The sequence below is a fragment of the Cololabis saira genome, chromosome 18 (genome assembly GCF_033807715.1).
Source record: "Cololabis saira isolate AMF1-May2022 chromosome 18, fColSai1.1, whole genome shotgun sequence".
Classification (NCBI taxonomy): Eukaryota; Metazoa; Chordata; class Actinopteri; order Beloniformes; family Belonidae; genus Cololabis; species Cololabis saira.
In genome coordinates this window covers 20,663,499-20,926,158 of record NC_084604.1, presented here as the reverse complement: position 1 = coordinate 20,926,158, position 262,660 = coordinate 20,663,499, and the positions used below count along the sequence as shown (strand labels likewise).

The window sequence follows — 262,660 nt, the reverse complement described above, 5'->3', positions numbered from 1 at the left end:
TCAGACTGAAGAAGGAGTCCTATAGGGCAATGTGGCCTGTGGGACTCCTGACACAGTAGATAGGTACCGGCAGGCCAAGCGAGCCGCGGCTCGGGCGGTCCTGGAGGCAAAAACCCGGGTCTGGGAGGAGTTCGGGGAGGCCATGGAGGAAGACTTTCGGTCGGCCTCGAGGAAATTCTCGTTCGGCGCCTCAGAAGGGGGAAGCAGTACTCTGCCGGCACCGTTTACGGTGTGGGTGGGGAGCTGCTGACCTCGACTGGGGACATCGTCGGACGGTGGAAGGAATACTTCTAGGATCTCCTCAACCCGACTGACATGCCTTCCACTGAGGAAGCAGAGAGTGGGGACTCTGGGGCGTGCTCATCCATCACCCAAGCCAAGGTCACTGAGGTAGTTCGTAAGCTCCTCAGTGGCAGGGCACCGGGGGTGGATGAGATTCGCCCTGAGTACCTCAAGTCTCTGGATGTCGTAGGGCTGTCTTGGTTGACACGCCTCTGCGACATCGCATGGAGGAAGGGGACAGTACCGTTGGAGTGGCAAACCGTGGTGGTCCCTCTGTTTAAAAAGGGGGACCGGAGAGTGTGTTCCAACTACAGGGGGATCACACTTCTCAGCCTCCCCGGGAAAGTCTACGCCAAGGTACTGGAGAGGAGAATACGGCCGATAGTTGAACCTCGGATTCAGGAGGAACAATGCGGTTTTCGTCCCGGTCGCGGAACACTGGACCAGCTCTATACCCTCCGCAGGGTGCTCGAGGGTTCATGGGAATTTGCCCAACCAGTCTACATGTGTTTTGTGGATCTGGAGAAGGCATTTGACCATGTCCCTCGTGCCATTCTGTGGGGGGTTAGTGAGTATGGAGTCCGGGGCCCTCTATTAAGGGCTGTCCGGTCTCTGTATGATCGGAGCAGGAGTTTGATTCACATTGCTGGCAGTAGGTCAGACTTGTTCCCAGTGCATGTTGGACTCCGGCAGGGCTGCCCTTTGTCACCGGCCTGTTCATAATTTTTATGGACAGGATTTCTAGGCGCAGCCAGGGGCCGGAGGGGATCCGGTTTGGGAACCACAGGAGTTCGTCTCTGCTTTTTGCGGATGACGTTGTCCTGTTGGCTTCATCGGACCGGGACCTTCAGCATGTGCTGGGGCGGTTTGCGGCCGAGTGCGACGCGGCAGGGATGAGAATCAGCACCTCCAAAACCGAGGCCATGGTTCTCCACCGGGAAAGGGTGGCATGCCTTCTCCGGGTGGGTGGAGAAGTCCTGCCTCAGGTGGAGGAGTTTAAGTATCTCGGGGTCTTGTTCACGAGTGAGGGAATGATGGAGCGTGAGATTGACAGACGGATCGGTGCAGCGTCCGCAGTTATGCGGCCGATGTACCGGACCGTCGTGGTGAAGAAGGAGCTGAGTCGAAAGGCGAAGCTCTCGATTTACCGGTCAATCTACGCCCCTACCCTCACCTATGGTCATGAACTTTGGGTAGTGACCGAAAGGACAAGATCGCGGATACAAGCGGCCGAGATGAGTTTCCTCCGCAGGGTGGCTGGACGCTCCCTTAGAGATAGGGTGAGGAGTTCGGTCACCCGGGAGGAGCTCGGAGTCGAGCCGCTACTCCTCCACATTGAGAGGAGTCAGCTGAGGTGGCTTGGGCATCTGTATCGGATGCCTCCTGGACGCCTCCCTAGGGAGGTGTTCCAGGCATGTCCCACCGGGAGGAGACCCCGGGGAAGACCCAGGACACGCTGGAGAGACTATGTCTCTCGGCTGGCCTGGGAACGCCTCGGACTCCCCTCGGAGGAGCTGGAGGAAGTGTCTGGGGTGAAGGAAGTCTGGGCATCCCTGCTGAGGCTGCTGCCCCCGCAACCCGGGAACGGATAAGCAGCGGACGATGGATGGATGGATGGATTAGTTGTTATGAGTGATGGCACAGGAAAATCAGAATACCCTAATTATTTTATCAAAGACAATCAGACAATCATGACCAAAATTAAAGAGACTGCAAATGATTTCAATAATTACTTTGTCAATGTTGGTTATGACCTGGCAAAGCAAATAGACGATCCTACCAATAAAGATGGAGTTGAGGAGGACATCATTAACAGAAATGAAAATACAATTTTTCTGAAAAAGATTGAAATAAGCAAACTTGTTTATGTTTGCAAATTCATGAATAAAACGTTTACTGACTGAACTGATATTGATATGGCACTAGTAAAGAATATTATAGAACTCCACTAACATTTATATGCAATCAATCACTCCAAACAGGTATATTTCCCAACTCAATGAAAATAGCAAAGGTCATCCCAATATACCATTATTTCCAATTACAGACCAATCTCTCTATTACCACCGTTTTCAAAAATATTGGAAAAATTCTTTGTAATAAGATTAAATCAATACATACTGCTATATATATATGTGTGTATACATATATATATATATATATATATATATATATATATATATATATATATATATATATATATATATATATATATATATATATATATATATATATATATGTATATATATATATATATATATATATATATATATATATATATATATATATATATATATGTATATATATATATAGAGAGAGAGAGAGAGAGAGAGAGAGAGGGGCATGTATATATAGAATAGACTTTATTGTCATTGTGCTCAGGTTACAACAAGATTGGTTGGGATGTTCCCACCAAAGTGCAAAGGAAGCAAAAATAAGAGGAATAAATAAATATGAAAAGCACAGTATAAAAACATAAAAGCAATACAAACAATGTCTGGTAAAGTGCAACAAACTGTGACCTAGACATCACTCCCACATCATTCAAAAAAATACACCTGTTCTGTTATGTTGTGTTATGTTTTGTTGTGTATTATTTAACAATCTAATGGCCCAGGAATAGTAGGTATTTTTGAGTCTGTATGTCCGCTGCTTCAGGACTGTGTACCTCCTGCCACAGGGCAGCAGGTCAAAAAGACTGTGCCCGGGGTGAGATGGGTCCTGCAAAATCCTTTTAGCCCTTTTCAGCCCCTGAGAGTCTGCAATGTCATTTAGGGAGGGCAGGGGGCGGCCGACGATCTTCTGGGCCGCTTTTATGACCCCCTGCAGAGCTGTCTTTACCTTCAAAGTGAGGCCGGCATACCACACTGTGATGCCAAAAGTCAGCACAAATATAGAGAGGCATGTAATTTTCATCACAGGAATATCTCAACTATGAGAGACAAAATAAAAATAAAAAGTCCAGAAAATCACATATCGCAATAAACATGCATGCATTCATTACTGGCGTGCATTTATTATCCTGATCTTATACTTGATAAACTTAAAAACTACACTAATCAAAATATTTAATAATAAACAAGGAAATTAGTTTGTATGAGTAATGTAAATAATGTGTGTACATACATATATATATATATATATATATATATATATATATATATATATATATATATATATATATATATATATATATATATATATATATATATATATATATATATATATATATATATATATATATATATATATATATATATATACAGTGGGGCAAAAAAGTATTTAGTCAGACACCAGTTGTGCAAGTTCTCCCACTTAAAAAGATAAGAGAGGGTCTGTAATTTTCTTCACAGGAATATCTCAACTACTGTATGAGAGACAAAATAAAAATAAAAAGTCCAGAAAATCACATTGTCTGATTTTTAAAGAATGTATTTGCCATTTATAGTGGAAAATAAGTATTTGGTCAATAACAAAAGTTCATCTCAATACTTTGTTATATACGCGTTGGCAATGGTCAAACGTCTTCACAAGGTTTTCGCATACTGTTGCTGGTATTCTGGCCCATTACGAAGCCACTCCTTTGTTGCCCGGGCGGTGTGTTTGGGATCAATACTGAAAGACCCAGCCACATTTCATCTTCAATTCCCTTGCAGATGGAAGGAGGTTTTCACTCCATCACAGGGGTCTAATGGAGCCTATGCCACCTTTCTTCGGGCAAAAGGTACATCCTGGACAGGTGTCCAGTCCATTGCAGGACCACATATAGTCAAACAACCAGACACCCTCACACACACTCCAGGATAAATTTGATTCATCAATTAACCTGACACACATATTTCTGGACTGTGGGAGGAAGCTGGAGTAGCCTACTTGGAGAAATACAACCCAAGTCTGAGAAGAACATGGGACACTTCACACAGGAAGTAAGTTTGATCATTCAAATGATAATGAGCATCCAATATTAGGACAATATATCATTCATGCCTCACAGAAGCTTGAAAGGCATCCTGTAGTGTATAAAGTAAGTCAAATTAGCCCCAACAGTTGCTTTTCATGTCAAACTGTTGTTTTTTTTCTTGAACTATTTGTGCCCTTGTTTTAATTCGTTTTATAAATCTAAATTCAAAATTCTCAATTTCATAGTCAAATGCACATATAATATAATATATATCTATCCATCCATCCATCCATCTATCCATCCATCCATCCATCCATCCATCCATCCATCCATCCATCCATCCATCCATCCATCCATCCATCCATCCATCCATTTCCTTTACCCATTTTATCCTGTGCAGGGTCACGGGATAATATAATATAATATAATATAATATAATATAATATAATACAATATAATATAATATAATATAATATAATATAATATAATATAATATAATATAATATAATATAATATAATATAATATAATATAATATAATATAATATAATAAAGCTAATATTTACAAAAACAGACAAACAATAAAAAAAACACTTCTGTTACTGGTGGTTGTTTTATTGCTCTCTTGCTCTGTTATTCGGGTATACTCGGAGTTAACCCAACGCAGAGCACACGTCATCACCGTGACGCCGTCGTGACGCCGTCGTGACGCCGTCGTGAACCCTTCGGACTTCTCCATCACTCCATTTCGTCGCGGTGCAGTACCCCCTGTGACCACTAATTTGCGATCTTTTCCTGAATGGTTTATCCGACTTTTTCCGGTCACAGTGAATCAAAGAGATAAGGACAACTATTGTGCAAAAAAACAAAACAAAAAAAATCACACATACACGAAGAAAAGAGCGCTGAAAGTTCACGACTGCTTCAAACCGGAAACCGGAAATGCGTTGCTACCAAGCGAACAAATCACAGCCCTCTCCGTCTGCGTGTGGTCTGCGTCGCCTCGACGCGTAGTTACAATTTTTGGGAGGTGCACGTCAGTGACGGCGTCAGTGACGGCGTCAGTGACGCCGTAGGCACGCCATAGGCACGGCGTTTTGACGCAGAACCATAACTCAAGCTTTACACCCTGAGGAAGGCTCTGGCCGAAACCCGTGGGCTGTAACCCACTTTTTAAAAATCTTCTACATGAAATAGCCACTTTCAAATAAAGGGTTTTTATATTTAAAGAAGAGTGCCTTGGATTTTTCTTCTTTTCTGGCACCCTATTGTATCTGTAGGAATTTTTATTCTTTATTAGGGCCCGAGCACTTACAGTGCGAAGGCCCCCGGTAATGTGCAACCAGGTGTGTTATACATCAAAATGTGCGTCTCCACATGCGACGATGCGCTTCCACTGCAGCACGCCTGAACGTGCACAAGGGTGCGAGGGCCCGTTCATCGCTGCTTGCAGCTTTAATTAGGGCCCGAGCACTTACAGTGCGAAGGCCCTATTGTATCTGTAGGAATTTTTCTTCTGACGAAAGGAGGGCCTTTTTGCCCCCCTAAACCTGCCCCAAAAGTCACAAAATTTTGCACGCAAGCCAGGCCTGGCGAACAATTTGATATTTAATGGTTTGCATTAATGGGCATGGCAAAATGGCTCAACAGCGCCCCCTAGAAAACTTTGTGCCTCAAGCCCCACAATACGGTTTGACGTGCATGCACGAAAATCGTTACACACCTGTATCATGTCGCAACTTAAAGAAAAGTCTCTTGGCGCCACGGCCGAAACTGAACAGGAAGTCGCCCATTTTAAATGAATCATGTAATTTTGCCGCAATTTATGCCATTCCTTCGGCAATTAATACGGCCCGAACCGTAACGTGCATCCAGGTGAGTTATACATCAAAATGTGCGTCTCCATCCTGCAACAAGGCGCATTACTTTTCTTAGTCAAAAGCCTTACCGTGGCGACGCTAGACCCCAAAAAGCACGCCCACCCTTCATCTGACAGAAAAAACTTTGTGCCACAAGCCCCACAATACGGTTTGACGTACATGCACGGAAATCGCTACACACCTGTATCATGTCGCAACTCAAAGAAAAGTCTCTTGGCGCCATGGCCGAAACCAAACAGGAAGTCGGCCATTTTGAACATTTTGAATTAATCGCGTAATTTTGGCGCAATTTATGCCATTCCTTCGGCAACTTTTAAATGGTTTGACATAAAGAGTCGTGGGTGGTGTCATCGGACTTAGTTTGAGTCCTTGACCTTAATTGGTGCAAATTTGCACGCGCTAGGGCCCGTTCATCGCTGCTTGCAGCTTTAATTATGGGCATGCCAAGTAATGGCATGACCATATTGCAATCGTCCAGAATGGCCCAAAGGGCAATGTTGCTAGCATTTTGCTAACAAGCTAAAGTCGCAAAAGTCCCACGTCACACCAGCGGGTGTACAGCATGACCCCGCACTGATGTGGAAAAAAAAAATCCCCAAAAACTAAAACACGTCCGAAAAAATGAGGAAAAACATGAAAATGAAGGCGATATATTGGTATACAGAAAAGTTTCCCTTTTCTTATTATTCTTATTATTCCGCACTTTTTTTCGTCCGTTAATACGGCCCGAACCGCAACGTGCACCCATGCATGGCATACATCGTTGGATGCGTGTCCATCGTGATTCGATGGGTATTACTTTTCTCAGTAATAGGGGTTACCGTGGCAACGCTAGTTGCCAAAAAGCAAAAAAAAAGGCGAAAATTCCCGCGCTTATTGCTCGGCCGAACTTTATCGTAGAGACATCGTTCAAACTTTGAAACACTCGGCCCGATAGTCTTTAAAGGACCATACAACTACATCATTCTAGTTATTACGGTTTTTGCGATATTTAACTTTCAACTTAAAAAAAAAATCTCTTTTATTTTGGACGTTTGTTGCTAGGCAACGGTTTATCGTACAGACATCATTACAACATTGACAAACCCGGGACGCTTTGTACTGCAACATATTTTAGTCTCGTCAAGCTAGCTATTACAGTTTTTGAGATATTCCACGTTGCTCATTTTGACGCTAACGGAATTTTGGACGCTTGTTGCGCGGCAACGCGATATCGTAGAGACTTTGATTCAACGTTAAAATACTCAGCTTGATGTGGACTACAACATACTGAGGTCTCATTACGCTGTCGTTTACAGCTTTTGAGATATTGAAGCCAAATTGTCCCATTCTATCCTATGGGGCTTGTTACTATGGCAAAAAAAACCAATGCATTTGTATGGGGGACCATGTGAATAAACAATCTGTTAATGCTGTCCGAACCGGAACGTGCACCCATGCATGGCATACATCGTTGGATGCGTCTCCATCGTGCCTCGATGAGCATTACTTTTTTCAGTCAAAAGTGTTACCGTGGCAACGCTAGACGCCAAAAAGCAAAAAAAAAGGCGAAAATTCAGACGCTTATTGCTCGGTCGAACTTTATCGTAGAGACATCGTTCAAACTTTCAAACACTCGGCCCGATTGGCACTAACGGACCCTACAAGCTCATTATGCCAATTATTAAAATTTTTGCGATATTGACCTTTAATTTTTCTTTTTTATTTCCATTTGACTTTGGACGCTTGTTGCTAGGCAACAGATTATCGTAGAGACATCGTACAAATGTCCCCTGACTCGGCACGCTGTGGACTTCAACATACTCAAATCTCATGAAGCTGGTATTTAAGGAAATTTTATGTCAAAATCCAGGCCAAATGGCCCCATTCATTCGGATGGGGTTTTGTACCATGGTGAAAAAAAAAACCTATCCGTTAACGTAGCCTGAACCAGAACGTGCACTCATGCATGGCATACATCGTTACATGCGTCTCCATCTTGCCTCGATGGGCATTACTATTCTCAGTCAAAAGCGTTACCATGGCAATGCTAGATGCCAAAAAGCGCGCCCCATTAATAACTATTGGGAGCACAGGAATGAATGAAATACAAGCGTAAAAACACCTCAAGCTGACATAGAACCACCCCGAACACAACCACTACAGCCCCAAACCAAAGCAGCGAGAGGGGGCGAATGGGCGGTAGGGCATGCCCATATCAAAATTTCCAGAAATTTTCTAGTTTGTATTATTATTGCATTGGTATTACTTATGTTTCTGATTATTTTACCTTTGGAGATACAGCAACAGCATAATTTAAACGTGTAACATAACACGTGTAAAGGCATGTCAGGCTCTCATTAGGATGTAAACAACACTGTCAGAGCTGCATTGAGTTTGTTGTAGGTTTGTGAATGATCAACAATCAATATTGGCTGAAATATAGGGCCCCAAAATCAAATTTTGTTTATTGCCCCATGGAGGCTTGGGCCGGCCCTCGTCTGACCCCAACATCCAAGTGAACGCTGATTCCCAGCGGAGCTCTGCTAGTCCTCGTTTCAACGGATGTTGTTTCATAAGTACCACTTGAAATGAGGATGTTTGCACAGATTTCATAAGAACCACCGTAAAGTAATATGAATTAGCATCATAAGTTAGCATAAGCAAAGTCAGCTAAGCTAAAATGGGTAACTGTGATTGACGTGCAGTATGTTGGGCATGCTCCAACAGGCTTCCCAAGCTTCTTTGTTCTGCCTATTTTGTGCAATATCAAGAAAAAGAGGCTTCAAAAGCACTCAAGTGAATAAAACCTCAGCTGAAGTATTGTGCTTTGGCTAGGGGTATTTGAAAGTAAAAGAAAATATTTTGTTTTGTTTAGTTACTCTGCATGATTATCTGCTTCTAATTCCTGTTTAATAAAGGGATGACAGGAAGGTGGTATGTGAGAAGAGGTTTGCTGAGATAGAGGCCCTTGAGTGGCTACTTGCTTTTGACAGCACCATCATTAATTCATTGGTTTCTATATACATTTTATTTCCGCTTTTCTGATAGCTGAAAGCTCTGTAAACATCCTCCTTGGTTGGTATTTGTGTGCGCAGGCCTATTGTATTCTGTATTTTGAAGTGTGTCAATCTGTATAGCCTACGGCCCTTGTGGCGTCTCTTGAGGCCAAAACAACACTTTACTAAAATACAACCACAAGAACCCTGCAGAACTCTGCTGCAGGTGTTGTTCAAGGTGATGAAGGTCTGGTCCAGGCCCGGTTCTACGAGGGTGCATAAGCATGCATTGCACCCTCAGTTTATGTGTTTGCATGCTCAGTTGAAAAGACGAAAAGAAAACTGACAAGTGCGCGCGCGTTAAGCCTGATTTATGGTGCGACGCATTACTTTTCTCAGTCAAAAGCGTTACTGTGGTGACGCTAGACGCCCCCCTTCATCTGATTGGTCCATATGTGATAGTTCCTACTTTCTTCCATAACTTTTGAATGGTTTCACATAGAGAGTCGTGGGTGGTGTCATCTGACTCGGTTTTGAGTCCTTGAACATAATTGGTGCAAATTAGCCCCGCCCCTTCATGTTATTGGTCGATATCTGATAGTTCCTACTTTCTGCCATAACTTTTGAACGGGTTGTTATAAAGACATGTGGGTGGTGTCATCGGACTTGGTATTGAGTACTTGACCTTCATTGGCCTGAATTAGCGCCCCTTCCTCTGATTGGTCGATATCTGATAGTTCCTACTTTCTGCCATAGCTTTTGAATGGTTTGATAGAGAGAGTCGTAGCTAGTGTCATCCGCTAAATGTCCAGGCCTGAAGAATCTACATGCAAGTCATACAAGCGCTTCCACTGCAGCACACCTGAACGTGCACAAGGGTGTGAGGGTCCGTTCATCGCTGCTTGCAGCTTTAATTTGTGTTGGAATGGCACTTTAAGTAAACCATTGATGTGTCAAATGCATAAATGACTCACAGTGAAGGAAAGGGTACAAGAAAAGCTTAATGCTTATTTTCATTCCTTATCTACATTTCACTCTGAAATATGTTTGAGTTGTTTAAATCCACCATACATATACATACAAATACATTCATTTCTTTAATAAAGATGATATCAGTGGCCTGCAGCGACATATAAGTGTTTGGGTTGAGCAAGGTGAGGAAAAGAATAACTGAGTCTGAAAATTAAAAATGAAACATGCTTTTCAACATTTTAATAAAGATTATGCAACATTTTATTTTTATATGACTTCGGGAAGAAATATTAAACTAATATAATGCCAAAGTTTAGGCATACCATTAAATGTGTACGCTTAAGAAAGATATCAAACCCTTATTAGCGTCTTACTTACGTTGTTTGTGTACTATGTGAGGAAAGGCCAGATGCGGCAAACCTCAAGGTTTAAAAACTTCAGAAGCCTTTCATGTATTTGTTACCTATATACAGTGTTGGGACTAACGCGTTATTTAGTAACGCGTTACAGTAACGCCGTTAGTTTTGCGGTAACTAATACTCTAACGCATTACTTTTTAAATTCCTTGGTTTTCCTTTTTCAAGGCATGCCTTGAAAAAGGCCTATGATCTGTAAAGCGACCTTGGGTTCCTTGAAAGGCGCTATATAAATGCAAGTTATTATTATTATTATTATTAAATTCAGTAATGCCGTTACCGTTACCAAACGGTGCGTTACTCCGTTATTTCTGGCTACAGTGAAGCTTTTTTCCCCGCACGCAGAGATCGGAGGAAATGTAGTGTGGATGTGTGTGTGCTTTTAAAAACATGACGGTCATGGAGAGACCGCGGTGAAGTTAGTTTTACGTTGGATATTCGTTGGATATTGGACAGAAATGCCCCCAGAGCGAATGTCTGTCGAATATCCAACATAAAACTAACTTCACCACGGTCATGGAGAGCCGAGAGACGGCGAGTTTCGCAACGTAGAGATATTGTCATTACAGTAATCCCTCGTTTTTCGCAGCGGTCACCTTCCAAAAAGAACCTGTGGTAAGTGAAATTCTTTTTACAATTAAAAAGGCTTCAAATTGCGGAGATCAGCACCGCCTCGCACGTATTCCACTGCTCTTCTGAGCCGCTGCATCCCGACTCTGTAGCGTCATTTTCTCCTAATATTCTAGAGCATTTAATCCATCATCATGGTTAATGTTGGTGTACAAAGACTCTACATCTAAAGTTACCAAAAAACAATCAGGAGGAATTCTCATTTCTAGAAGTGCCTTTAAAACATGAGTAGTGTACTGAATATATGAGGGCATTTGTTGGGCAAAAGACTTGATGTGAAAGTCCACAAATTTTCTTCTTTTTCTGGCATCGTTTTTCCCACCAAAGAGCACCTTCGTCACATGATTTAGACGGGGACGCTGTGGGCGCTGAAGTGCGTGTTAGTTCCCCCATGACTTCAGTGCCCACACCCTGGGTGGGGTTGGCGAAAGGATCTTTCTGTGTGGAGTTTGCATGTTCTCCCCGTGTTCCCTTGGGTAGCTAATGGGAGCTACCCTCACAAAAACATGCACACAGTCCTGGGCTATACCTGGGCCCCTCTGGCCAGCCGGGGCGCCAGATGGGGTGGGGAGGATCCGGCCAGAATAACGTGATCCTTCCATGCGCTACGTCCGGCCGGAGAATCCTCACCCTGTCTGGTGAAAAGATGCTGCTCACTCCTCAGGTTAAAGGAGGAGACCTGAGCTCAGTGCAGGGCCCTCCCGGGGTTGGTAGAGGATGGTAATGCCCAGGGGCCTCATCTATAAAGCTTGCTTAGGCAGAAAAAGCACCTGAAAGTTGCGGAAGCCGCCATCTACGCAAAGGCTGGGATCTAAAAAGAAAAAACTAACCGAAAAATCTGCTTATCTTTACGGCAACTCTGACCCTCCCGTAAGAATTTACTTAAGACACGGGGAACTGGTGAAATGAAGCCAGATTCATGTCATACTCTTAATAATGTCATCACATATCACAACATATATCAGACTTATAATAAAATAGTGCTGATAACGGAGCAGGCGGCGGGGGGGGGAAAAAGAAAGTGTTCTGATTAAAATAAGGAAAGTTGGACTATATAACAATTGTGTTCATAAGGATAAAGTTTTAAAAAAATAAAAATTTAAGAAATAGTCCCTGTGTGTCTGCCTGTCATGCACGGGTACGTGCTCGCATGTTCACTTTTAAACCGGAATTATGGTTCTGCGTCACACCAACGCAGAACGTAGGGTCCGGCGTATGGTGCGCGACGCCGCGTACTCTACGCCGTAGGCTCTGCGTTGGTGTAACGCGGAACCATAAATCAGCCTAGAGCAGCTCTGAGGGGAGACGGGAGGGAGGAGAGGGAGCGGGGGCTGCCGGGCCGCCGTCCCGAGTGTCTTGATGATTTGCTGAGCCTACCGTTAGTTTTTAAACTGTAAAAAGTGGGGCGGGGGGGACAAATACATCATTTTGAAAAGTGGCCCTGCCCCCAGTGGAAAATGCTGCCACTCACTCGCTTTATTTTATACTATTTATATACTTTTTCTACTTTTACTGTGACCACCAAATAATCTCGTTTCACTGTCCTCTCTCCACATCATCCACAACAACTCGATCTCAGATCTCAGTGAAATTCAGTGGCACGGTGGCTGTTTCATTCTGAAGCCAAACAGGCTGCCGGAAGCCACTGCGCATGCTCAGCAGGCTCATTCATATGCAAAAACATACCATTTTTGGCATGAAGTGGGCGTGTAGAGGGCGGGATACGAGGCGGATTCACCTACGCAACCTTCCAGCTGGACTGTGATTTATAAAGAGAACATTACGCGCAAGTGTGCGTGCACACAGTTTTATAGATCCAGATTTTTTTTTGCGCCCGCCATTTTCGGCTTTTGAGTGTACGTGCACTTTTAGTATGAATCCTACGCAGTCCATTTTAAATGAGGCCCCAGGACTGTTAGGTAGGAGCACTAGGTGATAAAATGGGGAAAAAACTGGGATAAAAATATTTAAAAAAATATATATATATATTTGATGACCTGGTCTACATTACAGGGGAAACTATCAGTTGGCTCGGCTCCTCAAGACCCACATGTGCTGACCGCCCTGACGCCTTTGAAAACAACCTGTGCAGGATTGTTAGAAACCCAGTTTTTTTGGTACGTAAAAAGTCTAGTTTCATACCTCTGTCTGTTTGACCAGCTTAGTAATTAGTAGAGATTACAGAGCAAATGATTTTTGGCGTGCTGACTTTCTGGCGCTGGCCACACACGGGCCACAGGAGCAAAGGTGACGGTATGTGAGGTGTAAACTCACAGAGAGGACGGAGAACAGATCGGGCGTGGTGGTCTTTTCAGAGGTGGGGAAAATCCAAAAGCTGTGCCAAGGAACATCCAAACTTTGAGACCACAGACTTCAACCTCAACATGGACCACTTAAAACTATTTAGTTGGTATCTTTATAGAGAGTATGTTTGTGCACAACTTTAGTGCACTTGCGCTTTATTCACATGAACAACATTTTACTCCTTTGACTGTTCTGTTGTTGTTAACTTTTAAAACTTTGGGTAATTTTAGTCTGAACTCAGCTGTTAAAATTATAGTTCTTTATAGGTGAAGCAACTCATCCAGTGTAGCAAGAATGCTTTTCCTACTTTTAAAAGACACGCAAATTGTTAGTGTATGAGCATTATGAGGGAGTGATAATAATCCTTTAATATACAGCAACATTACAGTATGTGGCCTCTATTGAATCAATGTGTGATAAAGTCTACTTTAGCTCTTAAAAACAGAGATTGATTCATGTATATTTATCACCTTTGTGATTATAATTAGTTGCTATATTGCACTGTCTTACATTCAGATGTGCTTTAAATACCCAGTTCTTCTACAAGAAATGGCTTTCAAAAAAGAAAAAGTGACGTTGTCTTTATCGGCAGAATCGGTCCCCAAAGACAACTACTGTACTTGGCCCTAGTTCTATTTAGCTGCATGCGTTTACTCATGCGTTTAAGTCTGCATGTTTGAAAAGAAGATCCTTCTTCCTTCAGTCATAAGAAACTAAGCAAGCATGCCACTCCTCAGGGATTAACAACTCATGTTCTGGCTGCACAGGAGGCTCCTGGTTCGAATCAGGCATGTTTGTGTGAGTCAGGCTCGAGCAGTGTGCATTTGGACAAATGTAAAAGCTTGTCAGGTTGGAATTCATTATGAATGACAACATCTTCTCCTTATATTTCTTTTAATACTCCACTGCAAATAGAAATTGCTTTCATTTAGACTCAAAAATTAATCCAGTCTAACTTCACCATCAGACTTCCTATTGCTGCATACTCCTACGCTCTGCCATTGTGTTGAAATTAGGTCCCTTTCCATGTGATAACAGACTTCTTCAATTTAAAAATAAATACTTGCTATGAATTTGTGTGACCTTATCTGCTTGCCAGAAAAGGCTTTCTCCATTTATAAAAACATGCAGGAGTTAAACAAATGCTCCATCCCCACAATCCCCATGAGCATAACGAGGAGAAAGATGAGAGAAGCACCTGAAGTGAGCAGACGGGGGACCTAGAGGGAGCAAGAGAGATAAGGGGGATGAGTTTTTCGTATGCCAGTGGGTCCAGTGATAGCAGGGGTCGTCTGTTTTGGCTGAGCTTGATAAGGCTGCGTTTGTCATCCTGTGGGGCTTATCAACTGTACCAGAAAGCTACAACAGTTAGTCCCAGAGCCAGAAAATGTTTATGACGCTGCCGTCAGTTTGGCCAATTGCACAGTTGCAAAATAAAGACATGTCTATTGAGCCTGATATAGATTTTGAATGAACCAAGAATTCTGGTAAGTTCTGCAAGACTCCGTTGGAAAAGAGCAGCTCATTCTGTGCGATCACATCATTCAAACCTGCTCAGGCTGACTTAAAATCAAATGTCATGTGACCACAGCTCCAACGAGCAGCTCTCTGCAGGCGTAGGAGCAGAGGATGTCAGTCATCAAGTGGAAGGGATACATGCCATCTAAGTCTTTTAATATAACAGTGTTAGAAAAAACGAATGGCAGAAAGAACGGAAACATAAAGAGACAGGAGGAAAAGAAGAGGAAGCAGTCAGCGGAAGCAAAAAAAAAGAAGACATTTCCATAGGCAGGAAGACTCAGAAATCAGTTACATCAGTGTGTCCAGACTAAAGAGAGCTCATTTAGTCTGGGCTGTTATCTAGGCACATCACAGTCCCTTTGGATAAGAAACAGGATGCCAAAAAAGAAAAAAAGAAAAGAAAACAAGAAAAAGAAAAGCTTCGGCATTTTAAACTAACCAAAGATCTCAGGGCTCAGTGGAGCAAATTATATTTGATTAACTTTGTTGAACTAACAAAAAAATCACAATTAAATACTTCATGTAGTTAAGGGAAAGTAGCCTTTAAAAAAAGGGTAGGAAAGCTAATTTGTAGTAGAACTAATTGAAGAGACTTCTTAATTGCTTGGAGAAGAGATGGGAAGTTGTTGGGGTTTTTTTTTGTTTTATGAAAAACCTGTAAAGAAGTGAATGAGATGTCACTTGTAATAAATGCATATAGAAACACATTGCTTCTCCTCCACTGTCTTGGTTTCCAGGGTGACCACTCTGCTCCAGCTGACACATAGCACCACCAACTCTCTGAGAAGATTAGAGATTTTGCATACTATCCTGTTTTTTAGCAAGTCCATGCTATCCTCCTACCAAATGTGAACTTATACAATTTCACCTGAACCAGGAACTTTATCAAACATAACTAACCTTTGTAGTTTAAAACAAAACAAACAGGCACCTGTACTGTTGAGGTCATGGTCTTTCAATCACATGAAGTTGGTCCGTCATCTATTTCAAATGGTTATGGGTCAAGAAAAATAGAAATTGTATAAATCATAAGTCCTTCTAGAAATAAGCCTAAAAGCACACAAATCTAGTCAAAATTGTCTAATTTTGAGCATAAATATCTTTGCTAGTGGGGTGAGAAAAATGTTGTTGTCTAGAGTTCTTCAAACCAGCAAAATAGTCTTAAATTACTCTTCTCATTTCCTGAATTAGACTTTTTTACTTTCCTAGAATAATCTTTTGCAGTTTATGACAAGTATTTTCTTGGCCTGGTTACCAATGATCCTCAAACTATGGTTCTTCTTTGGCACAGCTTCTGGAGCCAACCCCCCCCCCCCCCCCCCCCCCCCCCCCCCAACAAACAGACTTTAGAAACAAACTTGAACAAAAGCTACAACGAACAATAAGAAATGTTTTAATTAGAATGAATAACACCATTTACACAGTGAAGAGTGAAGCACCACTTCAGGATTAAGTGCACAGTGTAAAACAGGAGAAGATAAGGATATGGAGGTTAGAGTGGTGAACGGGCAGGTCTCATATAGCAAAGCGGAACTGTGCACTATTACAAATCTCCCCTTTATTTGCCTAAATCAACTAAATCAGCCTTTTTCTCCACCTTCACCATGTAATGTGCTTGAGGATTACATTTTTTTTTATGAATTGGGGATGATTAAATAAAAATTAGGTGAACTGACCTGTCGCCATTTTAGTTTCTAAACTCAAACCATGGCTACATTTTTAAAAATGTATTTTAAGCTTACATAAAGCACTGGGACAACTCAGGATTTTAAGGATTTATTAAATGTTGAAGTTCTGGTCTGGTTTTGAGGGTGGACTAAAACAGATGTTTTACCTTTTACCCGAGTGCCATATTTCTTAAAATGTTTTGTGTTAAGACTGTTAAGATGTTTTTGTTATTTTATATCCACCTGGTATAAACTTGCAAATGGCCACTAATATTATACAGTACAGACCAAAAGTTTGGACACACCTTCTCATTCAAACAAATGTTTGACACAAAGTGTGTCCAAACTTTTGGTCTGTACTGTATATCTATATTTAGTGCCCGAGCACTGACAGTGCGAAGGCCCTATTGTATCTGTAGGAATTTTTTTTTTTTCTTCCGACGAAATGAGGGCCTTTTTGCCCCCCTAAACGTGCCCCAAAAGTCACCAAATTTTGCACGCAGGCCAGGCCTGGCGAAAAATTACGTATTCTAATAGTGTAAAAAAGGGGCGTGACCGAATGGCTCAACAGCGCCCCCTAGAAAACTTTGTGCCTCAAGCCCCACAATACGGTTTGACATACATGCACGAAAATCGGTACACACCTGTATCATGTCACAACTTAAAGGAGCATGAGGCTCCTTTTAAGAAATGAGACTCTATAGCGCCACCCTTCAACACGATGGCCGTTGGGGGTACTGCAGCCAACAGCGAAGCCGGCACGGGAGAACGGGGAGAACGTGCATGCAGCGTCATGTGACGTCACATCCGCAGGACAGCGCGGGAAATTCGGCCTCCGAATTGCAGCACATTTTGCAGCACACAGCCTGTTCAAGGCAACGGAGAGATACGCTAGAGGGCTCATTCTTTTTGGTTTGGAACGCTTCATCTGACATTATTACTAGAAAACTTAAAACTTATACGATTTTTTTTATAAATCCTGCCTCAATCCTGCCTCATGCTCCTTTAAAGAAAAGTCTCTTGGCGCCATGCCCCTTAACCAAACAGGAAGTCGGCCATTTTGAATTAATCGTGTCATTTTGGCGCAATTTATTCCATTTTCACGTGTCATACTTTCACGAACTCCTCCTAGCACGATCGTCCGTTCGTCATAAAACTCGCTCAGGAGACACAAAAGACGTTAACGATGAAAAGTTATCAAAATCGTGAGTTTTTGTGAAATGGCGTGGCCGTGGCGCCGCGTCAAACTTCAACGTTAAACAGGAAGTGATACTAGTAGCTGATTGGTCGATATTTGATAGTCCCTATTCTCTGCCATAACTTTTGAATGGGTTGTGATAAAGACATGTGGGTGGTGTCATCAGACTCGGTTTTCAGTCCTTGACCATAATTGGTGCAAATTAGCCCCGCCCCTTCTTCTGATTGGTTGTCCCTATTTTCTGCTATAACTTTTGAATGGTTTGACATAGAGAGTCATGGGTGGTGTCATCGGACTCTGTATTGAGTCCTTGACCTTCTTTGGCCTAAATTAGCCCCGCCCCTTCTTTTGATTGGTCGATATTTCATAGTTCCTATTTTCGGCCATAACTTTTGAATGGTTTGACATAAAGAGTCGTGGGTGGTTTCATCTGACTTAGTTTTGAGTCCTTGACCTTAATTGGTGTAAATTGCACGCGCGAGGGCCCGTTCATCGCTGCTTGCAGCTTTAATTGAATTTGTAGTTGTATTTTTGGCAGTAGATACAAGTGACAAGTTGCAAAACAAGAAAAGTAGGTTAGCACTTAACACAATGAGACAGGGAGTCAAACTAAAGCAGACAGAGATGGAAAAACTGGCTGAATGGTGTAGGCAGAGAATCACACGGGAGGAGATGATTGAGGAACGCTGCCAAGGTACGCTGATGGCCTTAACACCTAACAGAGGGAAAACACACAAAATACACAGGGGAGGTAATCGGAAGATGTAAGAACAATCCGAACAGAGCAGGCAATCACAAGAACGGAAAACCGAACAAAGACTGGAGGAAAGACAAGCACACATAAGGAAAGTGATTTAAATTTCAAAAGCTGAAAACAGTCCACAAGGAATAATTCAATGTTTGAGTAAACCTTTAACAAAACACAGACACCTTCACCGGTAACAACCAGGGAGGGGGGCTAGTAACAACTGGTCCAATGCTTCAGGATTACTATTCACACATTTTCTGTCCTAATTTAATGATAATTACAACAGCTTTTATCAGTATTGATATCATTTTCCATAAAAGGCTTCCTCTGGAGTATCACCTGAAGGAAGTGAGCTCCCACTCCAGGAACAATTGGAAAGGCCTCTCAGCGCTAGGAGTGCTGCAGTCGTGCAGCTTCCTTCCTTTCATTGACAAATTTTAGATGCAGGACAACAAAACTTGCTAACAGGCCACTCGGCTCGCCTCATAAGCTTTCAACACACAAACATGGATTTATCTGATTCACCACCCGATGAAAACAGACCTCCTGTGTCGTATGTTGAAGGACTGAAAGATCACGTTCATCGATAGGCTTGATGGAAGCAGAAAAGTTGCATTGCAAACACTCAATTTTTAAACTGAATGTTGAAGCTGGGGTTACAGTCACACCATACAGTACTTCCCTATATTGTCTTGAAAAGTTTATAACCAACTGAACAGCTACATGCTATGAGGGCTTTTGCTCGTCCAACACTGCCTGAGCTCGTCCATGTGGCTGTGGTTGTTACAGTATGGGTGAAGGCTACGAGTTCAACCAGTGGCCAACGATGGAGCTCTCCCAGCACGTCACGCTAAATACGGCATGACTGGTTCACATCAACCATGAGCAGTCGGCTGTTGCTCCTTTTCTAACCGGCTGCCTGTTTAATAACTCATCTCGCTCAGCAGTTGTCAAACAAATGTACATGAAGCAAACATCTGGAGAGGGGTCCCGAATAAGCAGCGAAGAAAATGGTTGAAGGGTGTGTATCCCACACACAGCAGATGGGAAAACATTTATTCAGTCACAACCACTCCTGGGGAAAACAAGAAAACACTCAAGAACTCAATATTTCCATTTTTAAAATCTGATCCAGTCGGTTTAGTCTCAAAAAACTGTGTGTTTGATTTTGATATTAAACCTTGAATAAATGCATTTACAAATAAGTCCTCCCATTTCATTTTGAAATATATGTTTTTCTATAACTCTCTTAAATCTATAATCTTTGACTTTAACATGGGAGTAATTCGTGTTTTGTCATTGAAAAGCCTCCATTCAGTGAGTACATAAATGTCGGTATGTTTTTAAGAAAATGCATTGCTGCTGTTACTTTGATCAGTAAAAGTGAATTTTGTTGGTGTCCTCAGATGCAACCATAAAAATATAACTGTAAATATTTGATAAGTGCTTTATGAATATATTATGGTCCAGATATTTTTTTCGTAAGACAAGTTGACAAGTGATGCAGTTGTTGAAACTGAACCTCGTAAATGGTTCACAGAATGTATTTAAATAGCTTTTTTTTCTAATCTTGTTGAGGATTCAAAGTGGTTTACATTCATCTATCCGCAAGCACATTTTCACAGAGCGCTGTCTTAGTCAGATCTTTCTCTACCAAGTCTAGACAGCGATTTTTCCCTTTCATGAACACAATCACGAATGCATCAGAGGCAAAGTAAGGTCGCGGGAAACTTGATAGTTAAATTATGCCACAGCTTAACTGAAAACTGGTCATGTGATTGCTGTAACCAGCTTCTGCTGTAGTGGCCTGTTGCGTTATGGAGTGCAGTATACAGAGTAAACGAGTTAGTAAGGTATGTGACATGTAGAAGACTATCTGGGTATTGTTTAGCATATTGCAGACTGTGCATTTGCGTTATACTGCGTACTACATATTAGCAAAATCAATAGTCACTGGTAGTGTAGTATGTGATATGGAAACGTAAGTAGCCCCTTGCAATCCATTGTTTTTGTTCAATTAACAGACGAGAAAGAGCGCCTAGGGGTTTTCCTTTGTTTTTATCATACGTTTGTTACATATTTCAGACAGAACATTTTAAAATGTGATGCAGAAATAATTTTTGCGGCTCCAGACATATTTGTTTTTTGGTCCAATATGGCTCTTTCAACATTTTGGGTTGCCAACCCTTGCTCTAGACTATTGCAGAGGTTTCCACCATAAAAGCAGACATTTCTTCAAAATAAAGTTTAAATGAAGATGAACCATGTCCAAATAAGGAGGCCTTCCTGAACATAAACAGAAAATAGCAATGTTGACTTTGGATTTCCAAACACGTCCGGGACTGGTGTCTGAGGATCCAGCGTGTTGGCGACGTTAACCTGCTCCCTCTGGTAGCTGACGTATGCAAACAGTGAACGGTTCTGTTGTTGAAGTCTTGACTGATCACACTTTTTAAAACCCTGAATAAATTAATAAAGATTATTCCAAACTTTACAATAAAAACAGTAATTTTTAGGTGATCTATAATTTCCATTGCATGTATGTTACTTTTTACTGTAATAATTTTTCTAAAGCAATAAAAAAACTCACAAAAGTATCACAATGGCACAATAATTTACATCAGTCTCGTTTCTTTAAACAACTACATGCTGTCTGCGAAACCTTTCTTTCATGCAGAACTGAATAGCATTCTGTAACAATTTGTACAATGTTCCATGTTCACTGTTGAACACGTTAAAAAGATATTTGTGTGAAAAACCAAATGTGTGCGTGGTCCGAGAAAGAAACACAGAAAGTTGTTCATTCTTGTTTTGTTTCATTCTTTAAATGTGACTTTAAGAACAGCAGAGATACTTGACAGAGAAGGCACACACATTCGCTGATTGTTTGCTTTGACCTTTACACAGGACTTGAGGATGGTAAAAGAAATCTAGAAAATCACAGTATATATCAAAATTGGATATACTGAACCAGAATGTACTGTTGGACTTAATTTTGATGTAAGTGGATGTCATGAGTCTTGTGTGCAGGAGCAGCACATTCCCATTCATCATCATTAAGAAAGACTTCTTTGCTTCACGTAAACTCCCATGTCCGCTTTCATTTGGCATATTTCTTTAAATGTATATTTAGTATGATCTACTCTGGGAATCAATGTCTCGGAAAAAAGCATGAACCACATTCCTGTCCTCTGGTGTTGTCACATGGGGGAGGCCTGACATCCTGAGAAGCGTTGCATGAGAGCAGCACATTACTTTTTCCAAAGAGCTGCTCTCACTGCAGTTACCGTCACACTCTTGACCTGAATAATGAATAAACTGTCTCTCCTCTTTACATCCACCTGTCACCAGGTTATGTGACACAAATATTTGCCATGCCTGACATCTACACTGAAGACGGGGGGTTGTTGGGGGGCATTCCTCCTTTTCATCTTGATAAATCTGTTCACCATGAATCGTGGCGGACAGATTTGCTCAGGAATGGTGCGGTCATGCAAGGGTCAATTACTTGCAGGTTATATCAGCAGGCAGAAGATATATTCCTGGAAAAGCAATTGTGTATTATGTGATGTGAAAGAAAATATTTTAAAGAGGTTAAATCTTCTTGGTAAGAAGTCCAAGACTGGATTTAACTAGCTTACTGAAAATCAATTATATTCAGTTTATGTATAAAGTTTGACTTGAGGTCATAATAACTTCTAGCGGTTTCAATTTATAAAAAAAAAAACATAAAAACACAAAGTCAGACTCCAGCTCCTTGCCATCCTCCAGAACATCTCTCCAGACTATGCTGCTGCAGTTTTTTGGTTGAGTCGGGCCCCTCTTTCAGTCCCACTTCACCCTCCCGGCTATGTTTGGACTCATGGTTTTGTTATTCTTCTTTTTTAAAGAGCATTTGGGAGCCATTTTTTGAAGGCTCTGACCTATTGATGGTTATAAATAACTCTTTTGGTCAGCTGTTGTCAACAATTTGACCTCCTTTTCATCTGATTTTGAAGGGTTATATATTAGTTTATATTAGGATGTGAACATTATTGTGACAATTAACTTACTCATCTAACCAATGTAATAGATAAAGATTACAGCCATTAATACATTTTTATTAACTACATTTCCCTGCTGGTTCCATCTTTTTTGTGCAAGCCAGATTACATAATAAAATACTACACAATATGATGTGTAATCATCCTGGAGCAGCTCTAGCAGCAAAACACATGTTGATTAATGCCTTTATCTGAGTGTTATTGTTCAGAGTGCTTAAATCTCAGCTGCTATGAGTTTGCATTGAGGGAATACTTTAACTTCCAGAAATTCCTCATATGTTTTAGTTTATTCACTGAGGATTTAGGTGGCTCAGGGAGACTATATATGTTTTTGAAAGGGCATGCTGAGTTTTGAAAGGGAATGCAGTGATGAAGAAGAGGGAGATTTGTAGCATGTAGTTATATCCATGGATGTATAATCAGAGATCTCTGCTTAACACCCACTGCTTTACAGTCGTAAACAACAGGGAGCACCATCTTAGTAAACAAGCTGCTATGAAGTCTTGATTTATGGCTCTGTTATAACCAGCTCCAGCTCGTAGCACAGATTCCCAACACAGGCATGTAAAGAATGTTCAGTGTGCTTTACAGATGAATGTATGCTTCCATATTCCCTCTTCAGTTTCAATTGCTGGACAAGGTTGTGAGATACAATATGGTCAGGAGAAGGGGGGCGGGGTCTAAGAGGATCTCGATTCATGATCATTATTATTCATGATTCAACTCAAAATTTTAAAATTTAGAAGAAAACCAACTACCAAACTGCACACAAGAGGCGAGGCAGACCTCACGTCTCTCTGATTCATGTCATAAACCTGGTGAGCTAACCATTTAAATGGGATAAATTGTAACAAAAATCACGTAATGAGAAACATGCACTACACCCCACAAAATATGGCATGTAAAATGATTCAGTACAAACATCAGCCAGCAATGATTTAGTTGCACAATAATGAGACCACCAACACATTACTGCTACTTAGCAAAACTGTGGCTTATTCTGAGAAACACATCTTCGGCATGTAAGAAAACGCGCTGTAACAACTCAAAATAAGCGTTAACCTACTATCAGTGACGAACCATTCAGGGGTTTATATTATTTCCAGTATTCAGGCAAAGTGCACCAAAAGTCCCCATAAAGAAATTTCTTCCTCCAAACTATGTACATATCGTTTTATGAGCACCGTGGCAGTTATTCAGCTTTTCATATCTTTCTTACACGGCTTCCAGGTGGTTTGAAATAATTGGTGGTTATCACGACCAGGACAGCCTTCTGGTGACCTCAAGCTTGAATCGAGAGACATGCGCAAACACATGCATGCCATCTCTAGAAAATAGCAGATATTATCAGATCAAACTGTTCCTGCAAGACAGCAACGGTTTGTTACATGTGAAACGAAGTATTGTCTTCACCAATCTGGTTGGAGGTGTTCAAGAGTCACGAGAAAAGCTTTAAGATGGAAACTGTGAAGGGACATATGGACTCCCATGTATAGAATGGGGTCACTGTACATTTTCCTGATGTAATTAACATGCCTCTCCTAATTGCTAGCATGTGGGTAAATATTTTAACAGCTGAATAATCATGTCATTAACATATATCCTGCTTCATTTTGCTGGTGGAAGCGCTTTGATGTAATCAGGGAAGGGATGCTAGTTAAAGGAACTGTACGACGCAGCGGAAACATGTCTGTCATTTCTTTGTCTCTGTTTGTAAATGTTTTAATATTGGCAGATTTAACTCATATGATTCATTTATTCAGGGTACACAAATGTCCTCCTGGCTGTGAGCTCTGCTTTGCTGTTCGCGTGACAAGTCGTTTTTCTATATTTTTTAACCCCCCTCCCTTCATCTGCTTGTCTATCATGGCTCAAAAACCAACGTCCTTACGTACATCCTGCACTCCGCCGGCCCACTCCCCATGTACGTTAAGTCAGGATGTTTTCTCCATTTCAGCCCCTACCCCAAACCTCTCTTTCATTATTTCTTTTTCTAAGGGAAGTCCTGGGCTGGGGCCCAATCATTTTTAGTTTTTATTAAGATGTGGCGATAGCGCGGCAGGTTGATTGCCTCGTGGAGCCGCATGAGGAAAGGGTGCGGCGAAGGCCCTCAATTAGGCAGCATTTAAAGAAGCCCGTGTTAGATAAAGCAATTACAACATCACTGCAGGGAGGCTCTGCGTTTAAAAGGCAGGATGACATCAGGATGGGCCAGAAGGAAGCTACAGCGCTGGCTATTAAAGGCTTTCTTCCAACAATAATATCAACGCAATTCCTCTTAGGCAGGATGGTACACACGTAAGCATCATGTACCTTTAAAGCAACAGCTACCATGTATGTTTTAATAAAGCTTCACCAAATGATATTTAAACATCAGAGGAGAAATAAGACAAAGCAGATACACTATAGACGGAAGTCTTGCTCTTCCTCAGTAGTATCTGGAATATGGAAATTAACGTGTTACGTATCAGATATTTCATACTGGACTGAGATCAGAATTTGCTTGTGTTATCTTTGTAATTGAGGAAACTAGAAAGTAAAGCAAAGACTTATCTCTGTATGTGAGCAAACAGAAGAGGTCCCATGGCTCTCCAAAGCAACCAAACAGACCCCCCCACCCCACACTCCCACCACCTCCCTGCAGCTGGTCTGCTACACATTCCTCCTCAAGTAGGGACTATATGTTGTATCTGTACAACATCTGTTGTACACTGAGCATGGCTCGAAAAGTACACTGTTCAGTATAAAGGTTTGGGCTGATCCTCAAAAGACACAACAATGAAACATTTTCAACATTATGAGTGAGTTTAATTTGTCCCTTTTTATTACAAAGATTTTTTAAATTATAAAAATTCGATAGTAGCACCCTGCAAAAGCTTGGGAGCAGTCACAAAAATGAACTCTTAAGGTCCTAAATCTTAGTTGGCTTGCTATAGCTGTGGCTTTTTCGCAGCCATTGTTTGGAGAAGAGAGTCAGATTGATAGACGAACCTCAAATTTAGGAGTGGGGGTGTAGTATGAAATGCATTCTTGCAACCTGGGATGTCTGAGAAGGGGTCTGGTTTGGTGACCTCAGGGTCGCATCTCTGCTGTGATGTGGCCCAATTGGCTTCAGCAGGTCCGGATCTTCAGCTCTCACTGGATCGATTCGCAGCCAAGTATGAAGCAGTTTGGATGAGAATCGGCACATCTGTGACCATAGTTCTCTGATGGAAAAGGGTGGAAAGCCCGGGTCTGGGATAAGGTGCTGCCTCGAGTAGAGGAGTTGAAGTGTCTCCTGTTCATGAGTGTGGGAAGAACAGAGGGAAAGATCAACAGGTAGATGAGGGTAGCGTATGCAGTTATGCAGATTTTTTAATGGTATGTTGTGGTTAGGAGAGAGTTGAGCAAAAAGCAATGCTCTTTGTTCACTGGTCGATTTATGGTCTCACCTTCCCCCATGGTCATGAATTGTGGGTAGTGACTGAAAGAATGAGATACAGGCGCCTGAAAAGAGTTTCCTTAGTTGGGTGGGTGGACTCCTAGAGATAAGAGACGTTCAGTCGCAGGGTACAGTTGCTGCTCCTCCACAATGAGAGGAGCCAGTAGAGGTGGATTGGGCTTGTCCAACTGGGAGGAAGCCCTGAGGCAGACCCAGGACATGCTGAAGAGATTTTATCTCTCGACTGGCAAAAGGAAAAGCCTCGCTATCCCCCTGGACAAACTAGTAGAGGTGGCCAAGGAGAGGGAGGTCTGGGGGTCCCTGCTTAGGCTGTTGCCCTGCCGCTGAATAAGTGGAAGTTAATGGATGAGATAGATGGATATTTGAACCGACCAGGTTAATAATGAAGAGTGTGATGTAGAAACAACGAAAATTAAAGCTGCAAGCAGCGATGAATGGGCCCTCGCGCGTCACCAATAAAAGTCATGGACTCGAACTAAGTCCGATGACACCATGACTCTTTATGTCAAACCATTCAAAAGTTATGGCAGAAAATAGGAACTATCAAATATCGACCAATCAGAAGAAGGGGCGGGGTTAATTTGCACCAATTATGGTCAAGGACTCAAACCATGTCCGATGACACCACCCACGACTCTTTATGTCAAACCATTCAAAAGTTATGGCAGAAAATAGGATCTATCAAATATCTACCAATCAGAAGAAGGGGCGGGGCTAATTCATGCCAATGAAGGTCAAGTACTCAAAACCGAGTCCGATGACACCACCCACGACTCTATGTCAAACCATTCAAAAGTTATGGCAGAAAGTAGGAACTATCAAATATGGACCAATCAGATGAAGGGGGGGTGCGCTTTTTGGCATCTATCGTTGCCACGGTAACGCTTTTGACTGAAAAAAGTAATGCGCATCTTCGCAGGATTGAGACGCACATTTTGATGTAAAACACACCTGGGTGCACGTTACGGTTCGGGCCGCATTAATGGCCGAAGAAATGGCATAAATTGCGCCGAAATTACACGATTAATTCAAAATGGCCGACTTCCTGTTCGGTTTCTGCCATGTCGCCAAGAGATTTTTCTTTAAAGGCTGTGATTGGTTCGCTTGGCAGCAACGCATTTCCGGTTTCCGGTTTGAAGCAGTCGTGAACTTTCAGCGCTCTTTTCTTCGTGTATGTGTGATTTTTTTTGTTTTGGTTTTTTGCACAATAGTTTTCCTTATCTCTTTGATTCACTGTGACCGGAAAAAGTCGGATAAACCATTCAGGAAAAGATCGCGAATTAGCGAATTAGTCACGGGGGGTACTGCACCGCGGCGAAATGGAGTGACGGAAAAGTCCGAAGGGTTCACAACGGCATCACGGCGACGGCGTGTGTACGGCGTCGTTTTGACGCAGAACCATAATTCAGGCTTTAGTTGCGACATGATACAGGTGTGTACCGATTTTCGTGCATATACGTCAAACCGTATTGTGGGGCTTGAGGCACAAAGTTTTCTAGGGGGCGCTGTTGAGCCATTAGGCCACGCCCATTAATGCAAATCATTAAATATCACGTTTTTCGCCAGGCCTGGCTTGCGTGCAAAATTTGGTGACTTTTGGGGCACGTTTAGGGGGGCTAAAAGGCCCTCATTTCGTCGGAAAAATTAAAATAAAAACAAGAACAATTCCTTCAGATACAATAGGGCCTTCGCACTGTCAGTGCTCGGGCCCTAATAACAGTTTCAACTGTTAAGCACGGAAGAGGCTCAATTATGGTTTGAGGTTGCATCGAGTGTAACAGGAAACATTTCAATGTATTGGGGAAGAAGGGATTTGTTTTCAAACAAATTGCAGTTTATTCTGATAAAAAACAATGCTTTGTGCTACAAAAATAAGCAAATAAATTGAATGAAATGATTCAATGGCTAAAACAGAATAATTAGTCTAAACAGACCTAAAAATTTCACAACAGACTATCTTCAGAGCAGCCATATCATGGTTATGCCATGATCTTTCATAGCCCATCATTTTCTCGACTCGACGTAGACAGAAAAAACAACTACAGAAAACTCTTAGCTGCTTATAAAGTATCAACAAGCATCTTACCTTGCAAGAAGTTGAAACTTTTACTTGTTATTCTCAAGATGAAAAAAAAAGTAGTCCTGCTTTGAAGAGTAGTAGAGAAATACTTCTTCGTTAACTTTATGCTATTTGGAAAGGGTCTACACCATTTGGTCAATGGTCAGTGAGTTTTTAACTTTTGTAAGCTTAACAAAGTGTGTTACTGTGCGTTTCTCACCCATCAGGGGCTTTTATTCTCAACTATCCCTTTTTATTACATGCAGTTTACTGTATAAATGCACCCTATAGTATTCAGCTCTACAGTCACACTTTGATACACATATCGAGGGAGTTGTGGGGGTTTAGTGTCTTTACCACACTGACAGTTGGAGCAGCAAGTGGTGAATGAAACTGCCAACCTTCCAGATGTATGAAACTTACTATGCCCACTAGCCACAACTGCCTCAACATGTCTGCACTCACCTAATTGTTAACGGTAACACAAACTCAGTAAGGACCCATTGAAATTACCATACAACACAGTACTTTAAATCTTTAATAAATGCTGATTTGTTGCAACCTTAATCAAAGTAATTCAAACCATCTGGAATCAAACTGCATGCCTGACTTCCTCAAGTTGCTGACTTCAGAGCGTCAGTTATTATACATCTTCCACCCATCATGGAAAAGCGCATAACTAAAATTTCTTTGTATCACGTTTTGCACATGTGCCTCTGATCCCACGGTGTTTGCGCTGTACACACGCTCCTCTCTCTGCACACTGTAACACGATAGTCCCACACAGCACTAAATCCTCCACACACCTGTCAAGCATCCAAGAGCTATCAGCCTTCCTCAAACTGTTATCTATAAGATGTGCATGAAGCCTTAATGCATGTAACAGTTGCTGTAAGAGGGAGCTGTAATATGACGTAGATGACACAACTGAGGTGTTTTATTATTCAATCCACTTCAATTCATCCATCCATCAATTTTCTATACCCGCTTTATCCTTTGCAGGGTCACGGGGGTCTGCTGGAGCCTATCCCAGCTATTTTCAGGCGAGAGGCAGGTCCACCCTGGACAGGTCGCCAGTCCATCACAGGGACAGACTACACTTCACAACACTTCAATTCAATTCAATTTTATTTATATAGCATCTATACAATACACGTTGTCTTTAGGCGTGTTCCAGAGACCCAAAACACGACTCTGAGCAATTGTTACATAAACAATGGCAGGTAAAAACTCCCCTTGTGGGAGAAAAATCTTAAGCCAAACAGTGGCAAGGAAAACCTTGAGCAGGACCTGAATCATAAGGGAGGAGCGTCCTGCCAAAGGCCAGCCGGGTAGAGAAGGAAAAGGGAGTGAGACAGAGAGAATGAAGAACAGACACAATGTATGGTGTACTACAAGGATGACCATATAAACAGATCTAGACAGCAGATATTGAGGTGGTCAGAGGATGGGATTGCAGGTCAGGATGTCAGTAAGTATCCAACAGAGACAAAATACAGAAAACAAGCAGTGGGATGATCAGAGGGGGGGACTGCAGATCAGCATGCAGCTCCTGAAGCTCTGGCCTACAACCATGCACAGAAGAGAAAAAGAGGGGACAGACCAGCACAACAAACTACAAGAACAATGGTTATGAGATACTTATAGTTAATAACTTAGGGTTGATCTGAAGAAAGGAAAGTGAAGAAGAGGAGAGAAGAAGGGGTGATGGGCACCACTCAGTGGATCATGTTGGTGTCCCCCTGCAGCGTAGCTCTATAGCAGCATGTCTACAACAAAGCTATCTAAAAGACAAACTGCTCTAGTCTTGTCCTGCAGCTGCAACTATGACTACTGGCCCTAACACACTAGAGTTTACACTAACTAGAGGCTTTGCTAAACAAAATCGTTTTATGTTTGGTTTTAAAGGTGGAGGTGGTGTCAGCCTCTTTAACCCAGATTGGAAGTTGGTTCCATAGTAACGGTGCCTGATGGCAGAAGGCCCATTCTCCAAATCTACATTTGGATACTCTAGGAACTACGAGTAAACATGAGAACGGAGAACTGTATTAGGAAAATAAGGCACTATCAAGTCTTGCAAATATCACGGAGCTAGGCCGTTTTGGGCTTCATACACAAGTAATACAATTTTGAATTGAATTCTAAGTTTTACCGGGAGCCAATGGAGGCAGGCTAACACTGGAGAGACGTGGTCTCTCTTGTTGAGTCCTGTCAGCACTCTGGATGCTGCATTTTGGATCAGCTGGAGGATATTCTGAGAATAACTTGGACATCCTGCTAATAATACATTACAGTAATTTAGTGTAGAAGATACAAACGTGTGAATTAGTTTTTCTGCGTCACTCTGATGGAAAAATGCTGTCTTACAAACCTGATTAATATGCTGTTTAAATGACAAATCCTGATTAAAAAAAATAACACCAAAGTTTCCCACGGTAGCACTGGAAGCCTTCGCAATACCATCAAATCCCTTCCTAAGGTGTTTCGGGACCAACAATTATCCAGGCTATGGAATGGTTTTCATGTCAAAGCATATACAGGATGATACTATGAAGAGAAATAGTTGCCTTCACTTTCAAAGCATGAATGACCACAAACATGGTGAGAGCTTGTGATTGTTCTTGATTGCTAGCATCCAAAATGCTGATTACCAGCCTGCGTAGTGTTCCCTTCTAGCAGGCTTATCAGGATGAGCAACTGTTCCCCCCAGCCCCATCCACAGGAAACAAGGGGTGTGGTAGCCGCAAGAGGGTTTGCATGGTGAGAACGTTGCCTGTGGCTAAGAAGGAGGTATGTCTGTGCATCATCATCCTCAACCTCCCATTTTTCTTCTCAATAATGTTCAGAATTAAATGTTAAAACCAAGATATCCGTGCAAATATTTAACATGGCTGGGATGATTTCTTGCATGGTTGAAAGGTTTTGAATTGCCGCCAACATCCATACTGTTTTCAGTGATAAAAATCTAAGCTCATGTTAATTCAGTTTGAACACTAAAATTTACATAAAAAATGAGGACACTGTTAACCCTACAGCTACAAAATCTTGTAACATGTTTAGTTGAGCCTAAGATAGCAATACATGTTTAAGTCAAATATATGATTTATGAAGGTATCTGAGATAACTCTTATTTTTATGTGCTAGTATAAAGTCCTTCTTAAAGTTTAGTCTTTTGAGACACAATGAGATCAAACCTGAGGATTTTTTTTTTATGCAACTCAGTATGCTGCCTGCTGCTCCTGACACATCGCAGCTGTTTTAAAAACCTGTAGCAGCTCTGACATTGATAACAGAAAAAGGATGACCAGGAATGACAAAGCCTCTCATATGTAAAGGTGGGTAGAGGCTCACCAATCTGAGGCAAAGGGCATCAAAATTAATTGTGTAACCTTTCTGAAAAATGTTCCTGAATGTAAAATTGTGAGGACTCCAACCAGCTACAGTGTATAATACCATCAAAACATTCATAGAATCAGGAGGAGTCTCTGTGTGCATGGGACAAGGTCGAAGGTCATTATTTGATCCTTGTTGTGTTTGGACCCTCAGGTGGCACTGCATTTAAAACATTATATATATATATATATATATATATATATATATATATATATATATATATATATATATATATATATATATATATACAGTATATATATAATTAAAGTATGATTCTCTACTGTAAATTATTGCATTCATGTGGGATCAGAAACACTTCTGATCCCACAAAAACACAAAAAAAGAAGCCCTCTATAGACGGTCTGATGGTATGGGGTTGCATTAGTGTCTATTACACATCTGGAAAGGTGCATTCACTGATGAAAAGCACACAGAGCTAGATTAACAAATCATCCTATCCATACAAAAGGCCTTTTCATATTTTCAGCAAGGCATTGCCACATACTGCTTCCATCACAACAGCTTGGTTTCACAGGAGAGGAATCCGGATGCTGAACTGGCCTTGCTCCAGTCCATACCATACTGTTCACCAACAGGAAACATTTTGCAAAGGAAAGGCCCAAGACTGTTGTGCAGCCAGAATCTTCCATCAGACAAGAATAGGACAACATTCCTCTCATAAGCCACCAGAAACTGGTCTCCTCACTTCCCAGTTGGTTGCAATGTTATTATAAGAAGAGAGTATGCTACACAAACATCGCCATGTTCCAACATTTTGAAATGTGTTGCTGCAATCAAGTTAAAGAACTAGCTAATATTGTCCATGAAATGTCAAAATATCTTAGTGTCAACATCTGAAGTGTTCTTTATGTTCAATTGGCAATCTTTTGCAAATAATTGCTCTTGTTTTTTATTTACATTTTATACAGCATCCCAACTTCAGTGGAATTGGGGCTATATATACATTCATTTTCCAGGAGAGCCCTTAATAAACTTTCTCTATCAAAATTTTCTTTGAATCTGCCCATTTTACAGAAATACTATGATTTTTATTCCAAAGTTATGCATTTGTAACATCTAGCTGTTGTTGTTCTGCTCCCACAGGCAGAGAAGATTTACATGGCTGCTCTAAATGTAAAACTGAGGGAAAACAGAATGCGGGAACAGATGTTTTCCAGCCAAAGAATCAGCTTCATAAAAGGTTTTTAAGTGTTGCCACTGTTTCATTGTGAGTAGAGGCCAACATTCAGTTCAGAAACTCCCCGCGATTTATGCATTATGAGCAGACCTCATAACGCTGGCTGGATTACTGTAGATATTGAACATGTAAGTCTCTCTGGAGCTCATTTATATCTGTGTGGATTTGGAGTCACATAGCCTCCCCACCCCAACCAAAGACTGATTGCTTTAAAGTTTTGACTTGCAAGAAGAAAACATATCTGGATTTCGTCTGTCACACTAGCTGCTCTCTGTTTCCAATCAGCTCCATAGGTACCTCTATACAGCTGAATCTTCCACACTGAGGAATGCGGTGTTCATCTCCTGTGTGTCCAACAACAGTTGGATGCAAACCTTTGCACGAATGCTGAGGTCTGGATCACGCAGTGCAGAGGAGACTCCTCATGAAGCTGCAATTAACAGTGATAAGAAGATCATACTGTGCAATGTGGAGCATGTGGAGTTGACCTTTACATGAGAGTGAACTGAACATCCACACACACAGTTCCGTACAGAAATCTGATAAGTGCTCCCACAGTCCAAAAACATGCATACTAGGTTAATTGATGAATCTAAATTGGCCGTAGGTGTGAGTGTGCATGGTTGTCTGTCTGTATATGTGGCCCTGTGATAGACTGGAGACCTGTCCAGGTGAACTCCTGCCTCTCGCCTGTAATGAGCTGGGATAGACTCCAGCAGACCCCCGTGACCCTGCAAAGGATAAAGCGGGTATAGAAAATGGATGGATGGATATATATACATATATATATAAAGAAGGAGTAGTATAAGATGGAGTTTGTTTTTGGAGTGATTTTTTTCCCCCCATGTTTCAAGTGGAAGGTCTTAAGAAATTACTTTTTACTAAACAAAAGCTTTTTTTTCATTCAGATTTGATAAAAGTAAACGTTTTCCTTAATATGGGAAGACTGATCAAAAGTTAATGCGTACATATTACATGTCCAGTTCTTCTTACATGTGCATATGAGACGAAGACTATCCAGACCTCAGTTTGACCTTTACATGTGACATACTACGCCTTTTCCACGAATGTCGTGACAAGGAAATCTAAAGTGAACTAAAGTAGCAATCTATCATAGAAAGCTTTCATTCAATGATCCCTTTCATTCACAGAGTCGTCTCACCGTTACAGCGAGACATCTGTGACAGATGAATCAAGTAAATAGAGTATCAACTGTTCCAGGAGTCTTGGTTCAAAAGCAACACGGGACATAAGAAGGCTCTTTGCCGTTGTGTGTGTTGCATAACAGCGCATGGGGATCTGAGACAAAAGGAGCGCATTTCGGCCTGATGACTTGTTTACGTTCCAATCTGTGCTTTACGGTGGGGTTGTAAGTGAGGAAAGATAAATGGTCTAATGCTTTTCCTGGAATGTGAAGTTCGCAGGGAGGGCAAATTAAAGCAGATTTTGGCTGATAAAAGACTTACCGTTGCCTCTTTGATGTACATTCTAATGTTGAAAAGTTTGTCCGCATCTGCGAACCTGAAAAGGACCCACACATTTCTTTTCTGCAACAAAAGTAATGTTTGCTTGTCATCTCATTTCATGTGATACTCAAAGAGCAAATTACTGAATGGACAGGGAGCCCTGCAAGATGCAATAGGTCTTAATAGACATAGCGAGGCTGATGAAAATCACTACAACTACAACTGCTAATCTCTGTACCGGTCACTACAACTGCTACTTTGTGAGAAATGTGTGAGCAGAGAGACATAAACAAGCTCAAAGAAACAAAAATATAATCAGACTGTTCTCATGGCAGTCTCTTGGATAATGACACATTGAAAAATAATAGAAAAGCAAGCCATGATTATGTCTATTTTCTTTTCAATGAGCTCTGTATTTCTCCCAGCTTTTATTCAACAGTAATTTAGCGAGGATATTAATCTCACACAGCATATTAAACATTTGTATTCGTGCCGTCACTGTTCAAGGTAGCAATGTGTGCTTTTTCTCCAACAGAGAAGGACAAAGGATGTAGAATCACAGTAAATGAGCTGCCATGCGCCGCTGTGACATTTCTGTTCCCTCAAAGGTCAGCACTGTCAACAGCAATTTGCATGTAAATGTTGATCATAGTGTGAAAAAAGGTGCTTTAAATACAAGCTAGAGTCAGGGTTTAAAAATAATAATAATTCCAGGTTTTAAAAATAGTTGGCTTGCTTCTAATATCATGACTCTCACGTGGAGCAAGGGGACGACCTCTGGTTTTTCATTTTGAACCCACCGCAGAAGTACAAGAACGAGCAGTTCCTCAAAATGGCCACTAGAGGCAAGGTGTTTACATGAGATCATTCAGAAAGACGTTTAAAAACTATGAATTGATTCCAGCCAACATTCAGCTTCATTTGTGCTCAACCCGATATCTAAGAACACCTATCCTGATCTAGTTCTTTCTGCTATTCAATCCCTAAATCAAGGGAGGATGAAACAGGATCCCTTTCCTCCATCGATAACCAAAATAACCAGTGGAAGAGTCAGCAGCATTGACTGACTGACCCACTCCCACGGTGCATGTGGGTCGTCAGCTGCAGAACTCCCCAGTGGCTGACGTCCCATTTGAAACTCTCTCAACCACTGCTACATAATCGATGGTGATCACTGATGTCATGTCTTTAATTTATTAAACACTTGATTTTTGCTTATGCACATTTTAAAGTAAATTACTGCATCTGCATCCCTAAGCTGCAGAGAAACGGATTCCTCGGCAAGACCAGGCAGCAGCTCCATTATTTTGTTCTCTCTCTACTTTCTTTTAATCTCAAAATTTGTTGCATTCCTGGATGAGGGTTCTGTTAAATTGTGGGGATTATTTGTGTGGGATTTGTTGCACAGCTACCTTTTATTTATTTGAGTTACCCCACCGTGTGGTCACTGAACATGGTTTAAAGTATCACCACCCATCAGGTGGAGTAAGGGACCACGGGACTATTCAGATGGAGCACATTAGTTATCACCACCTTAGTTGGAGATGTTGCTGGAGTAGCTGAAGCGACACTTGGAGACCTGCAGTCTTCATTTTGGTTCTGTCAGTCCTCGTTTCAGATGTCGATTTGGTAGCTACACCTAACATAAGGATTGGTGGACGGAGTAGCAGTAGTAGTTGGAATGTAAAATAATGTAGCATAATTGTTTGACATGAGCTAAGTAAAGGTAAAATAGCAAGATTGAACTAACATCAGGTGGGCGTGTTCCAAGCTCCGCTCATTTACCCATATTTGGTTTAACTAGAGGTTGTGCAAAGTCAGCTCCTGCCAAGATAGCAACAACCAGCGCTCACAGAAAAGAGTTTAAAACTACTCTTGAGAAATGTGTGGTGACGTTTCAAAAGGGTTTTTCCAGCTTTCTTTGAACGGGGAGAGGGAACACTAAGGATAAATGATAAACAGATATCTTTCAAATGAACTGGTTCCTGGTTAATTTAAGGAAAAAAGTACATACAAATTTCATGAGGAGGTAGACTACAACTCTCATCTAAGTTTATGTAACTTGTGCAGCAAATGTGACCATGTGTTTACACCTGCAATGACTCACTTCAGTTTAGCCATGTAAACTCGTACTGTAAAAATTATACCCACTAATGTGCAATGATAGTTAACAAAACCCATTTCAGGTAAATAAAAAAAAACTAAAACAGAGAATAATCAAAACTTCTGGCTATGTGGTAATCTTATAGAGTTACAGTGTAATAAACATTTTCCAGTGTTTGGTTTAAAAAAAAAAAAAAAAATTAAAAGTGAACAAACTATAGTGTTTTATTTTTTGGTAACTTATATTGTTTTTATCATCACTGCCTCTATTTTTTTTTTACTTTTAACTCAAGTTTTAACTCATACTTCTTACTACTCCTGACACCACCTGCAAACTTAAAGCATTACAGTTTTTTTGTTTGTCTTTGTTTTTGTCTTTTTTTTAAAATAAATTAGTATTTATGTATGTCCCCAAATGTATTACCCATGTACATGTGTACAATGTTACACTCCGGAGATAAGCACACGATCAAGATGACTCAAGGTTTTAAGGCAGCTGTCTAATCAAACACTGACCCTCCATGAAGGAGACATGCTTGACCCTGTGGAAGAAAAAAAGAAACGTGCACAAAAGTAACACTCACAGAGCACATACCTGCTGTGAGAAGTGAGATTGACTTTGCTGTTATTGAACAGACTGAAGAATGTAAACAGTCTGCAAGATGTTTGTCTAAACTCTGAAAATGTCCAGCTGGACAGAGAAGATGCTCCTCACAGCTCAGGATGACAGATCACAGACCTTATCTGGGATTAACGACTACAACAAACGCAGAACCAGTGTCGTGAGCATATCGAGTACAAAAATAATTGGTAAATCAAATTACAGGAGTCACGCAGGCACGGTTGTTGTTACTTCTGTGAGTAACAGTCACTGCCATGAATGATTGATTACGCTACTTGGACCACAAGTCCTCCCTTGCTTTTCATATCTATGATTTCATCACCTTTCATGCCAAAAACAAGTGCAAGAGTAACTTGTCTCAGTTGTGTCACAGTTTTTGTTATCGGTCAACATATGAAAGTAATTTCCCAAAGGGTCCGGGAAAGCCAACACAAACAGAAATGTGTCACTGGCAGTGATTAGCTACTCCGTTCATTCGTGAAGCTCCTGGGCCTCATGAAAAACCTCTGGCCTGATGTAATTTGGTAAGAGGCTTTTAAATTGTCAGTAAACTGTGCCGTGGGAGCCATGTACTGGATCAGAACCTGCAGGCCAGTCAGAGCTGACTTGAGCTTGGATGGTTTCCAGAGGGAAACGGATCAGAGGCGTGTGCTGTTTGATACGACAAATCCATGCAAGCTGTCAGTAGTACCTTTGCAATACTGTAAATATATAAAAAAAAACTTCAGGAAAACTTGTATTTTATAAAATCACCAAATGTCCGTAACACCCTGCAGTTCTGATCAGATTTTCATTCATCTGTCATATAGTGGTGAAGGAGTATTAAGCTACAGTATATAACATGGCAATATTCAAGTCGAGTCCATGTGTCTTACACTGTCCATCTGTTTCAGAATCTTTTCATTGATATCAAGTCAATTTTTAAATTAAATTTAAAGGCTTTGTGCTAACTTCAGCCTTTATGAATACAGTAAGGACAGTGGCTCGGGAACCTCTAAAGACCATAATCTTTTCCTTGCAGCTTCAGGTTATTTGGCGGCCTGTTGACTGTTCCAACATCAGATTTAAATCCCGGTAGGTTCAGCAGAGCACTTAGCAAGTTTACTGTATGTAGTTACATTCCAGAGCAGCAAGCGGTAGATGATAAAAAAGTTGTACACGGTTAACACAGTCCACAAAGATATCTCAGTGTGTGTGTGCGTGCGAGTGCGCATGTGTGTGTGTGTGTGTGTGTGTGTGTGTGTGTGTGTGTGTGTGTGTGTGTGTGTGTGTGTGTGTGTGTGTGTGTGTGTGTGTGTGTGGGCAGGGTTTGTTAAATCAACGTTAAATGACTAGCAGAGCTGCAGTGAGGCTGAAATGCCTTGATTCAGTGGTGGAAACTTGAAATAACTCACATTATCTGCTTTTATAAGGATAATTTTAAAGTCTTAGAGCACTAATGCCAATTAATACGTATTTGAATTTGAAAGAACTGTTTTATACAATTAAATGTGTGGGTTGGTGACCTGTCCGAGGTGTACCCTTGCCTGTTTGCTCTTCTTTGAGCAAACAGGCAAGAGGGCAATAGGGGTTGGGTACGTCACATTTTGGGTACGTCACATTTTGGGTATGTCACATTTTGGTCGGAATAAAAAGGCATGGGCCTCACAGTTGAGGCCTCCAGCATGTATCTGAATACTATGATTATACCGCATTTTTTATATTGTATTACAAGCTGGTCTCAGTCAAATAAAACAGTTCTAAAACCAATTGAATCATTATACAAAGGTGCCCTAAAAATCCGTGATAAAAAACCACGTTTCTACCATCACTGTCATATATTCAACAAATATAAAATTTTAAACTTTGAGAATCTGATAAAGCACTCAAATGTCTGCTTACTTTTTAAAATTATCCATAATGGTGCAGCTCCCCCCTTGAAAAAATGTGCTACTCTCTGCTCTGAGAAGTCAACACGAACAACAAGATCCGTTACAAGGGGTGAGTGTCGTGGACCCCAACGCAAAACTGCATTTGGGAAGTCATCATTCTCATGTATTGCAATGACTCAATGGAATACTCTGCCAACAGACATTATTTGATGTAGAAGTCCCCACACATTCTCACATCTTGCCAAGCGTTGGTTACTGTCAAGACAAGCGTGTATACATTTATGAAGTGTGTTGTGTGTGTGTGTTGGGGGGGCAGCCTAGCTTTAAATCTTAGGTGCCAACATCTGATAGATCCCCAGTTCTGTTGAATCTGCTTCCATGTTTCTATTTATCTATTTTATCTATCGTTTCTTTGCTTTGTTCTGCTCTTTTACTTAGTTTTTTCTTTTTCTTCTACAGGTGGAAAATAGAAAGCTGCTACAACCTGGCACAATGTATAACCTCTTGTACAAGATTTATGTCTTATTGGGCACTGTCCCTGTTTTGAAATAAATAAATTACAATTACAAAATGATCATGAGCTGCCAAGGCTTGGCCAGGAAGCATCCCAAACAGTAACGTTATGCCTTCCTGGGGAGGTGTTACAAGCATGTTTAACTGCTGGAAAAAGGCCCAAAGGAAGACTCGAGACATGCTGGAGAGATATTTCAGCTAATGTGGGATCACTCGGTCAGATGAGGTAGCTAGAAAAGGCCTCTCTGAATACGCAGATGCCCTGCAACCCGAACCAGAAAAGGATTCTTCCTACAGTACATTAAAATATGTATGGAGTAAAATGATGTGCAGCTGAATCTAATCTAATTTAAAGAAAAATGTGAAGCACTCGTTATTGTCTGTAACAGAGTCCTGTATTCTTCATGCAGGGATCTTGTTTTCAAACATGTCCTTGCATTAAATCAGTGGATTTGTAAATGTCCCACTTGATCATGTTGATTAGTTGTACTCTAGGATCACTTGACCCACAACATTGAAATTACCTTGTTTTGTACAAATCATGTACATTGATGAAATATCTCAGATTATCTGAATAAGCCTTTTTACCACGGCAGACACATTTTGATTACTGTAGTTGTTAAATTTAGATTATTCCAGCTAAAGTGAGGTCTCGTCTCCCTTCCAAAGAATTGGAAAAATGTATACACACTTTTATTTCCTCTCATTAAGTTGTTGTTAAGCATCTCATGTTGCTCTAGTTTAGTCTACCCTGTGAACCCTGTCTACTCTAAAGTTGATTTGGGAGATTTTATTGCTGGATTGTAAAGGTTTGAGGAAGCGATAGAGTATTAGCTGCAGTTTAGTACTCTTCTCATGTTCATTGTTTTTTATTCTGATTTTACATTTCTTCTTCGTCTACATATATTTCATTGTTATATTATAGCTGTATTCAGTATAAGTTTTACTTGAATGTAAAGCACCACTGTTAACATAACCATCAATGCTACATACATTTATGCGACTTGACATTTTGTGGATCATGTTTCTATCATTTCAGCCATAGATGCTTTGAACATATGAGCTGTGACAGAATATTATTTTCAGTGCGTCATTGTTTTTATCTAAGCAAAGTAACAGAAACTGCAGGTGCAAAAGTCAAAACCTGCAAAATCCTTAAATATCAAGGTAACACTAAAAAAGAGGAACAATGTGCAGCCAAGCAAATAAAGACACAAATTCAAACCACATTGTAATAGTGGGGGAGATATTTATATATATAGTTGTAAACAATAATTACGCATTTCTTTTTGTAATGAATTTTCTATTTTATTTCAAGACACTGAAGGCTCTGTCAGGAGTTAAGTCAAAAATAACTTTGACAGTGAAAAATGAGTTGGAAAGGGCAGTCATTAAGTCCTTCTCTCATGTCCGCCCTCTCACCCGTTATGTTATGTTTGCCTTTTGCTTTGTCCCCTCTACAAGTGCACAGAGGAAACCCATCCCTTGTGAGCAAAGTACATGAGGGGGGGTGTTCACCACTGATGCCCCAGTCTTCTGAACTGTCATTGGTCACAATGAAACCTGCAGCAGTTTAAAACCAGACGCTACTTTCTTCCCTCCCTTCACACCGCACAACCTCTAAAAAAAAAACAGCAGATATAGAAGGACAGACGTTCAGCACTGCCGCTGAGAGATAACCAGAGTTGGTCTCAGGATGCCAGCATATGCCACCAGCATGAGACTGAAGTTCCCTTTGGTGGCCTTGACTTTGGAGATTATCACCATCGTCCTGTTTGCAGTGTTTGTGACCTATGATGATGGGATACACCATGGTGATCACCACAACGCCAACCATAATGCAACCAGTCCTATGGAGCTCTACCCCAGTAAGTCTACCTATTGCTGCATGCTGAGGGATGCTCACTCTTGGTCACCACACTACTTCATAAGAGTTAGTTGTATTAACAGATTTTTTTTAAACTTGAGCTACTATCTGCAATAGCTGTGCTGCTTTGCTGCCACGGGGTGACTGGTGTTCACATGCAGATAACAAAACTTTTGATCTTTTTTTCAAAAACAAAAGAGTTTGCATGAGCTGATAATGGCAAGCCTCTTTCACAGATATAAACCTGCCTTAAGGGCTTCATTTTCCCATTACTTGCCAATATAAATAGAAGAATTTGTTTAGGTCTGCTGAGTGCAATAAAGGGAGTCATGAGGTTGCTGTAAGTGAAACACATGCAGCTGTGGAGTCAAGAGGATCCTGCAGGGGAGAATGTTAACCATACGGGGGATCACATGTGATTTACATTACTGTGTCGAACTGGAGTAATAAAGGGCAGTCATATGATCGCTGGAACAGAAAAATGCAGCTTTTTGTAGCATGCAGAAGAATCATATTTAATGTGTTTCTTTGGTATATTCAGAAAGAATTGAGAAGTTTCACAGTCATCTGTCCTTTGCTTCTGAACTTTTTATCTACATTTGGAAAGTTTCAGCTATTGACTGCTGTTGTCGTGTACAGATGTCTGCTCATGGTTGGGTGGGTGGAGCGGGTGTGAGCCTCAAAGATTAGTTCAGTCTCAAAACTATGAATATCATTTACTTCAGATACAACATTTTAGCTGTAATTACATTCTCTGAAAAGCAAGCGTTCCACAGAATTTCCTGGGTTGATAACTTTTTTGTATTATCCATAAAAGCTAAGATTCTACTCAAAGTTGGAATCCTGTTTAAAGATGGGTTTTTCTACATAAAAGGGACGTGTTAATAAAATGAAATAACTCATGAAAGAATATATGAATGTGTAAAAGATTACTCTCCAGATGTAAAAATGTATGACATTTCCAACAGTTCCAATTCTAAAAAGTGCCCAGACAAGGCTAAGTAAACTGCAGCTGTGTGCAACGATACACTTACCAGGTGCCCTTCACAGTATCAATGCTCATTATATCAAAGCAAAACTAATAATTAGGATATTTTTTTATTGAGTAACAACTCTTAAATGTATGTTTTTGCAGAAAATGTGTTAATATGTACCAAACTATGTCTGACAGAAGAACATTTTGGTTGTCGGCTGTGATGCAACAAGTTTCTATTTTCATGCTTACAAGGTAACAATGTGCAAAATGATGACATCAAAGGTGAGGTGATTTCTTGCTATTTGAAATAGATCAATAGTGATTCATATTTTAGTGCTACATATCTCAGAAGCTCCTGTGGGGATTCTCCTCTGTCTTGGCTCGCCCAGTTCTTCAGAAGATAGTGCGTTACCCAACATCTGGGCGTGGTGCCAGTCACAGTGGCTGCTTTCCAACTGTATTTCATCGTCATCTGCCAAACTGCTTCTCACTATGTGACCCTACTACAATGAAAGCAGAATCAGGCTACAATTCAGAGAAAGGGTTGAAGAGCAACTTCAATCGAAAACAAGTTTTTACAGATAACTCACTACTGACTAACACACACTGTGCTTGGTGGACAAGTATAAAAGCAGATGTTGGATCATGTTGTTCAATCTAAATAGGGTATTTAAATCAGTTTAAGAAGTTACAATATAAATCGGCCAAAACATAAAAAAGGATTATTTTTGGCAATTACAGACATTTTAGTATAAATGCTGACTCCTTCTATATTCAAATTGTGCTGCCGCATTTTAAACAGGTTTTTTTGTGTGCGTGTGCGCGCGCGTGTGTGTGTGTGTGTGTGTGTGTGTGTGTGTGTGTGTGTGTGTGTGTGTGTGTGTGTGTGTGTGTGTGTGTGTGTGTGTATTATGGAAATAAGATCTGAAGTAAACAGCGTAAGGAAGCTTGGTGCTGCACGCAGCTCAAGTGCATTGGTGTCTGTTTTAGAGCATTTACATTTGTGTTAAAAAAGTAACTGTTAAAAAGTAAACAAAATTTCATGAAATAAAAATTTCGAAAAACAATAGATAACACATAATGGGATGCCAGTTTTTTTGTTTTGTTTTTTGTTTTAAAGGAATAGTCCAACTTTTTGGTGAATCTGCTTTCATTCTATGAGTTTGGTGGTTGGTTCCAGTCTAATGAGATCACGCGGCTGGGCGAGGATTAGTTAAGTTTAGATAAACATAACAGTGAAAACAGATAGATAACAAGAATGGGCCTCTCTAAGGGGCCATATACCTCTTTAATCATAACATTTGATGAAATTAAAAAAAGAAGCACAAACCCTTAAAGTAGAGACAATTCTCCTCATAAAGTCTTATTGCAACTAGTTTTATTTGTCATTGCTTTAACAAGTCTAGATAGAGATAGATAGATAGAGACTGTATTGTGGGTATTCACATTAGCATTTAAAAAAAAACATTTTTACATCTCTGTTCTCATTATTACTCTTGGACAGCCCTTAAAAATGAACATTTTACATATTTTATATCAGAGTCAAGATGTCATGCTGTCACACTTCAACCATTTTTGAAACCTCAAACTGCACTACTACTACTGCAGTATTACTACATGATGATTTTGTCAAAATTTACAGTTTGCAGTATGTTAGATACAAAATGACTAAACAATCTGCAGTATGCAGAAAAACACTGGCATGATGTGCAACATCTGGAAAAATATCCATGGTGCCACTTTACGCTTTTACATGAGCATACTTTCTATTACCGTCAGACCTGTATGCAGTACATATAAGATTGCACGTACAGTACACTCTATGCAGTTTCGATTTTTTCAATAACTTCCCTTCTGCAGAAGGAGGAACGGGGCCGGGTCAGATGTTGGGCAGGCTCAGAGGAGGGCATCAGTGGACATGAAGAGCCATGTAATTAGAATAAAAGCAAACCTGAGACCAGAAAAATGTAGGTGTTGAACTGTCTGGTTACAGCGATTGACATGGACAGAAATTAGACACTATAACTAGAAAAAAATAAATAATCAAACAACAACAAAAAAAAGTAAATATTTTTCAGCAAAACAGAGTCCATTTTAGGCATTTGTGTGAATTTATGTTCCAATATTGCCCTTTAATTTTTTTTCCAACTTATAGCATGAATTGAATATGAAAGTTTTGTAGATTATAACTCCAAAGAAAATAGTCCAACAAAGAACAATGAATTCTAAATCCTCTTTCTTGGTATACGTGGCTGCCACCATCATGCAGCAAACCTGTTTTTCTGTCTCTGGTCCTAAACTCAACTCTATACGTTACTTAAAGCTCTCTGAATAGCTCATAGGCACAAATCTTTACTCGTAAATAATGTAAAGCAGACTGTTTACCTTTGTTTCCAGTCTTTGAACCGTGCAAACCTCAACATAAAGAACACTAACAAACATATTTCTTAAATTGTAACATACTCCTCTGCAGCTGCAACCCAGCTAGACAATAGGTGCTATATAAATTATATACTCAAGAAGTAAGGAAATGAAGCCTATTGTTTCCCAGCCTGCATCCCTCCACCTTGATACATTTTTCACATGAGAAGCTCATCATATCAAGCTTAAAGGCTTTTTGGAAACAAGAGTTTCACTTCCTGTCACGATGACCGTTAGAGGGAGCACCCAATTCCTTGCAGATCCCCCACTAAAGCTTGCAATCCTTAACTCTGCAAAATCTGCAGTTTGCATGCTCTTAATATTCAGAAAAATTGAAAACGCCATGTATGAATAACAGAACATGGGAATATTACCCAGTATAACTGAACACCCTGATGTCTTTGTCAGTGCAGCAGCTGTCACCGAGAGATAAGGCTCCAACAAACGGTCCCTTTCCCTGAGAGTCTAAACTTGTTCAGATGCACTTAGTAGAAAACAAGCCACAAAGTTAATAGGAAGAGCAGGGGCTGTTGATTTGCAAAATGCCATTCATAGCGTGATTCAATTAAATGGGTCATAATAGACAGATCCTCTTGAGTGAAAGGACCTCAGTTAAGTCCAGTAACTTCTCAATAAGTCATTGGAACTTCAAAGTCAAAAGGATACCGCCATCAGCAGCACAGTAGTGGCTAAGAATTTGTATCTCCTTGAAAGCAACATTTCATTTGAAATCATTTCATTTAGTTTTGTGTCCTCGTTGAACAGCACTACAACTGATCTCCTTTCTCCTCACCCATCATATAGTGTTTCAGGATGTCCACGTCATGATCTTCATCGGCTTTGGTTTCCTGATGACATTCCTCAAGAAATACGGCTTCAGCAGCGTGGGCCTCAACCTGCTGCTGGCTGCCTTCGGCCTGCAGTGGGGCCTCCTCATGCAGGGCCTTTGGCACATGGATGATGGCAAGATCAAAATCAACATCTTCAAGTATGTCTTTTTCAGCATTATGTACATCAAAACTAATAAACTTAGATTTTCAGAGATAGGCTAAAGATTTCAGCATAAATGTCATAAGATGAGCCATCTTCATAGAGGCTCCAGCAAAGTGGAAACAACAGACAGGTGCAGTTTTTATCCATTTCCCTGGTTGACCTCTTCTCCTCCTCCCACAGAATGATCAACGCAGACTTCAGCACAGCTACCGTCCTGATCTCCTTTGGTGCTGTTCTGGGTAAAACCAGCCCTGTGCAGCTCCTCATCATGACCCTTCTTGAGATCACCTTCTTCGGCATCAATGAGCATCTGGTGGCAAATGTTCTGAAGGTGAGTTGAGAATGATAAACGCACATGTGAATAAAGTTCCTGCACCGAAAAGAGGCTTGCATTAAACACTGAGGACGACTGCACTGATATTCTCCTGTGTCAACTTGTCTGTAACAGGCCAACGATGTTGGAGCGTCGATGATCATCCATGCTTACGGCGCCTACTTTGGCTTGGCGGTGGCTCGAGTACTTTACCGACCTAGTTTGAGAAACGGACATGAGAATGACGGCTCTGTTTATCATTCTGATATGTTTGCTATGATTGGTAAGAGTCAAGCATTTTAACACACCAACAGACTGGTCGGTTTTGACTCCTTGTACTTTTGAACTCTCAGATAAGCTGCAGTTTCTTAAATAAGGGATGTCCTGGGTAGTCTCCTCTACATGCACGACTTCTGCCACCTAGTGGACACAAATAGACATTCAGCTCCTAACTGGTCGTTTGCCTCAAGTGTTTAAACTTCTTCTGCAGGAACTGTCTTCCTGTGGATGTTCTGGCCCAGTTTTAACTCAGCTATTGCCGATCCGGGCCAGTCTCAGCTCAACGCAGTGGTCAACACCTACCTCTCCCTGGCTACCTGCGTGCTTTCTGCATATGCCATCTCCAGCCTCGTGGAGCACAAAGGAAAACTGGACATGGTCAGGCACCTTTTACTTTAATATCCACAATCTCAAAGCAAATGACAAATTTTGAGAAATACTCTTTTTTTAAATCATCTTTATGTTACATAGGTGCACATTCAGAATGCCACTTTGGCTGGTGGCGTTGCTGTGGGAACGTGCGCTGACATGAGCATCGAGCCATTCGGGGCCATGTTGATTGGACTAATAGCTGGCATCATCTCTACCGTGGGATTCAAGTTCCTCTCGGTGAGTTGGAAAAAAAATCACAGAATTATAGAATTTTTATATTTTTGTCATCCTTTACACATAAGAAATAAACTTCTGGATGCTAAGTGTACATTTCAGCCTGGTTGATCATTGTCCCCTAAAAGAAAACCACAAATAATCTCTGTAGCAGGTCCATAAGTGGAATAAAAACAATTAAGAGGAAGTGAGATTTACAAAACTCCGTGACTACCAAAACTCACATTTTCAATTGTGATGAAGAAAATGTGTTAAATAGTGTGAATAACAGTAACTCAATGATACTGATTGTTGCTGAGGCCATTCTGAAGAATTTAAACACCAACTTTACCAAATCTAACACAACAGTGCTACATCCAATTTAGTACTTGGAAGCCTCTTTATTCAATTTCCACATATGGAAAGAAAATAATATGACACATTTGCCATCCATCCATCCATCCATCCATCCATCCATCCATCCATCCATCCATCCATCCATCCATCCATCCATCCATCCATCCATCCATCCATCCATCCATCCATCCATCCATCAGCGCTTCATCCCATTCAGGGTCACAGAGTTCTGTTGGAGCCTATCTTGTTTAATTCGAAAGATGGGGGCTATAGCCTGGAAGGGATGCCAGTCCATCACAGATGACTAATCATTTTAAGCAGAAATGACTACTTCAACTCTTCAAGTGTTGTAAATGTAAAGAGTGTGACTTGTTCCCTCCGCTGTAGCCCATCCTGGCATCCAGCCTGGGCATCCAGGACACCTGTGGAGTTCACAATCTGCATGGTATGCCTGGCATCCTCGGCGGGCTGGCTGGCATCGTGGCTGTGGCTCTGGGCAAGAAAGAAGGGTAAATTATACATATAATTACACATAAAGTATAAAGCTACAATAGTATTGTTTCCTTGGCGTAATTTGATGCTCTGTTTAAATTTCAGCTCCGCAATCATGCAAGCCGCCGCCTTGGCTTCATCCCTCGGGTTCGCGTTGATCGGAGGTGCTCTAACAGGTGGGTGGAGAGCAAACTAGAACCAAACTCATAATAGTGAAAATCAGACAGACTTGATCTCTAAATAGAAAATGCCTTCATATCATCTGAGTGTTCAAACAATGAATTTCCCTCCTCAAAGGTTTTATAATGAAGTTGCCATTCTGGGGACAGCCTCCAGACAAGAACTGCTTTGACGACTCTATTTACTGGGAGGTAAGAAATCCTATTTGTCATAAACACCAGTCTTTGGCTGTCAGGTATCACAAGTGAGGAGATTTTGCGGCTAAGGAATTAAGTTGGTTGTTTGAGGATCATATCAATTTAATAAGCTGATAAGATAATATAAGGACAAGTCATCTGATAAGAGAAGACTTGTTCAGATGACCAACAACTTGTTGTTAAGATAAGCGACATGGGATCAGTATAATCATGATTACCAGTTCATAATCTCTTTGTATGGTGCACGCTCATTTCATTTAGGTCTGTTCTATTATACTGCAGACAGATGATAAGTCCTTTCTGTTCTCCAGGTTCCTGAGGAGGAGGAAGAGCACGAGGAATGCTTGGCTGCTGCAGATCACTCAAAGAACAAAGCAGAAGCTTAAAGACATACGTGTCATCCACTTAGCTATGAATGAAGATGTGAGAAATTTTCTTTTGGCAACAACTTTAGTTGTTAATTCGTATCATTCTTGAACACACAAACACACACACAAACACACACACACACACACACACACACACACACACACACACACACACACACACACACACACACACACACACACACACACACACACACACACACACACACACACACACTATTTACAAACACTGTCAACCTTTTTAACCTGTTTTGTGCATAAAAATATCTCAAATCTTAGTGCAGCTTTAATTTACAATTAAGTAGGCCACTGAAAAGAATTACACATGCCACTCTAAAAAAAAAAGGTATGTTATCATAATAAGCATAGAGTTTGGTTTATCCAATTTACAAATATAATGAAAAAAGAATAAAACAGCGTTTTCTTTTTATACTTAAAATGTTGATTATTTATCTAAATACATTAATGAACCATTACACAAAACAAAGTGCTATACCTTTACTGCTGAAACACAGCTGTCTTTATAAGCTTTTCTTTATGTCATTCTATATAATAACAAAGTATACAAGTATGTATAAGATATTACTTTGGCGTGTATTTTTCTTCATACTTTTTCTTACTCCTGAGCTAACCACATCTGCTCAAACTTGGGTCAAAAAGAGGCGGTAAACTGGGGTTGGATCTGCTGTCTCGCTTTACCTCACTGAAGTCCAGTCCTTGTGCGAGGAGTCCAACGTGTGAAAAAGCAGCGTCGAGACTCAAACATGGGCAGAGATGGTTGCATAATGCTCCTGTAACTAATAAACTTGTATGTGACGTATCATTTGATACTCCCCAGAGTCTTTCTGAGGACATCTGTATAAATTAGTGAAAGACTGCCTGTCACTGGGCAAGATACGTTTTGTTGCGTTTTTCTACTTTTTAACAAATGTATTTTTACATGTACATACAGTTTTAGCTCTTAGACACATTGACATGGTCAGTTTCATCAAGGCTAAGAAAATGCTCCTGGTACTGAATACTTTTTCAAAGATGATTTGAATAAATCAACAGGGACTGTTTTATCACTCTATTATGTGCATCAGTCATCCTGTGTTGCATCCATTTTTTCTGTTTGATTCAGTTTCAGTATTTTTTTGTTTTCAGCAAGAAAAAAAAACTCAGTTGAATATTGCAAGGTAAGAACTCACATTCCCTCTTAGGTGCTAAATGCTCAGGTTGTCATGTTCTGAATCTCTGAAAAGCACCTAGAGACAATTTGTATTGTAATAGAGGCTATATAGATAAAATTGAATTTCATTGAATTGAATAAGAGGTTATTAATGTGTTTATTGTCAAATATAGGACAGAGAGCTAGATGAAACTGACTACAAATAGACTTAATCAAACGTATTCAGGTTTTTCCACATGATTTATGATGCTCAGAACACTGACAAGCATCAAGATTTTTGTATTTTTATACAGAGGACATGTGCTCCTGTTTGTATAATATACCAATACTGTCATAATAAATGTTTTTGTACAATACTGCTGTTTATGTGGTACTTTTTGACAGTGTTGCAACAACATCACCAACAATAATTATAGAAGAAATAACGCTATTTTTCACCTCATTTAATTGTAATCTGCTGCTGTTTTGTTACAAGTGATTGGTGAGTGTCAGAGCTATGTATATCAGTGGACAGTCTATTGACAGAGTTGAACATCTGTGGTTTGGGAAAAAAGTTCTCAATTTCTAAAAAAGATGTTATAACAGAATCACTCAGAAAACACTGTTAAACTGTTAAGATTTCAATCTAGAACTAAACTACTTTGGAGATACTACATGAAAGGGAGATAACGACATAGCTCTAATGCTGATATCATAGAAATGTTACACAACAGAAATACTATAGTCCCTTGTGTACAATGGATACTACCACTACTATTAATATTTGTAATTGTTTGTCCACACCTCAGACATGGCAAGCCAACACTCACACTTCAGATTTATTTCCTTTGATGTGACTCTGAACTAATTCTCTTTAGGGCTGTGTAATATATAGTTGATATATCAGATAAATAAATGTGCCACATAAATCACTTATGTGCACAGTTTCTGTTAACTTCTGCACACTTGCAGAGAAATGCATTTTCTGAAGAATTCACACAACTAAAACAAAAGCAGCTACTCATTTTCACAAAGACAGTGCTGAGATGTCATAGATTGGAGTGTTTAGGTTGTAATTTCATGAGTCCAAAGATATATTAGCGATAAGAGTCTAATTTTAAGAGCATAAATAGTCTAAATAAAGTCCAAATAAACATGGCTAGTGTTTAGATTTTTATATCCAACTGTGAAAAAACAAAGACTTTGTGATTTCGATGTTAACAAAACAGTGGTACTCAATCCAAAATAAAAATGAGTTTCAAATGTGTGTTGAATCTCCAAAACTAAATTTAAACTAAAATATCAATACCCATATTTACACCAAATTATTGATACCAATATTTACACCTTAACTTTCAATACCGATATCAACACCTCAATATCAATACCAATATTTAAACCTTAACCATCAATAGCAATATCAACACCTCAATATCAATACTAATATTTAAACCTTAACTATCAATAATAATATTTACACCTGGATATTAATACCAATATTTACACCTTAAATACCAATATTTATACCTTAACGATCAAAAATAATATTTACACCTAAAATATCAATACCAATATTTACCCCTGCATGAATTTCATGTCACAGTAGAAGCATGTTGGATTAAATCCACCTCTGCTGTATATCTGTTTTTAGTTGAATATACATTTTTGACTTACTTACTTACTTGATTTACTGTCCTGCAGGCCTTTTTTCACAGTGTTCATTATATATTCTATTTCCAACAGCCAGTTTGCAGAAGCATCAGGAGTCCTGACGTTCTCTTCTTTCCTGTCAAGTCTGTCAGACATGTTATTGATGGTTTTACATCTCAAGCTGGCTGCTGTGGCGTGTTTGTGATCACAGCAGCTGCAACTTCTGGAAGTTCTGGTATTGTCCTTTGGCCGTTCAGCAGAAAACCTTCCCCCATAAAAGTGGCACACATTCATTATAGTCTTTGGTGAGATCATGTAAGAGTAGTTAGTAAGAGGAAGGTGTTTGATAGTTAGGAAGTCGTGACCTAAAGCTTCAGTTGGCATGATCTACTACTACTACTGTCATTTAGCAGACGCTTTTATCCAAAACGACTTACATCTGAGAGAACACAAGCAAGAATGATTTGTTTTCCTGGGTTCACTGTTAACATCTGCTTCAGGTAGTTGAAAGTTCTTGTGTCTTCACTAAAAGAGGGTATAATTTTTCCTGGCTGCATGGCCAGCAGGTCAAGCAAAGAATAGATTTTTAGAAGAAAAGCCCTGTCGATGTTTAACCTTCTCTCCTCTTTCCAGTGAACATTGCTCTAGGATTTGAGCCACCACATACGCCGAGAAACTACTCCTTCCTACTCCTTCCTACTCCTTTTTTGGTACATGTAAATCAAGATAGCAAGTTTTAAAGGATGAAATTCTTTGTTTTGTTGTTTTGTTTTATTAAACTTCTCATGAAGTGTTGTTTCTTTTTTTTTTACATGTACAAAAATAAAATAAATCAAATCAAATCAAGCTTCCTGGACCAGATTAAAACAGCAATCTGTACTGAATGCTGCATCCAGAAAATCATTATCCGGTTTGCCGCTCAGTTGTACAACCATTCAATAATCTACTGGGGTAAAATAGAAGAAAAACTTAAGCTACAGGTTCTGTTAGGTTATTTTCACCTCTAAAACAGGGGCGTCAGACTTTATTTAATCAGCATTATGGTTAGTGTCGGGCTGGTTGTGCACCATCTGTGAGAGAATTTAAATATTTTTAAATCCTGTTGCATAATTGCCTCTACATTTAATCATTGATAGATATAAACCAATTATTCCTATAAAGATGTAGCAGACACTTGACAGGCAAATCTCCCTTAACGCCAATAAAAATACTACCATGAACATGTTTATGCTTCCCTTCTATCTTTAAATTTCTGTCCCTCTTCATAAGTTTTGGACACTGACTGATGGCTTTGGCCTTGTAAGTATGGCAACTGGGTCTTTGTAATGTCACTTTTTAAAACATTTGATTAAGCACTTTAATAATGACACTTTCATTGGAATAGCACTTTATTGACAGAGTTTTCACAGGGCATATTTGCACAAATATCTTTATTGAATGAAGATTGAACAGTTTTAACAATTGTGATGTGTGTTGTCTTTTGCCAGGGGCTGTAATGGATGATCTGCTTTACCTGTAGTGGAAAGGAAGTGAGATGACATTACTGTGTTAATTCAAGGGTGAATAATTGACAATAGTGGTGTTGGATTTGTGTATAGGATAATGTTAATGTGCTGCAGAGAAAGGTGTGTGTGAAAGTTGCTATGCATGTATTAAATGGCTTTGTTCTTAGCTGTCCTTTGTCTTCTCCAGGGTGTTCGGCCAAAAGAGTCCCGGGGGACAAACACCAATTTTCAAGGTTCCGGGAGAGACCAAGTGACAGGATAGGTAGATGGGGGATTTAGTATTTGGTGTATCTATATATGTGTGGTTTTAGGTTTTTTGTTTCTTTTCATGGCAATACAGTAGTTAAGATAAATCCTTATGTTCATGACAAGCTGATTATGTTGTCTGTGGTGATTAGCCATATGATAATATAGTTTGTAAATGAACCTGTGTGTGGAAGTGTCCAATCAGGTAGACCAGTGATGGGGTATAAAAGACGCCAGTTTCCATCTGTCCTAGTGGCTGGTCAGATCTCCCACCTGCTGTCATGTCTGTTGAGCTGTATTTGTTTTGTTATTTTTGAGGGAAGAAGTTGTCACCACCATCGCCTTTTGACTCTCCTTTCACTGCACAATCCAGCTGCTCAGGGTCATTCTAACAGTGGGATATGTCATTATAGACCATATCTCTGCAACAGTGCACCCCTGTATTGAGTCAACTCTATTGAGGTGTTCCCAGGCCAGCCGAGAGATATGATCTCTCCAGTTTATCCTGGGTCTTCCATGTGGGGGTGCATGCTCTTTCAGGACGGATGAAATTGGGTTGTTTGCTCTAAAATGTCCCTGTCAATACATATCCTGTTTGTACTACATAAAACCAGAGTTTAGACCTGGCTTTTTTCATTCGACTCCACCTGCTGAGGAGACTGAGGTCCTTCGGCGTGTGCAGGGAGCTCTTAGGGACTTTGTATGACTCTGTGGTCTGCCATCTTCTATGCAGTGGTCTGCTGGAGCTGCAGGAGCTCGGAGAGAGAGAGGAAGAGACTGAACCGACTGGTCAGGAGGGCTGGCTCGGTTCTTGGTTGTGCTCTGGACTCTGCCGAGGAGGTGGGTGAGAGGAGCATGCTGGTCAAGCTGAACTCCATCATGGACAACCCTCTCACCCCTACATGACACCGTGGGAGCATCAGCAGCTGCTTCAGCCAAAGACTGCTCCACCTGCAAGAACGAACGCTACCGCAGCTCCTTCATCCCCACAGCCATCAGACTCTACAACAGTGGTCTTCATTCCAGGTCCTCGAGATCCGCTGTGCTGCATATCTTAGATGTTTCCCTGCTCCAGTAAACCCTGATACAGATGACTGTGTCACCAACAGAACTGTGCAGACCTGGAGGAAAGATTGGTGATGACCACTAATTAGAATCAGGTGTGTTGATGCAGGGAAACATCAAAAACATGCAGGACAGCGGCTCTCGAGGACCAGGAATGAGGACCACTGCTGTACAACCAACTCTAGTCACTCAAGTACAATAACCTGTTTTTCTGAAAGTGCAATAACCTTCTCCCTCTAAATACTTCACTGGTATTTTTGCACATGTATATATTATTCGTTTTTCAGGTTTAGTATTTCTGTTTAGTATTTTTATTGTACATTGCTCATTTTTTATATTGCTCTTTTTTTAATTATTTAGCTATTTATTGGTTATTTTTCTTTTTTCTTTTTAGGATATACTTTTTTTATATACCTTTTTCATACTTCGTGTGTTTTTTGTAAAATTGTTGAGTGTGTGTATGTTTGCTGCTGGCAGAGGTGTCAAGTAACGAAGTACAAATACTTTGTTACCTTACTTAAGTAGAAATTTTGGTTATCTATATTTCACTGGAGTAATTATTTTTCAGACGACTTTTACTTTTACTCCTTACATTTTCACGCAATTATCTGTACTTTTTACTCCTTACATTTTAAAAACAGCCTCGTTACTCTATTTCATTTCGGCCTTTAAAAAAAGTGGTTGTGGTTGTTTCAGATGTTCTTGTCCAGTTTTGTTCTTACATCCGTTCCCTCAGATTCCTGCAACTAAACTTGGATGTACATTCCAATAAAGGTTAGGATAAATGATAACATGCCTCTGAAGTTTGACTTTTTGCACCATTATAATACTTTTAGGCAACTAGTCATCATATCTCCTGCTCTCTGAAACACATGTTAATGCTCAATAGTACACATATATAGTTCTTTAATATATTTACATTATACTAAGATACATTCATTTTCAATGGCTTTTGTCCTTAATGATTTTTTTCCCCCTTACATTACTTTTACTTTTATACTTTAAGTAGTTTTGAAACCAGTACTTTTATACTTTTACTTGAGTAAAAAACTTGAGTTGATACTTCAACTTCTACAGGAGTATTTTTAAACTCTAGTATCTATACTTCTATCTGAATACTTTTGACAACTCTGGCTGCTGCACAAGCAAATGTATCCTCTGGGGGATTAATAAAGTTTTATTCTATTCTAGAAGCTGTAGGTCTTCTCTTCGACCACGTGGGGGCGCTGTGACTGCTCTTGTTTTCAAAATAGCTGGCAGCTGAGCATCATGGGATACGAAATGTCTCCTAAGATTGCTAACTACTGCTAATTTACGGGAGATAAGGGCGAATAAACAGTTATTTTACCACTTTCTTTTCCAGTGACCGTGGCGTTAGACAGTATAAGGTTTAGTAACAGTAATCCGCCGATACTATGGTGAGTACAGCAGCTCTTTCTTCCAGTGACACCTGTAGTTTAATAGCATTAGCCTGGTAGCCTCGACGTCGGCGAGGAAAACACAACTTTCTGCAAACAACTAACTTCTTAACAAACCCATGCTTGTAGATACCTGTTTGAAATTGTTACTTGCACTAAGAGGGGGTCATTTTTGTGTCACATTTACTGGAGAAAGCACAGAAATACAGTAAAAACGTGTGTTGTTTGTAGTCGACCAGAGCGGAGTGCAGAGTGTCCAGCTCGTCGTCCAAACCAGAGGAGAGGAGGAGGTCGAGCAGCACCAGCAGCAGAGGTGAGACCTGAGACCTGCACGATGTAGAATCACAGTCACTAGGACACATGTAGGACCTGGGAAGTAAGTGTTATGGTTGGAAAACAAAAGAGACTGCAGCGGAGCTCCGGTCCAGCTGCTCTTCACTGGGAACATCACAGTAAACACAGAAACAGGCGCCACATCCCACAAAACACCACGTTACATCAGAGCTGTCAGAAGTATTCACATTCATTACTTAGGTAGAAGTATAGATACTAGAGTTTAAAAATACTCCTGTAGAAGTATCAACTCAAGTTTTTTTACTCAAGTAAAAGTATAAAAGTACTGGTTTCAAAACTACTTAAAGTATACAAGTAAAAGTAATGTAAGGGGGGGGGAAGCCATTAAGGACAAAAGCCATTGAAAATGAATGCATCTTAGTATAATGCAAATATATTAAAGAACCATATATGTGTACTATTGAGCATTAACATGTGTTTCAGAGAGCAGAATATGATGACTAGTTGCCTATAAGTATTGTAATGGTGCAAAAAGTCAAACTTCTGAGGCATGTTATCATTTATCCTAACCTTTATTGGAATGTACATCCAAGTTTAGTTGCAGGAATCTGAGGGAACGGATGTAAGAACAAAACTGGACAAGAACATCTGAAACAACCACAACCAAATTCACTCTATCCGGATGGAGCAATTTAACTGGATAGTTTTTTTTTTTAAAGGCCGAAATGAAATAGAGTAACGAGGCTGTTTTTAAAATGTAAGGAGTAAAAAGTACAGATTATTGCGTGAAAATGTAAGGAGTAAAAGTAAAAAGTCGTCTGAAAAATGATTATTCCAGTGAAGTATAGATGACCAAAATTTCTACTTAAGTAAGGTAACAAAGTATTTGTACTTCGTTACTTGACACCTCTGGGTTATGGGCAACAGAAACACACAGCAGTAAGCAAATTACACTTTTCACGTCCTGCTAACCATTTCTACCATAGACATATATGGCACTTTTGCACTAGGACTTACTGAGCCCGACTCGGCTCGTCACGCCTCTACCCGTTTGTTTTTCCACAGCCAGGGGAGAAGTCATGGGGGAGAAGTGGGGGGGTTGAGGTGAAGCTGCTGTGACGTACTCGATTGCGCAACCGCTTTGTTCATGTCGGCGCTGATGAGAAATCAGCTGGAGCCGCGAGCGGCTGAGAGTAAAACAGCCCGTCTACATCCCTTTTTTAATTCTCTCGTCAGCCACCAGGTTTATGAACATCTGCACCTCAGAGTTGGATCACCAAACAGACGTTTTGCGCTTTATAATAAAATCGCCGCGAGCCGCGAGTCGCTCTCGCGCTGACTCCCGCTTCCTGATTCAAACGTCTGCCGGCCCCGCCCCCCGACCAATCAGTGGCGCGGAGGGTGGCGACGTCAGAAATAGTCCCGGCTCAGCCCGCAAAGAACCTCGCCAGAATGGTTACAGAAATAGTATCGGCTTGGAGCGGCTCTACCCGTCTCAGCCCCTAGTGCAAACGTGCAAGACGGGGCCGCGCCGAGCCGGGCGGAGGCGGGACTAGTGCAAAAGCGCCAATATACAGTTGTGTGAAAAAGTGTCAACGCCCCAGATGTATATGCCCCCGACTATTGCGTCGCACTGCGTGACATCGGACACTCTCTGTCCATCTCCCTCCAGCAGCTGCCACTTTATTGAGGTTTTTGTAGTGAAATGAGGAGTTATCATAGAGATAGCTTCTCATTTCAACTAACTGGATCAGCCTCATCCATGACCGTTTCCTACAGCGCTTTCAGCCGGCTTTCAACGTGAGTGACAGGAAGAAAATAGAAGCAGGGCGTCCAACAAATGTTCAGCTCAAAACGGCACGCCGCTGCGGCCAGTTAGGACAGTCCAATAGAAAATAAAGCAATGGAATTTATGACACGGCGCCGGCCGGAGCTTCCGCGATTTTTTCGTAGCGGTGTATCGCGTCAGTCAGGCAGCCAATCAGCACAGTGCCTCATTATCATAGCCCCGCCCACTCAGAATCCTTTAGATAATGGGGTTAAGAGAATGAGATGATAAAGACATGGCTCAGAGGCTGAATTTCTAATTTATTTAGCAAAAACAATCAAAAGCTTGTTTTTAAGACATTCAAGGCCTGTTTAAAATAGGGATTAGATGCCATAATAGGTCCCCTTTAAATTTAGCCATTAAACAGGAGTTAATATTACTACCAGCACTGTTACCTTCATGAATAGCCACCTCTACTGTTTAAAGTAGCTGTCAAAAATTTTACACAATTTCCACTTTTTCTATTGCTAATGGAGTGGTTTTCTTTTCTTTCTTATTTTTTATATATTTTTTTTTACTTTTCTTAACATTACATTGTGCAAAATTAATACATTCTAATATATTTTACTCCTAATATACTTTTTACTTATTTTAATGACTTGGTCCAGAAAAACCCACGCTTTAAATGTGGAGATCATAAAAAAAAAAAAGATTTTATTGGAAAATGAGATGGCCTGAATTTCTTCAGCAGTGTTAATGCCAATTTCTTCTGAAAAATATTATCTGTCTGGATCTGGTATGTGTCCAGACTTAGAAGCACCTCTTTTATCATCCAAAAGAAGGACCAAAACCTATTGTAAGCTATTTTAAGGTACACAAAGGGGCACACAAGATGTTTCAAATTAAAGACAACAAACAGACTTTATATTGACTATTTGAAATTAAATAATTGTTTTGCCATACCTCACCTCCAGATTTTGTCCATGGAAATAGCCGTGTCTACATTTCTTGAAATATAAGATATTTAAATTCCTTATGCAGATATGCAAGACTTTTTGGGCTGATTGTTCTCCTATATGATAAAAGTAGCAATTTTTTTTTCCCCCTTTTTTTTTTTTCTAGGACGAGAAAAAGGAAAGCGGAAACGAAGCCGTAGTCGATCTTCCTCCTCATCCTCCTCCAGTTCATCATCCTCTTCCTCCTCTTCCTCTTCCTCCTCTTCCTCTTCCTCCTCATCTCCCTCTTCACATTCATCACACTCACGCAGCAGCAGTCAGAGTAGTTCCAGCAGTAGCGGTAAGTGTACGTTAAAACTCTGAAACATGTTAAATGCTTTATTCAAACTGCAAGCCCTTTTTTTAAAAAAAAAAATCTGTCCAGATCTATTTTTATGAAGTAAAATAAATATGTTAACTCGCATTTTAATTAATGTTTAAATTTCCCTCGTGTCTCGCATGCAACAAACACTTCGACTAACAGAAGACTGTGGGGGGAACCTTAGAGTTGATGAGTTTGCAAAAAAAACTGTAATTAACAACTGCTGGTAGTTCACAGGCAGACCTGTGGACGCAAAGTTTGAAAGACATTAATTTTGTGAGTCAAGCCTCCAAATCGGCCAAGTTGTTACTTATTCCTTTGTCGTTACCATAACAACCCATACAGATAATTTAGTGATGTCTGACTACACAAATGCAATCTGATCATTTGAAGCTAAAGGAAGAGATGGTCTTTCTTGAAGATTTGATTTGAGAAACAAATCAGATTTATCTGTAATCTCTACATCAGAAAGTATTTAACGTTGTTTGCAGTCTGATGAGTTTCTCTTTTTTTTTTCTTTTTTTTTTAAACTAACTGCTGATATAATGGGTGGTATTAGGCGCAGTTGTTTGTTTTTCTTGTTTCAGACTCGCGCAGTAAATCCAGAAAGCAGTCCAAGAAAAGTAAAAAGGAGAAACACAAAAAAGTAACAAAAACAGATCCAACTTTCTGCATTGCCACATTTCTTTTGTCTCTGGCAGAAAACTCAAGTTTTATTTTTTCTTGTGCTCTGAAGCAGAAAGGGAAGAAAGATAAAAAGCTTAAGCGTAAAAAAGAGAAGAAGGCAAAAGGGGGAGAGGAAAACTCTGGACCTGTACAGATCTCCAAGGTAGGACACACTCAGCCACTTCATGTTCACATTAGACCAGCAGATTTTCTACTGCTGTCATGTCTCGAGTTGCATGTATGTTACATCTTGTCAAATTTGTTTATACTTTTTCAAAACAGTTCTTTCACATATTGAATACTTTATTTGGTTGACAGATTTAAAGTTGCCTTCCAATAGCAGCATCATCATCATTCCTCATTTTACAGTCATGTCTCTTTATGTAAAATAATAGTGTTTGTCATTATCAAAGTAGGAAAACGTTTTCACTGGAAAATGGGGGCAATAATAATCTTTTACGATATTCCGTAAAGCTGATAACATGATCAGACCTGATAATATGGCACTTTCAGTTGTCTTTTACACATCTATACTGCCTTTGCCCCACTGATTATCATTTATCCCTGGTAGTTTGTCATTTCACCAGTGAGCATTGTTTTATTTTATGAATTTTGGCCAGTTTAAACTTGTATTTATTTATTTTTTCTTCTTTCAGTACTTGAAGGACAGGAAAAAGGGCAAGTACAGCATGATTTCAGGGAAGAAGATAAAGATGAAAGTAAAAAAGTCGAAAAAAGACAAGCAGGTAATTTGACCATTTCCCTGTTATGTGAATGTGTGTTTATATATGTCACTGACTCACTCGGGCATCGTTTTGTAACAGCGGGACAAGAATCGAGCAGAACTTCTTGAGTTCTTGAACTCAACCCTGTGATGCTACCGGTGTAGCTCGTCCTGACGGCTGGACACAGACACGTCAGCAGAACTCAGGAAACAAGTCCACCTCTCCGAGAGAAGACCAGATGGGCGGGTGGATGTGAGTGACTTGTATCGCCACAGGGAGGCAGCACCGAGCTGGATGGAATGAAGGAGGAGCGTTCTCTGCCTGGAGGGTGTCAGCATTTGTGATATCTGAAGTTTTGTCTCTGATTGGATGGAAACGGAAACTGGTTAGCTGCCGGCCGGTCCTGTCGGCTCTGCTTGTGGTTCCAAGTTGTCAGCCCTTTAAATTAATACCTCCACCAGTTTATTCAGGCCAGAATATAGATGAGGCAGTCATTGTCTAGTTTCATACATTGATGGTATTTATCCGTAACTGCTACCATCGTTGTACCGTATACGACCTTTCACTTTCCAATTGAAAGCCTCAAGACAGACGACACTGACCCGGTGAGGGTGCTTGACCAAATGTATCACCTTTTCTCCTGAAAGGAGAACAAAAGGAAAAGGAAGAACAGGAGATCTCCTCTGAATGTCTTAAAAGTTGAATAGCAAGATTTATTTTTTCTGTGTTACCTGAAAATGTCTTTACACATAGATAACCAACAAATATCGTCATGTCAAAAAAAAAAAAATTAATCACCGTTGACTGTGACGGAGCTCTAAAATCCCCATCCAATTATTTTGTGTTGTCGAACTCTTATTTCTTCAGTAAACAGATATTGAACATTGGTGCGTTTTTAAGGTGCAGCTTCAGAGGAACGCCTGAAGAAAGGAGGGTGTCCTTTTTAAAATTTGTTTTGCTCACTGACTCTTACTGGTTTTCACAAACATCGACTAAACCTTTAAGAGAGTTAGAAAAAGTTTTAGATTATTTCCAGAATGAGATGGCTGTCATTCAGGAGCTTAACTATCGGAAATACCTGGTTATTTATTTCAGGAAACTGACCATTAAGTTTCTGCAGTATCTTTTAGCTGTTTGAGTCACAGTGTTCCCTTTTGTGTACTTTTTTTTTATGTGTACATTTTGTTAAATAGGAGGATCAATTGTGTGTCATTTAATTATTACTGTAAGTAATTTGTTTTCCCAACATCCGAGGAGTAATGTTCTTTTAAATATAAAAATGCAATCGCTGTCAGCTCCCCTCACGTCAGACCAGTTGAAGGCTTCATGTCGGGGCAGAGCTGTTGTGTACTCATGAACTGTGCTGTGTGACAAAATGAAAAGAGACTGCAATTAAATTGCTGGAAAATGTTTTACTTTTAAATGTTTCATTCAAAAAAAAAATCATTCTTTTTCTGCCCTTCAATAATACATTAATGTAGTTCGGTCTGTGTACTTCAGGGAGATGACTCGCCCTTTAATGACACTGCAGTGAACTTCATATGGAAATCTCATTCTGGCCCTGCAACTATTTTCTTCTGCAATAATAAAAGCCTTTTAAATGACAAATAACCATATCAGGCTACAGTAAACAGACCTCGATGCTGGACACGATTCCAAGAAGTAACGTCAAAGTGGTTTCAAGTGCTGATGAATTCTTGAAAGTGCAGAAGATCCAACACCTGTCACTGCTCTTTCAGAAGTAAAGGTTTAGCAAGATTGATTGCTCTGGAGTGCCAAAGAGACATACTGTACTTCTGCAAAGTCCTGGAGACGTACGAGTCCCTCTGAAACATCAACCCCTCATCTCCTCCCTGCTCCTCTTCAGACAACCTTACTGCTGTTATCTCCTTTGTATCTGAAGTCGGGCATGCTCCACACCCTCTGTGATCTCTCCCCACTGTTCCTCCCTCTCTCCACGTCCTCCGATACGGTCTTGAGGTCACTCATCCCCGTCCCTTCTGCCATGGTGGCGGTGAGGCCCACCGAGCTTCCAAACGGGTTGATCTTGATTCGCGACCTAAAGTTCATGCTCATGGCGCGCCGGTTGTTCCACTGCCTGGCCAGCCGCTGCGCCTCCTGCTCCTCCTTCAAGGTGTCCAGGGCCTCCATGAGGACGGAGCGGAAAAGGGTGGACACCTCATGTACTTCAGGCTCATTGGCGTGCATGATATCCCTAAACCTGCGTAAAAGCAAAACATCAGATGACACAGGTGAAGGGCTTTAGTCATGATCACTTGGTCCCTCAGATGTTTATTTATGCAGTACACCCAGCAGACAGAAAATGTTAGACTTAGTCACATTTCATTTAAAGTTGTCTTTTTTTTAAAGTAAGTTAATTTGGGTTTGAACAGGTGGTCCTCTCTGTGTTAAAATAATTTGGCGGAGGTAATGCTGCAGCAAATCAATGCTCTTCTTGCCCCCTAGTAAAACCAGTTAGTCTCATTTCAAATGCAGAAAACAAAAATAAAATAAAAAAGATGCAAAAGTATGTGTTGATGCAACGTCTATCTGTTCCACAAAACATCCCCAGGCTCTAAGTCATCACCTCCATCCAAACACCATATTTCTGCCAGGCTCCCAATTACCGCTCCTGCTGCTAACCAGACATGGCTTTGCTCTAACAAGCCTTTAAACACACCCTTCCCAGGAAAGTGTCTCCAAATGAGTTCCAAATTTGCTGCAGCTGTTGAATTTATTATACTGCATCATTACAATATTATTTGATCATTTTCTTTGTTCATTATGCTCTTTTATAAAGACTGGAAAGCCTAGCTGTCAGTTTACGAATGCTGAAGAGGATCCAAAAGTACAATTAGTACAAGTGCCAACGCTACCGCTAAGAAAATGGAGGTGTTCTACATTAAAATCACGAGAGCGTGCTGATGTTGGTGTTTGTTTTGCCTCGCTTCCTGCTCAGTGACACTTGAATGAAACAGTGAAGACCTCAGCATCCTTCCAAGAACAAGAGTTAAAACAGATTAAAGATGCAGATTAAAGGATGGAGGAGTCAACCAGCTGATCAGCTTTTACTAAGAAATCTCTCCTGGTAAATGAAACGGTGGTTTATTTGTACATCCATAAGGCATTATTATTACATTTTAATCAGTTCCCCTTTGTCAAACACAAAAGATGTATACTTTTACATTTTACCATAGGAATAGCACTATATGCTTAAGTATTGTCAATTTTGGTATTTGACATCAGCAGCAGTATCATAAAAAAGCATTTAGTTTATAGGGACTTTGTGTGCTTTAAATCATAACACAAACTTAAACAAAAACCCTCGTTTTCTAGCTAAATGACATGGTCTGAGATGAGTTGACGCATCAAGTGGCAGAGGGGAAAATGGTTGCATTGAAGCAAATGGAGAAGTACATATAATGAACTGTGATCACTGCCTTCATTTGGGGTCTGTGTCCCCAAGAAGTCAGAACTGTCCAGATGATTGTTCTTTTACCAAAAGAGAAGTTTTTCTTTAAGATTTAACAGAAAAAGATAGATGAATATACGGTATAATCCACTAATTTCAGTCGTCGCTAAGGAAAACCATCACCATTTCATCATAATTTAATTTTTTATTTCAAATAAAAGCTGTATGCAACATAAATGTGATTTTGATTCTGTGATGGACTGATAGTTTGTCCATACAGAAGATGGATGGATGGAGTTATGTTTGGACTAAGACACCAGGTTCACATTCTGCTGAGATCAAAGCACTCTCCTTTCACATTGACATACGTTGACCACTAATTCTAAATGAGCCAATGGATCCCGGTCCACTGTTGCTGTTGCTGTATTATCTTTGTTCTGTTTGTTTCAGACTTGACGGGTTTAGAAAATGTTTGAATCCTTCAATAGTCTTGATGTTATTCAATGACAAAAGAAGGAGTGAGATCAAAATAATTTGTTGAATTTAAAATATTCTCAAAACAAAAAGCAGAGACAGATTATTTGTCAAGTGACTTGACAAGTGTTTGAAAAGTGAAAGGTGGTGAGATATTTAACCAGAAGAAGAATAATGCCTCTACAAACAAATGTTTTCACCTCTTGAATATTTTCTTTTTTTTATTTGGTCAAAATGTCACCGTTTCACCCCACATATTTTATTCAATTACCTAAATTAGAACAAGGAAGAAACTGAAAGACACATTTTCTCATTTGTGGAGCTGCAGTATAACAGTGGACAAAAACCAAGAGGATTTTAAGAATGAATCATACTAATTACTCTGGTTTTTATTTACTTCACTAACAGGCTCAGTAGGTCGACTACTGCGGTCAACGAGGGGTCGCTTGAAATCAGTTGACTGCCATTGTATTTTCTTTTTCTTTCTCCTTTCAGTGAATGACCATCGTGTTTTATATATTTACTTAGATGAGGTTTTACGTCGGATGCCTTCCTTGACAAGAGCCTCTGACAGCACTGACTTGTGAGCGATGCTTGTGACCCTTTGTGGTTGCAGAAATGGGAGCAGAAGTGTGAGGTTCAATGTCCCGCGCAGCAATGCGTGACCCTGCATCCTTACTTGAGCAGAACCAGTCCGCAGCAGGACGGCGGGACCTTGGAGCAAAGGTCCTCCAGCGCCAGCCTCTCCCCGGTGCTGATGCTGAAGGAGGAGCGCGGGGTGCTGGCCAGCCAGCTGTAGTCCACCCCGGTCTTCAGGCGTCGGTACTCGCTCTCCCTCTCCCTGTGGAGCCTCTCCGCCTCCTTGAGCTGCCAGCTGAACTCCAGCATCAGGGTGTCGGTGACCACGTCGGCCGGGTCCTTGCGGGGGCTGCGGGAGTAAGGCTCGTTCCAGCTGAACCAGGAGGCCATGACCTTGTCCTCCTTCACCTAGAAGAAGAAGAAATAGATTGTTGTACTTTTTGATGGTGTTTATAAGAAATGTTATTATTACAAAAATGCCAAGACTTTTGTATAGAAAATTAACCTTCAGTTCAGAAACACATAACTATTCAACAAGACATGCTGCAAGAGGTTGCTTTACCTTACCAAAATCTAACACATCTGCTGGAACAGTGATATACAGAGCAATTAAGGAGTGGAATTCACTTCCTGATTATGTAACGCAACAGAAAAATGTGCTAAGTTTTAAAATGAAACTAAAAGATTATTATTCAACACAAAATTTTAAGGATTAATATTTAATGGGGTACTCATATTGTTGGGTCATGGCATCTTTGCAATGTAATAAAAGTATTCCTGATGATTCAATGTAGGAGCTTGTGTTGTATGTTTTGTTGTTTATATGTTTTGTATGTGTGAATTTTTGTGTTTCTGTACATATTTGTGAACGAGTATTTTTTCTGTTTGGTTTGTATTGTGTGTACATTGTATTGTCACTCATGAGAATATGAAGACCCCAGGAAGAATATCTGCTGCTTTGCAAAAGCTAATGGGGATCTTAATAAAACAAACAAACAAACAAAACCCTAACGATGAAGAGACATAACATTATTGATAAAAAGACGAAATGCTCCAAGTTATTGATTTCAAAGTAGATTTCTGTTGGGTTTTAGGGTCATTTTGTTGTTATTTGGTGTAAACTAATAGCCTTCTCTGCTAAACTAGAAAAGTAAGAACAAAAATATAATTAAATTGGATAGCAGACGGCTATATTGAACATTAAACTAATTCTCTTGATTATTTTTAATCTTTTTGGAGATCTTGTGTCCCTGTACGATTTGCAATCATTTAAAAACTCCAAATCCTTTGAAGGAGGCCTACATGTCCACATCTGGACATCACCATACACCTCTTCCTGTCATCTGCCCACACAGCTGCTGTAACATGCTCTTCAATAGCTCTTTTACTGAGATGGTTTGTAAAAAAAAAAAAAAGGTGGCTGATTGATGTATTGTGATTCAAATTAAAAGGTTTGATCCAGCTTCATGATCGCCACCAGGGTATCTACATGTTAAGATTTGCAGCCTCTCTTTGGCTTTTTTTTTCAAAAGAAATTGAATGTTTTTTTTTTGTTTTTTTTTTAAAACAAATGATGACAATGATAATTGGCTCAAGCCCTGAATTGAAAATATTGAGGGTTTAAACCCAGACTTATTTTATTTTCTGTTATAGTCTGATTTTATCAAATTAAGAAAATAGAAAATATTTCAGACACTTAAATCATAAAACGAACTGTTTCAAAATCAGTCTCATACTTTGTATACAGTACATCTAAGCAGCAGCCCTCATATCTGATGTCATAAATGCCCCCGTGATAAAGTCTGCTTTTTCACTCTAAAGTAATGTCTGCTTTTATGTCTTTTAATCTTGCATTAATCTGTTTGCATGCATTAGTTTCTCTCCAAACCATGCTGTACATAATACCATGCAGTGGATGCTTGTGGTATAGATAAGCAACACATGCAAGGAAAAGGTTTCACAACAGAGGGAAACAGGTTAAAGGCACATCTGCTCCTATGCACCCATGAGTTTAACTATTTTGTGGCAAGAAACACTCATTTAAAACATTTGCCAGCAGCTGTCTTGTAGCTTGTCATATAAGAAAAGTCATGCAATTAAAAAAGAAAAAAGTACTATGGTTTTTACATCTATTTTTATTCCCTGTTCATCTTCACTCAGTTGCAATAAAAAACAATATTGTTTTAGTTTCAATCTGTGCATGTTTCACTCTTCAAGTCACTTCTTGAATGTGTGCAGTCTAGGACGGTATTGAAAGAGCACAAAATGAAATATTTGTCACAGAGCTGCATTGTGGTCTATTCAAAGCTGCCATTGGCATGAGAAACACCCGAGCAAAGGATTTTTATCCCACATTTTTCCGTTTCTGATTCAATAAGATGAAACTACTGGGCCAGACTAGATCACATTTGCAGATGTCCAGTTTCCAAACCCAGCGGAAATGGAAACCCAGCTCCTGGTGAAGAACAGACGTCCACTCCTCAAACCAGAGGGGACAGTGCTGTCGCTTCACGAGCACTACTTCAGACAACAGTTGTTTTCATTATCAACAAATTGGTTGAATTGGTAATTTTTCATTTTATTACCCACTTTGTGTCATGTTTTTGGTCTACCAAACATCATCCAAACATTAAATTTGATTCCAGGCAAAATTAACTCAAATTTTAATATTGCATAATTGCTCAGGCGTCATGTTCTGGGTCTCTGGAAAGAGCCCAGAGACAACTTGTGTTGTAATAGATGCTATATAAATAAAATTGAATTGAAGTGAACTGAATTGGGATGTAGTATGTGGCAAAACTAATTTCTCAGTAAGAAAATAACTTGTTGCAAGAAAATTATAAGATTTTATAGACTATTTTGCTAGTTTTAAGAATTCTAGTCAAAGCAATTTTCTTATCCCATGGATTGTGCTTAAAATAGGACAATTTTAAACTGATTTATGGAATAATATAACTATTTCTGTACAGGGTATGTTTGCAGTGTGAGATTGATTGAAATTCATTCAAAAATTGGTTTTCTGTCACCATAGTAATTACCTTAATTGACTTGGGTCAGCAGTTCTCTGTCATATTTCTGTCTGAACTGAAAACAGTTAGTATTTAATGAAAAGTTTCTGGGCAACATTTATTTTTTTCTGTGTTTTTTGTGACGGACATGTAGTTACTTGTAGTTAAATGTACTTAAAATACAACACTAGCCTCAATTTTAAACCAACCATTTAGTTTTTTCCTGTTTTGTCCTAAGCAAAATTGAGAACAGTGAAAGAAATGTAGTTCTTCTTACCTGTTCTTCTTATAGAGTTCTTATTTTCCTTCGTTTCCACAAAAGCAAAATCACAGCAGAACAAAAGGATAAAACTCAAACATCAAATCAATACTTGGAAAAGAAAATGGGATGAATGGAAAAGCAGAGGCAAAACAGAAATGGTCTCTCTTTGTCGTGTCTCCCGTCTCCTCACAGTTTGTCTCCACGTCTCTGTGAGTCTCTCCCCTCCTCCCCCTACGCCTCCTCTTCCTCCCAGGAGCTCCTCTGACCTGTCTTTACTTGTAGCATGAGGCTGAGGGCACCATCTCCAAAGGGAGCCAATGGATCCCGGCCCCTGATGAAGTGCTTATGTAGCTTTTTACGATTCGCTGTTGCCATAGTGACGCTCCTAAGCCTATTTGTCCACAATAAGCTCCATCAGCTGAAAGGGAGCTGGAGAGCGATGAAGAGGCAGATAGAGAGGGCAGAGTGGGTTGAGCGGTGAGATGGAGAGATGGAGAGAGAGAGAGAGATGAATCAAAGAATGATTTTCTTTTTTTTTCTGGAGTGGGTGTTTGTTGAGTAATGCTGGGTTTTGAGTGTGTGCAGTGTGGGCTCAGTGTGAATTTGATGACAGTTCGGTTTAGTTGAGAGTGGCACAACTGCTGCAATAGATCATCCTGTGTGAATTAACATCCCACCGATAATGAGCAGCACTGGTCCACAACTGTAAATGATTCACACAACGGTTGGGAATGGGATAAACGCAGGAGGAAACGTGTGTGTGTGTGTGTGTGTGTGTGTGTGTGTGTGTGTGTGTGTGTGTGTGTGTGTGTGTGTGTGTGTGTGTGTGTGTGTGTGTGTGTGTGTGTGTGAGGCACAGTCCAGACTGAATGTGCAGTGGTGTGGGTGGATATCAAGGTTTGTTGATTTATTCTGTGTTTATTCTGTGTGTAGGTGTGAGAATCTAACCTCAGACAGTTTCCTCCTGCTCTTATACACAACAGCCTTTACATCTTCATCACATCTCCAACAACCTTTTCCTCCTCCTCCTTCCCAGCATTACACTGCGAAAATAAATACTGCCTGAACTATGAACTCTGTTAAGTTTCTGCAGAGGTCTCCACGGCTGTGTAACAGTGTCGGTACACTTCCTTCAGAACAACAGCTCGTCTCAAGTGAAATAAAACTTGTGTAAAAAAATCATTTTTAAATCCTATTGATGCAAGACTCTAACACTGACTCCCATTAGTTCACAACAGCGCCAAATAAAACAAAAAATTGCTTTCCATCTTCGGAAATCCTGTATGATTACCAGCAAAATGTGTGCTTTATTTCACTTGTCATTTCCAAATTGATGTTCTGAATCTAAGAACAACTACTTGGAACAATTTGATTAAAACATGGACATAATTTACCAACATAATTGATCATCCATTTTGTTCATATATATGTATGTAATTCCCTGTCAGATGATGGCTTACCCAATTTCCCAAGCTTGTGTAGGCGCTGTTAGATAATTATTACTGCTAATGGGTGGCATGATGCTCAGCACTGTTGCTGTGTCTGGTTGTTTGTCTATGTGGCCTGTGACAGACTACAGACCTGTCCAGGTGTCCCCCTTCCCTTCACCTGTGTTCAGCTGGGATACGCTCCAGCAGACCCCGGGACCCTGTACAGGATTAAACAGGTATAGAATATGGATGGAATGCTACAAATTTTATATTATTTTGGAAATGTTTTCTGTCTCTTTTTTGCTTTTCACATCAGTACCAACTCTATCAGTGTTAGTGTACTTCATTGAATCAGTTTATCTTTGAACTAGGCCTGTGTAGAAAAAAATTGATTCTCCAATTCCAAGTCGATTCTCATATTAATTCCTAAAAATCGATTTGTATGTCTAAAGATCGTTTTTTTTATTATAACATTTTTACCCAGTGAACTTTAATCCCAGTAGTCGCGTCATTTCATTCCTGCATGTACGTGGTGTGAAACTATCAAACAATGAACATGGCATCAAGTTTAATACTAGTTTTGATATGTTGCATAACTACAGTCTTGACATTTGAATCGATCCCCAGACCTACTTTGAACACTGCAATGCTGACTTAGCTTATCAAATATACTGTCAAGTGAATCAATATGCATGACAAATAGTAAATAAAGTCACAAATATCAATATCACCTGAGGCTCCATGTTGGGAGCCTTGTTTCTCATCTGGAAATGGTCAGCGCTAAGGATGGGAGTGATAACAAGTAGTCGTCCAGCATTAACAAGCTTTGCAGCAGGACAGGTAGTTTATATGGCATGTGCTCATTTTTTGTTGCTTATCTCAATTCATAAGTGATTAACCGGCTCTACTCACCATGAAAATGTGAAATAATCTTCTTGTCACAAATCTGTGGCATCATTAAAAGAAACCCATCAGTCATTAGTGTGCCAGATAGATGTACTGTAACGTCACTGTGTTAAATCCAATCCATCATCTCTCATTAAACCTAGTAGCTATAATTCCTCATGTTTTGTTTGTAAGCAATTGAATAAGTGATGCATTCCTGTCTATGGACATCCCTGTGCTCTCATAAAGATATGTAAAACTCAGCGTTATCCTCTAAGCTGACAAAAACAGTTTCTGTGATGGGGAGACTACATGGTGTGCCAGGAGGTTGGACAAACGGTTAATCTATATTTTAACAAAGACTGCGTGCCAAGCAGAACGACTTCCTGCCCCCCTCTTACTCCTAATTTACTTTTATTTGCAAAAATAGCAAAGATGTCATCCTAAACGGACTGAAGCAGAAACTGCTGGCAATGTGAATCGAGCTTCAGGCCCAGTTGTGCAGCGGTGGCCTGTGGCCCAATGCCCCTAGACTCTCCAAACACCTCCCACAGAGACTTTCTTAAGCCTTTCCCAAGTCAACAAAACGCATGAAGACTAGGTGTGCATCCTGTCACGTACTCTGTTTGTCTGTGGCGGTAATGAGCTTGTCCAGTGTTTCAACCAGCATGAAAATGGGATTGCTGAATCTGCGATGTCAGTGCACTGCATAACCCTGGTATGGATTTATTTAAGGAGGCCGTTAAGTTTAATCCCCTGAAGTCATAAAGACACCATCTGGACCCATGGAGGTCCCCTGACCTCCACGGGATATTGTACAGGCACGTTAACCTACACAGCCCGTCAGGTGCAGAGCTCGGCCCCAGGGATGGGGCAAGAACCCTTCATTTCCTCAGCTTATGTTTCTATTATAGAAAATGATATCAATCAGCTTAAGAACTTTATTTTTCATCCTTAAAGTGTATTCCCAGTTGAGATGAGCAGAGGCGAAGCACTGCTCTCCTCCCCAAGGCACTTAACAGCTTGCCTGAATCTTTTTCAGTCAACTTAAAATCCTGCTCCACCTCCTCATCAAACTCTTCCCACACCTGAGTTTTTGCTTCATTATGTGTCCCCGACTTCTGGTACCTCTGAGCTGTCTCCACAATACGACCAAGATCTAAGGTGAAAGGATCCTGGTGGTTCCTTTCACCTTAGCTGCCATCATACCTCTGACAGCTCTGCACGAATCTCAGAAACACGGCCCGTTCAGGCTAAATGCACATCAGGACACATCAACATACTCTTTTTTTATGTAGCTTCCTCCTTTGAAGGCAGCACAAGCAATCTACGTCTTTAGACACAATACGCATAACTCGGTTACCACGCAGGAGCAGTTGGCAGGAGGAGGACTCTCCTCCCATCGAGAGTCATGGTGTCATGTTTTTAATCATTAGTGGAGGTAAACGCAGGCATGCAAAGGCAGTGTGTCTGCCACTGCTTGAAGGAGACAGATGGCCAGGTAAGCTCTTTCTGTAATCCAAACAGATGACAGTCTTAATCCTCTAAAGTGATTCCCTCCATCAGCCGTGTGTTGTGCAGCAGAGTGTGATTCCCGTGACCATGCGTCACCAATACTGATGTTACTTGGGGGGTTTTAGCAGATTTCCTGTTTGATGTGACGCATGTCAGACTCCTTCTCACATCCTTATGTGTTTGCCACGCAAACCCTGCAATTACACTGTTTTTATAGTAACCCACAGGGGATTTTCAGGTGAATCAACAGCATTTCATAAAAACCTGGTCTGTTTTGTCTGTCTTCTTCACTGAAGAACTTCTATTTTGCAATTCAGGCCTCCAGCACTTTCCAAAAACAAAAAAAAAAACTTTTGACAGTAACGCTGTACAATTGTAAATTGTTTTCATCCCATTTGACGACACAAATACTGATTAATAAAGACTTTGTCTTTTGTCTCATTTTTCCATTCTAGTACAGAGTCACCGTTGCATTTTTTTTCAGTTCAAATATCTCCACATATTCACAGTAGGCGTCAAGGACTGACGGCAGGCAGTCCAGGCCAGAACCGGTATACCCTATTCTTCCTCAGCCAGGCCTCTGTCATGTCTTGCTGAAAAATGTAAGCACGTCCCTGCAAAAGAGGTTGTCTCAAAGGAAAACTCACAGTTGTACTTTTGTGCATTAAATGGATAAGTGATAACCTTAAGAAGCATTGCTGTTATTTTATTGGTTAAAATTGGTTTTAAATTATGATAATGAATATTTAGTCTGAGTTTAATATGAAAAACCTGCCATCTGTGGCAGCGGGAACACTAAAAACATGACAAGAGAAATAGTTTGCGGCCATTTCTGCCAGCCACCTAGACCTCTGCTTGTTTCTGTGGTAGTTGTGTGTTTGCATCTCAGGCATACTCAGTGCTTGTAACCTGCGCTATCATGCTCATTGCGTACGTGTAGTCATCTGGTGAAAAACATACACATTGAAGCATGGTGATATGTAACATCACGTCATGAGCTCTGATACGTGCTATCACATGTCATCATGACATCACTTCAGATTGCATAAGACGTTTTTCCTCACAGTTGAGTTAAAACTTCATGTTATTGGCCCTGATTATTGTCAGCTGCATTAAACTGGAGAAAATCATAGTGAAATGCTTCTTCGTTAATATTTTGCAGGATGATATTTAAATAAATTACAGAGACTTTTGCTTAAATATGGATTAAAACAAATAAATCAAAACAGACCGTGTTTTGTATAGCGTTAGTATTTTGTCTGTTTTGCCTTATCTTTAGGAATACATCTTTAACACTCTCTGGTTTCAGCTGATAGATTTTATTTGTTTTTCTTCATCCTAAAAAGGCAAAACCAACCTTTGCACCCAAATAACATTTTGTTTGTTTGGACAGAATGTAATTTTGTTAAAACAGAGTAAGAGAAGATGTTTTCAGCTTATCGCCGTCTGTAGGGGACATCTTATCATGTTTTCGGTGGCGTCACATCTCAAACTTTCACATCTTTTCTCAGTGAACTAGAATTGTGTTTTTCAAGTTTTTTTTTTGCTGAGCAAATACATTTCTTATCTATACTGGCATGCATCTCCAATCTGTTTTTAGACACAGACACTCAGCTGATCCTGATAAAGCCTTGTTGTCTCCACGATGTGAGTCAGACATGTCATTTATAAACAATGAGCCAGCGTGACTCAGTCACAGGCATGTATTGATCACATCAACCTGAACAACACCACTAATGTGGTCTGATCGCAGCAATCCTACTCATCTTGTGAGGTCAGTATGAGTAGGACTGTTCTGTTTCACACTGATATTTATAATACCAGTCAGACATCAATTGCCTATCATTTTATAGAAATTATTTATTTTGTGGGCCTGTAATCTCCTTTTATTCACATTGAATTACACAATTTCCTTATTAGTGTCAGTTCTATTTTGTTTTTGGATGTTTTTTTATTGTTTTTGTGTTTGTTTAGTGAATGAAAACACAGCCTATGTTTTCTTAAACTGAGTTAAGCAAATGTTATCCGATTCGATAAATCATTCAGGGAAAGGAAAATGTCAAATCTAAAAGTATTGGAGCTAATTTCAGTGTTCTGTTGCAGTACTCAAATGTACCACTAGGGGGAAGAGGTTCACCATTTTAGCTGGTAAAAGGTTCCGGGAAGTGATAGAATAAGGCTCTTTATTTCCTAATATTTCCTAAACTCCTCAAACTCTTCACAGTTTGATAGTATAAAAACAATCCTGACATGGGGTGTGAACTGTGTTACACTGGGTTTGGGAGCAGAAAGGGGAGCAGAGGGGGCAAACTCCTTGTTATGAGACCTCATATCTCACATTCTTGAGATGAAATGTACAATAGGTTTGATCAAACAAACAACACCTGGCTTCACCTGCTGAACAAACTTTAATCCACATGCGTGAATGCATTTCTCACTGACCTATCGACAACAATGAGACGAGGCTTCAGAGGAATGAAAACAGCCGTGTCAGAGGACAAACATCTGCTCTAAATTACAACTACTGTGGACCTCACTCTTTATAAACCCTTTGCAGTTTGGTTTGCTGCACATTAAAAGACGATTAGGCTCTTCCAGACGAGGAACTCCAACTGAAAAGGAACGTTGTTTGATTGACAGGCTGGTTTTTGCTCTTTTCCACACGCGTCAGACTTTGTGCACTCCACACTGAGGGCACTGTGTCACAATCACATGATGAGCAGAGCACAATGCACTGACACTGACTACTCATGTCTCTTCATTTCCCTCTGCTGTGTGATTATTTTGAGCAATTTGCAGCTTTAATGTCCATTTAATCCACATCGACATGTTTTTAAATGCTGTATGTTTATAGCTGTTACAGCACTCACTGAAGTGCCTGAAAATAATCTTTTTATGTGATAATCTGTCCTCTGAACTCGTCATCTGGCACCGACCAGTTTGTTTACTCACCAAGGTTGGTTCATTTTGGTGTGAGGCCAAAATGAACCAATCTTCATTGGTCTTTTTGCACATCAAGAGCAAAACGGACATATGATTGTAGACTCTTAAGACATGACTTAAACAGCAAAATCTTTTCAAGATTAAATAAATAACGAAATAATTAGTTTCAATGAGGAAGAAATTTCAAAAAGCAAGTTTTTTGTCAATCCGTCAGTATGAAATGACACTGAGAGACAAACTTGTGACAATGTTGGCAAGAGATCAGTTCCCTTTTGAGCGCATATTGAGTCTGAGCATAAAGGAAAATGTTGGACAAAGAGGCTCTTTCCATCAGATGTGTGAGCTGATGAACCTGTTTCATTTGGAAACCTCATTCATACATCCGTACGCATTAAAAGTGAAGAGCTGTAACAGAATCGATTTGATTCTGATTCTTAAGATTCAGAATCAATTACCACGATTCGATTCAATCCGATCCGATATCAGCCTCTTAGCAAATAAGAATAAACTGATTAAAACAAAATTAAGCCGGATTCAGCAACAGTGTTTGATCTTGCGTGAATCCAATTAAAGTCTCACTGTTTCAATTGATTGCGGTTTGCAGGTGTTTTATCCTCCGGTCGATTATGTGCAGCTTCCCTTCTCTGGGGCAAGCCCAGGCAGGTCGTTTATATGTCATGTGTTGTTGATATATGAGACTATTTATCTCATTTTTGTTGGAGCCATATTGATTTTTTACCCCTAAATTATATCCTGATAAAAGTCCAACAAACGTGTTTCTTCTTCACGCCATTGTACAGATGTAGCTGTCACATCTTTTTTTTAAGTCCATCTAATAGTCCTCTCTGAGACTCAACAAACAACTCAATATTTCCTTTTTCCTTAAAGCTGATTACATAATGTCGGAGCCGTGCAGCAGCAGACGCTTTTTAACCTCAGGCTGGAATTGAAATTTGCCTGAAAGCAAAATCCCAAGCCTGGTGTGACTGGGGAAGGAAGTTCAGGGCAGATCACATGAGTGCAGAGAGGGGGAAAAAAAACTTTGCTGACAGCCCCTTTTTCATTGGCCTTTGTCCAACGTCCCATTTCACTAGAAAAGCCTGTGTGGACTGCAGACTGAGGTCGGTGAGTTACATCAAGAGCTTGGAGCTCTCAGGTCAGCACGGCCTGACCTTTTAGAAAAGCAGATATTAATGTAAGATGAATCATACAATCTAAGTATTTAGTGCCTTTTATTATATCAATACATCACCTATCAGTTGTTTAGATGTTGTAAATCCCAGAACAGTGTAGGTCCTCTTATTTAATCTGAAAGATCTCTTTGAGATAGAAGACCTCTTGTTCCAAAGAGTCATTATCAAAATGCCAGTAAGTCCAATATTTTGTGGATTTAAAAGAATATTTAGACCAGAATAAAATGCTGCCATTGTATTTTCCTCCCAACCACAAATATACAGTCATGTGAAAATACAACCTCTCGTTGTTCAAATGTCCCAATGAAGAATTCACTTTTGTTTTTCACATGACAGTAAAAATCAGATGCTATAAAATATTGTGCATATATGTTGTTTGCAAAAAGGACACAAGCAGTAATGTTTGCGAACTCTGAGCTATTAACTTTTGTTGAACCCAGTGAGAACTTGAAAACGTCCCCGTTCTGTTACACGCAGTTCCTCCGTTACCCTTTAGAGGAAGACAATAAAAATTAAAGCTGCAAACAGCGATGAACGGGCCCTCGCACTCACGGCCACCGTCCCCCATAAGCATCAGAAATGACACCACCCACGACTTCCTATGTCAAACCATTCAAAAGTTATAGCAGAAAATAGGGACAACCAATCAGAAGAAGGGGCGGGGCTAATTCAGGCCAATGAACGTCAAGGACTCATGAGTCCGAGTCTGATGACACCACCCACGACTCTCTATGTCAAACCATTCAAAGGTTATGGCAGATAAAAGTTTTCCAGAGGGCGCTGTTGAGCCGTTAGGCCACGCCCTTTAATGCAAACCACAAAATATCATAATTGTATCACCAGGCCTGGCTTGCATGCAAAATTTGGTGACTTTTGGTGAAACTATCAAATATGGACCAATCAGATGAAGGGTGGGCGCGCTTTTTGGCGTCTAGCGTCGCCATGGTAACACTTTTGAAAGAGAAAAGTAATGCGCGTAGTCACAGGATAGAGACGCATATTTTGTTGTATAACACACCTGGGTGCACGTTACGGTTCAGGCCGTATTAACTGTCGAAGGAATGGCATAAATTGCTCGAAAATTTCGCGATTAATTCAGAATGTTCAAAATGGCCGACTTCCTGTTCGGTTTCGGCCATGGAGCCAAGAGACTTTTCTTTAAGTTGCGACATGATACAGGTGTGTACCGATTTTCGTTCATGTACGTCAAACCGTATTTTGGGGCTTGAGGCACAAAGTTTTTTCTGTCTGAACCAATCAGATGAAGGGTGGGCACGCTTTTTGGCGTCTAGCGTCGCCACGGTAATGCTTTTGAAAGAGAAAAGTAATGCGTGTTGTCACAGGGCGGAGACGCACATTTTGATGTATAACACACCTCGGTGCACGTTACGGTTCGGGCCGTATTAACTGCAGAAGGAATGGCATAAATTGCGCCAAAATGACACGATTAATTCAAAACGGCCGACTTCCTGTTCGGTTTCGGCCATGGCACCAAGAGACTTTTCTTTAAGTTGTGCCATGATACAGGTGTGTACCTACTTTCGTGCATGCGTCCATACGTCAAACCGTATTGTGGGGCTTGAGGCACAAAGTTTTCTGGGGGGCGCTGCTGAGCCATTTTGCCACGCCCATTAATGCAAACTATTAAATATCAAATTTTTCGCCAGGCCTGGCTTGCGTGCAAAATTTGGTGACTTTTTGGGCACGTTTGGGGGGCAAAAAGGCCCTCCTTTCGTCAGAAAAATTATTTTTAAAAAAATACGAAGAATTCCTACAGATACAATAGGGCCTTCGCACTGTAAGTGCTCGGGCCCTAATAAGGAAGTGAGTCTGGTGTTTTTTTGTGTGTTGATGAAATCTGATGAAACCTTCGGTGAAACAGGAAACAGGGTGTGAGTTAATTACAGTTGATGTATCTGTCCATTCATCTTTTTGTATAATGTGGTGTTGTTTTTTTTTACCTTAAATTAATTTGATCTCATCTAATGAGCATTACAAGCACATAATACTTCACTATGAGATGCACCTTTAAACAAATTAAAACAATTTAATCAAACTACTATTTATTACCCTTGAAGAGCACTAAATCCCCAGTTTCTTCACATAAACAAGGTAGTGTCATACTTGTTACATAAAATAGTTTTCCCTACTCAATCGAGATCAACGTGTCAGCCAACAGTCCGATAGTCTCTTCGGCGAGGACGCCCCGGGGCCAGACTCTGCCTGTTACACCGCCATATTGCAAGACCATATGGTCAGAAAAGTATTGAAATGGGTTGTTTCCTCCATGAAAACTAGGGTCCACTTCCTGTGCCTCAGTTACTAATCTATTGACTCACTGATTTCGTCTCTAAAACTTTGTGTCTTCAAAGGTCCAGCAAACAATCTCAGACTCACAATAGATTTTTCTCACTGAGACAGGACCTTTTATCTTTTGCTAAATGCTTAATTTACCACAATATTAATCCACAAAATCAATTTCTTTAAATACATTTTGTGTTTTTCTCAGAAAGTATAGGTAACAGGTCTGTATTTAAAAGATGGACGTAGCCTCTCATGGCCTTGTGGATTGTAGTTTAAGATAAACACCAGTTGGTCATTATTTTGTCTCTTAAGCTGTTTTTATCTCTTAAGCTGTTTATGATTTAAACAGCTTCTCACAAATATGGTAATGGTAGTCAAAAATACCATTTAAATGTATAATTGTATGTAAAATAGCATCATAAAATTTCGCCGCTGTGTTGGGGGCCCTGGCTATGCAGATTATTTTCATGGGGCCCAAAATCCCTAGCGGCGTCCCTGACTTCACCCATTCCTCCCTTGTGGCTACGAAGGGTTGAGGCTCTTTGGGACCAAACTGTCCTCGAGGTCTACACAGAGTTATGACAACTGGGACGTTTCACAAAGAACAACGAGCCCTTTCACAGTTTTCTCTCTGGTTGCAGTAGGACTGCAAATAGGAGCCACGAAGCGATGTGACAGCCAGCTGCCTGTTGGCCGACCAGGGAAGTTGATGTTAAAATTCCTGCAGTGTTTTCTGTGATGGCCCCCGTAAACCATTCAGTTTCAGGCAGTTCCTCATTAACGCAAATACTAAAATCTTTGTAGACAGATGATTTATCAGTCTCTACATATTTTCTTTTTCTTTTTGGGGGGTTTTGTTTAAACAATATATTTATTGTTTTTAGCATAGAAAAGGTTCAAGGCAGAAATGAGGGCAAAAACGAAAGTGAAACCAAATAAATTCACTAATTAATATCACTCTTTCACTTTCTTGGATTTCCCTGAACTTGTTTAGTTTCTCTTTGGGCGCATACCGGTAAATTATTTATTCCAGAGCCAAGGATGATGTCATTTACCGTAACCACTGTGCAGGCGTGGGGCCATCCGTACCAATGCCGTCACTCACCAACAACAGGACGATAGATACCTGGAAAGTAAAAGAGGCCACCTTATTAGCCACACGTGCTGATAGTCTGCGTTTGTGCTTTTAAACAGACCTTTTTCCACAGGTTTCCTATGGTGGCGGCAAGTCTCGTCTTGTCTTTGTCGTCAAAGGTTTCCTCTTGTGCTGGGACGTGTTCCCGTGTGAGTAGGGAAGAAAAACAAGAAAACATATAAAAAGTATATGAACAGAGAAATATTGTACAATAGAAATGACAGCCATGAAAAGGTTTATAAAGCCTTGTGAGGTGTTTAATATAATTCAGAAGTCCGGGAATGATGGCACCCAAGTTACATGTAGTTTGGTTGCAAAGTCAGAAAAACCAGCATTTCCAAATCTCAGACTAGAGAAATTGCTCCTTTTAGCTGTCGTTGTTATACTTAGTCATAACAATGCTGGAGGATACGTGATATTTCAAAGCTACAAACAGCATAGCAGCACATGCCCTGATAAAATTCAAACAGTATCTCTGTTTTGTTAGGATGCGGTCCTGGGGAGGGCCGATGGGTTGGTTTGTGTGTTGTGTTTTTCCTCTCTGTTGAGGATCTCCAGGGCAGCGTCCAGAGCCATCACCTCCTGCCAATCAGCAATTCCACCAGTCTTCTTTTTTTCTTTTTTCTTTTTTCTTTATTTTACAAACAGACAAACAAAGCAGTACAAAAATAAAACAACAAAATCAATGTTTTTGCTCAGATTTCTTCTTATATGTGGGTGTGTATATGAGTATGATGGTTTCCTAGAATTATGGTTATTTTAGGAGAGAGGCAGCAGCAAAAAATAAATAAATAAAAATAAATAAATAGGATAAATGAATAAATAAATGAATAAATAAGTAAACATGATTAATAAATAATAATTAAAAAAAAAAGGTTAAAAGGGGAAGTCTGTATTAACGCAGGAAGAAATGAGAGAGTAAGGGATGAGGGAGGAGAGAAGAGAAGAGAACCCTTCCTCCACACGCTGCCAGTTCTTCAGCTTTACCTGCATGACTTCTAGTCTCTGTCACGTCTCATCGCAGCGCAGCATCCCCAGTTTGCCATCCTCTGTTTCTGTCCTCCACCCCTGGATTGTATTCGGCATGTGGACTTTATCTTCCAGTGCGTCTGCCTGGGCTTGTCATCCTTTTGATGATTGTTTTTGTTTCTTTTATTTTGCATTAAACACACTTACTGCATCTGCGTTCTGCCTTTTTGTCGGTGTGCTGCCGCATGACATAATGTGGATGGTAACAGAGAACTTTTTTTAATACTAAGGCCATTTCCACACGAAGAAGAAACACTTATGATTTCAAAAACGTTCTTCGTAAAGACGGAGAGGTGTCAGTAAATGTGTGCATCCACATGAATGCACTCAATAGGATATATGCCAGGCCGGATAGTGGCGCATGGATGATATGCTGGTTTCATAGCGTATAGGCCCGAGCTTGCTGGTTTATTGCAGGGCTTGTATTACAAAGATCATGAACAGTAGCTGTTGTTAATCTACACAACATTTGCAGCTTAATGATGACACCCATAAAACACAAATGTCATATCCCATAACATTACATAACACGGCATGAGATGCTCAAAGCTCCAATGAAAAAGCAGACTAGAGCATGATTTAAAAATGTGTGCAAGCCTCCAATTAATAGGAAAAAAATCACTCATTGGCATTGAAGAAATCAGTGTTGTGCATTTACTTCAGGGACAGCTGCATGAACAAAGCTATTTTTGTATATTTTTTCCACGTCCCAGGACTAGGAACCTCCATCCAGAGGGAAGAAGCTTAAAATGAGTCAAGATATATCCCACCTCTATTTTCCTATGACGGCTTGGCATGATGCTGAATGGGATAATGCAGGTGTAGCAATTACAAGCATCCATCTATTTTATATACTCAGTACCTGGATTTACAGTTGAAAGGTCACCTCAAATCTAAAATTGAGAGATTACCACCCTGACATTCCCCTTGCTTACCGATTAATGAACCAATTCAATTTGTGTCTAGTATTTTTGATAAATAGTTCCGTTTATTTACTGTTCAGGGCCTTGGTGTGCAGACAGTTTGTTGCTAAATGATGTGTTCAAAGCACAAGGACGGCCAGATGAACTCAGGAGAGACCGGGTGCATATTTGTTCAGCTCAGTGCTCTGACACTCAGGTGTTTTATGTTTATATTCAGCATTGTATGGGTCACGGGGTTTATCCCTGAGGCGTAACATGTAGAGAATCAATCTCTCCAATCTTACTAACATTAAAAGTGGTGATTTTATGTTAACACTGCAAGAGGTGATCCTCTCTATGTGCACCGCTTTTCTCTGCAGATATTCTACTGTAACCACTACAAAGATCTAACCAGCATGAAACTACCAGCAGGATGTGAACTGCAACGCCTGCAGGTTCAACCAGATGCACAATATAAACAAAACATGAGCACTTGCAACAACACTTCCTCAGTGCTACTAGTTGTTATAAAACTGCTGACAGCATTCATTTGAAAGTATATCAATATCATAATTTAATAGCCTGTGTGTCAATTTTATGTTATTGTTTTATGTAAAGTTGCAAAAAATCATAGTCTGTCAGAGCACTTTGTTCATGTAAAGCTGCTTTGGAGCTTTAAATCATGTTGAATTATATTGACATATATTAAAAATATGTCTTAAAATGACAAAAAAAAAACGTAAGAAGACTCAAATATCATGTGCTTCCCTGCAACAGTTCAGCTTTAAATGTAGCCTATTTTGACCTTCTCCAAAAGATGAAACAGTTCTGAGGTCTTGGTGAAACATCTCAATGTCATTTAGCTAAAATACCACCGATACACATTATAAAAAGCTCTCATTTCATCATTGAAGACTCTACCCACCGACTGATCCCTCCCCCTTACCTTAATTTTCTTTTCATTTTTTTCATTTATTTATTTGTTTTGATTATTGTTATTTATGCTGCATTTTATGCTTTTTTTATTATTTCCATTTAATGGGATATTAGTGATGGGCATTTGCATTTATCACTGCATTTGTTTTTGTATGCCGCATTTGCTCATCCATTACTCTTCTCCATTGTTCATTTGTTGCTCATCTGTTTATGTTTTATTTAACTCTACAGAGACTCTGTTCTTAGTTCTGTGTGTTTATAAAAAAAAAAAAAAAAAGGGACAATGTATAATGCATAATTCGTATTTTTGATTATTTGTGTCCATGTTGTCATTGTATGTTGTTTTTTTTCTAAAAAGATCAATAAAAAAATAATTAAAAAAAAAAAAAAGCTCTCATTTCAACTACATCTGTAATGCTCTGTTCATAACAGATTTTAGGGGGAGGACTCGGCCATTCACCTCTCCTCCATCCTCCATCCTCACAGGGTCTATCTTTTGAGATTCATTTGACAGTTTTTACCTACGCTGGTGTAGACTCTCAGTCATCCAGGTCAAAGGTTCGAAACAAGGCAACCCGACATTGTTTTTCTTTTATTGGAGACAAATCATGTTCTGTCTTGAAGGTTTTGTCATTTTAAATGTACTCCTGTGGAGTTTGGAGCTCATAAACTGTAGAAGTCATTTGCAAATCATTGACCCTCCCTCCACTTCCGCGGGTGGTTAGAGTCTTTTGTCAGCTGTTTACCTGGTTTCAGTCACATGAATTAAGGTGTGAACGGTTGCGAAACCACTTGGGTTTTTCTCTGTAAGATTTCCCCAGATACTCTCAATCTTTTTAGTGACACACTGATAAAGTTTTGCTCTTTAGTAGCTGAAATATTTGCCTTCACAGTCTCGTCTGGTGCTTTTACAGCAGAGCTCAAAAGTACCAGCAAGCTCAACAACATCAAAAGGCCCTAAAGATTGCAAAATGAACGATGACAGAAACTCTTCCTTGGTTAAGAAAAACACCTTCACAACATCAACAGAAGTCAAGGTTCATCTGAAGAAGGCAGGTGTATTATTTTCAAAATTTAGATACGGAGGAAAGTATGGAAAACAAGCATGAAAAGGAACGTCTCACATACCACATAATGCGTTGAGCATGGCGGCGGTGTCATGGCATGGACATGTATAGCTGCTAATGAAACAGGCTCACTGGTGTTCACCGATGATGTGGCCGCTGATAGACGTGGCAAGATGACGCTCACATTCAGCAAGATGGTACAAAACTGGTTGACGCGCCACAGTGCAGTTGGATATTGACCATAATCATACTTAGAAAGCAGCTCAACACTTGAAAGAAACTGAATATTCTTCAAGGGCAAATTAGACTCCGGAGCTCAACGTTTTTTAGTCCATGAGTCCCAAACTGCCAGGGAAAAAAAGGCCCACAAACAAGCTAATTCAAATCCATTGTGGTGGTGTATAAACATAAAATCATAAAAACTCTGTCACCGTCCAAAAACGTCAGGATCTGACTCTGTCTTACACGTGCGTGTCGATCAGGATATTTTAGACAACCGCAGCACTTATCTGCGTGCTACACATGAAGAATAAAGACTTGTGAGGTGGAGGAGGACTGTGCAACGAGGGAGACCGAACACTGCAACGGCAGAACTCCATCTGAGGTGCCATCAAAGCAAAATGCAGATGACTTGCTGATTTTGCCAAACTCTTAGATGATGTAATATTTTTTTAGACACACAGTGTTATATGTACACTTTTGAAGAAAAGGACAGAACATAATAAAGATGATATAACAGGTAAATGGAGCAAAATATACTTCTTTTGCTTTATTTAGTCTATTAATGGTCAGGAAACACATTTTTACTATTTTTTAGACTTAAAAAAGAGCATTTATCGGTTTTATTCAATTTAAAGATTTGTTGTTTTTTTACACATTTGTATTTTGAATTCTTACCAACATTGTACTTTGTTATATTGACAACCCCAAACATGCAAAAAAGTCAAAACAATAACTCTTCTTTCCTTAATGAGTTTTCACTGAAATACTTTTAATTGATCTTGGAATCTATTGGAACTGTATTGACTGTATGATAACAGTCATTTTTTTTTAAACTTAAACATACAGACTCAGGGTGATAATAATTAACTTGCGTCAGTTGTAAAGCTACAAGTTGAAGCAGGCCTCACAATGACAGCGGATGTAACATGCCTCCACTACACGCTCTCATCTTTACCAGGTTCTCCTCCCCGTAGCAGGTTGAACAATAACCGGAGGTGCACAGCGAGAGCGTTTGAGTCCCCAGCGGTCAGTTCATCATTGGGGAATTAATTATTGCTCTATGAACCCGTTCAACTCAGTTATCAAACTGAGAGTCTGATGACTGCAGTCTGAGAGTACAGTAGGGGCAGTCAGTGAAACATTAACTCAGTATCTTGTCCTCAATACCTCCTTTTACCGAAAACACATGACTGAATTCATCCCTTTTGTTGTGTAACTGGAATTCAAAAATGCAAAAATTGCGGCTTTTACTGATATCATGACTGGGGTAAAGTCAAGTCACTCAAGGAGGGTTTTAATTACCTCGCTGGAGCTTATCAGTGAAAACACAAGACATAAAATGTAAGCACATGGAACTGAAACCTGCTGGTGCCATAACAGTACCTTTATATCTCTTTATCCATATCTGCTTCATAGCAGCAGTAATAAAACAGCTCTTTCTCAACGTTATATGTGATAAAATGTAAGGCAAGGCAAGTTTATTTGTATGACACATTTCATGTACAAGGCAATTCAAAGTGCTTTACATAAAAACATTTTTTTTAATGCATTAGAAAGTACAGTCAAACCATTTTTCGATGCACTAAAACTGTCTCAGGACTTTAAGCCACTCTTTAAGAGACTTCTGTGCCAACTTTTTAGTGTATATTCATTTTTATTTTATTATGATTGAAATTTTCTTGTCTCCTAAATTACTTATTCTCAATGAAATATATTGCTGCTTGTTAAATTTGAGGCAGACAACTCTCATCTTATATATTTCTTATGTTTATTGTCTTGTGTTCTCAGTATTTTATATACATTATGTTCTTATTCTCCCCTGGGTCCATAAAGTTTATCACTCAGGGGCTTTAAAAAATCTTACACGCTGCAAAATAGTTTGGAGCCCCTTCCTTTCTGTAGATGAAGTGATGGCCAATTGTTTACTGAAGTAAATATATGGGTTATAAATCTAAAAATGAGAAAATATTTATTTTATAACAACTTGTTTTAACTTACTCACAGAAGGAAAAGTTGTATAACTTTGCTCTCAAGTGTTACGGCAAAAACTACAAACTGTGCAGCGTAGAACTAGATGACTAAATATAATCTTTTTAATGTGGGATCATAATGCTGCAGCAGATCGGGCCGCATAGGAGCAGAAAAATCTAACTAATCCATCAATCTAACAGAAATTTGTTTTAAAATGCTTTCAGTGCAGAGCACTAAGTAGCTTACTAACTAAACTTCACATGATGCAGTTAAAGTTAAGCCCTGAATGTAAACACTCAAACGGTCTGAACTTTGCTCACGTGCTCTGCAATGCTCCACAGTTCACGTTCCAGGCCTTGACCTGGAAATACAGAAATAAACCGATACACATTGATGCAGAGGAGAAAAAAGTACACAGAGCATGTGAAGTAGGAAAGGCTGTAAGTTTGTGTAGTTAACCATTCACCATTGTTGCATTTTGTTGAAAGCAGCTAAACCGAGATTTAGCGGTTGTTTTAGTCCCAGTTTATGACAGTGTTCCTCAAATCCGGTCTCCCTGCTCCAAAAAACACCAAACTAATTAATTTTTCACCATCAGTCTGTTAATGACCCAGTCATTTGAGTTAGGTGAGTTGGGAGGAGGGAAACGTCTAAAACACACACGACGGCGGCCCCTGAGGACTGTAACCGAGGAACTCTGGTCTATGGAGACGTACAAAGAGAGTTTTCCCTGTAAATTGAATCACTCTAAAATAGTGGGAAGGACAAAAAAGAAATACTAGTCTAAACACTGGAAACACACTACTAATGTTTATAGAGGTCACGCTGACCGAAGTTGTAGACTGCTGAGAGTCAGAGTTACACATGCGTAACAATTTAGTGATTATGTTACATCCGTGGAGTGGAATATTCCAAAGTGCAGTTTTCCTATATCGTCGCATTCAATTCAATTCAAAAAGTTAATAAAGCATTGAATAAAAAAGTATTAGGTATTAAGTATTTAAACATTTTGAATAAAAATTACTGCACATATACTGAAAAACTCCACAGCAAACTAATTTGTGTTGAACGTTTTCAGACACTACTTCCAAATACAACATAGTTGAGAATGAATTAGAGTTTTGTTTTTTTACTATGTAGTCAAGTTTTCATTATGGAAATTATAAGCTATACAAAATGGGCTCATGTGAAATGCATATTTATTGTTAATTGGTCAAGTGTTACATTTTTTCCTATTTTTTTCCTCTTGACGATCATCATCATAATCTTCCTCATCTCCACCACCAAAGAGCTGGTTAACATTCCTACTATACTAATCTCTCACTGGACCTCAGGGCCTACAAACCTCCCATGCGGGCAGATCAAAGTGGGGAGTGTGGGAGAGGACAATCAGCTGGTGAAATCCAAGGACATTCCCAGATGGTTCCCATTTTTTCCACTGCCAAGACCAGACGTTTGGGTCTCAGGATTGTTCTTATTTGAATGCAGAAAAGTCAAATGGATGGATGGATGGATGGATGGATGGATGGATGGATGGATGGATGGATGGATGGATGGATGGATGGATGGATGGATGGATGGATGGATGGATGGATGGATGGATGGATGGATGGATGGATAGATGGATGGATGGATGGATGGATGGAAGGGGGCGTGAATGTTGACAACATGGCACTTTATCCGGATGCTGTTTTACATTGACCTATAAACTTGAACCTTCTGTTGGTGCAGGAAGAAACATGAATTGGACATTTTGTGGAACAGCAGTTTAACGAGGTCAGACACAGACAGCCCACAGCCCTATAACAGATGAGCAGGACACGGAAAGGAAGACACAAAGGTAGTTTTTTTTAAAGCTTCCTTTTTGTTGGTTTCCATCTGTTTTACATCCACAAAAGTTAGACCTCCTTTGTGTGTCACTTTCTTGTTTTTTATTTTTTTTGTGACTGTCTTCAAAAAAAGAAGATAAAAAGGAGGGGTTTCAAGCTACTTCTCTAGAGCGTGCAATAGTATGACAAGGTGTTTGAGCATTTTTCCATGCTGAAGCGGCTTGCCATACACAGATGTGAACCCTCTTGTTGACAGGTCATTAATGCAGCCTCCAGAATGATGTGTTGTACCATACAGTTAAGCTTTTCTTAATCCTAAACAGTCCTTAGTTTCTAACATAAGACATCAATCCAAGTATTTGTGATGCCATAAACAAGAATGAATGAGTAAAAACAACAGTTTGAAAACAAACTGCTGTAAAATTATGGACTTTTTCTTTTTTCACTTTCTTTCTTGAACAACTACTTCCTTGATTTGATAAGTCCCTGTAAAAGTTAATGTGAATTGTAATGAGCTGTAGTTTGGGATACTGACAATAACTTTTCGGGATGTTGTAATGATGAAAAAGAAAATAAAAGACTAATTGAGCAAGAGCCCAAACTAGAATACAATCTGAGCAAAAACTTACAAAACTTCCCTCGTAGCCCTCTAAAGCAGATGTGTGGGTTTCTTCATAGTTAAATCCTTCGGTAAATTGTGAGTTTCCCTTGCGTTTAAGACAACCATCCACATTTTAACATCCAGGATGATGCCACCATGTTAGTGGGAAAATGAGCAGTTCCTGGAATGACAGGCGGGGGCTGACGCCAACAGTAAGTCAATCTCCATTGACCTCCATGTAAATTATCCAACTTTGCAATAGAAATAAACCCTTTTACAGCTTAGTTAAAACAAATTTAAAATTTTTTTTAAAAAGGCTTCTGGCCTATTGCTGCTGGTACCTCTGAGTATTTAAAAGAAAAAAAAAACATTTTTTTATTTTTTCATCCATGACAAATACATTTTTTGTACAAAATTGGGTAGAATTATTTAAAGCAACAAATTTAAGTATAATTAAGGACAAACTTTTGATTAGTGGCTGACACAGCCAATGACTTGCTGTTATTATTTTGCTACTTAGCACTGTATTGAAATAAACATGGAAGTATACTACCTGATATTTTAAAGAGAGTATGTTTTTTTGTGATATTCACCAGCAGCTCCACAGGCCCTCCAGCGTAGATCAGTCGAAGGAGATCATTCCGACTGAATTTTAAAGTTGCAATATGCAACTTCTGAGAGCTAACAAGATTTGAAAGTGGCGCCTCCTCTAAGCCCCGCCCCCTCCTCCTACTCCCATCAGCGCTCCGTCCAAAGCCACGCCCCCACAAACTTGGGAAGGCGCATTTGCAGGAGTCGAGTTTTCCAGGACATTTTGGACAGCACATTTTCAACAAAACTACCCCATGTCTCATTCACCTGTAAGCGAGGCCGGTTTTAGGGGGGGGCAGGGGTGGGCTGTGCCCACCCAATCGTGCATCCTGCCCACCGTTACTCCATCCCGGCGAGAGTGGAGAGCGGAGAGCGGGTGGCGGTGCGCTGCAGGCCACGGTGTCTACGCCGTAGGCTACGGCGCCTACGGCACACCGCTCTCCGCTCTCCACTCTCGCCGGGATGGAGACCCCTCCATCCCCACGGACCCCTATACTAGTGGTTTAAAATGAAGGCATCTGATTGGTTCTTTCCCTTCCTGCCAAGCCTCTGGTCTTCTGACCAATCCGAGCCATTCAGTGCGCAAATAACTGATTGGTTAGAGTTTTTACAGGATTACAGCTTTCAGAGAGGATTGATTTTTTTCCTTCCTTTTTCTGAACACATTATACACTGGCTACTCTCAGGATGGAAGGACCATTTCACCCAGTATAACAATAAATGTTTTTGAATACGATTGCAATTAATACCTTTAAATGATTATTAATTCGCATCATAGATCAGATTATACCACGGTCTGTGTGAATACTCGATTCTGATTGGCTGGCAGGTGTAGGTTATAAGTGATAACCTACAGTGATAACCTACACCTAGAAAACAAGTTCGGTCAAATTGCCTGATAACTTTAATATCATTGCACTGGATCAACTGCCAGGTGGTAACCACGGCAACGGAGATTCAGAGAAGAAGAGCCGGCTACCGCATTTCTTTTAATTTATTTGGTGAATTTAACAATTTTGATAACTGGGATGCAAAAGAGGAGAGAAAAGAAAATGAAAAGAAACCGGAGAAACGGCACAAGGAGGTGACATAGCCCCCGGAGCACAGCTGCCGGCCGTCTCTCTGATGCTGGGCCGGAAACTCGCCAGATCATGTCAGTACAAAAGAGACGAAAATGGAGCAACATTTTATCATCTCCCAATGCACCGGCAAGCAATGGCGAGGATTGCGAGCCACAAACTTTAAACGAACAAGCGGCTGCAGACGAGAGATTAAATAGTCTGCTCAGCCACTCAGCTGTGGCTTGTTATAAAACTAATGATTTCAACTGAAAACACATTAAAGCAGCACAACGTAACTTTCAGCTTTTCTGAGTTTGTCGGCATCTTTTGGACAAAAGCGGTAGTGCTTTACCAGAAAGAACACTACGTTTCCCAGGAGCACCAGCGCGTACTGCCGGAAAACTCCTGTCCCGTCACTGCATTTGTTTTGAGAGAAGACGGGACGCTTTTCTGTTTCACCAAGTGAACAGACGGAATGCAAAAAAAAGATGTTAAACTGCTGGTAAGGAACTGGAATTTACCGGGATACCTTAAACAAGGAAGCCAGGGAGCGGTATATGGGGAAAATAATGATTATTAACGGTTTGGATCCATATGAAATCTCTACTAAAGAATGGAGCTCCTCGTCGGAGCGCCACTCTTTACAAGGATTTACTGCCGCAGTTCTGCACAACCCACGTCTTAGGCTACCTTGTTTAGGAGTGTTTGGCAGCTGCTTTGGTAAATGTTTGACTCGCCATGTGTTTCAATAAATTAGTATAATAGTACAACATACAGTACATGTTTTGTATTACTCTTACTTCTCTTTTCTTTTTTTTTGACTGCTATATTATGCTGAAGAGGCTCCGAGGCGTGAGCAATATTTTTGTTTTCCTCGTGAGATAATTTTTTGCCTTTGCAGCTACAAATCAAATAGTTCATATTTTTTCCTTAACAAAGTTAATCGCACCGCAGAGAGCTGGCCAGCAACTGCGTTTAGCTGGAGTAGTGGGGAATAAAACCCGTTTGAATGATCCGACCCCGGTCTGTGAGTGTTTGTTTGTGGTTTAATAAACCCGTGTTTTGATCCGACGCCCGTCTGTGTGCGTGTTTGTTTGTTTACTTAGGAACGTTATGTTTGGTCGTTACAGCCGCGATCCAAGCGAGCCGACGCCTCTTTTTCTCTTTTAATTTGTTATCTCAGATACTTGGCCGGCCTCCGTGGTTCTGCCTCCGAGCAGGAAACCGGTGAAAAGTTAAACCATTAGCGATCTTTTCCCCACTTCTGTTATGTGGAGCTGCTGCAGCCACAACACAGCAACGGGTTACCAGCTTCTGCTGAGCTCTGCGCTCCAAGCCCCGCCCATTTTCGTCTCGACTACGAATCGGGAAGGAGGGGGAATTGACGTATGCCGTAAAGCAGTCAAAGCCGTAAAGATTTGTAGTTTTTTAGTGTGGCAGGGTTCCTACCATGCTCCTCAAAGTTACATAGTGCCAGTGAAGGTGATACAGACCCCTCAGACCATGACAGAGGTGTCATTAAACCTGTTGGAAGTTGATGTACCATCACAATGACTCTGGAAATATGATATTAAGGTGGAAAAGTTACATAGTGCTGCTTTAGAGCATGAATAACTGATTTAATATTTATGTTTTTTGGTCAGTGACCGTGGTATAAGCGGGATAATGCCCTTCGAGATGTACATTATCATAAATATCTGCTTCATGTCGGACGGTTCACGCCCCGCGTCGTCCATATATTTGTGATAATGTACACCTCGTTGGGCATTATCCCTTACATAACCTATGCCAGCCAAGCTATAATTGTTTCACATTTGCTTCTGTCTGCCAGTCAACAGCTTGTATCACGTGATGCCAGTAGCTCCGCCCTAGTCGTACCATACCATTTTCCTATGGACTTACAACTCAAAGGGGCCCAGAAATCATGCAGTTTGGTTTGGTTGTGTGGGACCCTTTTATTATGAAAACACAAAATAGCGTACCTGAATGTACTGGCCTGGACCAGAAACGGGGGCTTTTGACACATAAGGTTCTCTGTTCCAGGCGGCTTCCTAGACCTGTTTGTTCTCCCAGTTTGCAACATCGTGCACTGCAGGTTGAGGTGAAAATAGTTTCAAAAGTTCTCCTCAGAAAAGCTGTGGGTGACAGAGATGGTTTGTCCAGTTCTTCCAAGACAGTTCTTTTTTGTAATAGTTGTGTGTTATCAGTGGTAGCAATAAGTAGTGGTGGTTTAGTTGTGTGATTCTTCATGCCTAGTCTGCCCATTTTTTGTTGATGAATTTTCTAGAAATCTTGTTTTTCTCTGATTTATTTCTCCCATTGTGCTTGTAGCTTTTGTGTCTTTGTTTGTGCCTCTTTCAGTGACATTTTGCAAGCAAAGCTCAGTGACTCATTATGTCCCTGGTTTAGGTCATCCCATTCACCCAGGCATCCAGTCATGAAATTCAGGGTATAACAAAAGGCAGTAACACGAGAAAAGTAATAAACAGTAATAAATGGGGTGCTACTTTTGGTTCCACTGCATATTTGTGCTGTACGGCACAAACAGCCAGAGATCTCAGAAACTGAAAATATCCTTGCAAACAGGGCCGAGCAGAAGACAGGAAACAAGCTTTTTTCTCTCAATTGCAGTTATATCATTGTTGCCGCTTGCACACTAAAGAATACACCCAAAACCACACAAATTATCACCATTTATTCCAAACTGGCAGACTAAACTTCTGCTTTTTGGTCAATCTGATGGTGTTTCACTTCAGTATTTCAGTTCTGTTCAGTACTTCAACAAAAATGATTTGAAACCGCCCAGCCAACATTTCAGCGAAGCACAGAGTTTACCGTGAGTCTGTCGGGACATAACCAGTGACTCGGCTTCAAACCCAAACAAACACATTAGGCTTTAAATTTTGAATGCATCAGACTCCTGTACAACACTCCAGCTTCTGACTGACCTTTTAGTGACTTAAATCTGACACTGCAGGTTCTCCTCTAAAAACACAGTACAAACAAAAGAGAGAACTGTCAGGAATGGTTAGATGAGGACCCAAACGCAGGCCAACACAAGGTCAAAGTTCAGGGGGCCGTCCTCGAGACCGGGCAGACAGTTCGGGGGTCGGTCTCGGGACGTAGCAGGCAGGTCAGACAGAACCTGAGGAGCCGGCTTCAGGGGACGTAAGCTTGAGTTATGGTTCTGCGTCAAAACGACGCCGTGCCTACGGCGTGTGGTTTGCGCCGACGCAGACCACACGCCGTCACTGACGTGCACCTCCCGAAAATTGTAACTAAGTGTCGAGGCGACGCAGACCACACGCAGACGGAGAGGGCTGTGATTGGTTCGCTTGGAAGCAACGCATTTCCGGTTTCCGGTTTGAAGCAGCCATGAACTTTCAGCTCTCTTTTCTTCGTGTATGTGTGATTTTTTTTGTTTTGTTTTTTTGCACAATAGTTGTCCTTATCTCTTTGATTTACTGTGACCGGAAAAAGTCGGATAAACCATTCAGAAAAAGATCGCCAACTAGCGGCCGCGGGGGGAACTGCACCGCGACGAAATTGAGTGACGGAGAAGTCCGAAGGGTTCACGATGGCGTCACGGTGACGGCGTGTGCTCTGCGTTGGTTTGACGCAGAACCATAATTCAGGCTTAAGAACCCGAGGAGCCGGCTCGGGGGTACACCGGGTCCTCGGCACTGGCTGAGGAACTGGGATCAAAAAACTGGAAACACATGGGAACACGGAGGGAGGAAACATTACGGACCAGCAAGGAGCAGGGGAAAGACAAGACTAGATATACACAAGGGATAACGAGACACAGGTGCAGACAATCAGGGCAGATGGGAAACAGGAGGGTCAAGACAGAACTGAAACTCAAAACAAAACAGGGAAATGTCAAATCCTGACAAGAACACAGCATTTAGGAACCAACATTTCATAAAACACATTCTCTTACCTGATTTGTTGTGTTTTATGCAACATATCAGTGTACATCCTCTTCCAGAGTAGAATTTGGTTCTCAAAGTTTACTAAGTTGACTTTGTTATTAAAACACACTTTTAACATTATAATACAAATAAATCATTCGGTAACTATGACACAATATTCCACACATGCCCTAAAAAATACTGACAACACTTGAAATTGACAACAACTTGGCTGGTTGGTGGAAGAATATAAATAATTCTGGTGCTTAATGAAATCATGTGCTTTAAATTAGAAACAATCATGTTATTAGTTTGGCATCAAGTAATTAATAAAATGTAATAATAAGTTTTGAACACTCAGTAAAATAAACACTAGTTTTTTTGTTGTTGTTTTTTTCCTATGAAATCCAAGTTCAAAAACTGTCTCCTTTGACTACAACAGATGAAAAAAATGTTAAACGCTGCATTCATACAGTTGTCCATGACAACATTAGAAGTTCTTACCTGATGGCCACCTCTGTGCTGCTCTGACTTGTAGAATGTGAATGGAGGGCATCTGCATGGCAGTCTTGTCCAGTGTGTTTATGTGGACCCAGGGGTGGACTGGCCATCGGGCATACCGGGCATTTGCCCGGTGGGCCGATGGTGATTTTGGCCCGGGCCGGCCCAAAATCACCATCGGCCGGCCGATTTTTTATTTTTTTTGGCCCGGGCAGGCCCATTGGCCCATTTGATTTTGTTTTTTACCTGACAACAACTGGTACCACTGGCCGATTGGTTATGATGAGTTAGACTGGTTATGGGCTGAAGTCAGGGCCGCCGCAAGGGGTGTGCGAACCGTGCGACCGCACGGGGCCTCGCGCCCCAAGGGGCCTCGCGCCCCAAGGGGGCCTCGCGCCCCAAGGGGCCTCGCGCCCCAAGGGGGCCTCGCGCCCCAAGGGGCCTCGCGCTATGGGCCGTTTTTTTTTTTTTTTTTTTTTTTTTTCAATTTTTTTTTCGTTTTTTCCCTTATAAATATCAACAGTCACATTCCATTACAGACCTAAGTGTGTACTAGTCTGTGCATATCAATAAATATATGTGCAATGATGCGCGTGTCTGTTGTTCAATACAACTGATCAGACCAAGCGCAGACACAAGGTGCTCTGATCCAGACGGGTGGAGTTGGAACAAACTGTCACACAATGTCGAGAGAACGAGACAGGATCAGGAAATTTCCATCAGGGGATGAAAAAAGAAAAAAAACTAAAGAAAATGGAAGAGTTTAATGCCTCTCTGAAAGGCTCGTTTGATAAATTTGTTACAAAAATCACCGATCCAACCGGGTCTCAAGCAACCGTGGGGCCCCGCGTCGAGGCAAGCCAAATGATGATGAGGAAGGGGAAGTTATCCAGTATTTTGCTAATTGGAGAGTTAAAATTGCGCATATAGACACCCGATCCGACCCGAAAAACCCAAAAAATTTCGCGCGCGCTCGCTGCGCTCACGCGCGAGGGCCCCCCCCGGCCATTCCGCACAGGGCTTCACAAGTCTCCCAGGTAGCTCTGGCTGGAGTAGTCACAAGATTAGAGCGCGTGGCTTATTATTGATATTATTATTTATACTATTTGAAGAATGATGAGTTCATATTCAATATCTTATATATTCTATAAAACTAAATTAGCAACTCAAAATTTAAGTTGCTTTTTTGACAGGGACAGTGGTGTTTGGATTCCTGATTGTCACTAAATTTTAATAATGCTGTGATTAATAGTGGGTGGGTGAAATAATACATCAATCTTTTTGGAGAAATGTTTACCTACAGTGATGCCATCGCAGCAAAGACTTTCTGTATATATACATATATTGGAAGAACCCACTGTTTAGGCAATTCATGGTCATTAGTTAGTAAAAACAGAGGCAGCGCTGCATTCCCCCTGTTTAAAATGGTCAAATATGATGATATCAGCCTGAAAATCACAGGACTTATCTGTGGTGGTGAAAGAAGTCAGCAGTATGAATTTGAAAGATGTGTGAGCATCCCTTCATGATAAACAGAGGGGGAACGCATTCTGACAGAAGTATTTCACGCTGTCAGAATGCGTTCCCCCTGTTTAAAATGGGTTAATATATCATCGTAGATATCTGAAATGTTCTTTTTGACTAGAAATTGAATTACAGATATCTGCAACACATATCCAGTCTAGCTATTAAATGTTAAAACGGCTTGCCATACAAGTTTGCTGGTTTACTCAGAAACAGTACTAAGTACATCTATAACGGGACTGGGGGGGATGGTGTAGGTTTAGGTTTATTAGACAAGAACATACACACCAACAAGACAGTGTACAAGCGGTGTCACATGAACGTTTGTTTTCATTCATAGGCTTCATTTTCTTTCCATCAATACCTGGTGGGCCGGTCTAGGCTCAAAATGCCCGGGCCGATTTTTTGTCCCAGTCCAGCCCTGTGTGGACCCCAACACAATTAAAAATGGGCAACTGATACAAGTGGGGAAACCTGTGTGGGCAACACAGGTGGTCTCAATGGGCATGGAGTAAGAAAGCCACAAATTGTCCATACAGTTTAGTTTACTAATTGGGTCACATCCAAAAACCAGGCGGATCCCATTCAGAATCCATACGGGCAAAAAACAGGTAGGACCCCTGTGGGACCTGCCATGTGGCGCCTATATTGCAGCCCACTTTTAACATTATCATATGAGGTTTATATATAAATGTGAGCTGGCTCTGGGATGGGAGAAGATAATCTGCCGGTGGCCAGGCAAGACGTAGATCGGGCCTGTTTGGGCTCGATCAGATTGAGATCTGCGGAATTTGGGAGTTGGGTTTGAGGCTCCGGCTGCTTGTTGTGTTCCTGGTGCAGGTCTCGAGCAGATTTATTTATTTATTTTTCTGGAGCAGATTTCTGGCGCACAGTTCAAACAAATAACGTTGAGGGAGCAATGCTTGGATGGATCATAAATGGAAAAAAAACAACAACCTCCTCACAAATGTCAGCACTCAGTCACGAAGACAGACCTCTTAAATCCCAGCCACTTCTGTTTTTCTCTCTTTTACAGTAATGAAGGTCACAGTGCTCACACAAACACTGGGATCAGTGAGACCATCTAGCAGCAGAGTAACCTCTCACTCTCAGATCCAGTGTTAACCCCCCTCCCCCCGCCTGGATTCAGCTTCATATCTGGCCGCTCACCGAGTCTGAAAATGACACGGCCAAAGCCGGGGAAACAGATGGCCCAGTGGCACCACACAGGATTAGACGAACACGTTGATACAGGCGTCAATATAGTCAACTAGAAACAAGCGTGTTTCCCCAAACGTCACACTAGAGTTCTCGAAAGGCACCACACCGGTTGCAATATGTTTTGTTTCAAAATGTCTCTTCTATTTTTTTTTTATTGAAACACTCATTTGTGAAATATTGTTTTCATTTGTTAAGATGCTCAGACACTTCATGGATTTCTGCATGTTGTTGTGGCTTTTTTTTTGTTTTTTACATCTGTTATAATGCACAACCATGACAAAGGGGAAAGCAAATGAGAAGCGGGAATAGGGCAAAGTAAAACAGGACTAAAAAGAAGAGTAAGAAAGAGGAAACCGAAACAATTTCTTTTCTCATGGAGACTAGCATGTAAAATAAGGCGCTGATGACGACAAAGCAGGACTGCTGGGAATGAATCAGCTTCATCAAGACGTGTTGTGCTCTGCAACCCTTCTTCATATCAGCAGATATGCTACTGTGAAGGAGGGTCTCTGCACTCCAGATATGAAACTGCTGGCTACTGGTTTCTGTCCATGTTGTCCAGAGTCCATCTGTGTCACCCGCTCATGTGACATCATCAGCTCAGCTGTTGCCGGGTTACAAGCACAACAGGCATCCCTCTCTCTCTCTCTCTGCTGTACTTCCACCTTTTCAAAGAATTTTTGAACAATTTTTACTTTTTATTTTTCTGCAAATTTCTATCAGTTGCAAAACTATGGTGCAACAGTATAAGTCATCTTATGTTAATAAATGATCATTCAGTTAAGTTAAAAAAAACCTTCGCTTTTACAACAATTAGACTAAACAACCTCAAATCAGGTGACGGCACAAAAATGGCAAAACAAATTAAATCACAGTGATACTTTCAAAAGATATTTAATGCTTTTCTCATTAAATTCCTTTCATTTGAACCCTTTCTGTGTTTTATGGCATGGAGCTTTATCACAGCCCTTGGCAAAGGATATTTTCTGTGATGGTTGCGTTAAACTAAGAAAACTATGCAGAAACTTAAAAACATCATGCTTTTTTTGTGCAGGCATCCATGAATGAAAAGCCGCTTTCTGTGACACATCACTCTATAAGCTGAGGAAATAGAGGTTATAGGTAGTGGATGTCACTAACACAGAATGTGGGGAATTTTGAAGAAGACCAGTTAATTGTACAGTGGTAAAAATTTCCTCATTTATTTTTTTTAAGAGTGTGTGCAATAAATAAATCAGGAGTGGATGTATGTTATCAAATGGAATTGAGCTGACATGACAAAACATTAGATATATTGCTCCATACCGTGTTCAGTTAAAAGAAAGTCGAGGCACATCCTTTTTTTATTTTACTTCCATGCCATCCCGTTATTTGATTTCCACAGAAAAGTAGACTGAAGCATAAGGATAAATGAGGAAACTCACATTTGCATAAATGAGTGTTTACCTAAGGTTTTTAGCAGAGAGACGGCAGCGGAAGTGAGGAATGCTGGCCTGCACTTGTTGCCTCTGGACGCCCCCCCGGGCCTCTTACGTAAGACTCCTGCGGCTCCGCCAGCCTCACATTCACAGTCAGCAGCCTCTCCAGTCAAGGCAGATTTGTTCTATCACACCAAAGAGAGGAGGAGAGCAGTGACACGCTGCAATTACAGACTTATGTAATTGCAGCGCAACACTCCACAAGTCACTGAGTGGGTCAAATGCACTTGAAACATTTATCACCCTTAAGATTAGAGGTCTTGTATCTGGGCAGAAGACGTGAACCACATATTTCCTGTTAGCCTTTGCAGACGACCGACATGCAGGGAGGGTGTTTGACTCAAATTTTCACTTTTTTCTCTGCGAAATTTAAACTTATGACACATTAGAGATTTTTAAATCATTAGTTTGAGTTCTGACAGAAAATTGAGTTCTGCTTTGATGACTTAATCATGCCATGAGTCACAAATTCTTACTTTGCATGTGTATATATATATATATATATATATATATATATATATATATATATGTTATACAGCTCTTGATGATTGTGTCCGTTTCTCAACTTTGTAGCAGTTTTCATTTACATTTAGTTCAATAGAGGCTGTCACTTTACCAAATAATTTCTTCATGACAGTTTTTATGAAACCTTAACTGGTTAGCTATTGGCATTGGATTATTTATATTTTAACGTGTATTTGCAATGTCAAACATTCATGTTAATATGTGTGCTATGAGAACTCTTGAGAGTGAGTATTCAGGCTCTGATCCAGGATCACTGGGCCTGTACCGGGTTAGTTTGCCCAGTGACATACTCATCGTAGCAGTAATACCCCCCTAAACCAAACTAACCCAGTTCAGTCTTCATTTCACTGATGGAAGCTCTGTTCCCCTTTTTCTATCTTCAGTCTGTTCTCTCTATCCGCCCCTCCTCCCTCGATAGTGTGCTACATAGTGCAGTCCCCACTTTGTGGTGCCAAATAGTGAGAATTGCTATACCCTTTATAGTGGACTCAACATGTTAAAAGTAGTGCAGTCAGTGCTGATGGCAATCTGTTTTGGTGTTTTTTTCTGTGACAACAATGATGAAACAAGAGTTGTGACTGTGATAGTAAAGAGCAAGTAAAACAGACACATTTTAGTTACTCGACTGTATCAAACAGCCATTTTTTTTATTTCACAATGACACATGGGACAGTACTGTGGATATATATGCATGTATATATCAAAAACACATCAGCTGACATGTCATATCTAAAATTTAAAAAAAACATTTGTTTTCAATTTGCACAGAGTTCAAGTCACAAAAGACAGAATAAATGTGACCAAACATTACAAATGAAGCAGAAACGCATTTCCCAGCACATATTTCTATATTGCATACACATTTAATAGTGAGTGGAAATCTGAAACAGATGACATCCGTGCCCACGAGGGAAACTCGTACAATTTCAAGGCCACCATATGGACTTTAATTCTGCAAACAGCTTCTTCAGCTGTCCAGAGCAGACGACAGATGAGCTATATGATGACTCATTACCGACAGAGTCGTGAGTAATATTGGGGGATACCAGCTCGAGCTGGTAAGCAGCAACTAGCGCTCTTCACGGAGCTGTTATATTGAACACCAGGTCTCAGTTTGATCATGCGAACATGGTAGAACGTCCACAATATAGAAAAACTCCCTCAGCTTGGATTGTGACAAGGTGCCGAACACATTCATGAGGATTTAGAAAATAACTGTTATTAAAAATCAAACAGCCAGGATGAAAAAGCTTTCCAGCACATGTTCATACAGAGGAGATTGTATCACTGATGGCATACAGTCCTCATTTCTTCACACCCCTCTGGCTTGCAACGCATCGAATTTATGAATAAACATTTAATTAGGGGACTGTGCCATTGAAAGAAGTTCTTTTACACGGTTCCTACGATACTTAGTGCTATATCACAGCAGTTTGTTTAAAAGGCAACGCGACAGGTGTCGATACGGCTTTGTCTCCAACTAATGACTGCAATTAAAACTGAGTCAAGGCCAGACTAGAAAAAAAAAAAAACTAAATCATTTTATATATAAAAAACAGCACATTTGGAAAAAAAAAACAAAAAAAAAAACACCCTACAGCATAGATGGTCTGTCTGAAAAAAAAATCCAAGACAGAAAGATTGCAAAAATCTCTCTGTATCGTTCAAACTAAATATTACAAACAGCATCTACAGTGAGATCGATCATTTCTAATAACTTAAATACTTAAATTATTATGCAATATAATACTATTCCACTTGCAGTAAGAAGATAAGAAAATAGATTTGCTCACATCCCACTCACGCACTCAAAAATAAAAACCTAAAAAAAAAAACAAAAAAAACACAACAGTAAACTCTTTGCCAAGAGGTCCGAAGGCTGAACTACAAAAACTAGAGAAGTGTGTCCATTGAGAGAGGAGGGCACATTTAGGGTCCCTTCGGTCCTGCAGTGAGAAGCTTTGGCACAGAAAACACCATAGTATGAGATGGCACATCACAACACGGTGCTAATGAGGGACACTCATGCAGGCCTCGCTCCAGCCTTGGAGGATATGAGGTCCGTGACCCCAACATGCATCACAACCACACTGCCAGACAACAACAGAGGGACCCAGTGGCAGAGGAGAGTCGGGCTGGATACAAGTAACGGGAGGTATGAAATGGAAAGAAACTAAGGCTCAAATGCATGAAGAACGGGTCAAAAGAATAACAGTCCTGTGGAAATGACAGTGATGTGTTTGCCCAAAGTAGTAGTTTTCCTGCTTTTCCTCTGTTTTAATCTGTCCCCTCCATCTCACAGAGACGACTCCACCTCTCTGGAGATCGTTACCGCAGCTTCAGTCTGAGGGGACAAATGAACAGCCGGAAGCTTCTCTGGGGTCTCGCTGATCATCTCCAGTGCTGAGGCGACGGCAGGTTTGTATTCACCGCCGCCCTTCTTGTCGGAGCCTGCGCTCTGTTTGTCCGCAGTGCCGCAGCACAGCTTGGGAGCGCACTGAGTCCGACAGGAAAGCTCGCACTGGGAGTCTCGAGACTCCGAGTTGAACGTGACGAACTCGGGCTGGATGGTGGTGGCGTGGATGCCCTCGTCGTGGAAGAAGTCCTTGATGCGCTTGGCCACCTCCATGTAAGACGTGGGGTCGTGGCACTTGATGTGCGCTGTAGCGATGATTCTGCTCCCAGCCAGCTGCCAAATGTGCAGATCGTGGATGGCCAAAACGCCGTCCAGGCTCAGCAGGCGCTCGTTGAGGCGGTGCATGTTGATCTGTTTGGGAACGGTCTGCAGCAGGATGAGGGCCGACTCTTTTAACAGCGGATAGGTAGTGTAGAGCAGGATGCACACCATGATGATACACAGCGTGGGATCCAGGTAGAGAACCCAGCAGGGCCCGGCCCTCGTTACAGTCGTCGCATTTCCACCTCCCAGCAGATCAACTAGCGTCTCGTTGACATGTTGGTGGTCTGTGCTGTGGATGTTGGAACAAGGGTTCACACAATTCTCACCAGCTTTGCAGGGCTTCCACACAAAGGTAAATATGATGGCGTTGACCACCACAATGACAGAGCCCAGGGCGTCACCCAATACGTGCAGGAAAACGCCGCGCATGTTGAGCGACGCCTCCTGGCCATTGTCCGCGTCCTCGAAGTGGGTGTTGCCGTTCATCTGCACCTCTGAATCGTCTTTACAGCTGACCTCTGGAGATAAAAATGAGAAATACGAGTTTAGTTTACTTGAGCCCAAAAGATAAATGATCAAAACGGACTTTTGACACCTTGACACTGAACACAGCCTTTGAAAAGGAGATGGACACCGTTTCAAAAAAAGAAATGCAACTAAGGCAACTTATGAAGGATAAATAATTGGGTTCCAACTAAGCCTGTGTTGAAAAAAATCGATTTCCCAATTCTAAACCGATTCTCATATTAATTCCTAAAAATCGATTCATATGTCTAAAGATCGATTTTTTTTCTTTTTCTTTTATTTATTTATGTATTTTTTTTTTCATCATTACATTACAACTTTTGGTTATTTTTTTGTTTATCCCCAAAAAAGGAATGTTTTGTTGGACACGAGAATAACTGGTGCCATGTTTTTGCCTTAAAATATGTTTAAAGGTATGAAAACATTAAAGTGTTCAGTTATAATTGCATAAATTGTCTATATTTCATTACTTTATATACTGTCTTGGGGTTACATTTGCAAAAAATGATAAAAACCAAATGCTCAAAAATTAAAAACCAAAATAGACCGAAAATGGAAAAAATAAAACCGATTTAATCCGTCTCTGTTTGCTGCCCTGGATCTGTTTGGTAATTCTGACCCACATGATGTTTCTGAAAGCAGTTCTATCAGCATTCTGGGAGCTGATTGGTGCTTACAGCATCATTAGCTGCCAATACTACTCAATATAATACTAGTAGTAATATTTTGCATAACTACAGTCATATAATTCATGCAACAGCACAAAAAACTGTTTTAATAACACTAACTAGGGCTGTGCGATTAATCGATTTTAAATCTAAATCGGATTTATTAATCAAGACGATGTTAAAAAAAGGAAAATCGGAAAATCGATTTTCCTTTTTTGCAGCTGGCTGCATTACAGACAGAGCTCGTCTAGTCATCTTTGTTTGGTCAAGAAAATTGTACTAAACTCAAGGAGGATTTACAGTATCTTTCAATTGCACTTCATTCCCAATAGGGAAATTTGTTTGCTATTTTTCTTTAAAAATAAAGATAAAATATTTGAAACAATTTATTCCATTGTCTTTTGTAGTTTTACCAAAAAAATCAAAATCGTAATCGAAAATCGGGTTTTCAGAGAAAAAAAAAAATCGGGATTTTATTTTTGTCCAAAATCGCCCAGCCCTAACACTAACCCAAATCAATATCGGAATCGAATCTTGATAATCGATTCTGAATCTTAAGAATCGGAATCGAAACGATTCTTGACATTTGAAATCGATCCCCAGCCCTAGTTCCAACAAATAAACCTACAGGAAGCAGATAGCAGCCAGCTCATGTTCACTTACATCATTTCAAATTCATTACAAGGTTGGAACAAAAGTCTGCGTTGTTTATGAGGGTTCACACATTAAAGAGGCTCCATTCATAATAAAAGAGTTGCTACGAATAATTTTTATTCGGCCTTGCCATTTCACATATTCTTTTTTTTTTTTTTTTACTCCTCACAAATGGCGGCTTTTACTGTGGAAGAATTCTTGTGACGAAGTTACGAGCGGGGTTACACACAGGGGAGACACCATGCCAGACAGCCTTGGTGGATTACACGATCACAAACCCACAGCATGTGGCGTCGTGAACACAAGTTATTCACACTGGCCCATATTAATTAGGCATTTGAGCCAGTGCGGTAGCACATGCACTGAGCTGAGGGAGCAGCACCTGAGGAACGGTGGCTGGCCTCCATCCCCGGGTACGACCGGGTCATTCATCAACGGCTAATGGTGTGTCTGGGCCTGTCGACTCGACTCCAGTTACACTGATGTATAACCCAGTAACCATGACCACTGTATATAGGAGGCAGGATATAGTACCAATTTATTGAAGCTGGCAGGGCTTAACAGTGGAGGAGAAAGAGAACGGGAAGGGGGGGGGGGCTTCTGTGTATGACTTTAACCCTTCAGTGAACTTTCTGGACTTGGCTGCTGTTTTATCCCCAACACACACGGACCAGAAGAGTATATCGTAACCAAGCACCACAACCTGGTTGCCACCACCATTTAAAAGAGTCACATGACCTTATTTCAAACATTTAAAACTGCAACATGTGCAGCTTGATGAGAAGTTAGATACACTAAACAAAATCTACTCTGATTTGGATACGTTTTCTGACCTGGCCCCAAACAATGTGAAAGTTTGTGATATACTAGAGTTTCTGAGTATTAGTAAAATACAAATGCACAAATAAGTGGTCTCGAGCACAGAGATGAGCTTTTATTCTTTACTTTTTGTTTGTCAGAGAAGAAGCAATGAAGTGCCTTCAGATTCATGGACCTCGGTTACTGTGAGAACTAGAAAGACGGGAGGACTCATTTTGTTCAGTTTGGTATCAAATTGATAACATCTCTCTTGTGAAAAGACCATAACAGTCAGAGATGGGTATTTGAAAGCGGCCACACAGGGATCGTTTCACAAAGCAGGAAACCTTAGGCCTAGCTTGTATGCCCGATGCTGGTCACGTTTCCATGGATACAATGACCAAACAAGTACGATACCCAAGACATGTATGGTAAAGACCACAGCTGTCAAGGAAACAATGGGATTTACTATTGAGCAATCTGGACTGCTTACAATGGAGAGGAACAGACGCAGTCAGATAAACCCCGTTGAGACGGTTCTTGCGTGTATTAATGAACATATTGACTTCAACTTTGCACAGTGCACAAACTCCTGGCTCTCTTGGACAATGCCAGCCACCTGCACACTGTCACCAGCAGCCAGAGAAGCCAGATCAATGAGAGGCTGCTCCTGCCCAAGTGCAGGACCAACAGACTGAGGAACTCCCTCGTCCCCCCTGCCATCAAACTGTTCAACTCCTCACTGGGGGGGAGGAGGGCCAAGAGGAACTGAAGAACAGAGGGACTGTGGGGGCTCAGTCAGTGTACAATAACTGTGCAATAACCAGCACTGTGCAATAGCTTTGTGCAATATTACACAACACTTTTTCTATCCATATAATTCTTTTTATGGCACTGCACTTTTTATTTTTTACCTTTTATTTCTATTTTTATTTTAATTTTTAATCTTTTTATCTTTATATGGGTGATCTGTTAGTTACTATGAAGCTCCCAGACCCCTGAGGTTCATCTGGATCTGGTTTGTTGTGTGTCCCAAGAACAAGAACCAATCAAGGTGAGGCAGCGTTCAGTTATTCTGCTCCTCACCGGTGGAACAAACTTCCTGTAGACCTGAGGTCTGCTCCAACTGTCAGCTCCTTTAAATCAGGCCTAGAAACATTACTGTTTACTGAAGCCTACTCTTAAATTAAATACTTACCTGCTGTACTCTACTGCCCTTACTTTTTAACAACTTGTGCTCCCCAGTCTACCCCAGACTGTCCCCCCACCCCACGTTACATTAACGTAAAGACCCCACTGACCTTATGCGTCACATTAACGCACATCCTAGGTCACCTTTGTACAGACTCATTACTCCGGCACTTTAAAACCAACATGTACATTTTTTATTTTAATATTATTTGTTCTTTTGTATTGCACCAATCACCACAACAAATTCATTGTGTGTGTTGAACTACTTGCCAATAAACTTCTTTCTGATTTCTGATTATTATTTTACCTCTTTTCTTATCATTAAATTCATTTTATTTGTTATTTACGGTTTAATTGTGTCTTGCCGCTTTTAATGTTGATGTAAAGCACTTTGAATTACTTTGTGTTGAATTGTGCAATACAAATAAACTTGCCTTGCCTATGGGTGTTTGGCTTTTGGGGTGTTTGATCTGTAAATGACGTGTGTGAGATGGAGATGTCAATACAATTCTTCTCCTCAAATTCTCAGGTCCATAATTACCCCACTCGCAGTTCAAATGACCTCAGACCACCAATAGCCTATACAGTCCAAACTCAATTTAATATTGGCTTCAGAGGGTCAAAGATTTACAATTCTCTGCCAGTATATATCTAGGTGACTTGTCTCCTCATAAATTTAGGAAGGCTCTGAAATCACTTCTCTTGGACACTAAATACTTTCCATATGGTCTGCTAAATGAACCTGGGTCCATTCATTATTTTCTTTAGAGTTATGTTCTTGATGTGTTTTTTACCCTATTTTTGTTATATGTACCGGTATGTCTCATTAACTTTGTTATTAATTTTTCTTCTTCTCTTTCATCTGTATGACATGTATTATGACTTGTTTTTTTTATCTAAGGAAATGTTATCTTTAAATGTACACATTCCTGGAGAATGCCACTTCGTAAGCCCCTGGTGGGTTTTTAGGCATTCTCCATCACAGTTACTGAATCTATGTAAACGTTTTTAATGTTTTTGTATGTGAAAATAAACAATTTCCGAGAGGGAACCTCCCAAAGGGATGAATAAAGTATGCATTTTTACCTTTTATTTCTATTTTTAATTGTTTATCTTTATATGGGTGTTTGGCTTTTGGGGTGTTTGATTTGCAGATGATAAATGCTGTGTGTGTGAGATGGAGATGCCATTTTCCCTGAGGGAACCTCCCAAAGGGATGAAGGGATGAGCCACTAAAATCATAAAAGACAGCTCCCACTCCGGCTCTGACCTGTTTGACCTGCTGCCTTCAGGAAGACGCTACAGAGTCATCAGGTCCAAAACTAACAGACTGAAAAACAGCTTTTTCCCCAAAGCCATAATCGCCCTGAACAATATGTGAATGTCTTCATTACTGTTCTTTTACCGTGCAATAATTTTTCCCGGCCTATCTGTGCAATATTCTACCACATGTGTAGTTATGTTATTATCTGTAGATAGGATCTCAGGTCTTGATTTCACTATTCAAAATGCACCTCAACCTTTTTATATTATTTATATTTCTTATCTGTTTGCACTGTCTTGCACTGGAGAGGTGATGCGGTTTTTAATCTCACTGTACCCATGTATAATGACAATAAAAGTATTCTATTCTATAAAGTCATCTGAATCTGAATGTTTACCTTTTATTTCTATTTTTATCTTTATTTTTTTATCTTTATATGGGTTTTTGGCTTTTGGGGTGTTTGATTTGTAAATGACAGTGCTGTGTGTGTGAGATGGAGATGTCATTTTCCCTGAGGGAACCTCCCAAAGGGATGAATAAAGTCTACTGTTGTCCCCGATTACGGCATTTTCAAAACATCGGTATCGGCCAAAAAAGTATCGGGACATACCTAGTTATTAATGTTTTTAATATATATTAAATCGTTTGGTATATTGTTGCATTTAACGGCGGCCGGCGTCACTTCCGGCGACGAAGTAAGCGAAATTAACATGGTTTACATGTTTGAATTGTGAAATTTTATATGTTCATATGTTAAGCTACTGCTATTCAGAATGTTGCACTAAGGTTAAGCCAAAAAGTATTTTAATTTTCTTGTGTTTGTGAGTTTGACTGGATGTCATTCAACTAGCTCTTTTGAAGTTAAATTTATTTATTTTTGTTATTGCACTATTCTGCACTTTTTGTTTTAGTTTACAATTTCATGTTTTTACATTTTGTGGCACTAGTGCTGATAAGCTTTGTTGAAATATCTGTCACTGAATACGTTTACATGCAGTCAAAATTCGGGTTATTGCTAATATTCCGGTTACTGAAACATTCGGAATATTCCATTTACATGGTAATTAATCATTTGGGATATCTGGATCAAACCAGCGACGCACAGAGAACATCATGGCGCAATTACCGTCATTTCCGCTTCTTCTTCCTGTATCCAAATTCAAAACAAATGCTGCTTCGCAAAACTTTTCGCTCACCTTCATGTAAATCTCGCTATCCCGGTACTTTCTACCGTCTACAAATGCCAAAATGTTCATATCCTTCATTACATCTATAAAATGATTAGTCTCCTCCTCACTCCAAAAGTGTTGCGTGGTCTTGCGTTTCTCCGTGTTTAGAAATACGTCCTGGACTCAAAAGACCACGATTCCTTGCGAAAAGAGCATGCGCAGAAAACAAGTTTGTGTTCCTTTTGATGGGGATATTCCGTTCAGTGTTTACATGACCGAATATTCGGGTTTTAAAAGGAGTAACCCAGGGGTTATTGGTGTTTACATGGCCGTGCAAAACCGGGTTATTGCTAATATTCAGGGTTTAAAAGGGTTATTGACTGCATGTAAACGCAGTCCATGTTGTTCTCCAATGGACAATAAAAGAAACTTGGGATCATTTGAGTTTTAGTCCTCTTTTTTTTTTTTTCTTAATTCATTGCCAAAATGCATCTGATCGGGAAATGTATCTGGAGCCAAAAAAAGTGATCAGATCGAGAAAAATCGGGATCGGCAGATACTCAAACTCAAGTGATCGGATCGGGAGCTAACGTTGTCTCTAGGCACTTTCCAGAGACCCAAAACATAACCCAAAGTGTTGCCTTCTTCCTCCAAATTTAAAAGACAACTAAAAAATAATCTTTTACTAACCTATATATAATATAAAATGCTTCTTCATGGACTGCTGGGATGTATGTGTGTGACTGTATGTGTATGTAATGTTAAGTATGTATGTTAAGTGGTTTTTTTTTGTGTACTTTGTATGCAGTTATCCATCACCATCTCTTTACAGATGGTAACTGCTTACACCATTGACTGTACCACTACCCTTATATAAACTATGGGCCCCCACCTATAAGCTTTCCTAGCTTCCTTGGGGGACCCATTCACTCTACCCACTTAATTTTATTGTATTATAATAACTATTATTATGGTATTGTGAACAAATTCAAACTTCAACTTCAACCCCCGAGCAATTATTACATAAACAATGGCAGGTAAAAACTGCCCTAGTGAGAGAAAAGCCTTAAGCCCAACAGTGGCAAGAAAAAACTCCCCTTTAGGAGGGAAGAAACCTGGACCAGGACCTGGCTCATAAGGGGGGACCCTCCTGCTGGAGCAGAGGCGCCGCCACGGGGCAGGCAACCCCGGCAATTGCCATGGGCCCCGAGCAACGGCTGACGACAAAATAACAGAACTACTTTAGACGCTGCAACCACAATGCTTCAGAAATGCCCCGCACAGGGCCCTTTCCAGGTTGTCACTGGCTAGTGGATAGTAGGGGGCCCGACAGACGGCTGATATCGCTCCATATTTATTGGACATTTATGGAATTACTCTGTGTCTATTTGTATTGATTATTCTATTACTTAATACATATAGAATAACTAAAAATGCAAATCAGAACATGATCGATTTCACTAGTTATTATACACTGCAAAAACTCAAAATCTTAACAAGAATATTTGTCTTATTTCTAGTTAAAATGTCAAAAAAATCTCATTACATTTAAGACAAGACTCAAAAACAACCCTTTTCACCTGTTTCAAGTAGATTTTCACTTAAAATAAGTGGAAAAATCTGCCAGTTGAACAAGATTGTTTTGCTTGTAATGAGAAGATAAATCTTGTCCCACTGGCAGATTTTTCTACTTATTTCAAGTGAAAATTTACTTGAAACAGGTGAAAATGGTCAAATAAGTTATTTTTCTGGTGATGGCTCTTGTTTTAAGTGTAATGAGATTTTTTGACTAAAAATGAGACATTTTAACTAGAAATAAGACAAATATTCCTGGTAAGATTTTGAGTTTTTGCAGTGAGTGAGACTGCATTTGGAAAAAGTTCCAATTTTCTTGACCACACAGATAAGCTACATAGACTTCTGTGATGAGTATTTGCTGGACGTGTTGATTGATACTCTAGTTAAGTTCTGTGACTCGTAACCTTGCCATACCTTAGCTTCCACTGAATAGACGCCACTGTATGGGCAGAAATATGTGCAACTAGAAACTGAATTTGAATAATTTATATTTGAATTGCTCAACTTGAATAATTGCATTAAAAAACTGAATCTGAATCACATGCCAGACATCCGGGTCTTCCGGAGGAAGAGCAATCGAGTAGCAGAAATTTTTCTACAAAACGGCAAGATATAAATCTACACTTTTTACACAGAATGGAGAAAACAAAATAGATTTCGAAATATCTAGCTCCCATTGGTCGTTTCTATCGTTGAAAGAAAATAGAGGTTATAGTAGGCTACGTGAAAAGGAGTTCTTTGTATCTGCACTCGATTGCTCTTCCCCGGAAGACCTGGATGTCTGGCACAGTAAAACTGAAATTGAATTGCAAGAACTGAATTTGAATTGTGAGAACTGAATGTAGATTCAGTTTTTCAATGCAATGATTCAAATTAAACAATACAAATTCAAATTATGTGATTCAGATTCCGTTTTTTAATGCAATTATTCAAGTTGAGCAATTCAAATTCAAATATAGATTACCGGTATTCAAATTCAGTTTCTAGTGGCACATATTTCTGCCCATACCACTGTATGTACAAAAAGGGGGCCTGGCAAAAAAAGTTTGGGAACCACTGTGTTACTGATCTGTGTTCCTGGACTTCATTCATCATGATTCTGGGGGGCCCATGTTCTCTCTTGCCTAGGGCCCCCGGGAAGTCTAGAAACACCCCTGTGTCGGAGTCAGGGGCGAAAATCCCGGGGGGGACAGGGGGGACAAGTCCCCCCCATTAGTAAAGCTGTCCCCCCCTAGAATAATTTGAGACAGAATTAATAATTTTGGAACAATGCAGTAGTATTTAGTAGTGATGCACCAAAATGAAAATTTGTGGCCGAAACCGAAATCGAAAATAATAATAAACAGAAAAATCTCATTACACTTAAAACAAGAGTCATCACCAGAAAAATAACTTGTTATTTGACAATTTTCACCTGTTTCAAGTAAATTTTCACTTGAAATAAGTAGAAAAATCTGCCAGTGCCACAAGATTTATCTTATAAGCAAAACAATCTTGTTCCACTGGCAGATTTTTCTACTTATTTTAAGTGAAAATCTGGGAACCACTGTGTTACTGATCTGTGTTCCTGGACTTCATTCATCGTGATTCTGGGGGGCCCCATGTTCTCTCTTGCCTAGGGCCCCCGGGAAGTGTAGAACCACCCCTGTGTGGGAGTGATGACCAAAGTCATGTGAATGTGAACTTCTTACCGGTGCCTAACCGTTGCTCCCCGGGGCTGCTGTGATGCACCACCAGGTTGTTGGTCTCCTCCCCGGCGGATCCGTTCCCGGCCTCCTTCCCCCTCCTGCCCTTGCCCCCATGGCCGTGTCCGTGTCCCCCCCCACCATGGGAGTGTCCGTGCCCCCCGCCGGCGTGTCCATGGAAGAGGCAGAGCCCCAGCAGGTTGACCAGCAGCCCCGCGGCCCCGACCCCGGCCACCACCTCGGGGCTCTCGATCTCGTGGGCCTCGGTGAACCTCTCGATGGCCTCCAGCACGATGGTGAAGCACAGCGCCGTGAGGAACACGGCGTTGACCAGCGCGCCCATCACCTCTGCGCGGATCCAGCCGAACGTGTTCTTGTCCGTGGAGCGGGTCTTCTCTGCGAACCGCACCGCCACCAGGGCCACCACCAGCGCGATCACGTCCGACAGCATGTGGAAGGAGTCGGACAGCATGGACAGGGAGGAGGTGAGGCGGCTCACCACCACCTCCACCACGAAGAAGCTGAACGTCAGCGACAGCATGCACAGCAGCCGCACACGGTTGGGCTCGCAAGCCATGGTTTTTTTTACACTCCTTCAACAATAAATTAAGAATTTATCTTTTTTTTTTTTCCTCGCTTTGTCCGTTTACGAATTAAAGAAAAAAACAATCCCAGGATTGGAACCGGAGCTCGACGATGCGGCCCCCGCGCTAACAGCGTCCTCTCAGTCTCAACACATCCGGCAACATCACCACCCGGCTACGTCTGAGAGACGAACTCAGGCGGAAAAATGTATCACAAAAAGGACGGACGGGAGACGGTGGTATAACCGCGTGAATGCCTCCGTCATCGCACAGAAACGGGGGTTTGCAGCTTTGCAGACGGCGGAAAACTTTGCACCCGAGCCGGTAAAGTTTCCACACGGAACAGGGACCCGTAGGGACACGCCCACGACGGCTCCTATTGGCTGGCGGAGGCGAGAGCGGCGCCGTGATTGGTTGGAATTTACAAAAGCCTCGCTGGTGGGCGGGGCTGACCCCAGCCGGACGACCACCGTTGCTAAGCACGCTAAAGGCTGATTTATGGAGAAAAATGAAGCCCTCTTTACCTTTTTTTTATAAATGATTACAAAAGTTTTTTTGTTTCTTTAAAAAATATCAAGTCAAAAAATGATTAACCGATGTATCAAAGTATCTTTTATTTCAAGTCTCTTTCTGAAATGTCGATGTTATTTGCTTTAAAATGCCTTACTGTTCCTTTGTATTGACTTTACTTGTCTGTTATTTTTGTTTATATGCCTCTTGTTCATAAAACCTCCAAGATGTTCTTTTTTCTTATTATATACGAAAAATATTATATATTATCTACTAGCAGTTTTGTATCAAGTGTGTTTTTCTTTTAAAAAAAGTTGTGTTCAAAAAAAATAAATAAATAAAAAAAAAAAGCATGAATTATGGTTTCGCGTTAAATCGACGCAGAGCCCTACGGCGTAGGGTACGCGGCGACGCGCACCGTACGGCGTAGGCTCTGCGTTGGTGTAACGCGGACCATAAATTAGCCTTAACCGCAACTGTAATCTCGTGATTACATATTTAAATGTAAATCTAACGGCATCGATCAATCAGTCGAAACTTAAAACGGCAGACATTCAAGTTCTTATCGATTTCTCATCACGGAGGATGATTTGATCAAAAGCTACGTTTTTGTCCCCCTTCTAAAGTCATTAACGTGTCTTTATCCGCTTTAAACACGTCATTATTGTTACTTATCGTACCCCATCTTACACAGGTATTTTTTTCAAGGTTTTTGTCAAGATCTTAGCAAATAATTAGGTCAATAAATCTATCAGACAATTCAATTCATGTATTAACAACAGCCTACGAAACAATGGACTTCCAGGTGTGAACTGAGGTTAATTGTTGTGCCAACACGTTTGCAGGAAAACTGATGACCCCTTGTGGGAACTGTTGCTCTTGATGAAAGACCATAACATCTTAGTGTGATCAAAGTCATTTTAATAATTGTTTTGAGCAATTAGAAAGCTTACAATCTCAAACAAAATGTAAATCTTTTAAAATATAAATCTATTGATTTATGCTTTGTGACTGACATGTTAAAGTCAAATGAGTCATACTAATAATCATTAAGGATAGCTTTCATGTATATCTACATTCATCAGAGGTTTGGAAGACATTATTCCAGTTATCGTACCTCTTAATATCTACTGCCAAATATATAATTATGAAACACCTTACCATAAATACAGCAGGAACACACACATTACACTGTTAACCACAATAGCTGCCTGAATTTCTGACACATCACTGTACAACCAAATGAAACTTTCAAAACTACAAAGTTTGCAGTCACACACGCACACACCTTTTCCGACAACTTTCTTCACTACTGTCACATCTATTCAATGTTAAAAATAACTCAGTATTTACACCCAGCTGTAGTGACTCGGGAGTTTTACATTCAGTCATAAGTAAGGGGGTTATGTCTGTGTGATCAGCGGAGGCAGAGGATCTGCCTGCTTTTGAACTGACAAATCTTCTCTACTTCGCTCAGTTTCTGGGCACGCAGATTGGCCGCCTGCAGCCTCCTCCTCATCATCTCCTGGGACGTGGCACTGTGACGACAGTCAGGCTGCTCGTTCTCTTTGCTTTCACCGGCAAAATGGACCTTCTTCTTGCCAGGGGACAGATTCTCCACATCTATAACCAAACAGCAACAAGTGGCTAATTAACAAAAACACACCAAAGCATTATATAATCAAACATCCCCAACTCAAATCTTTGCAATGGCATGTAGATTTTAGATTGTTACACATGGTATGGGGCTCAGTCCTTAAAAATGCAGTTTAAAAAAAAAAAAAAAAAAAACCTCTAGTGGATTAAAACCTTTATTTACATGATATGAACAAATAAGGAAAATATAAATAAATATACTTGATTATTCAGCAAAACTAAAGACAGATTGATCAACACACACACACTCCTCAGTTCTTGTCTCTGTTCAGTAAATCCAGAGGTCTTGGTTGGATTCTCATACCTATGTCTTTGCCATATATCAGCGGTAGTTCCCTCTGCTGTCGTTGCCGGCTGTAATTCTTCAGCAAATTCTCTGCTCTGAAATCACAGATAAGTATGAACAACACTGCACCAAATCACCTGAAAAGAAACTATAAATTTAGGAGTAAGAGAGGTCCAACGTGAATGTTGTTCAATGAAGATTTTACCGTGCAAGCTTTTCGTTTGCCAGTTGCTCACGAACACAAAGCTCATTCTCCCTCTCTACCACAAAAACAGAGAAAACAGTGATCATTTATTTAGGCAAGGCAAAGCAAGACAAGTTTATTTGTATGGCACAATTCCACAACAAGGTGATTCAAGTGCTTTACAGAGACATTAAAACATCAAAGTGGAAATAATTTGATTTAAATTTAAAGCAAACACTTAAGAGTTTATTTAGTGCAAACACTTTCTTTGCTCATATTTTTTAAAGGCAGACTTTTATAAATACAGCAGCACGTCATCGCCACTGTCGGGCAGGAGTTGCAAGTGCTTGTAATAGTTCTGTTACAGGCAGGATGAGTTAACTTAGTCAATTCAAACCACACTGCCACCTTGGCCATGGGAATCTGTAAAAAATTCTCTCTCTCTCTCTCTCTCTCTCTCATATATATGACAGGCACATAGAACTTATTTTCATAAGATAAGAGCCAAAACTAATTCAAAAACACTGTGGAAAATGTTTCCAGAAACAAAAGCTGATCTAATCCTTTTTCATAAGCCACTTTGCTTACATTCATTCATGCTGTGAAATGCAGTAATTAGTGGCAGGTAAACAGGAGACCTACAAAATTTGGGCGTGGTCATAATAAAACCCAGTAAAAAAAAAACAGCAAAAGAGAACAGTTTTTTTTTTTTTTTTAAAGATGCCAGGAAAATGCCAAATTAAAGTCTGTTTTCATTTTAAATCTATGCTAGTTGGAAATACAGCACCAACAACCTCAACACACACAAAAGTAAAAGTACTCAGAACTTGAGGGACTGATTGCTCTCCATCGTTGTTCAGCATCCATCTCTTCTTAAAAAGAATGTCGGATTTGGATTTGTCAAACCAGAGGACAGTTGTCATTTTAAGTGATCTTTGTGCTATTTGGAAAAGTTTCTGAGAATATTGTCAGGACTAGAATTTTTTTGCCACAGTAGCAGACAGATTTCAAAACCTGCGGGTCACTCAATTTCGTTACCAGCCACTTTCACCTGGACCGTGCTACGATTGCAAAAAATGCTTTGAAATTAGCCAAATTAGAAGTTTTATTTCATTAAAAAAAAAAGAAAAAATTTGCTAATGCAAATTTACTGAAAGATGATCTCCATCCTCAATGACAATCTCTCAAGAGTCAGACTCTGACTCTCACCACACTGCTTGTAATTTGTATTTATTTATTTTTGTCCCAACAACAAAGCTGTTTGTTTTATTCGATTCTGAAGCAGACTGGTGGTACACCAAACAGATCAGGCCAGTCATTCATCACTGTCAGATACATAATAATAATAATAATAATAATAATAATAATAGATATATATTCTTGCCGCCTCCAGGTCTTTCCTCCAGCTACACACATCTTTTAATTCCTGCTAGGTGAGAGCACAACATTTTTTATGTAAGGAAACAGACAAAACAGGTAGCATTTTTTTTTTCCCCTTTAAGGTCGCAGTGAAAAAGGTAGTTCTGGTACGTCACAGCGTTACCCTGGCAACCTGGTGGCAACCCATTGTGAATGACAAAATCCCAGTGAGAAGTGTGTGTGTAATTTTGTTTTTTTGAGAAACATTATTTTCATTACTAAGCAACAGTTTATCAGAGCGGTGAACCCCTTCCCATCTACTTCTGAGCGACGTATCTGCGGATGCCCCGTCCTGACTTCTGTTAAATGTGTGACTGTCGTCTTTGTAAACAGTATCATTCATCAAAATAAAATTTTTTACACAGTGGCTAAACGTTTTTGAAACAGTATTGCATGTTAAAACAATAACAGATGTGTAAATGAGGCTATTTTGGTACAAAGAGCCCTAAATAAAAATGCCTTACTCTCCAGTCTCTCCTCTCGCTCCTTAAGCGCATGTTCCTTGTCCCGGAGCGCCTGGTCCCGGAGTCTGAGCTCTGCAGCGGAGGTGGGCACCGCTTCAACTGGCTTGTTTGGAGGACTTTCAGAGTCTGCAGACTTTCTTCGGTGCCGTACCTGTGCCTTCTTCTGCTCCTCCGCAACCACAACACTCAACAAGCTGCTCTGGAGAATAGACTCTACAGAAGGCCTCAGATAGTCCTGCAGACACAGAGGATCCATTAATACATCCTGAACGCCTGAGCACAAGTACGGTGCTCAACAAAGTAAATTACTGTCTTACACAGTATTAAATGCACTGTTAAATAATTCATATTGGACCTTTAGGTTGAGCATTTTGCTGAGTAGGATGTTCAGTTCTTCCGAGTATCGGTATGGGATTCTTCTAAACCTCCCGTCTCTGATCTTCCCCGCCAACTCCTTCTGGTTGTAAGCAGTGAACGGGGGGCTAAACGGGAAAAATCCAGAGGAAGACTGTCAGATCACTAGTCAAACAGCTGGAAAAAAATAAAAACCGACATTGGAGCACAGTCAGTGGTAAAACTTACGATAACGCGCAAAGTTCATACAGCAAGCATCCCAGTGACCAAATATCTGACTTCTCATTGTATGACATCCTGTTAATCTGCTCCTGAAAGAACAAACAAATGGCTGACAAATGCAAACAATGTGTCTACTCATTTGGTTAAAAAGCAGCAAGACTTTTTTTTTTTACTTAATAAAAAAGTGGGAATGAAAAATCAGACTACAAATACTCAAAATAATCCATATTTCAGCATTTTTTAGAAGAAAATCAAAAGGCATCCAACAACTCACTGGAGACATGTAGTACGGCGTCCCAACAAATGTTTTTGCAAAGCTGGTGTCGTGGTTCAGAATCCTTGCGAGTCCAAAGTCACCAAGTTTGACATTCTGCCTGATGTCAAGGAAGATGTTGGCTGGTTTAAGGTCCCGATGCAGAACCGTGGCCCTGCCGTCGCTCCGCCTGTGACACTCCTTCAAGGCTAATGTGAGCTGCACCAAGACCCGCAGGATGAACTGCTCCTCCAAATAACGCCTGTCATTAAAGTACACTTGTAGCTGTGCAGATTTAAAGAAAAGGAGCACGTGTACACAACCTTCACACGATTACCTTTCTTTGATGCACTGACTGATGAGACTTGACAAGTCCCCGCCTTCGCAGTGCTCCATGACAATGTAGAGAGTGCTATTTGTGCGGTCTATGATGCGGTCGTAGTACCTCACTATGTTTGGGTGCTTAAGCTCCCTGAGGAGGTTCACTTCTGACACCAGCATCTGCTTCTCGCTCTCTGCCATGGTGCCATAGTCCAGCTCCTTCCACACAAGGATCTATAAAACAGAAGTGCTTTATATCGACCAGAGGATTGAGATCATTAAAAAACTAATCTGGGTAAGAAGAAGTGAGTGTCAAGGGAGAGTTGATAAACTGAGGTGCCAGGTTAAGACCAGGGACCATCCTGATGTTGCATTAAAGGACAAAAAGGAGATGATAGAGTTCTGTGGACCTTTTGGCTGACACTCCCACTATCAAAGCCAAGAAATGAATATTTTGAATTGAAGTTCATCAAAATTTGAATTTGAGGGTAAAGTAATGCTGATATCCGATACAAACTGTTCATCAATTAACCCTGAAAATCTCTCAAAATGTCACTGTATGAACACATTGAAAGAACATAAGAATGTGGACTGTGCGGTTGCATTTTTAGTCTATACAGAAGGGTTTCCATTATCCTGGTAGTCATCCTGCCATTTTCTTTTTTCAAATATATTACAAAGGACACAGCATGGTTTTCAACTGTGTTTGGCTAATCACCCCATTTTTTAACAATTTTTTTTTGTTGTCTTATTCTTGCCATTTTACACCATTTATCATTCATTTTCATCATTCTGAGTCCTTTCGTGGCTCTTATGAAAGTCCCTTTGGGTTTCTTTAGTCACAGTTTGTGCTTGTTACACTTAATAACTTCCATTGATGCCAGTTTTACTCTCAAATTCACAGTGATGCAGATGATGATTAATTATTTTAGAGAAAACTAACTCTTTGAGGAAAAAATAAAAAAACAAACTGGTTGTTTTTAATCCATTAAACTACCAATGCAATTGAATCCTTCATAACTGGGTCATTTTGACTCTCCATGTTCTTGTAGTGGGCCGTTTTGTAGCAGCCTAATTATTGTTAAACCACTATTTTATCTTTCTCATTACTTGTTTGTTGAATAAGTCTCCTTCAACAGCCTTTGGTCTCTAACAGATGGTTACTAACGTCATGGGTGCAGATCCCGGGGGGGACGGGGGGGACATGTCCCCCCCAATTTCTGAAAAACATGAATAGTCCCCCCCAATAAAAAATACCCTGAATTATTCAAAATTGAACAAATGTATTTTCAAAGGTTGAATATGTAGAATATTTATTAAAAATATATTTCTAAAAAAATAATACATCCACGGTGCGTTTTGAGGTGAAGTATTGCTACTCTATACATTTTGTTGTGTCTACTGGTCAGACTGATGATAAACAGGGCAACATGGGTACATTTTGTTGATAATTTTCATGATTTTGTTGTTTCTTCTCTAAATGAATGACTATATAAATGAATTCATATGAATTTATTGTCAAGTTGTATTATCCATGAGTTGTCTAGATACAGATAAGAAGATTTATACAGACAAGAGTTAGCCTATTAAGATACAGGATCTCTTCTTCCAGGGAGTCCGGGAAAATGACAGATGAAAACGAACATGGACATTTATGTAAATAAATTTGATGTTGGGTCAACTTGTGCTGTGTTTATGTGCTCTTAGCAATGGGTCCTTTTTTTAACTGTTTACCACCATAACTGTGTTAAAACATGATCAGGTAGTTTAAACAACTTGTTTAGGGTTCCATATTTCATCCATATATCAATTGATCGTGTATAAAGTAGTCCCATAGGATAAAAGGAAGATGGTGAGAAGAATTTGAGATGAGTAGACACTACATGCCCAAAACCCTTAAAATTATGATTTACGAATATAACAGTTAAGTAAGCAGTGACGCACACTGTTGGCTGTTTAGGACAAATAAACAAGAAAGATAAGCACAATAAATGATTCCCTGTGCAGTATTTTTTGGCGAGCCTTTACCAATTTATGGCATGGTATGAGTTGCATATTGGCAAAAAATTAAAAATTAAAATCACGTTGGTGTCCCCCCCAATCCTGACATCGGATCTGCAGCCCTGACTAACGTGTTTCCTGGGAGGATTAGTTTGCCTGACAACCTCAGAGGTTTCAGGACATCTCCGGACTGACTTTGTTGTTTAAAGTCAGACATGTTATTAAGTTATACTCACTCTCCCGTCGGTTTTTCGTCTTATTTTCTGGCACCGTCCATACGAGCCGGAGCCGATGGAGGACAGCACCTCGTAGTCCTCAACACGGGACGGCATTTCGGTTTCTAAACCGACACTGATGTCTAAAGTTACCAAACTTTGCGTTAGCGTGAACGCCGGGGTAGAAACATTTCAACTATCTCCTTGAATAGTTAATTAAAGCGTTGGCGTGGATGAGTTTGTGCTTTTCTCTGCTCTTCTCGGTTGTTAGTGTGTGTGTGTTGCAGTTTACAAAACAGGAAGCGTTTACCGTCGGTTTAAATTGGTGCCGCAATTCTCGGCTCGTGATTGGCTGACTCTCCCGGCATGCTGGTTCCTGATTGGTCAGTCCGAAGATACAGTTATGAGGTTGCTAAGCGCCTGAAACACCGCGAGAGCAGCGCGGCTGGATGTCACACAGGCTACTGGCCACACGATGGCGCCATAAACACGTTTAAATTAAGGCCAGCGCTTGTGCTTGTACTTGGTCACTTTGACAACCGTCATAAAGGAAATACAAACTGGAGATTTGTTTATTCCTTTTAGAATTTGTAGTGTAGACTTAATATTTCTCTCTGTAATGTAATCAATTCAATTCAATTTGGCTTTATTGACACGAATGGTAACTACTGTTGCCGAAAGCATACATATACATACAACAAACCACAATACAATTAATACATGAAATATTAAGACAATTGCAATAAATATTTAACATTAAATAACTAACACATGCATACAATATATATATATATATATATATATATATATATATATATATATATATATATATATATATATATATATATATATATATACATAACTATTTTACATTAATAGTAATAATAATAATAGTAATCTCTTGCTTAATCAAATGTGCATTAATTTTTAATTCAGTCCTCATTGCTCTATATGTGAATGAGGAGGGTGCAGAAAATATTTATTTTGGTTATTTTTCAATTAACAAAGCATTTTAAAAATTTCAATTTTCAAAGTAGACTTTTGTAACCATATGGTGGGGCAGTGGTTGCAAAAGTCTGCTTTGGAAAGGTGTGAGTAAATTATCTCAAAAGAAATTAAACAGATGTTCAAAACCAAATTCTGAAGGGTATTTTATTTTTCTTAATTGCTTTTTCTGACTGTGACTGCATTATCTGCAGCGCTCACTCATCTCATCAGGTGTCCCCATTTTACTCCCAAATAAATACCTGAAAAAGGTCGCCGGCTGTCATGAGAGCGGTTTCCATGGCTGCGAACCATCTGTGACACAGACAAGAGGCAGACAAGCATCTTACTGTCACTGGTCATAGGATTTGGCCCGCAGGGCTACCTGAGGAGAACCATCTGAGTGACACACGGCGACCTCTCTGCTCCTATATCTGGACATCATCTATGCATACATGGCACCTCTGATCGAAATGAAGGATCCTTTGAAACAACCTGAAATCTGTGTGGAAAATTAATGAAAATAAATCATCCCTCAACAGATTTTTATCACTGAGGTCTTTTAATAAGCAAGAGAAACCAAATTTGTTATGAAGATTTTCTGTGTTTCACAGAAGACCAAAGCTAATATAAACTGCAACGAGGGATTCAGAAATGCACCTTTTGATCATTTTTCCCTCTTTTTTTAAAAATAAAGTAAAAGGAAAAAATAAATGATGGATAAAAGAACATGGAAAGTAACTGGAAGTGGCCCTTAATGCTCCAAAATACAAATCCGAGGAATGCATTTTATTTATAAATCGGTCACTACACATCCATTTATTCAACTTGTCCATTTTTAAGTTATATGTAATCACGTTGTCAGTTTCAAATTAAAAGCGTCATATATACAACTATTTTTCCGTTGACATTGAAATCTGAGTATTATTTGTACATTATCTGATTCTCTGCGTCAAAACAAGAGAAAAAGCAACATGAGTTTCAGTTTCAGCATGCGGCATGAAAGCATGACGCCAGTAAATCCTCACTGTGACAGATGACTACTCTAAATGTGTGATCCTCTGTCTGGGATCGCACTGTGCCCTGGGATTTCTGTCAGTTAACGGTCCCCTCGGCTCAGAAACAGTCCAGATTATCCTCTCAGCCATCTCCTGCTTTTCCAGCGCCACACACGGAGGGAGCACCCGGGCCGGACTGCCAGTCTGCCTCTGCAAAGGTCACTCCTCCAAAGAGCTGTAGGAGTTTGGACGTTGGCCAGGGCCGGTTGTGGGGAGGACGGAGGGGGCGGGGGTTAGTGGAAAACTGACAGCTAAAAACAACAGAGACGCCCGGTGGCCCCAGGCCACTCTGACGTCAGCTGGCCCTGTTAAAGGGCACGAGCAGAGCTAGAGCGACAGGGAGGACATGCAGTCCCATCCCATAATAACCTCCTCACCTCTGCCGGGGTGAGAGTGAGATTGTAATAGGGGTTAGAGGAGGCTTTCCCTCTGTGACCTCTGGTTTTCTTAGCTGGGTCCAGTTCCAGACTAAGAGCAGTACTGATAAAAGAAAAGTGTTTAGTAGGCAGTGATTTGAACATTTGTAATTTGCTAACATCATCCCAGGTTACTTAGAGGTCATCGCAGATCAATACCTTTTATATGTAAGGAACTGATCAATAACGTTTTTTGCCTTTGTTTATTGAAGTCTCCCATGAAATGGCAAGCTAGTTTACAACCTCCCCACAACAAATGAACAGATTACCTGAAAAATAACACAACTGTGATTGAATGGTCAGTTCCAGGCATATTATCAGGCGTTTTTACACCAGTCTGCAGCTCTGCACACTTTTAAAGACAAAAATAAAACATTTAATTGCATGCTAAATCATTAAACACTCCTGATTGTAGGACAAGACCTGAAAACGTTTTTAAAAAGTTTTCACATTTGATTTTGTGGGGACTTTTAATTCAGTATTTTGAGACAGGAAGACAGTACTACCCTTTTTTCCATCAAAATGGACACTTCCTGTCTTGAGATCTTCTTATGTCTGCTTTTTACACTATTTAACACCAGTTTGAACAATTTTAATGTGTAGAGTTGAACACACATGCTTTATTTCATTGATTCGAAGTTTCTGCAGGAAATGAAATGCAAATCGGGAACAGGAAACATCACGGCAGCACAAGTTGCTTAGCAACAGCCCTTTGCTATTAAAAGAGAGAAAGCAAAACAAACGATACCTCTTGTATGCGTTTCACAGTTTACACTGGGGACTTCATATTTGCATATATTAATCACTGTTTATGGCATAAATACGTACGTTTTAGAAAATTACAAGAAGACACTAGATAAATCTTATATGAATGTATAAGCAGCCAGTAGGCTACATGCTGTCATTTGCATATTAATTTATTTGAAAATAAATAAATAAAAAATCCCATGTAATCCAAGTTTGTTTGTGTTCATTTGTTGGGGATGTGAAAACAACCCCATGGTTTACAAACTATGCATGAAATCTATTGCAAACTCAAAATGAGCAGTATAACAAAGAAACATCGATGTTCATACAGATTCACTGTGATACAGATGCATTGTGGGCTTTGACAGGGTAATTAGATTACATTTTTTCTTTTTTTCTTGCTACTTTTGGGATGGTCTTGTGGAACGTCAACTGAGTTAAGTTAAACGTGCGACAGCCAGCCTGCATTGATATGTCCACGGGCTCCAGGGTTAGCCCCGTGTGGACAGACGGGTGGATTTGTGCCCAAAGTGGGTGTTTCATCCGGATCCCATTTAGATTCACTGCATAAAACAAAACCAAGTGATTAATATAGAGCCAAGATGGAACCACACATCCAACCACATAGAGCCGGATTTTTTTTTAGCCCATTTTTATCTCAGATGGACCCAACATACATGTACAAATACTATCTGAGACAACAGTAAACATGTTATGTGATTTTAAGTCATCTTTAATCTGACTTTACTGAGCAACACCTGAACCAAATGTTTTGTCCCCCTGCTTTTCACCAAGAGTAAATGTTCACTTTTCCCACAGCTGCATTTTTGGGACCAAAACATCCCCTCAGGTCATATTCGTGGTGAGCACAATTTGCAGATATATTCAGATTTTACTGCACACTGTAGTCAATACCTAAAGCATGTTTTGCAAAGTTTCACAAAGATATTCCTCATTACGTTTTTTTACGTACAAGAATCAAAAGCATAAAACGTAGTCACATTTGCATGCACCAGGGGCGAAAATCCCGGGGGGGACAAGTCCCCCCCATTAGTAAAGCTGTCCCCCCCTAGAATAATTTGAGACAGAATTAACAATTTTGGAACAATGCAGTAGTATTTAGTAGTGATGCACCAAAATGAAAATTTGTGGCCGAAACCGAAATCGAAAATAATAATAAACAGTAAAATCTCATTACACTTAAAACAAGAGTCATCACCAGAAAAATAACTTATTTGACAATTTTCACCTGTTTTCAAGTAAATTTCCACTTGAAATAAGTAGAAAAATCTGCCAGTGGAACAAGATTTATCTTATAAGCAAAACAATCTTGTTCCACTGGCAGATTTTTCTACTTAATTTAAGTGAAAATCTACTTGAAACAGGTGAAAATTGTTGTTTTTTTCCAGTGATGAGTCTTGTTTTAAGTGTAATGAGATTTTTTTTAACTAAAAATGAGACATTTTAACTAGGAATAAGACAAATATTCTTGTTAAGATTTTGGGTTTTTGCAGTGTATTATGTCAGATGTGCTGTATTATTGCCACCTTCCACCTAATACCATTGTTTTGTATTACTCTAAGAAAGGTCTTCTGCCTGTTTGCGAGATAGAGTTGAAAATGTCAAAATGCTGTATTAAAGGAAGGCTAAAACTTTTATTCCTCGTCCCCCCCTGGATTGATTCTCTAAAATTTTACTGTTTATTGTCCCCCCCCAACTATGAAACGGGATTTTCGCCCCTGGCATGCACTGATGGTATACTGCAGTTCTTATATAAAAGCATCACATGTACATAACATGTTAGTTTTCATTTTCTTTTTGGTACAAGGGGCAAAGCATTGGGATATTGGGTGCGTACATGCCTGTTTCTTTTACAGGCTCCATGGATCCGTGCATCAGCGAGGGCTCGGGCACTGTGACGACAGGAGAGGCGGGGAACACTCCTGTGATTCTCAGGGCTGCTGCGGTGGCATTCAACCCCACTCTTTTCTCCACAGCTGGATGTTTTACTGCTTGCTGACTCAGAGGACACTGCTGTCGCTGGAGGTTTCATGAGGGAGGCAGGCATCAACGTGTGACATTGAGGACCTTTGGGAGCAGCACCCGTGAAATAGTTCATTGCAGCCGTCAAAGGAACACTGGTACATCTGCAGAGGACATAAAAGTTAATCTGGGGATTCATTTGTCTTTGTCATGTACATGACCTTGAGCAGAGAAACACTGAGGAGAGGGAATCTCCACAAAGAATACTCTGAACGCACTAAATCGCTCAGAAGCCAACCTGCCACTCGACTATTAGCTCTTCGGCACTTTTGATTAAGATTGATGCAGATCCAACCCTGTTTTCCAGACCTTCAACCTTGATTCTCAATTTCTGCCCAAGGTGTGTGAATTCCCCGCAGACGTGTGGTTGGTGCCATTTGTGGCTACATCCTGAAACCATTGGTGTAGCTTTGAGGGGAAAGGGGCCGTCAGGCTGGAGACACACACGGGTTTGCTTTCCAACTACAGTGGGACATCACTTCTCTGCCTCCTCAGATAAATCTGTACCAGGGTGCTGATAGGAAGTAAAACCCTGGACACATGAGGAACAATTCAGATTTTGTTCAGGCTCAGGAACTCTGGTCAATCTCATCGTCCTTGCAAGGCTATGATAGGATATTTGAGACACTGTCCGTCAAGACATTTTGTGGATGTGTAGAGGCAAGGGCGAAACTTTAGTTTCAGAGGTGGGGGGGACACAAGTAGGAATGGCAAATTTGTGCGTGTAGCTGTAGCGTGGATGTGCAGTGTGGCTTTACAAGACTATGTGTGTGTGAATGCGAACAATCAAACAATTTGAATATGCATTTACTTTTTAGACACTTTTGAACTTTTTTTTGAACGTTTTGGGAAAATGCTGGATCTGCATTCTTGGCCAGGCTTGATTTTTCATTTTCAAAAGCTTGGGCACAGAAAAAACATAGGATTCCATTGACTCCTCCTTGTTTATAATGGAGCCAAGGAAATTCACAGCACCACTTCTCTTGAAATCTTAAGGTTTTGTTGCTGAGATGCTGTTCTACAATCACTTTTGGGCTAACATGGTTGGGTTCCTGCCTGCCTGCACTTCTTCACTTGCGCCTGTCTCCACATATTTCTCCTATGAAATATGAAAATAGATCATGTTCATTCCTTCCTGTCCTTATAAACAAAGTGTGTCTTGATGATTCGCAATTACAGGCTGAGCCTACCGTTAGTTTTTAAACTGTAAAAAGTGGGGGGGGACAAAAACATGATTTTGAAAAGTGGGGGGGACATGTCCCCCCTGTCCCCAGTGGAAATTGCGCCGATGTGTAGAGGGCACACAACGATGTCCAGGCAGGCTCTTTGCTACGAACCGTTCTGTCCCCTGGAGTCAGAGTCGGTTCACTCTGCTTTAACTAAATCACTCATTTGAGTAAATATGGGAGTCCATGCTGCTCTATGTTTATAACCTTTACAGTTAACATTTTTAGGCCCAACCAAGTGGAAAAGGTTTTCCAGTTTGGTCAGGATGAGAATCAGTCTAAATGAGGGCATGCTCCCCAGTTGGCAGATTGCTAACCTGTGGATGGAGACAGAGCTGCTTCAAGCATCTTCAGGTCAGAGTCAAGTATTGACTGGATGGTTGGAGTAGCGGCAAAGCCTAAGCGAGCTTTCTCTGAAGGTCACCTGTAGCCTGAAGGATTCAGCGAGGAACTCGAGTCAACCAGGAGAGACTCAGGGGTCACTGCTCCAGGCAGCTGGTGTGTCTGCTCTGCCAGACACATCCCACCGAGAGCAGGTCTCGGGGAAGACCCGGGAAATCGTGGAAAGATTTCATAACTCTCAGCTAACTTACAGCTCGCTGTCCTCTCTGGAGGAGCTGGAAGGTGGACATCTGCTGAGACTGGTCCCAGATAAGCTGCAGAAAACGTTCCTTCATTACTTTGGAAACCTAAACTCATTTTGGACAAATATCTAAAACATTTGTAGGATTCAAAACCTTTCTTACAGTTTCAGGTAAAGAGCATTCAGAAGTGACAAACAGAACTTGAGCAGGAAAAAGGATTTTCCATCATCCAATAACTTACTTATATCCTATTATTTCACTCTAATACCTCACTGAATCGTAACTGTAGTTCTGGGAACATCTTTTCAAACTACTGCAAGGAGTGAAAAAGACAAGAAAAAAAACAATCTGTTGAAATGGCAAACAAAACCCTAAATGTAATCAAAACATGTGTTAAAAACCCTTCAAAATAAAGAAAGGCACACATTTTAGATCTTTATGATGTTTTATTCCAGCACAAGTCGTTTGTGTTGTAAAATGGCTGTGTAGCTAGGAATTAAAGGAGAAGTACAAAATGGAAAATTACAGACAGTTCTAATATAATCTGTTGAAATTCCTATTGTGTTCATTTCCCTAAAACCACATCTAGGAAAGCATCATTTCCCTGCCTTCTTTGGAAACATGGTCAAAACATAAAAAAAAAAGAAAAGAAAAAAAAAAAAAGAAAAACAAAAAGATTCATCTTCATTTCAAGTCAAGTCACTCTTATGATGGAGGGAAATCTGAAAAGGACACGGGACAAAACACAATTACAGTCCGATTTAAATGTTTTCACCTACCCAGTCAGGTAGTCTTTTTTTTTTTTCTTTTTTCTTTTTTGTTACTTCACACAGTTTTTACCACCAGTGGTACAGACGTGGGGCAGCAACCATTGAAATGATCCGTTTATAAATTAGCTTATGACAGTGACTGCTCCACTGCAAATTTCAAAATCAAAGCAGGCTATTCAAGTTAGAGACAACTGACCTGGAAACCACCGCAGGTACATTTGTGAGCGCACCACTGCTTAGTGACACTAGTCCACTTTTATCTTGGAGGTCTTCAGAAAAGTACCAACACCAAATGTGTTGAGAACGAACGCGAGGAAACCACTTTTATTTAGGATCGTGGTCAACCAGTACATCTGGTAAGGCTTAAGAGTTCTTCCACTGAATCCTGACTATTTAAAAGGTTTGCAACCGGGCTCATGTGCCGCTGCACACATGAACTTTCAGTAGCAACGATGTTATGAAGCACAAGGTCAAAAATAATAATAATAATAATAATAATAATAATATTAAAATAAAAAAAAAGATAAAACAAACAGGGTAATACTGGAAAATGAAGGTAAATTCATTTCTTTTTCTCTTAAAACATTCATATTTCAAAATAAAAGTTTCTAATATTATCAAGGACCAAAAGAGAGATACTGCAGTCATTTCCAACATTTTCTCTTTTTTTTTTTCCTTATGTACAAGATTTCAACATACCATGGCATGGAGAAAAACAAGCTCATGTAATTCAAATTGAAATAATTCGACCCCTGGAGGTGAACTTGTCACCAAACTCTGACATCACAGAGCAACACTAGCAACATACCTGTCATATATATCAAAAAATGGGGGGGGATAAAGTCGACCACACACACTCACTTAGGCAGGTTATGCTGTAAATATACAGTTATGACACCTATATTTCTGTAAGCCAAAATCTCTATCGTAGAATGCTCGACATTAAAGTAGCTTCCTATTTAAAAATCACATCGTCTTCTTCATGTATTCCTCATGTCTTCCTCACGTGTTCGTCCCTCCTCCAACACTAAGCATATGGCTTAAATATTTGGAAAACTACGTAGTCCAGTAGGGGAGTAAGAGTCTCTGTCTTCTGTCTGCCTTTCTCTGTTGATCCTCGAGGCAGAGGTCTGCTCTGCTCTCTGCATCTGCAAAAGACCGCGTGTGCGTGTTTGTATGCGACCCAGAGAGCGGAGGGGTGAAAAGAGGGAATCCACAAGTTATTTTTAGGTGATTTAGACTGCATATCTCGCCCTGTGTTTCCACCACATTATTCTCTTTTTACTCTCTCTTCCTCCCTGACGATAAAAAAACCAAAACAAAACAAAAATAAAAACAAGAAACAAAAAATACAGTTGCCAGTGTAAACAAGACGCCCTCCCCCCCTTTTTTTTTAAGCAAGCTCACAATACTGCCTCAACAGACATTCGGACAGTGTTCTGAACACACACACACACGCACACACACACACAACGAAGACATGAACAACAATACAATAACCGTTGTTGTGAAGATATGCAGGTTAAAAGGAAGAAAATAAAATAAATCAAACATTGACAGCTACCACTCGGGAGGGTATTTCCAGGGGCAGGGGAACAATTAGGGCAGTATGGATCTTTAGTGCAATGAAAGCCAGAGGAGCAGCAGCTGCGCGGCCTCAACGTTCGCTGTAGCCGCTCACTCTGGAAGGTGTAGTCAGCGGGTTTGTCAGCAGACTGACTGAGAGGTCCAGTGGGCTTCGGCGACTCTCACCACCAAGAAAAGTAAGGGCAGACGTTTTTGTTTCTAGTCGGATATATTTTTCCACACCCGTCCATACGCACGTTACACTCGGTAAAACTACGACGCCTAAAGCCTCGGAGGGGACGAGGGTCAAGTCCAGAGCTTCTTCTGGAGGAGTCCTGAGCCTCATGTTGTCAACCTTGAATAAAAGTCATGTACGTGTGAGTGTCTACATGTATGTGGGCGTGTAAACATCAAAATGTGTCTAAGTGACAGATGTGAGCAATTTTTCCTCTGGGCCTGCTGTTAGGGCTGTGCACAACTTAACTACACTTGTGACCAGGTTCATATTATATGGGGTTTTTGTAAATCTGTTTGCTTACTTTTCTTTTATATTATAATTTTTTTTTATTTTGAACGGTTTCCTGTCGAGTCTTTCCGCTGTTGTAAATGTACATTCATCCATCGTAGGGGAACAGTATGACGCTTGGCCACACACCAACTGATCCTGAGGCTTCTCCAGTGGTCCGATAAAGACTTCTGCCCCATCAGCGCGCTCAAAATAAACAGCAGTAGAGGTACTGGAGGACGCTGTACCACATGTAGCCAGAAGCAAAAGCAAACACTTGAATGATGCACAGCCACATTGGATTGACGCCCATCTGCCGGGAAACTGCCTCCTTGTGTCCTTCTGGAGGGAAAGACCCTGCAGAGAGGAGCAGACGCACACCCCATCACCACCTTTGCTTACAAAACACGTTAATACTTCACAGCAGATGTAGTTTAACAGTTTGGTGGACAGCAGTATTTCACAAGGCCTACTCCACCTGTAAATTCAATGTCCTCTTTGATGCCACACCCTGTTCTGCCTTCACACAAGCAATCCTTTTAAACTTTGTTCTGCATTAGATACTTTTGTTGCTGTTGTTGCAGTGGAACAAGACAGCTTATAACAGCTGTTATAAGACAACATGGATTTCAAAACAGATGCAAAAACTACAGTAAGCTCCAGATCAGTTCAACTTCATGGCTGTGAAAAGCCTTTGTGTGACAGACATTATACGACATGACTGCTGCTACAACATTTATTTATTCATTCACTCCCCCATAGACTATTTACAAGTGAAACTTGAATGACTTTTTAAAAATTGCGTTGCTCTGCTAAACATTCGAGTAAAAAAAAAAGCCCTGTGAAAGTGAAAATAAAAATGGTTCCTGAGCCACTACATCCCATAATGCAATGTGCCAATACAGTGGGAGCCAGTATGTGACGTTTGCATTGGGAGACTATGTACCAACTGTAGTTTAGGTTCTGCATTTTCATGCAGCAATCTATTTACAGAATGCTTTAAAAAAAAAAAAAAAAAAAAAAAAAAAAAAAAAAAAAACTTCCCATCATCATGCACTCACAAATCATAGTTAACCTGTAAATTTTATATTTATATTTTTATTTGAACTGATATCTGGCAGAATGTCATGTATAACTCAATAGTTACTCCCAAGACCAACGGCTCCAATTTCTAAATTTGCTCAGAATCAAATACATTTTAAGCTCTTTCATTTATTTTTTAAAAACAAAAAAACAACATACCTGTGTCATAGAAGTGGGCCAGCAAGTCTTCCTTCTCCACAAACCTCTGATACAGCCAGTCAGTCAGGGGCTCTGCCTCCAGAGGAACTTCTTTTATCGGGTACATCCTGTAGTAGGAGGAGGAGGATGGCAGACAGGGAAGACAAAAGATGAAAAAAGTCTCATAAAACAAAAAAAAAAAAAGAAGAAAAGACTGACTGCATTGATCTGTTATGAAAAGTGCATTTCAAACGCAGGGAGTCATCTGTTGTGGCCCCTGAGCAGAGCAGTTCAACGTAAACAGGAGTGTGTTCCTGCAGCCTGCATCTGCGCTTGTTTTTGTGGGTTCATTAGCTGGCAGGATCAACAGTGTCACAGAGACAGAAATGCTGGGGGAAGTCCTGACAGCAGACGAGCTCACGGAGCTCCAAAACAACAAGAAAAGGACTCAAGTGAAGAGTAAGAACAAGCAGCAAAAGCTCAGTCAGAAGCTCAGTCAGTTCAGAGACGAGATGCACTTCTAGTGCAGAAGCTTTTAACTTCTCAGATGTTTATAGTGATGAAAAATAACTGCAGATAAATCATTTCACCATTTATCAAATTCTCCCCCATTTGATGTAGAAAAAGTAACCTTTTTTTTTATCTAAAAAATGTCATTTTGTTCAAACAGAAAATATTGTTCAAAAGGGTTAAAGACAGTGCGAGTATCCACATCACAGACCGTCTCTCATGGTCAACCAACACCACGACAGAGGTCAGAAATGCACAGCAGCGCTTACATTTGCTAGAGATATTTCGGAAAAACAACATTTATTAGCTGTATTTACTGTAGGGACCACAGTGGAGTAGCGCTTCTTCCTGTATTGTAGACGAAGACAATAAAGGAAATTCAACTCAAGGAAATATCCTGGCACGTAAAGGGATTTATCCGTATATATAGAAATCCGTACAGTCATAAAAACATTTAAACTATTTAACTCTTCAAGCTCCACAAACATGATCAGCAATTCTTATGTGCCTTCGATCACAGTAAACAGAAAATATTTGGATTCTTGGTCCACTCTTGGTTTCTTAGACACTGACTAAGAAAAATGCTATATGATATTTACATATATATATATATATATATATATATATATATATATATATATATATATATATATATATATAGGATAAATATGCTATATTTTTTTCCTTCTTTCTTTTAAATTTTTACAAAAGTCAATTAAAAAAAATACTTGACAAGATGCAATAATTAAAAGTACATCAGAAAAAAAAAAAGGTTTTAACTTATAAAAAAAAAAAAACAGCACCCTGGTGAGGACAAGGTAATCATGAACCGTGCCGTCACCTTCACGACTAATGACAAACGCTTGAAATCTGGTCTCTATCCAGAAGGGGTCCCCAGCAGGCCGCGCTCCCACACCAGCGGCTCCCAGTCACCTTCAAACAGAGGTTACAGACTCCTCCCTGCACTCAACATTTACAGTGTTCTTGCTCACAATAAACGGACGTGTGTGCTAAGAGGCAATGCCTCTACCTGAGGGAAGCAGAGGTACCACAGCACTGACTGCTGAACTGATTGATATATATTGAAATGGGATTTAAAGAAAAAAAGGACATCCTCTCCTATCAGGAAATTTTCCCTCTCATACAGAAGCTCAAGATTATGACTTTCATGCATAAACATGATGATCATCTGCACTCAGCAGTGACTGCAGTAGCTCATAAATCTCCACCCTAATAACAATAATAATAATAATAATAATAATAATAATAATAATAATACCACTTCACCAATAAAAAACAATAGTCAGAAGCTTAGATTCAAATATAGCCAATTAACTCTGTCGTCTTAAAATGATAAGAAATTGATGCAGCCTGCTCACTCCTCAGGTTAAGGAGGAGACCTGAGCTCAGTGCAGGACCTCCCGGGGTAATAGAGGGGAGCAATGCCCAGGACTGACACTTAGGTAGGACCACTGGGTGATGAAAAATGGGGGGGGGGAAATCATCGGGGATAAAAAATATAAGAAGTTTACATTCGTAGCTAAACTGTGATACAGGGATAATAGAACATTTTTGATTTCAGCTTAATAAATGGGAATTTAATGCTTTTTTTGTGTAATCAGAATTAACTGATGTCCAGGAGCGGACGTCCATGAAGATATGCCCCTCGTTTTATACCATACCAACAATTTTTCGTAAAATCACAGTGGATAAAAACATTTTTTTTAAAGTGCTGCGCAGAAGAGTAAATAAATGCCAAAAAACACTAAAGGCACAACTTGCATGACACATCCATCCATCACTACACCTGCACTACACCAGGTCCATCGTAGGGCCACATATACACAAACGACCACACACACTTGCTCTTATGGGCAATTTATATTCACCAATTAACCTGACATTGTGTTTGTGGACTTTGTGAGGAAGCTGCAGCAGCCGCAAGCGCCAGGAAAAGATCAAACGCTTAAACGAGATGTCAAAAAAGAAAAAAGTAAATCAAATCAAATCTTGACTAAACTAGATGGGTGTGTGTAGAGCACATTCTCTACATGCATGCTGCACCTCTTTACTGAGATTCACTCTGGTGGTTTAAGATAAACAGCACACCTGAACACACACTTCCTCTGCCTCACCGTGGAGGGAGATATTCAGGCACCAACTAAAGAATCAGGATAAAATAGTTGTTAGTGTCATCCCTCATTTCTACATATTTTATGATAATCCCTCAAATTTAAGAAAAAAATAGTTGAGTTACAATAAAATTGAGAATGTAATTTTTTAGCTTGACTTAAGGCAGGACAACGTAACTTTCAGCTTTTGTTGAGTTTGGCGGCTCCTTTGGACAAAACCGGTAGTGCTTTACCTGAAAGAACACTACGTTTCCCATGAGCACCAGCGCGTACTGCCGGAAAACTCCTGTCCCGTCGCTGCATTTGTTTTGATAGCGAATGAAGACAGGACAGACTTTTCTGTTTCACCAAGTGAACAGACGGAACGCAAAAAAAAGATGTTAAACTGCTGGAAAGAAACTGGAATTTACCGGGATACCTTAAACAAGGAAGCGGTATATGGAGAAAATAATGATTATTAACGGTCCATATGAAATCCCTACTAAAGAATGGAGCTCCTCGTCGGACGTTAGGCTACCTTGTTTAGGAGTGTTTGGCAGCTGCCTTGGTAAATGTTTGACTCGCCATGTGTTTCAATAAATTTGTATAATAGTACAACATACAGTACATGTTTTGTATCCCTCTTACTTCTCTTTTCTTTTTTTTTGACTGCTATATTATGTTGAAGAGGCTCCGAGGCATGAGCAATATTTTTGTTTTTCTCGTGAGATTATTTTTTTCCTCTGCAGCTACAAATAAGAGTTAATATTTTTTCCTCAACAAACTAGTTTTATCTGAAGATTTGGGTTTATTGCACCGCAGAGAGCTGGCGAGCAACTGCGTTTAGCTGGCGAAGTGGGGAATAAAACCTGTGTTTTGATCCGACCCAGTCTGTGTGAGTGTTTGTGATACTGTGTGGAAGATTATATTCGGTCGTTACAGCCGCGATCCAAGCGAGCTGACGACTCTTTCACTCTTTTACTCTGTTATATCAGATACTTGGTCTCCGTGGTTCTGCCTCCAAGCAGGAAAGCGGTGAAAAGTTAAACCATTAGCGATCTTTTCCCCACGTCTGTTGTGTGGAGCTGCTGCAGCAGCAACGGGATACCAGCTTCTGCGGAGCTGCGCTCCACGCCCCGCCCATTTTCGTCCCACTACGAATCGGGAAGGAGGGGGAAGTGACGTATGCCATAAAGCAGTCAAAGCCGTAAAGATTTGTAGTTTTTTAGTGTGGCAGGGTTCCTACCATGCTCCTCAAAGTTACATAGTGCCAGTGAAGGCGATACAGATTCCCTCAGACCATGACAGAGGTGTCATTAAACCTGTTGGAAGTTGATGTACCATCACAATGACTCTGGAAATATGATATTAAGGTGGAAAAGTTACGTAGTGTCGCTTTAAGGAGGCTATTTGATGCACTTCTATTTTCACAGATTATTTATTTGAGCATGAATGGTTTAAACGATTATGTAAAATTCAGACTAACATCAAACTAACAAACTTTAATAATGAGTAAAGAATTTTTATTAATGAACAGCGCAGTAAAAACTTGCTTTTTGGACCGACATAATTGCTCCGACTTACTCAGGAAAAGGCTCGCCCGGATCACTGCGCCGATCCGAGTGGGAGGTATGGATGATTTACAACACACCTCCTTTTAGTTTGCTGGTCGTTGCTATTTGGCAAGTCCAGACAAGTTCTGGTTCAAGTCACTCATAGTTACCAGGGGATGTGTGGAAAATATAAAAGTTAATGTCAACCACATTTACCAATTCACAAGTCTAATTTAAGCAGTTTGTTTAGATCAGTGTTTCCCAACCTCGGTCCTCAAGGCCCACTTTCCTGCATGTTTTAGATGTTTCCCTTCATCATCACACCTGATTCTAATTAATGGTCCTAATTAGCTTGTCATCAAGGTCTGTACAACTCTGTTGATGACACAGGTACTTGTATCACGGTGTGCTGAAGCAGGGAAAGATCTAAAACATGCAGGACAGTGGGCCTTGAGGACCGAGGTTGGGAAACACTGGTTTAGATGAAAAGCTGCAGCATAACAACAACACCGGCCTCCCTGAGCAACTGTGTCTGAACAAACCTGGATCTAGAGTTTCCATGACCACCTTCTAGGGCGATTAAGGGTAAAAGCGAAACCTTCCATGCAGCTTTCCTCTTGTGCTTGGAGATATCAGGTGTCTTTCTGATTGCTGATGTGTCATAGAAAACAAGTGCTCGCACTGACGCTTTGTTGAAGTACTTGGTGGAGAAAAAAACCCTGAGATAAAGGTTGATAATTATAAGTTTCATCAGTTTCTTTTAAAAATAAAACTGATGGGATGTGAACCGAAAGTAATAATTAGAGCAAATCAAGCAATGCTCCTCGTTCAGGTAGTAATTTTTGGTTTTGGAATACTTTAATAATCTATTTCTTGAGGGTTAATTGAGTCCTTAATTCACAGCAATGATCCATTGCGGTGGTGCCATCAAATATAAATAAATAAATGAGCTAATATGATTAATTATCTAATGCAACATGTGTCAGCCTGGAGAGTTTTCACACCCTGTGTGATCCGAAATGTAAACCGATAACGTGGAGGGAAACAAAAGCCAGCTTGAGCCACTTATCTGAGGGTTTGAGCGTTTAAGGTCTAGGGTAACGGCTGGCTGCCACCGTGCTTTCCTGCAGCTGAAATATTCATGCAGCAATCACATTCCTCTGCTGCTCAGAGAAGCGCCACAAGCTGAGGTTGAAGGAGACGCTTCTGATTTGGGTCTGGAGGAACAACAACATGCTTTGACAGCACAAAGTAACCTGCTGCTTTCACAGGTTTGTCAGACAGCTCACTTTTTCCGCTCTCTCTTTCTCTCTCTATTTTTTTTTTTTTTTAAAGCCTGTAACCAAATCTCCAAAAATGGCAGATTAACCTTGCATGGATAAAGATAGCGAGTGTGTGGGAAGCTTAGTTGGTTAATTTGTCGCCCTGGGAACACCTGATCCCCAATTATAGCTGAAAACAATCAACCATTTACAGTCCAACTGGCTTCTTTTAACATATCAGACTTCTTGTAATAGATGTTATACACGCCATGCTTTGCTTTAATTGTAAAAACCCTAATATTACTATTTTGATTGGGGTACTACCAGCTGGGATCAAATGTCTATTAAGATAAAGTTAGATTATGTTTCATAGATAAATAAACTAGGCTTGTTTTTGGTCATAGACAGGTATCCCTGTAGCACCCTATAATGTAATAATTTCCTGAAAACGTAATAACGCCTGAAAATGTAATACAATTTCCACTTAAAGCAGCACAACGTAACTTTCAGCTTTTCTGAGTTTGGCGGCATCTTTTGGACAAAAGCGGTAGTGTTTTACCAGAAAGAACACTACGTTTCCCATGAGCACCAGCGCGTACTGCTGGAAAACTCCTGTCCCGTCGCTGCATTTGTTTTGATGAGAGGAGACGGGACACTTTTCTGTTTCACCAAGTGAACAGACAGAACGCAAAAAAAAAGATGTTAAACTGCTGGAAAGGAACTGGAATTTACCGGGATACCTTAAACAAGGAAGCCAGGGAGCGGTATATGGAGAAAATAATGATTATTAATTATTATTAATTATAATAATAATTAATCCCTACTGAAGAGCCATGTGTTTCAATAAATTAGTATAATAGTACAACATACAGTACATGTTTTGTATTACTCTTACTTTTCTTTTCTTTTTTTTTACTGCTATATTATGTTGAAGAGGCTCAGGCTCGTGAGATTATTTTTTTCCTCTGCAGCTACAAATAAGAGTTAATATTTTTTCCTCAACAAACTAGTTTTATCTGAAGATTGGGGTTAATTGCACCGCAGAGAGCTGGCCAGCAACTGCGTTTAGCTGGCGAAGTGGGGAATAAAACCCGTGTTTTGATCCGACCCGTCTGTGTGAGTGTTTGTGGTTTAAGGCTGTTTATGGATCTGCGTTAAATCGACGCAGAGCCTACGGCGTAGGGTACGCGGCGACACGCAACGTACCCTACGCCGTAGGGCTGCGTCGATCTAACGCAGAACCATAATTCAGGCTTTACTGTGTGGAAGCCGGTGTTTGGTCGTTACAGCCGCGATCCAAAGCGAGCCGACGACTCTTTCACTATTTTACTTTGTTATATCAGATACTTGGCCTGCGTGGTTCTGCCTCTGAGCAGGAAACCGTTGAAAAGTTAAACCATTAGGATCTTTTCCCCACGTCTGTTGTGTGGAGCTGCTGCAGCCACAACGCAGCAACAGCTTCTGCTGAGCTCTGAGCTCCACGCCCCACCCATTTTCGTCTCGACTGCGAATCGGGAAGGAGGGGGAAGTGACGTATGTGCCGTAAAGCAGTCAAAGCCGTAAAATTTGTAGTTTTTTAGTGTGGCAGGGTTCCTACCATGCTCCTCAAAGTTACATAGTGCCAGTGAAGTGATACAGACCCCCTCAGACCATGACAGAGGTGTCATTAAACCTGTTGGAAGTTGATGTACCATCACAATGACTCTGGAAATATGATATTAAGGTGGAAAAGTTACGTAGTGTCGCTTTAACTCAATCGAAAATGTAATAAAACCCAATAATGTAATAACTTCACCAATAATGTAATAAAATATCCTGACGGATATTGTAATAATATTTTTACCGAAAATATAATACCTTATTACATTATTGGGAATTTATTACTCAAAGTCTGCGATAGTCATTCTGGTGTTTCAAATCCAGCGTATATAACATTCTTAAATTCTTAAAACACAAAAAGTAGAACTCTGGACTGAAAATGAACATATATATTACATTATTTGTCAAGTATTATATTATCAGTTTTTGGAGAACAAAAAAGACCTACCTGAAAATATAATACATTTCCAATAATGTAATAAGGTATTACATTATCAGTAAAAATGTTATTACAATATCAGTCAGGATATTTTATTACATTATTGGTGAAGTTATTACATTATTGGGTTTTATTACATTTTTGATTGAGTTGAGTGCAAATTTTATTACATTTTCAGAAAATTATTACATTATAGGGTGCTACAATCCCTTTGACGAGCATACTATCTTGCGTGCGAGTGAATATGACAAAGAGCAAATCAGCCTCCAACTCCTGTGTGGTTTTGTTTACATTAGCTTGAAACTGGAAACGTTGCCAACAGTGCCAACTCTGCGCTGGGTGAGAATCAAGAGTATGATGGCATTCAGATTTGCTGTGTGGAGAGTTTCATCAGCAGAGTACAATAATGACGCTGGTGGTGCTGAGGAACTGGCAGTGATGTGCTGGCGCGGGGCCACGGCTGCGCTCTCATTTCCACTCTAACCCACTTGGCACTGGCCTGCTTGGTAACCTGACACCCTGGCGAGCAGCGACAGCTGAGGCAGGGCCGGAGTTTCGGCTGTCAGAAGAACTTCAGCGTCAGGCTTTTACCACGTCCAGGTCGAGACATGGTAAAAGCCTGACGGCAGGTCGGCCTTACACGCATCAGATGACAAACATTCTTACTTACACCCGATGAACTTTTATACCCAACTCGGGAGCTTGCTGGACAGATGGCACATGTATAAATAAACGTAATAAAAACATTTGAATCATTTAATTTTTATTCATTGCATGTTTATGCTAAACAACCCCCCCGCCCCACCACCCAAAAAAACATGTATCAGAAATGACAGTGAACAGATTCTTCATATTTACTCTCTCGTTTGAATTAATATAGCTTCTGTAAAGCTCTTAATCTTTAGATACTGTTATTGCTCTAAACTGGCCAAGGAAGTTAATTGATCTTGGCTCCGGCTGTGAAATCTGTGCTATCCACGAGCCTTCTTGGAGAAAAGCCAGTCATTGTTTGGTGACTCTATAAGGGGCCAGATCTCTGGCTGTAACTGTAGTTGGAGACCAGACACAAGGTTACATTTGATGTATATTGAGCCTGGAGGCCAGGTCCGGCTCTGGGACCAGAAAAAATACAAATCTACCCAGCTCCCTTTCTAGTTAAGATTTGGCTGCTTGTGTTTGTGATGAAAATCCTTAAAGCCTCTAAAGTGTTGCAATGACCCCCACCCATAATGTAAGATTTATTGATACAACTCAGCAGCAGTAGCCATATGAGGAACCTGAGGTTAATGGAGTTCCAACAACAAACCACACGCTCTACACAATATCTTAAGGACCTGTGTATTTTTATTAAAAGGACACCACACACAACAAAAATGTGATGTGTATGCGATCATAAATTCTGTAAAATATGTTCTTGCACCATTAAATACAATGTTACTATGGCATTGTATGTTGTTACTTTGTGTTACTAAATGTGCACTGCATCTTTAAGAACACGATTTCTCGAAAGGAACCAGACTGTTATCTCGTCAGAGATCCATGTGGCGATGATTTAGAATGACGGTTAGAAACCTGCCAACCATCTGAGGATTTTACACCTCTCGTAAAGATAGCAAGCAAAGATAAGAAAATAGAAGTGAGGGGTGCCACGGTGTTATCTGTACTCTGCATGGCGGTAATCCAGAAAGTGAACAGAAATCTGACATGGACCAACAAACATTTTTGTTTGCATTTATCTTTGTGTCAACGTGACTACAGCTTATGTTCACCTTGTCAGGATGACCATATACCAGCGTTATCAGGGCGGCGGTGGAGCTGAAGGGGGCAATAAAACCAATGTCACGGGGATGTGGCCTGAGCTGACTGGATAATCACATAGATGTTAGAACACCCTGCTTTTTAATCAGGGTTCATGGTCGAGGTCATTTTGACTGGAAACAAGAGGAAACTTCATCAAAAGTTTTTTTTTGGTCAGGTCTCCTGTGAAAAAAGAGATCCTCGATCTCAATGGGACTAACCTGGTAAAATAAAAAATAAATAAAAGAACAATGGCAGAAACATTTATGTAAACACTGTACTTCAGTCAAGGTAACTTTTACCTTCCTCATTGCATGCTTCCATTTCTGCCGATCTATGCTTCTGAGATTAATTCTTTAATCCATTTCATCAGATATAAAATACTTTTCTAAAGTATTTGTTATGCAAAAACATGCAGGTTTAAAAAAAGAAAAGTACACCATTCTGTAGAGATAAAACAAAAACTCACTTTTTAGAATTAGAGTGATCTGAAGAACTGTTTGCTCATCAAGTGAACACACCTGCATATTTGTAGACCTACTTTATCCGCGTTCCTGCTACAGACTGTGACGTTTACTCCGTCTGGACTGATTACTGATAAAATACCAGCACTCCTTTTTCTTACAGACTCTACCCCAATGAATGAAACCCGCTAAATTTAAGACAACAGGCCAAGAGTGACGACCAGAAGAGAAATGTAAGCTTTGGAGGAAGATTTACAGTGATGCTGTACATTATGAAGTAATTATCCTATCTGATAAAAAATGTAATTATTGGGCCATGTTGTGCACCTGATGCAAGTATCCTTAAACGGTGAGGTAAGGAGAAACAGAATTCACTCCAAGTTCAATACAATTAGCCACGCATTAATTTTTATTTATATTTTTTTATGTTGCGCTTCTGGGAGCCGTTTTTAAACAAGCTGGTTTATAATCCAGAGTCGAATTAAATGTGAGTTTTTGTAAGAATCATTTCTAACATAAATCCACTTCAATAAATGCCAACGAAAAACATTTTATACAAGAGTCTACGACGATAGCAAGATAATACCTGCCTGAATTTTGACATGTTTTCCGGCTATAATTTCACGTTTTGTATTTGTGCGTTAAAAAATTTTCTCTTCCTCAGTGCATATGTAGTTAATTAAAAAGATATAGATACAGAACACCCACTTTTAAATCAGCACTTCCACACAGAGACGCTGCCACTTTCACTGCAGTGTCTGAATACTTCCTCCCGCTTTGCGGCTGACCTATGAGCTCTGAAGCGTCCTGACCGGGTACTTGTGTCGGCGTGGTGCAAGAAAAGGTTTGACTTTAGAACCGTTTAGCACCATGTATTCAAGGCCATGTCATTTCATACCTTCTAATGTCTTTCAATTTATCAGTTGAAAGTCCTTCCAGTGAATTTCTGCGAAGGGCCACAGTGAAGAACTCCATTCATCTACATAGATCAGTCTGCGTCATTGTCTCTGTAAACCAATATCTTAAATCACTTCAGTCTGTTTATCAATTAGCACATGGGTGGTGGGACGTGGGTTCTGACTTACATCTCATTAAGTGCACATTCTTAGAGAGGAATCTGAGGAAAAACTCCCCTACATACGGTAAAGCAGAATGAATGACAGAAAGCTCAGTAGGTGTGTGTGTGTGTGTGTGTGTGTGTGTGTGATAGAAAACCAGGTGTGCAGCTAAAAGGCTACCATGTGATGAAAAGGCAGACAGCCCCCATTAATCATGTCGCATTTCTGATATTTTCAAACAGCAGCTTTTAGCAAATATACACAGCAGCAAAAAAAAAATAATAAAAAAAAATCCCCATATTTAACTCCCACTGGTGCCTTCGTTTGACCTCCGTATTCCCACCTAGCGTTCCCCCCCATCTGCCATTCACAGAGGGCTTGTGATGCTGCAATCTGTGAGGCTGAGATTATACGAGACGAGGGCAGGAGACACGGCGAGGGAGGGTGGAACTGATGGGTTAGGACTGGAGGAGGGAGGAAGGAGGATTTGAAATAGCGGCGAGTGGCCAGGATGGATTCATCCAAAATATAAGTCAGCTGCTGACTGTGAAGCCGTGGCTCAGAAACAATCTACGCACACCCTTGGAAATGACAACCCAGAAGCAGGTCAGGAGTCTGCTTACTGTACTATCAGGATTCAGGGCCCAGAGTCCTTAAAGTAACTTATTTGCTCGTCTAGTTGGGCATGAACACATCAGGAATACTAAAGCGGATATCTACATTTGTTCTGCTCTAATAAAAAGGGGGAAATCAGCCATCATTTCATTGACCAAGCACATCAAAAATACTTCCAACAAACAATCTTCTTTATGCTATTGTAACCCTGGGTAATGAGTCTTCTGCCCGCGTGAGAATATGCAATATGAGAGCAGACCACGATAAATGGGTGCAATGATGACTGAGCAGTCACCTAAAAATCTCTGACTACAGCAACCGTCTCCACTCAGATTCAACATGCTGAATCACAGTTCAGGTCCAGCTGCTGACTGGGGAAAAAAAAAATCCCAAGAGAGCAGACTGTTACAGTTACATAACACTCTGAAGAGTTTGAGAGGCATCACCTACTTGAGCATATACCAAAAAGAGAAGGTCCTTTATCTTTTAGTGTTGCAATTAAAACTCCATGACCTTTGCTGTTAAATGTGAAGGTTTGATGCCTTCTTTTGTCACTGGGGGAAAAACAGGCATCAAGACATCCAGAAGGTGCTGAAATGGGTTTTGCTACTGGACACATAATTGAATGTTTATTCTGAAAGCATTAAAAAAAAAGTGCAGCTGGATAGTAATTGTAGGGTTTCACAGGTTCAGCACTTTCTGTGAGGCCAGAAATTAGGGATCAGCACTGCACTAAATCCCAATATTTGACCAGTTCAACAATCAGAACCTTTCACAACTATGCTGTTTTCATCCTGTAAATACGCCTTGTCAGCCCAACACGTTCTGAAGAGATCTACTCCCTCAGTAGTAACCACAGTGAAGCAGAGGAGTAGTGCCACTTACAACAAACTTTTCAACCAACCATTATAGACGATGTAGTAGGAAAAAAAGACAAAAAAAAACCCAAACAGGAACGAACGCCCTCCTTCCAGCTTTTATCACGCAGTCCTGCTAACAGCTGTTGCTTTGTGCATGGCCACTAATGAATCCATGGTCTCTTGTTTAATTTATGATATATCAACTGAGCAAAAGCTGTAAATCGATTCAATATTTTCCTGGTAGTGTCCTTTTCTGACTTCCACATTCAAGTCATTTAGAACAAGCTGAGGCCTGTTTCCTCCGTTACTATTGTTCCTTTGGGCAACTGTGTCAGCTGTTACTGACCAGACAATAAAGCCTAATTTAAAAAAAATCTAATCCTGCATACTTGAAGTTTTTTTTTTTCTTAAATGAACAAAATCTGGACTTCCTGTGCTGCAAAAAAGCTAAAACACATGTATAATCACTTCTCAGAGACTTGTCCTATCATTTTCTTTCTTGCTACATTGTTTTTGGAGTATAAGAATTAGTCATTTGGAAAAGAATGAGTTATCATTTGGACTGAGGAGCTCTGAGGATTGCTGACTCTTGCATGACTGCTCGTACTCCCCTTTTCAAGTGCAGTGTGCTGCGCTGTAACCCTTTCAAATTCAGTGATATTACTTACACTTTATTATCTGCAAGTGTGCTGGAGAACAAAAGCTGCATTCATTGTGGAAATCCTGAACTGACACAGCAGAAACGCCGCTGTAGGAAGGCACACTTGTCTAGCCGCCTCCACTATCTGCATCACAAGCGCGTACCGTGCTGTTCAGGCCCCCAGTGTTCCCTTGATCAGCTCTGCAACTGTACCAGCGTGAGTCTAACTTCACGGATCAGCACCGTCTGCATGGCTAGAACTGAGCATGCAGCCTTGTAATAGGGACAGCTGTGGTCTGGTTGTTCCCCGTTCTTCCCGAAGTTGCAGAGCTGCTGACCGAGCGAGGGAAGCTGATTGTATCGATGGCTGATTAAAGCTTCCTGGAGGTGGGATGGAAATAAAGCTTCCACTGCTCGTCTAATTACAGACTTAATGAGTCCTCAGATTCAGTCGTAGTGGACACAGAAGCCTCTGGAGAGGGGCTGGCAAGCCAGGGTTCATAAATTACTTTTTGCTTTTGTCCCATCCTGCCTTGCACAGAGGGATGCAAATCCACACATGTGACGGAAGGTTGTGACGACTTCTATCTGACTACTGCTTGATCTTTTCTGATTCTCTCTGTGCCAAGGCAATGCTCAGAGGATGACATTCATCCTGGACCAAGAGGAGAAAGAAAATCTAATAACCGCCCACCTTGACTATAGTCTCAAGAGGACAGATGAAAAACAACCCACAGTGCAAGGAGAACAGGACAGTATGGAGGGACGCTTGCAAAAGAGCAACGGTATTCTTAGCTACTTTGTTAAGGGTGGTGATTGCTTGTATTGTGGATAACTTTGTAGCACAGATGGACCTCTCTCTCTGCTGGAGCCTGGAGGTTTCAGCTTGACCCGAGTCACCAGTGATCAGCAGAGCAAGTGAACCCACAATGCAAATAACTGCCCAGGCCCTCACACTGTCACCTACATAGCATGTCTTTGGTGTGGACGTTTCTTCTAGAGGAAAACCTAGATCTAGAAACGTGTAATATCTGTATGGCGTTGAAACGTAATGTCAGAGGAATAAATGCAGCTGAATGAAGCTTAGAACACTGGAACATCAGGATTTTCCCCCAGGAAGCACATAATGACACAGGCCACTGGGGAGCACGTTGAGAACGTTTTTCACTGCATGCAGAGAATAACAACAGAAAAATAATTTGCACTATCTGAAAGAAGAAAAATAAACAAAAAAAAAACTCAAACAAACTCCACCAAAATATCTGAGAGTACAGACTGATCCAACACATTAAAAACATCACACTGCTGAGCATGTTCACGTTATGATGCCAATAAAATCCAGCCTGCAGCCTTTCATTGTTTATATATTCGGTCAGTTATAGCTGTTGAAAAGAAAATCAGAATCCAACAAAAATCTGTATTGGCAGGTCAGACTTAAAATCTGAATCGGCAAAGAAAACTAGAGTTGGTGTCACACTCTGCCCTGTTGGCTCATGCTGTGGTGAGCGAGTTCACTCACCACCCTGCCACACCTCATCTGCTTATTTACTGGCTACTGCCCATCTTTGTGGATACCTGTCTATATATTACACAAAATTAAAGATTTAATAACCTATAATAACTCAATAGATTGGGAAGAAATAAAACGATGGTGACAAAATTATGTTCAACAATGCTATGCTTCACTTTTAGTAAATGGCCTCTGGACAAAAGACTTCCTCTCATCTGGCACTCTTTTACGTTTAGCGATGTGCACAAGTACGAAGAAAAGAATTGTAATTTGGTGCATAAAAGGCTAAATGCCATAATTTATTTTCCATTGGGTTTTATTTGTACAAAGATATAATTGATTTTTTTTTTATGTTTCCAGTAAAAGAGATAAATGATCTCCAGATAAATTGGATAAAAAGTAGAAGTAATTTGTGGTTGATTTTTTTTTAATCAGGAATTCAGCTGAATTTTAAATTTGAATAAAAAAATAAATTAAAAAAAAATTTAAGATGTCAATGGTTCTTATCAGTGGGACAGGACTGCAATCAGCCTTGAAAACTGCAACTGGTACATTTCTACCTTCACACCCAGTAAGATGATATACCACAAGACTACACGTGCAGGCACCTTGTAATTCAGTGTCAAGAACAGCTCAGTCATCATGTAAGGTCTGCAGAGTTTGTTATCAGCAGGTAAACTAACACATAATCTCTAATAACCCACGACGAGTGTAGCAAAGCAGGGTGGCTTTCATTTCCACATACATTAAAAAAAAAAAAAAAAACCAAGAGGACTGGGCAAACTGAACAAAGAGGAGGACTGTGTTGACGATAATTCTCCATCTTAGAAATAATAGGATAAAAATGATAAGAAATTTCTCTTAAGCACAGGCTTTCTGACACCAAATTAACTTCTCTGTGTCATGTGGTATATCTTCACATGACAGTTTTTTTTTGCATGTTTGCTCCATAGCACATTTGCATGGAAAAGTATTGTGGTTTAGGTTTACACTCCCTCTCAATGACAAATTACCACTGTGACAGAAGTCAAGACAAATGTTAAAAAGGTGCATGTGATGACCACCATGTGACTCTTACCTGTAATGCACATGTGTGACTGTAGGAGGCCTGTAACCAAAGATCCACGTCTGGATGTCCATTGGTCTGGCTTTAGGGTACGCTATGGTTACATCTATAACCCACTGCAGGCCTTTACGTTTAGCTGTCATGAAAAAAAACAAAAAAACAAACATAAAAAGATTTATGAAATCAAGAGAACAAATAGATAAGCATACTTTCACTTTACACTGTAGACTGTGGCTTTATCCAATCAAAGCTTCCACGGATGAGACCTTCCTGGTTCTTCAGCTTCAGGACTCATCATTCAGGGCATGCATCATGTATATGGTGAATTTGACATGATAGTACAGTGGGCAAATGAAGTCTGGCTACGGGCCAAAGTGGCTGGTAAACTGCCAACTGAAATCCCAACTCCAGAGGGCTGGATGATAGCTACTAAATGTACCAGGCACAGTGAAAGAAAGATTTATTCCAGTAAAGAACAAAAAAAAAAAACCAACGCGTCTTAATGTCTTTTCCTGTTCGATCTATAAGGAAAAGGGTAAAAAGAGCAGCAAGTTGTGAAGCTGAGGGATGATGGGAGAGGGTGTGACAGGCGTGTGATTTTCATTTAAAAGTCAGATGAACGCGTGTGTACCCAACCTGCAGATAACCTCATTAAAACAACTGAAATAAGGGCGATGTTGCCGTGTTCATTTGAGCTTCTGCTTGCAAATAAAGGACTGAATCTGACTGACATTTGATTGTGGTACATACTATAGCTTTGGAAAAAAATAATGACACTGAGAAATTACTAGTTTCCACAGCTATTGGACCTGTCCCCTTTCCTGAATGCACTGCAGAACCTTAACAGCAACATGCACATTCAGTTTCTTACTGGGCCTTGCAATGTTGAAAGAAGCATTTCAGCTACAAACACGGCTCAATTCGCGCAATGCCTTTGACAAACATTCATAACTCGTATTACGTGACATAAGGAAGTTGTCACTGTCTCAGTGTGAAGAGTCTGAAGCGAGTCTGAATGGTTGTAATTTAGTGAGCTGGTGTTTTGTACTTGTCAGTACAATTTTCCTGAACAATACAATTGCTTTTTGTGCCTGGGTGACTTTTGTGAGGATGAGGAGACAGGACTTTTTTTTTCTCCTCTGCTGCAACTGTAAGGAGTATTTTGGGCCCATTTCAGAAAGGGAAAATTAAAATCCCAGAGGGGTTTTTTTTTTCTTGTAAAAAATATAAACAAAGTCACCAGAGAAGCATATTATTCAGGACTCTCTTACTTATAGTTTAGTTCATAGTTGCCTATCAGTTTGTTAAAAAGGTTTAAATAAATAAATTATTTATGCTGCATCCTACAGTATGTAAAGAAATCCGTCTGCTTATGTTTTTGAGTTGTCTATTAAGTCTAAATTGTGCATGTAAAGCAACATGAGGGACAATTTGGTGGGAAATGAAAATAAGGACTTTTAAATATTATGAAACTTGTAACAGATTTGTTGTTCTACATTTAATGACACTTCCAACATGTTATGTTTCTCTAAAGTGTGTGTAAAAGTTGATTATAAAAGAATCCCTAAACTCCCTAAAATAATATTAAAATGAACTGTATATTCAAAAAAACTTAATTTCCATCTTACGGTAATTTTCTTACATTCACATTTCCAACCTGCTGGCTGCTTTTTGGGCATCAGTTCAGTTTCCCTTCAAGCAGAAGGCTATTTACCTGCTCGTCACAAAAAAAAAACAGCCAACACCAGCAGCTTCTGTCAGCACAGACAACACTGAAACCATCCTGATGTGAACAGTGCAGCTTTTTTGACTGCCTGGCTAAAGCCACAGCCCCATGTGCTGTTAGTGAACAGCAAGCACTTCTCTTATCCAAGCACACTGCCTTCTTTTTTTCAGAGAAATATGCAATGTGACAAAGTGGAGTTCAATTTTACAACCGCCGGAGAACACTACATTACACTCTTTCAAGGTCAAAGCAAGAAAACAGTTGTAACAAGTTACAATTTCAAGTACCAACTCTGCAGACCTACAAAACAGAAAGAACAGAATGACCGAGTTTGATGATTAATGATAGTAAACAGCATTTATATAGCAGTTTTGTTGTGCTTTACAGTACGACTCACATTACACGCACTACAGCGTGTGCTTTTGCCATTTACCACATGTCACACTGATAATATACTTGGTGTACGTGTGGGGTTGAGTTTCCTGATCACAGATGTCTAAACACATGGACTCAACACGCAGGAGATAACACCCATTGGAATCCTTCATCTGATCTCAGAAATGAATTTTCTGGCAGATAGTTAAGATTTTTAGCTGCTGACTATGCCTTCAACTAAAAGTTCATAATGATGCTCAGTGTGCTGAGTGATTCAGCCATAATGATGGAGAATGCGAGTGAACACAGCTGATCTTGTCACCACGCTAGTAGAGGAGGTATTTCTCACCGGTTGATTAGATTACAGTATGCTGTGTATAGTAGTTGCTGGAAAGAAAATTGAATCGGCCAAAATCAGAAACAGCAGGTCAGAAAATTGAAAAAAAAAAAGCAATCAGGACTTCTACAATTTGAGAAGCATCTCTAAAATGTTTTTAAACTCGGCCAAGATAGAAGTTTGCAGTCCTACACTGGCGCACAAAAAAAATACACCACCATTACAAACTCAGACAGGTAAAGCAAGACTGTCATCTGAGAGCCAAGGAACCTTCATGCCAGCAGTCCCGGCAAGAATGCATACAACAGATCCCTCCTGGATCAGAGGCACAAACACACGTGGTTCACAAGTGACAAGTAAATCTTGTTGAGCAGCTCCAGCGATGTGGAAAAGTTTGGTCACAGGTCAGTCGAACAAATTTAAGCGACCACTCTTTAGCCTCCCTCAGCTGTTAATATGACAAAAAACTGTTTTACATTGGTTTAATAATAACCCACTGGTCTCTAGTTCTAAGGCAGCGTTTATTTCAGAGGAGATATGCATTTTCATCCTGGGTTGAAGGAAAATGTTATGGATTTGACAGTTTATACTGTTATGAAACTTTTCTGCTTGTTAATTACCGTCACTGAATACTGTCTAATCTTGTTTCACGGTTTGACTGTCGCTTCCGATTAGGACCTTAAAGGCCAACTTGTCTTCAGCCTTTATTAAAAATACATTTATCTGAGGTAAATCTTGAACTTTAGGAGTGAACACCTTCCTTGCTTAACCTCTATACTTCAGACAGTTCACTATCCAAGACAGAGACTAGGGCTGCACGATTAATCGTTAAAAAAAAAAATCGCGATCTCGATTCATGTTTGAACGCAATCTCATTTCCAAATGACGACGATTTAATTTTTTTTTTTTTTTTTTGGATGTTTATTGTTTTTATGTTCAATGTCAGCTGTTACAAAGTTGATGCCAGTCTTTTATCAGGCACCATCATATTTTTTGTAACGTTTACCTTTTGTATCGGCAGCTTCTTAATAGCAGCAAAAGGCAATGGGGGGTTCATCCCAGCCAGAGGAATAATTTGTTGCCTCAGAACTACAGGATCTGTTACAAGTCCCCTTTCTGAAAGGGTGTTCAACTCAGGGAGGAACAAATATTGTTCAAAATTGTTATTATTGTTTAAATTATTCAAAGGTTTGTGTAAAGAAGACAATAGATGTTTATTGTTATTATATTTTTGTTCAGCTGTTGCAAAGTTAAAGTAATAAGTGCAATACATTTTATATTGGAAAAAAATCGTGAGAGAATCGTGATCTCAATTCTAAGCAAAAAAATCGTGATTCTCATTTTGTCCAGAATCGTGCAGCCCTAACAGAGACAGAATAAAGCAGGCAATGATCCTGCTGGCCAATTTTTAATTTGTTGTGATACACATCGTTAGTATTGATGGCGATGGAAAACACAACAGTTATCTCCGTGTGGGTAATTTGATACATATTTGTGTCTGACTATGCTAAAAGGCCAGAGAACGGAGGCCTGAAACAAGGTGTCGCTGTTGACTCATAAGCTGTGACAAACAATATTCTATTTTGAAACTACACTGATAGGCCTTACCCTTCTGTAAACAGAGGAAAGAATTACATGAAAGACACCGGATTCTACATCAGGCCACTCTGGAGGCCAATTATAAGCCTTAAAACCAACACGTGCTCCTCCCACAAACAGACAGGTAGATAATAAAAAGTTCACCTATACACACACTGCATGGAGCTCCACTCCAACCCTAAATGACTAAGAGATGTTAACTTTGCTTATCCACCAACGGTAAATATAGTTTTATAACAAAAGATAATCCTTATCAGTCTACAAGGCAAATGCTGCCTCTGCAGACTGTGACATACACCAGCCACCTGTGCGCTGCATATTTGCACTGAGCAGTGCATTTATAGCTTGGATGACATTGCACGGCCGAAACACGGACGCACACACATTTGCATCAAATCCTATTTTCTCCAAGTGGCTCATTTGTCTTTGAGTGAGTCAGCAAGCTCTGGGCACCTCTGAAGAGCATCGGGGAGGGTCAGAACAGTGGTTTTGGTCAGACACACGCACACACGCTCTAGGTTTTAACGCCATTAGCGAGACTCAAGTGGAAGGACAAGCCCCATTGCAGCAACCATCTTCCCCTCCTCCTGAGCTGCTGGAGCAGAGGGAAGGACATAAAGCAAGAGAACTGGGATATGATCTAGAAATGCGGTATAAGGCAGCAGGAAGAAACAGTGTACTATTGATGCATCATTAAGATTCCAATAATTTTTTGAAAATTGTCCTTAACCTTCAGGTAACAAATGGAACCTGAGCCATCAGTATTTTTAAATGCTGACAAGGTTGTGAAATCTCAAAATAAAACCTGCCAATAAAGCTTAATAAATAGACGAGTTATAATCATCCTCATTAAAACCTGACAATGGTCAATAATGAAACCCTTTTCTTTTGGTTTCACTGTCTGTCCTGCAGAGAAGGAAACAGATGGCACCTTGCTGTTACTGCTGAGGCTGTAGGACACACAGCTGTGTTTGCAAACTCGAGGAAAGCTGAGGTCTCTAAGAAAGATTCTGAATACTGCTGGCCCAAACTCCCTCCAAATCATTATTAACACAGCACACCGTTAAAATGGATTTTGAATGAAAGCCAACAGAGTCCACTGGGTAAACAGAGTGCATTGTGCACGGACAGGGCAGGCATTGAATGTGCGTGTTTCAGGTTGTTTTAATGCTGCTATTTCTTCTGAGGACCGCTCAAAGTGCAGGATTGCCAAGTTATCTGGATAAATCTGGACAAATTTAAACATTTATTTTATAACTAGTACACAATCCAGATTTAACGAGGTATCAGAATTCTGGTTGAAACAAGACCCAGAGATCTGAGTTGCATAAAGCAGGCCATTTTTGTTTCAGTTATCTGAGAAATTTGACTCAATACTATTATTCTACATGATTCCTGGTCATGTGAAATGTTTCATTTTATTTCAGAGAATGTTTTATTTTATATCTTTAAGTACAACAAAACATTATATACTGGATTGATGGCAGTAAAGGCAGGATAAGAAATACTCCCCCCAAAAATGCTATGCCACTAAACACATTTGCAACAGAATAAAAAGGGAAAAAGACACTTTTCATTACTAAGATCCATTCTTACAACGAAGGGGGATTTGGTCTCTGTTACAGCAAACAAGAGTGCAGTCACATCAGGATCAAAATGTATTCAAACATAATATGGCTATAAATCCAGGAGTGTAAGAGAACCCCATTTCAAATAAATTTACTCTCCAAGCATGTTAGTTTTAACATCATCGTCTTGTTCACTGGCTGAATTTAGGGCTGGTCTCTAGGTATGCACTATTACTCTCTTGCAAATCACCACTGGGGTTTTCATGAACACTGATGCAATTTCTGGCACCTCTGTGCATGTCACCCCTTTCCTCTCCTGGCCAGCTTTATCGCAAGTCGCCTCTCATTTAAAAGCAGGACTCGCAGAGGACAGTGGGACACAAAGGGCATGATTCAATGCTGCATGTTTGGAGCACGCTTCATCCCTGCCCATGAAACTAACTTCTGATCAAGAGCTGCAGAGTGCTGCATGTAGAGGGACCTGCACAGAGACTGTTGAGGGGAAAAAAAAGAAAAAATGAAAGCTTTTTGCCAGTCTTTTCCAGAAATAGCATTCCACTTTTTGAGGCCTAGAAACCTAAGTAACAAAAAACTGTTTGTTCAGCACCCTTGAGTAACACCTCCACACATCAGCATACAAGGTAAAATCATTTTCAACTTTACGCTTACGTATTTGTAAGTTTTGGTTACCTGTCTGGTTTGGGGTCCCTGTATCACTGCCAATGGTGCCGTTCTCCTGTTGGGCTGACAGGCATTTCAGGATGACATGGGTGGCCCCGAGACGAGGCAACGTAACATGGGTCAGGTGAGGGAGAGAGTGTTTCTTGGCAAACAACTGGCTGGTTTCCCGCCTTTTCCGAAGGAAGCCGCCCTCAGGAAATAGCACTATCCACTTTCTGTCACGGCTGTGGTAGTATTTTTCTAAGTGATCTTTCAAGTAGACCAGCTGCTTGTCTCTGTGAGCTTTACCCTGAAAGATGAAGGAAAATGGAGTCACTTTTACACCATCTACTCTGGAGGTGTTTCAATTAGATTATGCAACGCCCAAACATTTGTATCATATTCATCTTAAGGTGAATCATTTATTTTCTTCAGGTTTTGTAGTGATGATGAGAGAGGAATGCTACTCCAGCATATCCCAAAGATTTTCAACTATGTTAATGTTCAGGCAGCTAATCCATGTGTGAAATAATGTTTCATGCTCCCTCAACCGCTCTTTCATAATTTTTGCCCAATGAATCCTGTTATTGGCATGTGTCATCAGGGAAGTGAGAGGAAAAACAAAAAGAAAAAAAAAACTTGTCATCCAGTCTTTGATTACAATCACTCAAGATTTTCTTGTAACCACATTTCACCCTCAAAAGAAGACCAGGTAGACAGAACGCTGCATTGTCATCAGCTACATGCTGAAGACACACTTCTTACATTTTCACATTATTCAATAATTTCTTCATTTTTCTTTACATCTGCATATTTGTGCAGTAATTGCTGTGCATCTCTCCCCAGTAACGTTTTTTTATTTTTCATATTTTTCCTCGTTTGTTTCCAGATTCATGAAATACTGACGTGTTTTGTCCCAGTCAGTATAAATCGGGTGCATTAAATGTAGTCGACATCAAATATTGACCATAACTCATTTAAGCAACACTACAAATGTGACATCTTAATGCTGACCAAATCTAAATAAAGGATGACATAATATGGAAGAAAATAAATAAATCAAGAAAATATCAAAATATGTTTTAATATTACAGTTCATTCATTTTTATGTGCTAGGCAGAGATTAGAAACATTATCAGTCATGTAAAACTGCATATCTCAATGTTGCAACTGTTGGAAAGCATCTCCCAAGGCAGTAGTTCCCAAAGTGGTATGAATGTTTAAAAAAAAAAAAACAAAAAAAAAAAAAACACTGCTAGCGTAATCAGAGGCACCACTTGCCAATTGGTATACCAGGTAAATGCTTGGGGCCCCAAGCCAGAAGGGTCCCCCGAGGGGGCGACCAACTTTGAATCGTAACAATTTGCAATTCAAAAGGAGAATTTGCAATGACAGTGGTCGGTAAGTGGAGAATTCCCTAAAGGAGGGGGCCCCGCCTGCATCTTACATAAACAGACATGATGAGAGTGGATCCATCAAAATGAAGAGAAGCTATCCACCTGACAGCAAGAAAGGAAACACAAAAAAACCCACCACCAACAAAAACAATAAAAAAACAGGAGCAGCAAAAAAAAAAATGAAAAAGTTGAACATTAATTGATGGCCTTTTGTTATGAAGAGGCGCTATATAAATAAAACTAAATTTTACTGAAATGTTTGCTTACATTTGGTCTCACAACTTGTTTAATAAGGTGGCGGAGCTGGAACAATGAAGAGCTGATAACTGTGATGCCATGTGGTGTATTCACAATTAATGTTCAACACTGATAACGCTAGTTATGGACATACAGTGTTGCAGCCTGGAAACGTGTGTGTGGGGTCCTGAGTGGACAGCAGATGCTTTGGGGTGACTGGGTCAACGGCTTGCTGTGCTGTGAAGTATTCTGAGGAGGGATGTCAAGAATGCACACACAAAAATGCCAAAGGGGATGGCAGAATTGACTCAGCCTGCTCACACTTTCCACAACAGCCCGTCTGGTTGTTAGCAGGCTCAGGGTGCTTCACCCTGCGCACACTGCCTGATGTGAAATTCCGTGGCAAAGCATTGCCATGACCTAAAAAAAAAAATGAATTCCCTCTTGCTATGCCGTTTCCGCAGCTCAAAATGTGAGAGATGAGCAGAAAGCCTTTAACAGTTATCTTCTGATGAAACAATTTTAAATCAATAAAGCCAATCCAATAGAAGAAGTTATTTAATTCCTATGTGTTTTTGTTTTGTTTTTTTTATCCGGCAAAACCAATGCAACATATTGATACTGCACCTACAATAGCTAAGAGGGCTTCTTAGATCTAAAAGAGACATGAATTAAGAAGCAAGTATTTGTCCATATGGTGCTGACACCAGTGGGTCCTGTTAACACAGAGTAAATAAAGCCAGTGAGGTAAACTCTAATAATTGCTCGGGGGTCATGTTCTGGGTCTCTGGAAAGCACCTAGAGACAATTTCTGTTGTAATAGACGCTTTATAAATAAAATTGAATTAAACACATATACTGTATATTACCTAATGCAACAAAATACATGTTGGGAAAACATTTGTAAGGGCTGGTTGGCTACTATAATCGGTCTCATGGGTGTGAAAACCTAAGTTGTACTTGAATCAGTTTTCTCAACCTCAAAATACCCTCTCAAACTTGCATGATAATCCAGGAATTCCCTGACCTGCGAGTGCCCAGCTGGCTCTGCGTGTAGGCCTGTCACGCCGCCGCTTTGGCTGCCACCACAACAAAAAGGTCCTGGTCTGAGCCAGAGGGGCCCAGCAGCTCTTCCTTGCTACTGTCCATAACAATTATCCTTCTCAGGACTCCATGGCTTTAGCAACACGACCAACATATCTGCTGTTCAGCTAAACGAAGCAGAAGAGCTGCTACTACACGTTTGGAGGGCACAGGACAAACTGGCCTCGAGCAGCTGGGGTTGAATGAGGTTTGTTATGACCCACAGCTCTGTGATTTTAAGCCTCAAACGTAGGAAAAAGAAAAAAAAAGGTGTTGACATGTGATGGGAAAAAACACTTTATCCTCCAGTGACAAGTGTTTGTGCTGCCCCTAGGGCTGATGTGCAAATTACAAGAATGGCTGGCCAAATTAAGGATTAAACAGAGCATTAAAATAGAAACAAATAAAACAAACAATGTAACAATTTACTTTGGACGTCTTACCTGTCTAATAAAGAAGTCCCCATGAATCAGGGATACTAGGCCAAAGTTGGTGTATTTGAACACATGGTCCATCAACCACATCATTTTTCGTACCACCTGAAAAAGCCCAAGAGAAAGGAGCGTCAGTCATGAACAGTGAACATCAGTGACATCTTTAACTTGTAATTTTGCTCAGTCACACATTTCCCCCTCTAAGCAGCGGCATAAAGTGATACAGCCCCTTTGAGCATTACCACCCTCATGACCCGCACCAATGCAGCTTACTGTCCTTTCAGTGCTAAGAGGATAAACTGGGCCAGGGATGCAGTTGTTGGGGCGAATCATGTCATGTTTGTGCAGTGTATCTCAGCAGTTTCAGTCTCATGCCAGCCTAAGCTAAAGCTAAAGTTTAAAGAAAAGCCCACAAACAAACTCATGAGAATATAGCTGCCCCTGACTTATATAATGAAGCTGTGTTTAATTAATTAAACAAGAACCCTACTGAAACAAATGACTGCATGTGCACGGACATGGATATATTTCGTAAGAGATAGAAAAGTGACCAATGTTTCACAGTATGCACATTTGCTGTTAAAACAGGCAAACAAACTTAAATTTAGTGGGAGCAAACCACAGCAACGTATCTCTGAAACTGCTGAAAGAGTGTCATCTCAGAGCTGTAGCCACATTTCCATTACATTTAAAGTGCACGCACAAAATACGTTAAACAATGAAAATACAACATGTGCTGGTTGCTCACTTTAAAATTAGGTTTTGCCAATCAGTCTTTAAACATGTCCCTCTCTCCCTGTGCTGAAGATTTGGTTTAGATACAGGATACAGGAATGCAAATCAAAGAGGATCCTCAAGACCACTCATACTCATCTTACATACAATACTCAAACAATACTAATCAAAATATATCACAGTTAACTGTGTGTTGTTGTTTTTTGTTGATAAAAAAGGATGTACTGCTCTTTATCTACATCTAATCAGACTCTGTGTCAGTTACAATAATCTGACAGGGCTGTCCAGTAAACAAAGCTCATAAAATTAAGGCTACACTTTGTAATCCTTGTACAATCTTTCAACTACAACTATTTCAGGTATTGGTCTGTGTGTATCTCAGCCCAAATGCTTAGATATCCAAATGTGAGACCCCCCCTCCTATATACACCTCACTGTATGTGTATGGTTAAAGAAATATTTAGATGTTTTTTTTCTCCCCCATTTCAAATCACTGTCTTTCTTTTGAGGCCAAAAGAAAAACTGTGTTACCCTCACTTTTGTGTCAGAGCTGGATTAAAGTATGCTAAGTACAAGCATGGACCTTCACAATGCTTACATGCAGTGAACAGACTCTGCCATCAAGGTTCATCACGTGTGCACACTGTACGCTCTGCTCTGTTCTTATGTAGATCCATACACTGGAACATTTCCTTCTACAAATCTATTCTTGGTTTGCTCTCAACTCATCTACCGAGCAACATCCTTCAAATAAATAAATTAAAAAAAAAAAAGAACAGGAAGTCACCGTCTTCGTTCTAAAGAATTATTCCTTTTCGATGTAAATATGCCATTTCTTCAGCTTGGTATTTTCTGCAAAAATCATCTGAATGTTCAGAAGCTGATCTCACTGGACGAATTAGAGCAATCTTTGGCATGTAAGAGGTAGATCTGTCTACCTTCTCGATACTATAATTGACTATTGTGCATCTCAAATTCTATAATCTACTTTTCTGTAAATGTATTATTGCAATTAAATACTAAGGTTTTTTATGTTGATTTATAGTTATTTTATATTATAGATTCTTTAGAATGTGTCTTTAGTTTGTGGCTACACAAAAACCACAGGTTTTGCAATTTACATTTACCATCATTTTCTCTTTTTCATGAAGTAATCTAATGTTGTGTGCATTATTCCTTTTTAATTTATAAAAAGGAGAATTTCTTGGAAAGTCGTGATAAAGCTTACTTGGTCCAAGATAACTTTTAACCATGCAATTCCACAAAAAACACTTCTTTGCGGTAGAAGCAATCAGCTTTGACAGAACCTCACACGGGCCGCATAAAATGTACTGCAGGATCAGAATTCTGCAGCTTTTTACTCATGCTAATGCCAGGTGTGCAGGTTCGACACCTTTACAATATCTACATTTCTTACCGTGCCCTTGTCTTGCAGGCACATCATGAGAGTGCAAACATCTCCTGTAGATTGATGATTAACGATGACCATGGCTTCCTCTTCGGAGATGGGCCGCACGTCATCGCCCCACTCTGTGACTGCAAAGCGAAAAACAGACATTTTGATGAAAACATTCAGTTAATACATTTTTTTATTTATTATTGAAGTTTATCTTTAAAATTCTATTCCGATCACCACAACTTTTGTAAGTCTGATTTATGTTATTTAATTATAAGATGTACATTTTAGATGTTTTTTACAGAGTACTGCAACAAATGCTTTCCATATGTTTTTATTCATAAACAAATACTTGGAAAGAACAAATTTAAAATAACACCCTTAAAAGTATTCCTGAAATTCGTTACATCAATCTGCATACACAACCAAAATAAACTCATTCCACCAAAATTCCCAGAACGCTGCAGGGAAGGACTTAAAAGGTATTAAGCTCAGAACTAAAGACAAAGACTGAACAAACACACTGTGTATGTCAGCGAGTTTGCTTTAAACATACAAAAACCAGATCGGTGTGCTTCATTTTGTCAAAACAAGTGAACTGAAGTGAATTACAGCTTCTCAAATATACACACAGAATTCCGCTAAGGCTTTGTCAGCAGCTGCATAGCTTAGAACTAACAAGTCAAGTGTCCTGTATGCAAACAATCTCACAACAAATTACCCGGCCACGAGTCAGCCATCAAAAGACGCATTCTAGCATGCATGTTACCTGCATCAGCACCTTACATCACTTCTCCATAAACGTTACACCAGCTGTCTAAGTTCATATATTAGTACAGAATTACTTCCCCCCCCAATCACCATTGGCCATTGACTAAATATCTATGCGATTAACAGGCAGGCACATCTGCAGGCAGCCCTGAGTTGTTTAACACAGAAAACTTCCTCTTGTTTTATTCAATACATTTAATTGTGACGTGCATATATGCATATTTTAAGTCAAGCAATTTGTGCATTAATTGTGATTTTTAAACTGTTACATCTTAAAGAAACAAAACTGTTGTGCATACAGGCAAAAGAAACTAAACAAAAAACAAACAAGAAGCAAATAAACCATTGGGCTGCCCTGGTTGTAAAAACAAGAAGAAAAAAAGTATCAGCCATATGTAAATTCCTGTTTAGGGGTCTACATGTAGGTCGACGTCAAACACAAAACTTTGGTTTGATTTCATGAGACATACTGATTAACTGATGATCAATTTTCAGCTCGACTGGCTCTGATCAGGCATTGTTTAATCAATTTTTTCCCATGAGGGGGGACTGGGAGTTAGTAAATGCATCAGTGCAGACTACTGAGACCTCTTTTAATAGTCTGTAAAAGCATAATGAGGCACAAGCACATTTATGTTATGGAAGCTTTTCACTTTGAGTACAGAATGTCCAAAAATGGCCCTTTGTGAATCAACTTGGCCAGCAATACCTGGTCACCTAGCAAAAACTCTCCCTTAAGAAATGGGTCTAGTACCCCTCCCATTCACAGCCATTTTTTCCCTGGTAAAAAAGGTCCCGAAGAAAGTTTTGTGGGGCCGGCCAGGCTTTATGTGCCGACTCACAGGAGTGTCCAACAGCCACGACTCAGAACAACCATGATGGCTGCCAAACTGCAAACACCACCTTAAATCAACAAGTTTTTACTGCATAACATGACAGCTCTGAGTTTGGCTGGCCTCGCTGGCTTCACCAACATTGGAAGAGCTAGCTGATGCAGCTCTAGGTGGAGGAGATTGAGCAGGTGGTGGATCCCCGTTGCCCTGAATAGCAACGAGATTTCCCGACTGGATTTGAAAGGAGACACTCTAATTGGGGTAATAAACACGGGTGTATCCAACAATGACTGATTCTTTGTATTGAAGAGGAAGAGGACGGTGGCCAGGCTACCGGTAAGTTGTACTACCTGGATGTTTTACAGCTAAAATAGCTAAACATTAACGTAGTGGAACACAGAGCCAGCAAACCCATGATACCACTGAAAGATGGAGCATGTAAATGGCTGATACGGCATATACACACTCTGCAGACTGTAATCTGCTCACATCTATAAGAGTCTTCTTTTACATAACTACAGCAAGCTCATATTAAAAGACATATTGCAGCAAAAGGCATGGAAAACTGCCAAAGGTGGTTTAAATGATTATGTGCAGGTGAATTGTATCCATTTCCCTGTGGTGGATAGGTCAATATTTAACATGTATTTTAATCCATGCTTAAAAATGAAAGGTATATGAAAGTCTGTGGTTCGAAATGACAAAGGAAGAGTGACTTTGAGGAACTGGTACAAGACTGACTTTCACCTGGGGATCGCTCAGTGGGGATGACTTTCACATTCTGTTTTCTTGTACATGCTTACTTATGCACTTCTTTGCTTATTTCTTGTTCATACCAACGTTCTAGTTTTATGTAACAACTTGATTTATTACTTGAAACAAAAACAACTCATGCACAAAAAATAGAGCCTAAGCATTTTCAAGTTGAAGGGTGTAATTATAAAGCCCTGTGTCCACACACATCAGTAGACGTGATGGTTGGTGTCCAATTGAATAAGCAACATGTTACGTCTAAATCCTGAAACCACTGGAAAGACGATTTTATGCACATCTATAAATAATGCTTCCCTCCGCACTGAAACCACACAAGACGTCCATGTACATCTGAGAGGAGAGCAAAGGTTTTGTTCACCGTCAAATATATAAAAATAATACAAAGTGAAACTGTAGTTCTCTGGGCCAAGTACAACCACGTCAAGCAGGTACGTTGGACTGCAGACAGGTACAATGAGGCCTTATCTACCCACAGAGCAATTTTTATCATAAGCTGACAAAATGTTGTGGAGATCATTTTGTCCTTTATTACTTTAGAGCCAGCTTAATTCAAGTGTCAGAGACAGACTGGATTAATAAAATGAGGTGAATTACTGATGCAGTCGCCAAAACGGAGATCAAGCATGCAGCCATAACATCTCTAATGCATTCTGTCCGGGAAGCATGGTCTTTGTAATAATTAAAGTGACATCTTTAACTGGTGTTGCAGTCACTCATATGCAGCAACAAAAAAGGCAGACATTAGATATCATAAGAAGTTTCCATAAGTGCCCGCTGCCAGCCAAACAGCCGCCTACTCACTAAAATCCCCCTAACAAGTTTTTTAATATCTGTGTACATTTCTCGACCTTCAGAAAGCGTCAAACAGAAATGAACATGATAAAACCACTTCCAAAACAGTAGTGCAAGACCCCCTGCAGGATCAGTGACCACTGCTGAAGTCCAATTCAGGGGGTTCAAACACAATTTGTGAAACTATGCATTTTTAAAAAAAATTCAAAAAATCTATTCTATTATTGCTGGTACTTGTAAAATCTGTGCTGCTCCTCTATTGTTCCTGTATTATACTGTTAAAAAAAAAAAAAAAATCTATATTGGACAAGTACTGGATCCTTTCGGTCAAAGTTATAAATACTTGGATGATTAAAAACGGTGTGGCTGTTAATAGGTCTTAATAATGTAGAAAATGATCAGACCCTGGCAACTGTTTCTATGCAACAGTGTTTGTTGGATAAATGCTTTCAACCAGCATCAACAGGAGAGGGTCTCCACTGTTTTCTCCTCTTGATCTACATCGTCAGTCTTCTAGTCAGAGAATACAGGCTGCCTCAGTACTCATTCGCATGTATCTGATTATTGACGGGTAACGCATGATGAGAGCCACAACAAAGGAGGAAACTGAGCATATGGATGATTAAGGGGTGACCACAATAATCCTGCAGGTGAACACACAAGCTTCCTCTGCAACACACTTCAACAGCTTTACATATTCACAGAAAATAAGGAGGTGAAAAAGGAGTCAGCTAGGCTGCAGTCGTTTCCTGGTGATCCAAATAATTTCGGGGCAGGTCCAACCGGTTGCAGTTCTGTTTAATGTTGCTGTGGCAACAGTGAGATTTTAATTTGACAGTGACAGAGCACTTCCTCTTTGTAAAACCTGCTGACATTGATTCACCAGAATAGTTTTATACACCAAGTTGACAACTTAATCAAGCTCAACATAAGACAGCTCAGTTACGGGACTGGCCCATTTGGTAAAATGTTAAAAGAACAGAAAACAAGACAGTGTACTTTTGTTACAACTCCAATTTTTACATTTGTTTTGTGTGTTGCTTGCTGAGTAAAATATTTCCCTGCTGTAAAGTACATGTAACACTTGCAGGAGAGATGACTGTGAGCAGAGGGGTTAATGAGATTCTGATTTAGACATAAAATATGCAGTTATATATTAAATATGTATGTTATGCAGTCACCTGGAACAAACAAAATGTACAATAAACCAATCAATAACCCAGATGGTTGAGTAAATCTGCTTTCACACTACACAATTTTATGCCTGAATTTCCAGTCGCCAGCACCTCATCTGGCTGAAAGCAAATCAGTGAGCACTCAATGGCTCCCCATCAACAACTATTGCAGTATTTGGTTTAGAAAATACTTACAATTTTGTGGTTTTTCACTGGGAAGAAAAAAAATCCCCAATCTATGTAAAAGGTCACCACCCAATACCACATTTGTAGAAATTACTATTTAACATTTACAATGGACGAAAAAATAAATAAAATAAACAAAAATAACTTAAAGAAATGTTAAAAACTGTATCAGCATTAGGGCTGGGCAATATATCGAGATTTTAATATATATCGATATATTTTCAAACACGATATGGTACGAGACAATATCGTTTATATCGATTTTAAAAATATATATATATATATATTTTTTTTTTTTTATTTTTTTTTTTATGATTTTGATATAGCTAATTTTGTGACAAATTGAGTTGAATGTTTTATTTGAGATTTGCACAAATACTGTCAACCTCAGTGGAAAAGTCTGCCCGTTACTGTCTACATTGTATTAATTGCACAGTGTATTTTAAATTGAATTGTTATGCAGGAAAGGGATATTTGTTTTATTTTATTCAAGAAGCATTTTTATTCTATATATGCAGGCAGTTTATTTTTATTTCATTTGTTTTATACATTTTGATATTGTGCAGACCTCTGTTAATAAAGGAACCTGTGTGACATTTGGCACGAGGCTTTGTATTAAAACTGACTGTTTTTTTAAGGGTTTGCCTCAGAAAAAATGAAGCTAACAGAGATGCTAACAGAGATATAATGCTTTGGGGGAAACCCCAATTAAGGCACAGAAAAAATATCGATATATATATAGAGTATCGCCATTTAGCTAGAAAATAACGAGATATGACTTTTGGTCCATATCGCCCAGCCCTAATCAGCATACACCGTTTCAAACCAAAACATTCTGATAAAAACGGTTATATGAGGAGAAAAAAAAAGAAATTATGGAAAATATGGGATACATGTTGGTGGCCGATATCAGTACAAATTCAAATAGCACAGAATTGCAGAACGATCCAGCCTCTCAATCTTTATTTCCAACGATGATCTGTATCTTCAACTTCAAATTATTCAACGTTTACAAACCTCAGGGGTGTAACGTTAAAACTCTTATAAAAGGGCAGGCAAGGAATTGGAGTATTTAAAAAACAAGTGCCAGTCAGTTTAGATACAGTAAAGTAGCCGGTGCTTCAAAGATTCTTGAACATCACTCATCTACAAATTGATGTTTCTATAGGAGCAAAGCGCTGTTTTGACAGATTTTAAAAGTTAGGATGCTGTTGAAAAAGCAAGTTCTGACCAATATTTCTTTGATAAATGACACATTGGTGTCTCATGTTTTATTATGGCCTCTGAGAATTGCCTCACCCTGAAGAAAAAAAATCTCATCAGAAATTCTCTTATAAAAAGTATTTTATATATAATCATATTATTACACACACATATACCTAAATATATATATCATGTGTTTAAGATATAAATTGTATCGGAGCTAGGGCTGCACGATTAATCGTTAAAAAAAAATCGCGATCTCGATTCATGCTTGAACGCGATCTCATTTCCAAATGACAACGATTTAAAAAAAAAATATTTTTTTTTTTTTTTTTTTTTTTTTTTTAAGATAGCTGCATAAAAAAAGTACTAGGCCTATGTTCTAGGTTGTTGTATCCCTGTCATGGTCAACTATCATGTTGTCATGTTTGTTATATTTTGTTAATGATTGTGGATTACATTTGGAGAAACATCTACCTTTCTCATCACCTGACACATATTGCACATAAATATTGTTAAAATTGTTATTGTTAAAATTATTTAAAAGACAAGAGAGATGTTTATTGTTTTTATGTTCAATGTCAGCTGTTACAGCAAAAAGCAGCCAGAGGAATAATTTGTTGCCTCAGAACTACAGGATCTGTTACAAGTCCCCTTTCTGAAAGGGTGTTCAACTCAGGGAGGAACAAATATTGTTCAAAATTGTTATTATTGTTTAAATTATTCAAAGGTTTGTGTAAAGAAGACAAGAGATGTTTATTGTTATTATATTTTTGTTCAGCTGTTGCAAAGTTAAAGTAATAAGTGCAATAAATTTTATATTGGAAAAAAATCGTGAGAGAATCGTGATCTCAATTCTAAGCAAAAAAATCGTGATTCTCATTTTGTCCAGAATCGTGCAGCCCTAATCGGAGCCTCAAACTACAACCTTAGAAGTTGTCATTTCTTTAATGTATAGTGTCCCTTACAGCTAGTATGACTTTCTAAAAAGAGATATATGTGGTTAAGTTATCTCCAGTCTCTGTTTCTGTCTCCTCCTCTCATTATCACAATTACAAATGAGGTGGAACATGAAAAGTCCGTCCTGAAAATGGATTGAAACATTTTGATTCACCACATAGTGAAATGGATCTGACAGCAATAGCAGCCACACATCACACAAATGGGATGCGAAAGATTGTGAGAAACAGATATGACAAACTGCCTGAAGAGTGTTTTTGTGAAAACACTTCTATTGGTTACATTTCTTTGGATGCTCAAATAAGAATGGTACCACTTTGGATTTTTTTTTTAAGACAAATATTGCAGATTGTCATTTCACCCTGAAATTCAGCCCACTATATCTGCAGCAGCTTTAGCAGGTGCACATTCAGAGGTAATATTGTACTACTAAACGTACACACAGACAGCACTTCATTAGCAGATATTTGTAAACACTTCTGCAAGCATGAACAGCAACTGTGCTAGAAGAACCCACATAAATCACAAACTTCTATGCATATTGTTTATTTATTTCAAATAATTCGTTAACAACCTGAAAATATATTTGATATTAGGGGACAACTCATTGTCATGTCCAATTTGGGTCTTCGTTTCATCTTATGAATAAAATAAATCCCTATGGGGATGGCAATCAGGAGCATACTTTGAAAAAAATGACACATCTGTGACACTTGGACTGGGGTGTGTGGGATGTCCGTACCCTGAAGGCAATGTCACTTCATATGGAGCATGCCTTCATGCTTGCTGTACGCCAATGTTGCACGAGGAGGATAAATGATTTCACGAAGATGGGTCATCTGTCAGTTAGAATACATTAGGGAAATTGTCTTTGAGAAATGACACAGTTAGCGCAGCAGGATGACAGCGATGCTGCAGGCCCAGCATCTTGTCAAGTGTCTGTGGGCAGCTAAACGGTGTACAGATGACCTTGCCGGCCATCTCTTACTTCTCTAGACGAGTGAAAATTGGCAGTACATTATGACATCTTGTTTTCCTCTTCAAAGTCGCCTGAGAATGAGTCGTCTCACAGAGGGGGCAATTTTTCAATGACAGTCAAAGCTTTTTGTTACTGAATCAACTTGGGGAAGAGTAATAATTCATAAGGTGGTAATCTACTGCCAGCCAACAGAAACTGGAAGCCATAATTTGGAGCTTTTACTGCCATTTAAATAATGCTGATCGACACAGAGCACCAACAGCAACAGAAGACAGCAGAGAATAGTTAATTTTCTTTTCTGCAGGCGAAAAATAGTGGCCAAGAACACCGTCAGTAGTTATCACAATAAGATCTGGCCTTTAGGCCAGCATTAAAATTTTGCGGATATATTCTTCATCATATATGCATTATTTATGGTGTATAACTCCATAAAAGAAAGGTGGAAATACTTCACATTTACACATATTGAGCACCAGAGAGCACTTTAAGGAAAACATCTTCCTTAAATATTTTTTTGAAACTTGGTCACTCAGAGGGCACAGGGCAAATAAATATTCAGCAATTTTAAAGAAAATTATCTTTAAAGACCAAATAAATCCTATAGTTATGTTTTCTTACACTGGAGGAGAAATATTATGTGGTTTATATTAATTAGTAAAATTAAAGGTGTTCCGCCATGATAGAGCACCTCTAAAGCTGTAATAATTTAAACTGTGATGCCAAACTGTTAAAGTCTCCCCTCACCCTGCCAGCACAGGGGAGATGAAATCCCATGAATTTCTGCAAGGTCTGTGACCCCCGCCTTACAGAATCCCCCAGTGTCACGTGATTTTTTTTTTGAGCCGATTAGAATCTACGCCTAGGGTGACGTCACCCGAGGCGCAGAGGTTCGGCCTCCGCTGCTGAAACCACGCCCACAACCAGCTCTCTCCGCCGGCTCGAGCGTCCGCCATTGTTCAGAAGCGCTGGCTGTTTCCACGGCGAGGGAGAGTAGAAATGAGATTTTGCATCGACATTTACCCTCATAAAAGGATCAGTTCCCACAGCACGGACCCGGCAACTGCACACGAGTCAGCGGTAAGTTCCTTTTTTTTTAATGTTATTTATATTTGTATGATCTTTGCATGGGCTAAGTATTTAGCTTAGCTCCGAAGCCCCGGCGCCGCATACGGAGCTGCGGGGGCTGCTCACGGACCGGACCGTCGAGGAGCCCCGGGTTCCGGACCTCCGAACCCGGGGGCTCCTGGCTCGGGGCTCTATTAGTACCGTAATACATTTTTCTTCTGTGGTTTCAGATCTTTCAAGCACCTGGAGCTGTTCACATTCAGAAGACGCGCGGCCCTTCCTTGAGCCAGCAATAGTGCATACATTTTATTTATATATTTTAACAATAAAGTTGCCATTTGTGAAGATTCAGTGTTGTGATTTCTTTACAGTTACATGATTCATTTGTCTTGTAACATAAGAAGTGAAATGATGAGGAATTGGAGTAAATAACCGTGGTGTAACTGTTTAGAATTAAATTCAATCTTCCTGTTTGAAGACGAGGTGACTGAAGGCTGATTTATGGTTCCACGTTACACCAACGCAGAGCCTACGGCGTAGGGTACGTGTCGATTTAACGCAGAACCGTGGACACGCTTTGCTACGCAGCCGCTGCTATTCTCCCCGGAGCGACGGTTTGTCTCCTCCCCTGCTACACGTCATTCAAGCAGCCAATCAGCGCAGAGCCTCATTATCATAGCCCCCCCCGCCCTGAAAATGAAGCACAGAAAAAGGCTTTAGAAGCGGAAAAAATAAAAACACGGCCCAGAGACTGAATTTCTGATTTATGTAGAAAAAACAAGCTTTAGATTGTTTTAAGACATTCAAGGCCTGTTTAAAATATACATTAAATGCCATAATATGTCCCCTTTAAATGATTTTAGATCCAGTAGCACAATCACCAAATCGCCAATGACTTTCAAGAACAACATACAAGGCAGTGTATCAACAGGAGAGCAAAAATCTGGCTTGCTTGAGGAAAATTACCAATGTCAGTGGAAGGAGTGCTCCAGGGACGAATAAGCAGCTGTTGAGAATCTCTCATTCAACTCAGCACGATAGCAAATATTTAAAATAAAGCAGATATTTCCAGGTCCAAACACAAGCACTGTTAAAAAACATACTAATAACATAAAACACAGCATACCAATTGAGGCACTGTCCAAAACACACAAAATCCACCACCACACTTGTTTTCCCATTTGCTCTAGCTTCACCAAGTCTCATGCATGACAGCACTAATTACACCAGAATAAGTGTCTCATGTTTAAAAAACGATAACGTCAAAACACTCCAAAACTAAAAGCTCACTTAACAAGTCCTGTCAGCTCTTACTGGCATCTCCGAGTACAGCATTTTGCGGACCATTAGGCGCATCGCATTATAAGGCGATATTTTTTTTTTAACACTATATTTATTGACATTTTTTCCAATTATTACAACAATACAGTTATCTGTAAATAAAATGTACAATAAAAATAAAAAACAATGAAAGAAAAAAAACCCACAAGCATAGCAGACAAAGATACAGACAAAACAACAACATAAAAAAACATTACGCACAAAACTCAAAACAAAACAAAAACAGAATCCCCCCTACATCATCATTCAACAGAATCATCCAGTACAGGTCCCGACGGATCATTATAAGGCGATATTAATGAATGGGTCTATTTTCATACATAAGGCACGCCTGATTATAGGGTGCACTGCCGATTTTTGAGAAAAAAAATAAGGATTTTAAGTGTGCTTTATAGTGAGGAAAATATGGCATCTTTGCACGGCAACAACTTGTCCATCTAATCCACATTTGGCAAAGTGTGTCCTTGTGGAATGCAGGTGATGAAGATTAAATTATTTCCAAAATGTTTGCTCCAGAGGCAAAGTGATCATTACTGTGATCTGACTACATAGCAATAACTGACATCTGGTCTCAGAGCATATTAAACTCTCACTGATGGTTCAACAGACCCTAGCCCTAAGCCACATACATTAGCCCCTTTTACTATGCCGTATATCCCGTGTTTATAACCTCAATTTAGCGTGTCACGTGTTCTTTTAACATTACGCTGCAAATCCTGTTCTTATTCAGGGCAGCATTCATCCATCTCCTGCGCTGTATCAGCCAGCCCTTCTGACATTGGTAAAACCAGCGAAGCCAACCAGACAACAGCAGGGCTGTCGTGTTACGCAGTACCACTCAGTAACGCCTCCTGACTTCTCTTCCCTCCCCTAATCTCGGCTTCAGGCACCTTGGAGCCAATAACACAACTTGAAATAACACCAGCGTGTGGTCCAATCTAAAAAAAAAAAAAACACCTACATAAAGCTGTCTAGAAATTACATTTACAGATATTCATGTTTACCTCAATTCTACACAGGGAACAGCCCTGTAATGTGGCCTCCAGGAACCTCTATTGGGCCAAAAAACAGCCCTGTAGTAGGAGAGGACCGTTGTTAAGAACACAGGTTTTAAACACGTTTTGTATTTTGTTTAATTTAAGATTGTTTTATTTATTGGAGGACTTGGTAATATATTTAAGCAGTATTTTATTTTTTATTCCTATTTTTATAAATATTTCTTATTTTTTTACGTTTCATTTTTATAAGAAAATGTATAAATCATTGATTGCAAAAGTTGAAATTTAAATAAAATAATATAATAAAATAATATATAAATAATAAAATGCAATTTTTATGGATTTTTTACCCCCTTACTGTACCGAAAATGAACCAAACCATGACCTTAAACCGGAGGTACGTACTGAACCGTGACCCCTAATGTATAGTCTAATTTTTAAAAACCGAGTTATAAGTATGATTATGAGCTCAGCACACCACGGCAAGTTGTCATGCCCAGGTACATGCTTGAGCACAATTGCTGCTTGTATGTACATTATCACATTATAAGATTTAGCACTTGTGTACTATTGGATTTGGTCCCAGAGAACAAATGCAATGAAAAATAGCACAGAAAATATGAAGATACTGGTACTAACTGAAATTTCCTTTTTTTTTTTTTTTCTTCTTAGTTCTAATAAACCCCACCTTTCCTCCTTTTCCCCTTTTCATTTCTGGATTATGTTACTATGTGGTTAAAAGGTTGTCATGAGGAACTACTGCATGCACATGTCATGCATACTTTGCATACACACCCTCCTTTTCTTGCATTTGCCCGCATACCGTACCCATGCACAGCTCATCCAACCATGCCAGAGATCAGAAATCGTCCCGAGCTTAAGCAAGGAATGGAGAACTCTCACTCGCAGCAAATACACCAGACTTTTGAGGTCAATCGTGCTACAGCACTGTACGGATCATTTAATGCAACAGCAGCCTCAGCCATCCATCAAAAAGTTAACAATTAACTAAACCTAGTTTTGGAACGTTGTATATACGTTAAGTCACTTTCTGTAAAAATTGTATTTGAAAAATACATCTGGTAAAAATACAAAACCTATACCAAATAAAGACAAAAAAAAAGGGTTGTTATGCATGTTTCTTTTCCATCAAAGCCAATTTAAAAAAAAAAAACTGCAGTTAGACTTTAAATGAGATACTAATAATGCTTTGTCAATATAGTGTAGCGCTTTTATCCTCCCCAAAATGTTTACATTCCAGATAGTGTAAAATTTAGAGCGATTATAAAAAGATAACCTCTACTGAATTTCCTAGTAAAGTCAATTTACTCAACAGCACTTCCCCATTTCAGTGTTTTTGCACTTCAACCGTTGATAACGGTCACTCAGTGAATGCAACTATGATGACATCTCAGATTATATCAAATGCATTACTTCTACTGCCCCTGCAATTTCTTGGCCTCGTTTTTGAACTTTGGCAAGTTTTGCCATTCATTTACTTTCATTCAACTGCATCCCAACAAATCTGGAGCATACTGTAGACTTACAACATAATACTCCACTCATCCTCATAATTACCCCACAGTCTTTCAGTACACCGGGGAATTAAACATCAGCCTGCACTTACCAGAGCTTCAGAACAAAAGGGATGTTAATTCCCATTCATGCTCTCGCTCTCTCAACTGAACATGAGCTGCAGGCCCATTATTCCACAATGGTTCACTCCTTCATTCGTACAATCAGACACTACTTTCAGTCAGTCTCAACCTACACTATGTTCTCATGTCCTATATACATTGAAAATGTACCAAATTCTGTTGGAAGACATAAAAATATACTTTTTCCAAATAAAAGCTTTCAAAAGCGTACCGAGTCATTGTTGTAACAGCAGCTTTGCACCATGGATTTAATCACAAGATACTCTTCTGTTATTGTCCTTAGTGTGGTAAAGGCCTCTCTAGAAGCAGAGTAATAATTCATAATCCCAGTGGTGTTCAGGTTAAACAGGACAGAAAATGACAAATATCAGAAATGTCCCCAAACAACAACAACATCATCATCAATAATAATAATAATATAAAATAGTGAAAAGAATGCAAGCTACAAATGGTCTCACTCCAACAGGTGCGACAAAGTTGATTCACGACTGTCAGGAAAATGTCAAAAATGATCTGTGCACACCCACACGGTCCAGAGACTAAGTCCAATCAGCCAAGCGTCTGGGAACACTTCAGTGGGTGTACGGAGGCTTTAGCAAATGAAAAGCACAAGCTGTTACAGCTGCAAAGGGATCCAGATCCACAGTGAATTTGCGTCAGCTACTAAACGACCCAGTACTCAGCAATCCTCAATTTGATCATTTTTGTGCCATAAATTTCACAAGTACAAGGCAATACAAGTGCTGATTGGGGTTATGATTGATATGGATGAGCTTTTCTCTAAGACCCTCCTGGTTGTGACATAAATGATGCTAACTGGCTTAAAATAAAGGGGGCATATCCATAGTTTTCTCTCTTTGTTGGAAAGTGTCCTTTTATGCACAGTAGGGCTGCACGATTAATCGTTAAAAAAAATTGCGATCTCGATTCATGCTTGAACGCAATCTCATTTCCAAATGACGATTTAAATTTTTTTTTTTTTTTTTTTTTTTTTTTTTAAGATAGCTGCATAAAAAAAGGACTAGGCCTATGTTCTAGGTTGTTGTAGTCCTGTCATGGTCAACTATCATGTTGTCATGTTTGTTATATTTTGTTAATGATTTTGGATTACATTTGGAGAAACATCTACCTTTCTCATCACCTGACACATATTGCACATAAATATTGTTAAAGTTGTTATTGTTAAAATTATTTAAAGACAAGAAAGACGTTTATTGTTTTTATGTTCAATGTCAGCTGTTACAGCAAAAAGCAGCCAGAGGAATAATTTGTTGCCTCAGAACTACAGGATCTGTTACAAGTCCCCTTTCTGAAAGGGTGTTCAACTCAGGGAGGAACAAATATTGTTAAATTGTTATTATTGTTTAAATTATTTAAAGACAAGAGAGATGTTTATTGTTTTTATGTTCAATGTCAGCTGTTACAAAGTTGATGCCAGTCTTTTATCAGGCACCATCATATTTTTTGTAACGTTTACCTTTTGTATCGGCAGCTTCTTAATAGCAGCAAAAGGCAATGGGGGGTTCATCCCAGCCAGAGGAATAATTTGTTGCCTCAGAACTACAGGGTCTGTTACAAGTCCCCTTTCTGAAAGGGTGTTCAACTCAGGGAGGAACAAATATTGTTCAAAATTGTTATTATTGTTTAAATTATTCAAAGGTTTGTGTAAAGAAGACAAGAGATGTTTATTGTTATTATATTTTTGTTCAGCTGTTGCAAAGTTAAAGTAATAAGTGCAATACATTTTATATTGGAAAAAAATCGTGAGAGAATCGTGATCTCAATTCTAAGCAAAAAAATCGTGATTCTCATTTTGTCCAGAATCGTGCAGCCCTAATGCACAGCGCTTATAAATAAAATGTATCAATATCATTAAAAGGCGGGATGAACATTAATCACCTGGTGCATTTAACAAGATTAAAAAAAAACGTATTTTCTTTATCCACTTTTGTCTTAATTCACAGCACTTTGGCTAACCCTGTGGCTTTTAAAACGTGCTATACGAATAAAGTTGATTGATTAATAAATAACCGCTCGACACATATTGGAATGAATTAATTATCTTTATTTTGGTCTTGTACACGTTTTTTACAAAACAAAATGAAAAAGTAAAATAAACATTGCTTTTGCCGAAAAGGTGTAGGCTGAAGCCGTAGCTTATAGTGCCTACCCTTTTTATCTTGTGATCAGCTTAAATATGAAACATTAGCATTACTCGATGGAAACAAACAATGCATATAGAAGACAAAAATAAAATTGACGTTTCACATTCTAGAATGTTTTTGATAATATACTTTGTAGTTAGTGTTTTATTTGCTACTGTTGCAGTTGGTTTAGTATGGGTAAGGCTGGTTACGCTCGGGAACTATAGCTGCAAAAAACATGTTTGAAGCAAAACGGTACTTTGTAAAGGGGATGTTGTTTTTTTGTAATTTCCCTTACTGTTTTGTGTGGCCAGCTGCTGTGTTAGTGTCTTTATTTGTCAACATTTTTTCTGTGTCTCACCAGAGCACTATATTCACAGACCAAAACAGGAAACAAGTGTGCATGTTTACTGGCTTTGATCTTGATTTCCCAACTCTTGACAGATCACCGCCTCATGCAACACGTAATGAAAACTTCATCCTGCTGGCTTAAGTTCCTATTCTCGTCTACTGCTGAGAGCTTGTAGCAGCCACATCAGACCAAATACCGTTCAAATACGGTTTCAAAACAAAACAAAGGTGTAAGAGCCTATGGCTTGTGCATAACAGGGTGTACTATTTCTTCTCCAGTTGGATTTTAAACAAATTTCAATGTTCAAGAATATAGCTCTCTTAATTTATAATAATTTGGCTTTTCAAGCTACAATGAGAAAAAGCCCTATAACTTGCTGCAGTAGAAATTGTTGTTTTTATGTCATTTTTAACGGCTGAATTTTAAAATAAAACATTACACAAACATTGCAAAATTTATTTTGTATGTCATCTACTCTAATTCTTAGGAAGATTATCACAATTGGCCAAAGTTGGAATCGGTCCTTATTGACCTTAGTTAAAATAAAGAAATAAAATCTGAATTGTTTGAGAAATCCTCAGCTGATGCACCTCCACCTAAAATGGATCAAAATACTTAGATATGTGGAGTTTACACGTGCTCCTTGCTACTGCACTGTATTTCTCCAGTATAAAAACATGGATGTTAAATAGAAGTTCAATTCTATAAGCCTGTCGGTTTGGGACACAGAAACAAAACTGACGGCTGTAGAACACCTGTCTTTTTTTTTTCATTTTATTAAACTGTTGAGCATATACTTAGGTTCCTGAAATAACTGCCATACTAAAAACTCAGGTTGAAAAGTGGTATATGTTTCGGAAACATTATGACCAGACTCACAGATATTTCATTAAGACCTCTGGGCACTTTGTCAACTTTTGAGAGTTTTGAAAAATGTCAGTGTATGTCTCCTTGATAAGCTAGAAAGCTGCATTTGAAACAAAATAAACTAAAGGTGAAAACTAATATGTTCATAGTTATGGGTCTTGACATCCCAGCAGTTTGGCTGTTTCCTATTGAAAAAAAGCAAAAAACGTACCAAAATAAAGTCATAATTGTTAAATCTGTTATAAAAAAAAAACAAAGTTCCAGCTGCTAATTGTATCCTTTTACAATGCCATTAGCTTACATAATGAAATAAAACGCATTGCAGGGTTGGGGAATGGGTTCATGGTGCACTCTGAGGGGAGGCCATCCAGCCGGCAGCAGTGGTGATACAATATTATCATGCTTTCAGTCAGCTTGTCCTTCAGTTTTAACAAAATCCCCCCCAAAAAACCCTCCTTCAAATAAATTAGGCTCAGCTGTTTAAGTTGTGAATGAATGGCATAAACAAATGTGACATTGAACATCCTAATAGCTGAGATCCACTCAACAGCTGACCTTGTGACATGTGCATGAGAATGTATGTCACAGAGAAAACCTCCAAGCCATCAGCGTTACATTTGAAAAAGAAAAAAAAGGAAAAACGTTGTTTGGTATACTGTATGGATGTGTATAATTATTTTTCATCAATTACGTGCTTATTCAAATACTGTAGCTCATCTTCCAGAAAAAACAGCCCCTTGGCAGCAAATACTGTCTGTTACACTGTTAAAAGTTCTGGTTCCCTCCTCCGTTTGTCTAATTAGGAATGAATGCAGGATGTAGCTCTTAGCTGAGTTTCAGTCTAGAGTTCAGGAATCTTTTATTGATAAACACAGAAGACAGAGAGCATTCACCTCCTGACATAATCACCCTTCATTTAATGCCTGGAACTAAGCATCTATGACAAAGTGCAGAGAGTTTACAGCGGTACTTGGTGCTGATAAAATCATCTGATATCTACAAAGAACCACTGTTCTGCTTCTCCGATGGGATGGTGCAACGTCCTTCGTGGCTGATCGTTAACCAAAGTTCAGCTTTCTGACAACAATTCAACAAGCTCTTTGTGTTCTGATACACATTAAACATTTCTTGGCTTTAAGTGCAGCTTGAATAGAAACGCAAGACAAAAGCTTTTTACCAAAGTTACACCAGGTCATAAATAAAACATTAGGATGTTAAGATTAGCCTGTCACTTTTATCCATCTCTAGTGGTATGATAAAAAATTTGTTGGACAAATGAATGAACAATGCAAACAGTATTTTTTTTTCCTTGAAAGAGGATAAATCTATAGCCTAGACTGGCCGCTGTTCAGCTCTGTGCATGCAGAGTTGTGAGAGTTAGAAAAAAAAAAAATGCAAAAAGAATTATAAAGAACAGACATAATTTGCAATGGTTACGCGAACTGTGACTGTAAAAACTATGACCTTGGAAGTGGAATATCAAAAGTTCAGTCTTTCTTTTTGGGTGCAATAAGCGGATATTCCCCCTTTAGATTCACAAAACCTCACATAGCTCGCTGGCCTGTGCCTAAAATCATTTAGTCTAATATTCAGAGTCCCTGAATTTACTCATCCCCCCTGATTAATTACTATTCACACAGTGTCCATGTTTGAAAGCAGTCCAAATAAAGCAAATGTCTGAGCACTGCATATGCGTACATTCACATGTATAGCTATCGCTGTTTTTATCCTTTTCAGGTTAATTTTTAACTCCCTCCTCCAGGCATTTATCAAACCCAGTAAATGTCATCACCAATCATTCAAATTTTTATACTGAGTGTAAAAGGTAAGGACAGATATCTATATAAACACCATTAGCTGCAACCGAGAAGGCAATCCCAACTACTCCCCCACTCTGAAGAACTGGCTGGACACAGTTGAGGATATATGTGACATAGGAAGACTCATGTATTCACTGAGATTACAACAAAGCAAATTCCATGTGAAATGGGTCAATGGACAAGTGCACTGGTGACTACGAATGAAGTCAGGGACATTTGATTATCCTATCAAATCCTCACAGTCTGTCCAAACTTGAACATGTACAGCACCTTCGTGGTTTTACCTGTAAAGTACCAGCGTGAATGTCTTAAAGTTTATTCTCCTCTGTGCCAAATCAATGTGCATGTGCGCGTGTATGTGTGTGAGAGATGGCACAGTGTAACACACCCCTCTAAGACATAAACACTGCCGTGACTCCCGATTCCACGGTAGCTGCATGCTTTTTAAACATTTACTGATGCGCCACCAACCGCTGTGATACACCACTGTTTCATCAGTATGAACAAACACGGTAAGAAGCAGCAGCACCAGAGCGATGGTGTCATTTCTTGTGACAACACAGCACTTCACCTACACATTTCTCCTTGTGAGAAGTATAGTGCAGCACTACATAACATGAACAAATATGCAACGCTCACCTGGCTGCAGGTTCTCACCCATTACTCTGCTCACACATGCCTGGGCTTTTGACTTATTTATCAAGCAGCTAATTATGCCTTGTTAACAACACACACACACACACACACACACACACACACACACTTGATCACCAGCTTTGAGAAGCGCCACCCCTCAAGTAAATGGAGATGTTTTCTAAAGTTCGTTACACAAGAAAACCTGACGTACTATCTGAACCTGTATTTTGGAGACCATTGTGGTATGTTACACTTGTACAGCAAGAATGCTCCAACCTAGTGCTGACGGCTATTTTCACACCCAAGGTTAAAGGTTTGTAAAGGGATTGGTCAGACCCCTGGCTTTGTGTCCCACATTCTCAAGCAGTACCATTGAAATCTTATTTTTTCCCCGTTTCAAGTAAATACATGACGGAGAGATCACATGAATTTAAGCACATTGCACTGAAATTCATGATTATATGGCAGAATGTTACTGCTGCTCAAAAGATGAATTGCAAAGCTGATTATGCATCATTTGTGATTGGGTTGCGTTATCGGAAGGAGCAACCATGAAAGAAGCCAAAAAACAAGGCATTTATACCATTGAGCTGCTATCTGAATGTAACATGCACCAAACTATACATGTGTGAGTTTATGTACAACCTGTGTAAGTACCAGGTTGTAGACCTCATATTTTGCCATGTGATGATCTAAATTAAACTTGATTTATATAAATGATGAAATGGCATTTTGCGTACAAACTCACTCTGCAACACCCACTACCCAACACCAGTATTCCATACACTAAAATGTTTGAATTATTAATCAGCAAGCCTTGTTGTGTCCCATGTTTAACATTTAGCAATTTGTAAGCATTTTTCCTCTCAGCTCAGTGCAACCTAACACCATAGAGGTCAGTGTCACTTAAAAGATATTCAACAAGCCGACAGAGAAATCCACCAACACTGATGTTCTGCTGTGTCAGGTGAGAACATTTTCTGCTCCGTCTGTTTAGTTGTCACTTAGCACTGCAAGTTAATGAGCAAACTTCTGTCCTGGCCTTTTTGGTAAAATTGCTCACTTATTAAATATTTACCTTTTAAGTGATTTAGTTATCCACTAATTGTATGAGCAGTTGTCCTCCCCGTTCAGATGTACTAAAAGCACATAATTTCACATAGGTCACAGACCAAATAGGAAAAGACTGAACGACATGTTCCAAGAAAGAAGTTTGTTTTCATGAAATCACACATACCAAAGCAAGTTTTTGCGATTATTCTGGAATGATCAGTTACAACTAAAGCAAACAGCAACTGTGCTAATTAAGACTATCAACAAAAGTGACACCTTTTGAAATGTCTTCAATCATCTCAAAAGGCAGGTTTTAATGAGGAGTCTGGAGTAGTTTTAAAGGGTTTTAAATTTTCCATTATCAGGAATGGTTTGTTAAAAAGGAGCTAGATATATACTTTATGAATCCCAGGGCGAAATTCTTTTAGATTCAGTTGAGAATTTTCTGAAACTTATAAGCGGCCAAAGTAAGTCCCCGTTTTGGATTAGGTACTCAAGGGTGGAACAATAAAAAGCTGCCTGGAGATGGTTTTGACTATATGTTGAATGGATATCCTGGAGGCAAGAATTTTTGTTTTTGTTTTTAATGACTATTTCCGTGCTATTGTTTTACATTACCTTTACTAAACACTTTTATCCAAAACGACTTACAACAGAGGAATACAATCAAGCGGCAGTAACATAGTAGGTGTAGATAAACGGTATTTCAATTAGTGTAGCTAAGTGCCATTAAGACGACATTCAAGTGCTCTGGAAGTTACATTTTAATTCTGTAAAGCACTTTGTGTTGCACAAGTGGTATGAAAGCTATACGAAAAAGTTGGTTTGATTGATTGATATTATTCTTCAAGTACAAGCAGCCTCTTCTCTCTCATTCCTCGCCATCACAGCAGCATGTGCTACGGCAAACACAATGCATCAATGATCCAAGCACCAACATTCAAATGTCCGGATTGAAGCTCACAAACAACTATGAAAAGGTTGCAGTTCTTAGACTGACCACTGGGAGCTGCCTCCAAAAGTGACACTCAACCCAAATGACATCACAAAATGTCCTACTTTGCAGCGAAAAACAACAACAACCATATTTCCTGCCTGGTTTTAAACAAAACAAAATTTTGGTTTACATAGATTTTTACAGACATAAAAACTGTAGAAGGGGGTCAATTTTTTGCACCACATCAGATAAAATTATACACAGCAATATATTTAAGAATTAATTTGGGGTGTAGTCTTTTGATTGGCAGGGGGCATAGCGAATGGGTAGCTGTAATCACTGCAATTAGCAGTGTTTTAACTTTTGAGCATAGCTTCTGAGGTGTGAATAAAGTCCTGACAGACATTATTATTTGTATTTTAATGAGAATAAGTTTTGTTGTGCTGTTAATTTTACTAAGACCACCATAACTGGCTGTAGGTTGGCCTGGAAGGGTCAGCAGCATGTGCTAACTGTTCATCAGGTATAAACAGCAGCCATTTCTGATGTCACCACCTGCCATCTCCTCCTTTTATTTATTAGGGGCTATGTCAGCGAGTCCTACTGCATCTGTCGCCACACTGACGACACAATGCCTGGAAGATGTAGGGGGTGGTCAGTTCTGTTACACTTCCAGGCACCTACGTTTTATTCTGGACTCCTGCTAACAGAAATTCCTGCCCAGTTTCATTAAACCATCTGTTCTCTCTAAGTTCATGTATGTTTCAATGAAACAGAGGTTTGTGACTTCCAGGTAAATATATGAAGTTAGAACTAGATTAAAATTGTGCTGCTACGCAACAGTAGGCTGTAAATACCATTATGCAAATACGTTGGTGCATGCAACAGAATGACAGAGTGGCATAAAGGTTAAAGTGTCTTACCTGTATAACCTGCAACCCAGCCCCACGAAGACACCATGGCCAGTAGCCATTTGAACATGACTCCTTCAATGTACCAGAAAGTGGAGCGGTCCCATATTCTCAGGGGCTGAAGAAGCACCAGATATAAGCAATAGGATGGGATGGCTGCACAGTTGTTGATGAACATAAACAAGAAACGAAGCACAGACTTGAGGAGAACCCAGCCCAGTTTGCCTGCCCCGTCCAAAAGCTGTGCCATCCTGATACACACCGTCTGCAACAGACACACACGAACAATTAGTGTCTCACTTCGTTTAGTAGATAACAAAAAAAAAGGTAATCTCGGTTACAGAAAGTCAATTCAAAGAACAGTAAGAACAGAAAAAGGACAAACATGTGCAAAGTAAGCAGAAGTTGTACCACACACACACACGCACGCTATGACTCAAATGGGAATTTTAATTGTACTGTTCAAATATTATCCAAAACAATACTCATTTGTCCACTATTTAAATAAATGTTCAACTTCATACCTATGCCACGGATGGGATAAAAAATTGAAAGCTTTGATATCAGAAAGTTTGATTAACAAGTGTCTCTCAAGTCAGCTGGTCACCAATTTTAATTATTTATATTTATTTGTGTCCAAATCTGATGCACCATACGGTTAGACTCTTTTTCTTAAGTGTCGGAAAGTAGATTTTTAAATACAGAATAAATAATATAATTTGAGGTACTTGCACTTAACTTGAGTACTTCCATATAAACTACTTCTCTACATTTCAGAAGGAAGTACTTTCCACATTTTGACTGCTAGTGATTTAATACAACAGAGTTTCAAAATAACACAAAGGATCTTGAAAACACATTTATTGCATGTTCATTTTCCAATTATAAGGTTTGTGCTGTGTTTCTCATACCATGTCACTAAAATGTCTAAAAAATGACCAAAAAGTTATATTGTGGGTATTGTTAAAACCATGTTTGAGTTTTTCATTTTCGGACAACCAATATCACTTTTTGTGGATCTAATAAAGAGATGTCTTTAACAAGAAAAAAAAAATCCTCCTCTGTTACAATACATTCGCAAATTAATGCCATTAGCAAAAATAGCAAAAAAACAGCAAAAAAAAAAAAAGCACTGTATTTTCCTGAATTTCAAGTCCCAATATGCATAAGAAAATAGCTCAACAATACTTTGGATGTTGTGACTGAAAGGGACTGCCACTTACACACTTCCAGGTCATTTAATGTGGAAACCTTTATAAGCAAAGAAGACAATGGAAATGAACCCCAGTCGAGCTAATCCCTCAATGGCAGAACATTGCCATCAGTTTCCTTGGAATTTTAAACCATTTGTCTTCAATTCTTGGCTATGCTGAGTGACAGTCAGATTTCAGCTAAACTAAAGAGTGATTTGCCCACCTAACCCCCCCTACTCACATACGGTAAGTGGCAAGTGTTTAAATATCCAACATCAGGAATGGAAAGGGGGAAAAAAAAGGGATTGTATACATTGTTTCACATAAATCATGTCACTACACCTCATATTTACTTGATATCCTCCTATTTTAAATTGCACATGAAGAAGTTCCTACCAACTTCACCTGCAGCATCTTCAGCACTAATGTGCTGTTTTTCCCACTAATGCTGCAGAATAAATCAATCCTGAGGTTTCAGAATACATGGGGGTCCAAAACAGTCAGAGATATAAAGTCACTAAAATTTTCTGCCACTATTGATATAATTTTTACTTAAATGGGTTGGTTTTTCCCATGCAGGGGTTGAAGTTGCAGTGGAGAAATGTCATATTGACACTTGCATTTAAATAAAGAATCACACTGCAACTTTACCCTGTGACAAATACTACAGGTACGTCTGCAAAGAAATGTGGATATGAATAAACCCTTGCAGAGTAAACATTTGCAGTAGCTGAAATAACTTGCCAGGTTAAAGAAAAAAAAAGGGATTTTATACCTTTTTTTTCCACATAAATCATGTCACTACACCTCATATTTACTTGATATCCTCCTATTTTAAATTGCACATGAAAAAGTTCCTACCAACTTCACCTGCAGCATCTTCAGCACTAATGTGCTGTTTTTCACACTAATGCTGCAGAATAAATCAATCCTGAGGTCTCAGAATACATGGGGGTCCAAAACAATCCAAGATATAAAGTCACTAAAATGTTTGACTTAAATGGGTTTGTTTTTCCCATGCAAGGGTTGAAGTTGCAGTGGAGAAATGCCGTATTGACACTTGCATTTAAATAAAGAATCACACTGCAACTTTACCCTCTGACAAATACTACAGGTACGTCTGCAAAGAAATGTGAAGATGAATAAACCCTTGCAAAGTAAACATTTGCAGTAGCTGAAATAACTTGCCAGGTTAAAGAATCTGATGTGTTTTTATGAGGCACTTGCTAACCAATTTGAGGATAAGGCTATTTCATGCAATTTATATGCAACACACGCATAGAGGACGCTATGTTCCGATTATCATTCAGGATGAATTATTTCTGTAGACAGTTGTTTGGTATTCGTGACTTCTTGCCGATTGGCCGCTGAGATAAAACAGAAATGAACGCTCAGGCGTGACTTTAAAAGGACGTGGTGGAGGACTTGACACCATGCTAGTTAGCAGCAGGGTGAGTTATGCTGCGTTCCATTTACCTCGGAAGTCGGAACTCGGAACTGGGAATGACGTCACAGCCGAGTTATCAGCGTTCCAGTTACAAAGTAGGTAAACAAGTGTGTAGTTCGCATATACCACATGAAAAATGTAAATTACACTATAGCAGCACATATATGCCGAACAATACTTGTATACGACTGATTTAGTGTGACCAAAACTAGAATGAAGAGCTACGAATTTTTACAGAGCTCTCTTCTACTGTTTATAACCGGGGCAGCCATCTTGGAATCTGAACTCGGGGACTCTCCCACTTTCCCAGTGGTAAATCCCACTTCGAGGGGCGTTCCAGTTGAAAAAACCAACTGGGAACTGGGAAATCCCCACTTCCGAGGACAAATGGAACGCGGCATTAGCACGACGAGGGACGGATGTTGGAAAACATGCCCCAAATTACAACATGTGGCTTTCACCATCCCTGCAAAAACACGAAAAATAACAGAGGCAACAGAAAAGCTGGAGTTGTTTTGGCATTTAAGGGGACACTAAGCAAAGGTTCCCCGCCAGACGATGGATGTCTGGTCGGTGTTTCCTCCATCCAGAGTGTAGTCCCACCCTGGGAGTTTAGTTGCAATAAAAAAGTCCGGTAGCTCACGTTACTCACCCAATTAAGGTCACTGAAGCATCCAAGGACGGCGAAAGGTGTCACCAACTGTGAAAAGCGAGGACAAATCCCTCAAGCAGGGAACTTAAAACGGGGGTGGGGGGTAAGTTAGCGATTTTCCGCCGGCACCGGCATGTTGAGTCAATCAAAACGTGAAGGATGTGATAATAATGTTGCAGAAACCGCCGCATAAGCTCCAGTATATCGACCCAGGTCCACCGGATTCCGGCTCCGTTAGCTCGCTAGCAGCTCCATCTGAGCCGGGCGGGCTCCATCTCAGTCGGACACGCCGGGATAATAAATCCTGCAACGATGCATCGTCGTCGCCTGCACAACCCGGGCAGCTCTCGTCGAGCAGCACCGCTCACGGGGACTCAAACCCGCAACCCCGACACCAGGGGGACATGTGCGCATCAATAAAACAAAAAAAAAAGAGAAATGGATGTATTTATTGGTTTCTTCCCCTCAGCTGGTAGGATCCGTTATCTTCATCCCCCGTCCCTGATTCACACCGCGGTAGCAGCAGCGTACACAAAGGATCACGCCCGAATTATGGTTCTGCGTTAAATCGACGCAGAGCCTACGCCGTAGTTTACGCGGCGACGCGGTACCCTACGGCGTAGGTTCTGCGTTGGTAACGCGGAACCATAAATCAGCCTTTAACCGCGCCGGAAACCGGAAACCTCTCTCGTCGACCTTCAAAATAAAACTTTTTCCTTTTACAGGACTGTCAGAAAATTAGAAAAGTTCTTTATTTTCTGTAATGCAATTTAAAAAACAAAAATGTCATACATTCTGGATTCATTACAAATCAACTGAAATATTGCAAGCCTTTTATTATTTTAATATTGCTGATTATGGCTTACAGTTTAAGATTAAGATTCCCAGAATATTAACATTTTTTGAGATAGGATATTTGAGTTTTCTTAAGCTGTAAGCCATGATCAGCAATATTAAAATAATAAAAGGCTTGCAATATTTCAGTTGATTTGTAATGAATCCAGAATGTATGACATTTGTTTTTGTAATTGCATTACAGAAAATCACAATATTCAAATTTTCTGAGACAGTCCTGTATATGTTGGTTGATTTCGTTATTTTGGAGCTGTCTTGCATTCAAACTATATTTTCTATCAGCCCTAGAAGAATGAAAGAAGAGAAGTATCACCACTTTCATAAAACATGTAATCCAAAATTGGATTTTTCAACTAAGGAGGTTTCGTGGAGCTTTAATTTTGACAAGTAAACAGATTTTTTTTTTTATGCATACAACTTTCTTGATATGTCAGTTCTGGTCACATTGATATATTTTATTTAAAAAAAACGTGATAAAAATTGTTTATTTTCTGCAAAATGTTCCATTAAGACTCAAACAATATCCGAAATCTCAGTAAAATACATAAAATCTAAATAATCTAAACTTTGATTTTTTCTGTGTTAGAATTAACTTAACAAAGTGGTTTGGTAAAGTTTGGATTTTTCTTAATGTAAATCTTTTAAAATTCATCCTCACTGAAAATAAACTCAACATATACATTTATATTTAAAAAGTCTAAGTTAATGAACAGATTTTCTGTGATGGTCAGTGACAGTCTGCCCCCTGATGGCTGCTTGCGTTATTGCATTTATATAGAAAAGATTAAGTCAAGGACATTCACTAGATCACTACATTGTCCTGAAAGATTACTGCATATATGAAATATTCTTCTTCAGGTTATATGTGCGCCTTGTATTCTGTATTTTGTGTATTTCAAATTTAAATGCAAGTATCCTTCAAGTCAAATAAATTATCCTTTAAAAATAATTACACAAAGTAAGCAGCATAGAAATGAAACGTCTTTTAATCGTTGAAAAAAGAAAATGTATGTACACAATTATTAGGTCATACTGGGAAGCTCTGAATAGGAAATCACTAGAAACGAGTATATGCACCTCTCTGAGAGGCAGGCTGAGCTCCACTCTGCTGCTGCTGCTGCTGCTGCAGCTGGTGGCGGAGCTGCTGGGAGTAAGGATCCTCCAGAGACTTGACGGATACCATCGTCTTGGGCCCCGTCTTCCACTCAATGCCATTCTCATCCACCACAGACGCCTCCACAGTAACCGTGTGGGTCCCCAGGATGGAGAAGTTCAGCAAGAACTGGGTGCTGAAGTAGTCATTGTGAGGTTCAACGCGCTGCTCGATCTCATTCGTTTTAGTATCTAGTGGAATCTGAAAAGTAAACAAAAGTATGAAGCTGTATTTGTTTATATCCCTTAAAACTGTTAAACCTGAGTTTTGTTTGTTTTTTTTTATACATTTGTCATAATAAACAAAAATGAAGACGACAAACCTTGTATTCAGGCCCCGTCTTGGTCTGGAGAACTGAGGTGACATTGAGACAGACAGACTGGATCTTCCTGAAGAGTCCTGGTGTGGAACCGTGTTGCACCACACCCTCCACTTTCAGAGTCAGCTGCTGACTGCTCTGCACAGGGATCGGCTCACTCGATGTACGTGGTGACGGAGAGAGGGCAAGCTTAAAAAAAATAAGATACATAGGTGGATGAACCTCATGGGAATAAGCGGTTTAATGTCAAAAATTTCAAATTATTCATCAGGTGAGATGTTTTCTCGGGAGCAAATAATGTGAGATTATTTTTGGTACACTGAGTGCACCTGCATTGAAATGTACATACTTTGTTTTAACAATCAACTGTAAGTGATTCAGACAGTTACCTTAATGCTAGTTGACTGAAGCTTTTGAAAGAAATATCTTTGGAAAGACAGAGGGACCTTGAGCAAAGCTATAACAGCGCCACACAGACAACTTGTATGCTGAAACAAAAACCAAACAAAGCATTAAGGTAAGAAAGTTTGTGTATTTAAGCAAGGTATTTAAACTACAAACATAAAAGGTCAGATACGTCTGGTGTTAAGACATATAAACAAAAAAATAGAGTAAATACAGAAAAGAACACTAATCAGTGTCGCATGGAAATACAATTACCAAACTAAATGAGCAACATCTAGTCTGCATTTGTGTCAGTCACTGCACTTTAAAATCTGAACACACTGAATTAAACCAGAATGAAAGTCCACTGAAGTTCTTGGAAACTTGGTGAATACTGTTAATCCTACCAGGTGTGAAACAGGAGGGTGTTTCTTAGTGAGGCCTTCCACTTCCTCCAGCACACGGTTAAAAACTGACATCATCCGTCGTTCATATTCACTCTCCGTCTGAACTGACCCCAGAGCACCATATTCCTGAAAACTAGATTACAGAAACAGGCGGTATGTCAAACACCTGCTAGGAAAAACATATTTATGATGTGAGTAATAGAAAAAGAGATTTGAATTTAAAGGGAAAAAACAACAACTCAAGAATACAAATGTGCATCTTGTTAAGGCTGCTGACCAGAATATTGTCAAACTCCTTCGTAGACTGTATATGATGCATGTGGGTTGCGCTGGAGTTTTCTCAGATGTTTGGAAACAAAATCTATGATACAGCTACCACAGCAGCTCTCACCTGGCAGCTTGTGGATCCAGTATCAAAGCTTCGATTACGTGAGAGACAAGCAAACAGCTCTGTTGTTGTCTGAATGGATAGTTAAGAATTAAATTACAGCAGACAACACAGGACTGACAAAACTGAACTCATGTATGTTCAAGGATACAATTCCACATTGCGAAGGGTGGCATAATCAGCATCAAATGACGCCTGGTGTAAATCAGCGTAGCGAGTGGCAAGACTTCTGAACTCATCCATGCATACCTTCATCTAGGAACAGGAGAAACAACATGATTAACTACATTAGGGCTAATTTATTCCTCTTCGATTCACAAATCCTGCTCACAGGTGATCTACAAAAGTCATTTTACAATTTTACTTCAGGGGTTATTTAGTTGGATTTCTAACTTTAACTCATCTGAGGTCTGTTTCACAAAGTGAGGTTACTTAACCCAAACCAAGACAGTTTGTATGAGCTGTTTTCAAAAACTGAGGTAACTCACTCCGAGTCTGTTCCCGCGGTAATTGACTTTGTGAAGTAAACCTGATCAAGAGCAGGTTTACATCCAGTTACTTTACTTTCTGTCTCCTCCCCTTCATGAAGCTGAAATTCAGATAATCGATGGTATAACATGTAACACAACGATGACATTGTATTTGTGTCAGTAGAGTAAAGGCTTATTGAGGCTCCCACTAGATTTTAATGTGGTCAAATCAGACTTGTACCTCGGACTACCTTGTATTTTTTAAAGTGCGGGTCTTTATTTTTAATCACAGCCTATACCCTCATAATCTTCTGTGCTTCACAAATATCTAGTATTTTCATACTTCACACAAAATACCATGGGTTGTTAATTTTATTAGCTGTTATTTATTTGGAAATGTCCCTTTTATTTATAACTACGTGGATACCGAACATACTTTATTCTATTACATTAGAAAGTAAATGAGGCAGAACTGAGAGAAAAGTGACCAACTCACAAACAACCCCCACCACCTAGATTTCTTTTCCTTTCAACTCACACATTTATACGCTCCAGTTTTTTTTCTTTTTTCAGTAGCCACAATGTCATGATGAATTCATATGATTTAAAAATGGATATCATTAATTGTTTAAAATTATAAGTATCCTGCTCAGACTTGCGTGAGTAAAGAAATTTCCCTTTAAGATTTTGTTGGATGTATTGACTACACTCATATTTCCAGTTAGCTTCGTTAATGTTTTTATCTTTTGATTTTTACATCCTTCTGAAAAATGTCTTAAAGTGAACAGAACCAACCCTGTTACATTTAAGTTAGGTGTCTGAAAATATGTTTTAAAGGCTATTTCACTTTCAACCTTTTAAAGGTTATTTTTATTTATTTATTTTTCACTCCCAGGATTGTGCCTACATGACGGCAAACACTCAGAACAAAATACATCTACATTCATTTGTATTCATGCAAAACAGTTGTCAATTGTTTTAATTCGTCAACGCATTCCCACGCTCTGCAGTTTTCTCTGACATCAACTTTTTTTTTTCGATTCAAGGACCGTGTTGTACTTTTTTCTGAATATATGCTTATATATATTATATCACTTCACTAATATGTTCAGTTTCAGGGAACTAAAATAGGAAGATCACTTGCTATCCGTTGTCATGGTGAATCACAGTATTGGACTGAACTTTCAGTTTGTTGAACCACCTTTGTGAAACAGGCCCCAGAGCATTAAATAAAGACTGACCACACATAATAAAACTGGTTGATAAAGAGAAAACAAGGGAAACGCATAGCAGCCAGAATTGAACATTGGCAGTAATATAGATACAGCTTTACTGAAATTTGACATATAGCCTCCTGTTATATCCTGCAATATCTTGTAGGATATAACAGAAATCTTTGCCACTGATGCTCACATTGTCACAAAATGAAATGTTGTCTTACTGAAAAAGAATAAACTCCTTTTATGGAAAATGTCAGCATTTCACCTGCAATGAGATGCGGCCACAGCGCTGTAAGTCGTTGCCTGAAGTGAGAGCGATGGTGGTGGCAATGGCAGGAGGGGGGCTGGTTTTCAGGCTGTTGCAGGTACAAATGAGTTGCGACAGAGCTTGAAGAGTGTCGATTCGCAGTTTAATGAACTCGCATTGGAATGTGAGCGGGCTCAGAGGAGTGCTGGCAGCCTATAGGGACAAATTAATGCCATGAATGTACATGAATACATCAGATAAGTCATTACGCAGACCTAGTTTAGCTGACTGAACGAAATACAATCTATGCTTGGTCATCAAAGTCACGGAGAGTTTGAAATGCTTGTAAATCAGATCCAATCACACCATTCTTCATGACTGACTTTCAACAGCTCTAAGCCCTTTGTCACTTGTGAACAAGTCACTGCGTTGATATATTTTGACAAGCAGATGCCTGGGAGTTAACTGACTGTAAGGGAGGCGATGCCCTTTTGGTAGGAGCGCAGAGCCTCGGCGATGGCAGTCATGGCTCCGCTGTAGTCCCCGTCCTCCACGTGACTCAGGCACTGCTCAGCCTGCGAAAACTCCTTCAGGCTGTTCAACCAGAAGTAGAAGTGCTCTGATGCCACACGCGTCCGCAGACACTGGTACAGCTCACTGGAGAACTCATGGCATCCCTGCAGATCAACAATGAGTCTTATTATCCTGTTTCATAGCTACGTAAGATGCCGTTTCCATAAAAACATTTTCTAACCATGCGCGAGGCTTGCCGTGCGATGCGATACACAGTCCAACCGTTGGCAACATTCTCCAGCTGCTGTTTGATGACTGTCTTCACTTCAGCTGACAGAGAAGATTGGCTTGCAACAAAAATCACTGTTGCCAAGGAAACCTGTAGGAATCGGAGCTGGGGTTTATGACTGTGAATCTTCAAAATCAGTTGCAAGAAAAACATTTTAAACCTAAACCCAATCTCAGTTGAATGACTGAAAAACAAAACAAATACCTTTCTCTGAAACATTATCTAAATCCTTTGACACATAAAAGCTAACATAATTCTATTTAATTCCCACTGTCACATGTGTCACCACTCACCAGAAGCTCTTGCTGCTCACAAGTGGACGAGTGACTGACCACTCGGTATAGATCCACCAGATCTCCCAGCATGCCATCTCCAAGCACAGGCAGGTGTGTGGCGATGGCGGCCAACGCGTGGCACATGAGGATGCGGGAGGAGTCAAAGGACAAGTGGAGCTGGCCGAGCAGGAATTCCACAGCAGACTGGCTGAGATGCGGTCGACTTTTCAACAGCTTAACCAATGAGGTGAGGGCCGTCTGCAGTAAGGGGGAAAGTTCAGGCAAAGTTTTTAGTATTCCTCAAACATTGTATAAGCCTCTTAAAGTGACTTCATTGAAACAGAAGATCTACACGATTTGCCTTTTACCTTTGGAAAACATAAAACGCATCAAATTTTACTCTATATTAGTACTTTAATGTGCATTGTACTGTGAACGCAGCCTTATTCGTTTTGTTTTTTCTTGACACACAGAGCACAGATTCTGCACGTAAAATGAGAAAAAAAAACATGCATATGCAGACTTGATCACACAGATAATATGAAACTTCCACCTAATAAGACCAGGACACAGATTATGTGTCGTTTGATGTTAAAGCAGCACAAAAGACATTTACATGGCAGTTAAGTCGCTTTGATCATATAATCGGGGGCTACACACACACTGCAGGTCTTAATACTCAATTCTGTTTTTTTGCCAAAATTATTTTTTTTTTTTTCCGTTGTTCCAATTAGTTTTGTTAAATGTGTCTTATACCAGAATTCAGTGTGAACATTTTTCTGGTTTAATCAGAGTTGGTTGGCTTTTGCCTGCAGTGTCAATGTAGCCTTAGATCTACTTTTGTTTGTAGTTTCTCTTCTATAATTAATTCTTTAGTAAACTGCCTCTGCTAAAATGTCAAATGTGGTTCTTCGAGGTAGTTTCATCAATGTTGATCTGTTACTTGGTGCATAAAACTATAAGCAGTTGCCTCACCGGGACAACTGTCTAAGGTTACCACGGTAGGTTTTCGCTAATAGCGGGGACAGAAGATAACCACAGCTTTACAACACTTAATATTCCCTCAAATGTGACCGAGTCATTAAGTCATCTGAAAATGGATCAGTTTCAGCTGCCCAGGGATGAACGGCAGATTATGGGAAATGTATGCTTTTGGTTACAAAATTACACATCATATATTTTTCTACCAATTTGATGTGTGGTAGTGTGAGCTTAGTTTCCCGTTTGCACAAATGTGAGCTTTCAGGGAAGGTACTGTACGCTCTCATGTGGTAACATTGTGCTTCAGAGGTTATTAAGTGTAATTTTGTCGAAAACATATTTGCAGAGGGGCGGGAGTGTTGCTGGGTGGCTCAGTCCACTCTCTAGGACAGAATGTAAAGACAGCTGTGTGCTGCATGTCGTTTATAGTTTCACCAAAGCATGTCAGATTTAAACATATATGTACCGGTAATCAAGAATTCGTGAAATTGCACAGCTTGTGAAAAACTGGACATTTCCCCTTTAAATCAGGGTGAAAAAATAAATAAACAAGACTACTAACATGTCCAGCCTTTTTCTGCCAAAATACAAACATTAATTTTCATTATTATATATCACAATGAAATGTTTGTGCCAACAATAATATCTTCACCCTCTTAAAATAAAGGCCAAAGGCATACTTTTTCTCAAGTTTTTAAGAAAACAAAACAAAAAAATAAATAAATAAAACTAGATCAAATATTTGGTTCAGTTGTTTTTACTTTTTGAAAAATATGACTCAGGCCATGATTTTAGGAGGGTGATGATATATATGCAACATCCAGCTCTCTGCTTATGTCATCTATGACCTTTGTCTTCAAAATATTGTCCTACTTTGAGTGTGGCCTGTGCACTCGGGCTTCCATCCTGACTGCACAGCATCAGAAGGGACTCTACTCCCAAAACGGTGTCCTGCTCCAACTGTATGACATCTGAATGAAGGAAATTACACAACTCAGTAATGAATAATTGAACACAATAGCAAACACCATCATTGAGATTAAAATAAAAGCATTGACTGGAAACTGGAACTAGAGGAATCCCTGAAGGAAATCCATTCACCACAGAAACTAACCTTTTTCTGGACAGGAAATTGCAATGTTGCAGAGCACGATGACCCCGTGTGCAGCTACAGCCAGGTTGCTGTGGTAACAGCATTCTTGAGCCAGTTTAACCAGGTCAGTGAGCCGCGGAGGAACCGAAGGGACACCTGAAATATTTTACAGGCACAGTTCAGGGCTAACTTCCTTTTCATAGAAATAATATATACAGGTTTGCTGGAATAAAATCATTCCATATTAAATTTAAGATCGAATGATTTAAAAACAGATGTTTACCTGCTGTATTACTGAAATATTGCTTGATTGCTATTGTTCCCGACAAGGTGGAGAGGACACCCAACATCCCCAGCTTCAAACTGATGTAAGGGATGGTTAAAGCACACTCACACAGCATCTACGGAGATAAAAGCCTGTTAGAATAAATGCAGATTTTAGTTCTAGTTCAAATTAACAGTTAGTTTGTGGACCTGAGTATTTTCTCTGATCCAGAGATGAGGAGCTTTTTTAGCCAGAAGCTTCAAGTCATTAATTGCGAGTCTCTTCACAGCCTTTCTTGGATCATCTCTAAGGTACTGAAGAAGAAGCTGCAACTGGAAAGTTAAAGAGATGATTGAAAAGTCAGCACATGTAGATTTTCTTTTTTTTTAATGTACCAGAGTGTGAACCTTAATATTGGCAGCTAACTTTTCAAAGCACACGTATCTGAGTCCTCAGATTCAGATTCAGACGACTTTATTAATCCCTTTGGGAGGTTCCCTCTGGGAAATTGACAAAACCCCACACCAATTATATCTCACAATGAAGTAACCGCTTTGACTGTGACAAGGTAGATACCTGCTTTGGGATGTCAATGAGGGAGGAGGCAGCCAGCTGAGTGAATGTGTGCAGCGAGACGATGACCATGGGGGTGGAAGGGTAGGAGTTCACCAGATGCTGCAGAAGCTCCCTGCTGCTGGATGCCAAGCTGGCATCATGATGCATGTGTTGCAGCATGGGAATCAACTTCAGCTTCAACTCCACTGGAGTATCTAAACCTGGTGAGGAAGCAAAGATCTAAATGAATGAAAATTATTTAAATTGGAAAAAACAAAGATCTATTTGGACATAACTTATCTATGAATTTGGTAAAATAGGTCTGACAAAGTAAAATGTAATCTGCCTGTTATCTGGGAACGGAAATTCTACCTTGAATCATCTCACTGACTTTGTTGCAAATTCCAGCAGCAAAGTCTCTGAAAATTAAAAAGAAGAAAAACAAATTACATTGATTCTTAAGGGTTGCCTCTTTTTTTATACACAACAGCTCAGCAATGATCATCCTTACTTTGACTGTGCAGAGAAGCTTGCAGCAGCAAAGATAGCGGCTTCCACTTCCACGTTGTCATGAGAGTCTAGGCTTTGTCGAATACTGTGGTGGGCATTCTTCCTCTCAGGGATAATAGAAGCCAAACTTCCAAGCATCCTGAATACACCAAGCAACAGAAGATTTGTTTATCTCATTTGTCAGGAAGGTTGTGCAGGTTGCTAAGCAGACATCACTTATCGTGTTTCAATGATATTGAGCATGGTCTGTACCAAACAGCATTGCACACAACTTTACCTCAGGGTGATGGCTCTAGCCACGGGGTCGTTACTATGGATGACTGAAAACACCCTCTTTACAAATTCATCCACATTGAGAATCTTCTCCAAATGTTTCTCACTCTGTTGTGTTACTTTCAGCACACACAGACGCAGAAAGTTGTTGCTGAAAAGAGAGACGGGCTTTTTTAATCAAGTGTGTTTTTAGCACAGTAAAACTCACTGTTGAAGAACTCATCCTATGTTCTGGAAAATGCTTTGGGTATTTATAATATGTTCCTGGAGCAAAAAGGGCTTTAAAATAGCTTTCTATTTCTGATGGCATTTTTTACTTTACTGATATGTCTTCAGATTTTTGTTTTTGAACTGCTGCCTGCAAAAAACAATGTGGTGAAATACATGAACGATGCAACAAATCCAACCCTAACCTAAGTTAATGATGGGAATTTCTGTAGAACGTATTTTATCATCATTTTTCTTGTGCACTGGTATCAACCTCTAAGACCTTTTTGGTCTATGTTATCAGTTTATTGTCAATGCCCTCAATGAATGTTACACTGATAAAGTTTGATTAAATAACTTGCTGAAGCTGGATAGATAACCCTAACTCTGGTGATGAATTAATTCAACCGTATTAGTGATAGTAGAAGTTTATTGCAGACTCGTGGTCCATACAAAAACATAACATAGGACAAAATACATACAATACATAAAACCTGTCCAGCAGGAAGAATTACAAATACAGGCTTTTAAGCATATGTCTCCTGAGACAAGAGGAGTATCTAACACAGCTCTTCCCAGGGTCATTTATATTAACAATGATGCCATTCACAGACTCATCCAAATGGCACATGAAACTGTGCATTACATTTCTAAGAACTGCTTGGAGAGTATTGACTCTTGCAGCTACAAACATCTCACTTGCACTGCACCATCTAGGCCTTTTGAGTAAGATTCTCATAGCGTCATTATATGCAACTTGAAGTTTGTGGAAGCTTACTTTTTTATAGCTTGACCACAAGTGAGCAGTGTATAGTGGTGAACAATAGGCTCTAAAGAGATTAATTTTCACTCATCACTCATGTATTACTGCATAGTGCATCTCAAATGTGCTGCATGTTGTTATAGGGATTATTCTATTGCATTCCAAGAATGTATTATACAATTAAAATGAATAATGCACGAGGCTACCATACCCAAGTCTGAAGATGTCTGCTAGTTTTAGGAAGGCTGAGTTGATGAGGATGGGGAAAGGATACTTCTGGAAGAGTTTGGGGAACAACACCACAGCCTCACACTGCTCTCCCAGCTTCCCCGAACGAAGCCCTGCAATTATACACATCAATCCGGCCATAACATATCAGATATGTATCATAAAGTCACAATTTCTGAATTAAACGTGGATTAAAAAACGATGCTTCTGATCAGAATACAACCAATCAGGAATATGCTACCTCGTTAGCAAATGAGCTAACGCACCTTTGTCCAGCTCCATGAGAGCGGAGTTGGCGTCGAGCTCTTGTTCCCCATAACAAGCCTCTGATAAGAACGATCTTGCTGTTGAAAGCGACATTATTGTTAAAGTTTTAACTGAAATGTTTGACAGCACGCATGAGCCATTAGCATTTCAGTAGCAAGACAATGTTGTAATGACTGATTGGTTCAAACACTGAAAGGAACCAGTGACACAACATCCGGTCTTTTCACAATAAAACATTGTTTTATTACGTTTTCTAAAACAGTCAAACATCAGACGATTCATTGGGTTTAACAGACATATTTAGGTAAATTACAGTTTATGTTAAACAGACATTTTTAGGCAAGACAAGTTTATTTGTATAGCACAATTCAACACAATGTAATTCAAAGTGCTTTACATCAACATTAAAAGCAGCAAGACACAATTAAACAGTAAATAACAAATAAAATGAAATAAAATGATAAGAAAAGAGATAAAATAATAAAAAGCAGAAGTTGTTAAAACGTAAGGGCAGTAGAATACAGCAGGTAAGTATTTAATTTAGGAGTACTCTTCAGTAAACGGTAATGTTTTTAGGCCTGATTTAAAGGAGCTGACAGTTGGAGCAGACCTCAGGTCTACAGGAAGTTTGTTCCACCGGTGAGGAGCAGAATAACTGAACTGCCTCACCTTGCTTGGTTCTGGTTCTTGGGACACACAACAAACCAGATCCAGATGAACCTCAGGGGTCTGGGAGCTTCATAGGGAACTAACAGATTAACCATGTATTTTGGTCCAAGACCATTCAGGTCTTTGTAGACCAGCAGTAAGATTTTAAACTATATCCTTTGACTCACTGGAAGCCAGTGTAGTGATTTCATGACCGGTGTAATGTGGTCCAGTTTCCTGGTGTTGGTAAGGACTCTGGATCAGCTGCAGCTTTTTTTGATTGATTGATTGAAGAATTTATTAGAAGAATTGCATAGGATCAGGTACAGTTTCATGACAGTACAGGCTCGCTGATACAAAGTAAACTAAAAGGCATTATTCCAAGAAAGCATTACACTTGTTTACATTGGAGACCTTTTTAAATTCATATAACATTGAATGGCATACAGGTAAGAAGCAGCACTTTGTAGGGAAGATTGTAAAAAAAAAGAAAAGGGGGGAATTACTGTTATTTTGCACAGAGAGAGACTAAAAAGGTGATGAGAGAAATAGAATAAGCTAGGTAATACAAAACAAAAGCTGCCTGATTGATTTCTTGTTAAGGCCTGTAAAGATGCCATTGCAATAATCCAATTACTGAAAATGAATACGTTTTTCCATGTCTTGTTTGGACAGAACCCCCTTAATTCTAGCAATGTTTTTCAGGTGGTAATAGGCAGATGTCTTGTATGTTATTTCTTTCAAAATAACTACATAATCCTATTTATAGTATGGTATTGTAATGTGTCCTTGCAGAACTTTGATATTTCTACCAAAGAACCAGCCTGTCTTTAGAAAAACCCAAATCAAAAATAGTAGTAAATATCTTTTCCTTTTCTGTTGTAGAAAAAAAAATCCAGAATTTAACAAAGCAGCGCGAAGACACCGGAAACGGAAGTAGTGTTGAATCCAATAGGTGCGCACTACGTCATGTTGGCGGGTAATTTGGTCGGTATGCAGACACGATCTGTTCGCGGGAAAGGAGCCCGACAGCAACACGGAAAAAGGGGACACACGAGTGAACGATCCGTCCAAAACTTAAGTTACGATATAAACCTTTATCTCAGATCGCCTGCTGCAGGATTGCAAGGATGCTTTTCCGCTCCGTTGTTGGCAGAGAAGTGGGGAGAAGTAGGAGGAATGGTAAGAGCTGTTTGAGGGACCAGGATATTGTTGGGGGTTCATCGTAAAACATCTGCGGGGGCTAGTGGAGACTTGTAGCTAGGTCTCCACGGGGTAGCAGGAAAAAAGTGACCGAGTTTCTTTATAGTTTTAAAGCAGCATCGTTGGTTTAGTTGTTTTTCAGTGGGAATTTGCTCCGAGTTAGTTCCGATTAACTGCCTCAGTCCTGAGTACAAAGGTGGTGTGTAAGTCTTCTGAAGCCATACCAGCGTAAAATGATTCAGCTAAACCAAGCTTTCAAACGTAAAGATGAGAATAGCTTAAACCAACTTGATGACATTAACTTAATGTATATTTTAGAAGAACGGGTTTCTGTTCTGACGAAGTGGTGACTATGGAGACGAAAGACGGAATCAAAGTAACGTTTATTTTTGTCTCCCGACGTAGATTTCCCATCCTTTATTGTGTAATATGACCATTTTTTTCTGTTGCATCCATTACATGTGTCAGTTTGGGGGATTAGTCTGCCCTTTCTCAGTTTTTTTTTTCTCTCTTTTTGATCTCTCTCTCACTGTTTTTTGGTTTGTTTTGTTTTTTTTTTTGTCATTTTGTAGTTGACCTAACCTTTTCAGCATCTCTTTGTTCAAGTTTTATGTAAAAACTTTTGGTCCCAATAGAAAAATGTAAACCTTTCTCTGCAAAAAGTTGCATTACTCTTTGTAAACCTTCCATACCTAAGTAAATTCTAATCAGCACAAAAATGACTGGTATAAAGGAAGTTTGTGAATGCTTTTGCATTTCTTAGTTTCCATTCTGTTTCATTTTGTGATTATTTTACATCTTTTTATTCACACTTCCTCTTTCTAAAAGTATGATCATATACGGCATGTACTTAAATAACCAGGGTGTCATGTGCGTATACGTATAGTATTAATAGTTTTCTTGAGGATATATAGTTGTTTTTTTTTTTGTGAAGAACGTTGTCACATTATACTTCCACTGGAAGACTTGACTTACTTGTCAAACTAAAAAAGAAAAAAAGTACAGTGATGTAACAGATCTAACACAAATGTATTTCAGGTTAACTCCTCTAAATGAACAGCTAAACATTTCTGTTGTGGCTTTACATCTCTGTCCAACTCTCCCTGCAGCTGCAGATCCTCGCTCCAGGATCCCTCTGAGCTCACTGCTTGAAGGTTACGAGTGCGTCCGACATGATGAGCACATCTCCTACGGGAATACAGGCGAAACTGTGCCACCGTTTGGATTGGCTTTCTGCTCTGGTAATTCATTTGCATATGTCATTATTCCTTAAGACGGTGGTAATAATGTGGTTTATCTGAATAACTGCAGGGTCTCTCATCTTTTTTAGCGGGGAACCTGCAGAATGCCCTCGCATCAGCAAATGAAGAAGGCATTGTCAGGATCTACAACACAGAGAACCGCAAAAACCCTATTCTTAAAGGTACTGGTCTTGACTTTGTTCATAGTTTTCCTTGCACATAATTAGAAATGCCAGTGACTAACTCAGTGAACTTCACAGAATGGATGGCTCATGAAAACGCGGTGTTTGACATTGCGTGGGTCCCAGGAGAGCCTCAGCTTGTAAGTGTAAATTCATTCTATATAAGATTTTAGCATTAAAAAAACCTTTTTATTCGCAAAAGAAGCTTTGACTTAACATTTTTCCATCTTTTATGCCTTCCTCAGGTGACTGCAGCAGGTGATCAGATGGCCCGGCTCTGGGATGTGAAGTCAGGAGACGCATTAGGCAGCTTTAAGGGCCACCTCTGCAGCCTCAAATCTGTGTCTTTCGCCCCAGAAGAGAAAGGTATACTTTACACTAACCCTGTACTCATACAGGGAGCTTTGTATGATACTGGTTTTACAATCCTGCTCCTGCTTGTTTGAACAGTCTGCCTACCCACAGTATCGATTTTCTGCTTCATTTCAAAATGTTGAACACATTGTCAACAGACAGACTCCCCCAGATCCGTTTTCTGATTTGACTGTTTGTTTTTATGCTGTATCATTCTACTTTAAACATCTCCTCGCCTTCACCTTTGTGGTTAAAGCCATCCAAAAACAAAAGTCTGCCTAAACCCAGGAAATGCTGGCAGTAACTTTCAACTCCAGCTGTTTTTTTTGTTTGTTTTTTTGTCCAGTAAAATATCTATCTGCTGATTAGGGTTAATGTGGCCTTAATTACCTTTTAAAAGACACCGATCTGATTTCAAAAATGAAAGAAAAAATGTTGTTTTGTGGATTGACTTATGAAGTGCATGTGTCACACAGGAAACAGCTATTAGATTATTTTATTTTCACTAACATCACATGTATTATTGGTGCCTTGTCTTCCTCTTAACAGCTGTATTCTGCACTGGGGCCAGAGATGGAAATATTATGGTCTGGGATATCAGGTGCAGCAAAAAGGGTACGTATTCGAAACCTCTGCTACTAAAGCGACAGCATTGCAAGCTCCTCGTTCCGTTACTCAAACAGTGTTTTTAATTTTGTCTTTCTATCAGATGGTTTTTACAGACAGGTGAAGCAGATCAGCGGTGCGCACAACAAAGCAGAGACAAACTCCTCCTCTAAGACGAAGAAGAGACGGAGTGGCATGCGTGGCATGGCTCCTAGTGTAGTGAGTTTCTTTTTCTACTTTTTATTTTACCAACTGACCCTGCTTGTTTAAAAATAAGAATAAATATAAAACAGGGAAGGGTGTGCTGTCACAGACTGAATGCTTATCAGTGGGTGTTTTTTTGTTTCAGGACACCCAGCAGAGTGTTACAGTAGTTTTGTTTCGGGATCAACACACTCTCATCTCTTCTGGGGCTGTTGATGGGTAAACATGCACTGCTTCTTCACATCAACTTTCTCCTCGATTGAAAAAGAAAAGAAAAGCATCACTGAAATATTGTATAAGATTTGGATGGTCATTTTTACTTTTCATTTTCTTCCTCAGAGTCGTCAAGATATGGGATCTGAGGAAGAACTACACTGCGCACTCTCACGAGCCTGTACCTCTGCAGACATATCCGTACGCTGGCTCTTGCACACGGATGCGGCTGGGTTAGTTGTGTGTTAAAAAATGGCCAGGCAAATCAACATTTCTGAAATATGCAAACAACAAATAAGCTGGTTGTATTTTCTTTTTTTAATGCATTTTGCAGGCTATTCAGGGCTTGTTCTGGACTCCTCAAGATCCAACGTCATGTGTAACTGCACGGACGACAACATCTACATGTTCAATGTCTGTGGAATAAAACGGACTCCAGGTAAACCTCTTTTCTGCTCTACAATGGGCTTTTTTCTGCTTTCCACCAATGCAACACTAGATGGTGCAAATGTTTTGTGCCTTAATTTTCATAGTGTGCAGAGCAGAAACATCAATGTTGGTGCAATGAAAAGTCGAAATGTTTTGTGGGAGGTACAGGCTTATTTTTAATATCTATGAATTTAAATGTGATAAATAACTTATCTAAAGTCCTAAGCAGCAATAACCGAGATGATTGATAAAAACACAGTTGAAGTATATTTTGCTATTTATTGACTGCTTTGATACAACTCGTCGAAATACTAAGCATTCTTTCTTACTAATTTTCGTTTTTTAGCAAATTTTTTTTCCCCCTTACTTTATGTTCAATCTCCAACTGAAGCTTTATCTGGTGGTATTCAGTACAGTTTGTTTTCACCCACAGTGGCAGTTTTCAGTGGCCACCAGAACTCTTCCTTTTATGTCAAGTCCACCATCAGTCCAGACGACCAGTTCCTGGCCAGTGGCTCCACTGACAAAAACACATACATTTGGAAAGTATGTTCTCCGCATTTTACTGATACTTGTGGTTTAAAGCTGAGGGAACATTTGTTTCAGTTTTTTTTCTTCTTTTTTTTAAGATATCTGACCCTCAGCATCCTCCCATGATGCTACAGGGTCACAATGAGGAAGTGACATCCGTCGTGTGGTGTCCAACAGATTTTACTAAGGTGAGCCAGAAAGTCTCCATGGGTTTTCTTTTTACTTTTGTACAACCTAGAGAAATACTTTTCTTTTTTTGTATTTCCCTGTAGTAAAGGGTAGGTTTGACAGTCAAAGGTTAAGTTATAGTTAAAACTCCCTGTTCTGGTGACAGATTGCTTCCTGCGCTGATGACCACACGGTACGGATCTGGCGGCTTCACCGGAAAACTGACGGAGTACAGACATCGGTGGGGGAAGCCAACTTGGTTGGTTGGGCACGTCCCACGCTTCCCTTAAGTAAGTATTTGTCTACCATGTTGGGTTTTTGTAGACTTATTGTTTAGCTGCCATATAAACAGAGGTGTTTTTGTTTTGTTGTTTAAAATATCCTGTCATTAGTTCAGAGTTCTTAGAGAAGCATGTGAAACATGAAAGTACATGATACATCCCTGTAGCCCTGCCTGAAAACCACTCAATCAAACTTTTGACACAATGGGGACATACAGATCTATTGTGTTTTTACAAAAGAGCCATTGACAATACCAGATTAATGAGTAAGGGGTGGTGTGGCATCATTTTGTCCTCCTAAAGGTGCACTTTGTAGTGTCTTATGTCCAGGGCTTCATTATGTATATTTGGTGACTGCTTGTTTAAAAATTAGTCATTGAATTAAATGTTGAGATTTGCAGCGGGATGCTCTGTGGCATCATTGAGTATCCAGCTTCTCTATCTGTATATTTGCCTCATGTGTTGTTTTTAGTACCTTAGAGATCGATGGCAAGGAGAGGGGGAAGTGGACTGAAGCGTGGGTACTAACTCCACCCCTTAAAATCTGTCACTATGACAGAAGTATACAAAATTGTGCATTACTGTAGTATTTTTACGGATGTATCGTCAGGAAATGTCGGCCCGTGAGCAAAAGTCTTCACCGGATTATTTTGCTTTAAGGTGCAAAATATGTGCACCGACTTCCCCACTCTGAACTACTATGACTGTTTCTGTTTTCAAGGACCGTCGGTTACAGCCGAGAGAACTCCTGCCAAGACCCAGAGGACAGAGAGTCTTGGTGGCCTGGCCTCCCCCCTGCTTGCCTCCTGTGCCCCCAGCGGAGCTGCCCTGCCTCTCCCTTCCAGCACCACGTCCCCCATCCCCTCTAAGAGGCCTGCTGGTCATCAGAGAACACCGTGCTCTATCAAGCAGTGGTTATCCCCGACCCAAGGATCGCCCGGCCAGGTCACCCCTCCACCCCGTCCGGTGCTGAGCCTGTGTCAACAGAGCCCAGTGAGCAGCGCCTCTCCGACAGAACGACGAGCCAAACGCAGGCTGGAAACTGGCAGCGGCTCGTCTTTGGACTGCGATGGTGCCAAGCAGTGCGACTGTGTGACTGAGCTCCAGCCTGCAGCCAAGAGAAGCCGTGCCCTGCCGGGTGTCTGCTGCCTTGCTCAGCAGAGCCCAGCTCAGACAGACTATCACAAAGAAGATGGCAAACAGGGCTCATCAGCACAGGCTGGGAAGGAAAACTGCTCTCCTAGTGCAAAAAACTGGTTGTCAGAGATGGGGAAAAAAATGAGGAAAGGTCAGAGAAGTCCTTGCTCACCCAGGAGTCCCAGTACCTGTAAGAAACAAGAAAACAGGACACCGGCTTCACCAGTAAGTACAAATCTGTGTAATTTTCCTTATTGCACAACCATAACCTTTATTCAGTTTTCACCTTTTGACAGGTAGTTTTACCACCTTCGAAATGCATTTATGAAATATAATTTTTATAAAGCTTTAGGAATCTTCACTTCACTGGTTCTCCACTTGTTTTACGTGCATAGATTTTTCTTATGGCGTATCTCTCATACCTTAGAACATACAGGTTTTTTTCCTAATCTCTTTGTAAATGTTTTGTTTTTGTAACTCAAGGGCCGAGACTTATAATTGTCACATACACCTTCAAGTTGCATGGCTGACCTTTTGTTCATTTGTGTTTCTCCAGACTATCCACTCACCACAGACCATGAAGAAAATCTCAATGTATTTTGCAAGAAGGCCTCTGGAGTGAACCATCATAGCCATGAAGATGTTTTATTTCGGGTATTTTTTAAGTGGACTAAACAGACACTACGCCTCTGTCAACCCAATGTCACGTATTCTGTGTTCAGAGATCAACAAAGCAGTCATGCTGAGTATTTGATGTTTTTGTTATTACCATTACCTGTTTTTTTCCCCAATTACATCCAATGTTTTGCATTTGGCTCCTACATGATAATCTGTTCTGGTTGTTGCAAAGTAAATCTACAATTTTACTCTTAACAAATACCTTTCAGAAGTTATTTTGTATTTTATACTTTGATTGGTCAGAAGTTTCATTTGGTATTATTTCTGCAGAGAAAATATTTGCCTACTGGTGTGGATAGTGTACATTCTGAAAATTTTTTTTTTTCTTTTTTTAATTTTTCAACTTTTTTGTCCGTTTTAAGGACTGTATTCCTTTGAAAAGTCACCAGTTCACAAATACGCTTTGTAACAGTTTGAAAACAAGCAGTTCATATCTATCTTGTTGTTTTCTTTATGCATTACAACAGTGTTGCACATAAGATTTGCAAGGTGTGTTTTTATTTTCCTCTTAAGCAAATGTGAAGTGATGTTTAAGTTGTCTATATGTACAAAATAACCAAATGTTTGTTGGACTGACGTTTCCTGTAACATTTTTATTAAATTGTAAATGGCCTACATATGGCACAAATTGTGTGTGTGAGAGAGTGAGTAATATAATATATATGCACACAGGGCAGCGTGGTGGCCCTGGCCCGGCAGGGGTCTTTGTATATGGAGTTTGCATGTTTTCCTTGTGCTTGCGTGGGTTTCCTCCAGGTACTCCGGCTTCCTCCCACAGTCCAAAAACATGCGTAGTAGGTTAATTGATGATTCTAAATTGCCCGTGAGTGAGTCTGGTTGTTTGTCTCTATATGTGGCCCTGCGATGGACTGGCGACTTGTCCAGGGTGAACCCCTGCCTCTCGCCTGTGATGAGCTGGGACAGGCTCCAGCAGACCCCCGTGACCCTGCAAAGGATAAAGCGGGTATAGAAAATGGATGGATATACACATAACATTCAAGCTTGGGGTGATACTTTATATAATTATTAAAATAATAAATCTGCTTTTTATTTTGTGTCTCCAGTTTGATCAGAGGCTTTGAAATAAAGCATTAAAACATTTTAGGTTCTAAAACCCTTCACTGAGAGATCAAAAAGTAAGCCAATAAAAGGATAAACACAGCAATTTGGGTTCTATTGAGGTCTTAACACCTGGTAAGTCACAATACGATTTTTAGTTTTGAAATTAGACCATTAATAGAAGATAGTAAGCCATGCTTGAAAAGGGTTGACTTACCACGGAGGCTTTCTAGTCCTCGGAGAAGCGTCATCGAGTTGTTTTCACATGTCACATGTTCGTGGCCCGCTTTCTATACGCGGTGATTGGTTAAAAAAGTTTCCAGTTTTAAAATTCCCTATCGCTGATTGGCCGGCAGCGCCGTCAATCAATGACGTAGGCGGTGAGCGCCTGAGTGCGGCGGGCAGAGACGGACAGCGGCGGAGCGGCAGGGAGTGTTTATGGCTGCCTGCTTCGACACCACAACTTATTTCTTGGTCTTTTTAGAGGCCGTGAAAACCAAACTGTCGCCCTACAGCCAGGGAGGAATATAACCGAGCCATAGGCATTCTTTTGAGGACGCGGTTAACTTTTAAATGGTAAAAGGAACTCGTCAAGCGAAATTTAACTTCAACAATCCGCGGATAGTTCTTAAAAAAAACATATATATTCAACGGGAGTCCAGCCAGGATTAAAACCGTTGCCTTTTTGATTGTTTGCGATGAAAGCTTGATGCATTTCATGGAGAAAATTGTCATCTGTAACTTTTTTTTCGTCAACTGTCGCACATTAGCGTCGGCTAACGTTAGCATGCTAGCTCGGTGCAGCTAGCGCTGCCGTGTGAAAGTCGGGACTTGACATTCAATCCAGGGAACTTTTTTCTCCAATTACAATGTATTGCTTAAATTTTGCAACAGCCAGATCGTTTGCAAACGCGAAGAAGCAGCAAAAATAGATATTTTAACAACTTTGCAGTATCAGTCTGAGGCGGTTAGTGCGGGCGGTGCCTTGAGTGTTTAGTTCTGGCTGTTTAGCTCATATTTTCAAGATCGTTTCGCTTCTCAGAAATAAAAAGATACCCCAGTGATGCATTTTATGGACGTGATATAACCCCCTGTACCGACAGACCATGTTGGATTACACAGACTAACACAAGGCTCGGCCAGAGGGGCGACAGATTTGGATGATCCAGTGTTTCTGGTGCAGATGTGAACAGAGGAAGAAACATCTGATATAACAAAGGCTTGCCTCAAATCTTCCAGAGTGATTTATTATTTTTGAGGAGAGGGGGGGCTTTTTTTCATCATCAAAATGTCGGCCATCTCTGCATCCGAGAAAGTGGACGGGTTTACGAGGAAATCCGTGAGGAAGGCGCAGAGACAGAGAAAATCCCAGGGCTCGTCGCAGTACCGCACTCAGAGCGCCCCGTTCGAGCTGTCGCCGCTGCCGCAGCTCAAAGGTAAGAGGATGAATGAAATAGGCTGTCCTGGCCGGGGTGCTGGTGCACGCCTGGGTGTGTGGAGGTTACATGCAGCCTACCACCACAATATCGGATGTAACACGTTTCAAATGGAAGCTGCTTGTGCAGATGTTTGCTGCTCTGTTGCTGAGGTTTCAGGCCTTTGTTTAAAACAACTGGACAGGGATACAGTACTGTTGTTTTTTTTTATATATATATAAATAAGTGGACCTATACAGGACTGTCTCAGAAAATTAGAATATTGTGATAAAGTTCTTTATTTTATACGGCTTTATTGCAACTTATCGATAAAATCTCTACTGCTCTGGACAAAAATATAAGATAAGATAAACCTTTAATAGTCCCACAGAGGGGAAATTTGCAGTTTACAGCAGCAAAGGGGATAGTGCAAAAACAAGAGGCATCAATAGAAAAGTAATAACACAGTAATAATAATAACACACTATAAACAGTAAACTGGTATACAATAATAATAATAATAATAAGAAGAAAGATAAATAATAAGAAATACTAGTATATAGAAAGATAACAGACGGATATTTACAGATGGATATTTACATAATTGCACGTTGCAGTGAGTGAAAGATATTGCACATTATTTCCCTTATGTACATTTATTGTCAGGTTGTATGTGGTCTACTGTGAGCAGTGCTGGTTGTGTAGTCTCACATATGTTCTCTCAAATATGTTTGCCATAGGAATTTTCTTGGATCTCTCTAAAGCGTTTGATACCGTTGATCATGGTATTCTCTTGTCAAAACTCCATAGGTATGGTCTTCAAGATGTGGTGATCACTTGGTTTAAAGATTATCTTTGCAACAGAGAACAATATTTTTTGTATTAATGGTCATGAATCTAAGAAAGAAAAATTACGTTATGGTGTGTCTCAAGGGTCAATTCTTGGGCCCCTTCTGTTTCTAATTTTTATTAATGATTTTGCTGTAATGTCTGAGTCCTCTCTGCCCATTTTATTTGCGGACGATACCAACTTTGTCATGTCGCATTCTAATTTTGAATGTTTATTAAGAAATGCCAATACCATGTTGGAATACGCCTCAAGATGGTTTCTGACGAACAAGCTTTCCTTGAATATAAATAAATCAAATTATATTCTTTTTAGAAACAAAAACACATTTTTTCCTGAGCAGGATTTAACGCTCCAAATTAATAATATTGAAATCCAACAAGTTTCATGTGTAAAATTTCTTGGTGTACTAGTGGATGAAAAATTGTCCTGGGGAAAACATATTGAGTATGTATGCAAAAAAATTATGAAATCCTATGGTATTATTAGAAGAGTTTCTTTCTTAGTTAATCAGTCCTGTCTCATGATATTATATTATAGTCTAATTTATCCATACTTGACGTATTGCAACATTGTTTGGGGCGCTTCTTATTCTTCATACCTTAACCAATTATTTCTAATTTAGGATTAAGGATTTAAGATTAAGATTCCCAGAATATTCAAATTTTTTTAGATAGAATATTTGAGTTTTCTTAAGCTGTAAGCCACGATCAACAATATTAAAATAACAAAAGGCTTGCAATATTTCAGTTGATTTGTAATGAATCCAGAATGTATGACATTTTTGCATTACAGAAAATAAAGGACTTGATCACAATATTCAAATTTTCTGAGACAGTCCTGTATATATTCCTATCGAGTACATTTTTTACTCTCCATTCAGGTACCTTTTATAAAAGTTGACCACAAGGCATTTCAAAGTATGACACAACTTTGTGGCAAAGTGCATTACATCAATTACTGTTCTTAGTGTTTTGCCAACACCGAGGTTTCTCTGTTTTTTATTTTCTATACTTTTTATTGTCCCTTGTTCTTCCACCCAAGATACCCAAGAACTTCTCTAATGTTGAAAATGAAATGTTTCACATGTTATCTTGTATCAACAGTTGGTACCGTCATGCAGCTGATTATTATAATTATTGTTAATTTCATATCATGAATAAAGAGAGGGGATTTCTCTGTTTTTTATTTTCGATACTTTTAATTGTCCCTTGTTCTTCCACCCAAGATAGTAGGAGGGTTTATAAAAGCCTTGGTGTGATGATAAGGAAGAGGTTAGGAGGGATACTTTGCCATCGATGTGCTTTAACACCTTAGAAGTGCTTTCATACAAGTCTTTGAATCACAAGCCCTGTGACCAGTACAGAAGGAGCTGCTGGCGTCCTACAGTGTGTTGATGGTGGTAGACCATGTGTTTATTGTTAGACAGCTCTGAGAAAATTGAAAAATGACCCCATCATCTTGATCTACCCATGTCATACTTATCAAAGCCTGATCCATACATTAAATAAACTAACACTTCACTCATATTGAAAGATCAGAGGTGAATGAGAGCCAATGTTGCATACTAGAGGGGTTTGCTTTTAACTATTTTATTTTTTGAAGACATACATGTGTGCCCTTTTCAAGTCGGTGTCAACTAGCCTGACAAGTAGTGTATTCATGACACCGAATGAAATGTGACACTGTGTGGGATAATAAGGGTGGCCAGTATAAAACATTGCATGCTGTTTTAAGTTGATGTACCAGTGTGTGTGTTGTTGGTAGGACCAGACATGTGGGGTGGAGGCCTGGTAGAGTTTGGTATGTGTCCTGTCTGCAAATTGTAGTACTGCTTTGTCTAAAAAGAGAAATCCCTGATTTATTTTTTCTCTTTTATTCAATTGTGTGGAGCTCAGCTACTAATAACAAGCAGAATAGTGAAAATCCAACAGTTATTCCACAGTCTGTTTACATTCATGACCTGTGAAGAGTATTGTGTAAATTCTTTCTCCAGCACATTTGTAAATCTTAACCATGATCTTAAACAGTCTTCCTCCGTATGTTTTTTCAATATGAAAACATTTAGAGTAAGTTTTTGAAAACAAATGTTTCCGGTATTCTCGTTTTCAAAGTACTGGACAAATCAAGGCAAGCACCTGAAAAGGTATCTGTCAGTTGGTTTCCTTTAGCCTGCGGTCTAAGATAATCCTGCTGAGCCTGAAAATAATTGTCTACAAAAATGTGCGCATTTATTCTCAAGCTATTTTATTGAGGTGCAGAAAACATTTAGACTTTTTACATTAACAGAGGATTGGAAATGATCTCCAGTATGTCCAAGTAGATTATAGTTTTGTAATTTTTTCTTAATATTCTAACTCTGAAAAGCTCCAACAGTTGGAGCCTTTTTTTTTTTTTAAACGGGGATGAGTAAAAGTTCAGGTGAGAGGGACTTGCCTGGTCAAGTTTTAGGAGCTTTTTAACATGATGCAACTTCTCGAATGTTGAAAACAAAATGTGTCGCATGTTATCTGGTATCAACAGTTGGTACCGTCGTGCAGCTGATCATTATAATTATTGTTAATTTTATATCATGAATACAGAAAATATATATTTTTTAATATTGTTAATTTTATATCATGAATAAAGAGAGCAGATGATGAAAATAACCAAAAATGTTGAAAAAGGAACTTAAAACACTTCTTTTTAATTAATTTCTCTTTTAAGATGAATTTAGTTATTTTGTTTACCCAGACTCAAGCACTGCACTGCAACTAGTCTAAAACTGACTTGAAACAGCATGGCAGCTGCGGGTGTGACGAGGATGAAAGTGACAGGCAAATTATCCCACTGTCCTCCTCTGAAAGCTCGAGGGTGATTTGTGTTTGTTCTGATGGCTTCTGTGTCTAGATCTGTAGGGAAATCTGTTTTTTGGCATTGTTTACTGAGTAGGCTGTGTTCAGTATTCCATCTTGATTGCACAGTTGACTATTTCCAACAGTCTAGTAATGGGCTTTTATAAGCTTTTTAAACTCATGTTATTATCTTTATACATTATTTGCAGATTAATTTGAAATACTGCAAAAGCGACTGGTATACATTAAATCTAAGGCTGGCCTGATTTTTAGAGGATCCCTCAGAAGATTATAGATTATTTGATCAATCTGGCTGGGATCTCTTGATGCGAGGTTGATCGGCACCAACTATTTGTTCATATCACATTGATTTCTAGTTTTAGGAAATTACAAAAATATTTTCATTGAGCATCTCCATGCAGTTGTTATATAGACTATCAAATGTAGATAAATGTAGACTATTATAATGGTTCAAATCTCAGTGGAATATAGAGCAAGGCCAGGCTGAGAAGCATCATCAACCACATCTTTCTGTCTGTACAGTAGAGGGATGCATCTCTTTACAATGTTAATATGGAATGGTGGGTCCATATCAGTAAAAGGTTAGTGTAAAAACAAATGTCTAATGATCATAGGGTTGACCCTCTTAACTTGGCATGTAACAAAGATTTCATTTTCATAATAGTAGCTTGTACTAATTAGAGACTAACCGCAAGTCTTTAATTCAGATTCCTCTTTAGTGCAGACTTGAATATGATTTTGTCTTTTGACAGAACTTCATTTTTGTTATTGTTTTTTTCTTCTCATCTTTATTTTTTACGAAGAATAAGCTGCACACACAAAACTAGTTGACGACTGCATTTTTCTTTAAAGTTTGATCATCAAAGTTTCTGTAACATCCTGTGTTTTTGCAGTCAGCACTCTGAAACACTAAATGTCACACACATGGTCCTTCATCTTGATGTTTTTACCCTGTTTGTGTACTTTGGAGTAAACTAAAATTATCCTTTTGTCCATTGTTAAATCTGCGTGGAAGTAGTCTAAAGAAGTAAATCACATTTTGATGCAAATTTGTGATTATTAGGTTGAAGTGTAATGTCAAACACTCTGCTGCAGTTGATGAACATTCTCATGAACATTACTAGTTGCAGTAATGGAAAAATGAATATTTACATGTCACATATTTAAATGGAAATAAACTTTATTATACATATTTACCTAAACTATTTCAATAAGTATATTTAAAGTTTATTTAGTATATTTAAAAATGTGTGTGATATAAAGTGCTGATACCCTTGTTGTTGTGCTTTATAATTTACATTGACCAGCCTATTATGGAATAACAGCAAACGGCTTCTTGGTTTACATTGTTGGTATCTCATCAATATGTTGGGATTTATCACTCATTTCTCCGGTGGCAGTGAAACATAGTTGTGAATGATAACCAGTAGAACATTAAGTTCAACTTCAGGTTTCCTGATGCCTGAAAACTTAGTGCTAAATAGTGCTCTATTTTTTTGTGCGTCCCCTGCTTTGAGATCTCGTAGAAAATGCTTTCCATTGTGAAGATGGTCTGGTCCTCATGCCATAAACACAAAATTAAATTCGGAAATATAGAAATAATCTGTGTTCTCCAGTTAGCAATATTTAAAGGGGACCTATTATGAAAAACATGTTTTCTCTTGCTTTAACATATATAAAGTGGTCTCCCGTCAGCCTGCAAACTCAGAGAAGGAGGAAAGCAACCAAATTCTGTAGTGTCTGTACAGCCGCCCGGATGAGCCGTCCAGTGTGATGTGGCTTCTACGAGCCATTCAGATTCTGTACCTGTCGTTATGTAACGACGGGAGCGATACGTGAAACCACGCCCACAACTAACTCTGGCCGGAACAACAACAACAACTCCTGCGCCGGCCAGAGCTTCCCCCATATTCTACATGTCATTCAGGCAGCCAATCAGCACAGTGCCTCATTATCATAGCCTCCCCGCCCACTCAAAATCCCACATAGATAATGAGGTTAGAGAATGGGATAAGACGTGGCTCAGAGGCTGAATTTCTAATTTATTTAGCAAAATAAAATCAAAAGCTTGTTTTTAAGACATTCAAGGCCTGTTTAAAATGGGTATTAGATGCCATTTATTATTACTATTAGGTCCCCTTTAAACCAAGTGAAATGTTGTTTGCGTCTAAAAGCTGATTGAACTGTTAAGGTCAGTTCGCACAAGTGGATGTTGGATTATAATAAGTAACAGTATTCATTTTCTATTTAAATAAACAAGATTTTCCAAAGAGTGCAGTCCATCCCTACTTCAAATGAGTTCACATGTTTATTTCACTGCACCTCAAGTAACTGTACTAGTAATGGACATTTCTGCAGCCAGCTGGTTAAGGTGCTAAGAGATAGTAGCCTACAAGGATGCTTTTTCCTTCTGTAGTGGAGAAGCAGAAGTGCTTATAGCTCCTGTTGTGTGATAGACGCTGAAAAGATGAGTCATTCAGAGACCATCATTGTTGCCATGGCAGCCACAAGCCTTGAGAAGGAGCCAGGGAAATGTTTGACTTTCCAAATACAGGCTGCTTCATTTGAGTTATCTCTGTCAAGATTGGAGAATTTTTCAGCTAGTACTGAATGGTTAAAATGAAAAAATAAATGGGAATAGGATGGACTGTTCAAGAAATGGAAACAGAGACCTGTTCAGCCATTGCATTCGAAATGTGTGCTAGGAAATCAGACTGCAAATAGTTAACTCTTGGTGCAAGGTCTGAACACATTCCAGGATAGTTTGAGATCCGATCACCCAGGACACATTTGAAAGTGGGGTAAGACATTAAGTCCATGTTCTTTTCATACAATTACTGATCACTTCATTAGGCACTGGTTTACCTAATAATACATACCAGGTGAGCAGGTGCACCTAATAAAGTTGTGGGTGAATGCATTCGGCTGCAGCAACCCAACACAAAGAAAAAAGTGTTGTTCTTGTGTGTAGTTTTATTTTCTTTAATATTTTTTTTTAAAGATTTTTCTTCAAGTTGGGCCTAGTCGATTCCAGCTGCAGCTTTAGTGATTAAAATAACTCATTTGGCATTTAGGTCAGATCTTAATCGTCAATCTGCATTTGGTAAACATTTTAATATTATGGCAAACACTACTGCAAAGTGCTGGCCACTTGTGATTGGATTTATTTGGACAGTTGTTAATGCAGTCTGATTTGGATCCGAATCCCATTGTGCTTCTTCCTACTTATTAACTATCTTACCTTTTGTGCAAGCTAATCACTTAATCACCATCCTTGCTCTGACCAGATTTTTTGCTCCAGACACTGATCCCAGGGTGTTTGTTTGTTTGTTTTGTTTTATTTTGGTCATCCAAAAAACAATGTTATTACATCGGTGCAACCATCATCATACAACACACGTGTGTGGCAACAGGCGCAAGCTTCTGCTGGTTTTTAGACACTTTTTGGGGGAACTTCATTTCAGAAATGGTCCATGAATTTCAAAACATGCAAAATGTATGCCTTCCTTTAGTTTACGTTTTTGTATATTTATTGATCATTCTGTTTCTGTCATGTCTGCAAGCAGATATCAATCAGAATTTCTATAGGTAACAATGCATGTTAGCCTGAGCTGCATACATTGTTGTGACTGTTGCTTTGTGCATTTCTTTTTTTCCCTCTCTTCTTAACCTTCGCTCTGGAAGATTATTTGCTTCCATTATTTTGTACATTATAGAGCTTTTAGTCTTGAAGTATTACATTGTTCAGTCTGTCATGAATAGTCAGCCTGTCCTCTTTAGCAGTCAGATCTTTAATTTTCCTTTATCCTTATACAGCGTAGGTATATATTTATTCTAAATATTGTCTTCCTCAAAGTACTTGACTTTCATTTTATAAGCCTTGCATATTAAATGAGTCATGTCAGGCTTCATCTTTTCCTGAACGCTCTGAAATTCAAGGTGCACTAGTTATAGTTTTCTCAACTGATTTGTATGTCAATGCCAGGAAATCAGTAATTAAACTTGATGTGGCTCTACTTGTTGAAAATGTTCATACCCATGAAAGACTTATGAGGCTGTTAGCTGTGTGAATTGTAAGCCCCGCAAATAACTCTTCCGAGGGTCTTAACCGCGGGTCAGGTCTAATGTAAACAGAACTAACCCGGGGTGGCGGGTCTTGGGAGGGGTTTGTAGAGTACAACCCACCAGGGAATTTTTTAAAAACTGTATTTATTATTATTTTATAAAATAAGGAAACGGCAGATGAGAGTAACAGCAGCAGCAGGAGATCACAGGTAGGGACTACATTAGCAAGATGAGTAACTAGGAAATGAGGAGATCCGAGAGTTACTCAGCCTCTGAGCCTCTAAACCGGTGTACGTCCAGAAACACAAAGGATGGTCCATTGTTTGAACAAGTGGACACAAAAATGACAGACCGGGGCTTTGCAAGAAGCGAAACCCAGCCAAAAACACTCATCCCGATGTTCCTCCATCCTCGTTTTGAAAATTACACCCGTCTGACAATACGTCATTCTACACACCCACACAGCTTACGTTTTGTATCGAGGAAAACGCCTCCCGACTCGCCTTGGTTAAAAACCCGTTTATTGTCCAGCGATACTGACGGAATCCAATCTAAAAACGCCTTTTAGATGCGTTACCTTTTGTTAGCTCCCTGAAATCACACATGTTCGGGGGGGGGCTAACAACCCTGTCCTTCCTCGTAAGGTATACAGGATGTTAGACTATTTAAATTTTTTCTGTAACAGGTGAAGATATGATTAAGACACTACACATAAATGTTAGAAAACTTTACATTGGCTGTGGATTCAGAGTTTAATGTGTCATGCACATTAAACTTGTGTTTGAGTGAGTGTGTGTGTTTCTTGTAATCTTGTTTTTGTAATGTTTTGCTGCATTCCTTTTGAATAAGTGAACCACTTTGAATTGTCTCTTTGTTTGAAATATGTTATATAAATAAAGTTGCCTCACCTTGATTTCTGATAAGACTAACTGAAGACTGACATCTTTGTCATCTGTCGTCAAAGTTTGCTGGGCTCAATGTGAATCACATTCTCTAATAACAAACCAGATATTTTCTCTTTCCTTTTGAGTAGACCTGTTGTAATTTAAAAAAAAATCTTAACATGTAAATGAATGTTTGAACATGAATATAGTAAATTAATTGTTGAAAATGTACGTATCATATATTTCACTAATACTGCACGGCATCCTGTGTGGTGGTTGAGATATGCAGATTAAAGCAGCACAATGTAACTTTTCCACCTTAATATAATATTTCCAGAGTCATTGTGATGGTACATCAACTTACAACAGGTTTTAATGACACCTCTGCCATGGTCTGAGGGGTCTGTATCGCCTTCACTGGCACTATGTAACTTCGAGGTGGATGGTAGGAACCCTTCCACACTACTGGTAAAGCACTACCGCTTTTGTCCAAAGGAGCCGCCAAACTCAACAAAAGCTGAATGTTACATTGTGCTGCTTTAAGTTGGGTTGTTCTGATTGCAATACCATTATTGGAAATCCTTGTAGATTCTGCTTTAAATAAGGATATTGGACCAAACAAGATAATGGCAATACCTGCATCAGGCAGAGGCACCCCCAGCTGCAGAAGAATGTGGGGCTCCCCTACCTGAAGAATGTGTCTGATGGTGCCCTGACTTTGTGCCTCTGAGACCCCTCGAAACGGATAAATATGGCTTTAATATGTCCAGTCCGCGAATACACATGCACCGCTTCTTGATGTTTCCCTGAATTTAATGTTACATCATCAGTGTTCCTAGTAGTGACATGTCTAAAATTACAGACTAGGCTACAAAGCAAGTTTGTGAAGGAGGGAAATCACAAAGAAAGGTGAAATGGTGCAGAGTTTAGACATAATTAATCTAATATGGGAAAATGAAAGAAAGTATGATACAGTCACAAGATGCCTGTGAAGAGTCGGAGTGCAAATAAAGATCGGAGTTACAGTGAATTAAAGCTACTAGATTTTAAGATTTTATTTATCTTTTTGAGATATCACACAAAAAACAGTACAAGTGACTTTGACGTACAGTGATTGAAAACATTCAGCTGGAAATAATTTGCAATAGATACCAAAAACATTGGCTGATCTACTGACAATTAATATCTACATGGACTTGTTATTTCTGGTCTTATTTGGTCAACTGATCAATCGCTTCTGTGAATCCTTGACATGAAGTCTAGTAGCCAAACACTCGCCTCCACTCCTAACATCTTAGGAATGTGTCCTGACTTTTGTTACCTTTAACGGGTCTATGAAATACATTTTGGCTCATTGGAAAAAAGTAGCTCATGAAATTCATATCCTTTCCACCATGTGGCTGCTCTCCATAGCCTTAAATAAGAGAAACTGCTGTCCTGGCAGCTTTATAAGCGTAACTATGAACGTGCTCGCATGAGACCCTGAGGGTTTGATGAGCCTGTGATGAGAAGGCAGACCGTAACGTGTTGAAATCTAGGAGCCTAGGCAGGGCCAGGAATGTTGTGGGCATTTTTGCTCAGCCTTTCTCCTTGTAGAGGTCTGACATATCTTAGTAATATAATCTGACCTTTAATTTTTCTCAGTGACTGCATCACATGCTCAGGTTTTAGTCACCAACAAAGATAGTAAAAAGGTAATAAAACAACACTGATAGACTCTAACTGCTGCTAGCAGGAAAGGAAATAGAGCAAAACATTTGAGCAGAGAAATTCTGCTTGGGTGCTGTTCTACGTTTTGTTTGTACTTATAAAGAGAAAATGCTTCACAGAGAAAATAATAAGTGGACACCTAGGTCATAATAAAGCAAAAATATTGTCTTGTTGCCATCAGCCCCCTCATTACCCAGGTGATAAACCTTTCCCTTCAAGCTGGTGTCGTTCCACCTTCACTCAAAACTGCTGTCATTAGGCCACTTCTCAAAAAACACACTAGATCCAGACGACTTTGCTAATTACAGGCCCATATCAAACCTTGCATTCCTTTCAAAGGTGCTAGAAAAAGTAGTGGCTACTCGACTCCACAACCACCTCAAACTCAACAGCCTGTATGAAACTTTTCAGTCTGGTTTCCGTCAAGGCCACAGCACAGAAACAGTGCTGGTCAGGGTGACAAATGACCTGCTTATGACAGCTGATGCCGTTTCCCCATCCCTTATTCTCCTGGATCTGTCCACGGCCTTTGACACCGTTGACCACAACATCCTGCTGCAGCGTCTTCACACCACCATTGGCCTCTCCAACTTTGCCTACAACTGGTTCTCCTCCTATCTGACTGGAGGAACCGAACATGTTGCCCTGGGGAAAGTCACATCAGAGGCCCACACGGTCACCTGCGGGGTTCCCTAGGGCTCAGTATTAGGACCATCTCTGTTCGCAATATACCTGTTCCCCCTTGGTCATGTAATCAGCAGGCATGGACTGTCATTCCACTGCTATGCAGATGACCCACAACTGTATTTAAAAACTGGCTCTAACCACTCTGCACTCTCCACCTCTTCCACCTGCCTGGGGGAGATAAAGGCATGGATGAAACAAAACTTTCTTCAGCTAAACAGCTTCAAGACTGAGGCCATCCTAGTTGGTACTCAGCACCAGGTCTGCACTTCCACCATAACCAGTATCACCTTCTCTGATCAAATCTCACATACAAGGCCCACATTCAACAACTCTGTAAAACTGTAAAACCTCGTACGATCACCTCAAGAACATTGCCAAACTCCGTTCTTCACTCACCATGGCAGATGCTGAAAGGTTGGTCCCTGCTTTATTTCCTCCAGGCTGGACTACTGCAATGCACTCCTCCATCGGGATTCCTAGCAAGAGCACTCAAAAGCTCCAATACATTCAGAACAGCGCTGCTAGGATCCTGATGAGGGTGCGAAAATACAGTCATATCACTCCCATTCTCAAAACCTCCACTGGCTCCCTGTATCACTCCAGATTCATTACAAGGTATCTCTCCTCACCGACCGATGTGTGGAACTGCCCCGACTTACCTCATGGATCTCCTCACTCCTCAGACATCCTCACGCTCCCTCCTTTCCTCCGCCACCTACCTCCTAAAAACCCAACAAACTAAACTCCGCACAATGGATGGTCGAGCCTTCAGTTGTGCTGCTCCTCGCCTATGGAATGCCCTCCCGGACCACCTGCTTTGCAAGCCTCAGTTGTTTGTGTCTTGGATCCACGGAAAATGCACTGCTGGCATCTTGAGTCCTTCACTCCCAAATGACAAGCTTCCTTTACCTGTTTCGCACTAAACGTCTTCTCTAGACTCCAATGGTACTGGAATGTGTATGTTTCTCTTATTCACACTTGATCAGCATCTAAGTTCACAACACCACGGAGATTTTATTGGAGCTGAGCAGTAGTGAAGCAGTCTTCTTTTTGTTGTCCATATCAGTTTGGAAAACAACTCGGTGCATCTTGAAGTACTAATGCGCTATCAGGTGTCAAATAATTGTTTATACCTTTTAGCTGGGCATAAATCAGAAAGGAAATCATCTGGTCCTCACCGTAGACTGTATGAAACACGAAGCATAAGGTCACATGACCTTCGAAGGCTCCTTTTCTTGTGCTCGGTAAGTCGATCAAAACGGGCTCAAACAGCAAGTATTTCCGCCCCTTAAGCTGGACATTTTAATATGGGAGTCAATGGAGATTGACTCTCTTTTGAAGCCATCCTCCATCAGTCAGTCGAGGGACTGCAACGAATCTTAGCTCCAATTGAGACTTGACCCGGAAGTTATATGGTTGGCATTCGGCCGGTACAGAACTTTAGGTATATACCCTTGGTTGAGCACATGACATATGAAATGGTGTTTATAATAATTTAGTGAGCCGAAACAAAAGTGTGGAAAAAATGTGTAACTTATGCAACCTTTTAAATAAAACGTATTTGAAGTAATCATTTTCAGGATGATTTTATTCATCTGACATCGCTGAAGTGAAAGTTTTGTTCATTATTCTTTTATGATGGTTTGCCACTGATCATTGAAGTTTTCATGCACAACACCGTTACAATTGAGATGACACGTTGATTATGATGTCGTTCCAACGCGATTCCTTTTGGTTGATTTCATGTCATGTTCATGGGATCATTGTCTCGTTGCCTGACCAAGTTTTAGCTGAGCTTTAGCTGTGATAGATGGGCTCATATTTGACTCAAACAAATTTCAGAAAGAGGTTTTTATGCTTTACTGCAATGTATTCAGGTTCTGTGGCTCTAAAAAAAAAAGCTTAATTAATCACTAAATTATAGAGAACTGAGCTAGTATGCCTTTTAGAGCCTTTTTCTGATGAATGTGTGTCGAAATGTATTTTTCCTGTCATGATATGAGTCAGAAAAGAAACACAACAAATTAAATATCAGTACATCCATTTTCCTAAATGTGAAAATGAAGATACCCTTTTGTTCACCTTTTTTGAAAATATTTTTGAATCTACACACTTGTTTATGGGAGTGGTCAAATATTTTACATTAAAGTTACGCGTTTTGATCTCATGGATTCCTGTACACACCCACATAGTCACCCTCTAACTCACACAAACACACCCGTCAAGCACACCCTGCTGCCTAATGTTTTGTTTACTCCTGATATTTCATGTTTATATTTTAAATTAAAACTAATCTAGTGGTTCTTTAATCTGCCCTTACATTACTGTATTTTGCCAGCATTGTTGTAGTGTACAGTCTAAACAACTGTGGAGACGAGTGTTTAAATCACATTGTTGAAGTTGTACTTGAACCACTTCCATAGTCTCATCCAACCAGTTCCGCAGCCCAGTATGACCTTTTTGTTCCTCCATATTTCACGGTTTACACATAGCAAGGCACTTAATATTAGGATTTTTTTTTTCCCGTGAATCTCCTGCTGTCATATTTGCTGCATGATAAAAGTTTCATGCTTAGTAATGAGCAGGGATGGTGTTAAAACCAGTAAAAAATCATCACCCTGACCATTCTAAAAACACATGCAGACGCAACTGCTTTTCCTCACTGGGAATTGTTTGCTGGTTCTCCAGAAGTTGCAGCCAAATGTTACTTTTACTTGATCCACTTGTTACTAAGAAATACATTTTTCTTTTGGCTGAAGGTTTTTCATTTCTCCTGAACTCTTTCCAAAGCCTTGATGGCGAGGGGTAGATTTTAAACTCTGCTTCAAACTAGGGCGGCACGATTGATCGCATTCGCAATAATGTTGCGATATCATAAAAATGCAATTTTGAAATCGCAACGTAAGCGATTATAGGGTTGTCACGCGACGCGAAAGTGAGCGAGCACTCGACTGCATCCACTCGTTCTGTGCTTGACTCTGTTGTGCAATGGCCTCAGGGTAAACAGTTTTATACAGTATGGGTTAGATCGACGAGTCTGAAACTGGATCAGCTGAAACTCAGTCTAGAAGAGGAACAGCAAATACTGTACATACGGTAGGATTATTTGGGTTTCTACCAAAGGAAGATGCCGCAATGTCAGGTGTTCAGAGCAAGCTGTGCGAACGTTGATACTTCACGGAGTAAAACTACAAACTTGTTCCAGCATGTTAAAAACAAATATCAGAACCATGTAGCACAGATGTGGCTAAAATGTTGAGCGTGTGCGCCAGACAAGCCAAAGACGGGGATCACTGCCCAAAATATTTGAGTGTCGCTCCTCACGAGCAAAGTTTAAAACTACACATTAAAATCACTCTGTCAATAACTGAGTCCTTAGCTAAAGATATGGTTCCAGTGGTGACCAAGTTCGGGTTCACAACATTGATAAACGATACAGCATTTGTCTGGGGCTGAGCCCTGGTACATAACCGCTGCTGCATCTGGAGACACTCATCTAGACAACAAACGTTTCTCTTGATTTTCGGTTTTGAATAAATAAAATATTTTCAACCTTTATGCAGATGGCACTGTGTTTACATTGGTCCCAACATTAAAAAATCTTGTAAAATTCCATGAAAATAAAGAAACATTTACTCTTTCAAATTCGTATTACCTTAATTGTTATGTCAGTTTAAACTTTGTCTTTGAGGTAGTAGATCTGTTGGTTTTTGGTTCTAAAAAAAGCATTGGTATTGTTGTTATTATTAACATGCAAGACTTAAAACAAAGATGCCCTGTCTTTGGAAGAAAATGTATATAGTATATAATATTTATAATAGTATATAATATTGTGTTAGTATTAAAAATCATCCATTAGGTTTTATTGAAGGAAAAAAATTGCATATTAATGTGGAATTGCAATATTGGGGAAAAAAAGGGCAATTACATTCTTTTCCAAAATCGTTGGCCGTACTTTAAACTATGTGAAAGCCTAAGTAAAACAGCATGGAAGGATAAATGACTAGCAATTGCTTGCAGGGACATTAAAACGACCCTTGGTTCATATTGGATAGTAAGGAGTATAAACTTTCCGAGTGACCAAACAATGTGAATTGAAGCAGGTTTGATGTTCATGGTCTCCATGAGTTGTATATTTGGGGTGTAAGACTTTTTGATGTCTAAACCGTTAGGTCTGATTGCAGTTGCATTGCTCCCCCTGTTTGGTTGGATGGATGCATGCAATTTAATGTTTCAGCCACATGCAGGTTAATTTTATTTTTATGTCATGAATCAATACAAAAAAAAATTGAACCAGATGGCCAGAGAAAAATAATACACTTTTAATCAAATTGAAATCGGTGGCCCGGGATTAATCAAATGGATAAAATACTTTGCGATATGTTATGTATGAATGAAATCATTTCTATCAGTACTTAAGAAGATCAAGTTTGATGAACTTGCATTAAGTTTGTTGCACTGTTGTAACCTCCAACAGCAACAATTAACTTTTCCTACATTCGGTCTTGGCATTCACTTTGATTTGCAGCAGACCTTGTTTTTTTCCCCCTACGTCCGATGGACTTGGAGCGCCTTCCCATTGCATTGACGCAGAAAACAATGTCAACTTTGATTGGATCACTCCCTCATGCTCGATGCCCTCATTTCCATAAAGTTAGGCAATGCTCAACATTTTGAGGCGCTGCCCAGACTCCCTGGCTTCCCAAGATTCCTTGTGCAAGCGATGGGCACATTCCATAGAAAATGAATGGGATGCGTGTGATGCAAGGGATTTGTCGCGTGCAATGGACATCCTGCCTTACAGCAACAATGGCTCCTAGTGCAGGGCAGGCACCAAGAATGTACCCGTTACAACTGGAGTTTAAAACATCATATAATAATGAGCTCTTTAAAACCTTGTGACAAATATGAAATATAACAACTACATGAATTGAAAACATCTTAAAACTAGATTCTGCTGAACAAAAACATAGTTAGGGGTAGTCATTAACACACATACAGACCTAATTCGCGAGGACACAATGTATATATTAACACATGAACAGAAAACCATTGTGACAAATAATCACTCACAACATTAAATAAAACTAGAAACACTTAAATAAACATTACCTTGCACAAATGGTGGCGTAAAGGATGCTGAGAATCCAGCTCAGAACGCTACATTTTTGCCAAACTACATGAAACAGGACACTAAAAACTAAAGTACATGTCAAATAAAATTTCTCCAAACATTTGTTTTGCTTATTTTAGGCAGTTATTGTCAAGTAATGTATACTTGTGTGTTAAATTCACCCTATAAGTTGGTTTTGAGTCTGTAAACAGCTGTAAATAGCTGAATATTTTGTTTCACTTGACGCATCTAGATTTAGCATTTAGTTATTTTCATTTGATATTTAGATTTAACCATTCAATATATTTCTAAATTAAGAAATATCATTGCAAATGTGTAAAAATTGTCTTTCAAAAGTTCAGGCTACTTTTTAAAAGACAATTTGTAGCTAAATGTGACAAAATATTGATGTTATGCTTAGTGTGAGCCACTTACAATGGCACACCATAGGTTTGATGTTAATTTTAAGATTTAGGTGATAGACTCTGCACTGAACAACTGCTTAGCGTAAAATAGTGTCACACAATATAATGTATGGGTGAAGGTGAGACTAAAAAGGCCATTTTCAAATGCTTACGTTTTTGTTTTGTTTTTTCAAACCGCTTTTGTGAAATTGTGCAGAGACTTGAAATCAGATATGCAACTATTAGAAGCAGAGGCTGTTAGCTTGCCCTCATTTCGCTTTTTTCCCCCTAACAGACGTTTATGTGACATCAGTAGTTGTCTTTAAGAACTTATGACACATTTCTTTTAATTACAGAAATGTCCTCATTTAAAATGTACATTGAGACTTTTTAAAACTTGATCTGGGTTTAAGAAGTACACTTTAGAAATCTCAACTGTCAGACAACGGAGAGGTTGGTGTGCATTTTGAAAAATATTTTTGTCTTTTGATGAGTTTACTAATAGGCCCCAAAACAATAATAAATGGCTCCTGAAACTGATGACAAAATTTGATTAGTTTGTATATTTTAAAACTGTGTATGAACAGTAATCATAGTATATTGCAGCATTTTTGAATGAAAGTCTGTATGTAAGCCAATTTGCAGTTAGTCTTCAGAGTTCAGGTGACCTTCATACTGTAGTTTCTCTTTGTTTGGTTAATTTCTGCAGGTAGTGCTGGAAAGGTGTTGATTATCGATGTTGGAAGGTAGACTATATATATATTTGTTGTATATTTAACTCTGAATATGACAAGTTTTACAGTGTTTGCACTAATAAAATGCTTGTTTTCTATACCACTCATGCTTGAAATGTGTCCTTTATATTTTTGTCAAAGCATTAGAGCCTAGACTCAGTTAGACAGACTGAAACCGTTCAGATTATACTGCAGAGATTTAATAGATTTCTTTTCATACCTTTTGATAAAAAAGGGAATATGTGACACTACATTTTGTACAACCATACTTTGGATTTACAGCCAGATATTAAGTGTTGTTGCTACTGAATAGCAGTAATCTAAATGTAAATGGGGATTAAACACTTGACTGTGACCGCTCATCACAGTGTCACAGCTTTGATGATGTGTTGTTAAAAGTGACTTCATTATTGCAAATTTGCTTTTGAAGTCGATGGCTAGTGCACATTTTTAGACTGTTTTTGCTACAGCTGGTTTTCAGAAATCTACATGATCCCGTTGAATCCTCCCTCTGAGTATTGAATGTGTTTGCCTGTTTGCCTGCTGCCCTTTGCAGCTGCAGAAAGCAGCAGGACACTGTTCATCAAGGACACAGCACATCAGTCATTAGAACAATGAAACATAGGATGCTGAAATGGAAAGTGATTGTGTAACTGCTGTAATCTCATATGCAGTTGTTTTCTTATCAAGAATAATCATATTCTTATGGTATTTGCATATCCTGTTGAGAAAATTGGTTGTGTGAAACATTTGTGAAGAAATGGAGAAGTAATGCTAGTCCTTTACGGTTTTCCACTCAGCATGTTGCAGTTCATCTAGACTGCTTCTGGGTTGTTGCTTGTTTTTTTTGTTTATTTTTTGTTAATGTGGGACTTTTTTTTCTTTTTTTCTTTTTTTTTTTTACTAAAGAAGGGGTTTCAAAATATTTCCGTCTTCCATTGATTGGTCCTGTTTGGTGAAACACATATTTTGAAATTCCCATATACTTTCATGAAAGAGTGGCTTTTCTGATTCTTGTTGCAGTTCAGTCAGTTCTGTCTGCTTACAGCCTAGTTTTTTTTTCTTTTGTTAAATTACGATAGATTTGGTTGAAGAGCTGTAGTGTAAAAAAAAAAAATGTAAACCTCACAATGAGTTGCAGGAAATGATGCAATCTAATCTCTGGAGTAGATATTTGGGGGAAAATAGTTCAAGGGGAAACAATATGGTGAAAAATATAGGTGAACTATGAACACGGATAGATTTTTTTGTTATTTATATTCACTGATATGTAATAGCAGAAGCACTTTGGTCACATTAGAAACATAGTCAATATTTGATCAAATGCACAGTTATTAGTCAGACTTTCATCCTCGGGGCATGGTCGCATCCTCCCTGCCTATTTATCGAGTGTTCTTTTCAGCTGTAGTGGTTTTGGCTGGACTTGCCTTTCACAACAACGTTTATAAACAACAAGATGTGTTTTGACAGGAATTGAAGAGTTTTGCATATATATTTTTAAATAGTAAATATATTTAAAAAAAAAAAAAGGAATATGTCAGGAATAGGGCAGCACGGTGGCTTGGTGGTTAGCACTGTTGCCTCACTGCATGAAGGTCCCTAGTTCGACTCCCAGGCCCGGGGTGAGTCTTTCTGTGTGGAGTTGGCATGTTCTCCCCGTGCTTGCGTGGTTTCCCTCCGGGTACTCCGGCTTCCTCCCACAGTCCAAAAACATGCATAGTAGGTTAATTGATGATTATAAATTGTCCGTAGGTGTGAGTGTGAGTATGTCTGGTTGTGTGTGTATATATGTGGCCCTACGATGGACTGGCGACCTGTCCAGGGTGAACCTGCCTCTTGCCTGAAAATTAGCTGAGATAGGCTCCTGCAGACCCCCGTGACCCTGCGATACAGTGGGTATAGATAATCGATGGATGGAATATGTCAATGAGTTGTAGAATCAAGCTTTTCTTTTAATCCATATAACGGAGAGATAAAGTTAACAAATGTATTAATTATGTTGCCCACCACCACCTCACACACACACACACACACACACCTTCCTCAGATTTGATGTGCACTATCCTAATCATGCCGCAGCTACTATTCAAGATAGTTGCTCACCATGCATGTAATGAGAACCTTCATACTATTAAACCGCATATAATTCTATGCTCCGTGTCAAAACAGATGCATCTCTCATGAGCTATTTAACTCGTTCAACCCATCACTTACCCCAGAGCAACTCCTGCCATTGTAGCATTCTGCAAATCAGTCTGAAATCCCTGTGCACAGACAACACAACTGCAAGTTCAGTTTATTCTCAAATATAAACACAATTCATGTGCTCATTTCATGTTCTCGTAGCAAGGAGCCTAACATTTTATTTTTCACATCCATCAAACTCTTCTTGAACACCACCGACCCCGTATCATCCTATCTTAAAGTTTCTCAGATTGTTAGTTGACGTTCGTCTTCAGATTGCCATCTCTGTAGATAATTAAGCATGCCACTGTATAATTTCCTCAATTCTATGTAGTGCTGCGGTTTAAAAACCAAGTTCACATTTCCTGTTTTGTCATCGAATCTGGTCTTCCTTAACCTCGTTATACAATGTATGTTTGTGAGAAGCAACCTGAATTTATTCAGCAAAACCTGTACTTTTCATAGTCAAATATTTTTTATTTGTTACGTTTAATAAAGATGAACATATTGAAAATATAATGAACTCTGTTTTGAAAATGTTGCAGCTCTAAGCCCATATAATACTGCAGACAGGCTTTAATTGCAACCTCATTTGCATAAATTAAAGTCCTTCATTAATTTAGTTAAGCAATACTTCAGGCTATGTAATTAGGTGTGTGTGTGTGTGTGTGTGTGTGTGTGTGTGTGTGTGTGTGTGTGTGTGTGTGTGTGTGTGTGTGTGTGTGTGTGTGTGTGTGTGTGTGTGTGTGTGTGTGTGTGTGTGTGTGTGTGTGTGTGTGTGTGTGTGTGTGTGTGTGTGTGTGTGTGGTGTGTGTGTGTGTGTGTGTGAAATTCAATTTAAAAAATAATTCTATTCTCAGGTGCACTATTTTAATGGCCACCTCACATATTCGTATATTTATTTGGTATGTTTTTTTAACATGCTCTTTTACTGTAGAGCTGTGTGCAGTGCATCTGTTAAGACCCTCTATAATAATATACACAAACCAATGGTACATGTAAATAGGCTTCTCCCCTCTTCCTGTCCTGAAAAATCAGAATATGTTCACATACAGAAGGATATTTTACCGGGCTTCTCTAGCCCCTTTTACATTGGTGGATACCCCGCGTTTAACACATGGATCTAGCGTGTCGTCTGTCCTTTTTACATTAACTGATACGGAGTGGTGTGTCAAGCTGCCCCCGCCAATAACTCGCCTCTGACGGTAGACTTAATCTCGGGCCAGCCTGGTGCAAGCAGAACTAACGTGGGGTGGCGGGTCGTGGGAGGGCCTAATGTAAGGGATAATGTAACCTGAGTGCAACCCACTAGGGTGAGTTTTCCTTTTTTTTAAAAAAGAAAACAGCTGATGGGAGTAACAACAGCTGCAGGAGGTCACAGGTATATTTGCAGGATGAGTAACTGGGGAGACAAGAAGATCTGGGAGCTATTTGGCCTCAGAGCAGAGGACGCCATAAACCACCAAATGACAGGAACCATAAAAGATGGTCCATTGTTTGAACAACTGGCCTCGACGATGACAGATCAGGGCGCAAAATCCAGGTCATAAACAAATTGAAGACCCTTTAGGAAACTGTTCCATGCACTCAACTACCAGAACAGAAGGAGAGGCACGACTGGACTGGCCATATTTTGAATTGGGCTATATGATTTTCGGGGGGGGGGGGGGGGCACTCCACAAATTCAATGGCTATTTAGGGTAGTATGGATCCAGCGCCTGCTCCATCTCTTGGGCTCGCTACATCTCCTGCGCTCAATGCTTAATTTGCTCGCTCTTCTGTGGGTAAGGTCAAGATAGTGGGACCAGTGAAACGTCCTCTGAAAATATAGGAGGTAGGTCTAAATGTTTAGTCTGGATTGTAATAACTGATTATTTGTGTGAGAGAAATGGACTGATGCGTTTGCTAAGAAAACATCACGGCTAATCTAAATGATGTTGTTGCAAACCCAGAGAAATTGCCACTGCTGAAGTAGCGGCAGATGACAAAGGGGCAGGTTGTTTCTGAAGACATTTTAATGTTGGCCATGGTTCCGGAGGTTGCGGACAAAGGTCGCTAGAGAATACGGTGTTTGGATGGAGGTGATAAATGCAGACCTAGAGGTAAGGGAGGCCGCTACACACTAGCAGACTGAACAAATTTTGGTGCCATGCAACGGGACCTGCAGTCCCAATCTGATCTTTTGTGGAGCCACCATGTACATGTGGCAGCAGATTATTCTCCACTGTCGTCGTCATCATCTTCAACAGTTAGATTAGCAGTGAAACTGGAGCTCAGCACTACATAGTAATTTGCACGTGTAATTAGTTTGCACATCATTTTTCAACTTTTTTTAATTGACACTAGGTAATTCTTACTTTGCATGTGAGCATGGCTTTGATTTAAAAATAAATCATGCACAATCACACAGCTGCTGCTTTTCTGCATGATAACTTTTGACAACAGTGTCCTGGACATAATGAGCTAAACTTTATGCCCATAATACACTTGCTGTGTCACGTTCCTTCAGGGACAGGTGTTAATATCTTGTGCTTGTGCGGCGACGCGCCCTGTACGGTGCGTGTTGCGGGTTGAATTAGGGTTGAAGCCTGAATTATGGTTCTGCGTCAATTTAACGCAGAACCTACGCTGTACGATGCGCGTCGCCGCGTACCCTACTGCGTACGGCTGTGCGTCGATTTAACGCAGAACCATAATTCAGGCTTCAAATGGTGTGTGTGTTCTCTCAGATAGGTCGCTTTGGATAAAAGCGTCTGCTAAATGACAGTAGTAGTAGTTATAAGTAATCTTTTTTATTATTAGAAATTGAGTGCATACACATCATTCTGGGACAGGTGAGAATGGCACTGAAAGAGACTTAAACAGGCTTGTTTCATTTCTTCCTCATTTCTCTAGTGTAAGGACTGAGTGTAAAACAATTAAAACTAGCTTTAGATTGCACATTTACCACAAAATAGTTTCACATGATCTGGTTGTTGTCCTTACTCATTTTACAAACGTAAACAGTCAAAGCATTTAATCACTGTACATCACAGTACAGTAGCAAGTTTTTAGAGCATTGACATAACAGCATCCCTAATAGTTTGGTAACCAGCACATGCTTGTATTCCCGGATCAGCAACCTGGCCTGGATGTGGTGGTTCTGGTCTTCCACAACATTCCACTCTGGTGGGAAATGGTTTTTGCTAATCTCAGACATGTAGTGGAGAGCACCACAGGCAAGGACAACATCAGAGACAGACAGAGGCAATATCAAGCCGCTTGGCCAGGCATTTCCAACGCGCTTTGAGACGACCAAAGGCGTTTTCTACTACCATCCGTGCAAAACTCAGGCGGTAGTTGAAGTTGGGCTGCTGCTGATTCATTGCATGGTGGTGGATGAACCCCTTCATCCGCCAGTTTCTGACATGCATCACTAACAGTAAAAGTTAAATCAGTTAATCAGTTAAATCCAAATTTTCTTTTCAACTAGAGATGCACTGGTTGCAGTGTTTTTCTGGGACGAACACCAATAATTTTAATACTCAAACGTACATGTTTTTTCTTTTCTTTTTCTCTCCATGGTTTTTATTATTAAGCACGTATGATATAACTTTTATATTTGTATTTGTAAAATTGGTAATATAAATAGTAAATAGTTATTTACTGGTATTTATAAAAATATTTTATTCCATTATTATAGCAACGGTTATAAACTGAGGCTATAAACTGACTTTTAAACTTGCTTAGTATCTATAAGTCTGGCCAGAGTGAACTGTAGCTTCTCTTCAGTGTCACTGAACCTTCTCAGAAGCACCACCACCTGTGTGGTTTCATGTTATGTTTTGATTTAATGTTAGGCATGGCTTGACATGGCTTCCTGACATAAGGTGGGCCTGTTTGCCCATTGACAACATGGCCCCCTGCATTACAAAAAAAGAGGGATGTGAAAAACCCTTTTCATAAAATGTATGGCATGATGTTGCGGATCTGTCCACAATATTTAAGTCTCTGGTCAAAAAAATGTCCACATTACCATGTTGCTCCTGCTATGTGTAAAGGCAACGCTTTCATACATTATATGGTGCATGCGCAAAATGGACCACAATGCAATTGTTAAAAAAGTGGGGGTGACCGGCCAGTCACCAGTCAGACTGGTCAAGCTAGTGCAATCAGTGCATATCTGTTTATAACTGTATGATCCCTATTGAGAGTACAACTTCTTTATTTGAAAATGTGTGACTGTTTCTTTTTGTGTTTATCAGGCCCTTTTTACTTGAAACCATTCAATCTAACAAACGTGAAACTTTCCTCATGTGGGAAGAGATAATTGCTTTGCTGTTTTTCAGCCCTTTTGAAGATGTAGGAGTTGGCTAAAATTTGGGAGTTATTGCCTACGACCAAGCGAACCAACATACAAGTCTGTGAAGCTGAAAATACAAGAAAAACATAAATTGATCTGTTCAAGAGACAGAATAAAAACATAGTTGTAATTTTTTGTAAATGAACATACCTAAAATACATATTATCCTTGAGGAACGATGGAACGTCAACCCTTGTGGTTGTTTTAAGAAGATGGGTCATGCCTAGGGATGTGAATCGAGAACCGGTTCCCAGTGTTTCAATTCCTTGGAATCGTTTTTCGCTTTTTCGTTAACGATTCCCTTATCGATTCCAGTGGGCGTGAATGACATCACCAAGCACGTTGCGCAACGTGCGCATTCGCGCCCCGCAGGAAAACACAGGGACAAAGCGGAATAAATGCTCGAAAGTTTGGTTACATTTTATCAAAAAGGATGACAACAGGGTGACAATACGTGCAATGTGGACATTTCAACTAAGGGGGGAAACTGTTAGGACTCGGCCGGCTGATGCACTGGGAGCACGGAGTCAGCCGGTGTGTGGTAAGGCTGATTTATGGTTCCACGTTACACCAACGCAGAGCTTACAGCGTAGGGTACGCGGCGACACGCATCGTACAGCGTACCCTATGCCGTAGGCTCTGCGTCGATTTAACGCAGAACCATAATTCATGCTTTAAAAAAGCTGCGCGCTCGGCCACGAGGACGTGCCGGGTGCTCCAAAAAGCGTAGCCAAAAAAATGCTCATCCTGATGTTTATCCATCCTCGTTTTGAAAATTACACCTGTCGGACAGCGGACTTCATCCTGCCAATGTAGGGGGTTATATGTCAAGTTATGTTATACAACGCCTCCTTGAAACTCATCTTCCCTCCCTCATCCCCCGTCAGGCACGGGGGAGGCAGTAACACGCCTTGGATTTACGTTGCCCAACGCGCATTAAACATGCGTTCTTCATCCAGGGATAATAAGAGGCTCTAATCTAAAAGCACCTACTGTTGCCAACTAAGTGCTGTTGTCATTACAGCTAATGTTTCTGCCGACCCTTTTAACTGTTTTTATTTTTATTTTTTTCTGGTTGCGATTGCATCAAGAATTTATCTTTTTTTGCGAGGCAAGTTCATTTGTACAGCACATGTACAAGACGGTTGAAATTGCTTTACATAAAGATTTTATAAAATGTATTAAAGAGGCTTTCAGTCCTGCACTGTTGCATTGGAGCAGACAGTTTTACTTTGTAGAAATTGCAACAGACTTGACTGCAGTCTCTTCAGACCTCAGTGAAGTCTGGCAGAAAGAATAAGAAGCAGTCCAGTAGCTTACAAGGATACATGTGTGTGTGTGTGTGTGTGTGAGAGAAGAAACAAAGGCATGAGCTGCTTCTTATGCAATATAAATATAAACAGAATTGTAAATATATGTAAATACAGCAAAACGCCCCTGCACTTCCCTCATCCGTAAGACGGCAGAGATCAACGGAGGCACTTTGAAGAACATTCCTGAGTTATTCTATGGAGTAATTGTATAACTGATGTCGTATCTGTGTCTTCTTTTAATCCTGAGCCATTTCCTGACTCATGTCCTTGTGTGGTTATGACATTGCATGTTGTTAGTAGATATGATCACAAACCGTTCCTGAACCTCTGTGTGAAATTCCATGTGGCAGTGACAGTGAGTCCTACTTTATCCTTCAAATTTACAACATTTGTAGCTTTAAATTAAAGTCAACCATAAATGTTTGGCAGCTTGATTTCAAAAATCTCTACTCTATATGTATTTTTCCTCTTTGTTCTCATTCATAGCTTCTTGATTTTAATGGAAATGTTTTCTTCCTTTTGCTTAGTACCCTGAGGAATTTTTGCAGTAATGCATCTCTGAAAGACAAAAATAGCCTCACGCTGGGGAAAGCATCCGCATGTCAGACAGTATTTAACAGGCTCAGCCAATTTTCTCTTGGGGGAACAAGAGGAGAATCATTTTATTTATTTATATATACATATTAGGGGTGTAACAATATATCGTGCCACGAAATTTTCGAAATATTCGCGATATTGGGTTATTAATATTAATCTATTGTGTTGACTAGTAACGCACATCCGACCGCCACCGCACCTCGACCCGCGGACCAAAATCTTACTCCGCTCAGAAGAAACTAGTCCCGTTTTACGGTCCCGTTTTGAGCTCTGAACTTTTACTTATGTAAGGCTGGTGTAGAGTTAAGCCTTACCTTATTAAATTAAACCTTTTTCTGGTCGTGAGTAGGATAAACATGCAGGCAACTTCTGCTGAGTTCCAGTCTACTTTAATGTCCGCTCAACAGCGTAGGATTTTAGAGCATCAACACAGCACCTAGTGCTGTATCACTCCGCCCAATCTAAAACATACTAAGCACTACAGATAAACTGACTAGTGTCATTATAGTCCCTGATTTACATCAGAATATAAAGAATATATTTACAAAATAATTAACCCTGAATTACCAAAATAACCTTCTTAACAAAAATAAATCTACTCTTACACTTATAAGGTGAGCATGAATCAATCTTTTTTATGATGCAAACATTTATTTATTTACTTTTATTTATTTATTTAATTTTAGTTGTTAAATTTAAAAAGAAAAAAGTCAAATCATACATGAGAGAAACTATTCAGTTTGTGGCAAAATATTTTTACTTGTATGAAACTGAAGATGCATAATGCAAACCTGACAATTACTTTTAGTTCAGTTTGTGGAAAATGGTTGGCCTGGCTTTCTCTTTAAAACCTAAACAGTTATAAAGCATTACAAACTGTAACAATAGGGCAAATACACAGCATTGTTTTGTATTTTGTGTCTTTCAAATAAAAGACCATTTTTTCCAGTCATATGTTCCTCATGCAAGGTTGTTAAAAAAATACTGCTATAATATTGTATCGTTATCGTGACCTCAATATCGTGTATCGTACCGTATCGTGAGATTACTGTATCGTTACACCCCTAATACATATGTATGCATATTCTCAAAAAAATCAATTTACATCCCACTTTAAACTGCGCAAAAGTGTGAATGAAGACTACTGTGCTAGAATATTATTTTTGTTACTATGAGGTTGCTTGGTGATCAAATTAATTTGATGATATCAAGCTGTGTGGATGTTGTTAAATGAATATTTGTAAGCATGCCTTTTTTTTTTTTTTTTCTTGCCTCCAACCTTCACGGTTCACACTTAACCAATTATTTAACCAGGAGAGTCTTTGAGTCTTAGTCCAACTTTTGGCAACACACCTATCAAGGGAATTTCTGAAATAGCCCAACAGTCTCTTTTGAACATGCATTCGGTCTGCTATATTTTTGTTGTCTTGTTTCCACTGGCAACAAATACTTAAGGTTTGGTTCTGGCATGCTTTCCTAAACGGATGTACCTCTAGAAATGTGACCTATTGATGTGTCAGGTTAACATGGCCGCAGGGGCATCATGGCCCTTTTATCCTTCTTGTTCCAGTTTGGTATTTAGTGTGCCCTTTGAGTGTGGAATCCTTTTGAGATGTAATACTTTGGAAAATTGGCATTAAATCAGAGCAGAATGCTAACTAGTCAGCTTGGTACAGTTGCTCTCAGATATTGAATTGACCGAAGCAGCAGCCACTGCCTGACACCAGGAGATCAGTTTCGTAAGCACTTTGTCAGCTGTCAACACCACGGGAACCTTTTCACTGTGTGTGAAATTTATTGTGAATCTTTTGGCTGCATTTGACTGAGAACTACCCATGCTATCCTGTTTATGGGATGATTCCTATTCACTTACATAATGCTGCTCAGGAAGAAACTCTGCACTGCAACACCTCCTACTTGACCCCTTCCCTCGTGTGTGTGTGTGTGTGTGTGTGTGTGTGTGTGTGTGTGTGTGTGTGTGTGTGTGTGTGTGTGTGTGTGTGTGTGTGTGTGTGTGTGTGTGTGTGTGTGTGTGTGTGTGTGTGTGTGTGTGTGTGTGTGTGTGTGTGTGTGTGTGTGTGTGTGTGTAAAAAGTCACGACAACGAACTTGATTCTTTAAAAAAAATAATTAAATAAAAATGTAAGACCACTTTTGGCACATCAGGTCACAAATAAGGTTTTTATAAATACCATTTGGAAAATGAAGCAATTATCGATTCAATCATTATTATTGTATAAATTATGCATATTATAAATAACTATATAAAATACAGTTCAATGACAGAAAATATCGAAGAACAGTTTTTTTTTGTTTTTTTTTATTCTTTATTTTCATGAGCATTTACCAGACATTAACCAGTAAAACCGGACTATGGATTTTAGTTGAATGAAATTTGCAGGTCAATGTGCTCAGGTGAGACACAAACCCAGTCTAGTGACCTTCAGTCCAGCTGCAGAAAACACTCTGACGGTACCAACGTTGCATGGATGCATACTGCCGCGCTAACTTCGCCAGCTAGGGGAACCTTTCAGAACCTTTCCATTTACTTTCCACCACTCTGCAGGATTACAGTCAATAGGTGGCGGAGTCTCTCAGAAAGTTTTGAACTTTGAACAAGCAGTTATAGATAATCTATTGAAAATGCCCATCCTAGATGCAGCCTTTATGTATGTTGTATTTCATGCTAATAAGGAGAGGTGCACAAATTTGCATGTTTCAAGCACAGTTTTTAGCAAGTCATTGCATCAATTTTCTTTCAGTATTATAATACAAAGCAGATTTTTATTCTCTATTTATTCTCTCTCAAATTTTTAGTTTTAATTGACTTAACTGTTCTCATGATGCTTTGTTTACGTGGATATCAGTAATCTAATTGACCTTTTATTATAAATAACTCAATAATGAGATCATAGTATTTTTTTTAACATATTTCTATTCCGATTTTTTTTCTTTCCCCATTTTATCACCCAGTGCTCCTACCTAAGTCAGTCCTGGGCATTGCTCCCCTCTAACCCCAGGAGGGCCCTGCACTGAGCTTAGGTCTCCTCCTTACCTGAGGAGTGAGCAGGCCGCTTCTTTTCACCAGACAGGGTGGGGCTCCTGTGGCCGGACGTAGCGCGTCTGGTGCCCTGGCTGGCCAGAGGGGGCAGTGTATAGCTCAGGACTGTTGCATGTTTTTGTGAGGGTAGCTCACATTAGTTACCCAAGGGAACACGGGGAGAACATGCAAACTCCACAGAGAAAGACCCTTTCACCAACCCCACCCAGGGTGTGGGCGCTGAAGTATTGGGGGAACTTAACATGCACTTCAGCGCCCACAGTGCCCCCTGAGATTATAGTATTTAGAAGTGTTGCTTTCAGTTTCTCATAACGAATTGTTTTCAACCTTTTTATAAACAAATGTCCCTGACACATATTTCTAATTTGGTATATTCATTCTACCATTTTCATAAACTACAAGGAGAAATGTGTTACATGATCCTTTCTGCATTGCTGCTGTGAAATTTTCATCTACTTGTAAAAAGTATAGGTTGATTAAAATGGGCCATATTCTGCATATCTGCAATAAAACAAAATGGGAAAAAAGTGCAATTAAAAAGAGATGATGCTTTCTTACTATTAGGCCTACTTAATAAATTTGAGGCTTTTGTTAAATTAATAAGACGCTAATGTTTAAAGAAAAAAATAATCTGTCTATACTAAATTATAATAGGTTTCTTCGGCTAGTCGGCTTTTCTCATACCAGTGGTAAAGTGGGATGATGATTCACATCTGTAACCAGGCTACACATATTGTCCTGCTCATCTGGCTTCCTTGTGTGATAATGTCACAATACTCTACAACATACCGTACTTGTCCACCACCCTCACATAAAGTGTAAATCACATATAAGGTGAGCTACACTTTTATTTATCACAGATATGGTGATTCATGCTCCAAGTTTGAACCCACAACGAAAAGGGCCCTGCAGACTAACCTCAGCTGCAGCCTGATGTGCACCTCCATAAAAATGTAAATTTGTTTTGGTTTGATGTGAAACCCTGTCAACAGGGAAGCCATAATACTCCCATGTTGGTGTCTTAAGACCCCAGATTCTTTTCAAGTTCCTCCTGCTTTTCATGTTCACCACTAGCACTTGTCAAAGATCTATGCCGGTTCCATTGAATTTACTCAAATTAACAAGCCTCCTTGTGCACAACATAGTCTGTATCTTCCTGAATACATGTCAGAAGAAAAGGTATTAAATTAAACACCTACTTGGTTTTAGAAATTGATTTTAGTGTAGACCTTTTACTCGAGTGTAATCAGCTCTCGTGGACAGTGTGTATATATTTATGTAACGCCAGTACCTTTTGGGGAGATTTGATTATATAGTCTAAAAGTGTCGTTTCACCTCATCTGGAAGAGCTTGCAGTGGTTACAGAAAGAGTCAAGTGTCTGCAGCAATGAATTACTGCTGTGCTGAGCAGAGCATCATTGAACAATGTGACAGTGCATTTCTAGACGGCTGCCAGATACTGTTTATAGCTAAGCTCGGGTTAAGTTTGACAGTTCTAATAACCCTGAATGGTCTCACCGCCTAATCCATAAAAGGCTTTGCAGTCCAAGCCGGGAATGACTGGGTTGCCTTTGTGTGGCATAGATCTGGTCTATTGTGTCTGTCTACCTTTTGATCATGTAGGTTAGTTAGATAAGTATTATTGTGAAATGAAAAACACTTCAGTGCAGTGCTTTTGTTTTGCTGGTGCAGGTTTTGACCTTGACAACCACATTCTCAGTTGGCCATGAACATCAAATAAAATCATGCATGTTTTTATAATTCTCTCATTCTCAGTCTCATTCCTGTACATGTCATTTGTTATCCTTTTCTGGAGTGGATTGAACCATGTTTTTTTAGTGTAAACCACCGGTGAATGAGTGTATTTCCTCCTTTTGTTCCAGATGCCCCCTCCACAGACCAGCAGGAACTGTTCACGCAGAAACTCCAGCAATGCTGCGTCGTCTTTGACTTCCTGGACTCGGTGACAGACTTGAAGAGCAAGGAAATCAAGAGGGCTACGCTTAATGAGCTGGTTGACTATGTTTCCACCAACAGAGGTGTACTGGTGGAGTCTGCGTACCCAGAGATCACTAATATGGTAAGGATGCCTCCCTCACTGTTTGTTAATTAACAGCAAGATGGACTCCACCTTCTGTCCATAACTTGCCTGCATATTAGCAGGATTAAAAATGGAGACTGATCTTGTGTCTAGACAGCATTTGGAGTGTCAGCAGCACATGGGGCACATGTTACCATGTTGCTTACCACCGTTAAGCAAAACCTCTTAGCAAACCATGCTTAAAGTTCATGAAACTAATGTAAGGCTGGATTTTTAGTTACTATTATTCATTATCATTATTCATCTATATTTTTCAAAGTAAAGGTTTTTTTGTCTGTGCATTCTTCTTTTGCTTGTTGGCTATTTGGAGCAGCTCTTCAAAGTTTAGATAATTCAGCATAACTAACCATGGTGTATGTTTGAGGGTTTTTAATCCAATGGAACAACTTAGTGCAAGAATAATCCACCATGTTGACATAAAGTTGCATTAGATATCACATTATTAAAAAGCCATGGCAAATCTTCCAGGTGGGTGTACTTGGAAACCTATGGTACTTTTGTATTATTCACTTGAAATGTATGTGATGTGCACATTTTCTCAGCAGTTGTCAACCTTTTTTATCGTTATGTTATGTAACAGGTCTTTAAAATCAGATGGTTATAGAAATATGGATGTTTTTCAATCTTCAATTTCAGTTTTCAAGATTTAATCAAATCAGTTCAGAAAAAAAAATTTAAGGATCAACACAGTCTTAGCTGTCCTAATAAAACAAAGTTGTATTAATATTTAATCTATAATAGTGTGCTGAAATGAGCACCAGCTTCGTGAACATTTAGATCCAGAGGTTAGAATATTGATCGTTGCAGGAGTCATGTTACACAATAGTATGTTTAACAATCAATCCAGCTCCCTGCAAAGTATCTCCAGCCAATATGTTATAGATTTCTGTTTGCGGCAGGTGTCCTGAGCTGCCTAGTTTCCTCCCACAGTACAATAATGACTCATGTGTAACATTTAGAACACAACAGTCAGTCCAGCAGTGATTCACTGCACACTGGAGATTATTATGATGGCTACCAGTGAGCAGTAATCTGAGTCAAGGAGTCCTCAGATTACTAATGGGATGCAAGTAGTAATTCCTGTCATGCCTTGCAACAATTGATTTAGGATTCTGTTTCCACTTTTATTGACTATACTATAATGTATTTTCCAAAGGAAAAAGTAAATGCAATAGCAGAAAAGAACAGGCTATACAAATGGCAACAATGTTTTGAGTTTTTCTTTAAATTTTTTAATTAAATTAATTGTAATTTTGATTGGATACATTTGTATTTACAACTTTAAATTCACAGATTACAGTGGGATTTTTTTTTTTGTGCTAACATTCTCGAAACAGAGAAAACTCAATTTCATAAATCCAACTAAACGGTCAGTTCTCAGACACATTCCATATCTGAAATATTCCCAGTAGAACCTGAGGTTTCTCTGTAGATGGAGCAAAAATGTGGGCACGGACTGATATTTTAAGGACGCAACAGAACGTCCTCCAGAGCACTGAACTCTGAAGCCGCCACTGCGGCAGCAGATGATGTCTATCCTCCGCACGACACCTCAAGTTAAAGAAGTTATGACGGTCACGGAATAACTGACTATGCTGAGCACCAGCATTCTAACCTCTGGGTTGAGGCCAACCCACAATTTATTTTTTCTTTACCACATCAGGTAAAATTATCTAAGGCAATACGTTTTATGGATGTGGACTTTTTTTCGGTGGACTTTTGCTTGCCAGCCAGCAGACCCAGTGGCTTGCAGTCTTTGCGCTTAGCATCGTACTGGCATCTGAGCATAGATTTTGAGCTGTGAATAAAGACTTAACAGAGCATAATCATTTATATTTAAAAGAGAGTACGTTTTGTTGAGTGGTTATTTGTACTGACACACCACTGTTAGCAATTACTGATGACACTGCCAAAAAAACATTTGAAACAGAAGCTCCGGTTGCAAACACTCCACAGCTTCTCTGGCGTGGATCGGCTGAAGGAGCTGAGGGCCACAGTGGATCGTTTCAGGACCATTCTAAGTCAATGTCTACTGGACCCTATTTTATTTATCTATTTATTTTTTTAGCAGATACTTTAAATTAGGATGTTTGGGCAGAATTCATAAGGATGAATTGAAGTAAAGTAGCATCATAGGTAAGTATACACTACGCCAGCCAAGCTAAAGTGGTTAAACACGATTGACATAATGTGGGCGTGTTCTACTGAAGAAACTGGAGTTCCAGTATAAGTGCCCCAAACACAAACCTCCCCTTTAAGATTCAGCTATGCCAAATTGGATCTCAAATTCTGAGTAAAACGTGTTGACAGTGGTACACTGATGCCCATAGAGTTGAGTATACTTCTAATTTAAATTTAGATTTTATTTCTTCATCCTTCCTGCCTAGAACAAAGCAACCTAGAACAAAGCAACAAAGCTGGTTAATAGACTCGTCAGCATTTGTCTTCGTGGCTTAATTTGTCTGTGTTGCGAAGAGGAATCTGCACCACAGATGGGCATCTGACTGAGGGTTACACAAACAGCATCTACAGTGTCAGACAACTAGATTGGTGATGGTGTCCCAGATACCGGTACTCTGCTTGACATCACATGACAACAAAGAGATAAGTGCTTTAAGTGCTTCCAGTTATTCTGCTGCAGCAAGGCCTGCTTTGATCATCAAGGTTGTCAGAAGTGCACAGTAAGGTATCTAATACATGTCAGAAAAAGGCTTTCCTTTGGTTGCCAACTCTGCAATTAGTGCATTGTGGAAAGAAATGCTTATCTAAAGCATTGTTGATGGAATTCTTTACTTTATGCCAGGGATAGGTGCGGGAAGACTGCAGGTTTAGATGAAAAAAAATTAAGCCTTGAATTATAATTCTTCTCTTTTGCTTTTATTTTGACCCTTTCATCCAATTTAGTTTTTTTCTGAACTCAGTGTCGGACTTTGTGCAACTTCCTCTCAGTGGCGTGTTGCGAGGTGTTGTCATCGCCCTTAGACAGAACCTCCCATCAGCAGTGAACCTAAACTATTTTCACCTAAAATTCTGGTGCTTCAGAACATCTCACTCTGCATCCTCCTACATCACTTTCACACAAAAATAACTGTTTCCTTTTTCCTTTTTCCTTTTTTATAAAAGCATCTCATGGATCCCATGTTTGCCATCCTCCCACAGTGTTTTCTTTTCTTGTCCAACTGTGGTTATTTTTAAATATTGTGAAATGACTTGGGGAGATTAAATAATTGTGCCAGAAACTTGTGTGTTGAATTATGCTTCTTAGGCGGTCTAAATCACAGTCGAATGAATACCTTCTGGGAAGTTGGAGTTAAATGCTGACGTGAGCAAGGATTTAATTTTCTGATTTAGTCGCATCCGTTTACCCTTCAGCCTGTTTAGTATGCTTGCGCTAAATTATTGTGGAAACCTGATGAAGATGCCAGTAAGTCAAATATGATGGAGACCGCTCAGCTGGAGCTACAAGATGTTTATTTTATTTTGTTATGCGTGTATGTATAGAATGTAAACTGGAGAATGACAGCTCATACTTCAGTCGTAAACAAAGATTTTGATTAGTGGACACATTATCCTGAGTGTTAACAATTCACTTGGTTTTGATCAGGACAATGTAAGTTTCCTGAGGCAGATAAGATCATTGATGAAACCTTCTTGAACCATATCTTAAATGTACATTTCCATCCTTTTTAAAGATGAATGTTTCCTGAGTTTCATAATTTGTTGTTATAAATTGAAATACCTAAATATAGTAATTTCACATCATTGAAAAGTACACATTTTCTGGTGTGTCGGAGCCGTTATTAGTGAATCGAAATGCATAAATGTGTAATTTAATTCCTTCTTTCCGACAAGGTGCCCATTAATAAGGCGGAAAGTCGCAAATGAAATTGCTATGTGCGAACACTGAGGTCACACATGTTGTGTTACTGTCTAGTTAAGATAAATAAATTGAGATGCTTGGTGTTCTTTTACTAGATGGTGTTTTCTGCCTAGAAACAGCTGCTTTGCAGATCGAGACTTGAATGAATTACCAGGAATGTCACAAATTAGCAAAAAGAGCAATAACGGTGATGGTCAGAAGGGTGAGATCTTAGAGGGATGGTCGATAGCTGCGTGAGACTAAGTGTCCTACCATTCTTTTCAGTTGCAAGTTGGATACTACTACAAATACATTGGTGGAAATAAACACTGGATAATCTTAATATCACAGCAGTGTAAGCGTTGTTAGTGAGTTCACCCCTGTTTAGTGGACACTTCCACCAGAGCTGTATGTAACGTCACAAATCCCTCATCGTCTCTGAATAGTTCCAGGAAAATTATTGACTTTTCAGAGCTGCAGCCAAAACGAGCACTACAGAAGCTGCAGCAAACGAAAGACACTATCAAGTTAGTGTTGATCAAACTTGTCACAACATATTCTGCCCTTTCAAACCTGCTTCTTGGACAATTCAGACCAAGAACAGTGTGTTCACTTGAGTGCGAACTTGTAAACAGCATGCTTGCATTGTGAAGTTGCTAAGAAACTAAAGCAGCTGTGTGCTGACAGCTGCTGGAAGCCATGGTGAAGGGCTTCACATCCATCATGCCACTTGGTTGTGCAGCCAAAGTTAAACGAAATGAAACCCATATAGGCTGAATTTGCAAAAAGACCAAATACATTTTTGACACTCGCAGAAAGTTTCAACAAAAATATTTTCATCATAAGAACAGATATTGGAAATGAGGATAACAGCTAAATAGTGTAGATTGTTTCTATGATTAGTCACAGTATATTTATTCTCATATGCATGATCTCAAACTGCCATTACAGCTTTGTGAGAATAGACATCTGATGTGTACCGACCAAAACCCTTAAAACCTTCCAGAGTTAATGTTAGCAGATATCAGTGTCTACATTGTGTTGCAACAAGTTTCAGTTTGTCCACATCTGTTAATGTTTTTGTCCTTTTCCATCACTGTTGGTGCTGCCAGCGTTTGGAGAAATTACAAATTACGCATGGATGGAACATTTTTCTGTGGATTTCTCAGCATGCCATAATTTGGGCTGCTGTCAGGGTTGAAAGCTCCTTTGCTGCTTTCCTCTCCCATTAGTGTCAGTTGGATTTTTCCAGCTGCCAATAGTTAATTTGATGTTGCCTTTATCACTTCAGCATGACGCTGGGCTTCCAATCACATAATGCAGGCTTTTGCAGCTCCCTGCTGCTGCGAGTGTGCCATTCGCAAATTTACTCTTGCTAAAAATAACAAAGTAGGATAGAAATGGCAGTGACCTGTCTACAGCAATTGTCTGCAGTGCAGAATTTTAATGGGGGATTGTGCCGGGTGCAGAATTGGTAATGGTTTTTATCAAGCTCGTTCTTTTGGTAATGACATGAATCACCAAATGTTAAGAACTAGTCAGGGTTGAAGTTGCTGTCCTCTAGTTGGCAAGCTGCTTGTGATGCTGGTGTATGGATTTTATGGTTTGGTTTCTGTGCAGTTTTACTGGTAGTTATTTCAACTCTGCAAGGTTGTAACAGAAGGTTGTAACAAGAACCTAGCTGTGCCTATTTCTGCATTTTGCATAAGGTTTTTCAGATGTTTGACTTCATAAACTTGTAAGCAAATTCATCCAGAGTCCCATCACAAAAGAAACGGTATGAAAGGCCAAAGGCTGGTTGGGTCTCACTGTGTTAACAGCCATTCTTTATACTGCACTAACAGATTTTGAATATGAGATCCTCTGTTATAAGCTGGGGTTAGAGCCTGGAGGCTGAAATGAAAGTTAAACTGAACAAAATTATCAGGAAAAGCAGGTATTATTGGACTTTTTGCCTGAGCAAAGTCATAATTTGACACAGAAAACATCTGGATTCCTCTTAGCATTTCTGTACATGTTTAAAGAAGACATTTTTCTATATTTTTCTAAGCAAGTTAACAGAATTTCCTGAGTTCTTAATGTCATGTCTGTCACAGAGATGCAGCACAACAGCTCCCTTTTCACCAATACATTTCTACCACTTTTCATAGCAGCAGGGTTTAGAGGGAGATCTCTCAGACAGCTTTGTTCTAACCTCTCCCTAACACCTGAAGGTTAATATTTACTGTAAGGTGTGAAATTAGGTTGAGATAAAGATGCAGAGATGGAATATAACTGGTCTTATCTCAGTCTTTATCACAGAACCCTGTACATCTGAATGGTTAAACGAATGGCTCTTGCACATATTTCTTTTTGCATCTCCTTCAAAGAATATCAGTGAATAGCTGTATTTATATATTTTATAATTTAGTCTCCTTCGTTTTTTTGTTTTTTTTTTAAGTAATGAGACTCTTCCTGTCCCCTACAGATCACTACCAACATTTTCCGTGCTCTTCCGCCAAGTGAAAATCCAGATTTTGACCCAGAAGAGGATGAACCCACTCTTGAGGCCTCATGGCCTCACGTACAAGTACGGCCCTGATGTTTCCCTCTAACTGCTTGTCTTGTTGACTCTAAAGATTACATAAATGTGTGAAATATATCAAGTAGGTATTACTTATTATGTTTCCATTTTTCTCAATCTTTTAGCTGGTCTATGAGTTTCTCCTGCGATTCTTGGAGAACCCAGACTTCCAGCCCAGCATTGCAAAGAGATTCATTGATCAGAGATTTGTTCTGCAGGTAAGATCCTTTTTCTAAAACGTTCATCATGGTTCAGTTGATTGAATTCTGACTCTAAGGCTGGGCAATTTATTGAAACAGCAATTTAAAACCTATGAACGAAGTAATCTTGCCCATGTCATTTCTTTTTTCTTTTTTTTTTATCCTATTATCATCTCAACTGTGTTTATGCGTGTTCATGTGCTGCCCTAAAAACACTACTGCCAGCTGGTAGTCATGTGACTCCACCCTCTTAAGTGTGCAACATGGAGGGTAGTTCAGTCGACAAGTGAGCAAACATCTTTCAAAAGATGCCGGTTATTTTTGAAATTTTCCCTAGTCTTCGTTCAAATATTGTTTTGGGAGAGATTAAAGTTACTTTTTATGACATTTAAAAAAATGTACGTTGTAAGGAAGAAATGTAAGTTGTTTTTTTTTGTGCTGGTACTGATATATCCCCCCTTCCAAAAATAATAACGATAATTATAATAATGTATCCTGTGTATAAGAGATATCTCAGTGATACACAAACAGTATATCTAATTTTTATCAATTGATCTTAACTTTTATAAACAACAAAAAAAGAGCCGTGTGGATGTAGAAGTCTGATTGTCAGTTACAATTTTCAGATCAGAATTGCAACACTTCATTATGCAGTTCTAAACAGGACATGTGCATAGGCAGAACATCCGATTGGTGCTTGTGGATGTGTCAGAACTTGTTAGGCTTTTTGCCTGTATGCATGCTCTTCTCTGCAGACAACTAGAACCTGGCATAACCCAGCGCAGGAATCAGCGCAGGAATCAGCAGATAATGACAGTAGTCGGTGGCAAAATGTCACCAACCTGACATTGGTGCAATCAACTCTTTCCTAGCATGTTCCCCGACTACCTCAGTCAAACCTCCTGCTTCAGTATGAGCCCATTAATAGGGTATTATCTGTTGTTGTTGATACAGTTAACACAACCGGAATTGTGTTGGGTGAGCATGGTTGTGATTTCAGAGGCTTGTCAGGTTAATGTAAAAGTCTGATGCAGATTTTTACTAATGCTTGGCCACTTCAACTCTTCAGAACATTCTTCAGAGAATGGGAGGGGTTGCAGTTTGGACATCACACATCAGCCAGCAGGTCCACACATCTCTGAAAGTGTTGAAGGACATTTTATTATAGGCAGGATCATGATAAATCAGTTTAAAGTGAGAAGAATATCCTCAAGACAATATTTTAAATTAAAATTACATGATTTATGATCCCTCGATTTCTGAGTGTCAGTATTGTCCATAATCACTGATACCAAATGGTCAACATTTGTCTGGTTTCAACCACCAGCTGATCAGTTATTGTATGTCAAGTATTTCCTCCACAATTTGTAGTATATTATCCTTTTTTCTACGTGAAACCGGGCACTAACAAGTTGTAGCTCATCTGCATCTGTTGTGCTTTAGTACCCACCCACTGCAGAAATCCTTTGCTTCTTGCAAAGCAGCCGCTAATGAGCACTGCAAGGCCTGGAATGTTGGCTGGACTGCTTTAAAGGTGCCTGGTCGCACTTTCCATGATGCAAGTGATGTGAGTTGTTTGGGAGCTTTAAATAGCTACCCATTTACTCCCCATGAGTAGAGAAATGGAATGTGGCTGAAACAGCGAGAACAAGGTGGACGTTTTGATAAGTTTTAATAAAGACAGGGATAAAAGGCCTGGTTAATTTCACTTATGACACACACACATCATGGTAATGCACCAAGATCCGTCTGAGATGTTCAGCAGCAGCAGCAGGATGAGGGGGAAAAGATTTAACTAGGAGACAGAGCTTCACAAGGAAGTAAAAAAACCAAAGCAAATGTACAGTAAAGTCAGTTCAACTGTACCAACTGTTCTGTTGATACTGGATCAACTGGTGCTCAGTACAGCTGCTGCAGATAAAAACCCTCTTCATCAGGGGAGAACAGCCGTATGTGGAACATGTGGTTGGACACGTGGTCAGCGTGTACAGTATTCTAGGCTTCCAGGGAGCATTGGCGTGTGTTGCCTTGTGGGATCTGAGTTTATGGCTCAGTAAAGGACCATTTCAGAAGCATGCAGGCATTTTAAGTGAAATCCACATCTGATTCATACAGATTTTATTTGTTACATAAGTTTTTGGTGACACATTTCTAAAAATTCTTTATGTAACAAAAAGAGCACCTTTATGCTTAGATGTTCAGATGAAAACAAAACGGTTGTTTTACATCCCGACTGTGTTTACATGAACTGAATGGTTCCTACTATTGTTGCGTACCTGACTGTCATATCCATATTTTCATATTGCAGAATTTAATTCAAATAGGGCTGTGCGACATGGCCGAAAATTCACACCACTGTATTTTTAGACTGAATACCAATCTACGATATAAACCTGATTTTTAAATGACTAGGGTTAAATGGTAAGTTTTGACCTTGGTGCCACGCACAAAGTTTTAATTACTCAAGATGGTATTTATTAACGTGTAACTAAAAAGGTAACCTCAAAACAAACTTTCCACTAGCTCCACTGGAATATATATTATTTTATAATTCTGATTTTAGAAATACCTGTCCAGGGTGTACAGCTGCCTCTTACCTGTAATGAGATGGGATGGGATCCAGCAGACACCCGTGACCCTGCACAGGATCAAACAGGAGTAGAAAATGGATGGATTTTAGAAATTCTGTAATTCTGACATCATGAACTCATTATTTCTGGCTTTTTTCCTTTAGTATTTGACTTGGCATAGAACAGTTTTATTTCCTCAGATACCAGGAAACTCCTCAATGTACAGCATAAATTCTTCGTCTATGTCCTTCGGTTGTATGTGTACAACGGAAAGGATTTTTTTTTTGTTTTGTTTTTGTATATGACTGTAAAAAAATGTTTAAATTTTTCCATAATGGTAGAGTTCTGTCTTTTGTGCTTGTGCATCCAACTGGTTGCCGCTTTTAAACCATCTGGACCGATCTGCATGATTTTTACTAATCACACATGGTTCCCTTACACCTAATTTGAAGTATAAACTAAAAAAAGACCACTTTAAAGGCAAATTTGATCAGCTGTACTGCTAATAACCCCCACACATGTGCACATGTCAGTCTGCACATGCTGACAAGAATATGATGTAGAATATTTACAATATTTCCTCATAATATATTATATTATGATATATAATATACAATATTCGTCATTTACAGTGTTTAAAAGGATTAATTAGGGCCCGAGCACTTACAGTGCAAAGGCCCTATTGTATCTGTGGGAATTGTTGTTCTTCTTTCTTTCTTTCTTTCTTTCTTTTTCTTCTGACGAAAGGAGGGCCTTTTTGCCCCCCTAAACGTGCCCAAAAAGTCACCAAATTTTGCACGCAAGCCAGGCCTGGCGAAAAATTTGGTATTTAATGGTTTGCATTAATGGGCGTGGCAAAATGGCTCAACAGCGCCCCCTAGAAAACTTTGTTCCTCAAGCCCCACAATACGGTTTGACGTACATGCACGAAAATCGGTACACACCTGTATCATGGCACAATTTAAAGAAAAGTCTCTTGAGGCCATGGCCGAAACCGAACAGGAAGTAAGCCATTTTGAATTAATTGTGTAATTTTGGCGCAATTTATGCCATTCCTTCGGCAGTTAATACGGCCCGAACCGTAAGTGTAAGTGTGTTATACATCAAAATGTGCGTCTCCATCCTGCGACAACGCGCATTACTTTTCTCTTTCAAAAGCGTTACCGTGGCGATGCTAGACGCCAAAAAGCGTGCCCACCCTTCATCTAATTGGTTCAGACAGAAAAAACTTTGTGCCTCAAGCCCCACAATACGGTTTGACGTACATGAACGAAAATCGGTACACACCTGTATCATGTAGCAACTTAAAGAAAAGTCTCTTGGCACCATGGCCGAAACCGAACAGGAAGTCGGCCATTTTGAACATACTGAATTAATCGTGTAATTTTGGAGCAATATATGTCATTCCTTCGACAGTTAATACGGCCCGAACCGTAACGTTCACCCAGGTGTGCTATACATCAAAATATGCGTCTCCATCCTGTGACTAAGCGCATTACTTTTCTCTTTCAAAAGTGTTACCGTGGCGACGCTAGATCCCAAAAAGTGCGCCCCCCTTTCATCTGATTGGTCCATATTTGATAGTTCCCCAAAAGGCACCAAATTTTGCATGCAAGCCAGGCCTGGCGATAAATTTGATATTTCATGGTTTACATGAATGGGCGTGGCAAAATGGCTCAACAGCGCCCCCTAGAATACTTTTCTCTGCCATAACTTTTGAATGGTTTGACATAAAGAGTCGTGGGTGGTGTCATCGGACTCTGTATTGAGTCCTTGACCTTCTTTGGCCTGAATTAGTCCCGCCCCTTCTTCTGATTGGTTGTCCCTATTTTCTGCTATTACTTTTGAATGTTTTGACATAGGAAGTCGTGGGTGGTGTCATTTCTTATATGCTTTTGGGGGACGGTGGCCATGAGTGCGAGGGCCCGTTCATCGCTGCTTGCAGCTTTCATTTTTTTATGTATTTTCCTTTCATTCAGATTGAGTGTGATTGAGTCCAGCTTTATTTCTTCACAGCCCCTTTAATGTGACGCTGGTCGTCTAAAGCCAGTAGAGCTTGAAGTTTTATGCGCTTGTAGGAAACTGCTCTCCCCTCAAAATCATTTCAGTCACAATTTTGAAGTCATATCTCACATGTGGGGTATTTGTTTGTTGATGTATCTCAGTCTAATTTGTCGGGGCAGGTTTTTTTTGATTGTCATAACCATGTTAATAGATATTTTATTTTATCTTTTGCAGGAGAGCTGTGCCTTTATACTTAATGGAGGGGGCATAAAATGTCGCTCTCTAATAGTTTTCTTAGCTCTGATAAAATTAAAAATGTGTTTCATGTCTACATTATTAGATGCTGAGGGAACTCGCATGTCCAGCTGTGATTGAATATTGACATTACCTCAGGCGCACTCAGCATGTCTGTATTATATCGTGACAGCTTTCATTCCATAATAAGTCGAGCCCAATATCCATATCCCGTTTTTGTCATCATTGATCAACTTTAGTGTTGACTGGAGCAACGATAAAGCCCTTTCAACTTGTTCTTTGCGAACAAAAAAGCATTGTTGATGTTTAGATTTTGATGCATAGATCTGTTATTCTTGCATAAAGTAACAAGAAATAGTATAAAGTAACAAGAAATAGTATAAAGTAAACAAGGAAATAGGATGATGGATGACTTTGTTTGACTTGACAACGTAATGTATTTCATCACAATGGAAAACAAAATCTTATATTTCCTATGAAGCATTGCTACTGCATATTAGTTTTACAGCGTTTGCTTTTTTGGAAGCTTTAGATGTCAAAACAGATATTAAATTGTCACAAAAATGTTGCAGTTCACAATTTTAAATTGTAGTGTACTTATTTCCTTTTTTATATCAGTCAGATTGGTGAAGCAGTTTGAGCAGCAGCAATCATTTACACTCCTGTGGACACGTGACGATGGAGACTTTGGTCCAGTAACACTTCAGTATCACTCATATCTGGATTGTTACCGCAAATTCTTCAAGATTATTTGCAAAGTTGTGGAAACAGTGTGCAAGAATAGAAAAATGCTGCACTTGGGTCATGCTGATCTGTGTGATGCTGTTGTGCAAACCTGCAATTGCAGGACCTGCTTGCAAAACGACCGGGCAGTTGCACCATTTAATGATATGGAGCAGCACAAAGCAACAGAAAATCTTGAGTGCACCAACATGATGAAACCTTTTTCCTGAATATACGAGTTAAAAATAGACTGTCAGCCCTGTCACCGAGGTGGTGATGGCATGCTAGTGGAGGATGAGCACTACACCGTTAAGCTAACTGGAGCCTGAAAGCTCTCCTTTTCATCTCTGTGGCATTGGCCTTGCTCTCCTCAACTGCAGTGTAATGATGACTCATGTGTTGCTGCAAATAGCTGCTTTATTTCAAAGGTGTTTACATTATCTGGTGCCTGAAGCATATGCACCGTGTGTATGCTAGATAAGACGTGTGTTGCAGATAAAACTGTTTAATTATTCATGCATTTACACAAATGACTGCCTTAAAGCGAGCAAAGTCCGTTTTTAAAAGCCTATAGGTCAACCACTGGAATTAATACACAATGTAACAGCTCTCTTCAGCTTTTTGGAGTCGTGTGTCGGTGTGTGGTTGATGGGTTGCATCTTTACTGTTTTGACTCAGTTGCTCAGAGAAGAAGCTGTGAAAATGACCATCATGCCACCTGCTGAGCACCAAACAATATGTAGGCACAGTTGGCAGTATGTTTGTGACCGTGATGGTGGTTTAAGTTGGAACAGGGCTTTCCTCTGGTTGAAGTCACACAGCAGGAGTGCTGTGCAGTGACATAAAGGCCAGACCGCGGCCGGTAGACAAATCCAATCACGAACAAAACACTGATTTATGTTGTTTTTTTTTTTGTTTTTTGTTTTTTTTATTGAATTACTCAAAATCCCATTGTACTGTATTGTAGTTACAGTACAATTGGAGAATCAACTCACAGAACAGGTTTATTTACATTATGAATTCCTAATGTCTCTGTAACGGCCTTTGAATCACCTTGTTGTTGATTTGTGTTATACAAATAAACTTGCCTTGCCTATTCAAAGACTGGATGAATTGAAAATACTTCCATTGCTCACGTCAGAAAACGTTCTCTTTTTTTTTTCTCTCTGTCCATGTAGCTGCTGGAGTTGTTTGACAGTGAGGACCCGAGGGAAAGGGACTTCCTAAAGACAATCCTGCATCGTATTTATGGAAAATTCCTGGGGTTACGAGCCTTCATCAGGAAGCAGATCAACAACATTTTCTTGAGGTGGGTTTAGAACCTAAAAGCAAGCGTGATGTCTTGTTCTACTTGCGGTAAAGATATTTTTCCACATCTGTCTTGGGTCACAGTGAGAGAGGGGTGTACAGACTGGAAACAGAAGTCTTACTTGTGGGTATTGGTCCCGAGTGTCCTGCTGCTTTGATTACAACAGCTCCTAGACGCTCACATCTGTTCACTGTGCTTCCTTTTAGCAAGAAGAGACAGTTGTAGTTTTTGCAGATTAGTTTTGGCTATAAGGGAAAAGGCCTCTGAATCATGAGCTTCTCTGAGAAGTACACATTCTTATACTGGAAAATTACTCAGGGACTAATCTCCATTTAACTAGATGAACCAGCGACTATATTTGGTCCATTTCTCTGGGGACTGAAGCTTCCAGATCAGATGTGTGTTTCCAGGGTTGAACATAGCTGAATGGTCACAGATTTCCACAACTACAACTTATGTGCCCCTGAATTAATGACTGTACAACTATAAAGGTTAATCATTTTGAGATTCCCTCTACTACAAATGCATTTATTTATATATTTTATCCCCTTGTGGCATAAAAAAACCATCCACAGTTAAAAAGTAAACATCAGTTTTGAGGGCCATCTTCCCTGTTAAACAAAACTAAAATCCAACTGTAAAACTTGTTGGATTTATGTTTCGTCGTTTGAAAATTGCTCCTTTAAGTTTTGGGATTTAGATTTTTTTTTTTTTCCCCAATTAGCCTAAGCTCCATGACTCAGCTGTGGTGAAACATATATTTTCATTTGAGAGTTTATTTAACCCAAATATATTTAATAGTCAGGATAAAAATGTCTTTTTTGAGTGTATAAAAAGCTCGTGTTTCACCCGAAGAACTTCCTCAGCAGTTTCAACACACATTTGCCTAAACCAGTCTTCTGTTTAATCCCAGCGTGAAGTATGGGATTTTAGTTTTCACCTAATCCCTTGACCTTTAATCTTTTGCCATGTAAGAAATCAATTTCCCAGCGCACAGATTAACCCCCTCGTTGTCAGAATTCTGTACAGTTGATCAGCGGTGCGGTGCAGATTTACTGCTCCCGTTGCTGCGTGACGATGACCTGTAGATGACTGAGACGGGGGACACTTGATGTCGTCTCCAGCAGACGAGGTGGCGAAACCAGTGTACCCACTTTGACCATCTGCCATTGAGGATAAAAATAGTGCCACAGTTGTCAGGCTCCCTCTGTACATAGCAGCGGTGCACAGATACACGCTTATGTGCTACCAGACAGAGAGGGGGAATTATGAATGGACCATTAAGTCGCATGTGCTTTCTGTCTCCCGCTAAATGGGCTTCGATTTTTAGATAATTTTTTATCTATTAATGAACTCGGAGGTTTCAGTCTGTAACCTATCTAACCTGTTATCTTTTTCTTGTAAGCCTTTTACAGACTTTTGGGTTTTACATGTTGAAGTTAATGTAGACAGATCAATTTCTGCATCAGAGGGACGGCCTGTAAAAATACAACATTAGTCTATGCTTTTAGACTCAACAGTGAATGGTCAGTGTGTTCTACTTGCTCAAATGTAATCATTTTGTCAATATGTTGCAGGTTCATTTATGAAACTGAACACTTCAATGGTGTTGCTGAACTACTGGAGATTCTGGGAAGGTATGCAGTAAAATCCATTTGATCCTTTTCAGTATTTTCTTCAATGTTCTGTGTGAAGCGAGTGTTCAGGTTCGTCTGTCAGGATTAGGTTTGGCAACGATTGAATTAGATCAGAGTTGAAGAGCACTTAGGTATTTTGAATATCCACCGTTCAAAGCTAAAATGATGCAGAACATTCTGTATCATCTCCCACAATTTTGGAAATTCACTTTTTGCCCAAGGAGTTTGAATATTGCTCTTTTCTACGGGCATCGGATAATCCGGTCTAACAAAGACCCCCGCTAGCCTAGTTTAGCAGTCGCTGGAAGTGGCTGGCGACAACCCTCACCTAAGTGACTGCCGGCAGCAGCACTGTTGCCGTGTAACTCACGAAGTCGGGAGTTTGTCAGTGAAGTTTATGTGGAGTCTGGCTCAAAAAGGTATGGCTTCAGATCAGTAAGAAGTAGGGGTGGGTATTGGGAAGGACCTCACGATACGATACGCATCACGATACTTGAGCCACGATACGATACACATTGCGATATCCCGATTATGCGATATCCCGATTATTATATTCTACATAGTTCACCGAAAAATGTAAAAATGCATTACACATCTTAAAATCCAAGTTGTATATATGTACATCAGATGATAGTGACGGATCTTAAAATCCGAGTTGCACGTTCATCAGATTATAGTGACAATTCATGGGACAAACTGAGTCAAAACAATGTTTTATTATAACTATACAAGCTAAAGTTACAACATATTTGTATATGTTAATCATATTATTTACATCATATGAAATTAACATTAAATTCAGTATGAGGTTGCTTTAATTATGTGGCAAATGATAATAAACACAAGAAAGATGGGTACTAAAACCAAGGACAGGCACAGTGATCAGTCAGTATAGATATAAATCCATAAATAAATAAACCTCTGTCCATTATTTTTCATTTTTTAAGGACAGGCAATTGTGTTATATAAAAAATAAATTATAAAATGAAATAAAACGTGAAATAAAACCTGAGCTCAGTGCAGGGCCATCCCAGGGTTGGTAGAGAGTGGCAATGCCCAGGACTGTCACTTAGGTAGGAGCACTGGGTGATATAATGGGAAAAAAATCGGGGATAAAAAATATTAAAAAAAAAAAAAATCGATATTCAAATTTTGAATATCGATATTGAATCGGCTGGAAAAGTATCGCCATATATTGCCATATCGATATTTTTGCCCACCCCTAGTAAGAAGTAGTAATCATCCGTTGACAATCACAGGCTGCTGCCCACCGGCCAGTCACAGTGCTGAAGGAAGTTACAGCAGGGTTTTTGGGGGCTCCTGCGCACGATCACTGCAGCCAGGTAGACGTGCTTTGCCACAACGAGAACATAGTTCCCCTGTTGTATCTGTTGATGAGATTGTTTTTGATTTTTCATAGTTGTTACTGGGCAACGGAAATGCACAGGTCACAACTTGTAAATAAAAACATTCTGGAGCCATTGGGAAGTTTATTTTGTCACATAAGCGAGGTGTTTCAATCTATTTCAGCAACTGTGCTAAGCTCAGATCGAGGGGTCTTCGTTTGACCGGATTATTGGATGCACAGAGACGAGAACGAAGAATAAATAAACTCAAAATGTTTGCATAGCCCTGTATGAATATCTAGAAGGTCCAGCTTTGTTATGAGATGTACATATCATATTGTACTAAAGTTTAAATGTTTGATCTCGTTAAAAAGTTTCATCTTGTACAAAAAAGCATTTTTAGTATGGGAGGAGCATTTCGGCATCGTGAAAAGAACACATCTACTGCCAGTTTAACTGGTGGCATTAATGAGTTTCAAGTCTTAATTAAACCGGTTTGTGCAGAATGTTGTGTCTCTCAGTTGTTGTGTAGATCTTGTGCTTTTTTGCCAAACAAAACAGAAAGGCCCCTCAGGCTTCTGCTCCTCTGACATTTTGTTACAGTAATACATTTTCTCCATAGTTCTTTGCCATTCAGCGTCTCTGTTAGCGTCTGGTCTCTCTTCTCACCTGATGTCTTTGTTCTGTGTAATCTGACAATGCTCTGCCTATTATCTGTTTGAAGTATCATCAACGGGTTTGCGCTGCCTCTGAAGGCGGAGCACAAACAGTTCCTGATGAAGGTGCTCATCCCGCTCCATACAGCTAAAGGGTTGGCCCTTTTCCATGCCCAGGTAGAAGGAACTTCTATTTTTCAGTATTTGGCTTCTTAACTTGTACCATAATGTTTTTAATCTTTATTTGAGGATGTTTTGTTTTTGTAGCATTACACAGAGAACACTTAATAGCTGAATTGTGCAGCTGTTCCAAAGAAGTGTCAGGATGAACTACATTTGAAGTGTAATTTATGGACTGTAGCACCTCCTAGTGGTTTGCAGTCGAGCTTATAGGACTAGATAGTACAATCTATTGTACTATCTAGTTTGCAAGTTTGCAAGTTGAATTGTGTGGTTCATGGTTATCTACTGTGTTTTTGTGCATTTTCAGTTCACTTGGTGGAAATTGTTAATCACAAGTATTTTCTTCTGAAATACTTGTTCTTTTCAGCAGTTTTTGTGTTAAATATTTTCTCCTCTCCTCAGCTGGCTTACTGTGTGGTCCAATTCCTGGAGAAGGATCCCACGCTCACAGAGCCGGTACTCCCCCCCCCCAACCCCCCCTCCTATAATCCTTCCTCCCACTCAAAGCACAGAGCCTTGAGCACTAGATTAGTCTACACTGCAGATCATATTTTATAGTTGATGTTAGAAACCACCCACACAAACAGGCATATGATAGAAAGTCTGTCATCTCTGCAGGTGATTCGTGGCCTTCTGAAGTTCTGGCCTAAAACCTGCAGCCAGAAAGAGGTACTCTACACTTCTATGAATATGCTGCTAAACAGTGAGTGTGTTTGTAGTAGGCCACATTTTAATTTTCTGCACCTCTTGCCCAATCAGGTGATGTTCCTGGGAGAAATAGAGGAGATTCTGGACGTCATTGAACCGACACAATTCAAAAAAATCCAGGAGCCGTTGTTCAAACAGATTTCAAGATGCGTGGCCAACCCACATTTTCAGGTAAACCCAAAACAAACACAAACGCACTACTTTGAAGCTTAAAGCTCCATGACTTATTTTCCCATTTAGTGTGAATGATGCAAATGTTAACAACACACACTCTTTCAATTGAAAGGAACTTTTTTATTTAGAGACATCCATTAAATCCATCAAAGATTTGTTGAGGACTTGAATTAATCTAAGGATGGACGTTTTCAGTTAATTTTGTGGCTGATTTCAAATGGAGAAAGTAACCCGTCTAAACATTGTTTTTCCATTTTATTGTGGGTTTTAGGGATAGACGGAGGTGAAAATGTCCCATACTTAAAGCTACTCCAGGAATAGATTTAGAAATGAAAATAAGTCTTTTTGTTCAAGATCATCAAAGAACAAAGCAGACCATTGGATCCAAACACAATGAGCAGTTATTAGTTATTACACATAATTTAATTCTTCATTTGCTGGATTGGGTTAAATTATTATTATGAAAGTCCATACAGACATGCATGTAAGATGCAACACCAGGAGCATAACCGTAAAGTGTTGATGGATATTCATTTATCCACATAAGCCTCATTAAGCCTGGTCATCCAGGGCTTACAGCCCTGCAGTAAATGGGCTACATTTTGGTGTCTTTATGTTTCATATAAGCGGCATGCTTGTATCAAAAACCATATTTTGTCTGTGACTGAACGAGATGGACAGAATGCACCGTGCTCCTCTTCTTTGGCATTGAGCAGTAACTTGGCTGTGGATACAAAGGCAAGCGGGTGTGAGTGAGGCTGGATCAAATAGAAAACAAGCTACCGCTTGTTGCTGTAGCAACAGATGAGACATAAAAGAGCTGCTGCCTTAACTCCAAGCTCCAGTTGCAAAATGGATAGTTTTTTATGTTTTTCCTAGCTAGTGCAGCTCTGTTATTTATAAAGATGTCTCCTCACATAGACCATATGTGAAAGGAGATATTACCAAATACATTTCCAGTAAATACAATTTTATTTTTAAATAAATTACAAATACAATAAGTAAAAGTACAACAAATAACCCCATCTCTGTATTGAGCTCAGAAACTTTCAAATTGAGGGGGGGGGTAAGAGTTTGAGATAAAAACAGGGCAACAAAGCCTTGTAGTTGAGGTCATATGTTGTTTCTCTGCAGTAGAGGATGATTTGCATGTTGTACATCCTCTTTAGCTGAAATGGTAAACAGGGAATTTTCCTCAACTTTAAAAAATTGATATTAGAACCTGGTTTGTTGAGATCTGCAACATGAGCCCTAAACCGAAATCCTAAAATATAATTCCCAGTTTTTGTACCCTTTTTTTTTTTTTTCTCTCTCTCAACTCAAATTCTGAATTTAGAACATGACCATCTTTATTTTGTTCGTATTCAAAACCTGTTTCAAAGGACTTTATTGAAGCTGGACTGCAGGAACTTATTTATGTACAAAGTTACATCGAGGACGTTGTCTTCTCACATATGTGTCTTATATTGTCAACCAGAACGGCCTCCGTTCACTGTCGGCTTCCCTGGATTCTTTTATCTCTGACTGCACTGTTTCTGCTGTCCTCCAGGTCGCTGAACGAGCTCTGTATTTCTGGAATAACGAGTACATCCTCAGCCTTATCGAAGAGAACATTGATAAGGTCCTTCCCATCATGTTTGGAAGCCTGTACAGAATCTCGAAAGAGCACTGGAACCCGTACGTACCTACACAGCTGACGCCTATTTAGTTCAATGTGCAAAGTTGGGGGAGTCAGACTCTGCCGAATAAACAACCTGCTGCGCTATTATGGAAGATATGACATTTAATACCATCTTTGAGTCCTCGTCTGATAACCTGTTGTGCTAATATTTTCTGCAAATGTCCCAAATGTGTCGGGGCAGAAACCTGCTGATCGACGGCCAAAAGCTGCGATCATGAACTCTTCTCACCATGTTTATATGTACACATTACAGATAAAATAGTGCCACCATGGCAACACATCATTTAGCATAGATTTATAGATAATCTGTAACCTGCCTCTTATCTGTTTCAAGTGGAGATCGAAGAGATTTATAGCTTTCGTTTAAGCAATTTACATTCGGTTTCAAACCAAAACATGGTGTTTGCATCATGTGATGGGGGGGCACAGTGCGGCACATGTCCTTTCTTAAAGCTTGTCTTGTTGTTTGAAATCTGCACTATGCTAACTGTTTCACTTCATACATTACAAAAACTGAAAATGATATAGATTTCAGAGCACATGTGTTGAGGATCACAGTATTTCTAAGGTTGGTGTGTCTGTTTCAGGACAATTGTCGCTCTGGTATACAACGTACTCAAGACACTGATGGAGATGAACTGCACTTTGTTTGATGAATTGACGTCATCCTATAAAGGAGACAGGCAACGGTAAGTTTAAGTGACTCATTTTACCCTCAGTGTCTGAGTGGAAACCATGAATTCTGAGTAAAACACAAAAATATTCTGCTGAAAGCCTCAGATTTGTCAAAACAGAATTAGGGCTTCCATTTTCAGCAGTCAGCTTCCTTCGAAGCATACATACATAGACTACAAATGATTATCTTAAATCTACATTTTCCATTTTTATCCTGAATTAAAGAAAAATGTAGAGAGGCACCAAATGCAATTTTCTCTCCTAATTCCAGTCTCTTACATAGCCTGAGTTCTCCCTAAAAGCTATAATCAACCACATACTTGTGTTCAAATGTTGTTTTAATTAACATTCAGCTGTGAAAACAGAACCGCTGACCTGGACTGTGCAGCACTGGAGCAGGTTACAAGCTTCTCCTCGTCTCAGGAACCATAACTTAAGTTAATGAAAACCGCTCGATCAGGCAGACGCTGAACACGGACGTCAAGCTGACATCATTAATCCACGCTCGGCGTTGCTGTTCACATATTTTATTTACATGAATCACAGCTGGTAATAATTGTGTCAGTTTGACTGTTAAAGCTGCAGGAAATGTAGCCTGCTGAAGTAGGTGATATAGGCAGCAACGAAGCTCCTTTCCTTAACAATTTAGATGAATTTGACCAGCTTTTATAATTACTGCTACTTATATATTTCTGGGCCAGTTGTCTAGTTAGGAACAATTGTAAGAAAATAAGACTTTATGACCTGCACCCTAACCTCGATGGAGGTTTGTTTTTATAGCTTAGTTTATATATATATATATATATATATATATATACTTATACTTCTCTCCAGCTATTTTGAGTGTGGTCCCAGCAACTGCTTCTAGATATGTTTTATATTTTCTAAATACAGCGATATTGGTAAATGATGACAGAATTAATTTCCTGTTAAGTGAGTCTGAGGAACCCTGAGGCCTGTAAATAAGGTCGTACAGTCATAACTGTCACTTCTCTGCAGAAATCGATATTCTACAGAAACGAAGCGGTGGAATCGGCTTTTACTGTATTTTTGTTTCTGTTATAAAAAAAAAAACAGATCTTACCTCAGTCTGGCATTTATGTTTCATGTTAAAATAATGACTTCTGTTTATCTCCTGAATGTGGGCGGCTTCTCCACCTGTTCAGACTTGCACTTGTTCAGTTTGGTTGTATCGTGATCGCCATACAGTTTGACACTATAAGTAAAGGGGCACTTATGACCTGTTTCGAGGCTGAATCAGATTTCTATTTCAAACTTAAGCTTCATACAATTCAAGTACAACTGAAACCAGGTATTGAATATCTTATTTTATGCATCCGATAGTCTCTAACTATTTTTCCTTTTAAAGAAAGGGGAAAAAAACAGAATATGGCCCAGAATGACAGCTTTTATGATTTTTTTTTTTTTTTTTTTTATGACTTATAATTTTGCTTTTCCACAACATTGCGATGGATATGAAGCAAAACAATAGAGACGTGATCAAAGTGAAAGGAGACTTCCAACTTTAATTTCCACAATTAATTCCCTAAAATGTGGCATTAACGGTTGGGCCAAATAAAATATTTTGGACAAAATGCCTCAGTTTTTAGGGGTTTAGAAGTATTTTAGCTGTTGAATGAAACGAAAGTCAGTTTTCCATGTGTGGGGTCTGTTTCCTCGTTATTTGTTAGATATTTTTGTGGCCTTTATTGGTCGGAAAGTAGGTGGACAGGAAATGGGTTGAAGGATGGGAAAGACATGCAGGAAAGAGCAACAGGCCGGGGCTCGAACCTGCATTGCCTGCACGAGGGTGATATCCTCTATAAATGGCACCCACTCAACCCACTGAGCTATCCAGGACCCCTTACTTGTGTATTTTATTACTCCAGAAAAAATATCTGGAGTTGATATCAGCTATTGGTTGGCAGATATTTAACTGGAGCTACTGATATGAAAGTCCATGGAGATCTTAATGTAAATGAAGGAGGTCATCATTATGCTGAAACGCAACATAAATATATGAGAGAGAAAAACCTCAGTGTGGTTAAATCAAGTCGTTTTTGAAGAAAAAACCCTTAATAATATAAAGAGAAGTACAAATACTCTGCAGAAGATAGTAGTATCATCATCAAATACAATCAAGATGCACCCTCATGACCGATAACACAGAGTTTACAACAAACCACTGGTGAAGTTCAAGATCAGGAAGAACAGATGAGTTGTAGTCAAAGACCTGGAAAACAACTTCTGGGTAGGAAACTCAGGATCTGGCCATAAGGACTTTTACACAGTATTATATTTATAAATATGTCACTTTCTGAGTGATTAGAATTGCTGTAACTCCAAAATGGTGAATCTCATATTTTTGAGGAAGCTCTTGCATAAATTCATATAATTAAAGCTCTTATATAATTTCCCTCCAGGGATTAATAAAGCATAAAAATAAATAAATAAAATAAAATATAAATTAAAACTGAAAGTCTACACTTTGATCACATGTTGACGGTTTTCTTTCCAACTAATTGTGGTAATTTGCAGCACGGTGGCTTAGTGGTTAGCACTGTTGCCTCACAGCCAGAAGGTGAATGGTAGAGAGAAGCATTTTGGTTGTTGTATGTATTGTATTAGTTCAGAGAAGATTTGGCTCTTTTTACCTTTGATGAGGACCCAGTGGGTATTCAATATAACAAAGTGCTCAAATGTTGGACAGAGGTTTTTTGTTTTATTTTGACTATATAAAGTTTTTTTTTCCTGCTTTTCTGACAGTGAGAAGAAAAAGGAGCAGGACAGAGATGAGTTATGGAAGAAGCTGGACGAGTTGAAGCTCAGCAACACCACTCTGGTCCAGAACAACAGTCACGGGCCTGCCAGTGTCCAAAACAACAACAACAACAACAGTAATAACAACAATGATAACTGCGCTGACCCACATGCCATCACCGTGGGTGACGATAAAGATCCTGGCATCGCCACGGCAGCCAGCGACAGCACCCCATGTGCCAAATGACAGCAGACCCCAGTTTTATGTTCAGTTACGGTTTTGACGCAGTGATCAGGACGGTAACAACGCAAATTAAACCTCAGCAGTATATTAAATCTACTTAGAGTGACGTAAAATACCAGCGTTCAGCGGTTCTTTGTCGGAGAAAGGAAAATATATATATATATATATATATATATATATATATATATATATATATATATATATATATATATATATATATATATATATATATATATATATATATATAATTTCAACTTAAGACTATTTTTGGATCTTACTTTGTGGCTGCAGTATATTGTTTGTATGTTCAAAGATGTATCGTGTCACATTTAGTTTCTTCGGTGATTTTTTTTTTTTTTTTTCTTGTTCAATGTATGCTATGTGGGAAGAGAGAAAATAATGACTTGAATTAAATTTAATACGTTTCCGATTGTGCTCCACGTTAGAGAAGCTGAATAGCTATTTAAAGATGTCTATTTTTAATGTGCTTTTCTCTGATGCTGCCAATGTTTGGGTTAAAACCGTTACAGAGGAGGTTTGTTGGGGATTTTTGTGCAGGTGGGACCAGCTCCATAAATGTATAGAAACCATATATACAGTATATATTTATACAGAGACCTGTTTATATAAAGTCAAGGACTGATGTGAGGACCAGAAGAAGCCTGGAGGCAATTGCCTCGTTTAAAGTAAAAACAGTAATTGAAAGAAAGGGGGAAAAAAAACAAGATCAAAAGTGATAATCAGTCAAATGAATTGCACACTCAAGAGTGAAGACTCTAGAAGTGACAATGCTTTAAATTATGCATTAGGAATTATGGTCAATATCATTTTTGAGGGTTTTTCTTTGTGTTTCAGGTGTTGGTAGTTACCTACATTTATACAATTATTCACACTAAAGTATCGAGAAAGGGCTTTGAGAAAATGAAGTGTTTTTGACTTACAGTAACTTGACTTAGTTCAGCATATAGAGAAAAACGTTTTCCCTGAGATTGAAAAAAAAAAATCTACTTAGGAGCACCTTAAATAAAAGCTTGCTGTTTGTTTTTTGTATAATTTTCTCTTCTTTTTTTTCTTCTTCTTCTTTCCAAATGCTGTATTGTTTAAGAGTTTATGTGGTAAACTCCTGGAAAGTCAAAACTGTTGAATCTCATTAAAGTCACACATAATTGTTTGTTGACTTATCTTTTAAGAAAGCAAATATTTACCAAAATGATGAACAATTCCTTTAAAATGGCTGATTTGAAAAAAAAAATGTAGACAAATATGTATTTCAGAGTATTTGATGAGACTTATACTTTGAATTATTAATTGAGGGGATGCAGGATGCGGTTGAGTTTATATCCATTATACATATATATATATATATATATATATATATATATATATATATGTATGTTAAGTTTAGGGGCTGCTTGAGGGGAAATGCCACTTGGCATTAGATTTTATGAACAGTATATTCTCTGTGATTAAGGAAAGTGTTATTATTGGTTATAGAAACTGAATGGTTCTCAGAGATTTAAAAAAAAAAGTTTGTCTGAGCACTTATCTGGCGTTTGATAATGCACAAGCTTGTTGTGTACCAAGGAACTCTTTGAAATGTCATTACCAGACAAAGCGTTGTGATGCTGAGAAAATGTTGACAGGAAACGAGTAAAAAGAGGAATTCTTGACCATCAATGCCTGTTCGCTGTTTCTGCTCTGCAGGTGTTGTAATGTTTTTGATGTTGAGTGCTGATAAATGTGGTCATTAACTTAACTCTGACTGTCAGAGATTGTAGGAGTGACTTCTGGGAGCTTTTTTAAAATCGGACCTTCAGGTCTGAACCTCGGCGTCTGCTCTGTTTGCTTTCTTTTTTTTTCAGTTCATCTGTTAGGTCCAGTCTTTTCTGATGCCTTTCTGTCAGTCCAGCATTCCAGCCTCTGAGAACTTTAAGGAAACTATGTGGGGAACCTGTTTTGTAATCACAGATCTTGTATAGGTTTCACCATCAAATAAAGTCTACTTTATCTTTCTATTAACCAGCTGTCTCCCCTCGTTTTTTTCTTCCATTGTGCGGTTATCTAAATTGCAGTACATCGTGAATGCCGCCAGAGGGCGCAATGTGTTTATTTGTTTTTGTTTTCTTGACATTGCGGCCTCAGCAGGGTTCCTGTGTGATCTGTAACAACAGCAAATATACACTTCCCTCTCGTTTTTTAAATGTATTTGTTTATATATTTTCTAACTATACAAAAACGCTTTCAAAGTTATGCCATTAAGCTTTATTTTTCCAAAAGCCTGTTGATTTCATGGACTTTCCTGGACAAATATAACCTAATTTCTTAATTACTTTTTGAGAAAAGTATACAGCAGTGTTGTTGACTGCATGATATGAAAAAAAATATTTGTACTGCCACTTTCTTACTATTTCTAAGATTAAAATGAGAACGCTTTTTTTGTTTTTATTATTGTATCTTATTTGTGGGGCTGGTAGGAAGAGATTCTTATCAACTGGAGCAGAAAATCACAACCTGAGGTCACTTTTAGAAGAGAGAGTTTGTCCAGGATGCTTGGCTCGACATTGATATTGTAATAACAGTAGCATTGTCTGGTTTCCTTTAACGGGATTTGAAAGCCTGATGATATTAATTGCAGTTTTTGTGATCGCTTAAGTCACCATTGCTCCGTTATACAGTGTTCAACCTCTGTACATCTGTTTTGTCAGTTGAACTTTATATGTATAACTTTTTATGCAACTTTGCAAGATTAAAACACAACAGAAATGTTTATTAAAAAAAACCCTGGACAAACCTGGATACCAATAATCCCAATAACCTGAATAAAAATGGAGCAGGAATGAAGAAACACTGAAGACTGATAAGTAAGCAATTACATATCTAAATATAAAGCTAAAACGCATAAAATCAATCAATAAATCGATATGAATGAATTGTCAAAAGTTTTTTTGTTAAACTGGTTTTAATCAGAATTTACAAAAGCTGTTAAGTCCACCTTCTTCTGATTGGATGGTTTCCGGAAGCCTGCTTGGTCCTCATACAGAACCACCGCTGTTGCTAGGAGACAAGGGAGGTCAATCCAAGGTAGCAATGGCCGGTGTTCTCATAGATATATATAAAGGCCTTTATCTATGGGTGTTCTGCCAATCCTTGCTCCCTGCCGAGAAATGCTACTTTGTGTTTCTGCGCATGCCCACAGTGGATTTTCAAAGTTTGATTGTCACGCCCATCATTTCTTGCACGAAGTAAAATTGATAATATGGGATGTTGAGTAGTTGATCCTTCAAAATACATTACCCATGACATGAATTGCATTACACTTTGTGAACATTATACGATAAAGAGAAAAAAAAAACAATTCTATCGCTTTATTTGATATTCATTCAGTCATTGGCCTTTATTTAACCAGGCAGGTCATTAAGAACACATTCTTATTTACTATAACAGCCTGGCAAGTGACAAGGACCACTTGGGGGGGAAAGGGACGTGGGCTAGGGAGTAAAAAACAGTAAAATTGTAGCTCTGCAAAGGTAGAAAACCATTAGGTAGCATTTTTTGGCAAAGCAGCAGAAATTGGCAGAAAACCACCAGCTTCTTCAGCTAGTCCCTGCCGAAACATCTGCAGAGCTGCCATAGTGATTGCCTGCCAGAATCTGATTTCCGGCCGCGGGAGCGCTAAAACGTCAGATTTTCAGATTATGAAGCTCAAGAATGAGATCAAGTCATATTTTGGCAGAAACAACTTTTCATTAACTGTATTTGGCCTTCAATCAATTTTTGGCAGGTGAAAATGCCTATTTTGTGTTGTAATGGTCCTTTAAAAGAGTTAAAAGCAATCCTGTGAGCTCTAGTGTTTATATTATGAAGCTCAAGAATGAGATCAAATCATATTTAGGCAGAAACAACCTTTCATTAACTGTATTTGGCCTTCAATCAATTTTTGGCAGGTAAAAAGACCCATTTTCAGGGGAGACATCAGATTCTGGCGGGCAATCACTTTTTGGCACGACACCGGCAGATGTTTAGAGCGGAAAATCCAGTTTCAAATGTTGACACTATGGCA

The 262,660-nt window shown here is 39.6% G+C and overlaps 9 protein-coding genes across 11 annotated transcripts; 4 read left to right on the top strand and 5 right to left on the bottom strand.

Annotated features, from left to right (window-relative positions):
• Positions 1-40,796: 40,796 nt before the first annotated feature.
• On the top strand, positions 40,797-49,778 carry rhag (Rh associated glycoprotein). Its single transcript, XM_061707450.1, has 10 exons — positions 40,797-41,073; positions 45,274-45,457; positions 45,643-45,793; positions 45,911-46,058; positions 46,266-46,432; positions 46,526-46,663; positions 47,384-47,505; positions 47,594-47,664; positions 47,786-47,859; positions 48,177-49,778. Exons 1-10 carry the CDS (start codon positions 40,902-40,904, stop codon positions 48,249-48,251), a joined length of 1,302 nt encoding a protein of 433 aa, XP_061563434.1. The 5' UTR covers positions 40,797-40,901; the 3' UTR covers positions 48,252-49,778.
• Positions 49,779-55,106: 5,328 nt separating this feature from the next.
• On the top strand, positions 55,107-61,465 carry si:ch211-22i13.2 (uncharacterized protein LOC553945 homolog). 2 transcript variants are annotated; one of them, XM_061746487.1, is made up of 7 exons: positions 55,107-55,285; positions 55,517-55,598; positions 58,470-58,643; positions 59,252-59,310; positions 59,404-59,493; positions 59,987-60,076; positions 60,155-61,465. In XM_061746487.1, exons 1-7 carry the CDS (start codon positions 55,283-55,285, stop codon positions 60,203-60,205), a joined length of 549 nt encoding a protein of 182 aa, XP_061602471.1. In that variant the 5' UTR covers positions 55,107-55,282; the 3' UTR covers positions 60,206-61,465. The 2 variants fall into 2 exon arrangements, with proteins under 2 accessions (XP_061602471.1, XP_061602470.1); XM_061746486.1 differs by having other exon boundaries at positions 59,401-59,493.
• rd3 (retinal degeneration 3, GUCY2D regulator) lies at positions 61,206-68,107 on the bottom strand. Its single transcript, XM_061746485.1, has 3 exons — positions 67,806-68,107; positions 64,621-64,929; positions 61,206-62,276 (listed from the first exon to the last, which is right to left on the bottom strand). The coding sequence occupies exons 2-3, from the start codon at positions 64,908-64,910 to the stop codon at positions 61,919-61,921; spliced, it is 648 nt and encodes a 215-aa protein (XP_061602469.1). The 5' UTR covers positions 64,911-64,929; positions 67,806-68,107; the 3' UTR covers positions 61,206-61,918.
• Positions 68,108-99,178: 31,071 nt separating this feature from the next.
• Positions 99,179-111,702, bottom strand: slc30a1a (solute carrier family 30 member 1a). Its single transcript, XM_061746906.1, has 2 exons — positions 110,786-111,702; positions 99,179-101,765 (listed from the first exon to the last, which is right to left on the bottom strand). Exons 1-2 carry the CDS (start codon positions 111,354-111,356, stop codon positions 100,864-100,866), a joined length of 1,473 nt encoding a protein of 490 aa, XP_061602890.1. The 5' UTR covers positions 111,357-111,702; the 3' UTR covers positions 99,179-100,863.
• A 1,075-nt stretch (positions 111,703-112,777) lies between these two features.
• Positions 112,778-119,555, bottom strand: nek2 (NIMA-related kinase 2). The gene is made up of 9 exons (XM_061746542.1): positions 119,270-119,555; positions 117,049-117,266; positions 116,733-116,973; positions 116,465-116,547; positions 116,238-116,364; positions 115,883-116,117; positions 114,021-114,075; positions 113,834-113,910; positions 112,778-113,496 (listed from the first exon to the last, which is right to left on the bottom strand). The coding sequence occupies exons 1-9, from the start codon at positions 119,363-119,365 to the stop codon at positions 113,291-113,293; spliced, it is 1,338 nt and encodes a 445-aa protein (XP_061602526.1). The 5' UTR covers positions 119,366-119,555; the 3' UTR covers positions 112,778-113,290.
• Positions 119,556-126,732: 7,177 nt separating this feature from the next.
• Positions 126,733-182,651, bottom strand: lpgat1 (lysophosphatidylglycerol acyltransferase 1). Its single transcript, XM_061746766.1, has 8 exons — positions 182,147-182,651; positions 178,867-179,119; positions 157,421-157,539; positions 155,278-155,373; positions 152,148-152,427; positions 145,865-145,988; positions 130,390-130,496; positions 126,733-129,504 (listed from the first exon to the last, which is right to left on the bottom strand). The coding sequence occupies exons 2-8, from the start codon at positions 179,102-179,104 to the stop codon at positions 129,356-129,358; spliced, it is 1,113 nt and encodes a 370-aa protein (XP_061602750.1). The 5' UTR covers positions 179,105-179,119; positions 182,147-182,651; the 3' UTR covers positions 126,733-129,355.
• Positions 182,652-183,969: 1,318 nt separating this feature from the next.
• Positions 183,970-193,981, bottom strand: ints7 (integrator complex subunit 7). Its single transcript, XM_061746427.1, has 20 exons — positions 193,808-193,981; positions 193,525-193,654; positions 192,348-192,494; positions 192,072-192,209; positions 191,933-191,979; positions 191,582-191,781; positions 191,215-191,337; positions 191,024-191,141; positions 190,762-190,896; positions 190,521-190,618; positions 188,685-188,924; positions 188,344-188,481; positions 188,060-188,266; positions 187,608-187,802; positions 185,804-185,907; positions 185,656-185,724; positions 185,265-185,397; positions 184,863-184,961; positions 184,477-184,662; positions 183,970-184,355 (listed from the first exon to the last, which is right to left on the bottom strand). The coding sequence occupies exons 1-20, from the start codon at positions 193,899-193,901 to the stop codon at positions 184,059-184,061; spliced, it is 2,898 nt and encodes a 965-aa protein (XP_061602411.1). The 5' UTR covers positions 193,902-193,981; the 3' UTR covers positions 183,970-184,058.
• Positions 193,982-195,452: 1,471 nt separating this feature from the next.
• Positions 195,453-202,301, top strand: dtl (denticleless E3 ubiquitin protein ligase homolog (Drosophila)). Its single transcript, XM_061746667.1, has 15 exons — positions 195,453-195,638; positions 196,769-196,900; positions 196,990-197,082; positions 197,161-197,222; positions 197,328-197,448; positions 197,986-198,051; positions 198,146-198,261; positions 198,392-198,465; positions 198,586-198,692; positions 198,794-198,898; positions 199,322-199,434; positions 199,518-199,607; positions 199,754-199,877; positions 200,590-201,230; positions 201,562-202,301. The coding sequence occupies exons 1-15, from the start codon at positions 195,587-195,589 to the stop codon at positions 201,625-201,627; spliced, it is 1,962 nt and encodes a 653-aa protein (XP_061602651.1). The 5' UTR covers positions 195,453-195,586; the 3' UTR covers positions 201,628-202,301.
• An 831-nt stretch (positions 202,302-203,132) lies between these two features.
• ppp2r5a (protein phosphatase 2, regulatory subunit B', alpha isoform) lies at positions 203,133-260,619 on the top strand. Of its 2 annotated transcripts, none has more exons than XM_061707363.1 (13): positions 203,133-204,178; positions 234,836-235,032; positions 241,380-241,481; positions 241,601-241,693; positions 248,406-248,536; positions 250,114-250,173; positions 252,244-252,352; positions 252,761-252,814; positions 252,977-253,027; positions 253,118-253,237; positions 254,790-254,917; positions 255,509-255,610; positions 258,363-260,619. In XM_061707363.1, the coding sequence occupies exons 1-13, from the start codon at positions 204,031-204,033 to the stop codon at positions 258,601-258,603; spliced, it is 1,536 nt and encodes a 511-aa protein (XP_061563347.1). In that variant the 5' UTR covers positions 203,133-204,030; the 3' UTR covers positions 258,604-260,619. The 2 variants fall into 2 exon arrangements, with proteins under 2 accessions (XP_061563347.1, XP_061563348.1); XM_061707364.1 differs by having other exon boundaries at positions 252,244-252,353; positions 252,765-252,814.
• Positions 260,620-262,660: the final 2,041 nt, after the last annotated feature.

Excerpts from the sequence above, each read along its gene's own strand:
- rhag (XM_061707450.1), top strand. The coding sequence starts at position 40,902 with ATGCCAGCATATGCCACCAGCATGAGACTGAAGTTCCCTTTGGTGGCC. Across the intron at positions 45,794-45,910 it reads TGGTGGCAAATGTTCTGAAG|GCCAACGATGTTGGAGCGTC; the intron begins GTGAGTTGAGAA and ends TGTCTGTAACAG. Across the intron at positions 47,506-47,593 it reads GCTCTGGGCAAGAAAGAAGG|CTCCGCAATCATGCAAGCCG; the intron begins GTAAATTATACA and ends TTTAAATTTCAG.
- si:ch211-22i13.2 (XM_061746486.1), top strand. Across the intron at positions 59,494-59,986 it reads GACCTGTACAGATCTCCAAG|TACTTGAAGGACAGGAAAAA; the intron begins GTAGGACACACT and ends TTCTTCTTTCAG. Across the intron at positions 60,077-60,154 it reads AGTCGAAAAAAGACAAGCAG|CGGGACAAGAATCGAGCAGA; the intron begins GTAATTTGACCA and ends GTTTTGTAACAG.
- rd3 (XM_061746485.1), bottom strand. The coding sequence starts at position 64,910 with ATGGCCTCCTGGTTCAGCTGGAACGAGCCTTACTCCCGCAGCCCCCGC. Across the intron at positions 62,277-64,620 it reads TGCGGACTGGTTCTGCTCAA|GTTTAGGGATATCATGCACG; the intron begins GTAAGGATGCAG and ends GCTTTTACGCAG.
- slc30a1a (XM_061746906.1), bottom strand. The coding sequence starts at position 111,356 with ATGGCTTGCGAGCCCAACCGTGTGCGGCTGCTGTGCATGCTGTCGCTG. Across the intron at positions 101,766-110,785 it reads GGAGCAACGGTTAGGCACCG|AGGTCAGCTGTAAAGACGAT; the intron begins GTAAGAAGTTCA and ends TTTTATCTCCAG.
- nek2 (XM_061746542.1), bottom strand. The coding sequence starts at position 119,365 with ATGCCGTCCCGTGTTGAGGACTACGAGGTGCTGTCCTCCATCGGCTCC. Across the intron at positions 116,365-116,464 it reads TATGAACTTTGCGCGTTATC|CCCCCCGTTCACTGCTTACA; the intron begins GTAAGTTTTACC and ends TTTCCCGTTTAG. Across the intron at positions 116,118-116,237 it reads GCAAAATGCTCAACCTAAAG|GACTATCTGAGGCCTTCTGT; the intron begins GTCCAATATGAA and ends CTGTGTCTGCAG.
- lpgat1 (XM_061746766.1), bottom strand. The coding sequence starts at position 179,104 with ATGGCACAGCTTTTGGACGGGGCAGGCAAACTGGGCTGGGTTCTCCTC. Across the intron at positions 145,989-152,147 it reads AGGGACCCCAAACCAGACAG|CTAAACGTAAAGGCCTGCAG; the intron begins GTAACCAAAACT and ends TTTTCATGACAG. Across the intron at positions 130,497-145,864 it reads GTCACACATGTGCATTACAG|GATGTACCCGATAAAAGAAG; the intron begins GTAAGAGTCACA and ends CTCCTACTACAG.
- ints7 (XM_061746427.1), bottom strand. The coding sequence starts at position 193,901 with ATGTCGCTTTCAACAGCAAGATCGTTCTTATCAGAGGCTTGTTATGGG. Across the intron at positions 190,897-191,023 it reads ATATTTCAGTAATACAGCAG|GTGTCCCTTCGGTTCCTCCG; the intron begins GTAAACATCTGT and ends AAAATATTTCAG. Across the intron at positions 188,482-188,684 it reads GTGAGCAGCAAGAGCTTCTG|GTTTCCTTGGCAACAGTGAT; the intron begins GTGAGTGGTGAC and ends CGATTCCTACAG.
- dtl (XM_061746667.1), top strand. The coding sequence starts at position 195,587 with ATGCTTTTCCGCTCCGTTGTTGGCAGAGAAGTGGGGAGAAGTAGGAGG. Across the intron at positions 197,223-197,327 it reads TCCCAGGAGAGCCTCAGCTT|GTGACTGCAGCAGGTGATCA; the intron begins GTAAGTGTAAAT and ends TGCCTTCCTCAG. Across the intron at positions 198,262-198,391 it reads GTGGCATGGCTCCTAGTGTA|GACACCCAGCAGAGTGTTAC; the intron begins GTGAGTTTCTTT and ends TTTTTGTTTCAG.
- ppp2r5a (XM_061707363.1), top strand. The coding sequence starts at position 204,031 with ATGTCGGCCATCTCTGCATCCGAGAAAGTGGACGGGTTTACGAGGAAA. Across the intron at positions 235,033-241,379 it reads ACCCAGAGATCACTAATATG|ATCACTACCAACATTTTCCG; the intron begins GTAAGGATGCCT and ends TGTCCCCTACAG. Across the intron at positions 254,918-255,508 it reads TCGAAAGAGCACTGGAACCC|GACAATTGTCGCTCTGGTAT; the intron begins GTACGTACCTAC and ends TGTCTGTTTCAG.